The sequence below is a fragment of the Notamacropus eugenii genome, chromosome 3, assembly GCF_028372415.1.
Source record: "Notamacropus eugenii isolate mMacEug1 chromosome 3, mMacEug1.pri_v2, whole genome shotgun sequence".
Taxonomy (NCBI): Eukaryota; Metazoa; Chordata; class Mammalia; order Diprotodontia; family Macropodidae; genus Notamacropus; species Notamacropus eugenii.
The window spans coordinates 255587062-255875419 of record NC_092874.1 but is presented as its reverse complement, the minus strand read 5'-3'; the positions used below and the strand labels follow the sequence as shown (position 1 = coordinate 255875419).

General features: G+C 37.5%; 2 protein-coding genes across 14 annotated transcripts; both read left to right on the top strand.

Annotated features, from left to right (window-relative positions):
• The first annotated feature begins 49465 nt into the window (after positions 1 to 49465).
• On the top strand, positions 49466 to 272147 carry OSBPL8 (oxysterol binding protein like 8). 9 transcript variants are annotated; one of them, XM_072655420.1, is made up of 26 exons: positions 49831 to 49936; positions 54055 to 54105; positions 68425 to 68475; positions 118213 to 118323; positions 158846 to 158882; positions 164132 to 164269; positions 199491 to 199561; positions 203499 to 203576; positions 211087 to 211188; positions 213193 to 213396; positions 215103 to 215187; positions 216766 to 216937; positions 220952 to 221189; positions 221779 to 221963; positions 224026 to 224107; positions 224421 to 224519; positions 227464 to 227560; positions 231490 to 231588; positions 236631 to 236728; positions 243665 to 243754; positions 244821 to 244957; positions 250224 to 250409; positions 251392 to 251479; positions 253053 to 253158; positions 255802 to 255904; positions 267821 to 272147. In XM_072655420.1, the coding sequence occupies exons 4-26, from the start codon at positions 118279 to 118281 to the stop codon at positions 267951 to 267953; spliced, it is 2673 nt and encodes an 890-aa protein (XP_072511521.1). In that variant the 5' UTR covers positions 49831 to 49936; positions 54055 to 54105; positions 68425 to 68475; positions 118213 to 118278; the 3' UTR covers positions 267954 to 272147. The 9 variants fall into 9 exon arrangements, with proteins under 9 accessions (XP_072511528.1, XP_072511519.1, XP_072511521.1 ...); XM_072655421.1 differs by lacking the exon at positions 68425 to 68475; XM_072655426.1 differs by lacking the exon at positions 158846 to 158882.
• A 2185-nt stretch (positions 272148 to 274332) lies between these two features.
• On the top strand, positions 274333 to 278789 carry BBS10 (Bardet-Biedl syndrome 10). 5 transcript variants are annotated; one of them, XM_072655428.1, is made up of 2 exons: positions 274333 to 274532; positions 276340 to 278789. In XM_072655428.1, the coding sequence occupies exons 1-2, from the start codon at positions 274333 to 274335 to the stop codon at positions 278312 to 278314; spliced, it is 2175 nt and encodes a 724-aa protein (XP_072511529.1). In that variant the 3' UTR covers positions 278315 to 278789. The 5 variants fall into 5 exon arrangements, with proteins under 5 accessions (XP_072511529.1, XP_072511533.1, XP_072511534.1 ...); XM_072655432.1 differs by having other exon boundaries at positions 274445 to 274532; positions 275741 to 278789; XM_072655433.1 differs by lacking the exon at positions 274333 to 274532 and adding an exon at positions 274912 to 275028.
• Positions 278790 to 288358: the final 9569 nt, after the last annotated feature.

Here is a 288358-nt window from a genome sequence, read left to right as displayed (position 1 = left end):
AAGAGAACAATATTCATGTAATAGGGTTTTGTACATGCCAAGATCATCTAATATTAAGGCAGCCATGGAGGAAATGACCGTGCAATATTGAGCAAGTTGTAACCTTTCCCTACCCAGATCACATAAGTTGCAGAGAAGGTATTGACCTGCATTAGGCTAAAGAAGTTTCTCCTACCACTAACATAATAACTCTGAACCAAACAAAATATTATTTTTATATTTATATATATGTGTGTGTATGTGTGTATCTTATGTGTGTGTACATGTAAGTATTGTGTGTATGTGTATGAATGTATTACATAAACACATTGTTGTAAGTATAACTCCAACAGGACCTTCTCAGTTCAGGTTCAATATTGGGACAAAATGAGGCACTCACCAATCACTGAACATTTAACAAAAACAATTTACTTTGCCCTAACTCAGCAAGGATATACAACAGGGATCTAGAGTCACTTAGCTTGTGTGGCTAATATTTTCCTTCCCATCTCCATTTGCAAATATATCTGGTTGGTGAGTCATTAGAGCATGGCACTTGGCATGGTCTTGGGGGCACGCCAAGGCTGAGAGATCCAGACTACATATGGCTGAAAAAACCAGAAGCCAGGTAACAGAAGCCAGTGACAATCCAGTCCAGAATAGTTTTGTCCTATCATACACATATCAAGGGGCAGCTTCGTGGTACAGTGAATAGAATGTGGGCAAGTCATTTAATGCTCCTTGCCTCAGTTTCCTCATCTATAAAATGAACTGGAGAAGGAAATGGCAAACCACTCCAGTATCTTTGCCAAGAAAACCCCAAATGGGGTCACAAAGAGTCAGACATGACTAAAATAACTCAACAACAAACACTTGTTAAGAGGTAGGATTGGACAATTGCTAAGGTCACTTTCAATTTTAAGTTTCTACTATTCTGTAATTCAAACACTTTAAATTTGTCTTTAAAATACATACGTGTATATTAGTATATTAATATTATATGTAATATATAATAAATATATATAATATAAAGAATTTGTTACAGTCCACTCAAGGTATATAATTCTTCAGAGAAATCACAAATTATAATTAAATTCAATCACATGGATTTGTTAAAGTCACTGTTACCTACTTGTTAGTCTCTACAAGAATGTAATGTGGAATTAGGCAAATTATGTTATCTTCTTGGCTTTATGGTTTTTCCTTTGTGTCTAAAACCACAATGAAAATGTAGACCTACCTCATGGGAATGATTATAAGGATAATATATTGGTAAGGACAATTTGAAGTCACAGAGTACAAATTAGTATTTTATGATTTTTTATAATTTTTTTAGTTTCATAAAGTTACCTGATTTCTTGTTTTGGTTGTGATTGACTTTTCTTGCAAAGATACTAGAGTGGTTTGCCATTTCCTTCTCCAGCTCATAAGAGAAGGAGCAGAGGCAAACAGGGTTAAGTGACTTGACCATGGACACACAGCCAGTAAGTGTCTGAGGCCAGATTTGAACTCACAAAGATGAGTTTTCTCAATTCCAAGTTTAATGGTCTATCCACTGGACCACTTAGCTGCCTTTACCACTTATTAAGTCCCTACTATGTTCCAGGTACTGAGGATAAAAAAGGATGGGAAAGACACTCCCTACCCTCAAGGAGCTCATAATCTATGGAGCAGGTCTTGAAGTATTGGGAAGTGATAATAAAAAACAAAAATCATCAATAAATCAAAAGTTGTTGGAAGGGTAGGCAAACCCATATCTGAGGGCTAAATCCATGGCCTGTTTTTTGATGGCCCCAGCCAGCTAAGAACAGTTTCTACATTCTTACTTGCAATAAAACTTTATTTTAAAATGTAAACACTACAGTGAGCAGAGCATTGGCCCTGGAGTCAGGAGGACCTGAGTTCAAATGCGGCCTCAGACGCTTGACACACTTACTAGCTGTGTGACCTTGGACAAGTCACTCACCCCCAACTGTCTTGTCTTCGTCCCTCCAAAATAAATAAATAAAATAAAACGTAAAAACTATTCTTAGTTACTGGGTTTTATGAAAACAAGCCACTGGTCTGGCTATAGTTTGCTGACTTCTAGAGCATCACAACTACCTGTAGGAAAGTGAAGCATTTAATCATCTGGTTGCTTTGCCTCTATGTTGCCAAATTACTGGTTGAATTTAATTCACTTTAACTGCTGGATATCTGTGGTTGTTGCTGCTCTCATGGAATTGACTGATTAACCTTGCTGTCTTGGCAGAGGGAGACACTTAAACCATTCTTTCTTTGACCCAAAGAGTCAAATATACTACATCAGAATTTTTATTCAGTCCATTTGGAATTAGACATTTTATCCATTAGAATGGATAAAGTTTTAGACCATGAGTAATAATTTTATTGGCCCCATTCACAAATTATGACGATGTAATATATTCAATTTAATTCTTTTTTTTCATAAAATAAATATATAACTATGATCTCATAAAACAAAAGACCTAGAACTGTGTGTGATCATTTAACCTCCTTCCTGCATTTGAATATATATAGACACACAGGGTAGGGCAGCTACGTGGCCCAGTGAATAGCATGCCAAGCCTGGAGTCAAGAAGACTCACCTTCCTGAAGTCAAATCTAGCCTTAGACACTTACCAGTTGTGTGACCCTAGATAAGTTACTTAACCCTCTTTGCCTCAGATTCCTCATCTGAGCTAGAGAATGAAATGGAAACTACTCCAATATCTTTGGCAAGAAAACCCCAAATGGGGTCATGAAGAATTAGCTATGACTGAAAAACTACTGAATAGGTATACAAAAGAAAACCACAATGAAGCCAAGTGGCATAGTAGAAAGATCACGGGCTTTGGAGTCAGAGGAGCTGAGTTCACATCCTGCCTCTGATATTTGCTATCCAGAGACCTTGAACAAGTCACTCAACTTCCTGGGCCTCAGTTTCCTCATATGTAAAATGAAAGGTGTGGATCTATAGCCTCTCAGGTCTCTTCCCAGTTCTATATCCATGGTCCTGTAGGGTAGAGTTGTATGTGAAGTGGCATCAAGTGAGAACAAAACAAGTGATCAATTCAGTCACGTCCACCCAAAACCAAACCAAAACCCAACATTAAGATTATAGATTTGGGGCAGTTTAGATGCTATACAGCTGATTAAAATTTAAAACTTTTTAACTTAATGTTTTAGCTTTGAGTCATAATAGGAATCAATGACTATCTGTGTGTATAACTTGGCATGTATGCCAAGGCACAGATGAAAAGTTAGCTTTAATGTCTTTCATAATGCAGTGTCCCAGGAAACTAGATTTGATCTTTTTCTGGAGAAAAATTGCAAATAAGATGATAAAAGGAAATGAAATCAGAGTTCTATTGTACCACACATCTGAGAGGATGTGATAATTGAATTTGAATATTTAAGATTTTTCAAGCAGAAAAAAGGTTATGATAATTGCTCAATGTAGCCCCAGAAGTTAGAAATAGGAGAAATGGGTAGAAGTTGGAGAGTCACAAGTTCTTTTTTTCTTGACTTAAGGAAACATTTTTTAATCATTGGAGCTTTCCGAGAGTGGGATGGGCTACTTTGGAAAGTAGTGAACCTCCCACAACTGGAGGTTTTCAAGTAGAAGCTAGATGACAAATTGTAGGGAATATTATACATGATGACACTAAAGTTAAGGCTGAACTTGATGAGTCTTAATTCGGAGACTTTGATGCCCACTGTGGGGCACCCTCTCCCTAAGGAATAATTCAGTGGATAGACTTCAAATCAAAAACTTTATGCTAGAGTTGAACATAGTTTTGTCATCACATAGCTTTTAGTTCTAGTGCAGACAATACCTTGGCTCTGGAGCATCATGGTCTTAGGAACTCAATAACACTGATATCCTTGAATAGCCTCCACTCAAGACACAACAGAAAAGAGACCCAATCTATAATATCATAAATATTGCAGTATTGCCCCTCCCAGTAACCTTTCCCTCTAGATTCCTGGTATGCACCATCACCATGTACTCTCTCTACATTCGACTCTCTGTGAGTCTGTCTGATCTGTGACACATCAAATTCTCCCACCCATTTTTAAATAGCATTTTATTTCTTCCCCAATTACATATTAAGGAAATTTTTAGTGTTCATTGTTAAAAGATTCTGAGTTCCAAATTTTTCTCCCTCCCTTCCTCCTCATCCCTCTTCTGAAAATGATAGGCAGTCTGATGTAGTTTATACATGTGCTATTATGTAAAACATATTTCCATACTCGTTGTGGAAGAAGAAACAGATCAAAGGGAAATAAAATCATGAGAAAGAATTAAGTGAAAAAAAAAAAGCTTCAAACTGTATTGAGTCCAGCAGTTTTTTATTTGGGTATGGATAGCATTTCCTTTGTACTTGTCTTGGCTCATTAGGTTGCTGAGAAAAGCTGATCATCACACAGTGTTGCTGATACTATGTACAATATTTTCCTGGTTCTGTTTATTTCACTTTGCATGAGTTTGTACAAGTCTTTCCAGGTTTTTCTGAATTCTGCCTGTTTATCATTTTTTATTACATAATAATGTTCCCTTATATTCATATACCACAGTTTATTCAGTCATTCTCCCACCTATTTTTAATTTCCACATTTCACGGCAAATGCTTCTCTAAATGAGTAATTGTGTAGCAAATACACAATAAGAAAGGAAAAGAAAAAACACACAAAACTTAGTCATTCAAATAATATTTATTGAAGGGTATTCTATACAGTCAACTGAAGCTAGGAAGGGCATTCTATATTCTATATGTTTATTGAAGGGTATCCTATATAACCAACTGAAACTACAGAAAAACTAAAGACAAGATGTGCTATAAATTTCCAAGTCTGTCTCCAGCACAATTTGCAAAGGGGAGCATCTCCTTAAAGATGTCTAACTTTCTTCTCTTGTGCAAGACAGGTTACTTCTGTGATGCAACTCCCTCTCTATAAAACCAGACTTTCTGTACAAGTCATACACATCCTTGAGGATTTCTTCAATGTTGTTTCTTACATGTAAGTCATCATTCATATCCTAGTCATAGGATTTATATCTGTCACATACTTCATCCTAATTATGTCACCGTGTGTGCTCTTGAGTCATTTGCAGACTCTATGCCCCTGAGATCATTATTTCCGTGACTCATAGCCAAATAGCACTGATAAGGAGTATTGGTCTTAGAGAGATAAAGGTTTAGTAGCAAGGAATAGTCTGAGATTATCAAGAGCACTGTATAATTTCTCACAATCTACAGGAAATGAAAGTGAACTTAGATTCTTGAGAAATATATTTATAAACCATAAGCTTTGGAAAGTCCTACCAAAAGGGAGTTTGAAGTATGGATCCAGTGATGGGCTATATGTTGGTCATCTGAGTGAGAATTAATCTAGTTTAATTCAGAAAGGCCTCTAGGTTGGCCTCAGGGTGAGGAAAGTTTTGTTAACATCAAATCTCCAAGTCAGTCAGTCAGCTGAGAAATACTTTATGCTGGGCACTGTGTTAAAATCTGAGGTTACAAAGCATTGTAATAGATAATCTCTGCTCCCACAATCTGTTGGGAGAGACAACATACACACTACTACGTGCAAATAATATTTCATATATATGTGGGTACGTATATGTGTTTATATGAATATTATTATAGTATACACATTGTTATAGTATATATTATATACTTTATACTACAGTATGTGTACTATATATTATTATAGTATATAATATACACACATTTTATATATATATATGTGTATATATGTGTGTGCTGATTTAGGTTTTTTTTCCTTTTGCTCATTAAAAGGGCCACCCCCTAACCACTTCTTAAAAAGACCTCTCCATTCAATGGGTGTTACCTCCCCCAAGTGAGTACGTGGAAAGGCCCAGCCTAAAAAGGCCAAAGTCTCCCATTGCATCCTGGGCCATCTCCAGTCATCCTGATGAATATCTGGTCACTGGATCCAGATGGCTCAGGAAGAGAAAGTGAGGTTGGTGACTTTGCACAGCTTTCCCTCATTCAAAAAAAAGTCAAGTGCAAGTCATGTCATCATTTCTCTGGTGTCATGATCTTCTTTGAAAAGAAAGGATGAACACAACATGTACATATATATGTATATGTATATATACACACAAATATACACATATGCATATAGTAGATAATCAACAGAGGGAAGGTACTAGCCTTAAGAGGGATCAAGCAGGGCTTCTTATAGAAGGTTGGATTTTAGTTGGGGCTTGAAGAAAGCCAAGAGTAGAGAAGAGGAGGGAGAGAATTTCAGGCATAGAAGATAGTCATTAAAAATGCCCAGAGTTGGGGGACAGCGTTTTTTATTGGAGAAACAGCAAGGAAACCAGTGTCACTGGATCTCAGAATATATGGAAGGAAACAAAGTATAAAGAGACTGAAAAGAAGTGGGAGTCAGGTTGTAAACTACCTTGAAAGCTAAATAGAGGATTTTATATTTGGTCCTGAAAGACAGTGAGTCGTCATGTACTGAGAAGTAGAGGTTTTTTTCTGAGTTAGTGGAGGGAGAATATACCTTTATCCGTGAGGTCACAGATCCTTACAATGTTGAACAGTGCATATAATTTGTAATTTAAGCTTGTTTATTTTGCAATCCTGAGCTGGAGAAGGGAATGGCACACCACTCTACTTGTGTGACCCTGAGCAAGTCACTTACCTCTGTTTGCTTCAGTTTCCTTATCTGTAACATGAACTGGAGAAGGCAACAACAAACCACTCTGGTATCTCCGCCAAGAAAATGCCCAGTGGTATCACGAAGAGTCAGACATGACTGAAATGACTCAACAATAACAACATTTTGCTATCCATACTATTAATTTCCTCAGAACCCAAATGAACAGCTTTATACTTGTTTCACACATTTCAGTTTGCTTTTTTTTTTTTTGAGAAGATAGCACTTTTATCCAGAGATCTCCATATTAATTCTCTGATAAATCAATATGAAAGTCTAATTTTCAAACTTACAATCAGTGCTTCTTGGTCTATGAGATGGTCAGCTTCTGACTTTGTAATGGCACTTGGAGAGACAGCATCATAAGTTTCTTTATATCTTTATAAGTACTTATTCTATAACTTAGGGCTGTCATTACAATAGTTTGTATATCTCCCTTGGAAAACTCTAATGACAAATGAAGGGTATAGTCAGGCAAGGATGCATACTGACATCTGACTAAATCACTGAATGTCTATAGGGATACACCTAATACTTAAAATTTCCGTATGTTCTAAATCTGTTTGTAATGTTCAGATTAAGAGAAAAGCATATAACATTTTTCTTCATATATGCCAATTAATGTCCTGAATAATTTATAACAATTGTCATTAGCTATACGTTCAAAATGATATAATGATTGAAGAAAAAAAGTCAGATTCTAAAATTGAATTTTACTGAGTTTTTTTGAGTGATGGCCATTGTGATAATATCAAACCATGTAACCTCAGCCATCCTCCTTGGAGGAAGGACAGAAACTTTTTCCAATTACATACTTTGTGAAGATAGACATTTCTTATCACTATTTTTACAGATGAAGAAGCTAAAGTACATAGAGATAAGAGAAACTGGTCAAGGTCATAGACCATATCCGTAGCAGAGATGAGCATAAAAGCATCATTCTTTTTTCATTCTTTAACTATTAGAAATAATTTTCTCTAGGAATTTAAGTCTCTATTGCTACTGGCATTTTGAAAACAATCTCCTTGCTTAATCTATACACTGGTTTTCATTGCTCTTAATTCCTCTGCAGGATATATTTGGAAGCTGGGCACAATTTTAAGTGACTTCGGTACTTTTTAAAAACACATCACTTAAGTTCAAACAATATTGATGTGATCACTGGGTATATGGTACAGTGCAAGTGGTCCTGTAGGGAAAGAGAGATTAATAATAAACTAAGAATAAGAATATGAATGGGTAGTTAGGTGACACAATGGATTGAGTGATGAGCCTGAAGTTAAGAATACTCATCTTTTTGAGTTGAAATCTGGCTTCAGGCATTAGCTATGTGACCCTGGGCAAGTCCCTTAACCCTGTTTGCCTCGGTTTCTTCATCTATAAAATGAGGTGAAGAAGGAAATATCAAGTCAATACAGTTTTGCCCAAAAAAAACTAACCAAACAAAAAACTCAAAAACAACTCAACAACAAAAAGTTTCCCCTACTATCCCTTACCCTTGACCTCCCAGAAAGTCATCCCATGTAACCAAAAGAATTGCTTTTAAAGATTAAAAAAAAGTCAAAAAGCATACATAACATGCAGGACCTTCCCTTCTACAAAGGGTTGAGTTGGGAGCATCCTCTCGTATCTCTTCTTTAGAGCCATGATTGTTCTTAACAATTTTTTTATTCACACTCTTAGGTGAAGGTGCTGAAAACTATCCCCACACAAGGATAAAGGCATTCCCCATATAGACTTCAGGAGAGTTAAAGATCATAAGGTGCAAAGACAGACTATGAGAAGAAAGAGTAAGATTGTAAGGATAAAGAGAAAGAGAATCAAATGTAAGGGTGAGGCCCTTGCAGGTATAGCTGGAGAATTCCATACCTTGGAAGGGATTCCAAGACTTTAAGTAACTCAAATTGTAAATGAAGAGACCAACAAAGACAATGAACTTCCCCCCACCCACCATCACCACCACACAGACTGCTTCATGACCTTGGTCCTCAGCTACTCATTTTGCATAAGATCCAACAGGAATCTTGGAAATGCAATTGGATGGTCACCATAATTTAGGGCAGGGACCCTTCCTGAGGAAACTCAGCTCTGAACCAGATGAAAATGTTGAACAGAAAGGACTGTAGTTTTCCTCCTTCCTGCCTAGGAGGTGGTAAAACTTCAAAGTTGAAACCCAGAGGGATCAGAACTAGAGATGCTTCTGTCATTTCTGGACTAAGGATCTGTGATATGATGTTTGTCGTCTCTCAGGCAGGAAGTGGGGAAGGGGAAAAGAGGGTAGTAAGCATTTTTATAGTGCCTGATTTGTGCCAGACAGTGTTACGGGATCAGCATAGCTTCTTTTAATGCAATGATCCCTCCTGTTTCAGATCTGGGTTCCTTCAAAGAGGCACCCCAACCTACTAGTTTATGTCCCAGATTCCTGTTGAGTTTCTTCCAACTATGATCCTATAAATCTGGAGAGAAGCTCTTCAGAATTTTAAAACGTTTATTATGTTGATCACTCTCAATGAATAAAGACAGTCTATAAATACAACTTAGCAAAAAGTATATTCCAAAGACTTAATATTGATTTCCTATCTAGCTGTATTTGCATATCTTCTAATGTCTGATAAATATCAAATTCATACAAACACTGTGGAGGCACGATAGTTCAGCCACTTTCCTAGCAAAAGTAATAATTAGGACAGAGAATAGTTGAGAGGATGCTGATTTTATTTCTGACTATTTATGATCCTACTTCTCGTGAGAGCAGTTATTAGCATTTTATGATCGCATTGTAAAATTTCAAAAGATGAAAGTAATATTGTAGTCATATTACTGAGAGAACAAAAGATGCTTCTGAGTCTATTGTTTATTGATTTTTTAAAAGATATTTGACTCAGTAGAACAAAATGGAGCCTTAAAGACCTTCCTCAGATGAAGTTGTCTCCTACGCATATGTTAAAATGACATAAGATTCTATGACAGATGCGACTGCAGGGATAATTTTCTTCCACAACCAGCTGAATATTGACATCAAGCCAGGCATAAAACAGGGAGACATATGTTCACCTAAGGTGTTCACCAGTTTTATGGCAGATGTCCTGTACAGAGTACAAAAAAGGTTTCTTTACCAATTCTTCAACTGTTCCTATTCCGAGACAACCTTGTACTAATTGTATCAAATCCCAGACTCAAAGCGTTCCCCATGAAATCCATCATAATGAAAAAGAGAATGATTTAACCATCTACTGTGAAAAAACAAAGTACATAAAAAAACGCATATTGCTTGGACTGACATAAAGTTGGAAGATAACCCACTGAGGAGTATGTGTGTGTGTGTGTGTGTGTGTGTGTGTGTACATTCCATAATACAAATCACCAATTAATTCTAATCTTGCCTGAAATTAGTTAGGATTATGTTGCAACTGAGAGGCATTATAACATAGTAGAAATACATACACAAGTTAGATATGCTGTAACATCTGTATATATACACATGGCATATATGTACACATGTGTATATATAATGTAAATATATATCTATATTATATATAAGATAAATTCACTGTGTTTCATGAGGTGCTAGTACATTTATATACTGTATGTATTTGGACCAGACCTGTGATTCCATTGGGCGAGAAAATCTTGTTGAGGAGATCACATCTATTAAAACAAATCGGCACCTGATCTAAAAATTATGGTCTTAGAAAATTACCTGGGGAACTAAGAAGTTAGATGCCTTACTCAAGGTCACATAGCCCATACTCAACAGAAGTAGGACTTGAATTCAGGTCTTCCTGATCCTCAGGACAGCTCTATCAATTATGCACACCATCACAGGTATAGGTATGTATGCATGTGTGTATGTGTATATACATATATATCTGTCTATAGATGTATTTACAGATATCATATGTATATATCTACATAGAGATATAGATACATGTAATATGTTTTTTTAGACAAACAATACAGATGGACAATGATTTGGGTCCAAAATTAAGAAGTATGAAGAAATTGAATTGGATTGCACTTAGGAAATTACCTAGGCCTTTGAATGATTCCAAACTATCAGCTGTCACAAATTTAACACAAATAGTCTCCAAGGGATATAATGTGACTGCGTATCATGTAATTACAATGATCTTAGAAGAAATGAGATTATAAATAACTTGAAAGGCAAAGGAAAAGTACACAGTAAGTGCATTTAGGCCTTAACATGTTACCCCAGAACCAGAAACATCAACTGAATGCACACCTGTAGATTCTTTTTTTGCATATAAAATAATGGCATATATTTTATCTTGCTTGCAGGGTGGTGACTGCCTACCTTACCTTTTTCTTTATGCTTGAGATGCTGAAACACAAAGTCTTTGGAATCAAGCTCTTTAGATGAGTGGGTCACAGTGCCTGAGACTCTAAATTAACTAGAGGAAAGTATCCAGTACACTGGATGAATCCTCCATGGATGATAATGGAAAAACAGTGTTAAGAATTTCATTGGGTCAGAAGTCTTAGATGGATTGCAATTTCAATCTTCCTGGAATGTCTGTACAGTTGAGATCACAGAGTCATTTAAGTAAATATAAAGAAATCATGTCTTTGTACTTAACTGTATTATTGAGACTTGATATCCCTAAAGCTCACTAAATCAGGCTACCTCTGATAAAGTCCTACTCATCATTGCATGAAAATGACACTGGCTCCTTGAAGGATGTGCCAAGAGGTCTATCATGCTCTTCTAATAAAAGATGATTATGGTTTGTATCAGCACTGGTAGAGATGAAATCGCAAGTTTTTGGAGGTCTTTGCAATATAAGGATAGGAACTAGACCTATTTCCCTAGTGTTAAGAACTTTCATATGAGAAAATTCTCTCTGTCAATGTTGGTTGATACTTTTTCTATCTTGAACATCTTATAGGGTTGTCTAAAAAGTCAAGAGGTGAGTAGTTAATGCATAGTCACATAGCCAGTATGTGACAAGAGCAGGACTGGGGCCCATGTTGTCTTGGTTGTGAGGCCAGCTTTCTATCCACTCTGTCATGCTACCACTCATTTGTAATATAATTGTGACTAATTGGAGGCAAAGGTGCAATTAACTGGCAAAGAGTATGAATTCTGGAATTGTATTGAATAAAATTCAGCTTTTGAGAAGTCTAATGAGTGGCTCATTTGTAGTAAATGACTCAGTAGCCATGCAAGTAATATACTGAAATACTTTTTAAAAAACAACAAAGGATGGAGCCAAGATGGCAGAGCAGAAAGACACACATATGCAGGCTCCCCCCACACAACCTATAACATACCTGTAGAGAGGGACTCTCAACAAATTCTGGAGCCCCAAAAGTGGAGAAAAACAGAGTGGAGGAGATTTCCAGCCCAAGGTGACCTGAAAGGCCCACAGGAAGCATCTATTGCACCAGACATGGAGCAGAGCCCAGCCCAGCCGTGGCCGGCAGTGTGGCATGGCTCTGGGAGGAGAACTCCTCAGGGGCAGAATCTCCAGTTGTGGAATCTCCAGTCATGGAATCCCCAGTCTCAGCAGCAGCAGGTTCACAGATCCCTTAACCCACAGGTGCCAAAGGTCAGTGACAGGTTTTTTTTCAGCTGGCTGGGATGGGAGAAGGGCGTTCCCATAGCTCTGGACTTAGGCAGTGGCCATGGAGACCACATCAGGCAGGCAGCAGTTCCCACAGCAGCCCACATCCATTGCTGGATTGTAAAACCCCTGGAGGCACTGAGCAGCCCATTCTTACCTCAGCCCCGTGTAGAGACCCTGAGGGAGCTGATCTTTATCTCACATTGAATGGAGGCCCTGCCCTCATAGCTTAACGGAATCTCAGCCCCCCCAGTGCTGGCTTGGCAGAACTGGAGACCAGGTGACTGTGGAGAGGAAACTCTGCTAAGATTCTGGGCACAAAAATCTCTTCCTGCTCCCAGACCAGTGTACACTCTTGAATGTGCCACCTAGGAGGAACTGAGATCTTAAAGACTCCCAGAGTATACCCTACTCGTGACAAAAGACCCAAAAGTCAAGTAACTGGTTGAGAAAATTCCCCAAAAAGGGAAAAAAATAAGACCATAGAAAGTTACTTTCTTGGTGAACAGATATCTTCTCCCATCCTTTTGGATGAGGAAGAACAATGCTTACCATCAGGGAAAGACATAAAAGTCAAGGCTTCTGTATCCCAAACATCCAAAATAAATATTCAATGCTCTCAGGCCATGGAAGAGCTCAAAAAGGACTTTGAAAATCAAGTAAAAGAGGTGGAGGAAAAGCTGGGAAGAGAAATGAGAGAGATGTAAGAAAAGCATGAAAAGCAGGTCAACACCCTGCTAAAGGAGACCCAAAAAAATGCTGAAGAAAATAACACCTTGAAAAATAGGCTAACTCAATTGGCAAAGGAGGTTCAAAAAGCCAATGAGGAGAAGAATGCTTTCAAAAGCAGAATTAGCCAAATGGAAAAGGAGGTCCAAAAGCTCACTGAAGAAAATAGTTCTTTAAAGGTTAGAATGGAACAGATGGAGGCTAATGACTTTATGAGAAACCAGGAAATCACAAAACAAAACCAAAAGAATGAAAAAATGGAAGACAATGTGAAATATCTCACTGGAAAAACAATTGACCTGGAAAATAGATCCAGGAGAGACAATTTAAAAATTATGGGACTACTTGAAAGCCATGATCAAAAAAAGAGCCTAGACATCATCTTTCATGAAATTATCAAGGAAAACTGCCCTGAGATTCTAGAACCAGAGGGCAAAATTAATATTGAAAGAATCCACTGATCACCTCCTTGAAAGATATCCAAAAAGAGAAACTCCTAGGAACATTGTGGCCAAATTTCAGAGTTCCCAGGTCAAGGAGAAAATATTGCAAGCAGCTAGAAAGAAACAATTCAAGTATCGTGGAAATTCAATCAGGATAACACAAGGTCTAGCAGCTTCTACATTAAGGGATTGAAGGGCATGGAATATGATATTCCAGAAATCAAAGGAACTAGGACTAAAACCAAGAATCACCTACCCAGCAAAACTGAGTATAATACTTCAGGGGAAAAAAAATGGTCTTTCAACGAAATCGAGGACTTTCAAGCATTCTTGATGAAAAGACCAGAACTGAAAAGAAAATTTGACTTTCAAACACAAGAATCAGGAGAAGCATGAAAAGGTAAACAGCAAAGAGAAGTCATAGGGGACTTACTAAAGTTGAACTGCTTACATTCCTACATGGAAAGACAATATTTGTAACTCTTGAAATTTTTTTCAGTATCTGGGTAGTGGGTGGGATTACACACACACACACACACACACACACACACACACACACACACACACATAGAGCACAGGGTGAATTGAATAGGATGGGATCATATCTTAAAAAATTAAATTAAGGGGTGAGAGAGAAATATGTTGGAAGAAGAAAGGGAGGAATGGAATGGGGCAAATTATCTCTCATAAAAGAGGCAAGTAAAAGACTTTTCAGTGAAGGGAAAAAGAGGGGAGGTGAGAGAAAAACATGAAGTTTACTCTCATCACATTCAACTAAAGGAAGGAATAAAATGCACACTCATTTTAGTATGAAAACCTATCTTACAATAGAGGAAATTGGGGGAGAAGGGGATAAGCAGGGTGGGGGGGATGATTAAAGGGAGGGCAGTGGGAGGAGGGAGCAATTTGAAGTCAACACTCTTGGGGAGGGTCAGAGTTAAAAGAGAGAGCAGAAGAAATGGGGGGCAGGATAGGATACAGGGAAATATAGCTAGTCTTACACAACATGATTTAGTCTTACACAACACGACTGTTAAGGAAGTCATTTGCAAAACTACACAGTTATGGTCTATATTGAATTGCTTGCCTTCCCAAAGGGAATGGGTGGTGGGTGGGGAGGGAGGGAGGAAGAGAAGTTGGAACTCAAAGTTTTAGGAACAACTGTTCAGTATTGTTCTTGCATACAATTAGGAAATGAGAAATACAGGTAATGGGGTATAGAAAGTTATCTTGCCCTACGGGACAAAAGAGAAGATGGGGATAATGGAAGGGAAGGATGTTAGAAGGGAGGGCAGATCAGTGATAGGGGTAATTAGAAAGCTCAGTGTCTTGGGGTGGGGGGAGGGGAGAAATGGGGAGAAAATTTGGAACCCAAAATTTTGTGGAAATGAATGTTGAAAACTTAAATAAATACATTTAAATTTTAAAAAAATTGTTATCTGATGTAGGTTAAACATGTCTTTCCAGTATTGTCATCTCTTATAAATATCACAAAATAAACTTTAGCCCAACTGAACTTGAATGTCATCAATTATGAAAAATGGAATCATCAAATAATAGAACAGTTAGGGCCAGAAGGGACCTTTCTTAATATCTAATCAGGAATTTTGTAGAGGATTTCACATTCCTGCCTAGAGCTGGATAAACTGAGAACCCAGATCCCTACCAGGTCTGAGAGTCCATGATTCCTAGAACACTCTCATTTTGCCGCTGAAGAAAATGAAACTTGAAGGGTTGACAAGTTTTTCCTAAGGGTCACCCAGTTAGTTAGACAAAAACTAAAACTATTTCCCAAGGATAGTGACCATTCCTCCAGTTTAAGGTTCTTTTATACTACAATACACTTTTCAATTAATGGTATTTTACTCGACAGTAACTAAATTAGCTTTCACTTAGAAAAAGTAGAGTAGGACAGATGGTATATTTATGAAATTAACATAATTCTCTAGCATTGAAAAAGACTTCATAGATGGGGTAACCATACTCAGGATCCAAAAATTTCTTGACAGCCTGGAATGTTGGACTGAATCTAATAGATGACATTGAATAGGAATAAATGAATCCAAGTCTTATACTTGTATTCAAAAAGTCAGCTTCACAAGAATAAGATAGCAATGCTGTGTCTAGACAGTAGTTCCTCTAAAAATGAACTGGAAGGTGTAGTGTAAGTTCAATATAAGTAATGAGTATAGGATGGTGGCCAGGAAAGGTAGCATATTAGGTTGCATTTAGGGCAACAGAGTGTCCTTGTCTAGAGAGGTGATACTGTCATACTTTGGACCAAATCTGAAATACTGCACTGATTGTTTTTGTTTTAGTTCTGAGAATCCCATTTTGGGAAGGATTGGTTGGTTGGTTGTTGTCCTTTTTTCTCAATGAAGGCCAAAATGATGTCACTGCATTGGAGTCAAGGTACAGTGTGTCTGACTGGCCCATCAGACTTCTACCACAGGTTGGGCACAAATAGTCCATATAAACATTTGGAGTGGGGAATGTCTATATTTGTGCATCTCATATTTCTTTTGAGTTACTGCAATGCTGCTTTGTTCAGAGTACAGCACCTTCACTGATGCCACACACCATGCTGGGTGGTCCTTCGTGAATATCTTCCATGTCAAGCAATTGATTCCAAAATTTTAAATGGGAGGATATTGATAAACTGGAGAAGGTCCAGAGGAGGACAGCCATAATGGTGTATTGATAATACATTTTTGTTTTAGTATAATCAAGTGCCTGTGATGGAATAATGTGATCAAAGATATTTTCTACCCATTAATGGGCCTGGGAAAATTTGCAGGGAGGTCCACACCTTTTGTTAATGAGCACTGGTTCTCAATGGTTGTGATGCCCTCTGGCTCTAAAAAAATGTATAAAGACTCTGAGATTCTACTTCAGGGTTTAGTTTTTGGAAGAAGATTTATGTGCCAGATGAGACTCTGGAAAGCTGCTAAGGAGCCATCCAGCTTTGAAAACCCAGCTGTTGGTACTTCCCTTTCTGGTAACTAGACATGTATGGTCAGGCAGTTGCATCTCATTTGTGATGTAAATATTGCTTACTGTCAGACAGTTTGGAAATGCTGTCTGTTGATTTAGATTTCTCTGTATTTTCTCTGAAGTTCAGGGTGCTGACTTTTCCCCCTGAACTAAGTGAAGGATACATGTGCTTGATTAAAGTGATTGTTGACCCCTCAAAAGTTGCTTTCCTTTTAGAAATGCAGATCTAAGAACCCGTGATAGCGGGTCCCTCCTGCGTATGTCGGGGCACTTACTGTTACAAATGGTGTAAGCTACATAGGAATCAGTGGATGGAATCGGTGACATTAAACTTAGAGAGAAAAAGACCTAGGAGAAATATTATAGCTATCTCCAAATACATAAAGGACAAGCTTGTGGAAGAGGAGACAATACTTATTCTGACTGGCACAGAAAGCAGAATAGGAATAACAGGAACAAATTACAAAGAGGCAGACCGAAAAATGATCCAAACAATTAGATCCATCTCAAAATGGAGGGCACTGACTCTGGAGGCAAAAAGGCCATCCTTTCAGTGAGGGCTTCAAGCAGAGATCCGATGACCCTTCATCAACTTTGTTTAAAAGGAGATTCTTGTTCACTCAGGAGTTGGATAAACTCTAGGTCCTTAGAAATCCCATGATTCTGTGATTTCAAATTCTGTAACTTCAAAAATTCCATGATTCTGTGTTATGAAGATCAGCTAGGTAGAGATATGATGGCCTTGGAGTCAGGAATACCTGAATTCAAATTCTGCCTCCAGTGCTTACTAACTATGTGAGCTATGTGTCCCTGGGCAAGTCATTTGACCTCTTTCAGTCTCAGTTTCTTCATTTATAAAGTGAGAAGATTGTACTCAATGACCTCTAATGTCCCTTCAAGTTCTAAATCTATGATAAATCACCATTGGTCATGGGTCACTATAAAACTACCTATGTGCAAATACTTTTCATTTTGGCAAATATATAGTTATCTCCTTTAATATTTTAGTTTAAGAATATTTTTATACAATCAAATTAAGTCTCTTGAAGGAATCAGAGTAATATACTTATTTTACTGATCAATTTATTAAAATGCTGCTTATTGATCTTTGAAACAAATATGAAAAGAGCATGTGGGAGGTGATCCTTCACAGCCTTAATTGGAGGAAAGGGATTAGATAGCATGGTACTAAACTATAAAAATATGGCAACCAGAAAAGAGGGCAGATAGTATAACTGCACTATAAAAATGTGGCCAACAGATTATCTATTTCTGTAGTGTGAAATAGTCCCTTGAGTGAATCAGAAACGAAATAATGCTATACGATAGAGAAGGACAGTCCATGCTTTCAGGTGACAATTAAAACTTAATCCAGTGAGTCTAGAAGACAGACTTAAAGGAGGAACCAACTGCTGTGAGAATGAATAGAAGACTCCTGAAGCTGGCAAAAAAAAAAAAAAACTTGTAAGAAGCCATATGGACTTAAGAGAGTTCAAGCACAGGCAGACACAGACAGGGGCTTGGGCTCTGGTAGTGATGCTACTTGGACCAGTCATGATGAAAGTGTCAAGACAGATACTGTGTCACTGAAACTTCCCAGTACTAAAGATCCCACTTCTCTCTGCCCCTCTTCCAACTACTGACTAGTTGCCTAAATGAGATTCCTGATACAGACACTTCCTTTCCACTCTAGAAATAATATCCAAAAATCTATAGTTTTCTCTTCCTTCTTTCCTTCCTTCCTTCCTTCCTTCCTTCCTTCCTTCCTTCCTTCCTTCCTTCCTTCCTTCCTTCCTCTCTTCCTTCCTTCCTTTCTTTCTTTCTTTCTTTTTTCTTTCTTTCTTTCTTTTTCTTTCTTTCTTTTCTTCCTTCCTTCCTTCCTTCCTTCCTTCCTTCCTTCCTTCCTTCCTTCCTTCCTTTCTTTCTCTTCCCTCCCTTCTTCCTTACTCCTTTTCTTCCTTCCTAATTCTATATCTACTTTCTTCCTTTGTTTTCTCTTACGGAAGTCTGGAACTTATCCCACTAGGCTTGGGGAAGATTCATTTATTTACTTGATCTTTTTTTTAATTTATGAAATAAAACAAGCATTTTCATAACACAGTATAATGAAAAAGATAATTGTACATGAAACTGCAAATCTATTATGTATAACTTGCTATTGCTTTGAAATATATAATAAAATTATCATGTAAATTTCTTTTTTCCTTTTTTTCTTCTCTCCTTACCCCATCTTAGAGATGATTAGCATTAGACACAAATATATGCATGTGTACATATATATATACATATATACATGTATATATACATATACACACATATGTAAAATTATCCTATACAGACTTCTATTGATCAGTTCTTTCTTTGGATACAGACAGCATCTTTCTTTATATATCCTTTGAGTATTTATAATAGTCAAAATGGCCTGGTCTTCATGAATACCTTCAACCACAAACCTTTGCTGGCTTGGGTATACTTATTGGAAATGAAGTTGGAAGAAGAGAATTGAGGAGGTAAATATCCTGAGGGAAAAAAAAGATCTAAAACTGAGGTTTTTTGCCAGAAGGGCTTTCTTTAACTGGGACTTTAGAGAAACATGGGAGGGGAAGAGAAGTGAATAAGCATGTATATAGCACGAATTATATGCCAGACATTATGCTAAGTGTCTTAGAGATATTATCTCATTTGGTACTCATAACACCCTTGGAGTAAGTACTATTATTATCCCCATTTTATATATGAGGAAATTGAAGCAAACAGAGGTTAAGTGACTTTCTCAGGGTCAGACAGCTAAGAAAAGTCTGAAGGTGAAGTTGAACTCAAGTCTTCCTAACTCTAGGCTCAGTGGTCTAGCCCTATGTCATCTAAGCAGCCTCAAAATAAAGGGGAGAGAGAGAGAGAGAGAGAGAGAGAGAGAGAGAGAGAGAGAGAGAGAGAGAGAGAGAGAGACAGAGAGACAGAGAGACAGAGAGAGACAGAGAGACAGAGACAGAGAGACAGAGAGACATAGACAGAGACAGAGACAGAGAGAGAGAGAGATACAGAGAGAGAGGAATGAAGGAAGGAAGGAAGGAAGAAGGAAAAAACTACAGATTTTTGGATATTATTTCTAGAATGGAAAGGAGGTATTTGTATCAGGAATCTCATTTAGGCAACTAGTCAGTAGTTGGAAGAAGGGCAGAGAGGAGTGATTGTACAATTCTGATTACCATCTCACCCTCCCACTGTTACAAGAGGAAGCTTGATTTAATCAATGACAAAAATATACTTAATACAATTAGGAACTTAATAGATACATGCATACTCTAAAGTTTAAAACATGGTCAAGGCTGGGGAACCTGTGGCCTCAAGGCCACATGTGGCCCTCTAGGTCCTCGAGTGCTGCCCTTTGACTGAATCCAAACTTCACAGAACAAATCCCTTAATAGAAAGATTTGTTCCATAAAACTTGGACTCAGTCAAAAGGCCACACCCAAGGACCTAGCAGGTTAAGAAGGTTAAGGCCACAGATTCCCCATCCCCTACATAAGAACACTATGAGTGATAATACTGGGGACTTGTGCCTTCTCCTTGAAATAACTTTCAATATATTTTGTATTTCAGTTCTATGTACATGTCATCACAAATTGACTGGAAGTAAGCTCACTCAAAGCTTTTATTCACCTGGAATATAAGCTGAGCATGACCCAACTGATAGGGAGTCAAGAAAGTGCTACACTCAGAAAGATGGATCATCCGGAATGAAGTAAACTGTAAAAATTGGATTGTGACTGATGATAATTTTAACGAGCAACCAACAGAAATCTCTGCAGCAGCGTTGTTCAGTGGATAGAGTTCTGGACCTCAGTCAAGAAGACTTGAGTTAATATTTGGCCTCAGAGACTTCCTAGCTGTGTGACCCTGGGCAAGTCTCTTAACCTAGGTCTGCTTCAGTTTCCTCAACTGTAAAATGGGAGCAATAATAGCACCTTCCTTCTAAGATTGTTGTGAGGATCAAATGAGATAATATTTGCCAAGCACTTAGCAGAGTGCCTGGTACATAGTAAATACTATATAAATGCTTATTTCCTTCCTTTCCCCTTCCCTCATTCAAAAAAAATATGAAAACTGACTTAGATGCCTGGGAACAGCTTTAGCATGGTTAAACTTCAAAAATTATAACTGCACCTTGACCTTTAATACTTGTATTGATATGGTGATTTCAAGGTTTTACAAAATAATTTCCTCAAAAGATCTCTGGAAGGTAGACAGTACATAAAAACAAGAAAGCACTCCGATTTCTCAGGGTCGCAGAGCTTGTAAGAGTTTGAGCTGGTTTTCAAGATCAGGGCTTCCTTATCACCAAATCTATACAATTTCTCACCGCTACTGTCCAGCCTGATTTTTCCTCTGAAACTGCTCCTCATGATTAGGAATATGTTCCTTTTATGTAAGAGATAGACACAGAGAGAGAAAGAGGAGAGGGAAAAGGAGAGAGATATAGAGAGAGGGAGAGAGATAGAAAGAGAGATAGAAATAGAGAGGGGAAAAAGAGAGAGTGAGGGAAAGAAAAAAGGGGTGGGGAGAGAACGTGAAAACAGAGAGACAGAGACAGACAGAGAAACAGAGGCAGAGAGAGGAAGAGAGAGAGAGAGAGAGAGAGAGAGACAGAGAGAGAGAGAGACAGAGAGAGAGAGACAGAGAGAGAGGAAGACAGACAGAGACAGAGGGAGATTTGGTGAGTGGGTGACTTCCTAGACTAGATCTCAGGACTAGATCCCATGGATTCAATGATCTAAATGTCACCTTATTATTAAAAGCTACTTGCACTGCATGAAAATCCACAAACAAGTTGACATTCATTGGCACTTTGACAATTTTCTTTCAAGTTGTCCAGAAGCTTGAAAACTTAGTCTCTGTTTTATCTAATTTCTAAAAGTTTACTAGATTTAACAGAAAATAATTTCATGAAGAAAAATGAGAGAGTGTAGAGGGGGAAAAGCATTTTCTTCATTAGCAAAATGACTAAAAAATCAAGTAAGTAAAACTCAAAGAGGAGAAAATTCTAAAGACAACAAAAAATAGTATTTGTTTTGATATGAAGGAAAATTGATTGGTCTAATTAAAATTGAGTTAATTGGTTTAATGAAGTTGACTCTAAATCCACTGATGTTTCAGAGACAAACATTTTATACAGAAATATATTTAGCTGGGGAAAATTCAAGGCTTCTTCGGGAGCTTCATGGGTATTTGCATCGTGCCTATTATCATACATGGTAACTGTTGCTATGTGGATAGAGCAAGAAGGTTAAATCCTGATTTAGTCAGCATTCTCTTACTTTTCCCCCACAGCATTCTTGTGCCTGTGCTCAGAGATCCATAGAGAAGCTGTGAAGAACCACAGTCTTTGAGATATAAAAGTTCATTCTTCAAGTTCTTTTTTTCCCATTCTTACATTTCTAAAGCATTTCAAATTTTTCATATTATCTCACATCATCCTCTTAACTAACACATGCTAGGGGTTGCTATCTTCATTTTACAATTGGAGAAATAAATAGGCACAAAAAGGGAAAAATTAACTTGTCCCCACATTCCCTAATTAAGGGTGGCAAAGTTGGAAATCAGAAACTAGGTCTCCTGACTTCTACACAAATGAGCTTTATACCAAAATCAGGGATTAAATGAAATAAGCTTTCAACAGCCTTTACAGAAAACACATAAAGGAAAGTCAGCTGATTGAGCAAGACAAACTTTTATCTTCTTAAATTGTTGATGACAGGGTCACCAACATAACTTCATGGGGTCTGTCTCCAGATCATTATGCCATCAAAAGCAGAATTCTAAAGTGAAATGTTTCTTAGAATAATGAATGATATGTCCTCATGGCAGAGAGGTGAGAGGTTCTTAGGACATAATACTGCCTACACTGTCAGACAAGGTTTCCATGTTGGATATTTGAAAAATGACTCTTAAACAAGGACAGAAAACATCATGAAACTTTTTTTTTAAATAACTGCTCTGATCTACAACAGCTCAAGGTAGACCTGCATTAGGACTACAAGAATCCTTAGTATTTTACTGCTGCATCCTCCACTACCTCCTCAACTGCAATGCCCCACAACATTTTAATGAAGACCCTGTTTAGAAGCCAGGGACACCAGAAAGGCTTTTCTTAACAAGGGCATTACATTGATACTGACTTGGTGATATTAGTGTCAACAGAAATGTCATTCTGCTGTGTCCTGGCCATGTATTTCTGTACAGTATCTAGTAGATTTTACCTTGAAAATCCCACCGGAGTGAAGAGATAAAGTCAACGAATGAAAAATCTATTGCTAGATAATACATGTGACATAACATCTTGGGAGTACAGTTTCTTGAGGAAGCATATAGTTTTACATATATGTGCTGAATAGTACATGTTTGCTGATCATTCTCTTGCAATCTGTCCTCTGACCCCACCACCCAGATGAAACTGCTCTCTCCAAAGTTGCCACTGATCTCTTGATTGCTAAATCTAAGAGTCTTTTCAATCCTCATCCTCACTGACCTAGTGAAAAGGAAAAGGACTAAGATCTATGACTTTATTGATATAGGAAACTCCCATGTTAAAGGACAGTTAGATTGCCTTCCTAAATGCATTGACCTAAAGAATTATAACAAAGTCCATGTGACACAGGTTTAAATAATCCAGAAATTAAAATATATCGATGAGAATTCAGTCCTACTATCGCTGACGGACTTCGGACATAATGCTCAAATACAGAGGTATACAATTTAACAGATACATAATCTAATGAAATTCTCGTAGGCTACTACTTGGTGCATTCAAAGTCTGACTCAATCCAAAGACAATAAAGATAGAAAAAGGGAAAAGGAAAATCAAGCTTCCCCTTTTAGAGAGAAAATCTTATCCTGTTAGGGTTCCCAACAGGGATAGTAATACTGGAGTTGGCTGAAAGTTACCACCACCACCCTCTTCGAGATGAAAAACCAAACTGTCTAGGTGAAAAATTCTCTGGGTCCCTACAGTTCATTCAACATCTGAAATCTGATTGCAAGATAAAGAGCATTTTAACTGGAGATCTGGACAAAAAATTTCCAATGCATCCCTTCAACATGGAGGCACCCCAAATTTCCCCAGTGTGTCAGAAATTTCAAACCTTGGAATATCCAAATGGAGGTTCGAACTCACTAGGACCAGCAGGCTAGCTTTAACCAAATCAAATTCAGGAATGCTTCAAAGTGGTGGTGGAAAGTGGACTCTCAAAGAGGGATTAAGCACTTTGAATAAATTACTAGGTGTTTCTAGGATATCAAGCAAATTTCATCATACAGACCCATAAGGATTTCAGGGAAATTTTCTGTCCTCATGTCACAATAAGGCAAATAGTCTAGATCTGTTCAAATTTTTTTTAAAATTTATGGATGTGCTACCATTTGAGTATGGTAAGCTCATTGAGAACAGAAGCTATCTTTTGCTTTTCCTTTTATCTACAACACTTAGCACAGTGCCTGGTACATAATGAGTTTTTAGTAAATGCTTGTTGACTTTATTAAGTACCTACTATGTACCAGGCACTGTTATCTGTTATATGACTGAGCTGATTCTGAGTATGGAAGTTTATATGAGCAGTATCTAATATTACTAATATCACTTAAATGTAAATGCAAAAGTTATATTAAAGTTATGTTAAAGAAACCGATCTAAACCATAAAGGAAATACACCAGAAAACAATCTAAAAGAAAAGAAAAATACTAATTTTTCTCCAGTGAATTCCCTACAATACTAGGGCATTCAAGAAGATTATCATATAGAGAGTTTCTCTTAAAGGACCCCACAAATGTGTAAGACACCTAGATATGTCCTGGATACAATTATCACTACCAAGGAAGGGATTTCTCTCTTCTCCCATCCCCATCCCTTCTCACCAGCCACAGCATCTTGCAGTTGAGCCATCCAGTTGGAGACACCATATCCAAAAGGGATCAGAGACAGCATCAGAGAAAGACACAAGATAATTGGGTCAGGGTGTACCTCAGGGGAAGAACAGACCCAGGGAAATTCAGTAAAATGACCAGCCTAGCAGAAACACTATAGCTAATGAGTATACATGAGGATTCCAAGAGAAAAGACATTTAAGCCCTCTATTACTAGAGATATGAGTGGTATGTTCCCTATATGTCTACTTTGCTACTTGTTTTTTAGGTTTGTACCTACACTTACCATTGATGCCGAGTATATTCATGGGAGAGGGCAGCTAGGTGGTCCAGTGGATAGAGCACCAGTGCAGGAGTCAGGAGGACCTGAATTCACATCTTACCTCAGACACTTGATACTCACTAGCTGTGTGACCTTGGGCAAGTCACTTAACCCCAATTGCCTCATCCTGAGTCATCTCCAGTCATCCTGATGAAGATCTGGTCACTGGATTCAGATGACTCTGGAGGAGAAGTGAGACTGGTGACTGCACAGCTCTCCCTCACTCAAAAGTCAAGTGCAAGTTATGTCATTATTTCTCTGATGGCGTGGTCTTCTTTGGCAACAAAGGACGAACACACACACATTCATGGGAGAGAGAAAGCAATATTAGACATTATTTGCTTTTCTATACTCCATGACCTATCCAAACTTGTTTTCTTGGGTAGCTGGAATCACCTAAAAGTTTAATATTAAAGAGGGAAAAGAAACTCCAAGTGTGAGATACTTTTCTAAAGACCAATGAGTGAACAGAGTGTCAGAAGCTGTATCTTAGAGAACTTGACACTCTTGCTATAAACAAAATCAGAAGATGGAAATCACAGATAGAGGAAAGGACAGGTCATGCGTCCTCTCTGGGGAGTGAAAGAGCTGGTGAAACTGGTTCTATCATACATGCAAAGGCAAGAAGAAACATCATTTCATGAGATATTTATTTGGTCATCCCATGTTGTGATACTTATGATAAGTATTTATAAAAGACCACTGAGAAAATAACTGACAGTTTATAAACCAAAATTGGTTGCTGAGGTGGAAGAGCTAGAGAATTAATCGGAAGAACTTGCTAAGACCTTCCAAATTAAATCAACATACACTCTAATACTTAATGACTACAAAGTAAAGGGCAGAGGTAGGTGAGAAAGACAAAGGTACAGAAAAATATATCAGAGAGCATGGTTGAGGGAAAAGGAATAATGTAGGTCAAAAACTTAGAGAGTGTCCAAGGAGCTTCATAACTTTCTCAGTCGGTCAGTCAGTCAATAAGTATTTATTAAACACCTACTACGTGCTAGGCACTGAATGCTAAGGCACTGTAGATACAAAGAAAGGCAAAAGACATTCTCTGCCCTCAAAGAGTTCACAATCTCAAGAGAGAAACACATGCAAATAATTATATTACAAACACTTTCTTTGAGGAAAGAAAATAGATGCAGGTCATGGAAAACACCAACTAACACCACAAAAATGAAAGCAAAAATAACAAGCTAAACATAATTATATTTTCTTAGAGGTAGGGCACTTTGCAGTTTACAAAGTGCTTGCATATACTTTACCTGATTTTATTCTCATAAAATACTATGCATGAAGTAAATGCTCTTAGAGTTGATCTATATCCCTCAATCTAGCTTCTAAAATCTATTTGTATTGATGGGAATTTTGAATGAAGTTCTTCGGTAGTTGGAAGTGATCACAACGCAGACCATTGAGCAATCTTTCCTAAGAACTTTGAGGCTGGTGAGATGGTGTGTGGCCAGTAGGAGGCAACTAAATAACTCAAAAAGCAACAATTTGGTAAAGGAGAACAATTTAAAATAACACTTGGTCTGGTGCTCAATCATGTTGGAAAAGGGAATTCCATTTTAAATGATAATTAACACCTAACCACATACTCTCACAACATGAATTTGTGAAGATAATTGCAACACTCCTCTAAGCTGGCAGTTTCTAAAACACGCCCCAGAGGCTTGTAAAATGTAGTGGAATGTTTGGGTTTCTTTTCAGTCTGTAAGTTCTTTGTATTAAAGAAGAAAAGAAAAGAAAGAAATTGGAAAAGGAAGCAGATTTGTGATTTTGTCGGGTTAAGGCAACTCCCGATGTAGAAACTCCATTCAGCTGATGCAGACTGTCAGTTCGGCTACAACTCTCAGTTGTTGATAGTTGCTTGTGGCACTGAGAAATTAAAAGATTTGTCCGTTGTTCAGTTGTGTTTACCTCTTTGTGATCCCGTTTGGGTATTTGTTTGTTGGTTTTTGGCAGATACAGGAGTAGTTTGCCATTTCCTTCTCCACTCTATTTGACAGAGGAAGAAACCGGGACAAATAGGGTTAAGTGATTTGCCGAGGGTCATGCAATTATTAAGTGTCTGAGGCTACATTTGAACTCAGGTCCTCCTGACTCCAGGGCTGACATTCTATCTACCATGCCACCTCACTGCCCTGTGGTCACACAGCTGGTTTGAAGTCTTCTTTACTTCCAAGACCAGCCCTCTAGCTAAACCAAGTTTCCTCTCTCTGTCAATATATACTCTTACTCAGCAGGCTAATTTTACTCCCTTTACGCTCTTATAATTTCATAGAAGGAATTTTTTAAATTGACATTTTCATGGGTAGATACTAACGCTCTCCAAAGCTTTGGGCTGGCTGCATCATGAAAGGACCAGGATTGGGGTAAACAGAGAGAAGAGAAAATGATTATTATCTCTTGGACTTAGCTAGTCTTTGTTCTTTTTTCCATCCAATCATCTACATGGGAGAAGATGAGTGTTCAAGAAATGGGAAACTGGTTTGGTAGTTATTGGAAAAATAATCATTGCATGGTTTATAATCTAACTTTCAGAGATCAAAGATTGTGAGATAAACAGAATTCTTACCAGGGGCTACAATCCCTCAAGCTCAGGGACCACAGAACTTAGAATAGAGAAGAGATGAAGTCTAAATGCACCAGATAGCCAGAAGGACATTGATATCTAGTCTAAAGAGCTTGGCTCCTGGGCAGGAGACTCTGCTGAGGAAGTGAGACTTTCTGGTTTAAATGCTGAGTGAATAAGACAGGAAAACCTGAGTAGGGGCTTTTGGTATTCACAGCTTTTCTAAGATAAAAAAATTGTGGTGGGAAAAAAGCATCTGGGCTTTAAAATAATGAGATCCTGGCAGCTCTTTCCTCTGAAGACCAATAGACAAAAATTTCAACTGAGCCAAGAGTGGCAGAGCAGCATCCAACAGAGACCATGAAAGGTCCTTGTTCCTGACAGTGTCCACCTGAGGCAATGTGTTCAGCTGAGCAGTGAGAGAAGACCCTGATGATGTGGAGGGCTCAGTGTGATGGACAGATAGAGGACATGCAGGGCTTTGCAAAGTCAGAAATATGAGTGATTACTTTGCACATTTGCCTTCACCATCATTCCATGTGCATGCATCCCTTTGTGTGTGGGGGTGTGTGGGGATAGGTGTATAGGAGTGGGAGGTCCATACCATCACCTGCCAGGCCCAGAAATGCTGCTGCTGCTGCTGAGGAGGAGGAATAGGAGGAGACCAGCCAGTCTGTTGCCACTGAAAGCATGGAAACTGAAAAATGCAACATGAGGACAAAGGAAGAACATGCTACTTTCTCTTTCTGAGTAGAGTTGCTCCCTTCCAAAGATGAGTCCTCTACTTGGACTCGATATTGTCGGTCACCAATCTTTCATCCCTCCTTTTCTTCCCATTAGCAGCTAGGTGAGCTGTTAGGACATTAACCATTGTTAGTGCATTGGGCCTAGAGTCAGGAAGACCTGAGTTCAAATCTGCCCTCACATACTTACTAGCTATGTGACTGTGATCAAGTCACTTAACCTCTCTTTGCCTCAGTTTCCTCAATTGCAAAATGGGGACAATATAATAGCACCCACCTCAAAGGGTTTTTGTGAGGATAAAAATGAGGTAGTAATTGTGAAGTTCTTAGCACACAGTGCTTCTCACATAGAAAGCACTGTATAAATGTTCATTCCTTTCCTCACCTTCACCCCTGCAATACTGAATCACAAGATACCGAAGAACAAACTCCCACTTCCCACTCTCTCATCCCCATCAGCTTTGGCACTATCCACACAACGTCCCATTCCTTGTTTGCTCACCAGTTCCCCTGTGCCCTATGGACCTTCTACTGTGTAATTAACAAACTTCCTTTCGTTTTATACCCTTCCTCATACAATCCTTCCATCTTCTGACTCTCATTGAGACCTGGATTCTCTAGTATGATGGAATATCCCAGACCTTCTATTCTAGGTCTGTTTGCATCTTCTCCATCTGCTGAGTTACTGTTCCCAGAGGTAGAGTTGGAATACTCCTACCCCCTATTCCCACATTGTCACTGCCAGACTCTCCCACTACATTCACTCATCAACCTCTCCTCCTTTGAGATTCACTTTCTCCAAAATGATCACACAATTCAAATCCTTGGGACCATTATCTACCAGTCCCTAGGAAATATTTTGTCCTTTGTCAATGAGTTCAGTGTTTGGCTCCCAATTTCTTCTCCACCTCAGTGCCTCCCTTTATTCTAGATGAATGCAACATACGTGTTGTTGTTCTTTCAAGTAACTAAAGCTACCAGTCTCTCAATATTCTCATCTTCTCTGTCCTGTCCTATTCCTTCACTTCATCTCATTTACATATAGGAATGGTCACATCCTTGACCTTGTTCCATTACCCTAATCAATATCTCCAAAATTCTTTTATCCAATCACAATTTCCTATCATCCCATCTTTCCTTCTGTGTTTCTTTTCTCAAATCTATCCTTTGTTCTCATTGTGTCCTACAATCTCACCTCCCATCACTTCACAATTTCTTCCTGAGCAATCATCCCTTTTCCTACTATATTCTTTTGACATCCTAATTTTGATCCTTTCATGAGCCAATTCAACCCCAAACCACCTTCTATCCTTGATTCCCTTGTTTTGTCATCCTACTGCTGCTCCAGTCTTGCCAAATAACAACCTTGGATTATTTTTACCATCTACCTCCTTATGTGCTACTGAATGACACTGGAGGAAGTAACCTAATTGTACTGACTGGATTGCCTCCAAATTTATGTTGCATAATCTGAACTAGGACCCCATTGCAGTGGGAAATCCTTTTACTGCCTCTCCCCTCCACCATGCCCTTTCAACTTCCTTTTGTGTGTCACCTTCCCCCATTAAATTGTAAACTACTTGACTACCTTTGTTTTAATTTGTATTTGTATCTCCAGTACTTAGAATGGTGCCTGGAACAACATAGGAGCTCAATAAATGTTTATGGATTTACTAATGAATTGATTCGCTCTTTAGCACCACTATTCTCCCACTCACACAGATTCGCAACTTCAGATCCTCCTTACTTCCTCACTCTCACTCACCAACATATCTAATCTCTTGTCTAATTCTGTCAATTCAAGCTCTACATCCTTGTCTTTGCCAGTCCCATAGCCACCACCCAACTAGTTCAAGCCCTCCGACCTAAAATACTGTGATAGCAATTTGGTCTCCTAGTCTCAAGCCTCTCTCTCCACTCAGCTCCACCCTCCACAAAGCCACCATTTTTTTTTCCTAAAGCACAGATTCGATCATGTCACTCTGCCCACAACAGCAAACTTCATTACCTCTAGAATCAATCCCATCTCTTCTATTTGGCATTTAATTATCTTCCTGACCTGACCCCTTTTTTACCTTCCAAGTCTCTTTACACATTACTCTCCTTCTTGGCATTCTATGATGCAGCTGTACTGGTCTATTTGTTAGTCTATGAGTAGGGCACTGCCAACTTCCATTTCTATATCTTAGCAATAGCAATCCCTAATATTTCAAATGCTCTTTCTCCTCACTTCTGTCTCTTGGAAACCATTGTTTTCCTTGTTTCCTGTTGTGTCTCAGTTCAAGTGGCACATTCCACATGATGCCTTTTCTGATCCCCAGGTTACTAGTCCTCTCCCTTTGATCTTTGTATGTATTCTATGCTTACATGTATACATGTTCTCTGTTCCATTAGAATGTAAGGTCCTTGAAAGAAGGGGAGGTAACATGGTAGAAAGTGTGTGGAATTTGGAATCAGAGGACCTGGGCTGTCACCTTAATTCTACAATTTATTGCTTGAGTAACTTTGGACAAATCTTTAAATTCTTAGTTCCTCAGTTTGCTCATTTGCAAAAGGAAGGGATTACATTTGAGATCTCTTTCAACTCTAAATCTATAAGTCCATGAGGTCTTATTTTTCTTTTGTCTTTGTATCCCCAGTGTTCAGAACAATACCTAGCATAGTACCTGCTGAATAAATATTAATTGATTGATTGATTGTATGTCCTGGTCATATGTGGTCCCTAGTTGCATGCCTCTTCATTTATATACCTTGGCCATGTGTTCCTTCTATATGCTCTCCACACAACTGCTCCTGCTTTCCAACCAGCCTCCACAGTGATCAAAGACAGGAGCAACCCTCTTGGAGAAGGAGCCCACCATCCTCACTACCACGACCACCAACTGGCAACTAACTGCTACCTACAGGCAGGTAAATCCAAGACTCCTAAGAACAACAGCATCTCCAGATCACCAGTCCTATGTCCAACCTGGGTCCTGTAGCCATCATCTTAGGGAGCAAACCCTGTGGAGAAGGAGTTCATCATCCCTACCACCACCATGCCCACTGAATGCAAACCAACTGCCATCGACAGAGCAACCAGACTCTGAGAGTATGGCACACACATAAGAAACATGTGTGCCCAAGGTAATTCCTATCTCCTTTACTACAGGATCTCAACGTGCCTTCTCTTCTTGTGGTGTCTTAACACTTCTGGGCATATCATCCTGCCAGGAAAGTCATTAATCTGGTCTTCCTGGGATTGCTCTTTTCTTCAACCACCAACACTAATTTTCTCTTGAATCCATGGAGGGCCCTCTTCTTCAAGGACCATGCTCCTTGAAGACACTCCCTTCCTTTCATGTCTCTCAGATTGGCAAACTGATCCTTTTAGAGGCCAGAAGACCCGTTGTCAATCTTTGGCCAGTCAATGATCAGCTACTCTTTTTTTTGTTTTCTGGGAGAACTCCTTTATACTTCATAAAGGAATAACAGGATATGAATCTATCTTGGTGATTCTCTTACACATTACAGGTACTGTTATCTATATGTTACTTCTTGTGATTGCAACAAATTGACTTGGGTTAAGGGAAACCAGGTCTCTCAGTATACCAAGAAGTCTCTATCCCCCATAAATCTGCAAGTATAAAGAAATGATTAGCAGGTTATGACAATATTATGTTCTCAAATACTCCTCTACATGGAAGTTTCCTGTTACAGAAGAACAAGATCTTTAAGCTGATTTTAAAATGAAGTTGGAAAATATTTTTAACTTTCTAAAACTTAAAAATGCCAAGAAAAAAAATCAAGTTGATACTTTCTGGTGATAAGTATATCCTAACATTTAGCTTATTCAAAGCCTTTTTTTCTGTAAGAGGAAGCCCTTTACATTTTCCAAGGATTGGTTTTAGAGGTCCTTGCAGAACAAGGGAAACTACTGTAATCCATAAGGAGGAAAGCATTTTCAAAACTGAAAAGTGCTTATTGATTACTCAGAGAGAAGCACCTCATGTTGCTATGAGGAGCAAGGTCACATGAGAGGAACTGTCTGAGGTACTTGGCACTTGTCTGTTTCCTTTCCTTTTTGACTAATCAAAACTACTCACAGATTATATACCTGCTGGGCATTGATTTGACTACAGTACTTCAGCTAATGTCAGAAAGATTAAGAGATTTAATCCTCCTGTTAATAACCTCATGAATTTACTTTGGTGAAATGTATGGGAGAAAGAATTGAGTTTGACTAAGGTCACTTCTGGCTTTCTTGGTCTACTTCAGGAGACTAACTCCTTCCTGTTCTCTATCTTCTCCTCCTCCCACCAAGATAAACTAGGGAGTTTTAAATCGAGTTAGGGAAATTAGATGAACCTTTCCGAAACAATTTGGTGTCGTGTAAAGCAAGGAAAGAACAGACAAACCTTTGGACTAGAATTCAGGGGTGAGGAAACTGCAGCCTCGAGGTCACATGTGGCCTTCTAGGTCCTCAAGTTTGGCCCGTTGACTGAATCCACACTTCACAGAACAAATTGAAGTTTGGATTCAGTCAAAGGACTGAACTTGAGGCCCTAGAAGGCCACAAGTTGCCTTGAGGCCGCAGGTTCCCCACCCTTGATCTAGATGTTGAGACGTTACTCCTAGTCCTGGTTCTGCCACTAACCACTTAATTTTAGGAAAGTTATTGAACCATTTTGTCCCTCCATTTCCTCATTTCTAAAGGTCATTGGTTACATTAGATGATCACTAAAGGTCTATGAATAGAGAATAGAGAAAATATCCCACATATTATTTCTTTTAGAGTAATACAGTGAAGTCATCGGCAGTCCTTAAATTGCACTGTGATTTCAGCACTGTGGATACTTCCTTTACCAGTGCGGATTACTAACTGTTCAAGCCATTTTATCTTGTGCCATTCTTATCTGTCTTTCTATAAATCTTCCAAAATAGAGAAGATTAGCTTCCCTGGTTCAAGTTCTTCCTGACTGATCTCCCTGCTGCAAATCCCTCCCCATTCCAGTCCCTTCTCCACACAGCTGCCAAAGTGATTTTCCTTAAGCATAGATCTGACCATGTTATTACCCTACTCAATAAACTTAAAATATAAACTCTCCTATTTAGCTTTTAAATCTCTTCACAAACTGACTACAACTCTCTACATATTCAAAAAAAATTTTTTATTTTTAATTTACCCAACCTCATTCTATATTACTTCCCCTCCCATATTTGGCAATCCAACCAAACTGTCCTTTCTTTTTCTCACATATGACATTCCATTTCCCATCTCTTTGTCTTTATTTTGACTCCCTAGTATTCTCCTCCAAGAACCACCTTCTACCAGAAGTCTATCCTGATCCCCTCACATGTTAGTGCCCTCCCTCTCTAACCACTTTCTGTTCCTTTGTACTCATTCTGCATTTATTTATGTAACCTTATTTCTTTCCAAGTCTGGGGAGGTTTTCCTCAAGTACAGCCTCAAGTTATTCTTATATATGTATATGAGTTAGTCGTGGATGAGGAGATACAAGAAGGACTATAAATGTCAGGTAGTTTACTTCTCAGGCATATAAAAGTGTGTGCAGTTGCCTCCATCTGCAGACCTGTCAGCACAGTATGACCATCGTGCTTAAGTGGTCTGTGTGCCTTGATTTCCCGAGTCTCTGCCCTTATGTCTAATTGTTGTTACTGGGGAGATTCATAAGGACTGATTGGGAGGGAGAATCTAGTGTGTAATATATAAAAAGTTCAAGAGATAATTATTTATTTTATTAAATATTCTAGGGAATAATTAATAAAAGGGATTAGTGGCACTCTTGAATGCCAAAGGCCCCTCAAGGAACCCACTCAATGCTTATGTGCCCTTGGAAGAATGGGTGTTCCTAAGGGTGGTGATCAACTCTGATTGGTTGACAATTAATGAAAAGAATGAATATTATAATGAGAGGTGGGCTTATTCTAATGAGGCACCGAGGGACCAAGACTCTGATCACTCAGTCTTAGACAAAGAGACTTATCGTTTATCCAAACTGCACAGCCTCCCTACCTAGGACAATCTAGAGAAGACCTGGCTGGCTAAAACCCAGTAAACACAATGGGACAGGTTTCACTGGACTAGAATCTCTTTGTAAAGTTTTTCTAGCAATTCCACCTAGATAAGATGGTCTAGGTGCAATAAATTTTGGGGCAAGGTCAGGGATCTCCCCAATAATTTTTTATTTAATAATCATTTCTTTTAAGGGGGCAATCATCCAGTGGTTTGGATTGAAGTTCCTTTTATTAATCACAAGGACACTGTGATTAGTAATGTTTGTTAATCTTACGCATCTGGATTAGATGAAGTTGAGTAAAATCATTGAGTAAAACAAACAGGTAAATAGTAACTTGGCTTCTCCTTGAGATGAGAAAGAAGTGAACAACTAGGCTCATTGTTTGTTCATTTTGCTTTCTTGTCCGTAAATGTAACTGATCAAGACAGTTTTTCTTTTACATAATAACTTCCTGGTATATGGGTCAATCAGTAGTAAAACATAGAGTCACTTCTCAGCTTTTGGTTATTTAGGTGTTTCAGTTGTGTCGGACTCTTGGTAATTCCATTTGGGGTTTTCTTGGCAAAGATGCTGGAGGGGTTTGCTGTTTCCTTCTCCCATTTGCTTGACAGATGAGGAAACAGAGCCAAACAAGGTCAAATGACTTGCCTAGGGTCACACAGCTAGTAAGCATCTTAGGCCAGATGATGAAATTTCCTGACTCCAGGCCCACATGCGCTATGGTGCTACCTAGTTGCTTCTCTCAGTGAGGGCCTAGCAACAGGTTAATCTTCATAATATACAAGTTCTCTAATTCCCACTCCTCCTCCTTACTATTTGAATGTAAACTCCTTTCTTTCTTTGTATTGGTATCTCTAACTTTCAGGGCAGCTAAGTGGTGCAGTGGACAGCACACCAGTGACAGGAGTCAGGAGGACCTGAGTTCAAATCTCACCTCAGACACTTGACACTTGCTAGCTGTGTGACCTTGGGCAAGTCATTTAACCCCAATTGCCTCATCTTGGGTCATCTCCTGTCATCCTGATGAATATCTGGTCACTGGACTCAGATGGCTCTGAAGGAGAAGTGAGGCTGGTGACCTGCATAGCCCTCCCTCACTCAAAACAAAGTTAAGTACAAATCATGTCATTATTTCTCTAATGGCATGGTCTTCTTCGCCAATGAAGGATGAGCACACACACACACACACACACACACACACACACACATCTCTAACTTTCAAGCACAGCATCTAGCACATAGAAGGTGCTAAATAAAGGTTTGGTGATTGAAAAAGGATCTACTACCCAACTTTCTCACAGTTCTCCTCTAGTTCTCTTAATATTTTGTGAGTAACAGTGCAATTAGTATGCTTCTACAGCAACAAGCTTGGTTGCAAGTCATGGAATATCAGCATCCCTAAAAAATAAAAATAGAATTGAGGTTATCTCAAGTACAAGGAAAGCATAATAGTGCATTACCAACCAAGAGTTATGTAACAAAAAAAAATGGAGGAAAGGATGTCATGAAAGTGTCAAGAGAGGAAAGAAGTGGGATGATCATATGGAGAAAGCGAGGGATCATGGATGGATAGCCATTGTGCTCCATTGGTATTCATGCATTGTCAAGAAAACTAGAGGAAGACACGCTCCCCCCCTCAACTGCCACTACATGAGATTGATCCTTTGTGGAAGATTTATGGGAAGGCATGGATAAGTGTTGTGGAAGATGATATAGGGAAGTACATTGAAGCACTTGTGTTGCTCACTGATTATTGATCCATGACTCTCCCATCTTGTTTCCTACATGTCCTTGATGAGGCCTTTTTGTCTACAATGCTTTGTTCATAATATACCGCACGCTTCTTACACAGAGCATGCTTTTCCATTGCTATTTGGGTCACTTTTAATTTTCATTGAAATTTTGGTGTTCCATGATTTGTTGTCCAATACCATTGCTGGAAGAATGCTTGTATATCACATGTAGTTACACACACTGTACATATATGCATACATACATTGTAACACAGTGCATGTATAAATGCATGTGTACAATATACATGTATAAGTACATGCACTTAAGTATTTAGAGAGGTCATAAATACCTATGTAAAACACATATACATATAAATACAAATGTATATATTACCCATGTATACATATGTGTGTGTGCATGGTATATACATATTTGTATACCCATATGTATATACATGCAAATATAATATATCTATATATGTAAACAACCATATATAGTGTACACACATATTTATATAATGTATATAATACGTACATATGCATTATATGTGTGTGTGTAAATATATATTTGTGTAATATTTATGTGTGTGTAGTGATGGCAAATATATTGAGATCACTGAATCAGCAATTTTGGAGAAAATTTGGTGATATGGAACCAGATATGGGATTTCATTGGTATTGGAAACTCTTGATAAGAAAACATCCTGCACTACTTTAGACTGGTACCTTCTCTTTAGAAAACTTGTAGGATTTTCTAAGAAACTGAGAGGTTCAGTGACTTGCCCAGGATCGTGCAGTCAATATGTGTCAGAAGGAGGACTTGACAGGACTTGAATCCAGAACTTCCTAATTCCAAATCTGGTTTTCTTTCCCCTATGCCATGCTTTTTCTCCATATAGGAAACCAGATGAAATATTAATTAATTTAATCAATATTACTTTAAATGATTTTGAAATTTATTTCATTTACATGTGGGTTACATTTTATTAAATGACAAATTTTGCATTTATATAGTTCTTTATAGTATTATCCTAATACAATCCTATGTGGTAGGTAGCATAAATATTTTTATTCCCATTCTGCAGATGAAGAAATTGAGAGGCAGAAAGGTAATGATTTGCCCACAGACACACAGGGAGTAAGTGTCAAAACTGGGACTCCAGTCTAGGTCTTTTGACTGCTCCTCATTCTGCTCCACATGCATTTTCATCTAATTAATTTACAGTTGTGTTTTTATCAGGGGGTACTTTTATGATACCATGAACAGTTTCTGGGTTGTTACTCTTCAAATTAATGGACATCTCAATGCTTACCATGAATATAGCTCCACATCTTCTTAAGATCATTGGTTGAGCCTGAAAGAAATTAATAATTAAAGAATCATTTGTATTCCTTATACAAGAGACCTTGTTATTTAGGGCCAAGCCTAAACTTTCGATTTGTACAGTTCTTTCTGTTTTTTATGAATTGGCCAATTGTGCCTTTGGAATTTGTCCAACTCCAATTGTAACTGAAACAAATGAATGTGAAAGAACTCAACACAATTGCTTGTTTAGCATTTCTAAAGAAGTCTGTATTTGCAAAATCTGATATATAAATTTGAATCTATGAAAAATGCTTGATTGGACATGCTTACAGTAGATTATTCTATGTCAAGCTTTTCACAGTTAATTGGTGGAGGCAAAGGGGCTGTTGCTCTGACTCTGGGCAGGCTCTGATTTCAGCAACAACAGTAGCAGCTACAGCAAATGACAACGACCAAGAGAAAAAGGCTTTTTTGATGATTGAATAAAAGCGAGCAGTACATTGGTAACATGACTTCTTTATGGGTTTGATCCTGCAGGTAAGAAAAAAATAAACAACACTTTTGGAAGATTTTATCAGTTGCTTGTATTCAAGGTACCATCACAAGAAGAGATATTTTCGAAATGCATCTGAATGAAAAAAAATATTATTGCACTTTCAGGAAATAAAAAAGAGGGTAGGATTGATCTGATTTTCTTGGGTTAATCAATCTTGGAGTCCCTGTTGGTTTTTAGCTCTGTCCTAGGATCTTTGAAATGTTTATCATTTTGGTTAGATGTGATACCTCAAGATACTTGCAAATTTTGTGAAAAGGCAAGTTGAGAAAAATATAAATAGGTGAATTGGATTAATATTGTTGTAATTCAGTTCATGACCTCATGGACCATACTCTCCATAGGGTTTTCTTGGCAAAGATACTGGAGTGGTTTGCCATTTCCTTCTCCAGTGGATTAAGGCAAACAGAGAGGAAGTGATTTGCCCAGCATCGCACAGCTAGTAAGTGTCTGAGGCCAGATTTGGACCTAGGTCTTCCTGATTCTAGGTCCAGAGCTCTGTCCACTGTGTCATCTAGCTGCTCCTACTGTATTAATACATACACAAAATGGAATGCATATGTAACAAAAAGTAATAGTAATAACAATTTTTAAGTCACATTTATATAAAACTTTACAGTGTGCAATATGCTTTACAAGTACAGTGTGTCCCAAAAGTCTTAGTGCAATTTAAAGCTTTAATAGCTTATATATTTTACTCACCTTCTCATCACTACAACCCTGGATGGTAGGTGCAACTATTATCTTCATTTTACAGTTGAGGAAATTAAGGCAGATAGAAGTTATCTTGCCCAAAGTTACATAGCTAACCCCTGATGATAGGTACAACTATTATCTTCATTTTACAGTCAAGGAAATTAAGGCAGATAGAAGTTATCTTGCCCAAAGTTACATAGCTAACCTTGGACTAGAGTTGAATTCAGGTCTTTTTGACTTGGGATGCAGCATTCTATCAACTGCAATACCTAGCTACCAAATAAATATACAGGTCAGCTGGGGAATTTTACGACTTCATGGGAAGTAGATAAGGATTTGTCTTTGGGGATTTCAGAACAGGATGAGGACTTCTGGAGGCAAGGGGGCAAATTATTCCAGGGATGAATAAAAGTAAACCTTGTTAAACACAAAGGTATGAAGGATAACTCTCAAACTTGAGTTTGAGAATCAAAAAGATTTGAAATCTGATGGCCTCCATCTCCAATTTTCTACTTTCCAAGTTTGTAATGTGTATACTCTTGTCCTCATTCCCATCTTATCTTGTCTCCCCTGGAAGTATGACTCTTCTATCAATTTTTCACTCTCATTCTCCATTTCTGCTTCTCGACTGACTCCTACTCTATAGACAACAAACACTTAGCACTCTTCTCCTTTTAAGAAGATGTCTTTTAAGACCTTCATTTGATCTTGCCATTCTCTGAAGCTATTAACCTTCATCTTTTTGCCCTTCAATATGAGGAAATTCTAGAGAAGGACATTTATACTGGTCAATTCCCTTAGCTACTAGGGCTCTCTCCCTCCTCAAATTATATGGTATTTACTTATACTGAATACGAGGGTAGGGACTGCTTTTCATCTTTGTTCATTGTAGGCCCTTAAGTGTTTGTTGAAATGAGGTTTTTCTCTAAGAAACTGAAATCAAAATATATTTCACGCTCTATATAACTGTAGTGAACAAGAGGCAGCATAGTATGCTGGGTGTAGAGCTCACCTTAGAGCCAGAAAGACCTGTGCTGACCAGCTTCAGCCTAACATGTACCCACAGCAGCGAGGTGGTGTAGTGGATAGAGTGGGTGGGACTTGAGTCAGGAAGGCTTATGTTCCTGAGTTCAAATATGGCCTCAGACATTTATTAGCTGCATGACCCTAGACATGTCACTTGACTCTGTTTGCCTCAGTTTCCTCATCTATAAAATGAATGGGAGAAGGAAATGGGAAACCACTCTAGTTTCTTTGTCAGAGTCAAAGCAGTTTTGACTGGACAACTAATATGTACCAGTTACAGGACCCTGTAATGTAATGATTGAATGGTTAGTTGTTGTCCTTCAATGTTGACATCACTATGCTAGAGTCTAGTTTCAGTGTGTCCAACAATGGAAAAACATTTACTAAGGACTTTTAATATGCAAAGCACTGTGTTAACTGCTAGAGATCCAGTAAAGAAAGTAAAGAAAATCTCTGTGCCCTCCAGGAACTTATAGTGGAATGGGCAGGGAGACGAGGTGCCAGGGAGGATCATGTTTAGTCCAGAAAGTTACTGCGATGGGGCCCTATGTGGGACTGACACACTCCTCCCAGGAACAAAGCATTTGTTTGATCACAGATCTACAAGTGTATGGGAGTCTGGGGGTAGATTGTGTGGAGGTTAGGGGGTTTGATGGGGAGGATGAATTTTAGCAAGGAATCTCGCAAGGCTTCATAGATGTCCGTACAGTAGGGAGTAAAGTAAAACATGGTGGAAATCTAACTGAAATAATGAGCCAGGGAAAATAAGCACCAATCAGGACAGCAGACCCATGGTGGAAGTACCAGAGTGGAAAGGGTTAAAATCTTCAGGGTCTTGGTTGTGGTCCTGGCCCAAGGCTGTTGGTGAGAGATGGACAGGCATTAAGGAGTGCAGTGAAGCCTCCCTGGGGCCTCTGGAAATGGTGTACCAGATTGGTAGTCATTAAGACTTAAGTTTAAGGGGAGGTGCTAACCTGCATTAGTAGGGGAGTTTCCTTATCTTGAGAGTTCTCTATATCACAGTGAAATCACAGGTTCATTTCCTTTCTCTATCCTTATCTCTGTAGTATGAATAACCGTAACCATCAGATAAAAATATATGTAAGTATATAAAACCAGCTACATAAATATATACATACATATGTTTACACATATGCACATATATACACATATATATGTAATATCTATCAAATAAGATATTTGTAAAGTACTAAGCACAATGCCTGGCACATAGTATGCACTATATAAATGCTTATTTCTTCCCTTCCTTCCCTCCCTCTTCCTATATGTATATATGCAGAAACACATGCATATATACACACATATATATATACATACATATGTGTATGCATGCATATATATTTGACTTTAAGATACATCCTGTGAGGTAATGATACTAAAAGTTAAGTCTTATATTTTGATAGCAAAATCTCCAGCCCTTAAAATCATAGCTAGTACCTACTTTTATAGAGGCAAGGTGAGTGGGAAGCAGTGGGCAGAATTCTACAAGACTTAATTATCCTTAACCTATGAATACATAATTTATTTTGAACTCTCATTTTTAGACTTCTGTGATGGGAATAATTAGTGCTTCACAGTCTTGTGAAAAACAGTATTTAATTCATTTTTGTAACAATAAATCATGAGTTCCTTAATGCATGCTAAGTGATTGTTCTAACTATTAATAAATCTACTGTTGGAAAATTAAAGTATGTCATTATGGCAAAAACACTTGGAATGATAATAGACTACATTAAATTTGAAGTAGCAGAGTTTGATATTTTAAAGGATCTATGAACTCATAGCTGCAAAATTCAACACCTTCTTATCCCTGTGTAATTGTGTTCATGTATTTCTGCAAGTTTTCCTTGGAGGGTTCATCTGGTTTTCCATAGGTCTCTAGTTCTTTGAATATTTCCTAGGTATTACAGCAACACCCAAGCTGCCTAATTTGTTATCCATCACTTTTACTATATAAGCAGCTTACCATCCTTTCTGGTCAGATGTATTCTTCATGTCTTTTATAGCCTTTTTCACTCACAAGTCATTATCATATCTTATGACTTGTTTATACTCACCATTCCATTGCCCTTTGGGTCACCCACAATTCTGATTCTTTTGCGTTTTCATGACACAGTTCAGAGTCATATATTACTACCTGGAGAATGCTGGTGTTAAAAGATATGCTTTTTCAGCAGAAAATCAAACATGAGAAATTTTGCTGGACTGCTGAATTACCAGCTTCGCTTCAGCTCTATACTCTCTCCCTCAAGGTCCATGTCTTCTGGCAAGGCTTAGGCTTGAACTCATCCTCTCATTGATGGATACCTTCTTCACCAAGAAGTTATGGAAAGGATGTAGGGTGGGCCTTCTGTTGAGAAGCCCGTACCAACTCAGGGACCCAGTAGTCTCTTATCTCTCAAATTCATAATATTGCCTCCAAGGCATCTCAATATCTCCAACCATCTCAATACTGCTGTTTTATTTTCAAGATAGAGATACAAGGCAGTATAGCAGCAAGCACCCTGACACATCCAGGATGACCTGCTCGCCCAGGTTCTTGAATCCTCTTGACAGGTCAACAATCTTCTTTAATCACATATACCAACAGAGAAAATACAAGCAGAGAAGTAAAGACCTGTCTGACCATTACATATATACATAGTTACCAGAGAGAGAAGCACCAACATTTGGGTTTTCAAAGCCAGCAGGCTTCTTAACAGCTACCCAGAGTCTCATCTGGTAGATGAACCTTCTTCCAAAGTGTAAGCCTCAAATTAAAACCTCACCTCAGAGCATATATATAAATATATACATATATATATATTTTTCAGAGCCAGAGGGCATCACAAGCCTCTGGACCCAGTGCCTCATTAAACGACAGGCGTGGGCCTTCTTACAAAACAAGCCTCCACTAATCAAGCTTCCCTTAATGGACTGCACCCAAGGCCTATTAACGGGCAGGGCAGATCTCTCTCTCTCTCTCTCTCTCTCTCTCTCTCTCTCTCTAATTGCCTGTGGTTGTTTATATTACAGTAGGTGATAAAGTCAGGGTTATGTCATCCAGTCTCAAGTTCATGTAGGCCAGCACATGTGCTGATTGCTGTCATAGGGGAAGAGGCGCTCTTTTTCCTCCTCCTAACCCTGGTCCCTTCTTTTCCCCCTCCCTCCTCCAAGGAAAATTCAGGGAGAGGGAGCTGTATGTCCCATCCTTCCCGTAGACATAAAGGAAGAGCCAGAACCAGAGGGCCAAGTCACTCCTTTTGAAGTCTCCTGAGTGAGTTAATTGCATTTTGTAGTTCAGTGACCAATCCTCTTGATTAAGAAGCTATTACCACTAAAAGAATTATTTCATCATTGCAAACACACAAGTCCTTCAGTTTTGAGCAAAAGCACAAGGTCCACCAGAAAAGAACATGAGAAATATGTCACCAGAAGGGGACTGACTTTCAATTTGCTTCAGGGATGCATGTATTCTATCCAGAGCCTGTGGGGAAATCATTCCCTTGATTGCACTCATTACACATTATATATTCATATACAATTTTGAACCTCATCCAATGTGTTCTGCAGTGTTCTTCCCAGTTTTGAAGCAGAGGTGGTGGACCTAGAACCAGGAAGACCCATGTTTAAATACACCTTCAGATACTTGACTACAGGCCTGCACAACATACAACCTGTGGACTGCTTGTGGCCTGTCAAAGTATTTCAGGTGGCTTATGAAAAGTGTAGAAGATGTAAAAGAAAGTAAAGATATCACTAGTGCTTTGCCCATTCTCACTTAACCTGCCTTATACCAGTTATGATCGTCCCTGTCACGTAACTTGGCAGGTAGGCTGTTATTGTGCACTCTCTCCTGTTTGTCTCATGACCTGTGGCAACCAATAATCATCATGTCTTTCTCTTGTCTGAAAGGAGTGAGAGTTATATCTTTTTGCTGCATTTTCAGTCATTACTGATGTTGAACAGGGACAAAGTGAAAGAAGCCATGTGCCAATGCAGCTGACTCCTGCTATGCAATGAGCTGCAACAAGGAGAGGGCTTCTTTTCTTCATCCCCAAGGCTGCCCTCCAACTTACATGAGTGCCTGGCGCTCTCCAAGGTCAGACACTCAGTTCAGTATTTCTTTGTATGTGAGCAGTTGCTGCGGAGATTTTTGGGTTCTGTCATTAAGGTTTTTTGGGGTGACTTTGTAAAATGGGTGATAAAAGAAGTAAATGAAACTGACGCTGTTCAAAAGCCAACTGTCAGAAGGAGAAATACACCACTTTACTACTTGCATGAAACACATTCCATTGTGTAAGTATGCCGAGTTAGGAGAAGAATATTCAAAGAGCACTGAACTTTGGATCCAGGAGTTTGACGGAAGACTGACACTATCCAAAAAGAGAACATTAAATTTAAATTAATTGAAAATCTTTCTCTGTGGATCCACAGGAACTCCCCAAGCATTTATAGCTAGAGGTTATTGAACTTCAGAGCGCAACAATTTATTGAAATAAACATAGAGAAGTCAGCCTTCAAGACTTCTGCAAGAGTTTGGACAAGGGAAAATTTCAAAATCTGCGAGATGGTGCTTTACGGATTTTTGCATATTCTTGAATACCTACATATGTGAACAAATCTCCATTATGAACTTGAATAAAAACAAGCAACGATCAGCTCTAACCAATGAACACTTGGAAGATATTTTGAAAACATCTGTTTCAAACATGATTCTGAAATATAATAAACTGATTGCTGACAAGAAATATAATACATTCCATTAACTAAATGTAAAGAGTAAGAAAACCTAAAAAATGTATTAAAACATTACTGCTGAGTAATTTAACATGAATGTGATTTCATGATAAATAAAAATCTTAATAAGTATAAACTGATATTAATTTCAATTTACCCCCTTTTAAAACATGGTTTATTTGCAAAATAGTTTAATCATTAATTATACCTTGGAAAGTGAGCCACTAAAAACCTATCTGCAACCTGAAGAAGTTTAGCCTATTTTAATTTTGACTCCTACCTATTGACAAGTTGTGCAGGTCTGTTTTATTAGCTGTGTGATCTTGGTACAGTCATTTAACCTCTGTCTGTCTCAGTTTTCTTAACTATAATATGAGGCTAATAATAACATCTACCTCATAGGGTAAGGATAAAATAAGATATTATTTGTAAAATGATTAGTACAATGCCTGGCATATATAGAAGGTACTTAATAAATGCTTGTCCCGGTTCTTCTCTTCTTTACATTGCAAACAATTCAGCTTAAAAAAAAGTCCATTTGAATTGAATTACTGATCAACTCATTTATAATAATCTCAATCTAATTTTTTCCATTGAGCAAGGATTCTTAGCCTTAGATCTTGATCAGCAACCTTTAGCAAGTGATGGTTCTGACTAGATTGAGTGAGGAAGGGAAACTGCAAACTATACCTCCTTCTGTAAAGAATCTTCTAGGTCAGAGTTTCTCAGCCTATGGGACCATTTAGGTGCTTGTCAATGTCTACATCAGCTTGGGAACAAAAAAACCCATAACAACTTTTGTCTTTTCCTAACTTCTGAACCAAATTAAAATGTGGATTTGACTGATTAAAATGACAATATGCCATTCAAATTGAGTTTTAACCTATTTCTGCTGTACTTACGTTGTAATTGAATTAGCCAAGCTTAATAGAACTGCCCTTGCTTGGAAGTGAAAACAAGTAAGGTCTAGTCATGTAAGGACTTGGCAAAATCCAGAAAAGGCTTTATTAAAAACTGCCTGAGTAGCCGCATTCTTGTGAATCTGCATAAACTGTCATCAAAATAACCAAGCTGTTAAATTGAATGAATTGGCACATGGCATCTCAAACCTGACTGGGAACAAAAATAAGTTGGTTAGGCTATTTTCATCATTCAGCATGAGTGAAAAGCCACCCTCTCTCTGAGCAAAAAATAGCCCTCAAAAGCAGAGAATGGCAAACTGGGTTTTTATAATTAATATGTAACTCGAAATAGAGAAAAGTAGATATCAAATGCCTTTTGATTATTATTTCCCATAGTCATTTTTCTTCAACTTTTTAGGTGGGAAAAATGACATGAAGGGGTTAGAGTTTGGATGAGGGGTACAGGAGGAAACTGAAATGTAATTAACCATCCCTCTCACTCCCCTCCCCACTACTCCCTAACCAGGCTCTCTTTGGGCAAAGCCCAAAGTCAAAAAAGACTTTGATTTGATCTTTGATCAGTGCCTAACACTGTGCCTAGATTTTTTCTTTCTTTCTTTCTAACCTGGGGTCCCTTTGGTGGGGGATAGTCCCAATGTGAGGCAGGAACTGTTTCATCTAGGTCTCCATATCTCCAGAGCCTGGCACAGTGCCAAGCACATAATGGACCTTTAAAAAACATTTCTGCTTGATTGAAAATTCCTACCCAAGGATGAGGAAGGGACAAATATTATGCATCTTACAGTCTTAGAAAGATGCATGGGAACACAGAGAAGACTGCTCAAGAGCTTATAGTCAGCGTGTCAGGTCAATAAACATTTATTAAGTTCCTTCTATGTGCTAGGTAAGCACTTAGGGATACAAAGACAGGTAAAACACAATCTCTGCCTTCAAAGAGTTAGCAGCCTAATAAAGACAACATGGAGGTAACCATATAGACAAGCTATATACAGAATAAGTTGGAAAAAATAAAGAAAGAGGAGGCAAAGCTCTGGGTAGAAGGTGGAATTTTTGCTGGGACTTGAAAGAAGTCAAGGAAATAGAGATAAGGAAAGAAAGAATTCTAGGTATGGGAACAGTATGTCATCAGAAAAGGGATCTGAACCTGTGAAGCACTGTGTTTTCTCAAACTGTGTAGTGTGGTGGGAAGAGCAACCCATCTGGAAGCAGAGGGTGGGGATCTGAATCTCATTCTTGCTACTTACTACCTATGTGTTGTTTGGCAAGGGCTTTCTGGGTTTGGGATTCCTCATCAGTAAAATGAAAGGGTTGGCTGGGATAAAGTCTCTTCTAGCTATAAACTGATAATCAATAAAATGAAGGGGTGAGCCCAGATGACCTCTAAGATCTCATCTTATTGTAGATCTCTTAAAAAGTGCAGGGGTGAGGGGTTAAAGTAGATGATCTTTGAGGTCCCTGGACTAGACTCTAAAGTCCCTTCTGGCTCTAAATGTATAAACCCAGATCTGCTCCATGGAATGTAAATATCTTGAGGGCAATGATCGTTCACTTTGTCACGAAGCATTTATTAAGGACAGACATAGCCATCTCTCTCTCTCTCTCTCTCTCTCTCTCTCTCTCTCTCTCTCTCTCTCTCTCTCTCTCTCTCTCTCTCTCTCTCTATCACAGTGCTAAGTTGGTTGGTTGTTGTCCTTTGTCTTTGAAGAGGACCAAAATGACATCACCATTGTAAAGTGAAATTTCAGTGTGTCTGATTGTGACTGATAAGAACAATATAAGCTTGGAATGCTCCACCACAGGTTGGGCACAGATACTTCGTGTGAATATTTGGGGTGGATATCCCAAATCTGCGCATCTTGTGTTTACTTTGTGCTGTCTCAATTCTGCTTTGCTCAAAGAGCACAGCACCCTTTCTAATATGGGCATGCCATGCTGAGCAGTCCTGTGCCAATGTCTTCCATGTTGCATAGTCAAATCCAAACTTCTTCAGAGAGACCTTGAAAGTGTCCCTTGTATCGCTTCCTCTGGCCACCATGTGATCACCTGCCCCATTAGAGTTCTCCATAAAATAGTCTTTTTGGCAAGCATACATTTTGCATTCGAATAACATGGCTAGCCCATTGGAGTTGCGCTCTCTGGAGCACAGTTTGAATACCTGGCAGTTCAACTCGAGCAAGGACTTCAGTGTCTGGTACCTTATCCTGCCAGGTGATCCTCAGAATCTTCCTAAGACAGTTCAAATAGAAGAGATTCAGTTTCCTGGCATGGTGCTAGTAGACTGTCCATGTTTCACAAGCATATAACAATGAGGTCAGCACAACAGTTCTGTAGACCTTCAGTTTGGTAGTCAGTCTAATGCCTCTTCTTTCCCAAAATTTTCTTTGGAGCCTCCCAAACACTGAGCTAGCTCTGGTAATGCATGCATCATTGTCAATATGTACATCCATGGAAAGTACACTACCAAAGTAAGTGAACTTATCCACAGCATTCAAAACTTCTCCATTTGATGTAACTAATGATTCCATGTATGGATGGTGTGGTGGTGGCTGATGGAACACCTGTGTTTTCTTGGTGTTAATTATTAGGCCAAAATTAGCACAGGCAGCAGAGAACTGATCCATACATTGTTGCATCTCAGCTCCATCAAACAGAAAATCATGCACCAACACTCCCTCCACTTTGATCTTGGCTTGTAGCCTTTTCAAATTGAAGAACTTAGCATCATTACGGTAGTGTTCTTCCTCATTGAAAGCATTTGTCAACATGGCTGAAAACATCATGCTGAAAAGCATGGGAGTCCTGTTTCACTCCACTGGTGACTGGGAAGGCACGAGAGCATTGTCTATATACATAGATATGTAATCTATGTATATATCAGACACAGTGCTAAGTACTTTGTGTGTGTGTGTTCATCCTTCCTTGCAGAAGAAGACCATGCCATCAGAGAAATAATGACATGACTTGCACTTGACTTTGTTTTGAGTGAGGGAGGGCAGTGCAAGTCACCAGCCTCACTTCTCCTCCAGAGCCATCTGAATCTAGTGACCAGATATTCATCAGGATGACTGGAGATGACCCAGGATGAGGCAATTGAGGTTAAGTGACTTGCCCAAGGTCACACAGCTAGTGCATGTCAAGTGTCTGAGGTGAGATTTGAACTCAGGTCCTCCTGACTCCTGCACTGGTGCTCTATCCATTGCACCACCTAACTGCCCCATGCTAAGTACTTAGTATATAAAGAAAGGCAAAAAAAAACCCTCCTACTTTTTACAGATAGCCCCATGGGGGTGGTGGTGGTGGTGGTGGTGGTGGTGGTGGTGTGTGTGTGTGTGTGTGTGTTTATGTGTGTGCAGAAGGCTAGAGACATCGTGCAAATAACTAGGTACAAACAAAATATATAAATCTAAATTGAAGACAATCTCAGGCAGAAGGCAGAAGTAGAAGGGGGATCAGGAATGTCTTCTTGGGAAAAGTAGGATTTGAACTGTGACTTCAAATGAGAGAAGTGAGGAGAGAGAGATGAGGAGGGAGAATATTCCAAAGCATGGGGGACTAAACTAAAATGCCCCAAAGTCATCCAGAGCGTGGAGTGCGAAGAACAGCGAAGGGGCCAGTGTCCCCGGATGGCAGAGCAGGGTGCGGGAAGTAAGTTGCAGGAAGACTTGAAAAGGGTGGGTGTGGGGGGGCGCAGGGTAGGGTTACAAAGGGCTTTAATTTTTTATAAATCTGGTCCTGGAGAGAACAGGGAGCTCTGAAGTTTGTTGGACCTGTGGCTGACACGGTCAGACCTAAGCTTTAGGACCATGGCTTCAGTGGCTGAAGGCAGGACAGACTGGGGTGGGGAGAGACGAGGGGCAGGCGGACCCAGCAGCACTTTGCCATAGTTGAGGTGTGGGTGATAAGGGCTGCACCGAGGTGGTGTCAGTTTCAGAGGAGAGACAAGGTAGCAAAGTTGGGAGATGTTGCAAAGGTGAAATCGACAGGCTTTGGTCATCCTAAGGGGAGAGGGAGGCAGTGGGAGTCGAGGATGACATTAATTCAGTTTCAAGCCTGGGGGCCTCGCAGGAGGGTAGAGAAGTATAGAGGTTTTGTTTTGGAAAAAGTATTCACGGTAGGCGATTAATAAATGCTTCCAGACACCAGTATTAGGTATGATACGTCTGCGTACACAGCAGGCGCCTAATTCATGCTCAAGTAATTTTTTTTTTTTTGGAGTGGGAGGGGCCACTCGAGGAGAGGTCCAGGGTAGCGTTAGATGGGGGAGGGGATGTAGAAGGAGGTGGAGGTGTTACTCTCCCTCCCAATCTGGTTCTGCCGGAGAGGGCAGGCGGGGGAGGGCTGGCAGGGGGCGTTGGCTGTTGTAGCTCCCGCGAGCGCGCGCTTGCGCCCGGCTCCGCCCCCGCGGTGGGCGGTGGCTCCGGCGGCTGCCTCCGCGCGCCCTCACGTGACGGGAAGAGGGCGGGGCCTAGCGAACGAATGACAACGAGGGGGCGGCGGCGGCGGCGCGCTGGCACGTGAAGCGGGGCTGGACGGTGGCAGCCGGGGTCCGGAGGGGAGGCGGCGCGGCGGATGACAGCATTATCCCGCGACGCCGTCCTGGCCGGGAGTTGCTGGCCGCGGCCGCAGCAGCAGCAGCAGCAGCAGCAGCAGCAGCAGCAGCAGCAGCAGCAGCAGCAGCCGTAGAGGCGGCGGAGGCAGCCTCGGTATCCGGCGCTTCGGCCGCCCGGGAGGCAGGGAGCGAGCCCGAGCCCGGGCGCGAAGCGGGCCAAGGCTCCGCCGCCGCCTCCTCCTGCTCCCCGGGGCCGCGCCCCTCCGCGGGCGGGCTGCCTTCCCGAGCCGCTGCCGTCCGGAGCCGCCGCCTCCCCGAGCCGCTGCCTCGGTCCCAGGCGGCGAAGGGAAGTCGGGCGCCCCCGAGCCCTCGAAGCCTCCCCGAAAGCGCCTCGCCGGTGAGTGCCTAGAGGGGGTGGAGGGTCGGGGCGGACCCCGCAGGCGTATTGATCTGAGGAGGACAGGGAGAAAGGCCGAGCCGGGGCCGGGGGCTCTGCCTCCCCGCCTCCCTCCCGGCCCCTCGGCCGGGCCGCCGTTTCCTGAAGGCGCAAACGGGGCCGGAGGCGGGGCGCGCCCCGGCGCTTGGGTTGGGGTACGCTTTCCCCGGTGACGGAAGACGGCCCCGGCAGCCCTCTGCGGGAGGGCATTCTCTGGGTGCGTTGCGTTCCGCCGCCCCCTGCCCATTCTCTTCCCCCAGACCCTCGGAGAACGCCCGGGCATGGGCAGTTTGGGTATTCTTTGTGTCTCCCCTTCTCCACCATCGCCCCTGACGTTGGTGTTGAGCGAGGTATGCCTTTCTAAACGAGACTCGGATCATGTCATCCCAGGCGATCCCAGACAGCCAAACGGCTGTTAATGGGACTTGGGAGGGAGGTAGAGGCCATCCACGGCCACCCTTCTCCCTTTACAGATGAGGAAACTGAGGCTCAGAGAGGTTAAAAGGGACTTGCCCCAGGGCCATATAGACGGTACCAGAGGCAGGATACGTACACCACCCTTTTTTGGGGAGAGTGAGTGGGAGGAAAGGTGGAATAAATGTGCCAGGCTGAGAGGGCTGTTCCAAGAGAAACAGACCTTAAATAATAAAATTGAAATTTGTATTGAATTCTAGATTGTCTTCCTTCTCAGACTTGGCAGCAAGTCCTCACAAGATTATAGACTTACAGCTGGAAGGAATTTTAAGAGAGTGTATGGTCCAGACCTCATTTTACAAATGAGAAAACTGAGATCTATAGCAGTTGAGTGAATTGCCCAAGGTCCCAAAGGTAGTAGGTAGCAGAATCAGGAATTGTACCTAGGTCTTCCAAATTCGGAACTTCTGCAGCTGCCTCAGCAACTTACAGATGACCTCTATGTTTTTTCCCCCAATAATCTTTTAAAAGATTTCTTTTTTTAGGAGCGGTGTCAAGTAACCTTTTAAGCAGAATGAAATGTTAGTTAGACTCCTTGAAGTACTTACTTGTTATTGGACTTATCTTAATCATGCTGAGGAGAGAATAGTGTCCATTTTTTTTTCCCCTGACATAAATTAGATAGCTACTCTGCAGAGAAATTTTCATTAAGAACATCCAAGTCTGTTAAAAGCAGTTTAGGCCAAGTAAATTATAACATTACTTTTAAATTCCTCTGTTTAGAAAACAACCTGCAATTTACAAATGTTCCTAGATCAAATAGTCAGCACCTCATTATTGAGCATCTGCTGCCATGCTTAGCATCTGTGGGAAGGTGCAGAAGAAAAGAAATTCCTACCTTCTAGGCCTCAAAGAAATGGAGTTACCAAGATTGTTGAGTACATATTTCACAGTCAGTTTTATCTAAAGTGATGTGCTCTCAGATGGTTAAATACTTATTTAATTAACATCAGGCATGACCTGTTATTGCAACATTTGGTGTTTATTTAAACCCTCAACGCTGTTATATTTCCCCCTGTAAAATGGTTTTCTTAGTGAGGAATGGAAACATTTCTTATTCTACTTGGCATCTGTGCATCTTTTGACACTGACAATCTTTTAACTTCTGAGACTTTATAGTTGATCCTTCTTACCTGTTTTTTTTGGTCATCTTGGCTAGATTTTCTTCCTCCTCACTATCTTGCGCTCTGACACTTGTCTTGGATCCTCTTTATTTATACACTCTTTCTGTGATTTCATTAGCTAGCTTGGCTTTAATTATATTCTTTGTGCAAATTCTATAAAGCTGGCCTTAATCAGTCTCCTAAACTTCAGTTGTAAGTACCTAAGTACAGTACTAAGTGCCTGCCAAACATTTCTTAGTAGGTCCAAAGGGGAAGTTAGTATTCTCTTCCCCTTCCCTCCCTGCCAAATTCAGGCTATATCTTCACTTCCTTTATTTTTGTTGAAATCATTCTTTTACTCATCAGGTTAAAACCCATAGAGTCATTCTTGAATCATCCCTTTTCCTCAATTCTTATTTACAATTAGTTGTCAAGACTTGTTGATTTTACCTTCCCTATGTCTCTTATGTGTATCCCCTTCTTTCAGAGTAGAAGCTTCTATCCTAGTTCAGGCCCACATTACTCGTCTCTAGTAAGTAATCCAATATGGGTGATGTCTTTTGATTCGTGCATAAAATGGATTTAAGTGAGGCAGAGTTGCGGGGAGTCGTCAGCCTCACTCTCTCCTCCAGAGTCATCATAGTTTGGTGGCAGGACAATAAATAGTCTAGTAAAGGACTATTGCAAAAGCCTCCTCATTAGTCCATCTGCTTCTAATCTTTTCTTTTGCCAGTCTCTTCACACCTGCCAAACTGATATTCCTCAAACACTGATCTCTCCATGTTACTCATCTGCTCAAGAAGCATTAGTGACCTCTTGTTGCCTCTGGGATAGAGTACAAAGTCATTAACCTGATATTTACACCCTCCATAATCTGCTTCCTACCCACCTTTCCAAACTGATTTCATATTATTCCCATTCATTCTCCGTGTTCCAGTCCAGCTGTCCTGGTTGCTAGTTATCTCTTGCCTCCTTGCTTTTGTAGCAGTGGTTCCTGAGGCCTGCACTCCTGCACACCTCTCCCTTCAGAGCAAACCTCTGCTGACCCTGTTTTGCTCTTTCTTGTTAGCCCAGTCTCACTCTTGAAATCACTTCATGTTACTTTGCTTATACTTTTTTTTATTTAGTTGTGCACAAGTTGTAGCCTTCTAACAAGTCTAAGGTGCTTTAAACTGTCTTTGTTTTCTTTGTATCCTCAGGCCCGCTACTGTGTCTCACACTAAGCAGATGCTTAATATGTTTGTTGAATTTAATAAACAATTCTGAGAGTTCTAGTTTCTTGATTCACATTTTGGAGTCAAGATCTTTTAAGATACACCAGAGGTTTTAGATATTAGGGCATGAGGGGCAGCTACAATGGATAGAGCGAGGGCCCTGGAGTTAGGAGAATCCGAGTTTAAATTCCACTTCAGACACCAGATACTAGCTGTGTGACCCTGGGCAAGTCACTTAACCCTGATTGCCTTACTGAGAAAAGAAAAAGATAATAGGTTATCAGTTATTTAAACCAATTTTAAAAATTACTTGTGTGTTTACTGCTTTATGATTCTGTCGTATGTTAGAGTGGAAAGTGTTTTGGAGATGAAGCCAGGAAGATGTGGGTTTCAACTGTCTCCAAGACTTACTAGCTGCATTACCATGGTCCACTAAGTCACTTTACCTTTCTGGAGCTTCTTTCTTCATCTGTAAAAAAAGGAATTTTGATAACACCCGAAGCACCTTCCTCAGCAGTTTTGTTATGAAGATCAAATGACATAATTAAATATAAAACTTCAAGGGCTGTATAATGTCAGCTGCTGTTATTATATTTTTGTTGGTGATAGTAGCCCACTAAGAACTTGAAGGCAGTTATTTTTTTTATTATGTTTTTTATTGATACATTTTTGGACATCTCAGTCACACCTCAGTGATCCCCCTCCTCATGAGGCCTTTCCAGAAACTAGTTAGGCAAATTCAGTATTTCATTTGTGACTGATATGTGACTTTATGTTTTCTGATTTACTGTATATTAATGGAAAGGCATTTTTACCTTCAGCCATATAGATATGATATTGACCATGGTATTTGATTTGAAGAGTGCAGGTCTTGAAGTTAGGAGGACCCTTTTTCAAATCCTGTCTTCAGTGCCTTATTAGTTGTGTGACTCTGGGAAATTAATTTCTCATCCTCAGTTTTCCCATCTGTAAAATGGGAATAATAATAGCACCTACCTCATAGAGTTATTGGGAGGTATCAGTTGAAAAAGTATTTGAAAGCACTTTGTAGACTTTGAAGTGCTTTATGAATACTAGCTATCATTACTATTCTTATTATTTTTGTATGGTCTTTATTATAGTCACTATGCAAATCTTCCCATGTTTTTCAGAATTCTTCCTATTTGTCTTCTCCCATTGCACAGTAACATATTACTTTCATATACCACAATTTATTTAGCTATTGCCTGGGGTCATTTCCCTTTGTTTTATTGATCTCTATTTCTGTTTTGTTAATGTGTATTTATAGGGACATGATTTTGCTCCTGAGAACTGCTTTAGCTGTGTCCCAGAAATTTTGGTATGTTGTTTCATCATTATTAATATAGTCCACTGATCATGTAATGCTATGTATCTCTATCTGTGTGATGTGGGAGAAGAGGCTAGACTTGTAGTGAGATCTGTTCACCATTATTGTGTTATGGGTTGTAATGGGTGTATTTACTTTTTCTGCCTTTTTATATTTGTTTGCAGTCTTTCTGTGCCCTAATCAATGTCATTTTTGTAAAAGTTCCAGGTGGTGTTGAGAAATACATATATTCTTTAGTAATTCCAGTATAAATGCCATAAATTCCAATGCCATAAATCTTTAGCTCTAGTTCTGTTCAATTCTCTATTTTCTCTTTTGCTTATTTTTGTGATAGATTTGTTCCAAAGTGAGGGAGGGACACTGAAATCTCCTGATACTATTGTTTTACTGGCTAAGTCTTTTTGTAGTTCAGTTTATTTTTCCTTTATGAATTTAGACCTAAAGCACTTGAAGCCTATGAGTTTAATGTTGATATGAGTTTGTTATTTGTGATTCCTTTAAGCAAAATATATGTTTCTTGTTTATCTTTTTACGTTGTGAATGTTTGCTTTGGCTTTGCTTGATAGTGTGATTACAGCTCCTGGTTTTTTGGATTCACCTGATTTGTGGTAAGTTTTTTTTTCAGCCTCTCCTTTATTGTGGAGGCAGCTGTTGGTGAAGTCCATAGAATGCTGGGCCTGGAGTCAGAAAGACCTGAGTTTAAATCCAGCTTCACACACTAGCCGAGTGACTCTGAGCATGTCACTTAACTTTGCCCCAGTTTCTTTAACTGTAAGATGAGGATAATAATAGCATCTACTGTTTGCAGGGTTGTTTTGAGGATCAAATGAAATATTTGTAAAAAGCACTTAACACAATGCCTGACATATAGTGGGTGCTATATAAATGCTTATTCCGTCCCTTCCCTCTTTTTTTAAGAAATGTATCTTTTGCAAGTGACTTGATTGTGGGGTTTAGTTTTATTATCCGGTATGTTCTTTTTTGTTTTATTGATAGTTTGTTTAATCTATCTACATAAAGTTTCGAGAGTTAGGGTTATGTTTTTCTCTTTTTCTCTAATACTGTTTTTTCTTAAGATTTTTTTCCCTCATCTGTAAACATGTCCTTTGTCTCTTCAATTGGTTGAGCTTAATCTATTTTATGCCAACCATATTTAAGCCCTTCATTTTATAGGTGACTAACTGGATGCCGAGATAGTGGAAATGACTTGTCATGGATCTTGCAGAAGTTCCCTGGTGGGTAGAATCTGCATGTATTTGTAAAATGCTTGCTCTATTCAGAGCAATGTGTCAGGTAATTGGAGGCATAGGTAGATAGTGGAGGTTCCTGCCCTAAAGGAGTTTTACAGACCAGTAGGGAGTAGATAAGCTACAGATAGGAGTTTATGGTTCTCCTTCCCCACTGATCATGAAGGAGAGGCACTGGGTGTGCTGGCAGATGTTAACAACTGATTTTCCAGAGAGCAAAATGTACCCATGACATATTTGTAAGTTTAATCTGTATAATTAACATTTTCTCCATCACTTAAGACCCAACAAGCAACAAGACAGTAAATCAAGCCCTGGTTTGTAGCATTTGCCAGTTTCTAAGGTGTAAAACTGAATGTTTAATTAATAATGGACCAGCTCCAGCACACCTGACTGTATGAATGTCATGCATTTTTGAACTGAAAAGGACCTCTGTGACCATCTGGTCTACTCCCTGCGTCCAGAGAGGTTTAGTTGTCTGCCCAAGGTCACGGAACTTGTCAGTGGCAGAGCTGGCATGACACCCAGGCTGTCTCACTGCAGGTATAACCTTTTCTCCCACATCACACAGATGGAGATACATAGTATTAAATGATGTGTGTATTTGAGAGTTACAAAACAAAGTGCTGTGTGAAGTGGGATGGAATTGTGGCATCAAAGACCTTCTAACATGAGGGAGGATCCCGTATGGTAAGATGTCCTGGAGGAGGTGTTGTAGGGATAGATAGGATCTCAAACCGTGAAGGTATGGAGGGAGGTCATTGCAGTCACAGGGAACAGTCGAAGCAAAGGCATGGTTGGGATCATGTATTATGTGTGACTAACGAGTACCATGTCTTTTTGGGCAGCAGAGAATTGTCCATTTTGGCTGAAACATAGAGTGAAGATGAGAGGGGACAGGGAAATAATGTGAAATAAGGCTGGGATGAGAGAGTGGTGGAGAGGATAGAGGGCAGGTGTTCAGATATTTAATGAGCTGTATGATACTGGGTAATTCATTTCATATTTCTTAGCTTTAGTTCCTTCATCTCTAATAGAGGGATAATAGCACCTTTCTCACAGGGTTGTTGTGAGACTCAAATGACCTGACATACATGAAGGACTTTATAAACCTTAAAGTGCTTCATTAGTTAGTCATGAGTATTAAGTGCGTACTATGTGCTATCTGAATGCTAGCTATTATCATTATCTCTCCATGTTCCGTATGCAAGATATTAGAGATTATTAGATGTTTTGTCAAAATCTAAGTAAACTATATATTATTCTGTTGCTCTACTATTAAAAAATTCTGTTAAAAAAGAACGTGAGGTTTATTTGATATTTTCTGTTCTTGATGAAATCATACTAGTTTTATTTTTTAAAAAGTCTTTTTGAATCCTTTTCTTTACATTATTCACATCTCAGTGACTCCTTGCCTTTTCCCCTTTCTAGCTCCCCAGTCTCTCTAAGTAAGAAATAATTTGTTTTGCATATACTTAATACACAGTCTCTAAAAGTGTCTGCCTCATGCTGCACCTGTGGTCCATTGCTTTTTGCCACGATGCAGGATGCAGCTTTATCAACTCTCCTAGGTAGGGTATGATGAGCTAAAGTATTTTAGCTTCCATAATCAAGTCACATCATTGTGGGTTGTCTTTGTTCTGTAGAGGGGCCTTTTAGTTCTCTCTTCCCTCTGTGCTTTGTCTTTCTTCTAAATGAAAGTACCATGACCTATGAATGCTAAGATCTAGAATACTTAAACTTCATCTCTTTGGGCCAGAGGCTTTTAAAAGTCTTCAAAATAGTCACTTTTTATTCCTGGAAATTCGTTCTGAAGGGAAGCTTTACTTTGGTTCACTCTAATGCTCAAGATTGACATAGAAAGAGCTTTATCCCCCAAACATTTTTTCTGATGTGATCTTGATTCTGATGTTAGTTTTCCACTGGAGAATAACCATAATAATTAAATCTGTTAGATGCAGCCAGGGTCTTCTCACTTCCAGTATGTATGTATGAGGAGCAGAAGGAATTTCACAGAGACTTGTTGAGGATATTAATGCCAAGAGTCCTGGGCCTGTCTGCCAGGAGGCTTAGGTGCGATAGTTTGGGCTCAGCCAGTCACACATTGCAGCTCCCAGATGGAAAGCAGTCTGTTTCTCCCTGCTGTTTGCATCCTCCTGTTACTCTGTTGTATCACTACCTTTCAACCACAGGACCTCTTCTACGTCTTCTCTCAAACCTTCTTTAACATTCTGCTTACCACCAGGTTCTTATTTGTTGCTGTTTCATTTATGGAGGAGGAATGAGCAACTCGAGGAGGAATAAGCTGCCTTTTTGGACTCCATCTTCTGCTACTGATGGCTCCATGGAAGTGATTTTTGAGGTTTCTAATATTGCAGGTTTATGATTAAAAAAAAAAAGTTACACCAAAGCTTTGCAAACTTTCTTTGGATTTAGGAGCCAAATGAAGTTTTAAAGATTGTTTTTAAACTTATTTTCTGTTTTTTTCATTTTAAAATTCTAAACTTAAATATAAAAAATTGAACATTTTTGTACACATAGTAGAACATAAAAAGAGAATGTATATGATATCATTATTCTTTCACCCACCTTGCTTTTTAAAAAAATGCACATAATTCTACATGTTACTTTGAGAATTGTCATGCTTGTCTGTGATTGTTTTTGAACTTCCTTCTGTTTTCTTTTGTGTATTTAAAAAAGTTTGTTGGCCACTGTTTTGGAGCATCATTACCCCTTCCTGTTCTTCCTTGTACTCATTAACGCCAGCAGGGCCTCAGTACCAAGCTGTGTCACTTGATGCAATGCATTTTTTTTATCTGTATGACAGAGAATAGAGATAGTAAAGTGGAAAACTTTATTTCAATATAAAAGTTTCGAGTCGTGGACACACCTCATCCTTCTAGTGGTTAAAAGCATGGGGGGACAGTGAGAGAGTCTTGTAATAAACGTGTTCAGACATCATAAGGCTATGAAGTGACCATGTCCAAAGGTGTGCTTCTGTACTTTGAGTCCACTACTTTTGATGGGAGGTAGGTGACAAGTATCATCATAAGCCTGATAGAGACACAGTTGGTCCTTCTTAAGTCATTCGAAGTTGTGGCTTTTTTTACATTGTTATATACTTTGTTGTAGATCTGCCCACTTTGCTCTATGTTACTACCCAGGATTCTCTGAAATAGTCTCTTTCATCATTTCTTAAAGCAGCTCATTAATATTCCATTGCATTCATGTACCCCCTTAGATTCTGGTTCTTTTTTTTCCCTTCTAATTCCCTTCTATAGGATCAAGAAATTTGTTTTTCTTTTTCTTTTCCTGGTATTATCTTCCCTCTTAAATTCCCACCCTTTCTACCTTTTCCCCTGTTAAGTTTGATGTATTTTTCCATGAAGGTGTGTGTGCATGTATGTGTGTGATGGAGGGAGAAAGAGAGAGAGAAATCTTCCTTTGTCTTTTTGAGATAGGAATGATGTTCATTTGATGTTGGATGGCACACTGGATGGAGTGCCGGGCCTGAAGTCAGGAAGACTTGTCTTCCTGAATTCAGATCTGCCCTCAGACGTTTACTAACTGTGTGACCCTGGGCAAGTCACTTAACCTTGTTTACCTTAATTTCCCTGTCTATAAAAATGGTCTGGAGAAGGAAACAGCAAACCAAGAAAACCCCAGATGGGGTTACAGAGTCAGACACAACTAAAACAACTGGACAGCAGCAAATGGTGATGCCCTAGTCTTCATTTCCGATTTGCATACTTTTGTACACACAAATTATGAGAAGTATCAAGTCCCACCGCCTGTCCTCCTTTTAGGTGAGGCCTTGTTGGATCTTTCAGGTGCAGAGTTGCTTGATCCTCAAGCCTTGCTATGGCATCTCAGAGCAGAGGGGTTTAAATATTCATTTTCTTACTGTATGTGGAAGGAAATTCCCCCCAAAGTACCACCAGTATGGTTTTAAAGAAGTGAAGTCAAGACATTGTAAACTATCTGCTCTTCATCATTTTAGGACTTAAACCATTTTTAGAATTGAGAATTTGAGCAGTCCATCATATCTCTGCATCATTCTTTTTTAAAAACCCTGGCTGTAGATGTGTATGCCTCTATTTTCCCCCAGTATAAAAGCTACAAAAATATTAAAAGGTCTTCATAAATCATTTTCTTGATGTGAGCCTGCATGTTTTGTGCTTTGTTCTCTCCATTTATAACTACTATGGAGTACCTTAAAATTGAGTTAACAGTGTCTCAAGCATTTTGAAATTCACAGGTACAGTCAAGGTTGATAGTGAATGTGAAAGCATTTTGGAAACTAAAATATTATACAAATACAAGCTATTACCACAGCATCATGGAGCTTTGATATTAGGAGAGACCTTTGAGAGTATGCTGTATTCCATAAGCACTATCTGTACCAGTTATGTTCCCCTGCAATATCCTTCAAAGGAGAATTATTTAGTCTTTGAAGTCCTCAGGTAACTGGGAAATCCAGGCATAGATGATAGCTTTAATTCTTAGGAAATTTCCACTTTCTCTTATATCATTTATCAATACCGTTAGTCCTAACTTTGCTCTCAGGGCCTCACAGAAGAAGTGTGAACATTATTGCCCATTAATTATGTCTTTTCTCTTTCACAGCTTAAACATTCCGTGTTCTTCCACCTCTCATAGTCCAAACTCTCCCATTTTCCTTCTTGTCTTCTGGTATCTAAACATCTAGAGAGCATAGTGAATAGTGTTGGATCTGGAGTCAGGAAGACCTAAATTTAATTCCTTCCTCAGACTCTTAATACCTGTGTGATTCTGGGCAAGTCACTTAACTCTCTGGATCTCAGTTTCCTCATCTGTGAAATGACAAGTTGCACTAGATGGTCTCTAAGGTCTTTTCAGCTCTAAATCTATGATCCTCTAATTCAATTTATCATTATCATTCTTAAAATATACTTAGAACTTGATAACATGTGTTAAGTAGATTCGTTGATAATCAGGGCAAAGTATAGAGGAATGATTGTCTTCCTTGTTATGGACAATATTATGAGTGCTTCCTAAATTTACATTAGCTGTTTTTGAATGCCTTATCACCCTGCTTCATCTCATTTCTTATTTTATTTGTATTTCTAACAGATGGAATTGAGTCCTTAACCTTAGGATTGGAGGTGTGGTTGCAAAAGTTGAGAAGTTCAGCTGTTTCAAAAGGTTTTGAATTCAGTGGATTGAAAGACTACTTGAAGTATTTTTTTATGTGTTAAGAAAACATGGCAAATATTTGGCAAAATAATTTGTAAGAAATACTTATTTACATATACATGTATAGATAACGTATATATCACCATACACATTCCTTATTCATACATGTATATTCCTACCTAAACTTGCTCTTTAAGCTCATTTTACTATTTCTTTTGATTGTACCACCATTTGCTCCATTTTCCATATTTGAAATCATACATGATTTGAGTCTTCTTCCTCCTTCCTTTCTCATAGTCAATATTACTTGGGCCTGGCTACCTGACACTGGTCTCTTACATTTCTCTCTTCTGCTTGATTCTAGCTGCTATCACCTGAAATATTTCAATTCTCCCCCAAACTACTGCAGTGGCCTGCTAATTGGTCTCCTTCATCTGCCTTTGCTCATTCCAGTCTATTCTCCACACAGTTGCCAAAGTGATATTCCAAAAGCACATTTCTATCCCTGTTGCTCTCCTACTCAGTAAGCTCTCCAAATCCTTTATTTAGCTTTGAAAGCTCCTCATAACCTGACTTAAACCTGTCTATCCAACCTTACAGTATATCACTCCCTTTCCTTCATTATATGATGAAGCCTAACTAACTAGTCTTCTTGCTGTTTCTCACAAATGACACTCATTTCCCATCTCTGGGTCTTTGTACTGGCTTCCCGTCAAGCCTGATATACCCTCTTCTCCCCCTACTATTTAGAATCCCCAATTTCTTTAAAAATTTTACTCAAGGGACATTTTCTACATGAAAATTTTCCTTATCTTTACTCCACTTAACCGCTTGTGCCTTTCTGCCTTCTCCCCCTCAAAAGTAAGTTTACCTTGTATTTATTTTTGTATGTATTTAGTACCTGCTTATTTAAGTATATGGGATTTCTGCTGAGAGAATGTAAACTTGTTAAAAGTGGAGGCTGTTTCATTTTTGTCTTTTTTTTTTCTGAGCATTGTGTTTGGTACAGACAGTGCTTAATAAATGTTTTTGATTGGTTTTCTAACAGAGTGGCTGCCTCCACCCTGTACCTTTTAACAAACATATCCTTTATTTTATCGTCAGACTGATTTTTTTTAAGCATAGATCTGGACAGGATTTTCTGCTCAAACATCTTCAGTGGTTTTCCATTGTTGTACTAAGTTCATATTGCCTTGCTTGGCATTCAGGGTCCTTTGTACAACTGGTGCTAGACCACCTTTCCAGCCTGTTTTCATATTCCCTCCTGTGTCATGATTTCTTTGACCTAGTTAGTCAAACTGGAGTACTCTTGTGGCCCAAATGCCCTACACTTAACTGCTTTTACATCTTGGCTCTGTTCTGTGTATATGGAATGTATGTGTTCCTCACCTTTGGCTGTTTAATTCCTTTTGATAGGACAAGCCAAATGCTAGCTGCGAATGCCATCACCTCTCAGACCTCATAACATTTAGTTTTGTGTACTGCTTGGATGCATTTTTTTGTTGTTGTTATCCATGTATGCGTGGCTTTTTCCTATTAAACTAAAAGCTCTGTGAGGACAGGCACTAATGTTTAAACTTTGATTTTCCTTTTATAACTCACATGTAGCTATGTTTGCTAAATACTTTGAGTTTAATTTTGTTTTTTACAAAAATGTCTGCTGGCTTTTAAAACTTTTATTCCTTCTGTCTTTTACAGGTAGCACATGAAAGAAAGGAAAATGTGGTAGAGACCAAGCTTTAAAATCAAGGCCTATTTAATTTCTTTCTAATTCATTGTCTTTCACACTTCATCTTCAGTAGAGGTTCTGTAGTAGTGAAATAGATAGAAAGGATCTATTTACAGCTTTAGACTTTTGAAAATCGTTGGTCTGGGTCTTAACTAGAAGGAAGTCGGTATTTAGTGTGATGGAAAATTACATTTCAGTATATATAGTTGAGTATTAGCTATAAATAACAGCACATTTCTCTAGGGATTGGTTTGATCTTAGTGTAGTTTAACATATTTAATTAGTTATCAGGATGGTAGAATAATAAGAGGACTTATTAAGTTTGAAAATGAGAGCATGATAAGAGAGTTGAAGGTGTTGGCATTTTGGGGTTCGTAGTAATTTTGGTCTGTGGAATTATAGTCAGAAAAAAATTGAATGATTTAGTAGGCATACATAGGGATTAGTATACCTATGAATGAGTGAGAAAAACTCACATAAATATAAAGTACATGACTGACCAGATTAGAAAATAAAGGACCTAATAGAAAATCAAATGTAAACATTAGTCAACAGTTCTGTAGTTGTCAGGTGGGTCATGGCACTTGACCTAGAATCTTCCTGATTCTGAGCTCAAATCTAGCTTCACCTAGTTTACTGAAGAGTGATAATAAGAGGAGCACTTGCCTCAGCATTGTTGTGAGCATCAAACGAGACATCTGTTACGTGCACAGCATGTGGTAGATGCTTTTTGGAAGTAAATCTAGTAGCCAGATCCTTTTAGTCCTGATCAGGTTCTTGTTTCTGCTCCCTGTAGGATAACTCACAATTAAATGCAGATCAAAAAAGAAGTGGAATGGTTGAAAAATAGGCAATGGATTCTATTCATGCAGTAGACATACTCTTGAAAAGGGCAAATATCTATCTTGTTAGACTGGGCCATTTTAAAGGTACCATGTGAGCTAGCATCCTCTGAATCTTTGAGTCTACACTCCTAGTTCATCAGTTCACAGACTCTTTCATTAGGACTCCTTTGGAATTGTTATGGTTCATTGTGTTGAGCAAAGTAGCTAAGTCTTTCACCATTGATCATTATTACAACACTGCTATTACTATGTGTGGTGTTCTCCTGGTTCTGCTGACTTCATTTTGTATCAGTTCATGGAAGTCTTCCTAGGTTTTTCTTAAATCATACTGCTTGTAATTTCTTAGAGCGTAATAGTATTCCATCATAGTCATATTACCACAACTTGTGGGGCCATTCTTCAGCAATTCCCGAATCTTTGCTACTACAAAAAGAGCTGCTATAAATATTTTTATACATGTAGGACCTTTTCTTTTTCTTTTGCTCACTTTGGGATGATGACCGAGTAGTTATATTGACGGGTCAGAAGGTATGCAGTTTTATAGCTCTTTGGTCATAGTTCTAAATTGTGCTCCAGAATGGTTGGACCAGTTCACAACTCCACCAGCAGTGCATTGGTTGCTATTCATTTGTTTTCAGTCACTTGCAACTCTTTGTAACCCCATTTGGGGTTTTCTTGGCAAAGATATTGGAGTGATTTGCTGTTTACTTCTCCAACTCATTTTACAGATGGGGAAACTGAGGCAAACAGGGTTAAGTGACTTGTCTGGGGTCACACAGCTAGTGAGATTCTGAGGCTGGATTTGACGATGTTTTCCTGACTCCAGGCCTGGCCCTCTCTATTGCGCCACCTAGTTGCCCTAACAGTGCGTGAGCATATATTTTCCTCATCCCCTTCAACCTGTGCCATTTTCCTTTTCTGTCATGTTAGCCAGTCTGATAGGTGTGAGGTGGTATCTCAAAGTTGTTTTAATTTACATTTCTCTAATTATTCGTAATTTAGAGTATTTTTCATATGATTGTAGATAGCTTTGATTTCTTTTTCTGAAAACGTCTTGTTCATATCTTTTGATCTTTATCAATTGGGGAAGAGCTCTTAGTTTTATAAATTTGGCTCGATTCCATTTGCATTTGAAAAATGAGGCCTTTATAAGAGAAACTTGCCAGAATTCTCCTCTTTCCCTTTCTTGCTTTCCTCTTAATTTTAGCTACATTAGGTTTGTTTGCAAAACTTTCTTTAACTTCATGTAATCATATTTATCCATTTTACTTGTGATATCTATTTCTTGTTGGTCATGAAACTGTATGTACCCTTATCTATAGAGCTGACAGGTAAACTTTTCCATGCTTCCCTGTGTGTTTGTGATCATCCTTTATGTCTATATCACATAACTATTTTGAGCTTATCTTTGTATACAGTGTGAGATGTTGGTGTATGCCTAATTTCTACAGCTTACTTTTTAGTTTTACTAACAGTTTTTATTGAATAGTAAGTTCTTGCTCCCAACAAAGCTTGAGGCTTTGACATGAAATTACTATACATTGTGTGCCTGGTCTACTCTACTGACCACCATGCTGTTTCTTAGCCAATATTAGATTGTTTTGATGATTACTACTTTGTAATATCATTTGAAATCTGGTACTGCTAGGCTGCCTTCATATTTTTTTTCCATTAACTTCCATTAACTTTCCATTAACTTCTTGACTTTTTTGTTCTTCTAGATAAATTTGATTTTTTTCTAGCTCTATAGCATATTTCTTTGGTAGTTTGATTGGTATGGCATTGCATTTATAAATTAATTTAGGTAAATTTGTCATTTTATTGTATTGGTTAGGCCTACCCACGAGCAGTTATTCAGATTTGCCTTTACTTGTCTGAAAAGGAATTTTGTAATTGTGCTTATGTAATTCTTAGGTGTATCTTAATAGACTCCCAAGCATTTTATTCAGTCTGCAGTTATTTTAAATGGAATATCTCTTTTTTTCTCTTCCTGTTGTGTTTTGTTGGTAAAATATAGGAATGCTAATGATTTATGTGGGTTTATTTTATATCCTGCAACTTTACTAAAGATAATTGCTTCAACTAGTCGATTCTCTAAGGTTCTCTAAGTGTACCAACATATCCTCAGAGAGTGATGGTCTTGTTTCCTTGTTGTCTATTCTTCTTCCTTCAGTCACTTTTTCTTGTGTTACTGCTGTAACTAGCATTTCTAGTGTAGTATCCAATAGTAATGGTGACAATGTAGGCCATTATTTCACTTATCTTGTTGGTAAGGCTTTTTAGTTTATCCCCATTATAGATAATGCTTGTTCTTGCTTTTAGATAGATACTCCTTATCATTTTAAGAAATGCTCCATTTATTCCTACACATTCTAATGTTTTTAATAGGAAAGAGTAAACATTTTATCAAAAGCCTTTTCTATATCTGTTCAGATAATCATCTGATTTTTGTTGTTTATAGTCTTCCTAATACTGAACCAGCCCTACATTTCTGATATAAATCTCACCTACTCATAGCATGTAATCTGTGTGACGTGTTGCTGAAGTCTCCTTGTTAGTGTTTTACTTAAAAGTTTTGCATCAATATTTATTAGGGAAATAGGCTTATAGTTTTCTTTTTCCTTTTTGCTTACCCTTGTTTAGATATCAAAACCACTTTTTTGTCATAGGAATTTGGTAGGATTCTTTCTTTGCCTACTTTTTCAAAGAGTTTGGAATTAATTGTTCTTTAAATGTTTGGTAGAATTTACTTGTAAGTCCATCTGGTCCTAGGGTTTTTTTCTTAGCTCATTTATGGCTTGTTCAATTTTTTTTCTAACATAAGGTTATTTAAGTATTTTAATCCCCTTTTGTTAATATGGGCAATTCATATTTTTATAAATATTCATCCATTTCATATAAATTGGCAGTTTTACTGGCAAAGTAGCCCCTGTTAATTGGTTTAATTTTATCTTCATTGATGATGAATTCACCCTTTTCATTTTTGATAGGAGTAACTTGTATTTTGGATTTTTAAAAAAAATTAATTCGTTTTCAGTTTTCAACAATCACTTCCATAAGTCTGGATTTTTCAGTAAAGAATTTTCCTGAAATAAGATATATCCATAGAAGAAAAGCCGTAAGGAAGTATTAAAAGTATTCAAGTCAGGAAAAATTATGATCAAGGTAGTGACTAGTTATCCTTATGCCCAAAGTACTGCAAAAGAGAAGTGTTCTATTTAGAGTAAGAGAAAGAGTAATTTTAATATATGAGGTTTTTTTATTTTAATTGAGGTCTATTACTTGGATGGTCAAGAAGTAGTTATTTAATGTAACTGCAGATCTCTTTTTGCAAAACTTTCAGAACTATTACTTCATGTTCAGGCATCATTAAGTCTTCTGTTTTGCTTCTAAAATTTTAAAGTTTTTATAGAACTTTTAAAATATTATTTTCATTACCAAATATATTTATTTCCTTAATTACGCAGCAACTGTCCCTTGTAAAAAAGAATTTTTTAAAAGAAGAGAAAAAAACAACCCAACACACAAACCAAGTCTGACAGTGTATGTAATATTCCATCCTCCTAGTTAGTCTCGTACCTCTGCAAGAAAGAAGAGAGCTGCATTTTCTCAACTTTTCTCCAGGGCTAAGTTCTTGATCATTGTGATTATATAGTATTCAGTTTTGTTGTTGTTTTGTTTTTGTCTTTTACATTGTTGTCATTCTGGTTTGCTTACTTCACCCGGCATCGATTCGTACAAGTGTTCTTTGTTCTTTTGATTTTTTTCATATTCATCATTTTTTATATGACATGATTATTTTTCATTACATTCATGTAACAGAATTTTTTCTTTTAGCCATTCTTCAGTTAATAAGCTACTGTTCTATTTCTAGCCCTTTACTACCTCAAGAAAATACTGCTATGAATATTTTGATGTTTATGGGACCCTTCTTTTTATGCGTGATCTCTTTGGAATACATGTCTGGCTGTGAATTCTGTCAGTCAAATGATATGGAAATTTTATTCAGTTTTTCTGCATAATTCTAAATTCTCAATTTTAGAATGATCAAACCAGTTTCCAGCTTAACAAGTGTATTAGTTTGCTATTCTTTTGACTTCCCATTGTTAACTTTTGATGTTTATTTGAGTTGATTTTTGAGCCACTTGCCTTGTTTTATCTAGCCTTATGAGTAGTTCCATGACCCTTGATAGTTTGATGGCATAGCATTAAATCTAATCAAATTTAAATAATATCACTTTTATTATGTTGTTGAGTCCCAAGCAAGGGCAATGACTGTTCCTTCCATAATTCAAGTCATTCTTTATTTCCTCAAGTTGTTTTGGAATTACATCTAAGCCTTGAGTTTGTCATTGTCCCTTTAGTTCTAGATATTGTGTTCATTTTATCGTTATTTTGAATTGGATTTATTTTTGTCATATAGAAATGCTATTGATTTTTGTGGATTCATTTCGTTTTATGCTACTTTACTGAAGCTATTAATTATTTCAAGTTCTTTGTTGATTTTCTAGGATTTTCTAAGTAAACCATCATGTCATCAGCAGATAAAGATAGTTTATTTCCTCTTAATGATGTTTTTGCTTTTGATTTTAAAAAAATCTTACTACTGTTGTTAGGTTTTTTAGAACTATCTTAAATAACAGTGGAGAAGGAGATTAGCCATATTTTATTCCTACATATCTTTGCATCTCTTGTGTAAGTCCAGATTTGTTATAATGAGTATTTTTCAGGGATATATTGCTAGGATTTAATTCAGATTTTTGTACTAATAGCCATTAGTGATATTGATCTATAGTTCTTTTTGGTTTAGCTATTAGGACTACATTTGTTTCATAAAAGGAATTTGGAAGTGTTTTCTTTTTTAATTTTTGAGAGTAATTTACATAGCCAATGTATGAATTTCCCTTTACATAGTGGATAGGTTTTCTTTGATCTTTTCAGGACCCCAGTTTTACCTTTAAGTAGGTCCTTTGTGGCTTGTTCAAGTTCTTTTCTGAGATTGAATTACTTAATTTGGGTTTTTTGTATTTTTATATGTAATGTTTCTTTTCAGATTCAGAGTTTTTATATATTATACTTGTATATAGTAGGTCTGATTAATTATTTTAATTTTTTCCCTTGTGATTTTTTTCCCTTGTTAATTTTTAATCTTGGCAATTTATTTTACTCTTTTTTGATCAGGTTAGGTAAATTGCTTATTAATTTCTATTCTAATTTTAAAGATTTTCACTTTCTGCAAATTTTGCATTTGTTGGTTGTTTTTGTGGCATGTTATGTTAACCCCTTTTTCTTTTTTGTTAATGTACATTTTCAGAGAGAGAATTTTTCCTCTGAAGACTGCTTTAAATACAACCCAGAAATTCCGGTATGTTTCATCATTATACCTTTTTACATAGTTATTGCTTATTTGATTTGATTTTTGATCAGCTTTTTATCTAGGATGTCATTTTTAAGTCTCCACTTAGGTTTGAATCATCTATTTGTTTTCTTTGTATTAAGTAGTATTTTATTATGTTTTGGTCGTTAAAGTTGTGTTTAATATTTCTCAGTTTTTGTATCTATAAGTTTTCAGTGCCTTAGCATATTGTCTGTTTCTGTTAGGTTAGCATATGAAACTGAGAAATATGTATATTCTTTAATATTCCAATTTGGAATACTCCATAAGTTTTTCAGTTCTAAATTCTACATTAGTTTCTTTAGTTTTATTTTTTCTTTTTTGCTTCACTTATTTTTAATTTTGCCTAGTTCTGATTGAGGGACATGAAAATCCTATACAGTCATATTGTCACTGTCTTCTTGGAGTTTCATTAACCACTTATTGTGTGTATGTTTAGTGTCAATGGTAATGTGTTTCCCCTGGTTCCTTGAAGCATAATGCATGTTTCCATATTCATTTCTTCATATTGTTCCTTTTCTTTATGCTTTGTCTGATGGAGCAATCTCATCTTCAGTTTGTCTTCCATCCTTACTTTTATTTGGTAGATTTCTTTACTTCTAAAACCGTGATTCTTGTCATGTAATGTATTGTTGGCTTTTATTTTCTTGTTCATTCTGCTACTTTTATTGAATTGTCATAAAATGAAACCTTATAGTAGTAATTTAGTGTCCATCGGTCTGTTGAGTATCGTGTTGACTATATTTGATTGCTACTGGGTCTTGAGTACTTAATGTGTTCCACTGACCAACTTTTAAATTTTTTAATCAGTTGTAAATAATCTTGATGATTATTATTTTGGAGTATAATTTGATATCAGAGACCCTTTTCCTACTTTTTTTTCATTATTTCCCTAGAAATTCTTGATTTTTTGTTCACATGATTTATTTCTTCTTCTAGTTTTATAAAATAACCTTTTGGCAATTAATTGTAAATTAATTTATATAGTGTCATTTTTATCTTCTTGACACAGCCGAGGCATGAACAATTAGTATTTTGCCAATTATTTAAGTCTGTTTTTATTTCTATTGAGTTTTATATTTGTATGCCTATAATTTCCTGGTAGGTAGATTTCCAAATATTTTATACATTCCAGAGTTATTTTGAATGGATTGTCTTTTATTTTTTCCTATCTCTTCCTGCTGGGTTTTGTTAAAGAGTGATGATTTATGTGGATTTATTTTAATCCTACTGCTTTACTGAAGATGTATCAATTTTTTAGTTGGATATCTACAGCTCACTAGGCAGGTCATATCTGTGGAGAAAGATAATTTTGTTTCCTCGTTTACTGTACTTCTTATTACAATTTTTAAAATTTCTTTTGCTGTCACAGACCTTTCTAGTACACAGTATACATTGCTTGCTTTTAGGTAGATACAATTTACTATGTTAAGGAATGATCTGTTTTTTATTTTTAACATACAGGGGTGTTGTAGTTTGTCAAAAGCCTTTTCTCATTGTGTTGATATATGTAATTGTTATTTTTGATTTTAGTCTGATGTATTATGATACCATAGTTTTCCTAATATTAAACCACTTCTGCCTTCCTACCTGATTATAGTGTACAATTTATTTCTGTGGCCCTCTAATATCAACTAATATTTTATTTAATATTTTTGGTTAACACTCATTAGAGATACTGGTCTATTGTTTTCTTTCTCTACTTTATATCTCCCTAGCTTTGGTTAGCAGGACTAAGTTTGTCCCATAGAAAGAGTTTGGTAGGATCCTTTCTTTGCCTATTTTTGCGAACAGTTTATTGGAATTCATTGTTTTCTGAATAGGATAAATTTCCTTTGTAAATTTATTTGCTTCTAGGGTTTTTTCCTTTGAGAATTTTTTTATGGCTTGTTAAATTTATCTTTTTGAGAGTGAATTATTTAAATTTCTTTTAAAAAATAATTAATTTTTTGTTTTCAGCTTTCACTTCTATAAGATTTTGAGTTTTAAATTTTCTCTTCTCTTCCCCATACAATCTGATGGCATACAATCTGATACAGGCTGTACTTATACATTCATGTTAAACATGTTTTCACATTAGTCATGATGTAAAGAAGAATGAGAACTAGTGGGAGGAACCACAGGAAAGAAGAAATAAAACAAAACAACAAAAGAGAAGGAGAGCAAATAGGATGCTTCCTTTTGCATTCAGACTCCATAGTTCTTTCTCTGCATGTGGATAGCATCTTCCATCATGAGTCTTAGATCCTTGCATTGCTGAGAAGAGCTACGTCTATCAAAGTCAGTCATCGCACATTGTGGGTGTAACTGTTGTTGTGCTCCTTTCACTCAGCATCAGTTCATATAAGTCTTTGCAGATTTTTCTGAAGTCCACCTGCTCATCATTTCTTATAGTAAAATAGTATTCCATTGCATTCATATATTACAACTTGTTCAGCCATTCCCCAATTGATGGGCATCCCCTCAATTTCCAATTCTTTGACAGCACAAAAAGAGCTGCTATTAATATTTTTATACATGCAGGTCCTTTTCCCATTTGTATGATGTTTTTGGGATACGGCTCTAGAAATGGTGTTGCTAAGTCAAAGGGAATATGCACAATTTTATAGTCCGTTGGGCATAGTTCCAAATTTCTCTCCAGAATGGTTGAATCACTTTATAACTCCACCAAGAATGTATTAGTGTTCCAATTTTCCTACATCTTCTCCAGCATTTATCATTTTCCTGTTTTGTCATGTTAGCTGATCTGATAGGTGTGATGTGGTACCTCAGAGTTGCTTTGATTTGCATTTCTCTAATCAATAGTGATGTAGAGCATATATTTTTTCATGTGACTACAGACAGTTTTAATTTCTTCCTCTGAAAACTGCCTGTTGCTATCCTTTGACTATTTATCAGTTGGGGAATGAGTTGTAGTCTTATAAATTTGACTCAGTTCTCTATATATTTTAGAAATGAGGCCTTTATCAGAGACACTGGCTGTAAAATTGTTTCTCAGATTTTGGTTTCCCTTTTAATATTGGTTTCATTGGCTTTGTACAAAAACTTTTCAATTTAATGTAATCGAAATCATCCATTTTGTATTTCATAATGTTCTTATCTCTTGTTTGGTCATAAATTCTTCTCTTTTCCATAGATCTAATGGGTAAACTATTCCTTTCTCTCCTACTTTGCTTATAGTTTCAGCCTTTATATCTAAATTATGTATCCATTTTGACTTTATTTTGGTATAGGGTGTAAGATATTGGTCTGTGCCTAGTTTTTGCCACACTATTTTCCAGTTTTTCCTGCAGTTTTTGTTAAGTAGTGAGTTCTTATCCCAGGAGCCGGAGTCTTTGCATTTATTAAATAGTAGATTTCCATAGTCATTGGCTGTTGTGTCTTGTGTACCTAACCTATTCCACTGATCCACCACTGTTTCTTAGTCAGTACCAATGAGTTTTGATGATTGATGCTTTATGATACAATTTAATATTTGATACAGGCAGGACACCTTTCCTTGTGTTTCTTTCTTAATTCCCTTGATATTCTTGACATTTTGTTCATCCAGATGAATTTTGTTATTGTTTTTTTTCTAACTGTAAAATAATTTTTTGGTAGTTTGATTGATATGGCACTGAATAAGTAAATTAATTTGGGTAGAATTGTCATTTTTATTATGTGAGCTCGGCCTACCTGTGAGCAACTGATATTTTTCCATTTATTTAGTTCTGACTTGGTATGTGTGAAAAGTGTTTTGTAATTGTGTTCATATAGTTCCTCGGTTTATTTTGGCAGGTAGACTCCCAAATGTTTTATAATATTCTCAGTAACTTTAAATGGAATTTCTCTTTTTGTTTCTTGCTGTTAGGCTTTGTTAGTAATATATAGAAATGCTGATGACTTGTGTGGGTTTATTTTATATCCTGCAACGCTGCCAAAGTTATTAATTATTTAATGCAGTTTTTTAGTTGATTCTCTAGGATTCTGTAAGTATGCCCTCATATCATCTGCAAAGAGTGATAGGTTTGTTTTTTCCTTGCTTGTTCCAATTCTTTCAGTTTCTTTTTCTTTTGTTATTGCTAATGCTAACATTTCTAGTACCATGTTGAATAACAGTGGTGATAATGGACATCCTTGTTCCCCACCCCCTCTCCCGATCTTATTGGAAATGCTTCTACCTTATCCCCAGATGATTTAAATTCTTACAATTTGTTATGACAATCTGGATATTTTATATTTTTGTAAATATGCATCCATTTATTTAAATTTTGTTTTTATTTGGCATGTAATTAAGGAATTTGTTTCTACTAATAGACGTCCTTTGTTGTTCCTTCATTTGTTGTGAATTTTCCTTTTTTCAATTGATTTTGGCAGTTTTTCCTCTTTTAAAAAAATCATTAAGGAATAGCTCTCAATTTGACTTTCAGAATTTATATTTTAGTTTGGGATTTTCAAAATTTGCTGCTTTTCTACTTCATGTGGTGTCTCTTGTCCCTACTCTTTCCTTCATATTTATAAACCATTCTTTTTTGTGTATCCTGCTTATGTGAAATAGGGAATTTCTCCTTTCTCATATTTTCCCTAATTTATGCCTTTTCCTTTTCTTAAAACCAGCAAAACAGAAGAAAACCATCCCTCTACCTTGCATTTGCCTTATTTCCCTCTGTGACTCTTAGAGCCTATAGGATTCTGAAGGTACATTTGTGTCTCCTCCATTTAGTAGTCATTCTTCTTCAAACTCTACTCCTTACTTTCCAGAATTTCTGTATTGTGCCACAGAAGCCACCTCACCTTGTAAGTTTACTGTGGAGTCTCTGGACTTTTCACACTGGAACTGTCTACTGCTGTGCTCCCTTTCTCTGATGGCTTATATCTCCCTAAAACTTTCATTTTAAAGAAAACTATTCTTTTGTCCTCTCTAGGCTACATTCCTTACTCTCTAAACTTTGCCCTTTAGCTCCTGACTCTCGTTTCCTGAAACAGAAGAAGCATTGGGCTAAACCAGGCTCTTTATCAGTGGATGAACCCAATCTCAGTCATCTTCTTTGGGGCCTAGGCTTTGGTAAATAGAGATATGGGTATCTAGCTGGTGGAGCTGCCATATTAGAGGCAGCAGTGGGTACCCATCTTGTTGCTACGATTAAACACCGTATCATACTCGGTCACTGTGTAGCATGCCATGGAGAGGTGAATGGTTGGTGTGATTAAGCTGAAACATCTAAGCAGTGAGAAATGTCTTCAGGGAATCACGTGACAGGAAGAGGAGATTCTCTGCCCATGCGGCGAGAATAAGCGGTGACAGCTGACAGCCAGAGTGCCCTACCGGTGTTCTTTACGTGTCTGAGAAAATGAAGGAGGTCTCCAGCCCCGTGAAGGACTTCAGGGCAGATAAGGGAGGCACGGGATGAACAGGCTTTGTTGAGGGGAACTTGCTAACTGAGTAAATCAGACTTCTTTGGCATCTGAAAGGTTTGGGAAAAGTAGCTTCTATGACATCTTGCCAGTTACCTGGTCACGTCATGGAGGTTTTATTTTAATTTCACTCATATATGACTATCTCTGTTTTATATATTTAAAAAAAATACTGTGAGCAGCAATATTGTGTACTTGATATTTTCTCTGATTCTCCATGATCCTTCAACACTTTTTTTTTTTAGAGGGGGGAAGGCAAGGCAGTTGGGGTTAAGTGACTCGCCCAAGGTCACCTGGCTAGTGTGTCAGTGTCTGAGGCTGGATTTGAATTCAGGTCTTCCTGACTCCATGGCTCTACTCACTGCACCCCCTAGCTGCCGCTATAAACAGAAATTATATGGTAAAGGTAAATTAAGTTGTTTCCATGGTCTAGTCTAAGTTCTTAAACTTTTCCCCACTCATGATCCCTTCAGTGCTTCTTAAACTTTGGGACTCATATGAGGTCATGACCTGCAGTTTAAGAAGTGCTGGTAGGATACCTAGAATTTAAAAGAAGGTTGAAAAAACTTTAACCCAAGAACTGACACTCACTAACCTTGAGCTCATTTAGAACCCCTTCTTCACTTTACATGCTACTGGATTGAGACTGCCCTAGTTTACTCAAAGACATGGCATGGACTTTAATTAAAACCCATCTCTACACCATAGTCTTATCTCCCTCTTTCCAATGTTAAGTTTTCTTTAACCTGGACAGCCAGCTTGGCCACAACCTTCCAGGAAAAAAAAAAACCTGCTTGGACCTGTATTCTGGAAGCACTAGCACTGGGAAGCTTTGAACTATGGTATCAAGAGAAAGGACTCTGAACTGATGGTACTGGGCCACAGGACTCAAGAACAGAGGGAATGGGGCAGTTCACCAGGACAGGACAGAAGCTGTGTAGCATTTTCCTAAGCTTAAGGCAAAGAGCATAGCCTCCATCTGGGGTCAGTTCTGGTCAAAAGGGAGTTGTAGCAGAGACCTAGGCTGGTGAAGAGTGAATTGCTGATTGTGGGAGGAGGCTGGAACTCGCTTGGAAGTGAGAGTTTATAGTATCCTACTATTGGTGAAGGTATATCCTCCTTCCCTTTTTCCTTTTACACGTTACAAAATAACACTATTATTATCCTTTCATCTGAAGTCCTTGGTCGCTCCTGAATTGAAAACCTTGTCAGTACTGAATTAGTTTGGAAACTCCTTCCACCAACATAGACCAGCATCTCTCATCTTTAACTTGGGTGGGGCTGGTGAGTGGGTGTTCTGAGTTTTAAAAATTCTTCAACTGTTCTGTCATGAGGTTTTTACCTGGTTGAATATTCCATCTTGTGGATTCAGCTCTCTGGCACATAATTCCTTTTGTTCTCTCCTTATAGAGTTGGCTGCTACGTTAAGATAGAGGCGTCAAATAGAGCAGACCAGATTAAAGTGTAACTTGGAAACGTTTAACAAAATAAATACAAATACAACAAATATTTTATTTAATATTAATATTACATTTTACATGTAATATTACATTTTAAATGTAATATTACATTTTAAAATCCATTCAACCTGTGGCCACAGGGATCCTTATAATCCCTGGATTAGTGGAGCACTTCTTCAGTTTGATGCCATTCCACCAAGAGGTTAAATGGCTGATTTGTCCCTAGTCATGCTGTTAGTGTGTGTTTGTCAAGGCGAAACTCAGTGCCATAGCGTGTGCTCTGTCTACTCTGCTTTGCTGTTAAGTATTTTTAGAACTCTAAAAAAAGTTTATACAGGGAGCTCACATTGTGTATTAAGGACAACTCTAGACTTGCACTCTGAAGACCTGGGTTCAGTTCCCAGCTTGTTACTGTGTGGCTAGGGGCAAGTCTTTAACTTCTTTGAACCTAATCTGTTAAAACAGAATTAATTAATACTCATTCATACGTATCAATATCACAGGAAGATTGTGAGATATCTCATAAAATGCATTTGTTATGTAAATGAGGGTTATTACTAGGAGAGTTGTCAAAGCATAAGGCTTTTTAAATGTCAGTTGATAATGTTGGAGGAATTCTAGTCATCCATTGCTAAGTGGTTTATGCAACTTACTTGATCTAGAGAGCAAGCACTGTTAAATATTTTCTAGAAGGGCTATTTTCATGTTTAAATTATTAAGAAGTTTCTTATACAGTAACCTTTGCAAATAGCTAACAGCTAGTGAACAGTCAGGTGGATCAACTCCTAAAGAACATTACCTCATGTTACCCTGGGCTGACATTAAATTAAAAATAATGCAAGAACAACTTTCCAATCAGCTATACAGTTCCTGTAAGATCCAAACCAAGGGTTTCAAACATTTTGTGATTTTAGACCCTTTGTGTGGTATCCTTGTTCAAGGGCCTTGTATTTGCCTGTAGAAACGTTTAAACCAGGGGTGAGGATCCTATGGCCTTGAAGCCACATGTGATCCTCTAGGTCCTCAAGTTTGGCCCTTTGACTGAATCCAAACTTCACAGGATTTGTTCTGTAAAACTTAGACACAGTCACAAATTCGCACCCAAGGATCTAGAAGGCTACATGTAGCCTTGAAGCTGCAGGTTCCCCACTCCTGGCAAACCTTTAGTAAAAATATACTGGTTTTTATTGATGTGGAATGAAACTAGGAGGATCTAGATTTCTCCAAAGAACATTTTTAGTCTTCTCAGTATGAAACAATTCCAAGTTAATTTTTATGGTCTAACTCAAAATAATTTTTTTGTGGGGTATAAGAAGGCCAAAGAAACAAGGTAGCATTTTTGTCATATATTGTCATTGAACTTAAAATCAAAGATGAGTGTAAATTTTACAGAATGTGTAGATTTAAAAATTCTTGCTTTTGTCAGTAAATTTAAATTTGGTTACTTGTATAACCAATTAGACTCTATGCTAAAGCTGTTGTTCTTGGTGTCAAACTCACATAGAAACAAATTCTTGCAGACTGCATATTGACTTAAAAACTATAAATTAACATTATTGTATTTTTGTTTGTTTTATTAAACATTTCTCAGTTACTTTTTAATTTGGATCAGGCAACTCTCAGGAGTTTTGCAGGCAGCATGCAACGTGGGGCATGACTGACACTTGTGGTGTACGTAGTAGTTTTCTGTAGAGCTGAAGCTTGAAAATTTTGAGCTCCAACACAATTTTTTCTTAAATGTTAGCCACACCTCAAGATTTCAAAAGATCTGTGATATCATTGGTGTAGATATAGGCTTATTCACCACACTAATACAGAAATAGTGTTTACAGCACCTTTTCTCAATAACATATGATCTTCATGAGTTGCTGTGGCCTCAGAATTTACCAGGGGGATGCAGTCCTGATTAAGAGCACTCTGTGCCTAGCTACATTGGTTCTTTGTAAACAGGAAGTGCTGAATCAGCACTAGAAACTTTTCTAATTTAGTAAGATGTGCTAGAACTTTTAGTTTTCTGACATCTTACAAAAACTGAGGGTTATCTTCATAACATGAAAAGGTTTAGAAATAAAGTTGTAGTGGAAAACTGTTAACTATTTTTTTAGATTTTTTTTTTTTTTTTTAGTGTCTTCACCTATCCCTTTCTGTTCTAATCCATTTTTTGTTCTGTTTCGGAGGTTGAGTTGGTTCTCTAACTTTGCTGTTGTGTATATCACTTTTGGCCTCAATCCCATTTCCCATTGATTGAAGGATTGACATCCTTCCTTAAATCTTTTCTTGCATACTGACTCCTTCCCTTCCACTTACAAAACACACTTAGTTCTTGCCTGTCCTTAAATTTCTCTCTTTTTTAATTTTTCTCGTTCTTTTTTCATTTCTTTCTTTTTGTCTCTCTCTTTCTTTCTTTCATCTAATGTTGCCAATTTTAAATGGATTTTATTCTCTAGGTCAAGAATTGCATTTCCATTTGTTTACAGTTGTCATAAAGTATAGTGCTGTTCACTTCTCTCCTTTTTCACACATTCAGGTATTCAGAATACTCATTTATATAGTAGCTTAAACATTACTTTTAAACTGACACTACTTTGGCTACAAATTTGAGTTCTTCAATTTATGTAAAGCATTGTGGAGTACTTTCTCCTCTGATGTGTTTGTTGACCTCTTCAGTGGTGGGTCCTAGCGTGCCCCTGGCTTTTTGTTACTGCTCAGGAACGTCGAGGTCGCAGACCTCTCCATCTTTCTACTTGGTGTTTGTATTCTTCCTTCTCAGCCATCTTGTTCTTTTTTAGCCAGTTGGTTATTTCTTTACATTTGTCAAAGATCTTCCGTTTTGTCTTCATCACCAATTATGCCTTGGAGTTTCTCATCCTTAGTATAGTCTTCATGTTGAAGACATAAGATTTAAGTTTTGTGTTTCTCAGCTTCTTGGACCAGACACTCAATGTCTTCTTTTCTCAGGTGATTTGCAACTGACGTCCTTACCTGTGCTCTTCTCCATAGCGGATACACTGAGGATATCAGTTGCATTACTGTCAAATGTTTCTTCAATCTTAGGAACACCCATTGGGGCAGGGATATTGCTTTGAGCTCACACTTGCCAAGGTTTCATTTCTCATTGCTCTCACTTTTGTAAACCAAATAATCATACCAGGCTGGTTGAACAAGTAGGTGGTAAAGGTCTATGTCTGCTTGGTATGGATGGTGTGATGTTGCATGTGATCAGAATTGTCTTAACTCCTCTAGCAATCTCAGTATTATAAGCAGCAAGTTCTGCACATTTGCAGATTTATCTCTAGACATAATGGTAGGTTGGATTTCTGTGTTATAGGATACAGCCTCATCAGGATTGATAACTCTTGTGGAACTCCCTGCTACTGAAAAAGTCCTGCAGAAGTTTCTGAATCTTGGAAATACAAGTGGAACCATCCACTAAGATGATGTCATGAATATCTTAGGGCCTTTTCATGGGGGTTTGTTATTCCATGTAAAAGGTCATTATTCAGCTTTTCAAAATGAGCATGAGTCATAGAGGCATAGAAGTCAATACCTTCATAGAGGGAGTCAGTCTCAGTACTAGTCCGGGTGCTACAAGAGAAGGTATCCTTTGCAGGTTTGCAAGCAGTGTGCAGTTGGCAGCTGCCCTATTGTCCTTACTGGTGTCCTTGTGCTTTTGTTTGTACTCAGCAATGAAATAGTTGATCATGTGTCTGTCAAAGTTCTGCCAACCCAAGTAGGTGTTCCCAACTAGGGACTTGACTTGAAAGATGCCCTCTTGAATGGTAAGAATGGGGACATTGAAATTACCTTCTTCAGGGTCAAAGATAAACACATTTCTCTTGGCACTAATGTATTTGTCAAAGCCATAAGCAAATCAGTAGAAGTTGACTCAGTGATGATTCAGAGCGCTTGGAGACCAGTGACAGTTTAAGCATTTTTTGGTGATCTTACATTGAAGTGACCTGGCACTGTAATGCCAACTTTTGTAATAGTCTTTCCAAGCTAACAACAACGAATTAAAGCTGCTACTGTGCTGATTAAGACAACTTTTTCTTTCATTGTTAGAGTTCTAAAAAGAGTTTTTAACACTGTCTCTGCTTCATTCTTCTCCTTGGTGTCTGGAAATCTGCCTCCAGTCTTTGATTTGTTGTTGTTTGGTTGTTCAGTTGTGTCTGACTCTTCTTGACTCCATTTGTGTTTTATTTTTTTTGTAAAGATATTTTACAGATGAGGAAACTAAGGCAAACAGGGTTAAGTGACTTGTCCAGGGTCACACAGCTAGTAAATGAATGAGGCTGGATTTGAACTCAGGAAGATGAGCCCTCATGATTTCAAGCCTGGTACTCTAGCCACTACACCACTTAGCAGTTCTCTTCAAAGTAACTAATCACCTTAGTACGGCTGGATCCAATGATTTTTATTTTTTTAAGTTCTCACTCTTCTGTCCACTGTGTTTGAGAGTTAGCTATACTCTTCTTTGTATGCTCTTTCCTTCATTGTGATGCCATGCTCTCTGGGTTTTCCTTTTGCTCTGATTGCTCATTTATAATTGAGTGGTTTTGTTTCCTCTCTTGCATTCTTTTCTCTTGTTCTACTATCATCCTTGGCCACCTTACCCACTTTGATGGCTTTAGATGATCACTTCTATGCAGATAACTCCCAAACCAGTATTTTAAGCCACAGACTGTGTCTTGAATTTTAGTCCCACACTTCCAAATAGGTTATAAAGTTACTGTAAACTGAAAATGTCTAAAACTGAACCCATCTTCTTCAAATATGCTCTTCCTGTTTATCTTCCCAGTTTCTTCCGTCACTATGCTTGAAATATAAATCAGATTTGATCCTTCTCTCTCAGGATCCCACTTCCAGTTAGCAGCTAGGTCTTATTGATTGTGCCTCCAAAGTAGCTCTCAAATTTGCTTCTTCTTTTCTTTTTAAAAAATACTTGTTTTTACTAACATTTTTATCTCTCTCCCACTGCTACTCCCCTTCCTCCTCAATGGTTTTTTTTTAAACCTCAAAAGACAAAACTGACAACAAATATGTGTAGTCCAACAAAACAAATTCCCACAATGTTCGTGCCTAAAAAGGCTTGTCTCATTCTGGATTTAAGTGCCATCATTTATCTGACAGGAGGTGAGTGGAGTGATTCATTGTCAGTCCTCTGGACCTGAGGTTTATGATTGTATGAATTAGAGTTCTAAAACCTTTCAAAACTATTTGCTTCTGTGATGTTGTCATGTAAATTGTTCTCTTAGTTCTACTTATTTTACTCTGCATTAGATTATAGAAGTTTTCCCAGTTTCCTTTGAAACTGTCCATTTTGTCATTTTCATGGCAAATAATCATCTTTATATTTATATACCATAGAGCTCTGGGGGTTCTCTTAGCTTCTCCAAGATAATGTTTTCTCAGAGCAGTTCTGTTATCCCTTTTTTGCTCCTCTCCACTCTCTCTATCCTCAGTCTCCCTTAGTTCTTCAGACCCTACTTAATACCCTCTGTACTCTCCAGTCTACCCTAGCCTACCTCTCCCAAAGCCTTTAGAGCTCCATTCCCAAAAGACCTAGGGCCTACCCCAGTTATTTCAGTTTTCCAATTCTTTCAGAGATGAATGTGGAGTCAGCCCCCTACTGAAGAGGAACATTCACCTTGCATCCTTTTTCCAGCCACAGTGGCCCAGATAGATTGGGAGGCATTACACAAAAAGAGTGGCTCTCTTGGTATTTGAGTTTCTTCTTAGTTACAAGTTGGTTCTTGTAATTTCTTCTGTTGAGAAGTAGCAGTAATTATTTGGGCCATAAGGGATGCAGCAGTAATGTGTTTTGAATTCCTGCTTATTTGTACTTTGAGTTTAGGACATGGACCTATGAGTACTCAGGAACTTAGAGGTCCTGTAGGAAAGGACCTGTGGTTGTTCAATTGGACTTGAAGAAAATGCCTTGGAATAGCATGAACTTAAATTAGCTTCCTAATCTGGAGCCAACTAGTAGGCTTCAAAGCAGATTGACTCTACTGCTAGTTTATATCATGGACAGGTCAACTTCAGCCACCTCCAGCCATTAGTTGAGCTTGTAACCCTTCTCCTTAACTTGTCAGCCACTTTTGTGATCTGGGCCCATCCTGAATGCTCCCTGATTATCAGCCTAGGATTGGTGGGGTTGGGGCAAGATCTGGGAGGCCTTTCCCTGCCTGAGTAGCATATTTTTTTTGCAAGCGTCTCTTAATTTCCCCTACCTCAGTCTGCCCTTGACTTAGCTTCAGAACTAATGAACTTTTAAGGGTATTGTAGGGAAGTAACAGGGTGAAGAATCTGCTCTACAGCTTCTCTGTCTCTCATGCCTTCCCTCTGTACCTTATAACAAGAAGATGTACCTCTTCACCCCACCTTGATCCAGATACTTTTTTTGCTATATTATCATAAAAGCCATTACAGGAAAAAAAATCATGTACCATAATTTGTATAGTTATTTATTTTATTTTTAATTAATTAATTTGTTTTCAGTTTTCTACAATCGCTTCCATAAATCTCCCTCCCTCTACCTTCTTTTCCCCTTCCCTGCCCCCTATTTCCCTGAGATGGTGTGCAATCTTACATAGGTTCTACACATACATTCTTATTAAATACATTTTCATCTTAGTCATGTTGCATGGAAGAATTAAAATGAATGGGAGAAACCATGAGAAAAACCAAACCAAAACACAAGAGAAAATAGTCTGCTTCATTCTGCAATCCAATTCCATAGTTCTTTCTCTGGATGTGGAAGGCATTTTGCCTCAAGAGTTCATCTGGAATTTTTTAGGTCCTTGCATTGCTGTGAAGGGCTTAGTCTACCAGAAAAATCCCTTGCACACTGTGGTTGTTACTGTGTACAAAGTTCTCCTGGTTCTGCTCCTTTCACTCAGAATCAGCTCATATAAGTCCTTCCAGGCCTTTCTGAAGTCTTTCTGTTCATCATTTCTTATAGCACAATAGTATTCCATTACATTCATATACCACAACTTGTTCAGCCATTCCAGTTTGTATAGTTATTTCCCAAATAGGTGGACAGTCCTTTTTCCCCGACTTTTTCTGTTCTTAGTTTGCAGTTTTTGCCAACTATGAAAAGGACTGCTATACATATTTTTTGTATATATAGGTCCTTTTCCTCTTTTTTTTTTTTTGATCTATTTGATTACCCCCTCTTTTTGGCTCCTATTACAACCACCAGCTTTCAGTTCTTTACCTCTCACCTTATTTCTTCCTTGACTTCTACAATAGCCACTTTATTTGTCCTTCAGACTTTACTCAATCTGCTCTATCGTTCGTATTGCTGCTTGAATGTTCTTCATAATGCGAGGTCTGAGTCTTTTTATGCAAAATCTTTGTTCAGCCCCCCCCATATAACATAGAGTCTCTTTGCCTTGGCATTCAGGCTTTTTCACAATCTTAATTCAACTCACTTTTCAGGAATGTCATCTACTCCTCCTCTTTACAACTTAAAAGCACTAAAGAAATGTAAGTAATTGTTCATCTCTCATTTACTCCAGCATAATCAGACTATTCTTCATTCTTTTTTCCTGTCATTTTTGTGCTTTTGTTCACATTGTTCCCCATGTTTTGGAATAACATCTCCCCACATTTCTGCTTCCGGAATTTTTAACACCTAGTTCCTTAAGGCTTTTTCCATGTAATATTCTGTAACATTTTCTTCTCCCAAACTACAAGGGATCTTATTGTTAGAGGAAAAAAAGGTTTATTGATGCTTCTGTCATATTGGCTTTCATTTCCCAAGGACACGCTTCCCTTATAAAAAAAGAAGGGTGGCGAAATGGTACAAGCAACAAGTTGACCATGTTTAGCAGTGTACATCTCATTCTCTGCCGTATGTCTGTCACACTTCTGCTGAGTGAGGTATTCTTCACTCTCCAGTTTCTGAAGTGAAGGTTGGTGACTGCATTGCAAATTACATTTTCCTTCTTCAATCTCTTGGCACTGTGAACCTTTCTTAAGCACATAACTATAATTTTTCATATTGTTAATCATGTATGTTTCTCTTATCCTTTGCCCCATCTGGTAAATGGTAATTTGATTGAGGAAAGAGACTGTTTTGTTTTATCCTAATATCTTTTGTGCCTTTCAGTGTAGCAGTTGCTTACCAAGTGGCATCTCATATTTTAGATAACATTTTATGGTTTATTAAGCACTGTCCTCACACCTTTGTGTGGTTAATATATTTATCAGGTGAAAAACTCCTTTAAGTTTATAGTTAGCTATGGGATCTCTGGGTCAAAGAACATGGATAATTATTACTTTTTCTTCCAGTAATGGGGTTTGGATTGTTTTTTTGATGGAATGTTATCTTTAACATTAATTAATTTGCATTAATGGAAGTATTGTGTCTATAGCAAGGGAGATGATAGTCACACACTAGTATTTTGTAGATGATTGTAGTCTTCAAGGAATTCAGGATTGTAATATAGAAAAAAGATTGTACTTGTTTTCATCAGTTCTGGAGGATAAAATGGGACTTAAGAGATTGTGGTTGGATTTTGGTTCAGCATATCTGTGAATGCTACATAAATATTGTAAGTAGTACTATCCATGTGACTTTAGGCAAGTCCTTTAACTTCTCTGGCTTTCAGTCTTCTCATCTGTAAAGAAGTGAGGGATTGGATAAGATGACCTTGAGGTCCCTTCCCATTCTAAACCTATGATCCTCCTTTTCTGAAACTAGGACATTTTTCATCATCCTTTTCTGTAACACCAAGGCAATATTCATAGACTGGTGGTAACTATGAATGTGCCGGTGTAGTTCTGAATCACAAAGTGTAACAAACTCTCCATATAGAAGGCTGAAGAAAAGCATTTATTCAGATAGCAGAAGCCAGATCCATCATAGTAATCAAGAAATCAATACACATTAGCACTGTGAGGGGATAACACCATTCCCAAGTTTTTCCCTTCCTCCCCTTCCCACAAGCAAACACTCACAAGACTAGCTATACCTGCTTGCCTGTTCCCTCTCTCCTCTGCCCCAGCTGCTCTCAGCAACTTCCTCCCAACTGTGCTCCACCCTTCCTGTTCCACCCATTCATCAAGCTCCTCCCATAACATGTGATTTAGGCTTCCATGTGATTTAAGCAGGTCACATGGGCCTATTAATGGGTGGGAAAGATCTTCAAATTAAGTAAAAAATACATGAACAATATGCCTTCCCAAATACTAGTGCCACAACTAGTGCTATCCATTATGTTTGTACCCGTCATGAAACTAATACGTGGTTATATTTGAAAATTCAGGCATTTTATTAATTTTTTCATTTGAAGAAAAATAGATGCACAATTAACCTCATCTTAAATTTCCTTTTTCTGTTCTCCTAGTAGCATTTAAATCCTTCTTCCTCTTTGCATTTTGAAAGCCCCCTGAGCTCAATTCAGGTACTACTTTCTTGATGAAAACCTCTCAAGCTGTATCCTACTTGAAAATGATCTTTCTCACCTCAAGTTTCTTAGTAATGTTTAGAATTTATTGCTTAATTTGTATCACAGCATACATATCTTACCATGTAGTAGAAGAAATTTATTATCTCAACTTTGGAGTTATACTCCTTGAGGAAAGAGAGACTATCTTACTCTGTTTTGAGACTCCATGGCACATTATAAGGACTTAGTAAATAAATGTTTTCTTATATTTAAGGTGAATACAAGCAAGATCAAGTAAAATGACAATTTTGATTGCTTATACTATATCCTAAGAACTCTTAACTTGGGTGTTGCGCTAAATAGATAGCTTTATTTGAAACAATTGGTTCAGTTTGTTAGCTAAATGTCAGCACGTGACATACCTCTTAGTACTGAGACTTCAGTTAGTTAGAACTTTGCTGTATCTGAAGACAATCTATCAATAAACATTTATTAAGAGACTGCTGCGTGCCAGGCCTGGTGCTAAATGCTGGGGATACAAAAAGAGCCAAGAGACAGTCCCTGTTCTCAAGGAGTTTACAACGTGCAAACAAATATGGACAAAATAAGCTGTGTACAGAATAAATAGAAGATAATTAACAGAGGGAAGTGTTTCAGGTTTCACAGACAACCCATGGGAGGCACTGGAGGTTTCAGTCTCCAGCCTCTAACACGTTTACTCTTGATCTGGTCAGACAGGCAGACAGCTTCAGAGGGGTGAGTAATCAGCTTTATTCTCGGGTAGTCCTCTCAAGGGGTTGCTGGAAGAATCAGCTCTTAGAGCATTCCCTAATCACCCTTCTCTCTGGCACTACCATGTCTCTGTGGGGTCAACTGAGACAGGCACAGCTTGGGAATTCCCCTAAATCCCCTTAAGCCTCAGTGGGAGCCCATTGAGACAGGTATATACATTCCTCTGTACTTTACCCATGGTTTTCCCCATGATTTTTCCCACTCACTTATCAGTGCCCACTTGCTTTATAGGGCAAGAACAATAGACAAGAAAGGTTTATTGCCAACAGTGGCCTCACAGGTTAACTTTAGCAATATTGTATTTTTGCACAATTGTCGTAAATGTCACATTATGTCACCCCTTATCTCATGGTGCAGCCTCAGTATGACTGCCCATCACTATAATTCTGGGAACTACTATCGAATCCTTGGAACTATTCTGGGAGTTATTATCTAGCACCTAGAAACTAGACATTGCCATGGCCATAGATCCTGAGAAACTAAACTCTAAAAGGATAACAGAATCTTCCCTATGAATAGGAACGGGTACTGGAACTAAGAGCATTTGGGAAAGGCTTCCTGTAAAAGGTGAAATTTTAGTTGGGACTTAAGGGAAGCCAGGGAGGTCAGTAGTCAGAGTGGAGGAGGGAGAGTGTGCCAGGCGTGGGGGACAGCCGAAGAAAATGCTCAGAGCTGAGATATGGAGTACTTTGTTTGTGGAATGTCCAAGAAGCCAGTGTCACTGGATCAAAGAGAATGTATAGGGGAGGAAGGTGTAAGAAGACTATGGAAAGGTAGGAGGGGGCTAGAGTATGAAGAGCTTCAAATGCCAGGGTGAATGAGTGAGTGAGCATTTTGTATTTGATCCTGGAGGTAGTAGGGAGCCCCTGGAGGTTTTTTGGGGGGTGGGGTTTGGTAGGAGTGGTGATGACATAATGGAACCTGCAGTTTAGGAAAATCACTTTGGTGGCTGAATGGAAGATAGATCAGTGGGGAAAGACTTGAAACGGGCAGACACCTCCCCCTCCCCAGGATAAAAACAAAACACAACAGGCTATTGCAGTTATCAAGATGTGAGGTGAGGAGAGCCTTCTCCAGAGAGGTCCCAGAGTTGGAGGAGAGGAAGGGGTGTATTTGAGAGATATGGTAGAGGTGAAATTGACAGGCTATGGCAACATTTTGGATATAATGGGACAGCGACTGTGAGGAATGATACTTGGTGACTGAAGGTCAATATTATTGCCCTTTAACGAATACTTTTTTTTTCTTTCAGTCTGGGTACTGTCAGTTTAAATTCTAATTACCTTACACAATTCTCTCTCTTTTGAACATTTGTAAATTTGTGAAGTCTTAACATTTTGTGTCATGTTTATTTAATTGTACTGTGAATTGAATCTGATAGCATTTGAGGAGACTTTTATATTTATATACACAATATACAGTATAATGTAAAATACATATTATATGATATATATTTTGTTTACCAAAGCAACAATCAGATTTTAAGAAATGTCAGTGCTTTTATGATTTCAACAAAATAGTGACAGTTGTTTTTACAAGTTGCTCAGCTGTAACCTTTTTTGCAGTTACTGCTGGAATAAAAGAAACACAACTCACATATAAGAGACCAAAGTGGATGGTAGGAAATATTCAGATTTTCTTTAAAAAAGAAAAAAAGTTGAATTGTCCTTCTTTTCCCCCCATAGAGAAGGAACAATTTTTATTTTACTAAAAAAAAGAATATAAGTTCATCTTTGCATCCTTTAGCATTAAGTTGAAAAATTTCTTATTTGAGTTTGAAGCAAAAAATGCAAATGAATACAGTATTTATGCCAGAGGAACTAACCTCAATTCCACATGGACTCCATCACAGGAAAGCTAATTTTGCCCTACCCAACTTGCATTTTGTTGCTTTCTGCCTCCGTGCTTTTGCATGTTGTCATTCTCTCCAACTTGAATACCCTCATTCCTTTTCTCCTTCATCAACCTTTGTTCTTAGCTTTTTTTTTTAACATGTGTCTCAGAAATTCACTTTTAGAAAGTTTTTTTCTGAAGGAATCATGTGACTCATTTCTATATAATATCAGAATTTACCATACTTATTCATTTTTTTTCTTTTTGCGTTGTTTCCAACATGATTTTGAGAAAAAAAAGCAAGAAAAAAGTGTTTCTTTGCATAATTCTCTTCCTCTGCCCCACTGCTTTATTTTCTTTTCTGCTTTGAAACTGAAATTGTTGCTATGATTGGAGACTTTCTGTAAGCAGAATGTGCTCATTTATTGTCAGGCCAACTACAAGTGACACTAGAAGAGATTTTAGTTCTTTGTCCCGGGCAAATAAATATTTTGCACCCTTGTTATATATTTAGAATTATATGCCTCATTTTAGTACCAATCACCAGCTGCTTGTTGTATGTCTCCTACCGGCATTCAATATGTTAAAAACAGAACTCGTTATCTTTCCATTCCAACATTCTCCTCTCCTTAATTTCTGTTTAAGGGTGTCACCATCCTTTCAGTCTCTCACATTGGCTGTGTGAGAATCATCCTTGAATCTAACTTTCCTCACCCCTTATATCCAATCAGTTGCCAAGTTTTGTTTATTCTACCTCCATAAAATATCTTAAATTCTTATCTCCACCCCACTGCACCACTCCACTCCCCCTTATCTCTCTTGCCTGGACTATTGCCACAGTTTCCTAATTGGCCTCTCACTCAAGTTCTCTTCTCCCATGGTGCACCTTCCCCCTAAGCTACATTCCCAAACCCAAGGTTTCACTGTGCCTCTCCTCTGCTTATAAGCACTGGTGGCACCTTTTTGTCTCCAGGATAAAGTAGAGCCGCCTTCTGCTGTGTATGGAAAACACTTTACAATCTGGCTGCAGCATATTTACATTTCACATTACTTAATGAAACCCGCCCTTGTGGTTAACCAGATGTGCCTTTCTGCCCTCCAAATCTTGGCCTATTTATTCTCAGACTGTCCCTGGGCTGGGAATGTACTCTTCTCACTTTCACCTGTGGAATCCCTCATTTCCCTTTAGTTCTGTAGTAAATCATGAAACTTAGGTGCGAACTGTCATAGGAAACCTGTTCTGGTCTTCCAGTTGCTAATGCCCCTCCCTCACTGCTGAAATTATTTTTTCTCTAATTTCTGTTTGATTTTCTGTGTATGTGTTTTTGTCCTTATGGCCTCCTTGAGGGCAGGAACCCATTTTTTTTCTTTGTATCACATTGCCTAACTTGGTGTTTAGTAAATATTTGTTGAATGAATGACTAGTAGTCATTCAGGTATCTATCATTGTTTATCACTCTTTTATACTTTGCCATCTCATTAATGGAATTTATGTGTCTTCAGGCTTGTGGAGAAACTTTAGACCCACTTGAATCCCAAATCTGAAAATAGAAATGAAACCATGTAGTTCTCCAGTTACTTGTAGATCTTCTGTTTATCAGTCTTTCTCCCCTGACACATTCTCTTCTCTCCACAAATCATTTTCCCTTTTATTGTCATAGCAAACTGGAAACCTAATAGTCATTTTTGCTCTGAGTACTGAGACACTACTGAGGAATTGAATAATATAAGATATTGTTTAAGAGTTAGATGAAATAAGGGAAGGAGGAAGTTTTAGGTGAGCTAGACTGCAGTCAACTTTGCCATTGATTTCAGCGAAACATTGGGTGAGTCTTATTCCTTAGTAAATATCTCCTAGTCCAGATGAAGATTGTTCAAGAGTAGGGCCTATGTGCTTGCATAATTAATTCCCTTTCTCCAAGCCATTAGTGTAAATATACGGTTGGAAAAAAGATAAGGTTATGAGAATGAGTGAAGTATGTACCTAGGCATACATCAGTCTGCCTTTGGTGGCTAATTTTTTTGTGACCATTTGAACTTCATCTCTAAATTTATGTATTTCTTAAGAGGAAGGATAAACAGGGGGGAAAATAGGGTGGAATAATAAATCATAACTGTGAAAAAATTTTTGCAGCAAATTTCTCTGATAAAAGGCTGATTTCTCAAATATTTAGAGAATTGACTCTACTTTTACCCTGTCTCACCTCAGAAGTGTTTTGCTCCTAACTACCACCTCCCTCAATCTGCCTTCTCTTCTATCAGGGTTCCCCCCCCTTCCATTTTTTAAATCCCTTTCCCCTCCTACTTTCCTGTAGGGTAAGATAGATTTCTCTACCCAACTGAGTGTGAGATAATTTACTCATTTCAACATCTCCCTTTTCCCTTCTCCTAGTGCATCCCTCTTTATCAGCTCTTAACAAAATTTTTTTAGATATCATCCCATCTCACATATGTGTCCTGTCTATCTATGTATACTCTTCCTAACTACTCTAGTGATGGTTAAATTTTTATGACCTATAAGTATCATGTTCCCATGAAGTAATATAAAGAGTTTAACTTTATTGAACACCTTATGGTTTTCTCTTTTATGATTACCTTCTTATGTTTCTCTTGAGTCTTGTATTTGAAAGTCAGATTTTCTATTTAGCTGTGGTCTTTTTATCAGAAATGACTGAAATTTCTCACCTTCATTAAATCTCCATATTCCCCCTGGAAGGATTATACTCAGTTTTTCTGGTTAGGTGATTCTTGGTTATGATTCTATCTCCTTTGCCTTCCAGAATATGATATTCCAAGCCCTCTGATCCTTTAATGTAGAAGCTGCTAAATCTTGTGTTATCCTGACTGTGTTTATACAATATTTGAACTATTGCTTTCTGGGTGCTTGTAATAGTTTTTTTCTTGACTGTTCTTCCTTGTATTTGTTTATTTATCTATTAATTCACTCATACATTCATCTCTTTATTTGCCTTAGGCAAAGTTGATGAAGAAAAAAATGTCTAATATTTAGGCCGTTTCCATGATAGCTTTTTAATTCCTTAACAGAGTGCTGTGGTGGAATATATAGTAGGACCTCCAGTGAAGAGGTCATTGAAATAACAGTTCAGAAATTTAGAAATCAGTTTTCTTTGCTTGTTTATACTTTTGAAAGCTTAAGTACTTAAGACCATTTGAAAACATGGGATGATAGTTCTTTTGCCTTTTTAAAGAAGTTTGCATAGCTGGAGATCAGTGTGAACATATGGCATTAATTCTCACTCTCCCTGCTGTATTTTTTAAGTGCTTGGACATAGTTGACAAAACTACTAGAAATTTTGCTTAAAGTAAAGGAAGTTTGGCAGAATCAAAATGGCAGAGTCTGCATTTTTGCCTAGCTCTCTCAGCATACCTCCACAACAACCTAACACAAGAGTCAGAATGAGTTCTGTTGGGGAAAGCTAAGAAAAAGTCACAGTGATTCATTTTTCCAGCTCAGGGCAATTTAGGAAGATAGAGAAATCTGTACACACTGGGGTGGGGACTTGCTAGGAGCACAATGTGGCAGCACTAGTCCAGGCAGCAGTAGTCCAAGAGTACTCCAGTATCCAAGGATAGAAAGGGAACCAAGATAGGGCACCAGAACAGAAAAAGATCCCAAGAGATCCCTGAACTAGCGCTGGAAGTAGGATTGGGGGCCATTTTGCAGCTTTTCCTCCCATTACTTAGTTATGGGTCATGGATCCAAAGTGGAGAGCTGCTGCCACGGATGAGCACTGGGTCCTAGCTGAGTAATGAGCACAAAAAATGTTATAGAAACTTAGCTGTGTGGCTGTGAGAACAGAAGCAGAATAGTGAACTCATTGCTAACCTTTATCCCAGCACATAAGCTTGCATTGGACCAGGAGCATTCCAGAGCAGGAAGCATCAAGGCAGAAAGAGATCCCAAGAGACCCTTAAGCTAGCACAAGAACTATGTGTCTCAGAGCAGAAGGGGCACAGTGATGACTCAGTTTTAACCTTTACCTTTAGCCTACTATATAAGCCAGCAGTGAAAAAATGAGGGCAGAAGGCCAAGGCCAAACAGAGCAAGCCTAACCCTTCTTATAACAGCCCTTTGAACACTTGAAGACAGCCCTCATTTACCCCTTGAATCATCTTTTCTCCTGGCTAAATTTAGTAAGTTCCTTCAGCTGATCATCAGATGACATGGCCCCAAGGCCCATCACCACCTAATTGCCCTCCTTTAGATACTCTCCAGTTTATCAAAGTCTTAAGAAAGTGATTCCCACAACTGAACCTAATGTTTCAGAAGACATTTCTGAGGGCAGTTGGACAATCACTTACCTATTCCTAGATGCTGCGCCCTCTTAATGCAGCCCAAGATTGCATTAGCTTTTTTGGTTTCCATGTCATCCTAATGACTCATTGAATTTGTAGTTCATATTTTCTTCAGAACCATTATCTCTAATCATGTTTCACTATTTTATACTCATGAAGTTAATTTTTTTTTGTCACCAAGTACAAGACTTTATATTTATCCTTATTAAACTTTATTTACTAGATTATGCCCAAGCTTGTCAAGACAGTTTTGTGTCATCTGTAAATGAGATGAGCATATCACCCATGACTTTATCAAAGTCTTTTGATAACATGTAAAACAGTACTGTTGAGGTTCGGGGTGTTGGGGAACCCCAAAATACCAACATGCTGGGTCCTGCTCAAATGAATTGAACACAAGCCTTCTTGAAGCCAAAGAAAAACAAAGTTTATTAAAGATTTGCCATACTGGATTGACTCTTAAGTAGCCTAACTGTTTGTGATGCTTGTATTCACAAGTGGGCCACGTACAATCTTAGCTAGACAGAGTCTGAGCTGGATTGAATCTGAGCGCCTTCGTGGAGGCAAAATGGAACTTAAATACAGAAATGACTGTAGGAGGGATCTGGGGGTGGTCTGGTAGTCTAGGGTGATGGGAAGAGGTGTTTAGAGAGGGTCTTGAGAAGTCCAAGGAGGACCTCTATGGGACTGGGGTGACTGGTCTAGGGTTGGAAACAGCTGGAGGCAATCAGGAGATATCAGACATGGAGGGATTGGGTGGGAAGCAGGTGGGGCAATCAAGAGGTAACGGAAAATGGAAGGCCAGGCTAGGCCCACGGCAACAGATTCAAGTATGAAAGACCAGACCAAGTGGGAAGATTCAAGGGGAGTTACACAAGGCCAAGCACGAATCCTTGGGGGTCTTTCCACTGGAGATTTCCTTCCACTTTGATGCAACTATTCTTTGAGTTTCATCATCCAACCAGTTTTGAATCTGATTGTTTTACTACTTAGTTCATATCTTTCCCAACTATAGTCCTACATTTCTTCTGCTCTTTGTAACTAAACTCTTGGAAAAGACTCTACAATAGGTACTTCCACTTCTCTTCCTCTCTTCTTAGCCCCTTATAATCCAGCTGATGGGGTGATGGGACCCTGGACACCTAAAAGGAAAAGATCACATCTGAAAGCTATGGCCCTTTCCATCAGGAAGCTGTTTCCCTGAAGTTTCCTAACACCCCAGTCCTTGGTGTTAGCCTGAGGCCTTTGGTCCATCCCAGTCCATCCTTTCACTGTGGTTCTCCAACCACTTAACTCCTTTCATTGTCTGCACCTGACCCACTCCCGGCTATTTAGCACTCTTTAATCCCATCCTGATCTTCTCACTGCCTTTTTTAGTATATATGTACCAATCTTCCCCTCACTAAATTGCATAGATTCACTTAGAATCTAGCCTGCTTTTAGGTGTCACAAATAAACCTTGCTACTTTGACTCAAAGAAGGCTTGACTCGCTGTGCCCCTGCATTTTGGGGTTTCTAGCACTGCAGCCCAGCCGCTCAGCCCTATCATTCCACCAAAACTGCTCTCTCCAAGGTTGCTACTGATCTTTTAGTTGCCAAATCCTTTGGCCTTTTTTCAATCCTCATTGTTCTTGACCTCTGCAACTTTTGATTCCACTGCTTACTCTTTACTCTTTGATATTCTCTTCTCTCTAGATTTTAGGGACACTACTCTCTCCTGGTTTTCTCCTACCTATCTGATTGTTCCTTCTCTTATCACCTTTGCTGGATACTCTTCCAGGACAAGCTCTCTCACTCTAGGTGTTCTTAAGGATTCTGTCCTGGAAACTCTTCCTCTATTTTCCTTCACTTGGTGATCTCATGAATTTAATTACTGTCTTTATGCTGATGGTTTTCAAATCTACCTTTTCTGCTCCAAACAATGCTGATCTCCAAACTCAAATTTCCAAATGCCTTGCAGACATCTTTGAGTTTGATATCCAGTAGACATCTTAAACTCATTATTCCTAAAACAGAACTTTCTCCCTAGGCTTACCTCAAACTCCTACCTTCCCTATTATTGTCAAGGGCAACACTGTCCTCCCAGTCCTTCTGGCTTACAACCTAGGAATCATCCTGGACTCCTCACTATCTCTTATTCCTCATATCTAATTTATTACCAAAGCCTGTTGATGTCATCTTTGCCGTTTCTCTCCAATATGCTCCCCTTAAACTCTGACACTACCACCACTCTAGGTCAGGCTGAAATCTCTCATGCCTGAAATACTGTAATAGTCTGCTGGAGTGACTGCCTGCCTCAAGTTCCTCCCCACTCAAATCATGCTCCATTCATCCACTAAAATGATTTCCTTAAATCGAAGGTCTGGTCACATTACCTTATCCCCACTCAATAAACTCCATATGTAAACTCACCAACTTCTTATTGCCTCTAGGAGCAAATACAAAACAATCTGTTTGGTGTTCAAAGCACTTTATAATAATCTAGGCCCCTCTTGCCTTTCCAGTGTTCTTAAATCTTCCTCCCCATAACAGACTCTTCAGTCCAGTGACCTTGGCTTCCTGGCTGTTCCTCTTGGTTCTGGGCATTCTTTCTGGCTTTTCCTCAGGCCTGGTATGATCTCCCTCCTGCTCCAACTACTAACCTGCCTAACTTACTTTAAATCCAAACTAAAATCTCACCTCTTTCAGGAAGCCTTTTCTAACCATTCTTAATTTTACTTCCTTACCTCTGATAATTGTTTTATATTTGTCCTGTATATAGCCTTATAGCCTGCTCTCTGTGTGTGTATGCATATGTGTGTGTGTGTATATTTTTTTCCCCATGTTGTTCTCCCATATCAAGTTGTGAGCTCCTTGAGGGCAAAGACTGTCTTTTGCCTCTGTTTGTGTCCCCAGTGCTTAGCACAGTGCCTGGCACATAGTCATTTAATAAATGTTTATTTCTTATAGATTGATTTCCCCTCTTGCCTTAGCTGCCAAGAATTTTAAAACTCATCATTGCCCCTCTTTTAGTGCTTCATATAATAGTGTTCTTAATATAGTAAACACATAAAAGATAATAATGTCAAATGGTTCTAGAACAAAAAGCGAATACCATCCTAGAGTATAAAAGGAGGTATAGGACTGCGTCCAGGACTAGGGAGGTAATACTTCGACTCTGTTCTGACCTTGTCTGACTATGTCTGCAGTGCTGTGTTCATTTCTTGGAATCAAATTTTCAAAAAGATATATAGACGTATTTTCTCTGGATTTCTGTGTCTAGAAGATGGTCATTAGGATAGTGAGAAGACTGGATAACATGCCAGGTGCAACTCATTTGAGAGATTTGATGATATTTCGCTAGGAATAAGAAGAATTAGAAGAGACACAGCTGCCTTCTCATATTTGAAAGGACTGTCATGTGAAAGAGGTATTATTATTACTAGCTTTGTGTTATTTGGGCCCTGTGGGCAGAATGAGCAGTAGATAAAAACTGCAGAGAAGCAGATTTAGACTTGATTTAGGTAAAAAAAAATCCTGGTAATCAGAATTATCCCAAAAGGGAAAAGATTTTCTCAGGAGATCTTAAGCAAGAGGCTGGATGATTACTCTGAACTCTTGCTGGAGGGATTCTCATTCATACATAGGATTTGGTGATCTAGATGAGTGGTATCCAACTCAAATAGAAACTGGGGCCCACTAATCCATATCATGTGGCTCCAGATTGACTTAGAAAACCACCTGTTACCATTTATATTCTATGTTTTTTATTTTGTTGACTATTTCCCAATTACATTTTAATTTGGAAAATATGAAGAGCCACAGTATAGATCACAGGCACATGTTTGACCCTTCTTATTCTAGAGGATCTCTCCTATACCACCTTCTTACTGTTAGATTGTTTTGTTATCACCTTGCTAAGTTGACACTAAATGCTATTGATTTGTTATTCAGAAAGTAAAAAAATAAAATAGAATAAGATATATCAGTTTAGTTTGTGTTCTTAAAATGTTTTTGAAGTACCCTTGCTTGGAGTTTACTAAGTGGTTGTAGCTCTATCTAGCCACGTTGGTACTTTTGTATGAGTTTGTCCTATTTGTGTAGATGGTGGTGACATTTTTTTTTTAAAGCAGATTAGAATAGTTTATAAAACCACTTTTTTTTTAAGTTTACTTACTTTTGCATTTGTTCTTTGTGAGGTAGTTATGCTGATGATGTATTTAGAGAATATCTGTGAAGAAGAAACCAAGTCCAATAGTCAGGCATGTGTGCCAAGGTAGTTGAATTCTATGTTGGAAGGAACCCAAAAATTCCTACTTGTCTTGCTCATAGTAAGGCCTGCTAAAAGCTTTCACAAATGAGTCTTTGTTCTACTTTTAAAAAGATTTTGGAATTAAAAATTAGAGATTTTGCAACTTTTGATAATCCACTCTGATGTTTAATAAACTCATCAGGAAATCTTACATAACCTAATACTTTATATTTCATACAACTTAAGCACATTTCCCATTGCTCTGTCTCTGGTAGATTTGGAGGAAAATAACTATTGTAACTGTAACTACTATAGACTGTAAAATAATACTGTGGTATACATTTGAAACCTTAGTGCTGTTACTGACTCTTTCCTTTCCCTTCCTAGCTTATCAGTTACCAAGTCCTGTTGATTCCGTCCTTTCTATTTATCTCTCATCTCTTTTTTCCTCTTTTCTCCTCATTCAGGTCTTCATTGCCTTCTGTCTGTATTACTGCAATAACCTTCTAACAGCTTTTTCTACTTCATGGCTCTCCCATCCAAACTAATTTTCACACCTTTGTCAGACTAGCCTCCCTTATTCCTTGATTTAGCTGGATAACACTTCTACTCAAAATCCTGTAGCTGCTACAATGGAAAGTTTAAACTCCTTAGAATTGTTTTTAAGGCCCTCTACAAGCTTTGTAGCTCCCTATCTACTTAGTATTTTGCACTCCTTCCTTCTTATACTATGCTGTAGCTAAACTGGACCTTTTGCCCTCCCCTGTGTCTATCCTACAATTTGTGCTCTCTCTGTTTATTTAAATGTAAAATTCAGATAGCTTCTTTGTGAAGCTTTCCTTGATCCCTGACTTCATCTTCTACCTCCATTCAGGCATGACCTTTCCCACCTTAGACTTCATATAAGCACTTGGTATGTATCTTTATTGAACACATGTATTATTGTTTGTGTGTATGTATGTGTGAGATATCTCCTTTAATAGATAATAAAAGGGTGAGGACCATGTCTTACATAAGCTTTTTTCCATTCTTAGTACCTTCCAGAGAGGCTTTCACATAATATGCATATAATAAATGTTTATTTAATTGTTGTTATCAAAGGATGATTAAATGGTCAAGTTAACTTACCAGATACTTTCAAAAGGAAGCAATACTAATCTTAAGGATCAGTATGCAAGGGCAGATGATACCCTTTTTTATTATGGTTTCCATAATATTTTGCCTACTAACTTGATAAAGAGAAAAGTTAAGTATATTAAGAACTTTGCCTAAATGATGAAAAGGTTTCTGAAGCATTACTGAAGCATGCTGAAGCATAGAGAAATTTATGTTTCTCTAAAGCCTTAAGATTATCTAGGGTTGGCATGAATCAGTCAGTCATTCAGTTACCAAGCATTTATTAAGCACTTGGCTATGTGCCAGGCCTTGTGTTAAGTGCAGGGATACAAAAGAAAGACAGAATTTGGTTCTTGCCACAAGGTGCTGACATTCTAGTGACAGGCCAGTAATGGGAAGGCTCTTTGGGGAGGTACAGGGAGCAGCAGCCAGGAAAGTTCACCTCTAGATGTTGAGACTTGCCTTGAGTCTCTCAGGGATGTTAGGAGGTGGCCATGGGAAGGGAGAGCATTGTAGACATGGCAGACAGCCAGTGCAAAGGCCCAGCCAGGACAGTGGAGTTCCATACAGGAGGAAGCATACAGTGCAGTGAAAGGAGTGTTGATTGGAGTGAAGATGACCTTAAAGCCTGCTGTCTGGGTGAGGTTGGGCTTCACTTTGTCACATATAGAATGAGAGGGTTGGGCGAGATGGCGTCTGTTGGCTGTTTTAGCTCTAACTTGTAATCCCATGATGATTGTCTCCGCACTGCCTGCCATGCCTGGAATGTATTTCTTTCTTCTGCTTCTCAGAATTCATAATGGCCTTCAGAGCTTAGCTCAAGCACCACCTTCCACATAAAATATTTCCTTACTTCCAGCTGCTAAGCCTTCACTCTATCCTTTATCAAAGCTATTATGGTGTTTGAATGCACAGATGGTTGCTCTTCTGGGGTCATTTTCTAACAAATGATAAGCATTCTAAATCACTGATACGTGTTGTTTATTTTTAACAAGAAAACAGTTTTTTAGAAAAAACTGAAACTTTTTTTTTGGCAAGGTAATTGGGATTGAGTGACTTACCTAGGGTCACACAGCTAGTAAATGTCAAGTCTCTGAGATCGACAGGGCTGGTGCTGTATACGCTGAGCCACTTAGTTACCCCCAAAACTGAAACTTTTAGATTCACATTTAATTCAAGTTCTAAAATATAACATTAGAATGAAAAGTGAGAATAGTTACTGATAAACAACACAACATGACTTTTGGTAAAAGGGAAGCAGGGTAACTGTCTGCCATGTGACACTCAGCTGAGTTATACATAATAACCAGAGCTCAAAACTAAAGGGCAGACTGCATACATTCTCACCCTCTAAAGGACTAATGACCAACCACACATGCAGGTTTTTTGTTTTTTTGGTTTTTTTTTTAGCTTTTCTCTTGGGTAATTAGTAACAGCTTGTGACTGATAGGGCATCTTTTATTAACGCCTTTCAAGGAATAATTAAAATGAGCTTTTTTGAGGGGGGGTGGTTGATGATGTGATTATTGTTAAAGACCCTTTCCCTACCCCCTTAAAGTGAATGTTGGTAGTTGTTTTGATTTCATTTGTACAGTTCAATGGAGGGGAAAGGGTCCTAGATTCGTAGTTGTAAGACCTAGGTTTGAGTCCTGCTTGTCTCTTACCATATATGTGATCTTATGCAAGTCGTGTAACCTTTCAGGGCCTTAGAAAGGTTTGGGAATACATGACTTCTAACATCTCAGTAACAGGTTTTTAACATAGGGTTCATAGACCCCTACAGGCCCAGGGATAGATTTCACAGGGATCATCAATCTAGATGGGGGAAATATTACATCTTTATTTTTACTAACCTATTTTTACTAACAGAAATTAGGCATTTCCTTCAGTTGTGCATTTTAAAAACACCTGAAAAAAAAAGGATCCGTAAAAATCACCAGACTGCCAAAGGGTCTGTGGCACAAGAAAATTTTCAGAATTCTTGATCTAAATCTTATAGAAGATGCCATTAGGGTCTACTATTGTCATAGGTAGCTAAGGTTGAGGTGACTATTCCTTTCTCTACCTGCATTTTGAAGTTATTTGAAATGGAATTTCCTTGTCTATTTTTGTCTATTCATGTCTCATATTGTTATTACATAGAAAAGTTGTTGTTTTTTTCAGGGTTTATTTTGTAATCTGCAACTTTTGAATCAATTAATTGTATAAGTTAGTATTTTTGTTGATTTCCCTGGAATTTTCTTAAGTATATCATCATAACATCAGTAAATACGGATAGTTTTATTGTCTCTTTATCTGTCTTTATGCTTCTAATTTCTTTCTCTTATTGGCATTTCTAGCATTTCCAGAACTCTATCAAATAAGAGTGCACAAAGCAGACGTTCTTGCTTCATTCACATGTGTATTGGAAGAGGTTCAAGTATATCCTCATTGCAGATGATACTTATTTTTAGTTTTAGATAGATGCTTTTAATGATTTTTTTAAAAAAGTCCTTTTATGCCTATATTTTGTGAGGTTTTTAGCATAAAAGAATGCTATATTTTGTCAGAGGCTTTTTCTGCATCTATTGAGATATTCATGTGGTTTAGATGTTTTAGTTTTTAATGTGATTAATAATATTTATAGTTTTCCTAAATTGAACTATCCTTGTATGTCTGGTGTAAATGCCACTTGGTCACAATCAATAATTTCTTGGATAAATTACTATAACTTGTTTACAGAGATTTTGTTGAAAGTTTTTGAGTCTATTCATTGGGCTAGATAGGTGTCAATAGCGGATAGATGGTGGATCTGGAATCCGGAAGACCTGAGTTCAGATTTGGCTTTAGGTGCTTTACTAGCTTTGTGACCCTGGAAAATCACTTAGGTCTGTCATTTTTCTGATAAAATAATTGGTCTAGTAGGAATACTAATTATTATTTAAAAGTTCTTGATAGGTCCTCCTGTGAATCCTTCAGGACAAGGAGGCTGGGCTTTGTTCTTAGTTATTTATAACTAGATGTGTTTCTTTTTCTGAGACCGAGTTGTTGAAGATTTCTGGTTTTCTGATAGCTTGGGTATTTCTATTTTTGAAGGTGCTCTTCTTTGTTCCCTCAGCTTTGCTAGCATGTAATTGTTCTGCTCTGTTCTGGTTTTCTTTGTGTTTCTTCTGATTCTGCTGTGGTTTCACCTTGCTCATTGGCTATATTATTGATGTGATTTTCTCCCTGCTTTTTAGCCAGATTAGCAAGAGCTCTGTTGTTATTAATCTTTTCAGAGAATCAACTTGTGGTTTTATTTATCATTTCTGTGTTTTTAAATTTCTTTTTATTTCCCCTCTAATTTACTAACATCTCATCCTTTATGCTTATTTTAGGTTTATTTGATTTTTCTGCTTTTTAAAATGACAGTTTAGTTCAATACTTCTGTTTTGTTAATGTTCTATTACATTTATAGGGATATGATTTTTCTTCTGAAGATTTCGTCAGCTGCATCACTTATGTTGTTTCACTATTACATTTTTATTTTGCATAATTGTTTATTGTTGCCACAGTTTATTCTTTGACCTACTCATTATTTAAAATTTCATCATGAAGTCTCCTTTTAGATCTGTGTCTTAGTCCCCGAACTAATAACTATTTTTTTTTTTTTTTGCATTAAGGTCTATAAAGGATGTATTTTCTGTTTTTTACTTTTTTACTCATTTTTTGGGGGGTGGGGACAGTAACTCTGCCTAACATTTTTGTGAAAACTTTTTTGTAAAAGCATGTGATATTAGTGCTGAGAAATACATGTGTTCTTTTGCCATACTATTTAGAAGACTCCGTAAGTGTTTTAGCTTTAGTTTCTCCAGCATTTTGTTGTGTTCCATATTTTCTCTTTTCTTTATCTTTCTGTTGGACTTATCCAAAACTTCCAAGGGGTAATTGAAGTTGTCTCCTGTCACTTATATTATTGTGGTTGTATCAGTGTTTCCTTTATGAATTTGCATGTTAAGGCATGTGGAGTGTATGAATTTATTCCTGCTGTTGGTTTGTTGTTCATGGTTCCTCTAAACGTGATATGATTTGCTTGTGTATCCTTTTTTATTTTTTTGAACGTTTGTTTTTGTTCTGTCAGCATGATCACAACTCCTGCTCTTTTTGGATTCACTTGATGCATGCTAAATTTTCCCCATCTTCTCAGTTTTGCTTTGTATATGTCTTTGTTTTTTAAAATGTATTTCTTGTAAGTAACAGATTTTGTTTTCTAATTCAATGTGTGTTTTTTTAATTGGATTGTTTACCAGGAGAACGGCCCTTTGACTGAATCCAAATTTCACAGAACAGATGCCCATAATAAAAAGATTTGTTCTGTAAAACTTGGATTCAATCAAGAGGCTGCACCCAAGGACCTAAAAGTTCACATGTGGCCTGGAGGCCGCAGGTTCCCCACCCTAGGATCCTTTCACATTTAAAGTTAATAGAGTTTTTAAATTTCCTTCTATTTGTCTCTAATATGGATTTTTTTCAAGTTACGATTTTTGTCTTTTCCATTGTAAACACAGGACTATCTTTTAAAGCTTATTCTTTAACAAAGTGGCCCTATTCCCTTATTGTCTTTCTTTTCCTCATCCCTGATTCCTCCTTCCTGTGTGTGTGATTCCTTTCCCGTTCAAGTTTTGCTTGGGGTAGAAGTCAGTTCATGTTTGTTTTTTTAAACCTTTTTGATTGTATGTGTTTTAGGCCATGGAGACATCTGTAGTTGTTCTGTCTTTGGCCTGTACTTAGCAATTTCTGTTTTGGAAAGGTTTGAGGGTCATGGAAAATGCTTGGTCTTCTAACTTATTGGTCACGTGACCTAAAAGCCCTTTGCTATAATCTTTAAAAATCTTTTCAAAATATTTCTAGTCAAAAAAGAAACTCATGCTCAAAGTTTTTTGTAAGTGTTTGATTTTCAAGTACTATTGACTTCTAGAATTATTTTTTTTATATTTATATATTCCTTTTTCTCCTTCTTGGGCTTCAGAATCATAGAAAAGAATGAAACATTGTTATTTTCTAGGGAAATGTTAAGCTGAGTTTATCATTAACTTTTGTGCAAATACTACAAATTGACATAGTAGTTTCAGATATTTTAGGTCTCCTGTCGTGAACAAAATCACTGTCTGGTTTCATGTAAGAAACAAAAAATTATGAGCAATAAATTTCAGTATGGTAAGTATTGAGAAATGTATTTTTTAGGACTTTTTGTTTTCAGTACATTGATAACTTTTCCAGTGCATTTCGGATATTGTCTTATTTTTTGGTACTATACCTCCTTAATTCATGTAGCCCTAGAAAAGTATCAGAGCTAATTGCTTCCGATATTTACTGGTAACATAAGAATAAGGGATAATTCATTCACAGTTAATGCTACTGAATATTTGGTGCTTAAGTGTTTTAGATTGAACAGCTATAATGTTAATGTAAAGTTTCTTTCTTAGTGGTATGCTAAAATAAATAACTTCAAAAGGAACTGAGGTTTTTTATTTTAAAGAAAGCAAGTGTAACTCAAATCTTCATTTTCCAGCATAGGTTTAATTAGTGCCTACTTGAAACTAGGCACTGTGTTTGATGCTGGAGACTCTAGCATATATACGATGGTCTGTAATCTCAAGGAGTTAATAAAGAAGTACAGTAGTCAAAAGAATGAGTTAAGAATCAGCGCTTGGCTTAAGAACTGGCTTGGCCACTAGCTCACTCTGTAATGTAGGGCAAGTTACTTTACCTCTATGGACCTTAGTTCCCTCATCTGCAAAATGAGAGGTTTTGCTTGTATTAGGTCATCTTTAAAGTTCTTTTCACTGGTACATTCTATGATTATATTTATCTCAGAAGTACAGAAAATGTTCAAAAAAGATAATTTTATACGATTTGTATATGTAATTTCTATTTTTACTTTATTTTTCCCCTCTTTGAAGCAAATATTCATAGTCAAGCAAAAAAAACTGCACTGGTTTGAGTTCATCTCGTCGTGAGTGATGTTTCATCATTCTTCCTCTAGAATCTTGTTTGATCAATGCATTGCTTAGAATTCTTAAGTCTTTCCAAGTTTTTTGTCTTTATACTCTTGCATAATTTCTCCTGGTTTGATTCACTTCACACAATGTCAGAAAATCTTACTGTATTTCTCTGAATCTGTTCCTTTGGCCATTTTTTTATGGTAAGTAATATTCTATTACATTGATATATTAGATTGTTCAGTGATTTCTTATTTGATGGATGCCCCCATAGTTTCCAGGTCTTCACCTCTACAAAAAGAGTTGCTATTATAATTTATATACATATATATCCTTTTCCTTTTTTAATGGTTTCTTTGGAGTATTGACCTAGTAGAAATATTACTTGGTTAAAGGGCATGCATAGTTTAGTGGCTTTTGGGGCATAGTTCAAAATTGCTTTCCAGAATGATTTGTCCAATTCATGGCTGTACCATAGTCTGTTAATATACCTGGTTTTCCTACAGACCATGCAACAGTTGTCATTTTCCTTTTTTCTCTTCTTTGCCAATCTGATGGGTGTGAGGAGAAACTTCACAATTGCTTTTGTTTGTATTTCTGTGGTTAATTGTGATTTGAAGCATTTTTTCATATATATCTTTTGATAGCTTAAGTGTCTTCCTTTAAGAAATGCTTTTTTTCCATATCCTCAGACTGTTTATCAGTTGAGGAATGCCTCTTATTCTTATACATTTAAATGTTTGTTATATGTCTTAGAAATTGGGCCTTTATCACAGAAACTTGTTACAAAGATCTTTTTTAATTACTGTTTCCTTTATAATTTTATCTGCATTGATTGTACAAAAACTTGAGTTTTTCTAAAGTTAAAATTATTCATTTTATCTTATGATTCACTCTGTCTCTTGTTTGGTAATGAATTCTTTCTTTAGATCTGAAAGGTAATTTCTTCTTTTTATCTTCCGATTTGTTTATGATGTGATGATTTATTTTTAAATCATGTATAAGTTTAGCACTTTTCTTCGTATAAGATGTGAAATGTTGTTCTATACTTAATTTGTGGCAGACTTTTCTATTTCTCAGCGTATTCTGTTGAATAGTGATTCCTTACTGAAAGAGATGAGGTCTTTGGGTTGATTTAGGGCAGCTAGGTGACACATTGGTTGGAAGAGAGAGCTTAAGAGTCAGGAATATCCAAGTTCAAATCCTGCCTCAGAGTCTTATCCATATGCCCTGGGCAATCACTTAGCTACACTTCAGTTTCCTCACCTGTGAAAATGGGCATACTGGGGGGGCGGAGCCAAGATGGCGGAGTAGAAAGACTCACATACGCTACCTCTGAACCCAAATATCTGTAAAAAAAGAACCACCGGTGAATTCTGGAGCAGCAGAAGCCACAGAACAACGGAACAGAGGAGATTTCTACTCCAGAGAGCCTGAAAACCTCTCGCAAAAGGTCCCTCGTGTCCTGGACCCGGAGCAGAGGCCAACCCTGCCTTGGCGGCGAGGCGCGGAAAGGAGCAGATCCGAGCAGGCTTCAGGGATGGAATCTCCAGCGGTCGCGCAGGTCCCCCACCCACATGTGACAAGGGTCGGTGAGAGGGTCTCTTTGGCAGGTCGAGAGGGGTGTGGGGTGCCCCCATAACTCAGGCCTCCTCGGGAGGCAGCAGCGGAGGTGGGAGCAGACAAGGGATCCCAGAGCAGGCAGGAGCCTGGATCCATTGTTGAAGGTCTCTGCATAAACCCCCTGAGGGAACTGAGCCCCATGAGGCAGCCCTGCCCCCACCTAGCACCTGAACTTAATCTCACACTGAATAGCAGCCCTGCCCCCACCCAAAACCCTGAGGCTGGGAAGCAGCATTTGAATCTCAGACCCCAAGCCTGGCTGGGCAGATCTGGAGGCGAGGTGGGGGTGGATAGGACACTCAGAAGTCAAGTCACTGGCTGGGAAAATGCCTAAGGGAAAAAAAATAAGACTATAGAAGGTTACTTTCTTGGTGAACAGGCATTTCCTCCCTTCCTTTCTGATGAGGAAGAACAATGCTTAGCATCAGGGAAAGACACAGAAGTCAAGGCAGCTGTATCCCAGCCCACTCAATGGGCTCAGGCCATGGAAGAGCTCAAAAAGGATTTTGAAAATCAAGTTAGAGAGGTGAAGGAAAAACTGGAAAGAGAAATGAGTGACATGCAAGCAAAGTATGAACAGCAGGTCAGCACCCTGCTAAAGGAGACCCAAAAAAATGCTGAAGAAAATAACACCTTGAAAAATAGGCTAACTCAATTGGTAAAAGAGGTTCAAAAAGCCAGTGAGAAGAATGCTTTCAAAAGCAGAATTAGCCAAATGGAAAAGGAGATTCAAAAGCTCACTGAAAAAAATAGTTCTTTCAAAATTAGAATGGAACAGATGGAGGCTAATGACTTTATGAGAAACCAAGAAATCACAAAACAAAACCAAAAGAATGAAAAAATGGAAGATAATGTGGAATATCTCATTGAAAAAACAACTGACCTGGAGAATAGGTCCAGGAGAGACAATTTAAAAATTATGGGCCTACCTGAAAGCCATGATCAAAAAAAGAGCCTAGACATCATCTTGCATGAAATTATCAAGGAGAACTGCCCCGAGATTCTAGAACCAGAGGGCAAAATAAGTATTCAAGGAATCCACAGATCACCGCCTGAAAGACATCCAAAAAGAGAAACTCCTAGGAACATTGTGGCCAAATTCCAGAGTTCCCAGGTCAAGGAGAAAATATTGCAAGCAGCTAGAAAGAAACAATTCAAGTATTGTGGAAATACAATCAGGATAACACAAGATCTAGCAGCTTCTACATTAAGGGATCGAAGGGTGTGGAATAGGATATTTCAGAAGTCAAAGGAACTAGGACTAAAACCAAGAATCACCTACCCAGCAAAACTGAGTATAATACTGCAGGGGAAAAATTGGTCTTTCAATGAAATAGAGGACTTTCAAGCATTCTTGATGAAAAGGCCAGAGCTGAAAAGAAAATTTGACTTTCAAACACAAGAATGAAGAGAAGCATGAAAAAGTAAATAGCAAAGAGAAGTCATAAGGGACTTTACTAAAGTTGAACTGTTTACATTCCTACATGGAAAGACAATATTTGTAACTCTTGAAACTATTCAGTATCTGGGTACTGGGTGGGATTACACACACACACATGCACACACACACACACACACACACGTAGAGACAGAGTGCACAGAGTGAATTGAAGTGGATGGGATCATATCTTAAAAAAATGAAATCAAGCAGTGAGAGAGAAATATATTGGTAGGAGAAAGGGAGAAATGGAATGGGGCAAATTCTCTCTCATAAAAGAGGCAAGCAAAAGACTCATTAGTGGAGGGATAAAGAGGGGAGGTGAGAGAAAAACATGAAGTTTACTCTCATCACATTCCACTAAAGGAAGGAATAAAATGCACACTCATTTTGGTATGAAAACCTATCTTACAATACAGGAAAGTGGGGGATAAGGGGATAAGCAGGGTGGGGGGGATGATGGAAGGGAGGGCTTGGGGAGGAGGGAGCAATTTGAGGTCAACACTCATGGGGAGGGACAGGATCAAAAGAGAGAACAGAAGTAATGGGGGACAGGATAGGATGGAGGGAAATGTAATTAGTTCTTACACAACACTACTATTATGGAAGTCATTTGCAAAACTACACAGATTTGGCCTATATTGAATTGCTTGCCTTCCAAAAGGAAGGGGTGGGGAGGGAGGGAGGAAGAGAAATTGGAACTCAAAGTTTTAGGAACAACTGTGGAGTACTGTTCTTGCCACTAGGAAATAAGAAATACAGGTAAAGGGGTATAGGATGGAGACAAGGGCAGAGAGGGATGATAGAAGAGAGGGCAGATTGGCAGACAGGGAGAGTTAGGACGCTCGGTGTTTTGGGGACGTAAGGGGAGAAAATTTGGAACCCAAAATTTTGTGAAAATGAATGTTAAAAGTTAAATAAATAAATAAATAAAGAAGGGAAAAAAAAAGAAAATGGACATACTGTCATTTTTTTTTCTATTGGTTTGGCCTGCCCTTGTTCCAGTTGTTGATATCTGGTTTTTTTTTGTTTTTTTGTTTTTTTTTTTACCAAAGTGCTTTGTAGTTGTATTTATGTTGTTTCTATGTATGTGTGTCTTAGAAGGTATGTTGTCAAGTACTTCACATATTTTTTAGTAATTTTAAGTGGAATTTCTCTTTCTATCTCTTCCTGCTGGGTTTTGTTGCTAATATCCAAAAATACTGAAGATATGTAGGGATTTATTTATCTTGCAAATTTGTTGAACTTATTATTTCAATTAAATATAAGTCACTCCAGAGTTCTTTAAGTAAATTATTGATCTTGTGCGGAAAGTAATAATTTTGTTTCTTCTTTGCTTATGCTTATTCCCTCAGTTTCTTTTTTCTTTTGATTAGTGCAATAGCTAACATTTCTAGCTTTATATCAAATGGTAATGGTGATAGTGGATGTCTTTGCTTTAAAATCATTGGAAATGCTTCTAGTTTATGCCAGTATATATCATGCTTATTTTTGGTTTTAGATAGATACTGCTTACTATATTAAAGGCAACTTCATTTTCATTTTATTCCTGTTGTCTGGTTATTTTTTTTAAGACAGAAACAGTTGTCATGCTTTATTGTTATATGATTTTTGTTCTTTTTGTTATTAAAATCGTATATTATTTTAACCAATCCTGCATTGATGCTATGAATCCACTGGGTTAGAATATGTCATCTTTTTTTATTTGTTGCTTTCATCTCTTTTATAATAGATTTTTAAGATTTTTTGGATTAATAGTTCATTAGAGATTTTGGTCTATAGTATTCTTTCTTTTGACTCTGATATCAAGATCGTATTTATTTCATATGGAATAAGAAATCTTGCCAGATTCCTTCTCATATTTTTGTGACGTTTGTGTACTGTTGGAGTTGATTGTTCTTTGACTTTTTGAGAGAATTAACTTTTTTTCCTGCCCTTTTGTAATTCATTTATTCCTCATTCAATTTTCTTTTTCTGAGATTATTTTTGTTTTCTATTTCTTATTCTGTTAATTTTAGCGTTTTATGTTTTTGTAATTTTCTCTTTTCATTTACATTGTATTATTGACATATAATTAGGCACAACAGCTTCTCATGCTTTCCTTTATTCGTCATTTGAATTCAGAAAATCAAAAATTTTTTATTTTTGGTACTGGTAATTTGGTTTTTTCTTTTGAAAAAATTATATTAAGTATTGGTTTACGTAAAAAAATGCAACTTCCATTGTCATTTATTAACTCAGTGGGATTTAAAAAAAATTTATCTTTTCCAATGAGGTTAATTAATTTTTCAGAATTTCTATTTTAGTATTTAATTGGGCTATTTAAATTTGTTGGTCTAATAGTTTATTTATTTGCATGGCCAATTTATTGATCTGTTCCTTCTCTTTTGTTGATAAAAGTGTTTAGACATACGTATTTTCCCCTAAGGATTGCTTTTTCATGAATTTTGGTATGTTGTCTCACTGTCATTATTTTTAATGAATTGGTATTGTTTCTATAGTTTGTTCTTTGACCCATTAATTCATTACACTTGAATTATTTATTCTCCAGTTAATTTTTAATACTTTCTTTGATGGTCTTTTATCATGTATAGTCTTATTACATTCTGATCAATAAGTGATGTGTTTGCTATTTTTCCTTTTTGCATTTGTTTGTGGAGCTTTACAAAATTAGTAAACACTGTCACTTTTTGTCAAGATGCCATGCACAGCTAAGAAAAGTGTAAACTCTTTTCTTTTGCCAACCAGTAATTACGAATGGTCTGTCATATTTAAGTTTTGGGAATCCTATTCAAGTCCTTAACTTATTTTTTATTTTTTTAGATCTGAAAAGGTTAGATTGAGAGTTCCAACCATTATTTCTTTTTGCCTCTCTGTTTCTCTCTACTACTTATTAAAGTTTCCTTTAAACATTTAGATGCTATGCCTTTCAGTGAATATATGTTCAGTGTGTTGATTGTAATTCATTGTGTACGGTAAGTTTCAGCATAATTTCATTTTCCTTTTTATCATTTTAATTTTAATCAGCTCTTATTTTTGCTGTTGTCTTGATTGAAATCATAATTGTTACCCCAGTTTTTTGAATATGGTGTTTTACTCTTTGAAATCAATTGTTTTTTATAGTCCACAAACAGTGAATAGATTGTGAATCTTATAGATTTACTCTTTCATTCAGTTGTGTGATGGTAAAAATGTGGACTAATTTGTTGAAAAAAAGACATCCTTCTGGTGTGCTCATCAAAGATGCAATACATGTGTAAATTCTTTTCTAAAAAAGATTTATGTAGAAGGGAAAGCTCTGCAGGCCTATGTGTTGATAGTTATTGATGTTCTCTGTATCCCTCAACTCCTTTGAGATTGTGTTGCTTTTACCATGTGTAACAGGACCAGAATCTACCAGGATTGCTTTCTCGCCTCTCAACTTTGGTTAGACTTATTTTTCCCTAAAAGGATGTAAAAGTTATCCCTGGCATTTGATGGGCCCAGCAATAGGTTTTTAATCTGCATGTTCCTTCAAGCTTCTTCCTAGTAGCCTCTGGCCATATTGATGGCTTTCTTATTATCTAAGATCATAAGAAAGGCCCTCCCATGTTTGTATCTTTACTTGAGGAGTTTTTACAGTTACCTTAAGGCTGAAACATTGGTTTCAGAAAGTTTTTCAGATTAAAAGTGATTAAGGCTTAACTGTCATGTGGGTAGTAGGTTCTTTACCTGGTAAATACTTGTTGGTTTGATATTGTTACGAGGCATTTTGTATCTTGTTTTGAAATTATTTTAGCAGTTCAGCTGATTTACTCACTACTAAAGAGGAAGCATATGTAATTACTAGTAAAAGGTCCTAGAGCAAAATTTGCTTTCTCCCTTTTTGAAGAACATTATAATAGAGAACATATTATATGAAAAGTTAAAAGCAAGTTCTTCTAGCTATGAGAAATAGCAACTACATCTTTAAACAGCATGCTTAAAAAGTTAAGAAAAGTAGATAATGTTAATAGTAGCTAATATTTATTTAGTTTTTTTGAGATTTGAAAAGCCTTCTATTTAAACCATTTGCTCCTCATGACAACCACGTTAAGTAGATGCTGTTATTACCCTCACTTTGTAGATGAAGAAACTGAGGCTGCTGTTCTGTAGCTTATTCAGGATTGCCCTACTAAGTCAGACTGCAGTGGGCTTTTTTCCCCATCCGAATGTGGAATTTGTGATAGAGGTGTTTGATCATATAAATGTGCTTGTGGGTATGACAGCTTCATATGCACAAGTAATCTTTGTATTCTTGTTTCGAAGTTGACCTTTTGATAATAATACATGAGGTTTATTAACATTTGTAAAATTAAATTTTTGGTAATTGCCAGGTTTAGAGATTCTGTCATTATTAATATTGAGATACCCATACGTCAGCTGTGAAGGTATAGTGAGGAAATGCTTCATGCAACTTAAGTTTTAGAGTTTTGAACTAAGCATTCTGATTATAATTTTCTTTTGAGTGTAAATGTTTAAAAAGTTTATAGTAATAAAACCAAATCACTTTTATTCAAACACATACACGTGTGTATGTGTCTGTCTATATATACATGTGTATATATACATATGTACACATGTGTATATTTAAAATATACATGTGTGTGTGTGTAAAAGCACTTTTAACAAAATTCTCTTTTCTAAAAGATTTAGAACCTCCTGTGTGCCTGGTCAGAGAGTAATTGAAATATAAGTAAGTAGGCTTTCTTGTGGTTATGTATATATTAATACTGAGAACTGAGTAGATAGGCAGATCTTGAATGGGAATAATGGAATCTAGAATGATGAGCGTATAGGAATAGAGTTGTGAAGAAGTATGAAAAAAATATTTTTTGCGGGGGAAATAGTGTATAGGGTTAAGGAAACTCTTTGGGAAAGGTACGTTACCAGAGAAGGGGGATCCTAGTTCATAGGATAATATGATTTTGAGCTGAAAGAGACTTTGAGAGATTGTTTAGTCTGAATTCCTCATTTTTATTCTTTGCCTCGTTTCAATTTTTAAAAAAAGTTTGCTATACTTTTTGTTTTTATGTCATAGTGATTTCTGAATATTTCTCAATTCCCTTCTTATCTACTGAGTCTTCTTCCCTTGTAACAAAAACAGTTAAGCAAAACTAACCAATGTAGCCAGTATCTGACAAAATATGCGACATTCTGAATACAGTCTCCCACATTCCCAGTGAAAGGAGAGATATATATTTATTTATCTCCTCTTGCTCCATTTAGTGTTTCACTTCATTTTATAGTGTTCTTTTTGTTTACTTGTATATGATTTTCCCACTGTTCTTTACTTTGTTCTATATGACTTCTCTGATATCATGATCTTCTTTGAAAATGAAGGACGAACACAATCTGTGAGTAGACTGAGCTGCCTGAGTGGGGACCCAGCTCACCTTCTCCTTTCTGTCTCCCTCCTCCCCTTCCTTTGGGGTTTACTGACTAGATTTCCCTTCCTTCCTTCCTTCCTTCCTTCCTTCCTTCCTTCCTTCCTTCCTTCCTTCCTTCCTTCCTTCCTTCCTTCCTTCCTTCCTTCCTCCCTTCCTTCCTCCCTCCCTCCCTCCCTTGTTCCCTCCTTCCCTCCCTCTGTTCCTTCCACCATACAAGATCTCCCATTGCATCCTGGTGCATCTCCACTCATCCTGATGAATATCTGGTCACTGGGTCGAGATGGCTCAGGAGGAGAAATTGAGGCTGGTGACCTTGCACAGCCCTCCCTCACTCAGATCAAAGTCCACTGCAAGTCACATCACCATTTCTCTGATGTCATGGTCTTCTTTGAAAACGAAGGATGAACACAAAATCCTTTTGTACATTCTTCATATTTGTCATTTTTTTAATGGTGAATTGATATTCCATTATATTGCATCCCACAGTTTGTTTAGCCATGAGTTCAACTGTTCGCTTAGGATTTTTGAACTTTTGTTTCTTCCTTGCAGCTGAACTCACTTACATGTGTGGGCTCCCTCATTAGAGTTTCAATTCCTTGAAAGTGTCTTTATATTGTCTATTTGTATACCCAGTGATTAGCAGAGTACTTGGAACATAATAAATGCTTAATAAATGCTTTTTTATTTATTCATCGCTTAGTAATTTTAATAATCTTTAATATGACTGTTGAAGATAGTGTGCAATTCTTCTTTTGAAAATTATATTCTTTGATCCCTTATCCGTTATGTAGAGGTTCTTAGTCTTCATATTTGTGGTAATTCTCTTATGTATTTTTTTATTTTAGATCTTTATTTGATTCAAAAACCCTTTCTCAATTGACAATTTGTCTTCTCATCTTAGCTTCCCTAATTTTGCATCTATTGTTATAATCATACTTTTTCTTTTTATTCTTGTTAATATGGTCTGTTATGTTTATAAGTTTCCTAATGTTGAACTCTCCCTTCATTCTTAGCAGAAATCCATCTTGGTCATAATATATACTATTTTTGACATGTTGCTGTCGCTTCTTTGCTAACTTAAAAAATTTTTTTTGCATAAATGTTCGTTATTGACACTTCTTTGTTCCTTCCCTTTGATATGTCTTCTGACACCATGCTTTTTCATTGGCTTCCCCAGTCCTACTAATGCTTTTTCCCCTGGTCTCCCTTCCTGCCTTTTCTGGCTTCCTTGAAGTCTCCTCTAAAATCTTACCTCTATCAAGAAGCCTTTTGAAGTCCCTTTCAGTGCTAGTTCCATCTGAGATTACCTCCAGTTTTTCCTGTATAGCATTTCTTTATTAACCCTTTACAGTCCAGCTTCTGATCTCATTATTCCACTGAAACTACTCTCTCTAAAGTTATCAGTGATTCCTTTTTTTTATATATTTTACTTTACTTTTCAACATTCAGTTCCATAAGCTTTTGAGTTTTAAATTTTCTCTGCCTCTCTTCCCTCCATCCTCCCCAAGATGGCATGCATTCTGATATAGACTGTACATATACACTCTTATTAAACATTTTCATATTAGACATGTTGTAAAGAAGAAATAGAAAGGAAAAACCACAAGAAAGAAGAAACAACAAAACAACAAAAGAAAAGGAGATCATACTGTGTTAGATCAAACCTCCATCACATTATGGTCCATTGTAATACCGTACTGCTTCCTTTTTGAGGGTAGGGATTATCTTTCTTGTTTGTGTTTGAATCCAGTGAGTATCTTAAATGCTGTATTTATCTGTCCATTTATCTAATGATGACTGAGAGCTCTCTGAGTCCTGTCTCTTCATCTGTAAAAAGATGATTGTAATTTTACTGTCTTCCAGAGTTGCCCTTAGTCCTTTGTGATAAGTGTAACCTAGAATTTTTGCTTCATCATATTATATATTTCATATATCTGTGTGAGAGATTTTTGAAGTTTATGAGTCACAGCCTGTTTCATATTAGTACAGATATCTGTATTTTACAGATAAAAAACCTGAAGATCAGAAATGTTTTGTGATATGTTCATGGTCACATACCTTAGTCTTTGGAGCCAGGGTTCAAGCCCAGATCTCATTACTTAAAGTCTGTGTTTTCTACTGTATCATTGTTAGGTACTGGCAAGAAAAGATTAAATTTCGTTCAGCATAATTTGCTTAATAAGACAGAAATAATGTGTGTGTTCATCCTTTGTTGCTGAAGAAGACCATGCCATCAGAGAAATGGTGACATGACTTGCACTTGACTTTGTTTTGAGTGAGGGAGGGCTGTGCTGGTCACCAGCCTCACTTCTCCTCCAGAGCCATCTGGATCCAGTGACCAGATATTCATTAGGATGACTAGAGATGACTCAGGATAAGCCAACTGGGGTTAAGTGACTTGCCCAAAGTCACATAGCTAGTGAGTGTCAAGTGTCTGAGAGGAGATTTGAACTCAGGTCCTCCTGACTCCTGCACTGGTGCTCTATCCACTGCACCACCTAGCTGCCCCAAGACAGGGAAATAATACATTCTAGAAAAATTTCTATCGAAATTGTGATCTTATTAAAAAAAAAAAGTTTATACCTAAAAGTTCTTGAGCTTTTGAAAAATCAACATTCCTTGATGATTCCGGATACATGGACATATAATAATATTTACTTTAGTCCATGTATATAGATGAGAAGAATGGAAATATATTTACTCATAATGACCCAGTTATGTTTTGTTTGTCATTTGTTTTCAAAGAGGACCATGCCATCAGAGAAATGATGACATGACTTGCACTTGACTTTGTTTTGACTGAGGGAGGGTTGTGCAAGGTCACTAGCCTCACTTTCTCCTCCTGAGCCACTGGGATCCAATGACCAGATATTCATCAGGATGACTGGAGATGGGCCAGGATGCAATGGGAGACCTTGGCCTTTTTTGGCTAAGCTCTATTCAGGTACTCACTTAGAGGGAGGTCATGCCTATTCAGTGAATAAGCCTCTTTAAGAAATAATCAGGGAGTAGCCCTTTTAATGAGCAAAAGAAAAAAATATATAAATAAATCAAACTGGTCGGGAAAGAGCAACAGTTACTATTGATAATCACTGTTAAGTCAGGAGGGTCCAGAAAACAGACATTAAGTGGAGTTTGGCAGGGATCTATTGGTGTGCAGTCTTTGGGCTTCAGAATGCATTGGGTTTAAGGTTTTGGGAAAGGGAAGGAAGGAAGGAAGGGAGGGAGGGAGGGATCTAGCCATAGGCTTATATTCATCCTTTGTGTTTGAAGAAGACCGTGACATCAGAGAAATGATGACATGACTTGTACTTGACTTTGTTTTGAGTGAGGAGGGCTGTGCAAGGTCATCAGCCTCCACACAATTACATATTGAGCATCTAGTGCCTGCAAATCACTGTGAGGTATGGAAGAAGATAGAAATAAACTTTAAGATATGTTCTCTACAATTTGAAAATTGAGAGTTTAATTGGATAAACAAACTGTACAGGCACAAAATATGGTTAAATAGAAAAGTATGCTAAGTCTGAATTAATGATACAAATAATAAATATATCTGAAAAAGAGTGCTCAAAAAGCAGGATGAAATCAGCAAGTACAAGTTATGTATTGTTAATTTTGTTATAAGAAGTGATATGTGATGAATACAGAGAAGCAAATAAACTGATGCAGAGTGAAATATGGAAAGCCAAGAAAACTATACATAGTACCTACAATGATGTAAACGAATAGGGCTACACCAAAAATTTTATGTACTGAATTTACGAAGATCAAACAGGACTGGAATGAAGAGATATGAGAAGATGCAACCTGTCTTTTTGTGAAGGGGGGAGGTCCCTCGGTGTCATGCATTGCATATAGTTGGACTATGACTTTGCCATATCCCAATCAATTGTGCTAATGTTTTTTCCTTCCAAAATATTTGTCATATGGGATGGCTGTCAAGGAAGGGAAGGTGGAAGGATATTTGGGATAGCTATAACAATGAAAGAAACAAAATATTAATGAAAACATTAAAATGTAATTAGAAAATGTTTAATAAAAATAAAAATACAACATAATGTTAATTTGTGTTTAAAGGGACAGGCAGCAGCAGTGATCTCTTTTATGTTTGTGTTTGACACTACAGTTATTCCTTCCCCATTGTGACTTCCCCCATTGTGGTTTTAATATGTTGTGGGTAGTCATAAGAAATTAAGTGGAATTTTTTTCAGAGTTTTGTGGAAGCCACAGATGACAGAGTGAAGGCTAGCAGACAACACAGAAAAAGTTTGGAAACTCAGAAATGCATACAAGAGAAGTGTAGCATTGTATAATATCAACCCAAATTTTACAATAAGGTACTATAAATACCCCATAAGAGAAAAAGAAAAAATTCAGACTTCTTCTCTGGTATGAATGGCCAGAAATTTTACATGGATTTTCTAGATCATGGTGGCCCCTTGCCCCCAACTCCCATGATGTGGAAGGGATGACTCTACTGATCTAGCCAGCTCACATGTATCTATGTATTATCTTCTTGGTGTCTCTGTTCTTTCACTTAAACCCTGCCATCTGGCTCTCTCAATCAAGGATTCAAAGCAAACATGGAAATAAATCCTAATCTGAGCATACTAAAATATTATTTTAAATGCATGTCAGATTATTGGCCAGATTAACCATGCCTATCATTCTCAGCTGAGCTGTGCCAACAGAATTGTCACAGTAACTGACCTGCTTTTGCCCTGGCTTCTCCATTCTTTACCTCCATGGTGCCCCATGGAAAACTGGGGCACAGTTTTCCAACAACCACAAGGATTAGAAGTGTGATAGTGATAGAAATATAATGTCTTCTAGTTGTGTGGATTAAGTTTTGCAATAAACAATGCCTTCCTTTTAGTAGAGTGACCATTCAGACAAAAGCCTCCAGCTTACTGAAGGTGATGACAGAAAATGGTGATGAAGTGGGTGGTGAAGAAGCTTGTACTGCAAATGGGGACTGGTCTCATTGCTTTAGAAATAGATCAGCTGCATAATTAAAATGATGGGAGAGATGACTGGTGTAGGTGAGGAGGGGGCAGCTGAATGTGCTTGGGTTTTCCAGAAAATCATAAAAGAAGGTAGATATATTGGTTGATGAATTTTTAATGTGGATTAAATAGACTTATTTATCTAGGAAAGAAAAACCTCAGACCGAATTTAAAGTGTCTAAAGATCCCCTAACACTTTTATTGAAAGGTAATACAGAAGAGGCAGGTAGATGGCTGAATGGGTAGAATCTTGGGCCTGGAGTAAGGAAGAGACCTAAGTTCAAATTTGGCCTCAGATAATTACTAGCTGTGTGACCCTGGACAAGTCTCTTAACTTCTGTTTGCCTCAGTGCACTGGAGAAGGAAATGGCAAATCACTCCAGCATCTTTGCCAAGAAAACCTGGTGTATAGAATTAATGTGATATGATCACAGAGTCAGAAATGATTGAAAAACAACAGTGCAGAAGAGGATTTTAAATTAAAACCAATGCTTGTTGAATTGGTATTAACCCTCTGGAGAGCTGTGATCTTTAATTTCTTCTAGCTCTCTGGTAGTCAGAAAAAGCATGGGTGACTTAAACTATTTTCAAAAACTAGTTTTCAAATTATTTTAGCCTGGCTGTTGAAAAACCTGTATCAGGTCATTCAGCAATGTTTTGTTCATTACATAGAATGTGAGCATGCAAATTTGCTAAAATATGGGAAAGCTTTTATGCCCACTGAGAAATACATGAAGATTCATAGAAAGAGAAGTCTATTCTACTAAAATATTTTAAATGCCATCAGTGATACTTTCATCATATTGTCAATGTAGGCTTAACTTTAGATACGATATTCAGGAATTTTAAAGTTTTCCTTCCTATACCTTCTCTATTACTTTGCAATAAACTTGACTCAGAAATAGACTTTTCTTATCCTTTACTGTCATATTACATTCATAAGCAGATAAGAAACTTATTTAAAAATTTTTCATTGCATTTTTCTATTGGGCTAGAATCAGTTATCATATTTTACAATTTAGCTTTACAATTTTTTACAATACAAATTTACAATTTGAATAGCTTGAATTTGAATAATGCAACCACTTTGTAGGATATGTTACTCATACTAATTGGGAACTATGATTTTATCATTTTTAAAAATCATTTTTGTCGCGGCCTTATGAATCCCAACATGGCAGTGAGTGAGAATAAAAACAAAAAGTACTGCATATGTGGAATAGTCTGCTGTAAAATGTCAATATTTATCACGTCTCTTTCAGTCTTATGGCTCTTAAACTTAAGTGGATCAGTGACAGTATTCCCTCCAGATGTATAATCTATACTTTCTTATTCTCTGTGACTTGTCTGTAACTTCCTATAAATCTTCCCCAAGGTTGCACCTGGCATAAAGTCTATCAAGAAACCTTCCAGATCACTCCAAATAGAATTTTTTTTTCTATACTATAGCAATTTAAAAATCTGCATACCATTTATTCCTTACATAATATTTTACATTAAGTTCTAAAGCTACATTATCAGCTCCTTCAAGGCATGGATTGTATCTCACACATTTTTGTACTTAGTTTCTAATTCGATATCTTGCACTTCTGAGCTCTAACAAATACTAGGTGATTTGCAAAGTTTTGTTCAGACTATAATGATGTTCCTGTACCTTTGTGATGTTCCATTTAGTTTCTTTTCTTAATACTATTGATGAATCTTTTTTTTTAAAAATTCTTTCAGGATTCTCAGATGTATATAATGGCCAAGTTTTAATTGAAAGAGAAGCATAGCACATCCTCATACAGCATGGAAACAGTTTTGACAGAAGGCGGGGATCTTGAACGAAATTTGGTGAGTGTTTTAAATATAACACTATACTATATTTTAAAATGGGATAAAACAGAATTGTTAAGTTGGAAAATCTGAGATTGTCAAGAATCTTGCCTACAGCATCTGTAAAAAGGGATAATCCACAGGTTCTCCTTAAAACACTTAGAGTGCATCACATTTGATTCTCTGATAGCTTTAATCATTAGGGAGTTTTTCCTTTAGTTTTGAGTCAAAAATCTATGTTTCTGCAGCATATTAATTTTTCTGTTCTGTAGGACTAAGCAGAACAAGGTCTTTGAAGTACTGTCGTACTCTCCAGAAGTACATCAGAGTAATACAGGTCTGGGATCCTGATATTGATAGTACAGTATTTTATCAAGTGCTGTGGTAAAATCCAGTAAGTTATATTTATGACCTTTCCCTGATCTTCTAGTTCAGTAACCCTGTCAAAAAATGTTAGTCTCTCATGACATATCCCAATTGAACCATGGTGATTCATTGTAGTCACTACTTTCTTTCCTATTTACTAATCACCTTTTTAATGATTCATCCTGACCTATAATTTAACCTTTACTCACTTCTTCTTTAAAAAAATTGGGCAGTTTGCCTTTTGCCAGCTCCTGTAGTCTCTCTTCTTTTGTACGTGATCTTTTCAATAGGCATCATGAAGACAGTGGGTCAACATTCACATCTGTCTTTTCTTTCAGAACTTGAGTTTGTAGTTCCAGGTGACTTGAATTCATGAAGGACAAGCAGGTGCTTCCTTATTCTTTACTTATCTTGGATTGATATCAACTACTTCTGCCATTTCATTTTGTCCTTTCTTTTCCAGAAGTCATTCCCCATGTCAGAGAAAGCAGAAGCACAAGAAGAACTGAGCAGCTCTGTTTTCTCTTGTCATTTATCATTCCGTCCATTTCAAATAAAGAGCCTCTTTCTATTCTGAGCCTCTTATGTGCCCATAGGACAGCTTTAATAACTTTATTATCCTTCATCTCCCTCATCAGCCTCAACTTATTCTGACTTTAGCACTCATAATGCTGTTTTTATAGAAACTCTATGCAAGGGACATCTGAGTAGAGCTTTTCCTGATTCTCCCATCTGTTGGTGCTCTCCACGGCAAAAATTTGCCTTCTATTTATTTTGTGTGTACTCATTTATCTACATGTTATTGCCTTCCTCAGTGGAATGTAAATTCCTTCAGGACAGGGATTGTTCCATTTTGGTCTCTTTGTCTCCATTGTCTAGCACAGTGCCCTGCACAGAATGGTATGTGATAAAATCTTATTGATTAATTAACTGTACTGTGCTCTTATACTCATCTTTTCCTCTTTTCTGCCCTTGGTTCTTCTGTGAATACCTTTTCAGATTTTAAGTTAGTTGGTAAGTTTTCTCTGCATTTGTGTCCAACTCCCTTGAAAACTCTCATTTTTCTTTATTGTTGGAATTGTTTCCTTTTATGTCTTCAGAATTTTGTTCTTAAAAGTTTCGCATCCTTCCAGGGATAATGTCCCTTGTGGAATTTTTATGCATGGAATTCTGTCTTAACCTTTGAAACTTGCTTCCCCTAAATCTAGGGTGCATGTCAGACTCTGCCTGACTTTCCTTTCCTTCTCTGTCACAAACTTTAGAAAGGAAGAATTACGTTCTTCTCTTGGTTTCTTTCTTTTCCACCTTTTGTTGATGAGAATCTGTTTCATCTGTTTACCTTTTGAAAGATGAAGTTATTGTTATTATTAAGCCTATGCACAAAGTTATTAGCAGCTCTTCTCTTGGCAAATTAAAAGCTCTAGCAGATGTTGGAATGTTGGAAGTTTTCCAGACATCACTGTTATGTCATGTTTCCTTGTCTGACTTGCAATCTGAGGGGTATAAATATTCCGATAGCAAAATTGCATTTGTTTCACCCTCATTCAGATATTGTCCGTAGTGCTTCCCTCCTCTGGTTCCTTAATTTTCTAACAGGAGCTGAGCAAAAACTGTTTTGTTTAAACTGATCTTTGTCTTCAGTTCCTCATTTGTTGTATATTCTGAGCATATTATTTAAATATCCTAAATGACATAGTTACCCAGACTCAAGATATGTGGTAAATGAAACCATCCAAGCCACACAAATAAATTCAAACAAAATAGAGATTTTATTTAGCTGTATAAAAAAGATATTGTAAATAATGGCATATTAAGTCAGGATACAGGCTTCCGAGTATAACCTTGGATTCAGATAAAGTGCCCCTTGCCTACTGTTACCCCTAGAGTTGTGTCTAGAAAAGAATTAGTGGATCCATGCAGCAGAGGAATGTTCCAGGTTCAAGGAATAGTATGCTCTCAGCTTCTAGTGGCTTATATGTCTTGGTGAGGCAGGGATATCATGAGAGCAGTGTGGCTTTATCCTGGGTGGCCAGTCATCTTCCCAAGCTCTATTTCATTGCCATCTATCTATCTGTCTGTCTGTCTGTCTGTCTATCATCTATCTAATCTATCTATCCTGACTTAGAACTGGGTTAGGGTGAGCAGGAAGTGTGAACAAAGGAGTAAGCTGAATTTTTAATTATAGAAGGATGTCCACAAGCATTACCTATTGTAGCAAAGTGACTGTATTTTGTATTACCACACTATAGAATATGGATTCTTAAGATTTTTTGAGTCATGTTCCTCTTTGGCAGTCTGATGAGATCTATAACCTTTTTCTCAGAATAATGTTTTTAAAAATAAATTCATAGAATTACAGAGGAAACTAAATATATTGAAGTACAGTTATAAAAAAATGTTTTTTTAAGTTCACAGACTCCTGGTTAAGAATCCTTGCTATAGAGTTGAGTTACTATTAAGTCCTTACTGTGCTTTTGAAATTTTGATTTAGCAAAAACATTAGTTTGTACATTTTATTTTCGGGAAGATGTCATATCAAGTGAGGTCGACTTGTTAAATCTGCTGTAGGGTAGCTGTATAATATAATCTTATTTAGTAGTGATGTTTCAAAAACTTTTTAATGAGAGAAATTGATATTCTGTTTATGAGTATTGCTATAGAACTAATGAATACTGTACTGAGGTTTCTTCAATAAATACTTATCAAAGGCTAAATTGCCTAAATTATCAGTTAACTTCAGTTATGAAGAGTCTCTTCATTGGAAAGTTAAAGATAATTCTCTTGACATCATACTTCACTGCTGTGGTTTCTGTATGCTAATTCCAGGTTTCTTTTGAGTTTTATTCAGTTGGCAGTGGATTTGGAAATAAGTTCTTGTCAATTACAGTATTTGGTTTTCTTCTTTGTCACTCCGCCTCTAAATTCTCAAGGAACTATAATAAAGCAGTCATAAACACAAATATATATATGGTACAAGGTTGAATGTGATATCCAGGTACAGGAAAAATTCAGACAATATTTTATACAAAAATGTTACTAAACCATATTAAATGAAGACTTCATAGAGGTGGTATGTCAGGTGGGTTTTGAAGGAAGGAAAGAATTTGATCCAACTGAGATTGCATTCTAGTCATGGCGATGTCTTATATAAATACCTGTGGGTTGGCAAGGGCAAAATGAGATCAGAAGGCTGCTTGGTGAGATAAGATTGTGTGACTGTGGAGAACACATGTGGAATAGAGCTGAAGCCAGATTGTAGGAGTCTTTAAATGTTGAGGTTAGGAGTTTATGTTTTATCCCATGAGCTTTTAGGGAGTCATTGAAGGTCTTTGAACAGAACAGTGATATGGTATTAGAAGAGTTAGTTCAGAAAATACATGAAGTATGAATTACAGGGATGAGAGACTATGGATACCAGGACATCTAAGAGACTCTTAGAGTAGTGCTTGTGAATAATGAGAACTTGAACTCAGGTGGTGGCAGTATATGTGGTAATCAGGAGACATTTATGAAGAGATAATACCAAGATAGAATCAATAGGACTTGGCAGCTGGCTCTGTGTAGGAGGTAAGGCAGCAACTCAAAGATGATTCAGACATTCAGAGTCTTAGTAACCAGGAGGATAGTGATGCCCTCAATAGAAATTGGGAGGAAGAGAGGGTTTCAGGAGGAAGAGGATGGATTCTCTTTTGGATGTCTTGAGCTTAAGGTGCTATTGATATAACTAGATGGAGATGTCTAATTTGGGAGTTGGTAATGAGGTGCAGGAGCTCAGGGAAGAGATCAGGGCTGAATATTTCAGTTTGCTAGTCATCTACATAAAGGTAATGTAAAGGAGGTGGGAGGAAGAATAGGGATAAGTGAAAGAGACTGAGAAGGAGAGCAGTCAAACATATGGGAAAACCAAGAGAAGCCTAGGAAAGAAAGTATCAAAAAAAGTGGAGAAAACAACTTTTCCAGTTACTAAAAAATGGTGAGGCAGATTAGAATTGGAAAGAGGTCATTTGATTGATAGGAGTCTGTTGGCTATCTTGGGAAGAGTTGTGTTATTAGAACAGTGGGTATGAAAACCAGATCAGAAGACGTTTGACGTAGAAGAGGCCAGTGAAGACTATTTTTCTAGAAGCTCAGCACTGAAGAAAAGATTTCATAAACATACTCCCCCCCCACACATGCACACACACACTCATGCACCTCGGTATGTTGAGGGAATGGCATAGTGAATAGGAGCTATTTTGGGGATAGAGATCTAAGCATATTTATAGGTAGGAAGAGAAGTCGCCAGTAGGAAGAGGAATTGATGAGTGAGAGACAGGAAGGGGCAGCTCATGGTACAATGAATGGAGTGCCAGGCCTGGAGTCAGGAAGACCTGAGTTCAAATCCAGTCTCTGACACTTACTAGCCGTGTGACCTGGGCAAGTCACTTTCCTCATCATAGATTTCCTCATCTGTAAAAATGAGTTGGAGAAGGAAATTGCAAACCACTCAAGTATCTTTGCCAAGAGAATCCCAGATGATGTCATGAAGAGTCAGACACACCTGAAATGCCTGAACAGCAAGAGAGAAAGGGGAGTATTTATTGAACATAACTGAATAAAATAGGCATGGATGCCACTGGTGGCATATGCCAGATTCCATCCTAATATTTTGTCTGTAAACATAGAAAATAATCCTTTTAAATTCCTAAATTTCCTGGCCTTAGTCTAGGTTTGCTCATAGTCAGAGTCTGTGCACTTTTTTAAAAAATGTGAATCCTTTCTACTTCTGGCAAAATTGTTATCGATTCTATTTGCCGAGTAGTGGCCTGTCCCCACCTTGAAGGATTAATGTGTCAAAAAATCCCTGTTAGCTGTGACAGATCAGATTTAATTTAAGAGTTAAGTGACCAACAAAATAAAACACCTTGTTTCAGAAATCTGATGGTTTGTTTTCTTAATGCAGAGGAGACAATGAACTTACTCAAGTGGGAATGTCTACTTCTTTTGATAACATAGATTCTGATGGAAAAACAATTCAAAGAAAATTTCCTCTGGTACCAAACATAATGACCCTTTCCTGAATATAGGTTACAGAATTATTTCTATAAACTGTATAATATTGTTTGTCCTGTATTCTGAGTTTAAAAAGAAGGATAGGTGCTTTTTAAAAGTAGAGCATAATTATAGCCTACACCTGCCATTTTACATATTAACTGAATAAAATTTTCATACATTACTCACCCTAACAGATTTCTCTTGTACATTATTAAAAAAATATAGTGAGCTTAACAAATGCTGCCCCCAAAAGAACATTTCTCCATACAGAGTAGGATAGAAAAAGAGGATTACATGTTACTTTCAAAATTTTCTTGCTTATACACATTTCCTTCTGAATTTATTCCTTTTTTTTGCATTTAAAAAATTCATGAGCTATCTGCTTTGGAGGGAGTGCCCCACTAGTTTTTACTTCCCTCTCAGTCTTCCTCTAACAAGAAGGTGAGGGAACTCTAATCAAACAAATAAAATCCACACATTGACCATGTCTAAAAATGTATTTTTCATTCTGCACATTGACTGTATCTCTTCTCTGTCAGGAGGTGAGGAACATGCTTTATGTGTCTTGTAGAGTTGTCTTTGGTTATTGCATAGATTATAATTCTTAAGTGTTTCGAAGTTATTTGGATATGTAATGTTGTTACTCATTCATTAGTTGTTATCACTCATCAATTCATACAAGGCCTCCTAGGTTTCTCTGAAATCATTCCTTTTATAATTTCTTATGATGCAGTAATATTCCATTATATCTTTATACATCTGTATACCATAATTTGTTCAGCCTGTTCCCTAATTGATGGCTACCCACTTAGTTTCTAGTTCTTTGCCACTACAAAAAGTGTTGCTATAAATACTATTAAATCTATGGACCCTTTTCCTCTTTCTTTGATCTCTGGATATAGGCCCAAGAGTGGTATTCCTAGGTCAAGGCCATGCACATTTTATTGCCTTTTTTTTTTTTAAGCGTAATTCCAAATTGCAGACTCTCTGGACCAAATTCATCAGTCCATCAGTAGTGCATTAGTGTGTCTATCATCCTGTAGCTTCTCCAACAACTGTCATCTTCCTCTTTTGTCATCATTGCCAATCTGATGGGTGAGGTAGAACCTTAGAGTTACTTTTATTTGCATTTCTTTGTTATTTGGAGCATTTTTTCAGTTGTCAGTTAATAGCTGGGACTTCTTCCTTTGAGAACTGTCTGTATACTTTGATTCTTTATCTGTTAGGTAATGACTGTCATTCTTAAACTGGGGAGGACATGTTCCCAGTCTTAGATTTTTGTGTATTTGAGTATCTTGGAGAGGGATAGGATCAGACCTGGGAATTCATTGGTCAGAGGAACTCCCAGATGAAGAAGCTTCTTTTAGCAATTCAGGTTATTGCTTTCTCTGTGGTTTATAGTCTTCAAGAGGCACTGATAGGTTATGTGACTTGCCAGCTGGACATTGTGTCAGGGGCAAGGTTTGAACCTGGTCCTTCTTGGTTTTGACACTGTTTCCCTATCATCTATGCTATGCTGCCTTTGAATTCTTGGATAATAGACCATTATCAGAGAAACATTGTACAAAGTTTTCCCTCCCATTTAACAATTTCCCTTAGAATTTTAACTTCATTTTTGATTCCATTTTTCAATTTCATATAATGAAAATTTTTGATTTTGTCTGCTGTGATCCTCTGTAGTAAGCTCTTCTATCTGTAATTGTGAAACATATTTCATTTCCTGCTCCTAATTTCTTAAAAATAATTGTTGCTCAAGTTGTAAGCATATGTTATATTCAGAACAAGATGATTACTGCTGGGTGCAATGACAAAAGGATTGCTTTCTGTTCTTAAGGAGCTTATATTTTACTGGAAGATAGAATGTTAACAGATAAATAAATACAGAATAATTTTAGGATATTGAGAGTACTAACAACTTGTTATTATCATTACAATAATAATTAGTAGTAGTGAAAGTTCATACATTTTAGGCTCTGACAACAGTACCCAAACACTTGTATATCTTAGAATTGGAAAGCTTTCCTTTTTGCATCTCACCTCTCAAAGTCCAGTTTTGATCTAAAAAGCTTTTTCAGAAAATAATTTGAAATGGCCCCTTTTTATTTTTCTCTCTTTATCTCCTGACTTTAAAGTATTCATATTGTAAGGGAACTTGAAAAAAGAATGTATAGAACTCATTTGTAAAAGGTGAAGATCCATAAAGAGAAGATTCCTAGTGTCTAAAAACACTATTTTAGGGAGAACATATGAATTTCTAAGCAATCTTTGAAAAGCAGATTCTAGTTGTTTTTTGAAAGAAATAATTGGCATTTCTCTTAAGATGTCCTGCTCTGTTAAACTTTTCTTCATCCCCTCTCCTACCCTTTAACCTTCTTATTCTTTTATTCATTCTTATTAAACATATAAATAACATGTTAAACACAAAAAAGAAATCTAGTTTTTATGGAATAAGCTTTTCTGGCTAGTATCATTTTCAAAGGACAATATCTCTAAATGCTCTTCAATTTGGTTTCTGTTTATGTCATGTCTTTTTAGGAGGAAGCCTTTCCCCTTACTATTTGTCAAGGGTGAAAATCTTTAGACTGCAATCTTTGATTTTTAAAACATGAAAATTAGTAAAGTTGTTTTTGCAGCACTTGGGAGAAAATCTCATTTTTCAGGGTGTATGGAAGTGTTTTCTGGCACATATAAGTAAGGATCTGGGATGCATAGAAGTGGAGAGTTAAACTTGAGAAGTGATGAGAACGGTAAATACCTTGTTATCAAGGATACAATTATTTTTTTCTCTTGAAGAAACCTTTGTGTAAATGGTATGAGTACCATAGGAAAGATGCATGCATTAGAACCAGAGGCTATGTACATTGTTTAGGGATCAGCCTATCCAATTGTTAAGAAGACTTTCAGTCCATTTACTTATTTGATATCTAAATGTGAAAGCATTTTAAAGAGAGTAACATGATGGAATAGCATCTACTCATAACTTTGAAATAGTAAATCTTAAAAAAAAAAAACCAAGTGGTTTGAAGTACATTATGCACAAAGCATTCCACTTCCAGAAAATAAGGTGGATGACATTTAATCTTTGTGTATTTATACTACCTGTATAGACATTTAAACCACCTACAGGAGTTTCTCATGTTAGAGTAACTGATTAGCCTAATGCATTTTATTAATTATTCATACCTGAATTGCTCTTTAGCAATTAATAACATTTCCATTTTATAGTACATAAAAATTCCTAGTGCTCCCTTTTAATAGTACAAAATGCCTTTTATGAAGCATTATGTATTTGCTTCATATTCTCAAAAATTATTTACAGAAAGATGCATTCCTAGCACTGAAGAAATATCCAAACAGAGCAAAATTTTAATATTAGAACTGCTTTTCTCTTAATTGGTGATAGTGTAGATCCTTTTTGGCAACTTAAATTGAAATAACTTTTGAGCATCTGGAAAAATAGTCAGATCTAACCTTTTTATCTTTATTTTTTATCTTCAGCCATTACCTTGTTTTAGCATGAACCCTTCTGGCAAGTTGAAATTAGATTCAGAATTATAAGATGTTAGAAACTATTTAATTTTGCATATGAGGAAGTTGAAACGTAACAGATTTTTACTTCCCTGAAGTCAGATGGTTAGTAAATTGCAGGGGTCTGAAAACTCCCAGTATAGTGTTCTTTCCACTATAAAACATGTTTCTTTTTTCAGATCATCTGTTCACACTGGACACCTGCGATTTTAGACTATCATAGCAGAAAAGAGGGGGAATAAACTTAGTTCCTACTATGTGCCAGACACTAGGCTAAGCACTTTACAAATATTATCTCATTTGATCTTCATAACAGCCCTGTGAGGTGGGTGGTGTTATCTCCATGTTATACTTGGGGAAACTGAAACAAGAAGTTATGTGACATGCCCAAAGTCACACAGCTGGGAAGTGTTTGAGGCTCGTTTGAACTCAGGTCTTTCTGTTTCTAGGCCCAGCAGTCTCTATTGTTGCCATCATGCTGCCTCAAAATAAGAGGAGCATCGGTAATTCCTTGAGCAAGTGCCAGTTTACTTTCACTTTACTTGTTAGTTCTCTGGGGTTTTCTCAACCTACCTGAATGCCTTCCTATTCATGTTTTTAACTGACCCAGCTGTTTGACATCTTGATTTTCTGTTTTCCCAGTGTCAAACCTCCACACATCCTGTACCTAGTCTATCTTACTAGAATACATTAAGAAGATGGTCTTTATTAATGAAAAACAAATAATTACAAATTAAAATCTCAGGAAATATAAAAATTAATGTTGCATAGAAAACTTCATCCAACATTTAGATTTTATTATGTATTTTGTAATCTGTCTTTGAACAGTATATAACAAATGAAATAGTTTGTTTATATTCTGTTTATAGTCTATTTTCTTGTGTTAGCTAATGCATGAAGTTGATTTTTCTATCATATGTGAGATATCTTAGCATACAGATGGGGAAAATAAAGTTAAGATGATATTAGCAGATTGCCTGTGGTAGTTTGATCTTGGGTAGGGTGATACCCTTAATGAGTGATATGGTAGTAAGCAGAGGCAATGTTTTGAGTTGGGCAAGATAGAATTCAGTCTCATATGTCCATGTAAGACATGGCCAAAATAAAATTCAAAATAAGATAAGCTCTTATTTCAGACTGTAAAACAGAATTGTTTACTGCAATGTATAAGATTAGCCTTCATTTACTTAAATATTTATGTATGTGGGACTTAAGCTGTCTTGGGTAACCTGTTTATCAATTCTCGCCTTCCATAGATACTGAGACTTGATCACATGGTCTTCAGCCAGTTTCGAGGCCTAAAACTTATTTGATATCTTTTTAGTAGTTAAATTTTTGCATGACTGGTTAGCTCACATAGTTAGAGCAGATGACAATGAGAATGAAATCATGAATTCTCTGATCTTTGTATTATAATCACAGGCTGCAGATCCAACCCTTAACTGAGAGCCTCGTTACATGCATGTCATTGATCACAATTAAAAATAAAATCACATCTCTTTATAGAGTGTTTGTATATCTGCATGTGTATATGTCTATGTATTAATCTATGTATAAGTATACTAATGAGAGAACCAGTTTGATCAGTACAAAGTCATCAGAACACTTGAGGAAAAATAAGGCAAGGTACATGATTTATTGCTTTATTTAGGCAGCCATTAATTAAATTACTATGTTTGGCACTGGAAGTGGAGGATGGGAAGAACACAAAGTTTATATATAATATAGTCATCACCTTCCCAGGTTTATTACCAGATGGGGGATAAGACACGTACAGATAACTGACTGAAGATAGTATGAAAAGTGCATTAGCAAAGTGGCAAACAGGGCCAGACGTTGTCTTGGGAAAACCTGGTAGTGAGAGGCAGTAATATCATCTTAATGGGCAAAGAATAAACCTGAAGATAGGAAATTTAGTATTGTGGAAGGAACAATGAATTTGGAACTGGAAAACCTGAGATGGAATCACAGCCCTGCTGTTGCTTACCTGTACTTTTGTGGAAATCAACGAACTTCTAGGTCTCTCAGTTTTTTCATCCTGTAAAATTAGGAGTTTGGACACACTGCCCTCTAATGGCCCTTTCAACTTACAGATCTGGCAGTAACAAGGGTTTGAAGTGTAAGTAGAGTGACCAGTCTCCATTGATGTCTTATGGTGGCGTGGAGATGATGAGCTTTTAGTGGCTGTTCTAGTGAAATGCAAAGCAAAGGCTTCAAGTTGAACACAGTGAGAGGGACATGGATGGAGAGTCAGATGACCAGGACTCAGCAAAAGCTTGATAGTGGGGAAATGCAAGACACATTTGGATGGTAACATTGTTGCCTTAAATAAGGAAACAGTGGAAGATAAGGCAAGATAGAGAAGTAGAAGCTCTTGATTAGTAGAGAATGTTGTTGAGTGCAGTGTTGATGCTTGGGTTTTGTCTTATATGTGGTTAGGTGCCATTGGTGGATTTTGAGCAGGGGAATCGCATAGAGTGGCATTCTGGAAAATTGCTATGTGTGCAGGATAGATTAGAGTAGGGAGGGACTAAGTGAATAGGGAGACCAGTGAGAAAGGGAAAATGTTCGATGGAAAGAATATTATGAGTTAGAGGACTTAGATACAAATCATACTTTGTTCCTGTTTGTGTGACTTTGAGTCCCTTAACTTCTGGATTTCATTTTCCTTATCCATAAAGTGGGATGGAGGGGAGTTTAGACTAGACGAACAAAGGTCTTTTCCAGCTCTAAATCTATAATACTGTGATCCTGAGACTGAATTAACTTATTACCATAGAGACTAGAAATGGAAGGAATTAGAAGCAGAGGAAAATAGAATGGATTTTGTGGCAGATGTGATATAGAGGATAAAGAAAGAGTGAAAGATAACTGTGATTTTCAGCTTTCTGATTGGGATGGTGATGGTACTAGTAATAGAAACTGGAAGGAAGGAAGGAAGGAAAGGAAAAAGAAAGAAAGAAGGAATGTGAAGGAAATCCACAGAAAAGTCAAGTTTAAAGGGAAAATTTTAATTTTAATTTTAGACATAGACTAGAAACTGCCCAATATTTACTCAGTCAAATTCCTTTCTTAAGATAAACTTCATTACATTTTATTCATAGAAATTAAGAGCTGGAAGTTGAGTTTGAATGGAGTTTATTTTGAGGGGAAAGAAAATGAATCTGGCTTTCAACACATTGAATTTTTATTGATTGTGGAGCATCTCAGTGGAGAAATAGCTGACATTTGAGATGCAAAAATGAAGTTTAGAAAAGAGTTCATAGGTAGAAGGGTAGATATAGGAGCTGTGTATGTAGAGTTAATTGAAGCTTTAAAAGATAATCTTATCCAGGGAATTTTTCTTCAATTCTAGAGACAACAGCAGATTCTTGAAATTTAGTTGTGGACTCCACATTCATCTAAGGGACAGGCAGAAAAAATGGAACCAGGAATGATAGGTGAGAGAGAGAGGTGAAAGTTTTTATGACAGAGTAGTCCTTCAAGATACTAAAGGAAGAGATTTGAGGAAAGGAGTGGCCATAGTGTCAAGTGTTGAAAACAGGGTACAAATAGGTGGGAATCCTACAGCCATTCCTTGAGGCCACATATGGCCTCCTAGGTCTTTGGGTATAGCCTTTTGACTAAGTCCAAGTTTTATAGCACAAATCCTTTAAAAAAATTATTAATTTTATTTATTTTTAGTTTTCAACATTTACTTCCACAAGATTATGAATTTCAAATATTCTCCCTTTCTCTATCCTCCCTCCACCTCAGGATAGCAATGCATTCTGATTACCCCTTTCTCCAATCTGTCTTCCTCCCTTCTATCAGGCTCTCCCCCATCTCCTTCCCTTCTATTTTCCTGTAGGGCAAGATAGATTTCTGTAACCCATTGCCTATATATCTTATCTCCCAGTTGCATGTAAAAACAATTTTTAACATTCATTTTTAAATGAGTTCTACATTCTCTCCCTTCCTCCCTCCCCACCCACCCTTATTGAGAAGGTGAGTGTGTGGGATGGCTCAGGTCCCTACATAAATCAGTTACTCAGAGGCCTCTCAAAGTGATGACAGAAAAGTGATTTATTCGATTCTCGAGAAGCGGGGCTTACCTGTAGGAGTAGGAAAGCTGAAGACAAAGAAAAGGACAGTGATTTATATAGACCCTAATGCAAGTCCCTCCTCCCCCCACTGACCATTATCCTCATTAGCTGAGAATATGGTCTTACATTCTAGACACGAAATCTAACCAATCCCTTTTGAAATGAAGACATCGAGGAATTATGTAAGTTTTGTCCAATCGTTGAGACCCTAATACACTACACAGTTTTATATCCTTATATGGAACTATTCTATTCTAAAAATATTGTAACCTTGAGCCTTTAGGCCTTACCTCACCCCTGGGAGAAAAATTACAATCTGAGGAGTCTTCACTAAGTCTATCCCACTCAGTGAGCAATTTGATATAAGATATACTTGTGTAGTCATGCAAAACACTTCCATAACAGTCATGTTGTGAAAGACTAAATATATTTCCCTCTGTTGTGCCCTGTCCTTCGTTTATTCTGTTCTCTCCTTTCACCTGTCCCTTCACAAAAATATTTGATTCTGATTACCTCTTCCCCCAATCTGCTGTCCCTTCTATCATCCCCCCCTCTTTTATCCCCTTCCCCTCTGCTTTCCTGTTTGGGTAAGATAGATTTTGATACTGAATTGAGTGTGTATGTTATTCCCTCCTTAAGCCAAATCTGATGAGAGTAAGGCTCACTTATTCCCTCTTACCTTCTCCCTCATCCCCTCCATTGTGAAAGCCCTTTCTTGCCTCTTTTATGTGAGATGATTTACTGTATTCTACCTCTCCCTTTCTCTTTCTCCCAGTACATTTCTCTCAACCCTTAGTTTTGTTTTTTAGATATCATCCCTTCATATTCAGCTTACCCTGTGCCCCCTGTGTGTGTATATAGATATGTGTATGTGTATACATGTATATACATACATGTACGTGTATGTGTGTATTCCCTCCAACTCCCCTAATACTAAGAAAGGTCTCATGAGTTACAAATGATTTCATCTTTCCACTTAGGAATTTAAGCAATTCAACTGTAATAAGTTCCTTATGGTTTCTCTTTCCTGTTTACCTTTTTATGCTTCTCTTGATTCTTGTATTTGAAAGTCAGATTTTCTATTCAGCTCTGGTATTTTCAACAAGAATGGTTGGAAGTCCCCTATTTCATCGAAATTCCATTTTTCCCCTTGAGGTATTATATTCAGTTTTGCTGGGTAGGTGATTCTTTATTTTAATCCTAACTCCTTTGACCTCTGAAATATCATATTCCAAGGCCTGTGATCCCTTGTGTAGAAAGTGCTAAATCTTGCGTTATCCTGATTGTGTTTCCACAATATTAGAAGTTTCTTTCTGATTGCTGTAGCAGTAAGCACCCCAACATACACAGGGGGGCCTAGTGCAACAAGTTATTAGATTTTTATTCATAAAAGGAAAGCAACTTTCAAGGGGTTAATAATCACTTTAATCAAGCACATGTATCATTCCTTTAACCAAGCACATATATTATTCAGTTAGTTCAGGGGAGTCAGCACCCTGAATTTCAAAGAAAATACAGAGAAATCAAAAGGTCAACAGACATGGCTTCCTCTGCCTGAATTTGACAGACAATTGAACCCCAACTGCCTCCTTTTTGAACTCTTCCATGGCATGAGACCAATTCATATTTTTCTTGGAGGCTTTGGATGAAGGAGCTTTGACCTTGTAGTCTTCTTCTGGTTGTATGTTTTGCTCTTCATTTTCATCAAGGATGTAAGTAAATACATTTTTGCCAAGAAAGTAAGATTCTGTAGTCTCATTTCCCCCCCTCCCCCCATTTGCTCATTTTCCCTGCCAATTACTTACATTCTGAGATCTTTATTAAGTAGAGAGAGGGTTTACTGCCCTAAGCTTCAGGGGTTTTGTGCTGAGATATTTCTAGGAACCTGTCGATTTTCACTTCTTCCAAAGTGGTGTGATCAAATCATAAGCACTCTTTTGTGCCTGGAACTATGAGGAGGATTCTCTCTCCACTGCTGCCACAAGCTCTGCCACACCAGTGCTCCTCCTCACCTCAAGATGGCAACCCAGCTCAGCTGCTTGATTCCCCCACTGTCTGTAGGCTGAGAGCTCTGTGGCTGTGGCTGGTGCTGCCCTGGGATTTGGGCCAGACCACGCTCCTCTCTCAGTCAGGTGAGAGATCTTTCCCACTGACCCTCGAAGCTGTCTTTGGAGTTTGTGGGTTGAGAAGGCTGGAAACCGCTTCAGCTGACAGTGATTCATTCCCTCCAAGGCCTGCTCCAGCTCAGTCTGTGCCAATGTGGCCCTTGCTGACTGTTCTCTGCTCCTAGCCTGATGTGTTAGATCCTTTCTCTCAACCTGCCAGGTTGTCTTGGGCTAGAAATTTGCTTCAGTCTATCATTGTGGCTTCTGCTGCTCTGGAATTTGTTTAGAGTCATTTTTTACAGATATTTTGAGGAGTTGGCTCCCTCCTCCATACTTCCCAAATCTTTTTATTAAGGGGATTTGTTCTGTGAAGTTTGGACTCAGAGGACCACGCTTGAGGATCTAGAGGGCCACCGGTGGCCTCAAGGCTGCAAGTTCCCCATTCCTGCTATAATGGCTTAGGAACAAGAAAAGGCCATCTTTTTGGTGATTTGGAGGCTGTTTGAACAAACTATTTCATTAGAGATCTTTTAAAGGATGAAAATTTAGACTACAGGAATTTGAGGAATGAGTAGTATGAAAAGGGATATATCAAGTATAAACTCGTTTGTAGTGAAAGGCAGGCTAATGTAGTGACAATGAAGAGTATGTCATTTGTTCTTCACAAAATCCTGGAAGGTAGATGCTATTATTAGCCACCTCTACAGTTTGGGAAGCTGAGGTAAACAGGTTAAATGACTTGCCTTGCCTACCTGACACAGCTAGAAAGTGTCTGAGGCCAGATTTGAATGCAAGTCTTCCTTATTCCAGGCCTAGTGCTCTATCTGCTGTGCCACCTAATTGCCTCTGTTAATTACTTATTATATTCCAGACTCTCTTACCAAGCACTGAGGATACAAATGCCCAAAGAGATAAAAAGATAAATCCTGCAGTCATGGAACTTACATGCTAATGAAGGAAGGTACCACATAGAAAGTGACAGCAGAGTATATATTAGAAGGGTGCCTGGGTGAGGATGAGGCTGCTGGCCAGAAGAGAGAGAATTTGGGAAAGATGAGTTGAGCCAGGAATGAAGGGAGACTGTCCTGAGTGCTGCCTGAAATGATGGTCCAGACCAGACACTCAACCATCAGGATGTAGGGCAGAGGCCTCTTTAGGGAGAAGGCTGCTAGTGAAATGGTAGAATATTTAGGAGCCAGTAGTGAAGAGAGCATGGTCTGAGCATTCCATGAAGGGCTAGTTTGAGCTGGGAAGTCATGTCGACAAACATTTTTTAAAAGGCTACTGCAATACTAATCATTGTGCTAACTGCTGAAAATACAAAGAACAGGAAAAATGAGTCTGTACTCTTAAGGACCTCACAGTCTAATGGAGGGGTAGCATGCAAACTATTTTGTACAAACAAGGTGTATACAGGATAGATAGAAGGTAACTTCAGAGGGATGGCACCAGCATGAAGAGGGGATCAGGAAAGGCCTCTTATAGCGTGAAAATCTTGGGACTGTATCTGAGACTTGAAGGAAGCCAAGGAAGCCAGAAGTTGGAAATGAGAGTTTCAGGCTCCTTTCATGGGGAAAGGAGGAGGAAGAGACAGCCAGTGAAAATATTCATAACTGGGAGATGGAGTGTCTTGTTGGAGGAACAAATAAGGCCAGTGTCAGTGAATATCAGAGAAAATGGAGAGGAGTAAGGTATAAGAATGCTTAGTGAATGAATGAATAGCATTTATCAAAGGCTTAATGTGTGCAGAGTACTGTACTAAGAACTCATGATACAAATGAAAAAAAAAGTACCTGCTCTCAAGGAGCTCACATTGTAATGGGGGATGACAATGCCCATGGAAAGTTTTAGCTGCAATCAGGTAGAAAGTTGCCATGGTCTTTAGGGTGCAGCAACAAAGTAGATGTTAGTGCTTCTTCTTTAATGACATTTCCACAGAAAAACAATGATATCAGTTTCTGATGTTGAACCATTTGGCAGTTCCAGGAACTTTGATGGAAAGAGCTTTCTGGTTTTCCAGTAGATGCGGGCTGGAAAGGCATAGGAAGTGACCAGATTTCATAATCTGGACTTTAAAAACAAACAGGACTTCATATTTGATCCTGGAGGTGATATAGAACCACTGGAGGTTACAGAATTATAGACTTGTGCTTTAGGAAAATCAATTTGACAGCTAGGTGGAAAATAGACTGGAATGGGAGACACTTGAGAGAGACCAACCATCTGGTTACTGCAGTAGTCCAGGCCTGAGGTGATCAGGGCCTGCATCATGGTGGTGGCAGTGTCAGAGGAGAGAAGTAGTACAAAAGTAGAAATGTATCAGAGAGACAGTGAGGAACTGAGGATGCCACGTCAGCTCCAAGCCCGAGTAACTGGGATGATGGTGATATCCTTGACAGAGGATTTTGGGGGAAGGATAATAAACTCAGTTTTGGACACGCTGAGTTTAAGCAGTCTGTGAAACTTCAACTTTGAGATGTCTAATAGGCAGCTGGAAGTGTGACTCGAAGTCAAGAGAGAGGTAGGGCTAGAAAAATAGATCTATATTGAGATGATAATTGAATATATGGGAACTAATAAAATCCTGAAGTAAAATAGTATATAGGGAAAAGAGAATAAGGCCCATAAAAGCCAGCAGAACAGCGATTAGGTGGGTAGACTAGGAGTGAGAGGAGTATTCAGAAAATGTAGAGGAAAAAATAATGGAAAGGAGAAAAGGATGATTGGTAGAGTCAAAAACTGTAGAAAGATGATGATTGAGAAAAGGCCATTTGTTTTGGCAATTAAGGAGTTATAGTAGCTTTGGAGAGAGCAGTTTTAGTTGAATGATAAAACCAGAAGCAAGGCTACAGAGAATAAAGAGGGAGCGAAAAGAAGAGGCACTGATTTTAGATATCCTCAAGGAGTTTAGCTATGAAAAGGACAGTTATAATAAAATAATTATCAAGGATGGATGGATCTAGGAGAGTTTATTAAAAATTATTTTTACTTTTTTGAGCAGGGAGGTGACACGAGTGTCTTTATGGGCTGTAGGGAAGCAGTCAGTAGATAGGGAGAGTTTGAAGCTTAGTGAGAGAGTAGTAATGAAAGGGGGTCATCTGCTGGAGGAGGGATGGAATGGAATAGTGTTGGGAAGAAGGGCTGGCTTCTTTATGTAAGACAGGTGTGAAGGAGTTAGTCTGGGGAAGGCCTCTAGGGAGAAGAAGGAGACTCAATTTTTTCTTAGAGAGTGGGAGAAAGAGTTAGAAGTCATGGGAGGTCTGAGGAGTGATGGAAAGGTTTGGAAAAGCCACTGTGGTGAGTGAAATAAAAAATTATATTGTCTAGGCAGTATTCATAGCACTGGTGGTGATTATGAATATGCCAGTGTAGTTTTCATTCTCAGAATATAAAAGACTCTCTATATAGAAGGCAGAAGGAAAACGTTTATTTAGATACCAGAAAGCCATATCCCAGAACCAGAAAGCAGAATCTGTCATGGTGACCAAGAAGTTAATAAATATGGTCACTGCAGGGAACAAAGCCATTCCCAGAGCCTCCCCACCTCAGCCAGGGCCTTTTCACAAGCAAACACTTATGAACCTGAGCCTTGCAGTGCCTGTCTACCTGCCTGCATCCTCTCTTCTCCAACAGACCTCGCTTACTCACTTCCTCCCGGTTCTGTTCCACCTTTCCGGTTCCACCTGTTAAGCAAGCTCCTCCCACCACTTGTGACTTAGGCTGCCCAGTGATTTAAGCTGGACACAAGGGCCTATTAATGAATGAGAAAGATCTTTCCATTTAAATTGCTACTATATTCGGCCCCAAGATCTTTCCTATTCATTATGTAGGTTGGTGGGACAACTGGTATGAACAGAATTGTAACAGGGATAATAGAAAATAAGCATATAAAACATTATCTTATGCAACTAGTATCAACAGAACTCAAGCATCGTTAATTAAAAGACTAGAGCTCAACAGAAAATTTTATGTTCAAATGCAAGACTTAAGAGAAACACAAAAAGGGAAATAGGAAAGAGAAAACATAAGAGATTCAACAAGGTTATTAAACTGTTCCTACATGACAAGATGATAATTTTAACTCTTAAGAACTTTATCACTGTTAGGGCATTTAGAGGGAGTATAGATAGACAGGGAGGGTATGCATGTGAGTTGACTATGATAAGATGATATTTAAAAAATCAAGGAGTGCTAAAAAAGATTGTACTGGAAGAAGAGGGAAGCAAGAGTAGAATGGCAAAAATTATCTCACATAAGAGAGGTATGGAAGAGTAATTACAGTGGAAGGGAAGATTGGGTGGAGGTAGGCAATGCTTGAACCTTCCTCTCATCAGAATTGGATCAAGGAGGGAATAAAATACACACTCAATTGTGTATAGAAATCCATCTTATGCTATAGGGAAGTGAAAAGGGACAGGGATAAGAGAAGGGAAGAATGGATTGGAGGAGGTGGTGATCAAAAGTATAATACTTGTGAGGAGGGACAGGGCAAAAGGTGAGAGAGAGAGAAGGATTAAAAAAAGGAAAAATAGGGTAGAGGGAATACACAATTATCATAATCATAAATATGAATGGGATGAACTCATCTATAAAATGGAAGCAGATAGCAGAATGGATTAAAACCTACAATCCTCTAATATGCTGTTTACAAGAAACACATTTGAAGCACAGAGACACACACAGGGTAAAAGTAAGGGGCTGCAGCAGAAATCTCTTATGCTTTAGCTGAAGTAAAAATAAAAAAGGCAAGGGTAGTAATCATCAACTCAGACAAAGCAGCAGCAAAAATAGATTTAATTAAAAGAAATGAGAAAGGAAACATCTTGCTAAAAGGTACCGTAGACAATGAAGTAATATCTGTACTAAAAACATATGCACCAAATGGTATAACATCTAAATTTTTTAAGAAGTTAAATGAGTTACAGGAGAAATTAGATAATAAAACTGTACTAGTGGAGGACCTCAACTTTTACCTCTCAGAATTAAATATATCTAAGCATAAATAAAATAAATATAAATAAAATTAAAATAAATTTAATTTAATAAAATAAAATTAAAATTAAATTAAATAAAAAAATAAAAAAAATAAACAAGAAAAAAGTTAAGGAGGCAAATAGAATTTTTTAAAAGTTAGCTGTGATAGACCTCTGGAGAAAACTGAATGTGAATAGAAAGGAATATACCTTTTCCTCAGTGGAATGTGGCATCTACACAAAAACTGACCATGTATTAGGTCACAAAAACCTCACAATCAAGTACAGAAAAGCAAAAGTAATAAATGCACTTCCTTTAGATCATAATGCAATAAAAATTACATTCAGTAAAGGGCAATAGAACGATAAAAAATTAATTGGAAACCAGTCTAGTCTTAAAGAGTAAGTGGGACAAAGAACAAGTCAGGGATGGAGCCAAGATGGCAGAGTAAAAGATGCACATACTCTAGCTCTTCCTCCACAGCCCATAGAATACCTGCAAAGAAAGACTCTCAACAAACTCTTGGGCAGCAGAAGCCACAGAATGACGGAGTAGAGGAGATTTCCAGCCCAGGGTGACCTGGAAGGCGGATGGGAAACGTCTGTCACGCTGGGACATGGAGCGGACCCTAGCCCAGCCTGGGCTGTGCAGAGCTGGGAGGAGCAGGGCCAAAGCAGGCCCCAGGGGTGGAATCCCCAGCATCAGCAGCAGAGGTTTGCAGATCCCTCAACCCACAGGTGCCAAAGCTAGCCTCAAAGGTTAGTGAAAGGGCTTTTCCAACTTGGCGAGAAGGGAGCCCTAGCTTCCCCTAGCCCCAGCCCTAGGTGGTGGCATAGCAGAGGCAGCAGCAATGGTGGCAGTGGCCATAGGCAGCAGCCAGCTTCCGCTGTTGAAGCACTCAGGTTAAAACTCATGGGGGAATTGAGCAGCTGATCTGAATCTCAGCCACGAGCCAGGCCAGGGAGTAAATTCCTTTCCCTTGATTGTACCACCTTGGAAAAACTGAGAACTTACAGGCTCCCAGAGTATACTCTGCTCTTGACAGAGGACCCAAAAGTCAAGTAACTGGTTGGGAAAATGCCCAAAAAAGGGAAAAAAAAATAAGACTATAGAAGGTTACTTTCCTGGTGAACATGTATTCTCTCCCATCTGTTCAGGTGAGGTAGAATAATGTTTACTATCAGGGGAAGACATGAAAGTCAAGACTTCTGCATCCAAAACCTGCAAAATAGATATGCAATGGTCCCAGGCCATGGAAGAGCTCAAAAAGGATTTTGAAAACCATGTAAGAGAGGTGGAGGAAAAATTGGGAGAGAAATGAGAGTGATGCAAGAAAATCATGAAAAGTGAGTCTACCGCTTGCTAAAGGAGACCCAAAAAAATGCTGAAGAAAATAACACCTTTAAAAATAGGCTAACTCAATTGGTAAAAGAGGTTCAAAAAGCCAATGAGGAGAAGAATGCTTTAAAAAGCAGAATTAGCCAAATGGAAAAGGAGGTTCAAAAGCTTACTGAAGAAAATAGTTCTTTAAAAATTAGAATGGAACGGATTGAAAAACAAATCAGAGAAACAATAAATAATTTTATCAATCAGAATGACCACAATGAGACAACATATCAAAATTTGAAAGATGCAGCCAAAGCAGTACTTAGGGGAAAATTTATATCTTTCAGTATAGTAGAGAAAGAACAAATAAATGAATTGAGCATGCACCTAAAAAAACTAGAAAATTAGCAAATTAAAAATCCCCAACTAAACACCAAATTGGAAATCCTGAAAATCAAGAAGAGATTAATACAATTGGAAGTAAGAAAACTCTTGAATTAATAAATAAAATTTTAAACTGGTTTTATGAAAAAACCCAGCAATATAAAATAGATAAACCACTGGTTAATTTGTTTTTAAAAAGGAAAGAAGAAAACCAGACTATCACTAGCAAAATGAAAGGAGTAAATTCACCACCAATGAAGAGGAAATTAAAGCAACCATGAGGAGCTACTTTGCCCACTTATATAACAATAAACCTGATGATCTAAGGGAAATGGATAAATATTTACAAAAATATAAGTTGTCCAGATTAACAGAAGAGGAAATAGAACACAAATAATCCCATTTTAGAAAAAGAAATTGAACAAATCATTGATGAAGTCTCTAAAAGAAAATCCCCAGGACCAGATGGATTCACAAACAACTTTTAGAACTGTTAATTCCCATACTATATAAACAATTTGGAAAAATAGGTGTAGTCCTACCACTTGCTTTTATGACACAAATATGGTGCTGATGTGTGTGTGTGTTCATCCTTCATTGCCGAAGAAGACCATGCCATCAGAGAAATGATGGCAAGACTTGCACTTGACTTTGTTTTGCAGGAGGGAGGGCTGTGCAGGTCACCAGCGTCACTTCTCCTCCAGAGCCATCTGAATCCAGTGACCAGATATTCCTCAGGATGACTGGAGATGACCCAGGGTGAGGTAGTTGGGGTTAAGTGACTTGCCCGAGGTCACGCAGCTAGTGAGTGTCAAGTATCTGAGGTGAGATTTGAACTCAGGTCCTCCTGACTTCCTGCATTGGATACCTAAAATAGGAAGAATCAAAACAGAGAAAGAAAACTATAGATCACTTTCCCTAATGACTATCGATGCCAAAATTTTAAATAAAATACTAACAAAGAGATTACAGCAATATATAACCAGTATCATATATTATGAGTAGGTGGGATTTATACCAGGAATGCAAGGCTAGTTCAAGATAAGGAAAACTATCAACATAATTGACCATATCAACAATAAAACCAACAGAAATCATATTATTGTCTCAACAGATATAGAAAAAGTCTTTGATAAAGTACAGTACAATTAAAAACACTAGAGAACAATGGAGTTTTCTTTAAAATGAGAAGTAATTTATCACAAACCATCAGCAAGCATTATCTGTAATGTGCATAAGCTAGAAACTTCACCAATAAGATCAGGAGTGAAACAAAGATGTCCGTTGTCACCAGCATTAATCAGTGTTTTACTAGAAAGTATAGCAATAAAAGAAGAAAAAGAAATTGAAGAAATTAGAATAATCAGTGGGGAAACACAATGATCACTCTTTGTAGATGATAAGACAGTATAGTACACTTAGAGAATCCTAGAGAATCAACTCAAAAACTATTTGAAATTAGAATAGGCAAGGAAGAAATAAAGTAGTCACTCTTTGCAGATGATGGGGTGGTATACCTAGAGAATCAACTAAAAAACTAGTTGCAATAATTAACAACTTTAGCAAAGTTCTAGGATATAAAATAAACCCACATAAATCATCAGCATTTCTTCATATTACCAGCAAAGTCCAGCAGTAAGAGATAGAAAGAGAAATTCCATTTAAAATAACTCTAGACAATATAAAATACTTAGGAATCCACCTGCCAAGACAAACCTGGGAACTTTGTGAACAGTTAGAAAATACCTTTCACATAGATAAAGTCAGATCTAAAGAATTGGGAATATATTAGTTGCTCATGGGTAGGTTGAGCCAATATAATAAAAATGATAATTGTGCCTAAATTAATCTATTCATTCAGTGCCATACCAAACTGCCAAAAATATTTTATAGAGCTAGAAAAACAATTACAAAATTCATCTGTAAGAACAAAAGGTCAAGAATATCAAGGGAATTCATGAAAACAAATGTGAAGGAAAGTTGCCTAGCGGTATCAGATCTCAAAGCAGTAATCATCAAAACAATCTATTACTGGCTAAGAAATAGAATGGTAGCTCAGTGGAATAGATTAGGTACACAATACCTTGTAGAAAATGACCATAGTAATTTAGTGTTTGATAAACCCAAAGATCCAAGCCTTTGGGACAGAAACCCATTATTTGACACAAACTGCTGGAAAAACTGAAAAATAGAATGGAAGAAACATCCAACACTGTATACCAAGGTAAGGCCAAAATGGTAAATAATTTAGACATAAAGGGTGATACTATAAGTAAATTAGGAGAGCATGGATAGTTTACCTGTCAGATCTATGGACAGGGGAAGAATTTAGGACCAAACAAGATACAGAGAACATTATGAAATGTGAAATGGATAATTTTGCTTATATATAATTAAAAAGTTTTAGCCCAAACAAAATTAGAAGGAAAGCAGAAAACTGGGAAAATTCTTTTATAGGAATTCTTTCTGATAAAGGCCTCATTTTTTGAAATGTACAGAGAACTGAGTCAAATTTTGTAAGACTTCTTGTATTCCCCAGTTGATAAAGGGTCAAAGCATATGAACGGATACTTTTCAGACAAAGAAATCAGTTATCTAAGGTTTTAGAACAAAATGTTCTAAATCACTATTGATTAGAGAAATGCAAATCAAAACAGTTCTGAGGTATTACCTCACACCTATCAGGTTGGTTAATATGACAGAAAAGGAAAATGATAAAAGTTGGAAGGAATGTGGGAAAACTCATCCACTTTTGCACTGGTGGTGGAGTTGTGAATTGATTCAAACATTCTGGAGAGCAATTTGAAATTGTGCCCAAAGGCATATCCTTTGATCCAGCAACATCACTGCTAGATCTGTATCCCAAAGAGTTTTTACAAAGAACCTATTTGTGCAAAATTATTTATAGCAGCTCTTTTTGTGGTAGCTAACAATTGGAAATTGAGGGGATGTCCATCAATTGGGAAATAGTTGAACAATTTGTGGTATATGATTGTAAAGGAATATTATTGCACATAAAACATAATGAGTAGTGTGATTTCAGAAAAATTGGAAATCTGGAAAGACTTACATAAATTGATACAGTGAAGTGAGCAGAACCAGGAAAGCATTGTGCAAAGTAACAGCAATATTGTATAATGAACAAGTGTGAATGACTTAGCTTTACTCAGCAATACAGTGATCCAAGACAATCCCAAAAGATTCATGATGAAAAATACTATCCACATCCAGAGAAAGAACTATTGGCATCTGAATACAAGCCAAAGCATACTATTTTTAGTTTGTTTTCTTCTACAAATGACGAATATGGTAATGTTTTACATGATTACACATGTATAACCCGTAGCAGATTGCTTATCATCTCAGAGATGGGGGGAGGGCAGATAGAATTTGGAACTCAAAACTTGAAAAAAATTATTAAAAATTGTTTCTGCATGTAATTGGGGATAAATACAATGTAAAAAAATTAATCATTTATGAAATGTCTAATGTGATCCAGACATTGTGTTAGATTCTGTGGGTACAAAGAGAAAAGTGCAATACTCCCTATCCTTTGGGAACTTATTGACAGAGTCTGTGTTTGAACTTTTTTTAAAGTAGGCACAGGATGTTTACAGTGGACTCTAATCTCTGGAATTCTTTTTTCCCGTTGTCTGTCAGAGTTCAGTTTATTAGCTGTCTAGATTTTGGCGCTAGCAATTTTGGCACAATTGAAACAGAGGGAAAAAAATGTCTTCGCCTGTCTCCACATGCTCTCCTGAATTTTGCTCTTTGGTTTCCATGTTCAAAATGCAATAGAAGCTGCTTTTTCCCAAGTTACCAGTCATCATTTAATTGCCAAGTTCTGATAACCTTTTCTCAATCTTAATTCTTGGCCTCTCTGTGGCAGTGAACACTCTTAACCACCCTCTCTTCTGGATATGCTTTCTGGATTTTCCTGATACTGTTCTCTTTCCTGTGTGACCCACTCTTTCTTTGTCTTCATACCCTCTAACTGTGGATGATAAAATGTCCTTTGTCTTTTATATACTCTCTTTCTCTTAGTGACCTCGTAAGCCTTCATGGGTTTAAATGTCATCTCTTTTCAAATGGCTCGTAGAGCTATATCTATCCCTAGACTACTCTCATCTTTCTACTGAACACCAGTCCTGCATCACCAGCTGCCTTTTGGATATTGAAAACTGGATGTTCCAGAGCCATCCCAGGCTCAGTCAGTCTAAAACAGGTCATCTTTGTGTACAGGGTACTATCATTCTTCCCGTCCTCCTAGGTTTTCAGCCTTATTTTGATCCTTTACTCTTCTTTTGCACCCTACACAATCTGGTCCCTTGTTGTGTCTTATCCTTTCTCTTTCCACAACATCTGTGACACCTATCCTGTTTTCTGTAGTCATATGGCTGACATGGAAGTTCTGGCCCCCATCACTTTTTTCCAGAAGTGTCTGTTGCAGTGGACCCTAGTTGGGCTTCCTGCCTTAAGTTTTCCCTACTCCAATCTGTTCTCCACAGCAAAATGATTTTCCTAAAGCACAGGTCTGATGATACCCTTCTGGTGTATGGAATTGATTCATGTGCCTAGAGAACTCAAGGAGGGTTTGAAAAAAAGGATGACCGATCTAGAACTGGAACAGGCTTTAGAAGTTTTTGGTCTAATCCTGCCATTTTATAGATAAGGAGGTGAAGGTCTAGGAAAGTGAAGGGATTTGCTCAAGGTCATAGATCTGCCAATAAACTGCAGTGGTAGAATTTGAACCTACGTCTTCTCATTCTACATCTTTAGCGTCTTGTCTTTTCAGCTTAGTGTTCTGTGATGGTAGAGGTGCCTTGCTAGAGTAGAAAGAAGAATGAATATGGAGTCTGAAGACCTAGATTTACATCCCAGTTTTGTCACTCATTATTTGTACAGCCTTGGGCAAGTCACTTAACCATTCTGGGTGTTTTTTCATTGGCAAAATAAAAAGTCCCTTCTGGTTCTAAATTTGTATTCAGATAATTGTGCTCTACACATTTGGTCATCACTCTGTACTCACCACCCTGTGCTCTTCTTTCTTGCTTCTCGAACAGCCTGTTCCAGATTGAGATCAAGGGTAGATCCTAAGAACTTGGAAAATGTTCAGTATATCACCTGGCTAGAAGGTTAATCCCCCACTTCTCTTGAGCCACTGTGCCTAGTTTAGTGGAAGTGCTACCTGCCTCAGCAAGTCTTTCTTGATCTCCTCAGCTGCTAGTGCCTTTTCCCCAAAATCACTTTGTATTTATTTTATAAACAGTTTGTATAAGATGGAATGTAACATAGAGAAGAAAGAATGTAGAAGAGCCGACCTTCAAGTCACAAAGTCTTAAATTGAAGTTCCAGTTCTGTTATATACTAGCTTTGTGTCTCCAGTCAGCTCACTTAGTGCTCCAGGTCAGTGATCTCAATCCTTCCTTGTAGGACTTCCTTGCCTTGACTTAGAAAACCACACAAAAAAGCAACATTATGTTGTATTAGATTTTCGTTTATTTTGTTAAACGTTTCCCAATTACCTTTTAATCTGGTTCACCATTTGAGTGTTGTAAGTTTAACAACTCTGCTCTAGGCAACCCTCTAAGTATAAATTGGTGATAAAGTACTGTCCTGCATTGGAAGAGGGAAATTCCTCATTTGAGAGATCCTTTTACCCAGGTCCAATACATATCCAGTCCCACATCTCTATATATTTTGTATATATCTAAGCATATACAAATATTTATATGTTTCCACTGCTTAAATTATGAGCTTCTTGAGGTCAGATACTATTTTACTTCAGTTTTTTTTTTTTTTTTAAATCTCCAGTAACAGTACTTTAATCTCATTGTTTTCAGTCATTCAGTTGTATCTGACTCTTTGTGATCTCATGAACCACAGCATGTCAGTGCTGTACAGGGATTTTCTTGGCAAAGATACTAGTTTGCCATTTTATTCTCCAGTGAATTAAAATAAACAGAGGTTAAGTCACTTGCCCAGGATCACACAGCTAATGAGCATCTGAGGCTGTATTGGAATTCAGGTCTTCCTAACTCTAAGCTTAGCACTGTATCCTCTGAGCCATCTAACTATCATGTAGTTGAAACTAAAATACTCTCTTTCCTTGCCTCTATCTCTTGGAACCTCTACTTATTCAAGGCTTTTCTTCAACATGGCTTTCCTTATTCTTATTGTCCCCAGCCCCCAAACACTGTATCTTATGTATTTTCTGTGTCTATTCATTTTGAACATTTTGTATTCCTGCTAATATGTTGTAAGCTCAACATGTAACACAGTACATATGTGCTTGTTAGTTGATAAAAGATTTTCAGAAGTTGTTCAACAGTATGAAATATGATAGGGCAGCTAGGTGGTGTAGTGGATAGAGCCCTGGACCTGAAGTCGGGAAGACTCATGAGTTTGCCTCATACACTAGCTGTCTGACCCTAGCTAATTCACTTAACTCTGTTTGCCTCAGTTCCTCATCTGTAAAATGAGCTAGAGAAGAAAATGAGTCACAGAGAGTTAGACACAACTGAAATGACTAAGCAACAAAATGAAATATTACAGAAAGGTAAAAAAAAATGAGGACTGAGAAATGGTTATTGAGATCATATTAGGATCCTAGAATTTAGAATTGGAAATGATTTTAGAAATCATCTGGTCCAGAGATGGACAAACTGTGGCTGGAGGGCTGCCTGCTTTTGTGTGTGGCCTGCAAACTAAGAATGATTTTTTAAATTTTAAATGCAGTAGGACTTCCCTTTTAAATGTAAAAGCCATTCTTGGCTCCCATGCTGTACAGAAACAGATAGGCCTATGCTGGTGCAAACCTAGTCCAGCCTACTAATCTTACAGATGAGAAAGAGAAGCCCAGATGTTAAGTGTTTTTCCATGGACACATAGGTAATAATAAAGATAACAGTAACAGCTAGCATTTATATAGCACTTGAAGGTTTGCAAAGTGCTTTTCATGTATTAGCTCATTTAATCATGATAGCCATTCAATGCAATAGATGCTATTATAATCCTCATTTTACAGGGAAGGAAACTGAAGCTAGGGACTGTTCAGTGACTTGCCTAGGTTTATACATCTAATGTCTGAGGCTGGATTTAAACTCAGGTCTTATTGACTTCAGATCTAGCACTGTCACTACTCTACCTAATTGCCTAGGTAAAGTAGTAAGTGGCTGAGCTTGGTTAGGATTCAAGTTCTCTGACTCTGAACCCTTTGTTCTTTTAAAGTACTTTTAAAGCCTCTCACATGACCACTAAAATACTGCTGCCCCACTGGTTTGTTGTTTTATTTTTTTAAAGATCTAGTATCTTGCAGTGCATCTTTGAGCCCATAATCTCCAAACAGTTATTTGTCACTTTGTGAATATTCGTAAACCTTAAAAACAATTGCGCAGAAGTGATCTGACTGGCTGCATTTTCCTTGCAGCCTCACTCCTTAAGAGAGGTCACTTTTAACATTTTCTCTGAAAACTGTTTCTTCACACTTTTTTCTTCTATATTTTAGAAAATGAAATTTCTTGTTCCTTTTAGCAACCAATTTGTTTGTATACGAAACCAGTGTTATATTACATTATATTATATGGGGAACTTTCTTGTTCTCAGTAGGTTTATTATAGCTATGGGTGACAGAAATGTAAAACTCTTAAATCACTACGGTTTCTTGTCATGAGTCTTACTGGTTTGGAATTTATTGATATTAAAAGTTTCACAAAATACAATTAAATCAGTTATGTTTAATGAATATTTTTGCAGGTATATAAAAGTTTTTTTTAAATGCAGTACTTAGTTACAAATTTTCTATTTTTGACCAGGACCTGTGATTTCACTGATATAGGAAACTTCTACCACCAATGTAAATCCTCACCTTTGGTCAATCTTATATTCTTAGAGAGTTGCTTGGGGTCATTGGGAGGTTTTATAGCTTGTCCAGGTCATGTGGGCAGGATTTGGACTGTTCTGGGTTCTAAAGAATTAAAAGACTCTGAAGGTAGCTCATTGCTATTCAGCCTGTCAGAAACAATATATACCAACTTAACATGGTATTTGTATTGTTATTTCAGCCATTCATTTCCTGCTTCTATTTCTAGAACTAGAAAAGACCTCAGATATCCTTGAGTCTAACTTTCTCATTTTTTTCATTTGAGAAACTGAGACCCAGGGAATGTGACATCCAAATGTCAGAGATGGCATGGAGTTTGAGAGCCAATGATCTTTATACTGTACATGTTGCCTCTGAATTAATTGCCTATCTTTCTTTTACTTGTGTGAAGAATTCAGCTTGCCAAACATTTCCCCCCAAAAAACATATCTTGGCAAGTCTTTCATCTGTTTTATTTAGAGAGATTTTTTACAGTTTTAATGATTATCAATGACTTATCTAATCTTTAGAAATTTTAATCAGTGAAAATCACTTTTGAATTTCAATTTCAGATTCTTTTTTTTTCTTTGTTTGGAATATTGTTCTCAGAATAAAAATCTTTAATAACATTAAGTCAGCTTTGATCTTCATTCAGATCCTTTCTACTTTTCCCACTTGGGGGCAGCTGGGTGGTGCAGTGGATAGAGCACCAGTGCAGGAGTCAGGAGGACCTGAGTTCAAATATCACCTCAGACACTTGACACTCACTAGCTGTGTGACCTTGGGCAAGTCACTTAACCCCAAATGCCTCATCCTAGGTCATCTCCAGTCATCCTGATGAATATCTGGTCACTGGATTCAGATGGTTCTAGAGGCGAAGTGAGGCTGGTGACCTGCACAGCCCTCCCTCACTCAAAACAAAGTCAAGTGCAAGTCATGTCATCATTTTTCTGATGGCATGGTCTTCTTCGGCAACAAAGGACGAACACATGGACTTTTGCCACTCATTTAGCAAATTCTGAAGATATTTTTAAGGACGAAAAGTTCATTTTCAAAGGTCATGTCATGACAAAGTGGGAAGAACACTTAAGAAAGATTACCTCTTTCCTCCAATCATTGCATTTGAGGATTTTTTTTTAAACCTCTGTATAGTTGATGAAGATTATTGAACTGTACGCTTCACAGGTTTAGGTAAATTGGGCAGTTAGCATAAAACCCTTCTGTTTTCCAAGACTTAGATTCAAATCACAATGAATACTGTTAGTAGCATGTTTTTCCTACAATTCTGTTACCTCAAGTAAAAATTTATAATTTTTCCCTCTAAAGTCTTATACAAGTACAGTTACATGATCACACGTGACTTTTACTTGGTTTATGTCTTGCTACTGTTTTGGAATGTATTGGTAATATTGTGTAAGAAGAAGGACTGAAGTTCTTACTTAGGGTCCTTGAAAAGTTTGTTAAAAGTAACGGGACACTTTCAACTCATTGAAAATTAAGAAAATAGGATAGTAGTGGCTGAAACATTAGTGTACTTTCAAGGGCGCATTCATTAGCCTCAAAAATGCCATGTTTGAATGTGACAGTTTGCAGTGCATGTTTTATTTTTGTAACCCTTGGCTCAAAGAACTCAAGTGCATGGGAAGGACTCTTTTCTCATTGTTGGATTTTGATTACTCAGTGCATCTATTGGAGGGGCAGTCCAAGTTGGTGAGAGCTGATCCTCTCTTTGGGATTCTAACTTTGAGAGAAAAAATGAGCCATTCCAAATTCTCTTCAGGTCCCCAAAGAGAAAAAGGGGCTATAGAAAAAAGTTGATAAGTAGAGGAGCTGGCAGGCTCCATCATGTCCTTGTCCCCAGCCAGTTATGTTGGAGATTTTGAGGAATTTTACCTTTGGTACTCAGAGACACAGAGACACACACATACACTCACACTGTCTCCCCCTCTCCCCTCTACTCTCTCTCCTTTCCCTTCCTCCTACCCCAGTGGGACAGTTCATTTAGTTTATGTGTTGTCTGGTATATGTTCTCCTTTGTATACTTTCTCTGATTTCTGTTTGCTATCTGTTTTGATAAGTGAATTTATTTGATATTTGCTGTGTCTGTTCATTATGAAGCTGACATTTGGAGGGAAGAAAGTGAATATTTAGCTTGGAGTCTTTCTTCCTTGTTAAGAAATAGAGATCAGGAGTGTAACTTGAACCTGAAATTTACTTAAACCTAAATTTACTTGAACCTAAAAATTACTTCCCCTAGTAAGGAAGCAGAGAGATAAAATTCTAGTCTTGTACCTCCTGTCTCTGAGGACAGCAGAGTGGCTAGCCTAGCCTCTGGTCTTATTTTTGGCCCTGGCAGGAATCCAGGTCTTCCTTGGAGAAGAGTTGGGGGAGAAGACTTTAGTTATATGTTCTTGCTCCCCTGAGAGCTGCATGTAGACAGACCTCCGTGGATGTATGTAACCAATAAAAGCAAAACAAAGCAAACAGCACTCATACCACAGTATTTCCTACACTTCAGTAAAATCACAATGATTTTGGTATTTCTGTTTAGACTACATAAATATAAAAAGATTAAGCACTTTTATAGTAGTCAATTACAATTTTACCAAAAACTCTCATGAAACTTCTGATGCAATTTAAAACTGACTTTTTTGGGGAAAAAAATCATATATCCTGTCTTGTGTTTCATCTTCCAAATGAGTGTTTATGTTAGTTCCTGACCTTCCAGTAATCTCATCAACTAGTCTGTTGGGGCTCTGAACAGAGAAAAGGGAATTATTTAATTGGTTAGTTATCTGTTTTGGCCAAAGGTCAGGTTCAATAACTTTAATTCATTTACTTTCATGGAAATGCCTTATTAAGATAAGAATTACTTTCTAATAGTTTGCAACCAGATAACTGTATCATAAACTTGTAACACAAAGTTTTTCCTAAGAATATTTTGCATAATTACTTCTCATGAGATTGAAAATTTAAGTGTGAGAAATAAAACTGATTGTTTTATGATATATTGAATAAGTGTCACTTATTTCACCACATATATTTTTAACATCATCTTTTATGAGAAATATCATCTTTGATTCACTAAAAAGACCTAGTGTTTTTTTTCAGATGTAAAATGGTGTCAGATTTCTTGCTGACAGACATATTTATGTCACTGGATGCAAGATACTATGAATTTTTTTTTTTTTTAAGGAAAAGCTTAAAGTCTGTCTGAGACTTTGGGAACAGCCTGTACGGGTTATATATAGAAAAAAAATGCAGTGGTGAGTTGGGGGTGAGTGTGGAGCGGGGAGGACTATTAACTTGGCAAATCAGGAAAAGCATCTTGAAGAAGGTTACACCTGAACTGAACCTTGAAGGAATCAGGGTCCCCAACAGGCAGAGGTATGGAAATAAAACATTTCTTGTCTTTAAGAATCTCCTAGTCTAACCAATGGAGACAAAAGTATAACAATGCTAAAATACTTAATATTTCCCATCTGTTGTTGCCCTCTGGGTCATGAATTCTTTCTGGAGAATCTGACTAAACCAGATCTGATAATAACCTTTTGTAGGCTTATTTCTCCTTAACTGTTTTTGCTATTTTTGAAGTGGTACTGATGGGGTGCTTGGGTGAATGTGATTGGGCCCCAATTCCAAAATCACATTTCTCTTTAAAAATCACATTTCTCCCTAGCCTCAAAATACTATCCCAGACAGTTTCTCCCCAGCCCAAGGACACAGCCTGCTCCAGCAACAACCGTTATCTCCCTTCCTGCTACAGCAGTCAGCTGTACCTATAGAACTTATTAGTCTGAACCAGCTGTGTACTGACTGAACGGGCTATGCTCTGGGTCATAACGACATTTACTATTTATTGACCAATCATATGTGTCCTAGACTTATTCATACATATACTCGCTTACATTTATCTTGTCCGACAAGACATTGATGAGAGCAGCCTGGTATTACTTTTTAAAAAAATTTATTTAAGTTTTCAACATTCATTTCCACAAAATTTTCAGTTCCGAATTTTCTCCCCATCTCTCTCCTTCCCCTGCCCCAAAACGTCTGTCCTTCTGATTGCTCGTTCCACCAATGTTCCCACCCTTCTAACACCCCTCCCTTCCCTTATCCCTATCGTCTCTCTTGTCCTTTAGGGTAAGATAAATTTCTATACCCCATTACCTATATTTCTTATTTCCCAGTTGTATGCACAAATAATTCTCAACATTTGTTCCTAAAACTTTGAGTCCCAACTTCTCTTTCTTCCTCCCTCCCCACGCATCCCCACTGAGAAGGCAATCAATTCAATATAGGATATATATGTGTAGTTTTGCAAATGACTTCCATAATAGTCATGTTGTATAAGACTAACTATTTTCCTCTATCCTTTCCTGCCCCCCATTTCTTCTATTCTCTCTTTTGACCATGTTCCCTGCCCAAGAGTGTTGACTTCTAATTGCTCCCTCCTCCCATTTGCCCTCCCTTCCATCATCCTCCCACCATGCTTATCCCCTTCTCCTCTACTTTCCTGTAGTGTAACATAGGTTTTCATACCAAATTGAGTGTGTATGTTATTCCTTCCTTGAGCCAAATGTGATGAAAACAAGCTTAACTTTTTCCCTCTCACCTCCCCCCTTTTTCTCTCCATTGGAAAAGGTTTTTGTTGCCTTTTCTATGAGACATAATTTGCCCCATTCCATTTCTCCCTTTATCCTCCCAATCTATTTCTCTCTCACCCCTTAATTTTATTTTTTTAGATGTGATTCCTTCCTATTCAACTCACGCTGTGCTCTCTGTTTCTCCGTCTCTCTCTCTCTGTCTCTGTGTGTGTGTATATACATATACACACATACATATATGTTGTGTATATGTGTGTGTGTGTGTGTGTGTGTGTGTGTGTATGTGTGTGTATATAATTCCTCCAACTCCCTAGATACTGAGAAAAGTTTCTAGAGTTACAAATATTATCTTTCCATGTAGGAATGGAAACAGTTCAACTTTAGTAAGGCCCTTGTGATTGCTCTTTCCTGTTTACTTTTTCATGCCTCTCTTGATTCTTGTGTTTGAAAGTCAAATTTTCTTTTCAGTTCTGGTCTTTTCATCAAGAATGCTTGAAAGTCCTGCATTTCATTGAATGACCATTTTTTCCCCTGAAGTATTATACTGAGTTTTGCTGGGTAGGTGATTCTTGGTTTTAGTCCTAGTTCCTTTGACTTCTGGAATATCATATTCCAGGCCCTTTGATCCTTTAGTGTAGAAGCTTCTAGATCTTGTGTTATTCTGATTGTATTTCCACAGTACTCGAATTGTTTCTTTCTAGCTGCTTGCAATACTTTCTCCTTGATCTGGGAACTCTGGAATTTGGCTACTATATTCCTAGGAATTTCTCTTTTTGGATATCTTTCAAGAGGTGATTGGTGGGTTCTTTCAGTATTTGTTTTGTCCTCTGGTTCTAGAATCTCAGGGCAGTTTTCCTTGCTAATTTCATGAAAGATGATGTCTAGGCTCTTTTTTTGTCAGGGCTTTCAGGTAGTCCCATAATTTTTAAATTGTCTCTCCTGGATCTGTTTTCTAGGTCAGTTGTTTTTCCAGTGAGATATTTCACATTATCTTCCATTTTTTCATTCTTCTGGTTTTGTTTTGTAATTTCTTGGTTTCTCATAAAATCATTAGCTTCCATCTGTTCCATTCTAATTTTGAAAGAACTATGTTCTTCAGTGAGCTTTTGAACCTCCTTTTCCATTTGGCTAATTCTGCTTTTTAAAGCATTCTTCTCCTTGTTGGCTTTTTGAACCTCTCTTACCAATTGAGTTAGCCTATTTTTCAAGGTGTTATTTTCTTCAGCATTTTTTGGGGTCTCCTTTAGCAAGGTGTTGACCTGCTTTTCATGATTTTCTTGTATCACTCTCATTTCTCTTCCCAATTTTTCCTCCACCCCTCCTATGTGATTTTCAAAATCCTTTTTGAGCTCTTCCATGGCCTGGGACCATTGCATATTTATTTTGGAGGTTTTGGATGCAGAAGCCTTGACTTTTATGTCATCCCCTGGTGGTAAACATTGTTCTTCCTCACCTGAACAGATGGGAGAGAATACCTGTTCACCAGGAAAGTAACCTTCTATAATCTTATTTTTTTTCCCTTTTTTGGGCATTTTCCCAACCAGTTACTTGACTTTTGGGTCCTTTATCAAGAGTAGGGTATACTCTGGGAGCCTGTAAGTTCTCAGTTTCTCCAAGGTGGTACAATCAAGGGAGAGGAATTTACTCCCTGGCCTGGCTCGTGGCTGAGATTCAGATTAGCTGCTCAGTTCCCCCAGGGGCTTTAGGTGGGAGTGGGGCCTCCACTCAGTGTGAAATTAATATCAGCTTCCCAATTCCCCCAGCTGCTTTAGGCGGAGGCAGGGCTGACACTCAGGGCTGAGGTGCAGATCAGCAGCTCAGTTCCCCCAGAGGCTTTATCCAACAATGGAAGCCAGCCATTGCCTTCTGGGCTTGCCTAGCTGTGGCCTGCTGTTGCTGCTGATGCTACTACTGTTGGGGCCGCTGCCTCGAGCTGGGGCTAGGGGAGAACCCTGCTCCTTGACACTGAGGTAAAAAAGCTGTCTCACTGACCTTTAAAGGTACCTTTGGTGCCTGTGGGTTGAGGGATCTGCGAACCTCCACTGCTCCTGGGGATTCCACCCCCAAAGCCTGCTCACGTCCTCCTCCCTGCGCCATGGTGCCAAGGCTGGGCTGGGCTCCGCTCCGTGTCCTGGTGCAACATACCTTTCCTGTCTGCCTTCCAGGTCACCCTGGGTTGGAAATCTCCTCCACTCCATCATTCTGTGGCTTCTGCTACTCCAGAATTTGTTGAGAGTCTTTTTTTTACAGGTATTTTATGGGCTGTGGAGGAAGAGCTTAAGTATATGTGTCTTTCTACTCTGCCATCTTGGCTCTGCTCCCCCCCTCTACCCCCAACCTGGTATTTCTGAGTGAGCCCTGACAGTTAGTTGACTTAGCGATGGTTCAGGCCTAAAACCACACCTCCAAGGAGCTCTCCCCCACCTTGGGCTATTTTTCAATGATTTTTTGGTAAAATACCTGCATAGTAGACACCAACAGTGCATGTTCCTTTGAGAACAGACCACTCCTTAACCATTCCCTAATTCCACCCCAGAACACCTAGTTAGCATATTTGGCACAGGTAATACTGTAGAATATCCTATATAAACTTTACCTGTACTCCTCTAAGATTGCAGGTTCCCTAAGAACTCTTGCTCACTGAAAAGCGTAGTAAATCTTTACCTTGACCTCAATAATGCTTGAGTCCATGAATTCCTTCCAGGTGATCTGCCCCTAGTAACCTGGTCTTTGTGGGTATCTCACTCCACCTTCCAGCCCTCATCAGTACTGCTTATATTCTTCATTTTTTCTGCCCTTTAATATTTTACAAATAAGTCAGTATTTTAAACTGGTTTCGCATTTTACTATTATGCAAGTGGTCTGTAAAACATGGAATATCATAGTTTCTAAAGAATCAAATTATGGCTGATCCAAAAAGCAATGATTTTAAACACACACACACACACATACACACATACACATACACACACGTGTATGTAGGTATATATATATATATGTATATATATATATATATATATACATATATGTATATATACCTACTCTTACATATAGGTGTAAGTGGGGTACTGTAAATTATTAGTGATAACTTGCACAGCAGAAGTGATGTAAAAGGAAGCATCCATGAGATTTATAAGCCTTTATGGCCCAGGCTAGCCATAAAGTCAGAGAGATAAGAAATCTGAATGTTGCATTGGTAACTGACGGGGTCCAGGCCCAAACCAAGGCCTTTGTCTCTTACCCAAAAGAGTTTTAGTCCCATTTGTCTCAAGGGCTCTGGAGAACCACACCTTGAAAGCACCTTGGATTTCCCCACTTGATCTGGCATTCTCTTGAGGTCTATAAGCTTTTCGTTATTTCTATGCCCAAATCTCTGTTATACTTCCCACCCTTGATCCTATCAAAATCCCATTCTCCTGGCTACTGACCACTCCCATCAAGCTCCTCCCTAGATTTGATATTTATTCACCAAAGGGTACTGGTCTTTGCCATCAAGACCTCTAGATACCCCAGGCTACTGACCACTCTCATCAAGACCATCCCTGGCACTCCCAGACTATTAGACCACCCCCAGATCCCTCCCACAGTCTTTATATATATAAGATCCTTCTTGCTCCATGAATGCGCTCAGATTGAATCTAGCTCAGATAATATCTGGCCCACTTGTTCAGTACAAGCATCACAAGTGATGATTATTTGACTACATATAGATAGCTGATTCTGAGATGATTATATTTGTAACCAGTCTTTATTTTAAGAAGGTATAATCAGTTTCTTTTTCCTTTTTAGTATATTGTTTGGTGCTGGTTATAACTAGTTTATTTCCACTTTTTCTTAGGAAAGTATTAACCTATAGATATGAGACTTCTTGAATTCTCTAAGTAGCCATTTGATCCAGAATCACATATTTTAGTTTCTTTGTTTTGCATACAAATGAACGAAAAGGCATTTATTAAAAAACTGTTAAGGGTTAATACAAAAAGCGCTGGTAGTCCCTGCCCTCAAGGAGCTTATACATTCTAATGTGAAAGACAGCACCCTTGTGGAATTGAGCCAGGTGGGTGACAAGAGTTACTTGGAATGGTGAATGGGGTCTGCCCAGGAAGAATGGCAAAGTTGATTTCCTTATGGAAGGGTAGAGAGGAAAAGTCTTTAGTGAGGAGGTTGTGGAGAAGTTGGCTGGTGAGGTTAGTGAATCTTTGCTGGGGCTTTTCTGAAATTGTAACCTGGGAGAGGCAGTCACCAATCCAGTAAGCAGGGCTTCAGTGGGGAAGTTCCCTCAGGATGTGCTCTCTGGTATAGACTTGACTGGTAGTTAGTAAAGATTAATGGTTAATTAAAATGAATTAAGATTAAAAGTTAGTGATTCATGTAGTGAATAATAATGTAGAATCTGTTTCCTTGTGTAATCATGACAATTTCAGGGCAAAATGATCATTTCCTTCGGTATTTCCTGTTACTTTTGGGTGTGTGATGAAACAAACTTCATTTCTTTATTTGCTTCGAGGAAAATGTGTGTGGTCTTCTATTATTTACCTGTAACTTCCTTAAATCTTCTAACTTCATGAAATGTATGTGTGATTAGATAAGACTAGGTAGCATGCACAAGTATTTATGAGTAACTGAGATTTTTTTTTTCTGCTTAATTCTCTCATTTGTGGCACTAACTCTTTTGTGGTTTATCTTAATGCTTAATGACTTCATTCAATGACAGTTTGCCAAAAATAATGGAATCCAATAGATGTTTTGGTGATTTATGAGGATGACATCGAGAATATTTGAAATTGGGATTATCTTGGAAATTGGGAAACTATGGTCATTCGTTTTCCCCTTACCATCATAACTTGCTAGTTGCGACACTATGACTCCTAGCACTGAGTCTTCAGCACAGATGAATCATGATCGAAGACTATGCTTTCTATAACTCTGCTGTGATAGATTAGGTAAATGAAAAGATGAAATAAACCTACACAAAGATGAACTCAAATGATTCAGTTACAGTAAGATATTTGGAAGAAACACTTTTAAGGACACAGGAGGGTATAATTTTAAGTACTGTGAAGTAGCTATCACTTTGGAAAGTAAGAGGTAAAAGCATTTTTTCTGAGAGACCAAAGCTAATGAAAGCTAAAAAGTATACTAGTTTTTCTTCATTCTCTGCTGCTGTGACCCTAACCCATCAAGGCTTTTAAGATGAACTTTTGTCCTTTAGCTCTCTGGTTTTCTTGACGCTTTAGCTCAATGTTACTCTACATTATGAATTTCACTTTGTTCCTTTGGAAGAGTGTTGATGTGACTAAAAAATTGACCCTTAGAGTCTGAAAATAACATGCAGTGAAATCTTACACAGTACATTCATATAAGGGTCCACCTGTATTGGTGCTTTTGTTTTCTCTCCCTCAAGTAATATGCCCTTAAAGATCAATAATTCTTTCTAAATATGTACAAAGATCTAGCTACATCTGTATGTAGTGCTTTACATACAGTGCAGTATAAAAAATGTTTAAATAAGCTGACTATGCTGTTTTATTGTTATAACCAGCATTCATTTTTGTTGCCATGTGAGAAGTTTTCCTTCTGGTGCTTTTGTGTCTTTGCAGAAAAAAGTGATGTATTGAAAATAAACTTGTTACTCAAAGCTGTGCCTATAGTAATATTTTCAAGTTGCATTTTTTTTTTTGGTCACATACAAAAACTGTCATTTTCTTAAAGTATAGAAGATGATAATAGAGAATTATTACTCTACTCATTTTAAAGAATGCTAATGTATAAATTAGTAAGTATTGGCAATTTCTTTAACTATAACAAAAATTTTGCCAGTTTTTAGTATTAAGAAACAAATTTACAAGAACTTTGGGCTTATAGCATAACTTAATTTTAAATTAATACCTAAACAGTCAGTTCCATTAGTTTGAGATTTTTGACAATTCTTCTAAAGAGGAACACCTTAATCACCTTATCCCCATATTAAATTTTTCCTTAAAATAATTAAATAAGTAAATTAATGAATGAATGCTGTCAAAAATAGTCACACTATTTTGGGGGAGAAAGAGATATGTCCAAGAAAAAAGTCTTTAAAATATATAAAATCTCCTTAGTATTTAACATTAAGATGATTAGGATGGATGTGCATGTGCTTTCTACTTAGTAAAAGAAACTAAAACCATTTCTGTTTCCCTTTTCTTTCGCTGATGCTTCTATCCTGATGCACATTGCTTCTTCCTGGTGTGGACTCTGTTTGTTTGCTGCTCAATTACACTACATTAAAAGCATGTTGGTGATGCCAAAGATGTCCTTGGGCCATCAAGTAAGTGATTAAAATGTTCGTAGCCTTTTTGGGAGCTAATATTGTAACATTTATTTGTGGTAGGCAAGTAAGAGTTGTATTAGTGTTCCAGAAGTACTCTTCCTTGTACCTTTCTTTGAAGGCAACAGAATAGTGAATAATTTTTATAGTTAACTTTAAGTTAATTCAATATCTTTTTAGGTTCGGTAGTAAGGACAGTATGGAATAGGCACCTCTTGGTAATTTTTAGATTGATTTGATCCTTTGTAGACTATCATTAGCAGATTTAGGGCCTTTCCTGAATATATTAACCATTTTGACCAAAGCTGATCATATAGGAAGTTCTGCTGGTAGGGACAGTCTTGGGGAAGTTTCAGAAAGGTTCATGGAATTCCTTTATTAAATTTCATCTATGAATTGCCATTTGCTATTACTGATTACTAAGAAAATGTTATTGATATCTTTGTACGATATAGAATAGATCAAATAGATAATATGAATGTGAAAACCTACTCTTATAATTTTGAGGTTCTTTGTTGTAAGTTATCTAAGGATTCATCTATAGTACCTAATCAGTGATGCAGAGATAGTTGTCTGCATATTTTATTTATTTTTGGAGCACAGGGCTTATCTCTGTGAAAGAAAAAAAACTCATTGAGTCCAGAGTATTGACTTCAGCATCCTTATGTAAAATGTGGATATATAAGCAGCACAGAAAAATGGAATTTTACAGAAAGCAAGAGGAGAAGAGAAGAGCATACATATTGGGAAACAAGTGACAGCAGGGGGAAAGTAAGGACACCTGCCAGCTGGGCACAACAGTAGCTGTGGCTTCCTTCCCAGCCTTGATTCTCCATGTGTTATGACCTTTGAGCTTCCAGGAACAATGTCTGGAAGCTCAAAATAGAGAGTGAGGCAGTGTCCTCTTCTTATCACAGCAGCAGCCAGATGCCTGAGCCAGAGTTTCTCTTGCCACAGTTCCATTTACGGGACTTCTCTTATCTGTAAGGAAAGATATTAAATATATATTTTAAAATTAATGTTTCTTTTCATTTCCGTAGTCAAAACTATGGATTGTACCATTCCATAAAGCATAAAACCATAGACTTTTAGAATTGGAAAGAATTTTAGAGAATTTGTAGTCCACTTTTGACATTTTTATGGGTGAGGAAATTGAAGCCCAAATTAAATTACTTAAGATTTTTAGTAAATTGCAAAAACAGATAAAGAAATCAAGACTCAGAATTCTAGATTCCTTGCTTTTTCCACTCATGTGGCACTGGCAAAATTAGAATGAGTTATCAGAATTTGCTGAATTCATAGCTAAATATTTGCATGTAAATATTCAATTGATTATGAAATATTATACCTTTTGCCTTTTCCACTCTGTTTCCTCAAACATCAGGAAGAAAGTAAAGCATAGTAGAAAGCTTAGTGTAGATTGTCAGGAGATCTGAGTTCTGATACCAACTCCATGGCTCATCTTTGCATCCTGGGTGAGACCAGCTGCTTAATTTCTTGTACTCAGTTGTCTAATGACTGTGATGAGAACGTTGGATCCACATTGGTCTCAAATAGTCCCTTCCAGTTCTGAAATTCTATGCCAGTTTAGGCCACCTTTTTGCTTTTAATTTGTGTTTGCCTGATAAAAACATAGACAACTTGTATCTCAAATCCAGATAGAATACATTTAGTTCAGTAATAAAAATCAAATTTAAAAAGCGGATGTTTGGGGAAATGTGAGCAGAAAAAAATTGTAATCTTAAATCACTCCCTTTTTTTTATGCTAAAAAGCTGTAGCTATGTTACCTGAACTACTTTACTTTTTGCTATATAGGTTTACTCTAACCCTTGAGAGAGATTTTAATTATTTTTGCATTTCAGTGTCTTTGGGTGAATTCAATAGTGATATTGAATATTAAATGTAGAAGCATTTCAACTCATGTGTTACCACATGAAATGTTTCCATATCAAGATGTTATGAGAAATTTGTGTGCCTATCGGGAGTTAAAAATTAGTTCTGGTAATAGGAGAAACTTGCTTTCACTTTTATATGATTTTAAAATATATGAATAGTATTTTTTGAACAAAAGTAAGCAGTATGATACATTGGAAGGAGCAGAATTGTGATTCCCTACCTTTATGTTCTAACTAGCTGTGTTTCCTGAGCATGTTGTTTATTAAACTTTCTGGTTTTTCATTTCTTTATCTGTAAAATGAGTGAAACGCCTCCAATGTCCCTTTGAACTCTAAAGTTCTGTGGTTTCTCTTAGAAATGTGGGGGTGAAATTTGAGAATTATGTACTTTTGTATTCATTTCCAAAGAATCTTGATCAAATACTTACATGTCCTATTTTAGTGGAGAGAGTAGATTCAATAAATACTAAGTGCTTGGTCTATATAAGTCATAAAGAGAGTTTGTGTGATTGACATATTGATAGAGAACTGTACTGAAAGTCAGTTCAAGTCCCACTCTGACATGTTCTGGCTGTGTGACCCTAGATAAGTCCCTTTACTTCACCAGAGGTGTCAAACGTGTAGCCAGCAGGCTGATTCACTTTAATTGGGAAATGTTTAACAAAGTAAAATAGAATAGAATATAGATAAGGTTAATATGTAATTGTCTCAAGTAAATATGTGGCCATAGGATCCTTATGGATCCTTATGACTCAGTGGCCTCTGTTTCTGTTTTTCACCTCTACTGTAGACAATTCTCTCAGTCCAGGTTGCAGAGAAGGTACTCATGAGCCTTGATACAGGGAACTTCCTCATCAGGACATTCCTCCTACCATTGAGCTCACTGGTCTAGTCACTCTCCTTATCTGTTATGAAAAGCACTGTAGCTCGAGGCATGGAGGCTGGCAGAGAGCAGTACGACCCGTTCTTTGACTTCAAGGAATAAGACTAGTAACAATAGCAAATAACTTGCATGTTTACGTAATACGTGAAGGTTGTAAATTGCCTGCAGAGACTGTCTCATTTTACTCTCACAGAGACCTTGGGAGAGAGGGGCTGATCTTATACTCATCCTGCAGATGAGGAAACTGAGGCAGACAGACTGATGTGGCCAGAGTCATATAGCTAGTGAATGTCCAAGGCTAGATTTAAACTCATCTTCCTAACTGTCAGGTGCTCTATCCACTGTAACACCTAGCTGCCTAGTATAATTGGGAGAGAATTCATAATATTAACTTTGTTTATTAATGGAAGAAGTATAGAAACCCATATCACACATACTATTCTATTTAAAGTCTTTATCTTAACATTGAAAAAGCCTTAGTTTTGAACATTTAAGATTAAGATCCACTCTATAGCTCAGTGATATCTGTGAACTTAAAATTTTTTTTGATAGCTGTATTTCAGTATAATGAATTTCTTTTGTAATCCTTTGTATTTTATGCATTTTAATAGTCTTATGAAAAAGGAGTCCTTAGGCTCCCTCTGGGCTGCCTGAGAGAGCTCCATGACACAAAAAAAGGTGAAGAAATCTTGTTCTAGGTATTAGATATATGTAGTCAGTGTGGTTTAATTACATTCTCTATGGCCTATTAAAAACACTTAAAATCTTTTTTTTTTTTTTTAGGCTGTACTTAAATTAAGGAGAGATACTATGCTTAACCAGAATTTTAGACTTATTCATTGCTGTGACCTTTCATAATTCCTAATTAGCTCCAGTTTCAAAATATGATATGAGATTTATTTATTTATTTATTTATTCTAGCGTTTATTACTGTTAAATATGCCCAGTGTGGTTTCTACTCCTAAGTTTAGATGCATGCAGAACATTAGGGAAATGAAGTTCACTTCCATGTTTAGTGGAAACCAGTAGAGGGCACTGTAATGCCATAGTTCAGTCCATGAGTCAATCTGTATGTAACCTGTGTCACACTCTGGCATTCAAAGTCCTTTATAACATAGCCCCTTCCTACCTTACTCCCTGAGATATACTGTTTGATCCAGTGATACTGGCTTCCTGGCTGTTCCACGAACAAGGCACGTTATCTCTCCGGTCTAGGCATTCTTTCTGGGTGTCGCCCATACCTGCTCCCTCTCCTCCATTCCAGCTCCTCACCTCCCTCACTTCCTTTAAGTCTCACTAAAATTCCATCTTCTACAAGAAGCCTTTTAATCCTAGTGCCTTCCCTCTGTTAATTATTTCCTGTTTATCCTTACTATAGCTTGCTTTGTATGTATTTGCCTTTTCTCTCTCCCATTAGATAATAAATTCCTCGAGGGCAGGAACTGTCTTCTACCTTTTACTGTGTCCCTGGTACTTAGCACAGGGCCTGGCACATTGTAGGTACTTAATAAATGTTTATTGATTTATTAATACCTAACTAGATTTCACTTTAGGTACAAAGTGGACATAGTGACAAAACTGAAAATGCAATAAATAAATTACATGATTAAATTCTTAGTGTCTGACATCATTATGTTTACTGTATTTATATACTATATTATGTTTACTGGTTTATTTTCAGAGAATATTTTTTGGTGCTCCTTTGTTTTTTCCCTTATGACTGGAAGGTTCTACAAGGAGTGAGGCAGGAGTAGAAGAGTAGGATTTCAGATCACTTCTGAATAGCTAGGCCTTGTGCATTGCCACACCTACTGTATTTGGCCCTCTTACTTCAGGGTCATCAAAAGGAAAAATATTCAGGAATGCCTCAGTCTCCCAGTGTGATTAAAGAATGGGATAGTCAGCATGACTGGATTTTTCAGTTAAATGAAGATTAACACCTATCTAAAGAAAATTGTTCTAGGATTTCTGCCTCAGAACCCCTATAATGGTCAAATATAAACATTGATTCATTTCTCCATTTTATGATTTTAGAAATTATACCTCATTTCTTCAAACTGCTGTCTACCAGCAACCTGCTATGTGATTTTTTTTCTTATGGAATGTTAAACATTTATCATTTAGGAATACTTTTGAAAGTCTTTATTCAAATTCAAATAATACTGATTCTTAGTATTATTGAGATGATCTTTTGAATATCCTTTGAACAATTAAAATAGCTAGACAATTTCATTAACAGTTGTTTATACCCTATCCCCTCCCTTTTATCCTTCATAGTGTTATAAAAGGTTAATAAATTGTTTGACTATTTAAAAAATATCTTTTAGAGTATTAAACCAAAAATGGCAGTGTGAATCTTTAAGAAAAGTTAAAAATGAGTAAACAAAAATAGGAGTGACCACATACCATGGTAACTAATGTGCTGCTATAAAATTATCTGGTTAGTATTGATTTTCTTTTCTTCCTTTAGCCTTGGTAACAAACAGTGATGATTCACACCTTCCGACCTCAGCAAAGATGAATCAGCGACAGGGAAAAGAAGCCTACCTAACTCCAACCAAAGATTTGCTTCAGCCATCACTGAGTCCAGGAAGTGCTCACAGCCAAGGTGAGAGGTTCTGATTATTGAACAGTAATGTACAGTTTTTATATTTTTGACCTATCTTTACCTTTTTAATTTTTTGCCTTCTCTTTCAGAAATAGTACTTTTAGTGTAAAGTGAACTCTGCAGCTTTCATCTTCTTTTAGATTTTATCTTTCCTCCTTTCTCTTCCCTGGACATAAATAACTTGTGTGCCTTTTGGTGAGTTTTATAAGGGTGACACTCTTCTGGCTCAGAAACATTCAGTTTAATATGTTCACCTCTTCCACTGTGATGACAAGCAAATGCTCTTGCTCCAGAAAGTTTTAACTAGGTTAGAGTTGGTATTTAGACTCTGCTGTGTATCTAATAATAGATAAATTTGGAACCCTAATCATCTTGCATGTAGAGTCAACTCTTGATGATCTCTTTCTCTCTTACAATCAGACTGCATTTTCATTTATTTCCCTTTTTAAAATGACAGTTGTGTTTTCTACTTCACTCAAATGAAAAATTAGTTGTTTACTTGCTTAGAATTTTGTGCTGGATGTATTTTTTTAAACTGATTTTACAGACGAGAGATGTGAAGCCTTTGTTACTTCAACATGATTACTGTATGATCTCATGCAAGAATAATTGAAAAGATGTTTGAAAAGTTAATTTTTTGTAAAGAGGCATCCTCTGGTAGTGCATTCAGGGTCAGTACTGGAGACATTAAGACCTCACTTCAATTTTATCCAGTGACATATACTGGGTGTATGACTCAGTGTATCAGCAAGATCCCTGATATACACAGGAGGGCCTGCTGTACGGGTTCTTTGATCTGCTTTTCTGAAAGGAAAGGCAACTTTTGAGGGCTCAGCAATCACTTTAATCACATACTTAGTTCAGAGGAAAAAGTCAGCACCCTAAACTTCAGAGAAAATACAGAGAAATCAAGATCAATAGACAGGGTTTCTAGTTGCCTGACCATAAGCAATACATACATCACAGATCAACAAACAGATCCAGCTGTCTGACCATACATACATGGTTACTAGAGAGAGCAGCACCACATCTGGGTTTTCAGAAGGGTGTGGAGGGGTGCTTCTTAGGGCTGCCCAGAGTCTTGTCTGGCCAAACAAACATTTGCAGTGAGTAAGCCCCAAAGTAAAACCTTACCTCTTTTCAGAGTCAGAGGACATCACAGCCCTTGAGAACCAGTACCTCATTAGAAAATTAACAAAAGGTGTGGGCCTCCCCTAATCAGGCTTCCCTTAATGGGCAGGCCCATCAACGGATGGGAAAGATCTTTAACTCTCTGATTAACGTTGCACTCAGGCAGGTCACATAACTTTTCTGTGCCCCAGCTCTCTAAGATTTTAAGTTACAGAATGGTTGCTACTGTGCAGTGATGGAGGGAGTTTTCTCACCAAGAGCTACCCATATAGGTGAAATAATTATTCTGGACAGAAAAATTCATATATGCCACCTCAAGGCATGAGGATATCCAGGGAAAAAATGTTAAGGTATAAATTTGTAGTTTGTAGTTCTGTTTCTTGTCTGTAATGGCTGCCAGTGGTGTCTTTCTTCATTTGTGCTTCTTTAAGAAATATATTCTACATACTGACACCACTGTTTGATGGGCTGTATCCGTTTTTAAGTAGTAACAGGAATTCATGCCCTACAAAGGGACATTCTGGGCATCCTTGAGTTGGTCGTGTTTGGATTGTCACGAGGGCTTTGTGGCTATGGTCATTCTGCCACTAAGGAAGACCCTTGGGAGAGAAAAGGTGAAAAAGCAACCATTTCTTTCATGAACCCTCCTTTCCTAAACCAGCATAAGGAGAGGTAGCTCCGACAATAATCTGAACGTCTGAGCCAGTTCACCTTCTGCCTGCATCCCCTCAGTAAACAGGACTGTGTGACAGATCCAAACCTACTAGTTCTTCTTGTGATGAAAAGGACCTGATACTGAGATTTATTCATGAGATTGCTTTAGTTATCTTATACTTAACTTCCAGCCATGTACTCTTTAGTCTAATCACACAGACTTTCTGGTTGTTTCATGAGTAAGATGCTCTTTCTCTTAACTCCACACATTTTCTCTTGCTGTCTGTCCCCCATGCCTGAAATGCTTTCTCTCCCATGCTGTGACTATTGGCTTTCCTCATTTCTTTTAAGCCTTAGATAAAATCCTACCTTCTCTAGTGCCTTCCTTCTGTTAATAATTTCTGTTTATCCTGTATATAGCTTTATCCTGTAGATAGCTCATTTGTTTGCATGTTGTTTCCCCCATCAGATTGAGAGATCTTTGAGGTCAGAGACTTTGGCCTCTTGTTGTCTCCTCTGCCCTTAGTGCAGTACATGGCATATAATAGGTGTTTAATAAAAATTTATTGGGGTGGAGCCAAGATGGCGGAGAAAAAGCAGGGATTTCCCTGAGCTTTTCCCTGAGCTCTTCCCCAAAACCCTCCAAATACCTGTAGGAAATGTCTCGAAACAAATTCTAGAGCTAAAGAACCCACAAAATGACAAGAGTGAAACAAATCCCCAGTCCAAGACAACCTGGAAAGTCAACAGGAATGGTCTTTCGTACCAAGCAGGGAATGAAATGCAGTCTGACGTGGACCGCATTGGCACAGATGGGCCAGAGCACACTTAAGGGGGCTAAATCATTGGCAGCTGTGGCGGTTTCCAGACTTCTCAACTTAAAAATGGCAAAAATATCAGTGGGAAAACTCTGTAGGACTTGGGTGAAAAAGGAACACATGCAGCCCCAGCCCCAGCTCCAGGTTGGTGGGGGTGGGGGTGGTGGTTAAGTGATTTGTCATACATAATATCTGAGGCCAGATTTAAACTCAGGAAGGTGAGTCTTCCTGATTCCAAGCCCAGTGCCTTATCCACTGCACAACCTAGCTGTCCCATTAACTTTGTTACCATTCTTACAAAATGAATTGGTTGACTTAGACTCTTGGGAGGATAGGTTCTTGTTAGAGTATCTACCTTTTGTATTTCTGGAGTCATAGTCTCATAATTCAAGTGTTTGCTTCTAGTCTCATATCTTTTTCATTCAGTCTGTCTTTGTAAAGAACAGTTCTGATTGGATCATGATGGCAGAGTACAGGCAGCAACCCAGCTAAACTCTCTCAAATCAAATTTTGAAGTGTCAGAATCATCAAATGGTCGGTGTGAGGCGTTTTTCGAGGGGAAAAAACTTAGAAGGTCAGAAGGAGAGGGTCTGTGACACTGTAGTGTACACACATGGTACAGCATCAGCAGAAGATTTGGGATTTCTCAGCTCAGAGGTGATAAGGGGGTTGGAAACCTGGTTAGAAAGAGATTACAAGGGACTTGTTGCTTACACTGGAAACATCTGACACTGATTGGCAAACTTGGTTGTCCTTAAGTACTTCTGGGTTGTAGTTCCAGGGCAGAGAACAGTGCTTGTGGTTGGCTAAAAAGAATGCTAGTGCTTTCAGCAATTAGGGAAACAGGGCCCCTTTGTTACTGTTCCAGGGCCAAGAGGTGTACTAGTGCTTGCAGCTGCAGGGGACCAGGAACCCTTCTTCAGTAAAGGCCAGAATGCAAACCAGGAAAGCAGTTACCACAATTCTTCCAAGATCACATTACCTTGGAACCACTCAGAACTTGCAGATCTCCAGAACTATCTCTGAAAGCAGCAGAATGGAAAACCGGAAGTTGGAGATAGTCCCTCCCTACTACTTGGTGACCAGAGCTCAGCTTTAACATAAAATTCAAAATCAAGACATAGTCTGGAAAAATGAGCAAACAATAACAAAATTGACCACAAAAAAACTACTGTGGTGGCAGGTCACACCAAGATGCAAATTCAGAAGAAGAGAATGCCATGAAAATAGCTTCAAGCAAAACCCAAAAGAAAAATTCTAATTGGATCCTAGCTCAACAAGAATTCCTAGAAGAATTAAAGAAAGTGATGAATGATAGAGGAAAAACTGGGAAAAGAAATGAGAGTGATACATGAAAATTATGAAAAGAGAATTAATACCTTGCTAAAAAGAGAAAAAAGAGAAATGAAAATAGCACCCTAAAAAACATAATTGACTTAATGGTAAAAGAAGCACAAAAATTTGCTGATAAAAAGTCCTTAAAAAGCAGAATTGTCCAAATTGAAAAGGGGGTATAAAAGTTCACTTTGGAAAAATAATTTCTTAAAAATTAAGAGTTGTGCAAGTGGTAGCTAATGACTCCATGAGACATCAAGAAACAATAAAACAAAGTCAAAAGAATAAAAAAAAAAGAAGAAAATGTGTAATATCTTGTAGGAAAAACAACTGACATGGAAAATAGATTGAGGAAAGAGAATTTAAGAATTGGACTGCCAGAAAGCCATGATCCAAAAAAGAACTTAGTCATCGTACTTTGATAAATTATAAAGGAAAACTGTCTGTATATTTTAGATCCAGAACACAAAATAGAAATAGAATCCATCAATCACATTCTGAAAAGAGATTCCAAAATGAGAATTTCAAGAAATATTAAAGCCAAATCTAGAGCTCCCAGGTCAAGGGAAAATATTGCAAGCATCCAGAAAGCAACAATTCAGATATCAGGGAGCCACTGTCAGGAACATAGATTTACTAGCTTCTACATTAAATATATGTCTTGGAGTATCATATTTCAGAAGGCAAAAAAGAGCTAGGATTACAACCAAGAAGAGCCTACCCAGCAAAACTGAATATAATCGTCCAAGGGGAAAGAATAGGTATTTAATGAAATAGAGGAATTTCAAGCATTCTTGATGAAAAGACCAGAGCTGAATAGAAAAATCTCACTTTCAGATACAAGAAAAAGCATAGAAAGGTAAATGTGAAAGAGAAATCATAAGGGAATTCAATGAGATTAAGCTGTTTGCCTTCCTATATGGAAAGATGATTTATGTAACTCCTGAGATCTTTATCATTATTAGGGCTGTTAAAAGCAGTTTACATAGACAGAAGGCATGGGTGTGAGTCGATCGTGTTGGTATGATCTCCAGAGAATATACATTGGAGGAAAGGAGAACGTAGAGGTAGATTGGGGAAAATTTTCTCATGTAAAGGAAGCTGGCAAAAGGAAGAGCTTGAGTGGTAGGGAAAATGGGGAGGGGATTGGCAGACAATGCTTGAACTTCACTCAGAATTAGTTCAAAGAGGGAAGAATTTGTGTGTGTGTGTGTGTGTGTATGTATGTGTGTGTGTGTGTATCTGTATCTTATTTGTGTATAGAAATCTGTCTTACCCAGTATGGAAATGGGAAGGGAAAAGGAGGTGGAGAGGGAGAGAGAGAGAGAGTAAAGGAGAACATTAAGGGAGGCAGTGGTTATTAGCAAAGTAGACTTTTGAGAGACAGGATAAAGAGAAAAGAATAAACTAGAAAAAGAATAAACTAGAAAACATACAGTGGGGTGAGTACTCACCCTTATGGATGATAGCAGAATGAATTAGAAACCAGCATCTAGTAATATGTTGTTTACAAAAGACATACTTGGAATTTGGCCACAATGTTCCTAGGAGTTTCTCTTTTTGGATCTCTTTCATGTGGTGTTCTGCGGATTCCTTGAATATTTATTTTGCCCTCTGGTTCTAGAATCTCAGGGCAGTTTTCCTTGATAATTTCATGAAAGATGATATCTAGGCTCTTCTTTTGATCATGGTTTTCAGGTAGTCCCAGAATTTTTACATTGTCTCTCCTGATTCTATTTTCCAGGTCAGTTGTTTTTCCAATAAGATATTTCACATTATCTTCCATTTTTTGAATCTTCTCGCTATGTTCTGTGATATCTGTCTTTCTCATAAAATCCTTAGCGTCCATCTGTGCCATTCCAGTTTTGAAAGATCTATTTTCTTCAGTGAGCTTTTGAATCTCCTTTTCCATTTGGCTAATTCTGCTTTTGAAAGCATTCTTCTCCTCATTGGCCTTTTGAACCTCTTTTGCCAATTGAGTTAGGCTAGTTTTCAAGGTGTTAATTTCTTCAACATTTTTTTGGTTCTCCTTTAGCAGGGAGCTGATCTGCTTTTCATGCTTCTCTTTCATCCCTCTCATTTCTCTTCCCAGTTTTTCCTCCACCTCTCTAACTTGATTTTCAAAATTCTTTTTGAGCTCTTCCATGGCCTGAGCCCATTGGGTGGGCTGGGGCACAGAATCCTTGATTTCTGTGTCTTTGCCTGATGGTAAGCATTGTTCTTCCTCATCAGAAAGGAAGGGAGGAAGTGTCTTTTCTCCAAGAAAGTACCCTTCAATAGTTTTATTTCTTTTCCCTTTTCTGGGCATTCTCCCCAGCCAGTGGCTTGACCTCTGAATATTCTCCTCACACCTACCTCGCCTCCTGATCCTCCCAGCCAGCATTTGGGGACTGGGATTGAAATGCTGCTTCCTGCCTTAGGGCTTTTGGTGGGGGCAGGGCTGCTATTCAGTGTGAGATTAAGTTCAGGTGGTCAGGTCGGGGCAGGGCCGCCTCTCAGGCTCAGTTCCCTCAGGGGGTTTATGTACAGACCTTCCACAATGGATCCAGGCTCCCGCCCACTTGGGGAGCCCCTGTCTGCAGCCGCCTCTCAGCTTCTACCTCCCGGGGGGGGGGGGGGCCCGAATCATGGGGGCACCCCACTCCCCTCTCGACCCGCCAATGAGACTCTCTCACCGACCCCCGTCACCTGTGGGTGGGGGGGCTTGTGCCGCCGCTGGAGATCCCGTCCCTGAAGCCTGCTCAGATCTGTTTCTCTCGGTGCCACAGCCGCGGCCGCAGCAGGTCCAGGCTGGGCTCCGCATCTGCAGCGCGACGGACGCTCCGTGAGAGGTTTGCAGGTCCCTCTGTGGGTGGAGGGACCCGCATGGCCACAGGATGTCCCGTCTTCGTAGCCCGCTCGGATCTTTTCCTCTCAGTGCCACGGCCGCTGCAGGGCTGCCCTCAGCTCCCATTCTCGGCGCCCAGTCCGCAGCGCGAAGGACCCCCCGCGAGAGGTTTGCAGGTGTCTCCGGAACAGAAATCTCCCTTGCTCCAATATTCCGTGGCCTCTGGGTGCAGAATTCACCGTGAGTTGGTCCCCTCTAGCCATTCTGTGGGTTGTGGGTTCGGAGCTATGTGTATGTGCGTCTTTCTACTCCGCCATCTTGGTTCCGCCCCCCACAAAAGACATACTTGGAACAGAAAGTCACACACAACGTTAAAATAAATGACAAGTAGAATCAGTTATGCTTCAGATAAAATGGAAAAGGCATGGGTAGCAATCATGAACTCAGACAAATCAAAAACAAAAATAGACCTTATGACAGATAATCAGGGAAACTAAATTTTGCTAAAAGGTACCATAGACAAGTAATATTAAAAAATTTTACCTTAAGTTTCTCTGATAAAGGCCTCATCACGTCTCAGATATATAAAGAATTGCATCAAATATATAAAAATAAGATCCATTCTCCAGTCGACAAATGGTCAAAGGAGATGAACAGGCAGATTTCAGAAGAAGAATCAAAGCTATCTTTCATCTTACTAAAAAATTCTCTAAATTTATTACAGAAATTCAAATTAAGACAACTTTGAGATACCACCTCTCATTTATCAGAAATGACAATGCTGGAAGGGGATGAGGGGAATTAGGTACACTAATGAACTATGGGCAGAATTGTAAATTGTTCCAGTCATTCTGAAAAACAATTTGGAACTGTGCCCAAAGGATTATAAAACTGTGCATACTCTTTTACCCAGCAATACCACCACAAGGTCAATATCCCAAAGAGATTTAAAAAAAAAAAGAACTTAAAGTTACAAAAATATTTGTCTTAACTCTTCTTGTGGTGGCAAAGAATTGGAAATCAAGGGAATATTCATCACTTGGGGAATGGTTGAACAAGTTGTGGCGTAGAAAGTACTACTGTGCTCTAAGAAATAATGAGGAGTGTAGTTTCAGAAAAACAGTGCAAGACCTATATGAACTGATGCAAAGTGAAGTGAGAACTGGGAGATCATTGTGTACGATAACAGCATTGTTGTAGTAATGATCACCTGGGAAAGACTTGGCTGCTCCATCAGTACAGTGATCCAGTGATTTCAGAGGACTTAGGGTGAAGAAATGTTGTCCACCTCCAAAGTGAGAACTGAGGAACTCTAAGTGCAAATCTGAGCTTTCTGCTTTAACTTTTTTTTACTTTTTAAAAAAATATCGCCAATGATGGAATGTTGCATGATTCCGCATGTACATTGATGTCATACTGTTTGCTTTCTCAGTGGTGGCAGAGGGATTGGGAGGGAGAGAGTTTGGAACTGAAAATTTAAAAAAAAAAGAATGTCAAAAATACATAAAAAATAATTTGTTAAAAATTGTTCTGATTGTGATCCTCAACCTTAGAAAGTATTCAGTGATTCTTTATTGTTTATGTGATGAAGTAGTCCACTTTACCTCTGGCATTTCAATTCCTTTGATCATTTGACCCCTTTCCAGCCTTAATTCCCACTACTCAACATATGTTCCGGTCCAGTCAAAATGGATTGGTTTGTTTCCCACAATTACTCTGTCTTTTCTCTCCTTTTTATCAGGCAGTTCCTCAAATCTTACCTCAAAGTCCTCTATGAAGGTTTAATTCACTTAGTATCTTAGTATGGTCTAGATTCATTTTCTCAAATTATTTTTTAAGAACTATTGTGTCTACAGTGGTCCATTACATTGTATTTTTATCATTCCACTAACAAGATGTTTCAGTAAAAATTTCTCATTTGGTTAAAACGTACAGCATGTCCAGTACTTGAGCATCCTCCAGTGGCCCCTTTAGCATAGTAGTTTTTACTCAGGACAGCTTGTACTGCAGCCAACATGGATTTTTAAGTTGCAGTATTAAGAAAAAAAATAGTGTTCTTTAGATAAATTATATATTTTTGAAACTTGTGTAAATTGAATCATTTTAATTGTACTGGATTTTTAAAAAAATTTACATTTTAAAAGTTTATTAGTTAGTTTTTGTTAGTTATTAGACTTCAGTTTTTATGGTGATTTTGATTGAACATGTTGATGTCAATTTTTTGTTTGGTTTTGTAGGTCTATAAAAATTTAAATAATGGCTCAGAAGTACATTTTTTTTTTTTTAGGAATATGAGTACTTTCTTCAGGAGATAATGCTGTTCTCTTAACATGGTGATTATGCTTTAGCAGTAGAAACTGGGGTTGGCTGTGGATGATGGAGTACCATTGGTAACTGTGGCTGTAACTAGTGAACATCTTGCACCTGACTAGAAATTTTTTTCTTGTAATTTAGAAAACTGAAGGTATATTTCAAACTATACTTTTGAGTTCTGAGTTGGTATTAGCTTTTTCTTTGTATATAGTTGAATTTTGGTGCTTTTATTAAAAACTGTTTATCTCTTAACATATGAAAATGGTTGATAGTGTAAAATAATATTGGATTGCTTTTTGTTCAGTTTAACAAAATTGTTCATGTATTAGATTCAGATCTTATTCTCCTTGTATAAAGGAATGTGTCTAATTGCAATTAGGACTAGTCCTCCATTGAAAGGGTTAAGGTTTTGTATCAGTTGTAGGTATTAATTGAATGAATTGTTATTTCAGTTTTAAATATTTGTTGGAACAGATATAAAAAATAATCATTACTGAAAGTTTTCTATAACTTTGGTTTTGTGGTTCAGTTTCAGTTGTGTCTGACTCTTCGATGACCTCATTTAGGGTTTTCTTAGCAAAGAGACCGGAGTGGTTTGCTGTTTTCTTCTCCTTTTCTATAGCTATCTTGTGAGAAAAAAATGATAGCTTTAGGTATAAATAGGTGTACTTAGAAACAATGCTAACGCATTCTTTTCCTACTGACCTGATCATTCTGTATTTTGCTTGCTCCTTTTCTTTTCCTCATTACTTATTTGTGAGTATTCTCAAAGGTCCAGTCATTGACTCCCTGCCTTTCTCTTTCTCCATTCTTTTTCTTGGTGAATTAATACTATCTGATATCCACTGTTATAAGTCTCAGATCTACATTTTTAGCCTTGACCTCTCAGCTACAAACTGGGTGCCTGTTGCCAAAATCCTCATTTTTAACTTAAGCTCAACTTTTCCAGAATTTGAACCCATCATCCATCCTTCCACCAAGCCCGTAGCATAGTCCTCCAGTATTCCTTATTTCTATCAAAAGAAACACCGTTTTCTCAGTCACTCAAGTTATAAACATTGCAGTAATCTTTTCTTTTTCTTGTTTTTCATCTGTTAAATTTGGTTACCAAGATTTATCTCTTTTACCATTTAAAATTCTCTCACATCCATCACTTCATGGACTTGTCCAGTCTCTCTGTCTTAGGCTTATATAGAATTGTTAGCCCATGTCCTGGACTTCAGTCCTTTCTGCTCTGATTCTCAGTATTGTTACTGTACTTTAAAAAAAAAATATCACAGAAGCTTAGAGGTAAAAAGACCCCTTTGAAGCTGTCTAATCCAGCACTTCTTAATCTTTTTCCACTTGTGACCCCTTCGTGACCCATAATTTAAGAAACGCTGGTCTAGTCTAGACCATATCTGAACATAATTTCTTCTGTATCAAATCTGACAAGTAGCAGTCCATTTCTTACTCGAAGACCTCTCATTAATTTTCAAGCTAAGTACTCCTAATTCCTTCAGGTGGTACTTATACTTTGTGATCTCAAAACTCTTTACCATCCTGGTTACTCTCCTGTGGATGTTCTCTAGCTTTCTTAAATGCAGCACAGAGAGGATTGAATGAGACTCCAACTGTCTAACCAGACAAAATACAGTGTGGTTTTTAACTCTCTGAACTGAACATCATGATTTTTTAGACAAAATTTCTAAGATTTAATTAGTCTTTGTGGCTACCCTATCACACTGTTGACCATTTAGTCCACTCACTAACCTATAACTTTTCCCCTAGATTACTTTATAGCTACATACAAAATAAAACATTTTGTACTTGTAAAGTTGGCTTTTGTTCCCCTCTGCACCATTATATTTATCTCTATTCATTTTTTTCTTATTAGCGTGGTCAACACTCTTGCTCTTCAAGATCTTTTGTTTTCTGTTACTCAACAGATTAACTCTCCCTTCTAGGACTTTTTTAAAAAATCTGTCATGTATGCTATTAATACCCTTATTCAAGTTACTCATAAAAGTGTTAAATAGCGCATGACCAGTGGGACCAATATTGTTTTGTTACTTTGCTGCTCAGAATCTTCCAGTGGCTCTCCCTTGACAATATGTTAAGTCCCAGTCCTCTCTTCTAGCCAGTTTCATCATTGTTCTCCAAGCCTCACTCATTTCTAGCGTTTGCCTTTAGTCATACTGTTACATCAACCCAGAATATACTTCTGCCTGTTTAAATCCTATCCATCCCCACAATGAACTCTTTTGTTATGAGAGCACTTCTAAAACTTGCCAAAACTACTTGAAACAGGAGTTTGATGTTATTTCTGGTGAATTTATGTTTAGTTGTTCAGAGTGCTGTAACACTTAATTGTTTAAATGTAGATCCTTTAGAACCTGGGTTTACATTTTTAGACCATGAAATGCTACTTTCTAAACTCAAGAAGTTAGGATTTTTCTGTTATCAGCTTAGGAAACTTTATTCATAACCATAAGCCAAATTATCATAAATCTCTATAGTTATAAACTGAATTCCTAAAAACCTAAGATGCTCTTTAAATCTAATGGATATATTTTATATACTTTTGACTGTTGAAAAAAGCACAGAAAAAAAGACTAAGCATTAAATATGGAATTTTCAAAATATACATTATTAAGCATAAAAAACACCTTTTTGTTTCTAGTACTGATTTGAAATAGGTAATTCCTGCCTCTAGCTGTCATATGGGAACTGATTGGACTTTTTTTCAGACAGATTGGTTCATAGTAATAGGGAATGGGGCATAGTAAATAATGTATTGGATTTGAGGTGCAAGAAATACCTTAGCTTTGTGATCATTAATGAGTCATTTACAGTTTCTCTCTTAAAAATGGTGCTAATGAAAGCAGTTACCTCTCAAAGTTGTTGTGAGGGTCAGATGAAGTAATACTTATTTTAAGGTGCTTCACAAACTTTAAATTGCTGTAAATATCAGCTATTTTATTATTATTCCCAAATATAATAATTCATTTTTTCTTGGGTAATTTTTGAAAAAATTTTGAAAAAAAGTGTAGAGTTATAGGTGACATGACTGCTATTTTGTTTATTATAATTTCAATTTGGCTAACTAACTAGGTTTCATAGAATTTAGAGCTAGAAGAAACTTCAGATCTCATCTAGTTAAAACTTTTTTTTTTACAGTCAAGGAACTTGAGGGCCAAAGAAATGAAGTGATAAACACAAGGTCACATAGGTAGTAAAGAGCCAAGTAGGATTTGAACTCCGATCCTTTCCAGATCTAGTGTTTTTTCCAACAAAGCAAGAAGATTTACTTTTAAGGATGATAGCAATTGCACATAATGTTCTCCCAAATGACAAATAGGTGAGACTAACAACTGTTATAACAATTCACATTTGTAAAGTTATGTTTTGCAGATAACTTTCTATACACTCTTTTATTTGATCCGTGCAACAATGTTGTGAAGTAGGTGCTATTGTGATCCCCATTTTATGTATGAAGAGACTAAGGCTCAGATTTTGTGACTGACTCCAAGTCACACAGTAGATATTTGAGGCTGGATTCAAACCCACTCAATTCTCCTGATTCCAGGCCTTGTGCTCTGTCCACTACATGTGCTGCCTCTTATGAGGATGCACTTTAAATGCACACTACCGTTTGCAAAAGGTTATTGTTCACAGCAGATGAGAAAATGTGTATCATCTAAACTGCTTTTTAAACTGTAAAGGATAATGTAAATAGCAGTGGATGATGTGTGTTTTCTGAAGTATACCCTCCTTTCCATACAGTAAGAAGGCTGTAGATATTACTATTTTGCATGTGATGGTAACACACTTAAAGGTGGTGGGGATGGGGTACATATTTATGAATCCATAATTCCAACTAGTAGATGAGAATAGTTGGATACATGCCACTGATTCTTTTTTTCTCCTCCTCAAATGTTGAGCAGGGTAGTTTATCTGTGATGCAATGGAACTGGATGGTCCAATAAAACTAAATAATAAATAATGGACTTCAGAAAAATTTTTCTATTTGGTAAATGTGAACACATAAGGTAAATGATTAGCCCAGGATGAGTTTACTAAGGTGTATTATTCACCTTGCTTCCTCTGCCCTTAGTTCCACTTCTGTGTACTAAACTCTTCTACTGCCTAAATTTGAATTATTGTAAGTATAGATAATTTATATTTTTTATTATAGTTATTTGTGTATGTCTTATTTCCTTTATCAAATTGAAGGAAATGTCTTATTTCCCATACTAGCTTGGCATAATGAATGGTGTTGGATTTGTAGTCAAGAAGATCTGGCTTAAAGTCCAGACTTACCCACTAACTGTGTGACCATGAGCAAGTTACCTGATGTCTCTGAGCTTCAGTTTGCTTGTATGTAAAATGGGAATAATAATAGCAATAATGAGATAATACATCAGAAGAATTTGGCAAGCCTTAAAGTCCTTTGTACATGTAAGCTGTCTTAACCTCCTTTGAATCAGACACAGTCATGTTCATCTTTGTGTCTCCTGTTGCTCAAAACTCTATCTTACACATAGTGGTTGTTTAATTGATTGAGTGAGAGACAGTGAACCAATAGAAAAATATCTTACCTGAGTGATGACTGAAGATGACTGAATCATGAATTCATGGAGGGAATTATGATTGTCAGTATTTTCCTTTTTCACTTTTCCCGTGTTATATTCTCCAGGTAGCCTTTCCAAACACATTTTGATTTTGATTTCACATAGTTCTTTATCTTTGAAAATCTTGTTTGATTTTACTCTAGGATATGGTCTAGAGAATTTAGAGAGCATCCATCACATGATCCGCATATAATGTGATAGTCTGTCGTTGGAAGTATGAAAGACCAATGAAAAAGATTAAGGTGTAGGATGACAAGTCAAACTCATATACAAATTTTGCCTTTATTGGATAGATTTTTATTTTTCATTCGTTAGGATCTAAACATAGTTTTAATACAGTATTTTCTTAACTACTTACTGGTATCTTAACTAAGATATTATTGATTTTATGTTTTAGTTATTTGAGTCTAGCATATTTTGAGTGTTTCACAAAGAAAAGACAAATACCTTGTTAACTTCTCCCTTGTCTTCCCCATCCACCCTATAAACCAATACCAGGGTCTAAACCTAGGAATCTAGAGCCTAAATTGCAGCTTCTTAAGGGGTCTGTGGGTAGATTTTAGGATGTCTGTGAACCCTTGGGGGTTGGGGAGGTGGCCAAGAAAATGTTTCTTTATCTCACTTTATTGGTGCATGTAAGGATGTAAACTCATTTTCTAAGTACTATCTTTTTGGCAGGTGTGTGTGTGTGTGTGTGTGTGTGTGTGTGTGTGTGTGTGTGTGTAGTAAGACACCACAAAATATTCTATTTAGACTTTTATCACAACTCAGTAATGTCATTCTACACTGGCTTTTAAAGATAGAGACTTACTGTAGTTTCATACATTATTCATTGTGAATAATAATAATCAGATCTTATATCAGATAATTGTGCTTTTTTTTATGTCTACATAAAATTGTGTTTTTCTTCACCCCACCACTCTTTCCCCATTTGCTGATATTCATTGATTCTCTTGGCAAAGGAAATTGTGAAAAGGATTGTGTTTGGGATCGGCTTGCAAAGCACGTAAAATAATTGCAAAATTAAAAGTGAATGTCATTACCAGTCTGAAGGTGTTATGCCAAATCCCAAGAGTGACAACGTTAAACACTGCCTCTAAAACACAGGGTGGAAAACACAGGGCGCATTCATTAGCTTCAACATTAGACAGAACCAGTACAAGGAATCAGTCTTCTCTATGAACCGAAGCAATTCTTCTGTCATAGGTAAGACACACATAAGGAGGTCAATCAGACTGAATTTTTAAAAATTAGAGTTGTGAATAATACTACTAGCATATATAAGTATTAAATTATTTGATTCCTTGAGAGATTTAGCATTTGCTTTTTTTGGTGTATGATAAAATGAAATTTGGCATTTTTAGACAGTTTCCTTCATTTCACATAATATATGTTAAATATATTTTTAAATGTTTCTTTTTTGAATTAATACAGTAACATTTTTAAATTACTTTTTTAAAGTCACAATTATTTTAATTTTTAAATTGCTTGTTAATTTCTTTCCTTAACTTTAGAAATACTCATTGAACAGCAAAAGAAAATTACCTGATAAAACTTAAGAAACAGAAATAAACCCTACAAAACATACTTAGCATCTACTCTTACTTGGTACCTTAGAGATTAATGCAGGAGTAAATCACACTCCACTTTAATGAGCATAAGACTTAACTGGTAAGGATAAGGCATATGTATATGACATATATTAAGATAAGACATATAAAACAACAATAAAAACCTCCAAGTAACCTAAAAGCAGGTACATGATGGGAGTGGTAAAGGATGGATATAAAGTTAGGAAAGCCCTTTTACTTAGGCAGGAGCAGTGAGATACAGACATAGGTCAACAGTAGATTGAATAAAATTTAGTTTTTCAGGCAATTAAAATTTAGACTATTGTCGAGTGAACAAGAATGTTAATGAATGGTAATTTGTAAAAGACCAGAATTGGAGAAAGATCACGAAAAAATAGTAATTTATGGGTTCAGAGGCATGATGTAAATGGATTTCTTTACTCCCTTCCCCGTTGTTTTTACTTTGCTTGCTAACTAGCTGTAAAAAACCCAAACATACCAAAACAAAACCCTTTCACTCTTGCTATGGTCTTCATAAATAGGAGGGAATCTCTATTTGGAAGCATCCATACATTCTCAGGGTTCACAGAACAAAATTCACCACAATTTCACACATATTTATTAAGTTCTTTCTGTGCAAAAGACATTTTGATACTTAGGAAATAGAAAGAAACAAACATCGTCCTTGCCCTCAGAAAATATACTGTACCCCTGGGTACAAATGGTGTACACAGTAATTAACTGAAAAATAATACCCAAGAAAGAAAGAAGATGAATAATTCCAGGGAAAGGAAAGGTCTGTTTAAGAGGTGATAATTGAGTTGTGCTTTAAAGGAAGCTGAGGAGGTGAGGAGTGTGGAGGGTGGAGGGAGTGATTTCTGGTGTGAAAGGAAAAGAAAAGGGGTAACCAGGGAGCAGGACACGTGCTGATGATTGATGGAAGGAAGAGGCCCCCAGGATCCTATAAATCCATAGGATATTCTGTCCTCTGAGTTCTTAATCTTGTTTACCTTTTTCCTCAAAGTTTCTTTTTCCATTTCTCCCTAAATCCTCATTTCGCCGGTACTCTAACTAGAATGGATGGTCTGGCCAGGGCACTGAAAAATTGAACATATGTATACTAATTTTAGCCGCCTCCTCGAGTAAATTTGGCTTAATTTTTTAAAAAAGTATCTGGCTCTAGGGTCTGAGGACCTGCATTTAAATCCCACCTTTAGTGTCTCTGGGCTGCAGTTTCTTTTTCTGTTAAGTGAGGGAGCTGGACTAGGTAGCTTTGGAGATCTCTTCCATTCTAGCTCTAGATTTATGGTTTTGTTTTTATTGGTGCTTTGTAACATATCCTGTGCACTTCCAAACATATCTTCCTTCCTTACTCAGCAAACTATTTCTTATAACAAAGATTTAAAAAGGGAGAGAAAAAGCAATAGAGAAAAATAAGTCACATTTGACACTATATGCAATATTCCACGCTTTCTACAGCAAAGAGGAAAAGGTGCGTTTTCTTTTCAAGGGTCAAGTTTTATTATAATTATGACACAGCATTCATTTTAATTTTTTTGTTTTGTTCACACTGTTGTAGTTATTCTCTTTATTTTTTTTTGGTTTTGCTATTTCAATTCTGCATCAGTTCATAAAAGCTTTATTTGTCTTTGTTGCCTTTTGTGTGGCTTCCATATTGTGAATTGAAACTTTGATTTTTGGATAATTTCTGCCTATTTTTCTAGGACATTTTAATCAAGCATCCAAATGACTAATATGTTCTCTCTTTCAGAGAGTTCCTATCTTGCTAGAGAAGTCAAGACAAAATATCTACTACTAATGGCTTGGAGTTGAGGGCACCCACTCTTGCCACAACCTGGCAAGTGCTAGGGAAAGGGGACTTTCTACCTCCAATCAGTACTGCAGTGGGAGATGTGTATTCCAAGCTAGAATTCTGAGAAAATTTCTCTTTTGGAATATTTAAACTGAATTTAGTTCCACCTGACTTTGCTGTTGGGCAATTTCTCGGTTTTGGTCAATGTATCTGTCAAAAACTTATTGGATTGAAGTTTAAATGTCATAGTGTTTGAAAGTGCTTCACAAACTTTAGAGTGCTTTATAAATATGTTATTCCACATGGTAGTTCATTTCCGTAATATTTTTAGTTGAGTACTCTACTTCTGGTACATTGGGTCTGTGGGGTAGGGGGGTGGTGTGTCTGTGGCTGTGTCTGTGTGTCTGTCTGTCTGTGTCTGTGTTGGGGAGATTTTTTTTCCTTTGAATGTTACTTAGTAAAATATTTTTGATATGTTTGAAAACACTTGGCCTTTATTTGTTTTATATGCTATGAAAAGCATTTATATTGATCATGTTAGATGCTGATAACATGAAACTTGCAGATTTCTTTTCAGGTCACTGTAGGATAATAAGGTTGTGTTTTAGAATTGTCATACTGTATTATCATCAGTGAGCCTTGAATATTCTTGAGCCTAAGCAGCTTCAGTGCCTTTCCTTTTTTCAAAGGGATGGGAGTGGATGAAGAACCTTTTTGCATGGATTTCTATTTTGGAGCAAAGGTCATTGTCTTTCTTCTTAATTTGCATGTTCTTTAAAAAGTTATTAATAGACTTTTTTTACTTAGCCTGAACTGCCAGAGATAGAGAATGGTTTTCTTATTTTATGAACTGTGTGCAGCGTAAGGAGGCTTGTTTTGCTTGTTGCTGAGTTAATATAAATCCCTCCTACCTCCTTTTCTGTGCAGAATATTTTATAAAGATGTATTTTTTTTAAAGTCTTGCTGTAGTAGTTGCCCTGTAAATACTTGATTATCAGTTTTGTGATTGGTTTTAATATCTTTTTGACTTTCTTCCTACTCTAGGTTTGATACTTAAATGATTTTAAAACTCTTTTCAGTGCTAGACTATACCTCTAGAATCTGGGCTTTCCTCATACTTACACATATCATATGACATGGTGTGTTAGTGGACCCCCAATGTTATTAGGAGAATCAGACTAAAGAATATGTTAATTGCTTAATTAACTCTGTAGCTGTAAGTTGCTACATAAAAGTATGAGCTGTTGTGATTCCTATGTAGTAAAGATTAAATTTTTATTATTTGACAAAGTTCTTTACATATTTGAAAAATCTGTCTTTCATCTGAGAGACCATATATGAAAAATTTCTCCCAGTTTTCTACTTTCTTTCTAACCTTGGCTACATTGGTTTTATTTGTATAAGAACTTTTTAATTTAATATAATCGAAATATCCATTTCACATGTCACATGCCCCTTTGGTTTAATAGATTGCAGATAGTTTTCTTTTATGATTTTATGAAGTATGGTATCATGGTTTTTAGGATGTCCAGTAATTCTTAAATTATCTCTTCTCAACCCATTTTCTAGGTCAGTTGTTTTTGATAATAGACACCTTATGTCTTATCCTGTTTTTTCTAATCTTTTGTCTTTAATATTTACTATCTCATGGAATTACTTACTTATAATTCCTCCATTCTGTTTTTTAGTGTATCCCTCAGATTTTCTGCCCACTGTTCTAGTCAGTTTATTCTCTTTCCATTGTTTTTCCTCTTATTTCATTTTGTTCAGATACTTTTATAATCTTTACAGCCAAGCCATTTGTTTTTCCTCTGGGACTCCGCTTTACATTATTGCAGATGGTTTTTTTTTGGGGGGGGGGCGCCTTACTTCTTAGGCTTCTTTCAATCCATAATGTCGCTGTTGTGTTCAGTGTTTTCTTCACTTTACTCATGTCTCTAGCCTCAGGTTTTGGTTCAGGTCTCTGACTTAGGTTACATTGTACTCCCTCCTGCATTCTTTGATGGCTTAGGAGAGATTCTACTTGGTCCTCCTCCCTCTCTAGTCTGGATGCTGCTGCCTCTGCTGTGACAGATGTGTGGTGGCTAAAGCTATGACCCACCCTCTGTAGGAAGACCTGGCTTCTTGCTTAGTCTCTCCGTGATTTGAATCAGGTTTTGGCTATGTCCCCTTCTCACTCTCCTCCTTGTGCAGTCCTCATTTGGGACCTGGCTCTGTGCCTTGCTCTGGCCCCAGTAGGTCCCAGTGAGATACTGTTAATTCTGCTGATCATAGGCCTCCTCCATGACCACTTTGTTCCACAAATAGTGCTCTGGCCCTGTCTTCTATGGTTTCTTCACTGGTTGATTGGGGTTTTACTTAGGCTGTTATACTGACCCTGTGTCCTGCAGTGGCCCTAAGTGCATTGCTTGAGACTATGCCATCTGTCTCATCTGGCTTATTGCCACTCTGATAATCTGCAGGCTTCTGGAAGTCTTTGCTCACCTCTGGACTGGATAAAGGTGCTTATAGTTATCTCCTCTTTGATTTTCTTATTGTACCTGCTGGTGTACTTTTAGAACTTTATTGGTATGTTTGTGGAAGATTTAGGGCCCTCATATTGCCATTTTAACTGGAAGAATGTGCAGTTTCTGTGCTTTGATTTTGTTATTATTTTTAAACTGACATTAAAGGACTTAAGCATTGAAACTTACGGTGGCCTTTACAATATTAACCTGCATATAATTTTGGAAAAATGTACCATTAATGTCAGCAAACTTGGTAACACCTTTTTCAGATTCAACTTACAAGCATTATCTCCTTTAATCTTCACAATAACCTAATAAGGTAGATAAGGTAGGTTATTAGTAGGACCAAAACCAGAACTGAGGTTTCCAAATTCCTAGTGTCCTTCCTAAGAGAATTCTTGAAGTGAATATTTAGAATTTTTTTTTTGGCCAAATCAACATTTTAAAACCTTTGTTGAAATGAGGTATATTTGCACTACCATTCAGGTTGTACACAAGATAGCATTGTGGAAAATATCTCAGTTGTTGATCATTTGAGAAATCAGTATTTGCTTTAGAGAGGATGGGCTTATAATCATGGAGCTTGGGAAAAATGATGAGTGAGACTTAATGGAAAGTGAGAATCGAAAAGTGTATTAACTGTTAGGAGTTAGTTTATGTAGTGCTTGAGGGCTTTTGGAGTGTGTGACAGATAGTATTCCATTTTACAGGACATGGAAAGAAGTTGTGTTACAGTTTTTTCACATTCCTTTAAGCCATGGTGATAATGTTATCTAACATATTTTTTAGCAGGGATTGTTTTTGTCTGCTGTATATTGTTAGCTAGAAGACTGTTTGATTGCACTTATCATACAGGGCCAGAGATAAAGTTATGTTATGATCCAGCCAAGGTGCAAACAAGAAAAGCTGTTCAGACCTTTCCTTTCCGCAGTGTCTTCCCTGCCTTTTGCAAGTTAGAAGTTATCAAACTACTATAGTAAGAATGAATTTCTTCTCACTGCCACTCTTCCCCCTTGAATATATAGCACAGAATAATCCTTTTTTTCCTTTGATTCCAGAAGAAAAAGAAAATACAGTTTTGGATATGTCAGTGATGTTCTATTTCAGCAATTCTCAACCTGGGGTCTGTGACCTTGTTTTTCAATAGTTTTTCAATACAGTTATTTCTTTTGCAGTCCTATGCGTTTATATTATGCATTTAAAAAGATTATTCTGAGAAGGGTGCATAGACTTCACCAAACTGCCAAAAGGGACCATAGTACTGAAAAGCTTTATGGACTTCTGTTATTTTGTAAGAAAAAGGAGGTAGCTGTAAAGTTTATGCACAGCAGGGAAGGACACTTCATCATGTGGGAGGACACAGAAAGATCTTGACAAGTGGTAACTGAATCAGCTGCTGTCCAGGTCACTGGGTGCTAATTATCAGGTAGGAGGATTTGTCATTAGACCAAATGAAAGGATGTAAATAGGTACAGAATACTTGTCAAATGCTAATATTAGCTAAGGTAGAAGCATCAGATTTTGGATACTGTTAGATGAAATTTCTTTGACATTTAAAGTTATCTGGGAAGCTGTCACAATGGTTTTGCCTTTGATTGTTAGCATAAATTGACCTGTTTGCTCTACTGGTAGATTTAATGATATGGCATACACAGTTTAAAATGTAATGTAGTTTTTTAGTTTTCTTTGGAAAGAAGCTTAAAATGCAAATATGAGGAGTGTTTTAAATGAAAGGCATGTGGCAATTGATTTTATGCCAAATATTTTGATAAATTGAAGAATTATAGATTATATCTCAGTGAAATTTGTTTCTGGGGAGCTTTTCTTTAGGTGTGCAAGATCATTATTACAAGATCATTTTAATCTATATTTGATTCATTTGCATTAATGTCACTCACATTTTTAGCTCTGTTAAAGTTGAAACTAAATGTTCACTGCTTTTGCTGATAATATCTTTGGAGCATGGTACTTGATGGAATAGCTTTCTTTATGAATTTTTAATTATGACTGAAACAGAAAGTGGACTAGATATACCTCTAGAAGTATCTGTTAAATACAAACCATGTTCTGTTTTTATAGTCGTTTCTGAAATGTGCACAGCTTCATAGGGAAAGAATAGGGAGATGTGAGTAAAGGGGGGAGGGGACTTAAAACAATGGCTGTGGAGCAAGCCTACAATTCTTAAGATGGAAAGAGAAATTGATTTCATTACTGCATTCTGCATCTCCAGGAAATGACTTTTGTTTTGGGTTTCTAAGGCAGCAAGTAGCAGTTCAATCAAAAGCGTGATCAGATGTGAAATGGAAGGGAGAAGCCTTTCCGGTTTATCAATTAATTTGAAAAAAAAGCAGCAGCATGGCTTAATGCCCTTTTCCATCCATCTCTCTATTCTTGTCTCTGTTTATTGCTGATTTGACAGTCTTCTGGTCCTTCTCCTTTGCTGTTGTGTATTTGTCCTTTGCTTGTACTACACTAGAACGTAAAGGAAAAGGCTGCCGTTGCTATCCTGCTATTCTAGCTAGCCTCCAGTGTGAGCATATACCTTAAACAGAGCTTCTAAGCCATGAAAGAGGAGAGTCCACAGCGACGTAGGTTTTCTTCCTGTACTGGGGTTTCGCCTCTTGTGTTTCCTCCACGAATTGATGGCCGAAAGCTTGTCCGGAATGCTTCATTTGGAGGATACAATGAACTTCCCCCTGCATTGCCAGGTTTGGTAGCTTTATCTTCAATTTTTCTCTTATTAGGCAGATTCTTGGTTAAGTAAGGCAAATGTTTTGGCCTTTTAAATAGCTTTTCTTTTTAGAAAAATTTGTAGTGAAGGGTTCTCTTTCAGAAACGGATATAGAGCTTTCTCCATTTATTTGTTTATCGTCTTTGAGGTTTGTCAGGAGATGTTTAAAACTTTGAATTCCATGTTTCAGAGTTCGAAGTCTTAAAACCACACGTTTTTACTTTAAACATAAATATCAGCATAATGGCCTTGTCTGGGAAAATGAAAACATTCCCTATGTTGGAGAGAAACTTAGAATTCTGAAATGATTCTAAACCAATTCCTTCAAAGGTTTTTGCAAAGGAGTTATATTCAGTCTGTCCATGCAGCTGTATTGTAACTATAATAAAATTCACATTCAGGTGAAATAATATCTGAGGTTTTAAATAATATCTGAGTATTAGCTGGAATGAACATTGCTATCACTGTAAATTTAAGCTTTGAAATTATTTTCCCTTGACTGCTCTCTAGACACAGAATAGTATGTATTTCTCGGTTCAGAGTAGAAACTAGTATTTTTGGAATGAGCATTAACAGATGTCTCAGAGTTCAAGGTACATGCAACATGATTGACAATGCAACATGGATATTGAGACAAAATTGGTCTTTGTTGTTTTAGAAGTTTCTGTTGCCATTAACAGTTACAATAATTTGTTTCTCTTTGTGCATAATACTTAAGGATAGATTCATGAATATTTTTTGTATGCTGCCCCAAGTCGCACTTATTCTTTAAAACGTCTGTATCTTTATGAAATAAAATGTACATATATGCTTTAATATTCACCTGAAAAGTAGTTACAAATTTGTGTTTAATTCATTTTTACATTTTTATTTTATTCAAAGACAAATTGTATATTACATTTTGACTGTAAACATATATTCCTGAGCCATGTTGATATATACACATATATGTACATATATGTAAATACTTATTTTAAGCTAGTGAAAGTTCCATATAGTTCATTTATAGATGGTCATTTTTTCAAATTGTGAATTTGCTTGATAGGTCCAAGAAAGTATATAGGACTTCAAAGCTGAACATGTGTATTAGAAGGAACAGGCGGAATAAGCAGTGCTCAGCCTCTAGGTAGTATAGCACACCTGCTGACCTGCTTTTCTGTCTCTAGGTTGTTTTATTGGTCCATCATGTGTCCTAGTGAACTTATGAGTGCCTTTTACTTACGTAAACATATCTAAAGTAGTAAATTTCACAATGTCTTCCTTATCTGACAAGTAACCTTGAAAAAATTCAGTGTTTTTTTAAAAATTTCTCTGAGTAGTTTAATGCTCAGTGGGCTTTACAAATAAAGTTTGGTTCCACTGCTGTTTTCCTTTCTCGTCATTTTCCCCTAGGCACTAGCTTGATAGCAAAAGCTGGTCTTGCTAACCTTCTGAATGAGAGTTGTAAAAAGAGACAGTAACTGCAGCAGTCACAGAATGTGAGGATTAACTAGATTGGATTATTTTTCTAATAGTTTTGCAATAGCACCTTTTTGCCCAGTCCTCTCTTTTCACAGATATGAAATAGGAGAGCTTTGTAAGTAATGGATGAAAGGCTGGGTGACATGAATATAATCACAGTGCAAAACTTCACATTTTGAAGATTGTTTACTCATCTAAGAGAGGGAGAAAATAATGACATTTTCTGAGTTTAAAATGTAGAAGAGGTTATAGTATCAAGTTGTTTTAATAGAAAAGTGAGTAAGCAATGGATTTTTTTCCAGTGGTGCTTGCAGTAGAAGGAAAAAAATAAAGGAAATTTTCTTCCCCATTTTGTCCTTAATGAAAAGAGAGGGCATTTTAGCATGATTTTTTTTTAATCCACTAAGAAGTAGTGAAATTAAGCTAAATCTCTAAAAAAAATTATTTTAGTTTTTAACATTCACTTTTGTAAGATTTTGAGTTCTAAATCCTCACCCACCCCCGGACACCATGCAGTCTGATATAGGCTATATAGGCACAATCATATTAAACATATTCACACATCAGTCATGTTGTGAAAAACGAATCAGAGCAAAAGGAAAAAATCATGAAAAAGAAAAAAGAAATAAAAAAAGGAGGAAATAGTATACTTTGCTCTGCATTCAGACTCCATAGTTCTTTCTCTGGATGTAGAGAGCATTTTCGATCATGAGTGTTTTGGAATTGTTTTAGATTATTGCATTATTCAGAAGAGCTAAGTCTAACAAAGTTGGTCATCGCACAGTGCTGCTGTTACAGTGTACGGTGTTCTCCTGGTTCTGCTCATTAAGTTAAGCTTTTAAAATACATGTTGCATTTCCTTCCCTTCCCCTCCCACCCCCAAAAGAAGATCTCAACCTTAATTTATACTATATCCAAAAGTCACCATGAAATGGAAAGTTGCTATCTTTAGAGGCTCAAAGGCCAGGGCTAAGTACGTCTCCTGTTTACTGGGCAAGTCACTTAGCTTCACAAAGTCTCCGCTTCCTAGTATTTCAAATAGGTTGTAATGATTAAATGAGATAATTCATATAAAATATTTTAGATATTTAAAGCACTCTATAAATCTGTCAGCCCTTGGCATAGTTTTAATGTTAAGAAGACTTCTTAAATTATTCCCATCAAACTAGAATGGAACAGGGTATTTAAAGACAGGTACAGTAAGCAGGAAAAGTGGCACCTGGCCTTCTGTATTGTTTAAGGAGATAGAAAAATGAAAGTCACAAAACCATTACTGTAAAATATGGATAATTAATTTTCATAACAAAAAAAGTTAAATTGGATTCATATCTTAAGGCAAATTAGTATAATATATTTTTATTTACAATATCTGCTTTGAGAGGGCAAAGACTTTTTTATATCAAATATTGTAACTGATTTTGTTTTTGTGGTCAGTAGAAGTTTAACTGGTAATTTTGTTATTGTTTCAGTCCTTGTGGTTGAAAATCTTTCTAAAATGTATTGATGTGCTTGCCAGCTTTATTAAATAGGAAATACTTACTGTAGGTGAGAAGAGGTGATAGCCAGCAGGAATTAAAAAACAAAATTTCAAAAGGCAGCAGTCTGACTGCACTTAATGTCAGGGCTGTTAGCCTGTTTTCTGACCACTTCCCTTAGCAGTGCAGTAGAGTAAGAATGAGTATTGAAGTTGGAATCAGGAGAGTCTTATTCTATTTTCCCTCTGCCACGTTTACTGCCTTTTTGTGACCTTTTGACAGGTCTTGTCACCTCTCTCATCTTCAGGTTTTCTCTGGGTTAAAGTAGATATCTTCTGAGATCTTCCCAATTCTAGATGTATGTTCCTCAAGGTGAATTTTGGAGTATTGAACATTTTACTGTGCCATTTATCTTCTGAAAATTGTTTGTTATTTACTACATTTCTTAGCTATAAGAGATTGGCTTGAATGGGTACTGATCCTAAGATGTATCTGAAATGTTTCTTTTGACTAAATGTGATCACCTGTTTTCTTGTGAGTTAGTTCCTTCCCTTAAAGTTGTGGTTTCTTGACAGTTTGAGTTACTTGAGTCCTAGTTAGTTAATTGAGGCTTTGTTGTGCCATTTATTTCAAACAGGGGATACTGGTACCTCTTCTTATTTAAGGTATAGCGGATACCTTTGAAATCTCAGTTAAATGAATAGGAACAGAGTCCCTTTTGTCATGTTAGTAGGATACTCTTAATTTTGTCTGAGTTATACCAATTTAGGCAGAGTCTGGATATATGTACATAAATGAAAGTGAAAGAAACATGTACTCCCTTGCCTTCTTTCAAGAAGCAGCTTAAATTTCACTGTCATGAGGTCTTTCTCAATTCCTTCCCCCCTTAGACTTTTGTCTTTTCTCAACCTTTCATCTATTCTGTATTTACCTTTTAAATAACTGTTTATTTACATATTGTCCTTCTCCCTCCTTGGAATTAAAAGCTATATTGTAAACTCCTTGAAGGTGAGCACGGAGTCTTTTTTTTGCTTTTCTTTGCATCACTAGCACTTCCACACAGTACCTGGTATATTTTAAGTGCTTGCTGACTGAAGTAAAGCTTGTTTGTTGAATAATTTGTACAGAGAAATATATAAATATGTACACAAAAGTGCTAAGTGCTTAGAGAGGGTAGAAATGGAAAGGTGAAGAAGGGATGAGTCGTGCACATTATGGACATATTTAATAGTCTTGTGGCCGAAAAGAGGGAAGGGGTGGGTAGTACATGTGCCAGAGATGGCAAAGGGGATTGCCTAATGAGGAAAGTAAGCTTGATAAGTGCTTTGTACATAGTGAGCACTTAATAAATATTTAAGACATTTAAAGTAGCACATTAAATATTTGATGATGATGTGGTGACTACAATTTGTTCATTATCTTAAAACTTCAGTCAGGAAAATATTTTATTCAAAAGGATGACATTTGTAGGATTCTGAGTCAGAGAACTAACACAAGAACAATAAGAAGAGATTCTTCCTGGTGTTTGTAGAACAGATTAAGATCTAGAGTTTTTGCCAGACTTTCCCTGGACTAAGGCTGGCTGTGGGAGCAGGAAGCATATACATGTGTGAGACTGAAGAATTTCCATTGGAGTGGTTTGGGTTGCAACTTAAGAAGCATCAGAGCCATGGGAAGATTAGTCCTTAAACTTGGGTTCTAGGAGAAAGAACATTTGAGTGATAGTGCTGCCCATGGAAAGGAGTAGTAGGTAATGTGTATAATCCTGACTGACAGATTTCCACTGGAATCCATGGTCAGGAGGCATTCCTTCCAGCTGCTTCTGCGCACTGGCTCTCTGTGGAATAGGAAAAGTTAGAGAAGCACAGAATTCACTTGGTGTTTTATCACTTAGAGCTTTTGCTTTCATTTATTAAGTTCTTCATTTAGAAGGAGAAAAAGTTTCCTTCACATCTACCCAAAAATGGTGAAAAGCCTTTTTCTGGTATTTAAAATTTAAGATAAAAGTTTTACATATTTGAATAACTTCAGTATCCAACTCTTCATTCAGTACATGGATTAGCCCAAAGTAATTTCAGATGCATATCAGTCTAGTTGTAGATAATAAATGATTCTCAGTGTTGTAATTTGTACATTAAAAAAAATTGACTGTGAAATAAAACATTAACTTTTAAAAATTTGTCCATATCATTGTTATTATTGTTGTCGTCATGATACAAAAGCAACGAATTTTAAGGAAGTGGCAAATCCTTTTAGTTTGGAGGCAGCACAGACTTGATTTTATTTTCATAAAGCAATAATCCTTTAAAAAACTGTTCAGCTACAAAATCAATGTCTAGCTCCAGAGTTATACTTTAATTCATTTTATAATATATCCTTATATCCCAGCAATTGTCAACAAGAGATTATACCACACCTCATCCTCATCTGGATCAAGCATCTGTGGATCTTGGCTGGCCACATCAGTGCAATTATTGAAGACTACTTTTTGACTTTCTCTGTTTGCTTTGGGCTATAGAAAAGCTTACATTAGTATCAGAAGAGTCAGTACTTCTCACAGACAAGCCTACAGCTCTGATCAACACTTTTGTAGGTCTTATATACCAGTGGGAAGAGAATAGGACTTGGAGTCAAGAGACCTGAATTTAAGTCCTTTCTCTGCCAATTAATAGACATTGGTTATATCAAAGGAAATATCAATGCATAAAAATACTTTAGAAAGTGTAGAGCAGTTATTTTGTGCACCCCACCTGTTAATTTCTAAATTTTAATAATTTTTAAATTTCTGCTAAAACAAAAGTTTTGTGGAGCAGTTTTTATGCAACATTTTAAGTAGTGTTTTGATGTAGAAATAGTAGATGTAGAGTAAAATGCCTAGAATCTTTGCTACAAGTCAGTTTTTGTGTGATTGAAACAACTTTTTTGCATAATTAATAATTATTGGTGCATTAAATAGAGCCTTCTGAGTTTTATGTACATACATCAACAGTATGACTTTTAAAAAATTAGGTGGTAATCATGAAAGAGATTAAAGGAGCCCTAAGGAATGGTATGATAAAGCTTCTGTGCCTCACAGCAGATACCTTGGGGTGTAACTCCCATTTTTCAGGTCAACATACTTGGGAAGACTTTAGGGAAAGAGTTACTTCATCCTAATATAGAAATCCCAAGTGATGCATTTTTTGTTTTGTCTTCTCTAGATTAAGTTACTGCAGTGCGTATAATTTTGGGTTGCCCTTGAATATGACTCATAAACTTCAGCTGGTGCAGAATTAGCAACCTTTCCACTCAAGGGCTTTGACTACATGGAACATTATCTGTGTTGTGCATTTTGTACTGGCACCCTGCTTCTGGGTGCAATCCAAGGAACCCTATCAGGTTTGAGTTCTGATTGTTTTAGGGAACATTTCATTCCTTGCACATTTATCCTCACTGAATTTGAAAGTCTTCTAGATCAGCCTTGTTAACAGTTCTTTGATTTAGCGTTTGGAGGTGTAGAAGGTTTATTTTTCTGGATCACCTTATTTCTGGGCTTGATTTTTGGTTCCAAAACAAGACATAACCATATTTTAAATGAATAACTTTATAGGTTTTAAATTGTTTAGAACTTTGAATACTATGAGATTCCCTTTATTCTCTATTTTCATTTTAGTTTATGCATGTACAGAATATCTTTTAAGTAACTTACATTGGTAATTAATGTGTTGGAATATTCATCCCTATACATTTATTATAATCAACTTTGAAAATTCTTGATCTGAATATATAAGAATTTTTTATAGGTGAATTATTTTACTTAGTGATATGGTGAGTCTTAGACTGATTTAAAGTTTCCACTTCCTATATATTTCAGCTTTCTTAAGATTCTATTTTTATTTATCAAAGAAAAAAGATTGAGCAGTTAAAATGACATAATCTTCCTGTTTGATACGGGAAGAGAGGAATTGCTCCTCTTCCCTATTTCTCTCTTATCCCTCCCACCATGTAAAAGTAATTTAATAAAGTCTGGGGCAAGAAGTAAGAGAATTGAAAAGGTACATTTTAGCAAATGAAAACAAAGTGTTGTCTGTAAGTGTATAACATGTTTTCTCATTGACCTACTGAGATTATTTTAAAATGTATACTACATTGTTGTTCCATTCAATCGTGTCCAGCTCTATTGTCCATGGAATTTTCTTGGCAAAAATACTAGAGTAGTTTGCTATTTTCTTCTCTAGTGTGTCCCCATTTTATAAATGAGGAACTGAGGCAAATAGGGGTTAAGTAACTTGCCCATGGTCACACAGCTAGTAAGTGTCTGAGGCCAGATTTGAACTCAGATCTTCCTGACTCCAGGCCTCTATCCACGGTACCAGTTAGCTGCCCATTGCTACATCTTGGGTTTTCTTTTTTTAAGAAGCTGTTCATTCTCCCATTCATTTTAATTCTTCTATGCAACATGACTAATGTGAAAATGTGTTTAATAAAAATATATGTGTAGAACCCCATATAAGATTGCATGCCATCTCATGGAGGGAGGAGAGAGGGAAGGGGAGAAAATCTAAGATCTATGGGAATGATTTAGAAAACTGAAAGCAAAACAAATTAATAATTAAAAAAAATTTTAAAAAAAGAAGCTACTGTTCAGTGATGAGTCTTGCATGTGTTCTGTAGCTAGAGCCAGAGAATAAATAGGAAAAAGGACCCAGTATTATTTTGCTCAAAAGCGTGACAAATTTCTGTAAAACAACCTGAATGCTGTTTTAATTACAGCTTTGTGACATTGTTTATTTGCTTGTTTTTTGTTTTAGCACATGATATTTGTTTATTATTTAAGAGCACATGTACTCCTCTGTTTGGCCAACCTGCTGTTGTATCATTCAGTTCCTTTTTGGATCTTAAAAAAATCATCACTACTAGCTTGCTTTCCAAGAGATGCTGGTGATCCTAGAAATAATTTTACTTAATGGTATATTTCTTAAACAGAATCAAAATCCGTACTTTCATCTTCATAAATGTAATATGGAAGTTTCCATGTTGTGACTCAAATCAAAGCTTTTCCTTTTAGCTGAGAATTAGAGAGAACAGATCAGTTAACAAACACATTGGATTTATAATACATAGTTTCCTGCAACCACAGTTACCCACTACTGCTAACGCAGGAAGGTATTCAGGGTGTTCCAAAAGTTTTAGTGTGGATTTTAAGCTTTAATCACTTAAAACATATAGCAAGACTTTGGGGATACTCTCTATTATCTCTTCTTTAGGGCCAGATTTGGTTGTTATAATTACATAGTGTTTGAGTTGGCTTTTTTTTTTTTAACCTTTATTTTGTAGTCAGAATATATAATATGTAATTTCCCCTGATTCTGCTTGTTTCACTTCAAATAAATTCTCAGAATTCTTTATCTTACGGTGAAGTAAATATGAAGCTTCTTTGTTAGTAACTTCCTATAGGTATGTGAAAGTATATACTTAGTATTGACATCTCTGGGAAGGAACATTTTAGTCATTTTCTTTACATAATTCTAAATCTCTTTCTAGAATAGTTGTACAAATTCCCATGTCCATCAACAATGTATTGGCATCTCTTTGCATAACCTCTTCAACAGTCATGCACAACATAAGATAGCTCACCAAAGGATTTTGGGCAGCCTATGAAAAGTGTAGAGATTGTGAAAGAAAGAAAGATGTAAAGAATGCTTTGTCCATGCCCCACTTAATCTGCCCTTTTTTAGTCACTAGTATGCCCAACGTGTAACTTGGTGAGTGGGTTGCTGCTGCACACTCTCTCCTGTTTGTCACATGACCCGCAGCAGCCAACCTTTGTCACTCTGTCTCTAGTCTGAGAGGATTGATTTCATGATAAATAAAGGTCTCGGAATCAGGGCAGTTAGCATAATGGCATGTTTTAAAGAGGAGCATCCATAGAACCTCTTTATCTACGGAAGATCCCTCTGGTACTTAGACTTCGTGCAGAACATTTTCTAGAACAGAGGTATTAAAATGTAGCCCATGGACCAGGCTGCTAATAACTCTCCCAAGTATAGTCCAAACCAGATTAAAATGTGACTGGGAAATATGTAACAAAATAAGTAAAAATGCAATAAAACATAGATAACATTACATTTTAAAACTAAGTTAGTATGTGGCAGGCAGAGAAACTTATGCATGGATAGTGCCTCCTGTTTCTTTTTGAGTTTGACCACACTGTACTAGGATATGAATGAACATCTTCAGTAAGTGTATCTTCCCATTTAATGTTTTACTTAATGTTGTGTATAAGCTTATAGACTATAACATATATAAGACCAATTTCCATTCATGTTCTCTCTTTCAAAAAAATGTTTGTAACCAGATGGCTTCCTTACTTGAGCAGCAGATTATGAACACAGATGACTTTAGTTCAGTAACATTGACCAAAAAGTCATCAGACTTTTACATTTAACGATCAAGATGATTGCTGCTGTGCTACATTTGAATTAGATATAAATAATAAGTACTTCACATAAATAACCAGTGTTTTACTACTTTACATAGTCCTCTCAAATTTCGTCAAGTTTTTTCTTTGTCTTTTTTCTTTCTTTTATAGACAAAGATGATGTTAGCTATTTTTCTTGCCGTGATATAATTTGCTTCTTGCCTTCAAGATAAAAAAATGGAAGTCCTGCATCTCAGTCTTCTGTACTTAATACTCTCATCCTTCTCTCCTTCAATCTTTATCTCTCCCCAGCTCACAATGGCCCAAGGTTAGGATTTCCATTGGCTTCTTTTTCAACCATGCCCCTGACTCCAAATCAACACTTCACGTGGAAAAGCTGGTCAGAGGAGTCTTATGTCTGAAATTGACTGAGTGTAGGAGATAAAGAATTGAGGATAATTCCAAGATTTTGACTCAGGGTAGCAAGAAGAGTGCTGCCACCCCAAATGGTAATTGAGAGGTCTAAAGGAGTGGTTGGAATCTGTGGAGGAGAAAACATATTTGCTTTTATGGACATTGAGTTTGATTTATGACATCTCGGTCTTGTTAGGCAGGAAGCTGGAGATCAGATATGAAATACACTTCTTGTTAGAAAGATAACTCCTTGGGTTCCAAGAGTCTGTTGCCGTCTGTTACCATATTTCATCTTGATGACACACTAGCTCACTTTAGCATAAGTTTGCATGTGCAAGTAAATTAAATGCAGGATATAGTTAAATACTCTTGTGTAGTATCCCTCTGAAATTTTTTCCCAGTTAAACTGGAATATTTATCTTTCCTAATTCTACCTGCCCATCCCTAGTAATTAATGTTAGTTCACATTTTAGTACTTAATTGTATTAAGTTTTACACTAGTCTTAAATTGTTCTTTGTGTCTTTGTATGAGGCTTTCTTTTCAACCTCATAAACTTGTTAGGGTGGGGATCAGGCTACTTTTGTGCGTGACGTTCTTTGTGCTGGTCTGGTATGGTTTGTCTTTTGTTCTCAAAGAGGATCATGACATCAGGAAGATGATGACATGACTGGCAATTGCATTGGATTTGAATGAGGAGGGCTATGCGAAGTCGTCAGCCTTACTTTCTCCTCCCTGGCCACCTGAGTCCAGTGGCCAGATATAGATCAGTGTGCCTGGAGATGGCCCAGGACACAGTGGTGTTCTTAAGTGCACCATGTTAGCAAGCCTGGCTGTGTGTGACATATCACAGAGTGGGACAGTTGTATGAATTTAGTGAATTCCAGACCTCAGCTCTCCCTAACTGTGGAATTGGTTCTTTTCAGGTTGGTAATCTTTAAATCCTTAATAACAACAACATTTCATGGACGCTTTGGTCTTTGTTGATCCACTATCAAACCCAAAGCATTCTCTCACTTTTTGGGATATTTTAGGCCACAGTGGACATAAATAAGTAAAAATATAAATAAAATAAATCAGGCTTGGTATCCATGGATAGTTTGTAATCATTTGAGGGAGCATCCATATTGATAAATTAATTAGATGTGTTGGAATATATTGGATTGTATCTTAATAAATAATGTTAGTAGATGGGTGGTATTCTTCATTTGTTTGAAAGAGGTGTTTTATAATTGACTTTTTCCTCTATTTTTTTTAACATTTTTATTTAAAGTTTTGAGTTCCAAATTCGGTCTTTTCCCTTCTTTCCCTCCTTCCTCAGATACAGGTTATATTTATGCAATTGTGTAAAACATTTCCTTAATAGCCATTTTGTACAAGAAGACTCGAATAAAAGAAAAAAGTGAAAGAACGTGAAAAATAGCATGCTTCAGTCTGTATTCAGTCATTGTCAGTTCTTGCTCTGGAAGTAGATAGTATGTTTCATCATTAATCCTTTGGGATTGCCTTAGATCATTGTGTTGCTGAGAATAACCAAGTCATTCACACTTCTTCATTGAACAAAATATTGCTTTTACTATGTATAGTGTTCTTCTGTTTCTGTTCACTTCACTTTTCATCAGTTCACGTAAATCTTTCCAGGTTTTTCTGAAATCATCCTGCTTGTCATTTCTTATAGCACAGTAATTTTCCATTAAAATCCTATACCACAGCTTGTTCAACCATTCCCCAGTTGATTTCCAATTCTTAGCCATCACAAAAAGAGCCTTTATAAATCTTTATGTACAAATAGGGCCTTTTCCCTTTTTTTTTTTTGGCTGTCTTTGGGATGTAGACCTATTAGTGATATTGCTGGATCAAAAGATGTGCAATTTTATAGCCCTTTGGACATAGTTCCAAATTGCTTTGGTTATAGATTGGCTGTAGAATGGTTGTAGATTAGTTCACAACTCCACCAACAGTATGTTGTGTCCCAGTTTCCTCACATCCCCTCCAACATCCAACATTTTCCTTTTTTGTCGTATTAGCCACTTTTAGGTGTGATGTAGTTGTTTTTAATTTGCATTTCTCTGATCAATAGTGACTTAGTTCATTTTTTCTTATGAATATAGATATCTTTTATTTGTCTGAAAACTTTTCATATTCTTTGACTATCAATTAGGGAATGACTTGTATTTTTATAAATTTGACTCAGTTCTCTATATGTTTGAGAAATGGGGCCTTTATCAGAGATACTTGTTGCAAAATTTTCCGCGGTTTTCTTTCTTTTGCTTGCATTGGTTTTGTTTTTGCAAAACCTTTTAAATTTTATATTTTATTTTATATTTTGTAATGTTCTCTGTATTTTTTTTTGGTCCTTTTATATGTAAATCATGTACCAATTTTGACCGTATCTTGGTATATGATGTGAAATGCTGTTTTATACCTAGTTTCTGCCATACTGTTTTCTAGTTTTCCCATCAGTTTTTGTCAGATGAGTTTTTGTTCCAAAAGCTTGTGCCTTTGAGTTTATCATATACTAGATTACTGTGGTCATTTACTGTAGTAATTTGCACTTAATGTCTTCCGCTGATCAACTGCTCAGTTTCATAGCCAGTGTCGGATTGTTTTGATAATTACTGCTTTAGAGTACAGTTTGAGATCTGGCATGACTAGGACACCTTTCACATTTTTTTTCATTGATTCCTTTGGTATCCTTGAGCTTTTGTTCTTCCAGAAGAATTTTGTTATAATTTTTTTCTATTTCTATAAAATAAGTTTTGATAGTTTGATTGATATGGCAATGAATAAATAGATTAATTTAGGTAGAATTTGGTAATTGTCTTCTTAGGCATTGATTTTTGATTTACTGTATGTTAAATGATTTTATGAAGATGACTCATTTTAAATATACACAAACACCTGCCTAAATGTGCTGGAAACAGTGTCTTATGGATTTACTCAAAGTAGGAGAAACAGCCAACAGAGAGAGGTCTGGTCCCAAAGTCAGGAAACCTCAGTTCAGTCCTGCCTCTGACGTGACTGCGACCATGGGCAGGTAACTTAGATTCTTGGTTCTTCTGGTGGCTCTGTAAGAGTATAAACTACAGCATTACCCTGGACTAAAAAGAAATGTGTAGCAGGATAATTGCAATATAATAATAAAACATTTCTTTTTAAGGTTTTGAAAGAGGAAAGGATGATCTGTCTCAAAATAGAGAAGAGACATCACATTCTATGTCAAAAAGCAAGGTAAGTTTTCTTTTGTCCTTGAAAGTATTGTTATGATATAATTTTTTTTTGCATGTACAAAATGACAACAGTATGTCAGTGGCCAACTGGTATTATATAGATATGTTTCAAATGACATGATTTGGTTTGTGTCATTAAAAAAGAATCATACCATAGTATCTTTCCCAAAAGTCCTTTACATCATTCCAAATCATGTGAAGAGGATGCAGTCTCCTGAAGCATTATTGTGAATCTTTTACTTTTTGGATATTCTAATTGTTAGGAAGGTTTTTTCTTCAAACCTTTACCTCTGGGACCAACCAGGACATGTCTAATCTTTGTTCTTTGATGGACCTTCACGTACTTAAAGATTGCTGTTGTATCTTATTTCAGTATTCTCAACCGCAAGCTAGAATCCGTTTCCTTCAGTTAGTACTTATTTGCCATGATTTATAAGTCCCTCACTCCGGCTACCATCTGGATGCTCTCCTAGACTTCATGTTCTCCAGAAACTCATCATCCTGTAAGATTAAATCAACTCTGAAACTCACACCTCCTCCACATCCTGCTCCTGTGGCCTTTTTCTTCCTCCTGATCATCAAAGTTGGAGGTTGAACATCAGAGAAATTCTCCTAGATTTTCTAGAATTTAAGAAGGGTGCCCAGCATAGTCACTTCACCATTTTCCACTGCAGCTGCAGGATTTCATTATGCCCTCTGTGCTGGGTATTTCCCTCTTCACTATTCTTCCCCTCTCTCCTTGCTTTTCAGATTGTTTTTGTATGTAGCCTCACCCATTAGATGGTGGGTGAGCTCCTTGAAGGCAAGAACTGCCTTTCTGCCTTTTATCCCCAGTGGTTAGCACAGTGCCTGGCACCTGGGGCTTGCTTAATAAATGTTTATTGTCCAATGACTTGCTTTAGTGCCTTCCTAAAACTATGCCACGTAGAACTGGAGATAAGAATAGAGGCATGGATAGATCAGGGCAAAATCTCTCCACAGCAGGACTATTATTTCCCTTGTTCTGGCTGCCATTCTTCTATTAAGGCAGGCTGGAGCTTCATTATCTTTTCTTCCTTTTTTCCTGTCATGTCGTATGCCCTGTTTAACCTTTTTGAGCTTGTAGTTCACCAAAATCCCTACATCTTTTTCAGATGAACTGCTACCTAGCCATATCCCTCCTATCTTGTGCTTGAGAAAATTATTTTTAACCCATTTATAGAATTTATTTCTGTTGATCTTTTTGTTGGCTCCCTCAGTTTACTATAAAAATCTAGTTCAAAACCCATCATCTTGCCTGAGACATTTTGTCAAGGTGGTTATGAAAATAAGGGTATACTATGTTTGTGGCATTTGCCTGATTTTCCAGTATAGTAATGCAGACAGAAAAGAAAAGTAAATTTGTCTGGTATAACCTGGTGTTGATGAAGTAGTGCTGGCCTTTTGTGATCATGGCTTCTTTGTCAGTGCTTCTTAAACTGTGGGTCACAACCATATGGGGTCATGACCCACAGTTTAAGAAGCACTGAAGGGGCCACTAGTGGAAAAAGCTTAAGTAGCCCTGGTCTAGATGTTCATAAACCATTCCTTTAATAATTCTAGATTTTTTTCCAAAACTTCAAGTCAGATTATTCAGTTGATTGTTTTATAACTTAATATTTCCATTTTTGAAAATCAAGACCTCATATGCCTATCTCTAGTTATAGTTTCTCTTATTTTCCATTATTTCTCCAAGGTCACACTAGTGGCTGAGCCAGTCATATATACTAGTTCTATTTATACCTTGAGGTATAGTTTGTCAGGTTCTGGTGACATGAACTCTTTTAGGGTAGCCAGAAGCTCTTACTATCTCTTCACTTATCTTCACTTTCAATTACAATTTGAATATAATTTTTTTTTGGTAGAAAAGTCAGAAACAAATAAGAGTTGAGTAGTTGTGCCTTCTCTGTCGTACATTTTTATCTTCTCATATGCTCTAAGCAGTAGTCCCATCCCTACCTTTATCTTTATTTTGTCTTCAATATGCTTTAAAAGTTCTGTCCATATATAGGGTGTCCCAAAAGTCTTAGCATAGCTTAAGGTGAAGGCTTTTAGGACCCCTTGTATTTTCCTTTGCATTTGTTGTAATTCTTTGCTCAGGTTCCTGACATTATTCTTATAGGACTGTGTCAGCAGCGTAACCTGTATGTATTTGTGAAGAGACACTTGGTTGACTGCAGTCATGAAATTTTTAACCAAAACAAACAACTTAGGCCAATTCCCAAGTTATAGAGGAATTAAAATCTGTGTCACTGAGGGGATTACACCTTGATAAAATTATAGTTTCTTAAAGTAGATCCCAGTGAAATGTTTCACAGAATACAGGTCTCCAGGCAAGTGTGTATCTTTTTATCAGCCCTAGCTAACTCTGGTTTTCTACTTGGTTCCTTGTTCCTTTGTTCCCTATCATTTGGTACAGAAACTAAAATTCTGTTTTCTGACACTTATAGTAGGTACCCCCACTTATGAGAAAGTTAGTCTTCTGGCAACTTCAGCTATTTTAATTAGACATAAACTCAGAATAGCAGCTAGTTGGTTCAGTGGATAGAGGAACCTGAGTTCAAATCCACCCTAACACAGTAACCCTGTTTCCCTCAGTTCCCATCTGTAAAATGAGCTGGAGAAGGAAATAGCAAACAACTTTAGTATCTTTTGTAAGAAACCCCCAAAATGAGGTCACAGAGTCAGATGTGACTGAAACAACTCAGCCACAACAAAAACTCAAAACAAAATAAAAGAAATATAAAAGTCTTATGAAAGCATAATAATCCAAAATCATTTCATATAAGGAGAAACAGCTGAAATCAATTCCAAACAAACTCCTCACAAACAAGTTACCTTAGGCACAAGCGCTCCCTGTCTCACACTAGCTTCTCTGCTCTGTTCTGCCTGCCCTGTCTCTCAGCTCTGCCCGTCCTGCTCCACCCTTTTGGCAAGCTCCTGCCCCTGTCGGATCCATGTGGGCAGGGCCAAAGCTCGAAACAGGTCACGTGGGCCTATTAAGGGACACGGAAAATCTTCAAATTCCCTTACCTTTACAAGGGTACATTAAAGAAGCAGAAAGAGTTAAATGTTTGAGCAAGTTGTTTTTTAAGTATTGTGTTTTTGTGGACAAGTGGAACTGGGTGTCAGTGCCTTTAGACACACCATAGATGCTCTGCGGAAAAAGATTTAGAAAGCATGAACATTTTCTTCAACGTTAGTGTAACTACTAATGAGTTTTAAGAGTTATTTTGACAGTTTAACAGCTTATCAGGATTGCTTTTATTCCTTGAAAGACTAAAATTTGTGTGACTTTTCTCTTCACGTTCTTTTGGAAACAGAATACAGAAAGTTCGCAAAATTTTTGTTTACCTTCATAACTTATCAAATGAGACTACTTGGTTGCAGTAGGTTATAAATAATTGTTTAAAACCACATATTTTACAAAAAATAAGAACTTTCTATTACATGTGTACTTTGTATGTGTGTTCATCCTTCATTGCCAAAGAAGACCATGCCATCAGAGAAATGATGATATGACTTGCACTTGACTTTGTTTTGAGTGAGGGAGGGCATTGCAGGTCACCAGCCTCACTTCTCCAGAGTCATCTGAATCCAGTGACCAGATATTCATCAGGATGACTGGAGATGACCCAGGATGAGGCAATTGGGGTTAAGTGGCTTGCCCAAAGTCACACAACTAGTGAGTGTCAAGTGTCTGAGGTGAGATTTGAACTCAGGTCCTCCTGACTCTTGCACTGGTGCTCTATCCACTGCACCACCCAGTTGTCCCTGTACTTTGTATATCGTTGCATTAAATGGGAATAGTTTTTTTCACTGTATTTAGCAATTATTTTAAGGATCTGTATGATCATGGAGCTCTGGATAGAGAGATTTTAATCAATCTTATTCTTCTGTTCGTTTTTCTGTAATTACAGTCTGAATCCAAACTTTATAATGGCTCAGAGAAGGACATTTCATCTTCAAGCAAGCTCACCAAAAAGGAGTCTCTTAAGGTGAGCCAATTTTTGGTATAATTTTTGTTTTATTGACTGACAAACTTTTTCCTAAAAGTTAACAAAAAGACCTTTCTAAGTTTTCTGCTTTAGATGCCTTTGGGACATCCAGTTAGAGGCATCGTAACAGGTAATTGTTGATGTGAGATCAGAGCTCAAGAGAGAGATTAGGGCTGGATTAGCTCTGAGAGTCATCTGCATAGAGAGAATAGTTGAAACCAGGAGCGCTGATCACCAATCAGGATAGTACAGAAGGAATAAAGAAGAGGGCATGGCATAGAGGTTTAGGAGATACTTGTGCTTAGTGACTTTGACTTGCATGAAAATCTCACAAAGGGTAATGAGAAGTGGTCAGACAGAGAGGGGGAGAACCAGGCGAAAGCAGCATCACAAAAACCCAGAGAGGAGAGCAAATCCAGGAGATCATCACCAGGATTGAAGGCCACAGTGAAGTCAAGAAATATCAGGTTTGAGAAAAGGCCACAAGACTTGGTGACTTTGGAGAGGTCACTTTTAGTTGAATGGTAAGGTAGGAACCTAGATTGCTGAATGTTTGGAAGCAGCTCCTGGATCTGGCAGGGGTATGCAAGACTAACCGGAAGTTGAAACTGAGGAGGAGAAATGCAACAGAATAGAAATGGAGTCAGGGTAAAAGAGTGGGGGGATGTGTGTGTGGTTGTGTGTGTGTGTGTAAAAGTGTGTAAGTATTCACTTTTCCCGTTAAGTTTATGGTGCTTTCACTGTTGCGAACTACATGCAGGAGAGAGAGACTATCCCAGTGTGGCCAATTTTAAAGACACAGCATATTTAGTTATGCAGCCATTTAAAGGAGCCTACTCTTACCCACATGGTAGGTAAATGCAGGATGCAAGGTGCCTCCATTTCGAGTGATCTGGACATGCTCCAAGCCCTATTACATAAGTATGTATTATCTCTCTCATTCTCCACATATCTCCCTCCTCCACTGAACAGTTTTAGAAAATGAAACAAAAACCCTCATAACGGGAATGCAAAGTCCAACAGAACAAATCCCCATCTTGGTCATGTACAAAAATGCATACTTCATTCTGCATTTTAAGTCCTGTTATCAATATGACAGGAGGTGCCATCAAAACCCTTTTGATTTGATTTACAAGACACCTGACATACATTCTTATCAGCTTTCATTAGGTATACTCTTTGTATTAGAATTTGTCATCCTCTCATTGTAAGCTGTGGTCTGGAAATACAAATTCCATTCTCAGATACCACTTTCTTAGCTTCTGCATTCCTTTTCTTTGAGGCCACAATGAGAAAAACATAACTTGTTCTCCAGTGATCTTCACCTTCTTACCTAAGACTTCATACTTGTTGACAGTACTTTTAAATATTCTTCTGGCAACAATACCCAATCAGAGTGGGTATTTGTCGCCCATTTTGGTAAGTGTTGGAAGATTCTCTGTCTTGTGTACTGCCCAGGAAGGACAACAGATGTCTGTGCTGTTGTTAGGTTGTCAAATGACTGCCTCAGTGCTCATGGTCAAGGATCACCAGCTACTCTTACCCTTCTTTTTTCCCTCAGACTCTTACTGGGTTGTCTCCTATAGCTTCCTAAATTGCCTTGCTTCTCTTTCAGCCAGGAAGTAGAATCTGGACCAATATCTGGGTCGGAAGATTGTTCCTCACATTTTTCCTCATTTGCTCCAAAACAACGCCAAATATCTCCTCCCCACATTCAACCTCTGACTTACTTAAGTGGTTCAAGCTACAAGTCTCCTATATAATTTCCTTGTCTTCATTTTGCCCAAGCCCTGCTCCATCTCCCAGAACTTTCTCCTACAAAAGCAGAAAGTAGAAAAACAACTTTGAAACTCTGATTGCAAATCTTGGTGATGGAATCTTTTCAGTATAGCAAGTTTAGAGGTGAGAGAAATGATGATCTGTCTCTGGTACTTAATAACTAGTTGTTGAATTGGTACCAGAGTTTTCTCCTTTTTCTCTCTCCTCATTCAGAAATCAGCCCCTGTAGGTTTACTCAGGCAGCGTTTTGAAATTTAGGGCTGATACCAGGAGGGAGAACTCAGATCTGTTCAGAAGTGAACTGATGAATTGCACACAATTTTGTTTTACTCAACCAGGTCTGGGGAAAAGTGGAGTCTCCCTTTTATATGAACATAGATAATTCTGTTTGACCAAAACCGAGTGATCAGAATCACATTTCCCAGACCCTCATCAGAATAGGTCCACTTCTGATTACAATACTCATTCTCTCACTATTTGTTAACCAATCAAAATTGATTCCCATCTTTAGGAACACCCACTTTTCCAAGGGCATATAAGCATTGTGTGGGTTCCATGAGGGATGGCCAAATGACTATCCTTTTACTAATAGTATGTTGGCATTATTAATAAAATGATTAATTACCCAGAAACCATGTGTCTTGAACTTTTCATGTCACAAAGGTAGCTGGATCTACAAGACGAACATAGTGAGTTCCATTTTGGATGTGGTGAGTTTCATATATCTATGTGGAGTTCAAGTGAAGATAACCAACAGTTAATGATGTCGCCTGGGATCCAGGAGAGTGATTAGGAGACTAAATAAATAGACTGATGAGATCATTAATGCAGAAAATATAGAAAAAGAAATGAAGATGGCCCAGGATGAAGTCTGAGGGATAGCTTTTAATCCTTCAAAGATAAGTAGGAGGAAAGCAAGTAGGAGTGGCTGCTGTCAGAGAAGCCCTAGAAACTAGAAGATGTTTCTGGGAGAAAGTGTTCCACAGAGTGCTCAGGGTGAATAAGGACTTGAGAGATGATTGTTGTATGAACTCGTTGAGTTCATTGTTGACCTTGAGGAGAGCTGTTTATCAAATGATGAGGTCAGATGCCACATTGCAAGGCATTGGAAATTGAGTGGGAGATGAATCAGATGCATGGGGCAACTACTTTCTTCTGAATCCTGATCCTTATTCTTACAGCCCAACTTCTCCCTGGGCCCATTTCAGATCAATGCATCCATCTGTTAACTCCTTAAACCATTGCATCCTTTGGAATCTACATTTAGGTTTCTTGTTGACTGAAGAAGCTCTTTTTGTCATCTGATTCCTCAATCAGTATTCCTTGATTCAGTGGAACCTGGAATTCCCCTGAGTAGAACACATCTTCTCCCCACACTCTCAATTGTAGATGACTCAGATCATTCTGTGTCCTGTGCTAGAGGGCCAAGTGGAGAGATTGGTATGCTCCTTGCTCCTAATTACCATGCCTCTACCTGCATCTTTCATTATTCTTTCTTTTGAAGCGCATGCATTTCCTTTGTTACCTTCAACTCATCTTTGGTGCTCTTATCTGCCAACCTCTAGGTGACTTTCCCAGATTTTCAGTCATTTATTCTAGCTCACATTTTTCCTGTCTGCAGTCAGGCTTAAGACTGCCTTTGTACTCATGTCTATATTATCTTATATACTTCATACCCTAATCAAACTCAACTGTACATGGTCCCTGCTTTCCCTTAACCATTTATTTGTTCAATTTGTACTTCTGGAATAGTATGTACTCTCCATATTTTTCCACTATCTTTACTTTCACTTGTTGAATTCTCCTTCAGGACTCAGTTTGAATGCTACCTCCATAATGACTTACTTGATTTTATCATTTATTTATTTATTCGTTATTCATTCATTTACTTATTTATAATGATTAATACTTATAATATATAATATATATGGTATAATACTTATTTTCTCTCATACTCATTACCTCTGCTGGAGGAGGAAGGAAGGGAAAAAAACATCCCAAAATAAAAAAACTAACAAATATGCACAGTCAAGCAAAACAAATTCCCATATTGACTGTGTCAAAAAAATGGTCCCATTTTGCATGTTTAGTCCATCACTTCCCTGGGAGAAAGTGGGTAGCATTCTTTCCCATCAGGCTCCTGGAAGTATGATTGATCATTGTTCTTCATTCTCCCAAAGTCTTTCATTTTTATAGCATCACATTTTGCTGCTTGTACTGTTCCCTTCGTTCTGCTCACTCCCCTCTGAATTAGTCACACACACTTTTGAGGTTTCTATGCAACCATTGTCCTCAGCACTCCTCACAACACAGGAATGTTTCACTGTGTGTACCATGACTTGTTCACCATTCCCTAAATGATGGGTAAGAAGGGATCTTCTGCTCTTGAAACATTTTCTTTATATGGATATTATTGACATCTTGTTTTCTCTGCTAAATTCCAGGCCCAGTACTTTATCCACTGTGCTGCCTAGCTGCTCCTCCTAGGTTATAAGCCCCTTAAAAGCAGAAGCTCTGTCTTCTTCCTGTCAGTCTTTCCTAATACACAGAACTTCACACACACAAGACACCTAAACATTTTTCTTCTATTTTTTTTTTTAGATGTTTACTGCTTTTGCTTTATGGCTTAAGTTTTCTTTTTCACAAAAAAAATTCACTTTGGTCAAATAGAACATAGAGAATGTAAAGACATAAGGCACCAATATAAAATGAATTTTTAAAAATAAACCTTAAGTTCATCTGTGAGCTCCCTGTATAGCCATATATCTTTCCAGATATTTCTCCCCTTTTTTAAATTATTATTTTATTTGTTTTCAGTGTTCTACACTCACTTCCATATAACTTAGATTTTTTCCTCCTTCCCCCTCCCTCCCCACTCCCTCCCCGAGACGGCATACAATTTTATATAGGTTCTACACATACATTCCTATTAAATACACTTTCACCTTTGTCATGTTGCATAGAAGAATTAAAATGAATGGGAGAAATCATAAAACAAACCAAAACATAATACAAAGAAAATGATCTGCTACATTCTGCGATCAAATTCCATAGCTCTTTCTCTGGCTGTGGAAGGCATTTTGTCTTAAGAGACCATTGGGAATTTTCCTTGCATTGCAATGTAGTTCTAAGTCTACCAGAAAAAATCCTCATACACTGTGGTTGTCTCTGTATATAAAGTTCTCCTGGTTCTGGTCCTTCCACTCAGCATCAGTTCACATAAGCCTTTCCAGGCCTCTCTGAAGTCTTCCTGTTCATCATTTCTTACAGCACAATAGTATTCCATTACACTGTAAACTTCTTCAAAGTTGGGATTAAAATGATTGTAGAGGATGGTCTGGAATGGAGAATAACTTGCGTCATAAAGGCCAAGAAGGCTCTTGTAATAGAGAAGGCAGGAGGTGATGGGGGAGGCCTACAGGAGGGGCCTTGTGAGATAGAACCAACAAAACTAAGCAGCAGATTGGATATGGGTGGTGAGAGCTGAGGATAGCGCCTAAGCTGTGAGCCTGATGGTGGTCTTGATAGTACTAGGGAGATCAGGAAGAGGGGGGAATGTTATGGAAGGACACTGTAGTGTTCTCTATGTGAATTTGGGCCAGACATGTTGGAAAAAACATTTGGAATTAAGAAAGTAACTAAAATGCTCATACCCTTTCATCTAAAAATCCCAATGCTAGGTACATCCCAGGGAAGCAAGTGATAAAAACAATATTCTTATATTACCAATGGACAGTGCTCTACTATATTTGTGGTAGCACTTTTTGTAGTAGCAAAGTAAATGCCCAGTAATTGGGAAATGGTTAAATAAGTTACATTACATGAATATAATGGAATATTCCCGTGCTATAAGAAACAGTGAATATGCTAAAGATAAAGAAGCATGAAAATCATTAATTAATAGAAGCAGACCAGGAAAACAGTATACACATGGACTAAAATAAAATGAAATGCTCAATTACAGTAATAACACTGTAATTGAAATGAAATGCTATGAAAATTCTAAGTATATTGGCCCCCAAGAAAAGCCGTGAAGGAAGCACCTTCTGCCTTCTTTGCAGAGGTAGGGGGTATATAGGTGTGTGACACTGCATGCAGCGTCACATTGGCTCTGATGGCTTTGTTAGTTATGCTGAATTTTTTGTTTTTCTTTGTTATGTAAGCAGTGAGGTCACAGGGCAAGGAAGGATGAGGGAGAGTTATATTGGGAAATGTTGGTAATGAAAAACCAGAAGCTATTGATAAAGTTTTATTTTTTGAAGTTTTACCCCAATTCTGTTTTTAAGTGCCTTAAAAAAAAGGAAGATAAAAGATGTTTTCCTTGGAGAATCTTTTAGTTGAGACAACACTCATACCATATTAATTTTTTAAATGTATAATTTTTTTAGAGATAGCACATTTATAAGTACTTTATGATTGTTAAGTAATGGGCATTATCATTTTTAAATGTAATTTTTTTGCTTGCTTAAAGGCATATGGTCCAGTTTAATACTTAGGAGGTCCTAAAAGTCTTGGTGCAGTTTTAAGTATTAGTAACCTAAAATGTATAATAGACTTAAATTCTTCTATAGTAGAGTTTGCTGGAATGGGCAGAGATGAAACCAAGAGAATAAGCAGAAGGCGTTTGCAATAGTCCAGGCATGAGGTGAGGCTTCTGGGAGAGATGTTGTGAGATAGAATCAATAAGACTAGGTGACAGGTTCGATACATTGGGTGAAACAGAGTGAAGAACTGAGGATGGCCCCTAAGTTGTGAGCTTGGGTGAACTGGGAGAATGGTGGTGACAATAAGGATGCTAGAAAGAGGGGAAGACTGTGGAAAGGATGCTACTTAGCTGTCAAAGTGCACTTCTTAATGTGCAGGTCTGACCATGTCATCTCTCTTTTCGATAAACTGCTAAAAACCCCTTCAACATTGCCTGTTCCTATCTTTTTGTGTTGTAGACTGAAATTCAGTAAAATAGCATAGAAAGTAGATTTACTCAGTAAAATAGCAGTTTTGACGAAAGTAATGAAAATAATTCTCCTTTTAATTTTTTACAAACCTTCTGTCCAGTCCATTTAACTATACTGTTAATCTAGAACTCTAATTTATTACAGATTAAGCTCATAAATGAGAGCAGGGTGATTTGAAAAGAAATCTGTGCATGCAAAACTTTTAAATGACGTTTTGTTGGCATGCTTCTTTAGTTTTACAAACACCATTCCGTTCAGCTTTGATGTTGGGAAACTTTTTCTGTTTTGGTAAATTCGTTGCAGCTAAAAGATTAAATAGAAAAATAACCACTAGATTATGTTAATATTTCTTTTACAGATTACCTAATAAGTGACCTATTTATGAAGGTAATATCTTGGTGATTTATTAAAATAATAAATATAATTATGCCAAGACTGCATTTTCTTTGTTCTTTTACTTTTAATAGGCAGGACTGGCTTTTCTTAGGAAAGAGCACTGAAGTGTAGGCTCATAGAGCATAGGCTGTTACTCTTCTGCTTTCTCCTACTCACATGGCTTTGAGTGACTGAACCTCTTTGGAAGTCAGTTATCTTGGCTGCAAAAGAAAGGCGGTTGAAAGATGTCTTCTAGTTTTAAAAATTCTATGGGTCTGTGATCCAATGATTTGAGGTGTTTGAGAAGTTTTCTTGCCATATTCTACATGTGTCTTTTTTTCAGTTTTGCTCATTTTCATAAAATTATCATATATTTATTTTATATTCTTTATTTAAAACAGGTACAAAAGAAAAATTACCGAGAAGAAAAGAAGAGAGCCACAAAAGAATTACTCAGTACAATCACAGACCCTTCAGTTATTGTTATGGCTGATTGGCTGAAGGTCAGAGTTTGTGTGAACTTATGTTACTTGATGTTTATTTTCTATAATCAAAAAACCCATAAGGTGGCATAGAAAACAATTCTTGAACTGCTTGTTTTCTACTAGGAGAAGAGCTTTTAACTAAGCATTCAAGAGGTTCCATATTCTAATCTTAATGGGAAGCAAGAAACTTAATGTTTTCTGATTTGACAACAAGAATTAAATATACATAGGAATTGACTGAGAAGTGGTTTGGATATGTGTGAGATTTGTGAACAGTGTTTTTATAAAAGCACTACATTTGTTCTGGTGAAAAATTAACAATACAACAACTAACATTTATAATATCCTGTATGGTTTGGAAAATGCAAATATTAAGTCATTTGTTCCTCACAGTAAACTTGTGAGATAGGTACTGTGATTATGATCCCCATTTTATAGATGAAGAAACTGAGTCTGGAGAAATTAAGTGACTTGCCCATGGTCGCAGAACTAATAACTGTGTTAAGCATCATTAGAACTCAAGTCTCAGAATCCCAGGATCTTACAGCTTGAAGGAACATCTGACTAATACATGAAAGAAAAACCCCTCTACAATACACCTGGCCAGTGGTCACACATCGCTTGATTATGCCCAAGTGAGGAGGCTACCCTGTAACCTCCCAAGGCATTCCACTTTTGGACAGCTCAGAACTGTTGGACTCTAAATCTAATGATCTCCCTGCTCTTCCAGTACGCACAGTCACCATCAGTGGTCGGGAGGAGAAGGCACAGATAATCTAAAGGTGGAATGCATAAGTCAGGGCTACTTGGTTTCTGATCCTTCCCCTTTTTTTCTCCATCACCTTTCTGTCATCATCATGGACTCTCTATGTGGGGTGTGGGAGGAGTTCCATTAAGGTGCTGTTCTAATTCGAGGGGAATCTTGGGAGAATTGGAGGTGCCCCAGGATGTGTTTCCTAGAAATCAACCCTTTTTGCCGCTTTTCCCATTAGATTCTGAGAACTCTAGCTCCAAACTCCCCCAGATAACACTGACTGCTTCAGCTTCAGTAAGCCTCAATCTTTATTAGATTTCTTTTGGATGATTAAGAATTGGGCTGTCCAGTAGGCCCATTGAGCCTTTCTTTTGCCCCAGACCATTGCCTGTCTTACTGACCTAGCTCTGCTTGTTGCTCTCAGTCCTATATACCACAAGGATTCTCATTCTGCTTATATATCTCTTACCTCTTTACTCTTCTGGCTCTAATTTTCTAGCTCTAAACTTTGGCCTACATTTAGCCATCATTGCCTTTGTTTTTCACCAGTTGTTTACCGCAGGTCAACATGCCATCAGTAGAGATGAAACCCCTTTCTTTTCTGGAGAACCTAATATATTCCTCATCTCATCCATTCTCTTCTCTGCATTCTCTAAGCATCTCTTGCATGTATACATACAGTCTGTCTGCAATACATACTCCTCTTCCATCGGCTCTGATGCCACAGTATAGATCCTTTATATTAACCTATTAGTGGCAGAAAATAGGAGTAAACCATAGATTAACATAGAGATAATTGAGAATTGAATGTAAATAAGAAACCAAGGTCATATTCTTACTCAGTATTTTAAAGAACTTCATTACCATGCACTCAAGCTCATTGCTTCCTTGAGCCATGGAAAAGTAATATTTCTATGAAAGTAAATATTGATAGGAAAAAAAATTGTTATTGAATGTATTTAATCCTGTTCCCATAGTACTGAACCTTTAAGCATGTACATCTGATGAGAACAGAGAAAGATTTGAGTTTAACTTCTGGTTTTAAAATTTAACTTAGATATATTAACCCTTGAACAATAAATACCTGTTATTACTGAGGAACACAGTATCTAGGGGATTGAGTTTTGCTCTTGTTTCATCACAGGAATTAAATTTTAAAACATTTACATTGTTTCTAACTTGTATCTAACTTGTCCCCACGTTTCTCATGAAATGAGAAATTTTGTTTTATGTTTGTTTTTTTACGTTTTACATTTGTTTTTCTACAGATTCGTGGTACCCTTAAGAGCTGGACTAAGCTTTGGTGTGTGTTGAAACCTGGAGTGTTGCTGATTTATAAAACCCAAAAAAATGGTCAGTGGGTGGGGACCGTGCTTCTGAATGCCTGTGAACTTATTGAGCGGCCATCCAAAAAGGATGGTTTTTGTTTCAAACTTTTCCATCCTTTGGAACAGTCCATTTGGGCAGTTAAGGTAAGAATGAAGTTGGTACCTACATAAAAGGAAGAATAGTGTTGAGCAGAAATCAATATGTAAAAATGGCATTTAATGATTATTTTACTGTTATAACTTCCAGTTTCCTATTTCTCTGCTTTTACGTATGCATTCTTTCTCATGGAATATTCCTTATGGCTCTCCAATATGACTTCTTCAGTCTGCCTCAAGATCTAAATTGAAATTCATCCAGAAATTGTTTTCATGTACTCCCACTCTTATTGTTCCTTTTATCTTTCCTTTACATGTATAGATTCAGTCTGTACTATATTACATTTTTGAGTGTGGTGTTATGTAATATTGTTATTTTATTTGTGAGTGTGGGCTCTAAGTAGAATGTAAAGTGAAGGGTAAGGATGTGGGGAGAAAAGGGGATAATGAGGAGGGGCTTGTTCAAGGGCCTCGCCCAGTGCCTAGCATGGGAGCACTTAGTAAATATTTGTTTAATTGACTCTTAAACTAGAATACTATTTAGCAATTACAAAAGCTTGTAACAATGGATGGTTTTTTCTAGCACTTAGCACAGTGCCTATCAATAAATGCTTATTGACTGACTGTCATGACAACTGTTATGGGGTTGCAAGGGAAAAAGAGGCAGGAAGGAAGGGCACATTTCTGCCTGTTAGACACTATTACAAAACTTGCAACCAACTGTCCAAGCATTATGAAGTCACTGGTTTGGGTTGTAGAGGCAGAATCAACCCATAATTTTATTTCAGACCTATTTTAAAAGGTTCAGGTTTTTTGTGGGGTTAGTTGATGGCATATTGGTTGTCTTAATATTTTTATTTCTTATCTTGTTTTAATTCATCACTTTTATTTCTTAAACTTAAATATGCTTTACAAGATGCCCCCTCCCCCCCAGTTCCTTGAATGAAATCCTCTAGGTCTGTTGTTTTGTGATTTGATGATCTTCCTGAATGCATTTTGTTCCCTTGTGACAAAGATTGTGGCAGACACTTCCAGCTTGAGTTTTATGATCCTTTGTGGAAATTTCTTGGTGTGCTATATCTCGTGTTGTGTTCTTTCTCAACAAATAAAAATGCTTTCTTCTTTCCCTTTCCTAAAACAATAATTTATGCTTCCTGTTATATGTTTTTAAAAACAAAATATTTACTTGTTAGGAAATGAGAGACTCTTTATACAATACCCTCAACCCCATTTAAGATTATTAATTTAACTCTCACCCATATAATTTGTAACTACATTTCTGTCTTTTCTGTCAGTACATTAACACAGTTGAAATATGCTTAAAGACTTCTGGGAATTGTATTCTTTATCTTATTATTGTACAGTGCTGTGAAACTAGAATTTTGGGTTCACTCACATTTTACAAGCTGAAATTAACTTGGGAAGAATGAGTTGAGTTTCTTTTAGTTATAACTAGGGATAAAGTTATCTGGGTTTAGAAAACAAGTCAGTTGCTGTATTATAAGAGATACTTTAATAGAAAAAATTTCTCTAATGATATCTGTTTGATTAAGAAAGCTAAAATTCCAATAAAAAGATCACTTTCCAGTTCTTCAGTTCATATTTTTGTGTAATCCTATTAAAATTGTGAAAGCATTTTTTCATACGTCATAAACCACCAGATTAGCATCCTTTACTTATAGAAGTATTAATAAACCATAAAAATTCAAGACTGGTATTTTCTTATACTCCACTTGTTTTACTTATATTTTAAGGGCCCCAAAGGTGAAGCAGTTGGATCTATAACTCAGCCTTTGCCTAGCAGTTATTTGATCATCCGAGCTACTTCAGAATCAGATGGTAAATACCTTTACTTTTTGGTTTATTTTTAAGCTTTTTTTGTAAGATTTATGTTTTTATAGAATTTGTAAAGTATGGTAATTACAAACCTTTTAAACAGTACAACAATTATGATGTTAAACTATAAAATCTGTTCATTTTATTTTAGCCTACTGGTTTCATGCCACTTAAGAGAGAAACAAGAAACAATCTAATAAGGCAATGATGTAGCAACCAAGAGTATCTTTATTTTAAATATGTTTTCACAAAGCTGAATTTCAGAAGGTTCAAAAAAAAAAACCGAACTGATTTAAAATGTGAGAGGTAGAATGTAGGAGGAAATTTACTTTTTTAAGGAAATTCTTATAAAACAACATTTGTCCCATTAAGCTAGCCTTAAATTGTGCTAGAATAAATAAAGGTTTTTTTAACAAAAATATGGAATATTTTAAATCTGATAGAGGTACAACTTTATGGTACTCTAGTAAAATGAAGGACATGAATCATGGCAGTCAAAAGAGCTAATTTCTTCCTATGGTGTAACTACTTTAAAGAGTGGATTTACTTGAATTATTTGATAGTCTTTCCCAGTATTAGGATAAAAAGAAATGGTAAGTAAATATTTGAAAGCTAGATAGTCTTATATTTAAAAAAATTTTATATTTTATATAGTATCATATTTATATAGTGTTTTATAGTTTATAATGTTGTTTTCTATGGTATTTCCTTTAATATATAAAACTATATTACCTGTAAGGTAAGCAAGATATATATCATGAGGAGTTGGATAAAGTTATTTTTAGGTCTCTCTCATTTCAGAATCCCACAATCCCTATTTTATAGATCCTCAAGGAAACTTGAGGTCTAATGAGGTCATATACTTTTTTTTTACCCAGCTGGTAAGTTGTAGACCCAGTTCAAGCTCAAATTTTCTAACTGTAACCCAAGTTCAGAGTTCTTTCTAATATATAATGTTGCTTCAAAGTAAAGCTGCTATGTCCACAGCAGCTCCAGAACACACCATATAATGTAGGAACCTTTGATAATACCACATTTTAAAACTTCTCATTGGAAAAGTGTAAAAACCAGATATATATCTATAATATTTGAAAAATACTTTATAACTTAAAATAAATAACCTATTTAGGAATAGGGATGACTTGTGATTTGATTGGTATAGGGAAATCCTAGATGAGAAAACTCCTCTACCAATTCAAGTTGGCACATATGCTTCAATTTATATTCTTAGGATATTGATTGTGAGAGAGGTTAGTGACTTACTTGTCCAGGGCCACACAGCCAATATATGTCAGAAGGAGAGCTTGAACCCAGTTCTCTCTGAAATCAAGGCCAATTTTCTATCTATTACACCACACTGGCTCTCATTTGGAGGTATAAAGTTAATGAATCAGTGCTAGAATAAACTAAAAGAAAAGTAACATAAACTATATCACAGTTTCATGGAAAAAATATTTTGTTTACTTTTGACAGTGTCAGTTTCTCAGGGAAAGATAACATTTTCTTGGTTAATGGTTGAATTAAAATGGGTATTATTGTTGGAGTTTTTAAAATTACATGAATTAATGTTAATTCCTTTAGGTAGGTGCTGGATGGATGCTTTGGAATTGGCTTTGAAATGTTCCAGTCTTCTTAAACGAACAATGATCAGGGAAGGTAAAGAACATGACCTGAGCATGTCGTCGGAAAATACACACGTGACTTTCTATGGCTTACTACGTGCTAACAATCTCCATAGTGGTGACAACTTCCAGTGAGTAGACGCTGCTAGTGGGCTTGGCCATAGTGTGAAGTAGCGTTCACTGGGCTGATTGGGAGACTAACAGCTTTACTAATGATCCAAAATATGATGTAAACTTGTTTAGTTGCTACTGGAGGTTGAAATTTTTTGTCAGCTAGCAAGGCAGAGACTTGGTGGGCTTACTCTACCTAGATCCTTGTTGGTAACTTGTAGAAAACACAATATTGCTTCCTGCTAGGTCCCAGCAGCTGTAGTGGTACCACCTAACTCCCTTTTTTAGCAAGAAGTTCTTTTTTTGAAATGCAAGAATATTCCACTATGAGGCTAAAGGATCTTTTATTCTTGTCTTACTTGATTTGACACAGTTTTTTTTTTCCTTTTTTTACCTTTATTGAATAGTTGAACTTTCCTTTTTGTCTGTAATCTCACAGTCCAGAATTATGTTAGAGAGGTAAACATGCTCAGAAAACCTGAGCTTTACTCCTAGCTTTAATACTTTTACTACCTCTATGACCTTGGGCAAGTTAATAGAACTTCATGGACCTTAATTGTTCATTTCTAAAATTAAGGGTTGAACTGGATATTCTCTAAAGTTCAAGCCTTCAGTCCTATGATAATATTGTATTATAAGAAATGATAAACAGGAAGACTTCAGAGAGGCCTGGAAGGACTTATATGAACTGATACTCAGTGAAATGAGCAGAACCAGAACAAGTTTGTATATAGCGACAACCACAGTGTGCAAGGAATTTTTCAGTAGACTTAGTACTTCATTGCAATGCAAAGACCTAAATAATTCCTAATGGACTCTTGAGGCAAAATGCTATCCACGTCCAGAGAAAGAACTATGGAATTGGGTTGCAGATAGAAGCAGACCATTTTCTTTTGTATTATGTTATGTTTTGTTTTATGGTTTCTCCCATTCATTTTAATTTTTCTATGCAACATGACTGAGGTGAAAATGTATTTAATAGGAATGCTGTCTCAGGGAGGGAGTGAGGAGGGAGGGGAAAATAATCTAAGATATGTGAAAGTGATTGTAGAACACTGAAAACAAATAAAATAATTTAATAAAAAAATCCTGTGGTAAGACTACTTGCACCATCTACTTTATGGGATTGTTATGAGGAAGATGTTTTACAAACCTTGAAACATTTGTATACCCTCTTCTGCTTTGCTTCTTCGTAGTATAAAAGTGTGCTTTTGGGCTCTTGAAGACAGTGCCAGGAGAGTAGTAGTTCCAAAAGGTCTGCTCAGACTAGAACTGCTTTGAGAATAGGTCTGGTGATGGACTGTGTGTCTCTCTCTTGTCCAGAGATCATCAGTCTAGATAACTCAGTGTTGAGAGACTCATCCCAAGGTTTGTTACAAAATGATGAATGTTTCGTTACAACAACTCGTAAAGACAGCTACTAAGTTGGAGAGGGATTGCAGTCTGCATCAGTGGAGGAGTACCCACAGCAATGAAATTACAGATTTTTGAAGTGTAAAGCACTACGTAAATGTAAAATATCATTCTTTTAGTTATTATTAATAATAACAATGGTGCCAGGAACCTGGGGTGAGAAACTTATTTCCACATAAGTAGTTACTAGTGCTTCTCTTCAAGATTTGTATACTAAAATTAGATATTTAAATGGCTTTGAGTGGCTTAATTTTTTTTTCCTGTTCCAGGGGTCTTCTTTAGGTGGTTATATTAATGAATTTTTATGTCAGATTTCCTCTCTATAACTTTTGTTTCACCTGACTGCTTTGTATTTTTTCTTTTAATACTTAAAGAATCTGTAATTTCATTAGTGTGGATGTTCACTCTATCAAAAGGGGTTGTAACCCCACCGTGTTTAGTTGTTTATCTTTGTGAGTTGCTATGTGATTAAAGCACTTCAACCTTCTGATGAAAACATTCCAGATCTAGCTGGGCTGTTCCTTAGATGACAAAAATACAAGATCATGCCAATCCCATCCTCAAAACACTTCCATCTTGATTGGATCTTCCAGAGCTTGTACACTGCTGATACAGCCTTTTAGAATCCAGGGTTACCTCCAGGAGACACCGAGGTAGAAATCTAGTTGAGCAAGACTGGAATAATACTGAAACAATTCCCCAGACTTTGAGTCCATTTCTTACTTGCATGATATAGCAAATAAAAGACTGAAAATTATCTTTTAGGAAAAAGTTTTCAAAAAGATTTAATGGCTTTTTTTATGCTATTCCATGTCACTGTGTAATGTTGCAGTGGATAGAATGCAAGCATAGTGTCAGGAAGTCTCATGTGCAGAGTTCATATCTGGCTTCAGACACCTTCTAGCTGTGTGACCTTGGGCAAGTCTCTTTACCCTGTTTGTCTCAGTTTCCTCATCTGTAAAATGAGCTAGAGAAGGAAATGGCAAACCACTTGGCAAATTATCTTTGCCAAGAAAAGGGACCACGAAGAGTTGGACACTACTGAAATGACTGAACAACAACAGCCACAAGAAGTCCTATCATGACACTTGTGTGTCTTTGGGCAAAGTAGTTTACTTTTGGGGCCTCAGTTTCCTCATTTCTAAAATGAGAAAATTGAACTAAAGGTCTTTAGATTCTCATGTAGCTCAAAAATGTATGTTGCTCACTTTCTTCCCATAGGCTTTTCTCTCCAATATTAAAGTAGTCAGTTAAGTTAATGCTTCTTTTCAGGAACATTAACTTGGGCTTTACCATACAAGTCCTAATTATTTGAAGTCTCTTATCAAGAATTTAGCATCTTTTTTAGGTTATACTATTATGTGTCATATTAACCATTCTCACTGTGAAGTGATTGTTATTCCTTGTCTTAACTATTTTGAACTAATAAGAACTCTGAAATTTATCTGCCATATTATAATCAAATAATAGTTAATTATTCCACAACAGAATACACATGGCTATTTGATAGGCGCTATTTAAAGCAAGAGATAGCAATTAGAGCTGTCCAGAAACGGAGTGGGCTACCTTATAAGGTATGGAATGCCCTCAGAGAGGCCTGGAAAGACTTATATAATCTGATGCTGAGCGAAAGGAGCAGATCCAGGAGTGCTTTGTGCACAGCAACGACCACAGTGTGCGAGAGTTTTTTCTGGTAGACTTAGAACTTCATTGCAATGCAAGGACTTAAAAAATCCCCAATGGTCTTTTAAGGCAAAATGCCTTCCACATCCAGAGAAAGAACTGTGGAATTCAGTTGCAGAATGTAGCAGATCATTTTCTTTTGTGTTACATTGTGGTTTGTTATATGATTTCTCCCATTCATTTTAATTCTTATGCGCAACATGACTATGATGAAAATGTGTTTAATAGGAATGTCTGTGTAGAACCTGTATAAAATTGTATGCCATCTTGGGGAGAGAGGGTAAAAAAAATCTAAGTTATAAGGTAGTGATTGTAGAACACTGAATATTAAAAAAAAAAAAAAAGATATTGAGTGCCCTGCCTTTGAAGTATTCAGCAGGAAACTGGATGACCATTTAGCAGGATGTTGTAGGGAGAGTCAGGCTTCATGTTGGAGTCACACTGGATGACTCTAAGGTCTCTTTCCAATTCTCAGTTTTTGTGACTAATGGATATAAGTTTCAAACTTTTGTTTATTTGGGGAACTTCCAAAATATAAGTTTTAAACAATCTAAAGCTATAATAATAATAGCAGCTAGCATTTATGTAACATCTGTTATGTTCCAGGGACTATACTCATTTCATCTTCACAACAATCCTGGTAGGGAGGTGCTATTATCATACCCATTTTACAGTTGTGGAAACTGAGGCAAATGCAGGTTGAGGAACTTGCCCAATATCATATAGCTGGTAAGTATTTGGAGTCAGATTTATATTCAGGTTTTCCTGACTCCAGGCCCAGGGCTCTGTACTTGTGCCACCTCAAGAGACACAGATCCTAACCTACCCAATATGTTTTTAAATTGTTAAATATTAAAAAGAGATGGTAGAGATTTATCTTTGTCAAAAATGAAACCTTTTTCTTCTTTACTTGTACTCTTAATTCTTCCCTACCTCAGATTAAATGACAGTGAAATTGAACGACAACATTTTAAGGACCAAGATATGTACTCTGATAAATCAGATAAGGAAAATGATCATGAACATGATGAATCTGACAATGAGGGAATTGGGAAAAGTGAAGAAAGTGATACAGATACATCAGAAAGACAGGATGATTCCTACATTGAGCCTGAGCCCATTGAACTTCTGAAAGAGACTACTTATACAGAGCAGAGCCATGAAGAACTTGGAGAGGTAAGAACCTGCAGTTCTTGTTTTGTTTTGTAATGTTTGGAATTGGAAAATATGTTTATACCAACTGTCAGTGTTTTTAATTAAAGAAGCATTTGCATAATTTCTATTTTAATACAAAAGTTCTACCTCTATATGTTTCACACAGCTCAGTAATCTGTAGGATGCTTCTGGAAATAATTTACCCAACATTCTTTAAAAACTAGCATTTAAAATTTTCTCACTGACATAAATGGGACTGTACTTGGTGATAATGATATTCAAGGCAAATAGCAAAAAAAAAAAATCCCAAACAACCCCCTCCAAAACCTCTTCTTTTATGTTCTTTCTCTTATGTGTGTGTCTGTGTATATATGTATGTTTATATTAAAGTCAACATGGAATGATTCAGTATAATATATTTTTGTACTATTTAATTTGTCGGTCCTTTTATAATGACATTTGTTTTGTATACTTTTTAAAAACTTAAGAGCTTCTATTTTATAATACTTTAACCATTATAAAGGGAGAATTTTTTTCACATGTAAACTGTTCAAACATCTTTTTGTTAAAGTAAATGGAGTATTTCAGTAGTTGTATTTAATTGTTGAAGGCAGGTGAGGCTTCTCAAACCGAAACTGTGTCTGAAGAAAACAAGAGTCTTATATGGACATTGCTGAAACAAGTTCGTCCCGGGATGGACCTGTCCAGGGTTGTTCTGCCTACATTTATCTTGGAGCCTCGTTCTTTTCTGGATAAACTCTCTGATTACTACTATCATGCAGATTTCCTCTCTGAGTAAGTGAATTCTTTTTTCTTAAAATACAAAATATTTATTAATGTTTCAGTTAATTCTCTGTAATGGCACTCTAAATTCTGCCTTTCTAAATAATTTGTTTATAAGACTACCTTTCTCTTCCACCCATTTTGGGGATTTTTTCTGGATGTGAAGAAAGACCAGTATAATAGTAATTCCGATAAGCAGGATAAACACCAGCATAAGCAGCATGAAAGGTGTCCTCAAATCAACTTTTTAGACAGATTTAGTTAAACAGGCAAGACCTCAGGAAGACGTAAAAGGCTGTCAGATGTGGAGAAGCACTTTCCTCCTTGGCAGAGACCTTAGGACAGTGGTTGGGAATACAGATTAAGGAAGTGTGCTGCCTGGTAATGTTCTACTTGAATTTTTATTGCTTACAGGTACAAAGCACAGTTGTTTCTACCTGCTAAAGAATGACAAATACTGCCAGTGCTTTATTAGTAGCAGTGATCCGAGACAAGGCCCTGGCTACTTACCTTAGCTAAAGATCTATTCTTAAATTAATTAGTGAAAAGATAAATTTGAATAGATTGATAGATTAATAACAGATTGAATAGACTAATACTTTTTCCTCTTAACTCCCTCTTGAAAAAATCATGAGTTCATATAACACGGTGTACTTCCCGAAGTCAAAGATACGCAGTTTTATGGAATCAAAAAGTTTCAGAGTTGAGAGAGACATCAGTGGCCATCCAATCCGGTTCACACACGGAAGGAATCTCCATGTCAACAAAAGGCCATCCAATCTTGTCTCGAAGACTTTTCAGTCTTGAGACAGATTATTTCCCTTTGGATTTGTGCTAATTGTCAGGTATTCTCTCCTCACATCAGGTGAAGATGGGCCAACTCTCATGTCTTCTCTGAGTCTTTTATTTCCTATGCTAAAGTTCCCATTTCCTTCTCTCAGTCCTCCCTTGATGTGGTCTCAGATCTATTCACTGTCCTGGTTGCTGCCCTCTGGAAACTTTACAGCTTCTTTGTGCCTTTTGAAATAATGGCATTTAGAACGGAAGATAAGACTAGACTAACACGAGACTCTCATTTTCCTTCCTGAAAGCTGTACCACTCCTATTGCAGCACAAGATCACATAAGCTTTTTTTGCTGCCACATCATACTGCTGATGCATTGAGCTTTCAGACAAGTAACCCTCTCCCTTCCCTGATCTTTGCTAGAACATCTGCTATCAAACTACCTTTTCCCATCTCAAATTTTTGAAATTCATTTTTTTGTAGCCAAATATAAGACTTTACAGTTATCCCTGTTGATTTAAATCTTATTAGATTAAACTCAAACTCTAACTTGTCAACAGGATCCAACACTTTTGGATCCTGGCCCCTGGCTGTCTCTCCCAGCTCTCTGTCACTTGACAATTTGATAAACATTATTTATTATTATTATTATTATTATTGATAATCGTTATTAGTAAAAATTTTAAACAGAAGAGAGCCAACCTTAGATTCCTGGGACACTCCCTTGGAACACTACTTCCATGTTGACATTAAACTATTTCCATATTTGGGAAGCAAATGCTCAAAATATGGAAAAATTAATTGTTTCCTTCTCTATTTCTGTTTATCTTACACATTGTCCTTATTTCTCCAGATCAGGTCTTTGTTTGCTAAGTTGTAACACGGTTTTCAAAGAACGTACTGTTTGGTGGTATACACTCTTCTAAGAGTAACTGAAGTATAATCTATGTTGAGACTATATTTCAGTACTTTAGAGAATAATGCAAATTTTGCCAAGTGACTTTTTTGTACTAGTACTTAACAGTTTTGATGAACTCTTTTCTTTAATTTGGAGCATCATCATTAATAACTTTCAGATTGCCAAATGCTTTTTACAGAATTGGTTAAAACTACTTAAATGGTTCTGGAACATAAACTAATATAACTATATTTCCTAATTGTTTAAATATTATGCAAATTATTTTATAATGTTATATTTCATATCATATTTCAACTCATATAATTGTATAATATGTTAATTAAAGAAGACTCACAATTTAGTCATGTCATGTTACTTTTGTTATTTCATAGAGCATCTCTTGAAGAAAATCCTTATTTCCGTCTGAAAAGAGTAGTGAAATGGTATTTGTCAGGATTCTACAAAAAGCCACAGGTAATTTTACTGCCTATTATTGTTTTTTTATTACTGTAGAACCTTCATTTTTTTTTAAAGAGACATCTTTGTTTCTTCTCAGCTTTATTATTAAACATTTTTGGTTTACCAGAATGTGTCTCTGCTTCCTAACATTAAACCTGGTTATGGTTAACATGATTATGTAATAGACTTAATCTTATGTCAAGGAATCGTATCATTCAATGCCTCCTGTCATGTAAAATGCTAAACCTTTGACCTCTTTAGAGATGGTATCTACATGACAAACTTTTAAAACTATCTTGAAGCTTACATTCCACTTTTTTTTCTTTAGGGATTAAAGAAACCATATAATCCTATACTTGGCGAGACTTTCCGCTGTCTCTGGGTTCATCCAAGGACAAACAGCAAGACTTTTTATATTGCTGAACAGGTATGAGCAGCATATCCTATAAAACAAAACTGACAAAAATGGTCAGTGGGCTATTTTTGAAGAAAATTATTAGTGAAAATAAAATTTTCTAATAATATTCCAGTAAAAAAAATTTATGGATGTTTTGTAAGTAAATAGGCTTTCCTCTTTCTCAGTTGTGAATGTAATTTTCTTAGAAGCACTACTACCATAGCCATGAAAGTTATTCAGTAAAAAATAAGTAAAGAAAACTATTTCCCAACTTGAAAATAGCATACCTTATGACTGGTCTAGCTTCTCGTGCTGACCTTTCAGAGATTCATTTCTCAATTTAGTTACTTATTGCCTTTGTAAAAAAAAAAAAATACACCCCAACATATATCTCATATGCTTTTTTAAAATAAAAGAATAAATATATTTATTATAATACTGTTTCACCTGTTTTTTACCATGGACTCCAAGGACAGCCTGATAACTAGAATCCAATGCAATTCAATTTATTGTGTTTCCCCTGTATTGACATAGTATGAGGATTTTGTTACTGAATATTGTTCTTTACTTGGAAATGTTCCATATGCTAATCACTGGTTAGCTAAGTGGTTAGAGCACTCTCTCTACTGTTCAAGTCTGTCCTCAGACTAGCTTTGCAATCCTTAGTTAATTCACTTGGCCTTTTCTGGGCCTCAGTTTCCTCATCTGTAAAGTGGAGATTGAAATAACACCTATAGTGCTATATAAGTGTTAATTGTTGTTGGTTTTGTATTCTCTATTTTTTGGAGGTACTTCTTCTCATCTTTAGACAAATGAATACAGGTTTCATTAAAATTGTGTATAAATGGATTTTTAAAAAAATAGGTGAATATATTTTTACTAAGTGAACTTTCTGTTTATATGTATTATTTTGTATAAGTAAATTATTATTTCCCAATTTATCTTTTTGTTTGGATCAGGATTTGTGTTTCATTTATTTCCACTTCTATTGCTACCATCCTGCTTCATGCCCTCCAACACCTTATGTCTTGACTACTTTAATAGAGAGTTCTACTTGATCTTTCTGTCTTCAGCTTCCTATTCTAGATTAGGAGCATTTTGCAGACTCGTGTTTCTAAAACAATACCTTGACCATATCATTCCTTTGATCAGTAATCTTCAGTGACTCCCTCTTTCCTTCAAAATCTAACCCTTTAGTCTGGCGTGCAGTACTTTCCTTGTTGTGGCCCAGTCTGCTGTTCAGTGTTTAGCCCCAGTTAATTTACTGAACTTTGACTCCCAGACTAACAGATACAATTATGGTAACCTGAATGTATCTTATTCTTTCTTTTGTTGACACTTTTTAAATGCAGTTTTCTTCTTGCTCTTCCCCAACCTTTTATGCTTATCCAAATTCTGCTCATCTTTCCGAATCTGGCTTGTACCCTTTCTTATCCCTAAAGCCTTCTCAGATGACTTGAGCTCGTTGTCATCTCCCTCCTTTTAATTCCTATTGCTGCTATTGTAGTCAATCACATGGGGTAATTTACTCATTTTATTTACATTCTACATAATCAATCACGTGCTATTTGATATCTCTTGGACTGTTAGATTAAACCTGTGATCATACATTGTTATTTAACATTGTATGTATTTGTCTTGTTTTTCCAACTAGACAATAAATTTCTTGGGCAAAGGACCATGTCTTTATATTTTTGTATTCCCATTAGCACTTAGCAGGGTGTCTTGTACATAGCATATCTTTAATTGAATATATGTTTGCTTACACCAAAATACATCTATTTTGTACATAATTAAAAGCTAATAATGTTTATATCCTCATTTATCTGGACAGCCTCACATCTTCATGTGTGTAGCAGGTGCTTTGGAGGTACCATGATATAGTAAGAGGCGAGGCAGTACTTTAGAGTAAACAATGAGTGGGTTTGGAGTCAGAGGACCTAGGTTTGAGTCCTGGTTCTACCATGTATGTATGACTTTGGACAAATCACTTAACTTGTTTGAATTTCAAATTACTCATCTTTAAATGAAGGGAATGAACTTGATGTTCCTTAGTGAATGTAAGGTCCTTTCTACCAAATCCCATAAATCTATAACCTGCAAATGTCAATATCTGGCATTGATTTCATTTCAGGAAGCAAACATGATTTTGAAGTAGGAAGGTGGCTTGTAGCAGAAAGAGCAAAGTTAGGAGGCCTGAGCCTATCCTGGCCCTTTGTTTTAACTATATGACCTTGAGCTGAAAGTTACTCCACTAACTCCGTAGTGATCAAGCTTTCTTCTTTCTCAAACCTTCTGTGATTGTGTAGCTTCAGCATTATTTTCATTGATTTTCTAGGACCTTTTCAGTCTTATACGTTGTATCACCCAGGCAATAGTCACGGCACTGAGAACGACTATGAATCTGCTGGTGTAGTTCAGAATCACAGAGAATACCAACTCTCCATACAGAAGGCAGAAGAAAAACATTTATTCAGACACCTGAAAGCCAAATCCATCATCCTAGCCAACAAGTCAATACACATTATCACTGCAGGGGACAAAGTCATTCCCAAGCCTTCCCCCACTTCTGCTGGGGCTTTCTCGCAAACAAATACTCACGAGCCTAGCTGTTCCTGCTTGCCTTTGTCTTTCCTCTCCTTTCACCATAACTACTCTCAATAACTTCCTGTCAGTTCTGCTCCACTCTTCCTGTTCCACCCATTCAGCAAACTCCTTCTACCACATGTGACTTAGACCTCCATGTGTTTTAAGCAGGTCACATGGGCTATTAATGAATGAGAAAGATCTTCCCATTTAAATTGCCATTACATACATGAAGATTTGAACCACAGTTTTTATACATGGTCTCTTCAGGTTTTTATCTTGTGAACGTCTTCATTAGAGTACACTTTTAGAGTTAACTAATAAATTTAAGATGATACAGCATAGTAATATATGCTTATATTATTATTTTTCCTGTTGTGTTCAATAGGTGTCCCATCACCCACCTATTTCTGCCTTCTATATTAGCAACCGAAAGGATGGGTTTTGCCTTAGTGGTAGTATCCTGGCCAAGTCCAAGTTCTATGGTGAGTTTATATTCAACTTTAGCTAGTCAGAGTTTGGTTATCTTTCATACCTTAAATTTCTAGTGCCTTTGTATAGTTAATGCTCATTTTATCCACCAGATTTACTTGGATGACAGGTGTACTTTTTGTGCTGATTTTGTCAGACCATAAGTAGAGGTATGTCCTATTATACAAAAATGGCCATTATGCAGTTAGAAATTCCCTACAAATATTCAAGGATACAAGGATAGGTTTTGAGCAGAGCTCCTTTATCTCCAGTTTTGTCAAGTTGTTGCTTTTGTCTGAATAGTGAACCTTGATCCAAGTATAGATTAGCTGGCCTAGTTAAGTTCCTGACCAGAGAGGTAAATAATTTAAGTGAGTAAAAATGTTTTCCTCCAAAGAAAGAAATCCTAGTTTCAGAGGAGGGAGATAGATGGGCTTTATAGTTGCCCCAGGTTTGGGGATAAGAAAAGCAGTCCTGTTACATTTCCAGGGCTTCTGATAGGGAGGTAACTCCAATCTCTTCTTTCCTCTTCCTATTCTTATTATATAGGGTAATTGCTATACTTGGAGGAGTGAATTGGGTGTGTGGTAGGTAGCATAGGATGTGAGCAGAGGAGAGGAAGAAGAACTGCTTATCACTGAGCTGGATGGTGGTCTTGGGCCCTTGTCCTCATCGTAGGGCCCAACCATCCGGTAGCTGATAACCACTTGTTGGGTATCCCTCCATGTGTGGTTTGAAGTAGATGTTCACCTGAGTTCCTTCCAACTCTCAAATTCTGTGATTCTTCACATTTTAGTCACTATGAAAAGAGTGGAATTTGACTAGATCTTTTCTGTATGCTTCCCATTTTAGAATATTCAACAGGATTTTTTGCATAGCTTATGTTTTCTTATAAGTCAATGCTAGAGGGAAGAAAGTTTTATTACAGTATCTTAACCACGATCTCAGGAAATTTGAGGCAAGTTAATTACTCTTTGTGGGGGATCTTTTTAACTTGTTTTTCTTTTCTGAAGTAGACAAATAAAAGCTATGTAAGTTATAACAGTTTTTCTGCAAACACTGTAGATTAGATATCTGGAATTTTGAGATTATGGATTAAAGTGAGTTAGATTTAATGTTATGAAAAGCTAAAACCTTTGGTTTTGTATATTTCATCCAAAATGCTATCATGTTAGATTTTAGGACACACTGCCAAATATGGTTGTGACTTGGTTTGATAAACACAAATAGAAAAAGAATAGCTAAGTTCTAGTAGTCACAGATTGGGAATTAGGCCATTGATTAATTCTGATAGTCTAGTTATAGGGGATGGAATGACCAACAGCAGAGGAAAAATCCCCATAGAGGGGAAGTGAACTGTATTTATGAACTATACCTCCCAGCCAGCATACATACTTCTCATCTCCTTAAGTGACCTTTATGTCATTCAAAGTTTTCTTTTCATTCTGTTGATATTTTTTGTCTTAATTCTATATTTGAAATGGAAAAAGATATCAAGGAAAAGTAGGGCTTACCTTGTTAAAAATAGATCTATTTCTTAATGTAAGGGATAGTTGTAGTCAACAAAGAACTCCTTAGTTTTGAGGCTTAAAATCCAAACAGATTTGTTGGTGGAGAAGAAGCACCTAGTCTTTAGTCAGACTAGGAGGAGATGCTTTCATAGTGATGAAAAAAATAATAGTATTCTCATATGCCTGGTGCTTTGCTGGTGTCAAGGAAGTTTCCCAGACAATCTTGTCCATTAGAAGTTTTCATAGATATGGCAGAGTCAGACATATATTATGTGAGACATATATATAAACAATCCTATAAGAATGATGCTCTTATTGAATATTTAAGAAAAGGATGAACATAGTATATGTAATGCATATTAATATGTAGATTAATCTATTAACATAGTAGAAAATGAGAAGAAAATTTTCAGAGCTGTACTTTAACAAAAGCAAACATTTAATATGTACTTTATACTATCTGTACTTGGTGCTTGGATATAAAGATAAAACAAGGTATATACCCTGCACTTGAGAAACTTACAGTCTAATGGAGGGAGAGGAGTTTTTCATACACACACACACACACACACACACACACACACATAACTTCTACAAAGCACAATATGATAAATTCAAAAAGGGAGGTATAAACAAATGGAATGAAAATCATGGGGAAAAGAAAGGGAACTGTGATGGAGGAAGTGGCTCCTAGATTGGACTGCAAAAGGAAGGAGATAGTTGAGCAGTCAGAAACTGGTGACAGGAGAGGCAAGGAAGAATTCATTCTAGGGAAAGAGGTCAGTGTGAGCAAACGGATAGAGTCATGAGTATGGTAAAAACTGCATCAGTGAGTAAGGGGTCTAAATTGTCTAAAATAGAGAATGCATGAAAGAGGGAACAGTATGAAATAACACTAGAAAGCTGGATTGGGACTAGCTCTTGAAGGATTTTGAGTGCTGATGAGACATTTCTTAATTAGACAATGGGAAATTACCCAGAGTTTTTGAGTATTTATTTGGCATCATCAGAATGCCTATCCTCATGTGTTCTCAGAAGTCAAGCCAGGATCATGCTTGGTTGAGAGGGGAGAGCTCTTGCGAATACCAGGGACTGTTACAGGCTCGCTCTTGAGAAGTAGCCTGGTACAGGAGGGGAAGCACTGAATTGGGAAGTAGAGAACATGGTTGGAATCCAACTCTGTAGTTTATAGCTTGTGTGACCTCTCTGGGCTTCTGTTTTCCTAATCTCTAAAAGGAGGGAGTTTTTCCATCTCTAAATCTGCGATCCTGTTAGCGGTACATTTAATGAGATTACTCTGAGAGTAGTCTAAAGGATGCTGGAGATCAATTAGACTGTCACAGTAGTCTGGGGAAGAACTTGTGAAGTATTGAACAAGGGCTGTTGTAGTGGGAATGGAAAGATACAAATGAATAAAAGGGAAATTTCCCAAGTAGAATTTAAATAACAACTTGATGGTACATTGGATATAATACAGGGTAAGGCTTGGGGGTTTGGGGGAAGAGGAAAGACCCCAAACTGAGTCAGGATCTAAAGAGCCTCATTTTGAATAAGATATGAGGCATTAATGTAAGATTTACTTTTTGGATGAATTTTTATGGAATGTACTGTTTCAAGAAGTTGCTAGAAAAGAAGAAGTTTGTTGAGTTGTGGGAGACAAAAGGTCTCTGGAGTATAGAGTATATATTAAAAGAAAGCATGAAATCTAGCCTAGGATTTACTTTAATAAATGAGAGCATGAGGTAGATTAGATTGGAGATGATGGTATTTTCTAACCTTTAGAGAGATAATTGGCATGCAAAACATGCCAGTTTTATATAGAATGTAATTGGCATATTCTTATCATTGAGTAATAATTACCACATAGAATTATATAACCAGAGGCATTTAGAAGGACTTGCCTACAATTTACATTAAAAATGTAAAACCCTAACAACTCCCTAAACCCCTAGAATAAATGACCAAAACAAGTAGATTTTTTTTATGTGTGCTTTTTTGAAAACTCTTAAATATTCATTACTAGTACAGATGAAAGACTCATTTCTTAGACACCTTAAACAAGGTGCTCTGCATGTTCCAAGGACTACACTGGAGTGTTCCTAGAGAACACTGAACCTGAAGGCTCGGTTTTGATAGATGTTGGAAGTTGGCAGTTTTTAAGGGAATCCTTTCCCAGTGTGCATAGCAAATTTTCTATATCCCGCAGTTGTATCCTTATGTTCTTATTGGATATTAATACTCTCCATTCCACTTGTAGTATATCCCTACAAATACATTCATTATAATAGTCCCATCTCAAAAGTGATTCCCAAGTATCAAATCAGACACCACTGTGAGACAGGACAGAAGTCAAGCTAGCTTAATTGATGTCCAGTTATTATCTTGTAAGCATATTTGGATTTTGTATAATTATAATGAACTACTTCTTTCAGGGAATTCGCTATCTGCCATACTGGAAGGAGAAGCACGTTTAACTTTTTTGAATAGAGGTGAAGATTATGTGATGACGATGCCATATGCTCATTGTAAAGGTAAATGTTACAAACATTCAGATCAAATCTGACCCAAAGTCCAGTTGGATTCCTCAGATTTCTGGAATTTAATGATGTATTTCAGACGAGTGCTCTGCTGAAACTTGGGACTGATGAAATTGTTAGTCTGCTGAGTCTAGTATTTCTTAACAGTTCCCTGGAGCTTACAGGCTCAGTTTTGAGTTCACTGCTACAACCTGCTGGCTGCACTGGTGTGTTGAGCTGCAGACGTTCACCATCCACATGTTTTTCTTGACATTAGTCCCACCTTTCAAGAGAAAAGTGAACCACATTGTTACCTTGATGCAGTTTCCTTTCAGTAATTCTTACCTTTCTTCACCTGCTTGTAGAGTTGACTGATAACTCATTCTCCTGATTTCTTTCCCTATCACTCTACTATAAAAATGTTCTTTCAAAATTGTAATATTTCAAATCCAGTAACATTTTTTTAGGCCTCTCATCCTCCCCAACATCTCTGCAGCATTTGATATTGTTCACCACTGTCTTTGTGATGTCTCCTCAGTTGGCTTCAGAACCCATATTTTCTCCTGGTTCTTGGACTGTTTCTTCTCTTTCTGCTTTTCTTATTCCTCTCCTCTTTCATTTAATCCTCCTTTAATTCAGAAATTCCCCTGAAATTTTGGCAGTATTTTTCTTTTTTTCTCTCACCTGCTATTATAATTTCAGTTGTATTTGCAATGTTGGTTACTTCAGGACATACATTTGCTAGCCCTTTACCTCCCTCAGAAGCCCTAGAATCATGTTTCCATCTAGCTACTAGACATCTCTACCTGAATGGTCCCCTTAGCATCCAGGTTAGGCTTCTAAAAATACCAGCGTGATCACACCACTGTACACTCAGCAGATCAGTATGGCCCAGCTCATACTTGGCATTCTTGGGTCCCCACAGTCTAATTTGTCTACTCTTTCATCCTTCTTTAATAAGATTGTCCTTCACTTAGTTTTTGCTGCGATCAGAGAACACACTGCACCAATGCAAGTTACAGAACCATTGCCTTGCTGTCTTTGCCCAAGCTTTGCTTAAGGTCATACCCACAAGAAATGCTCACCCACCCTTTGCCTCACCTCTTCATATTGCTATCCTTCTTGTTTTAAAAATCCAGTGCAGATACTACTGCCTTCATGAAGCTTGCCCTGTTTCCCCAAACTGGAAATCTTTTCTTCCATATCTGATTTTGTAGCACTTTGTACTGTGTAAACTCGGTGGTACAGGAGATAGAGCACATCTCCTGTGTAAGTTGAGTCAGGAAGACTTAAATTCAGATCTTGCATTGGACAGTTATGTGATCCTGGGCAAATAAATTTATTAATCTCACTGCATCTCAGTTTCCCCTTGTGTAAAATGAGAATAATAGTAGCACCTTTTCCACAGGGTTGTTATAAGGATTATGAGTTAACATGTAAAAAGTACTTTGCAAACCATAAAGCACTATACCAGTGCTTGCTACTATTATCATCCTCTTATGCATTGAACATTTTCTGATTTTTATTACACATCTCATCGTCTTGCTAGATTTTGAAGCCCTTAAGGTTAGAGACCCATGTCCTATTTTTGTATCTTTTCCAACATTATCTGAAGTGAAATGGGCTACGTTGGGTAGTAGTGAGTTTTTGAAGTATTTTAGACTTCTTATTGGGGATGTTGTTGAGAGGATTCATACATTGAGTAGATACTTGAACATCACCTTTAAGCTAAAGGTCTCTTGCAATTCTTATATTTTGTATTCAGTTGAAATCAGAAGGAATATTTATAGTTGTCACTTTCTTAAAAATTAGGGAAATAATGCTCTTTCATTTTACATACTAGACTATGGCTTTGGTGTGTCTACAGATAAAAATACAGAATATAGATCCCATTCTGATTAACTGGCTCAACTACTTCCAATATTTTCTCCTCTTTTGGAAGATACTTGATTGCATAAAAAAATGTTAATTGCTCAAAAATTACAAACTCTTGCCAAAGGAAATATTTTAATCAAGCATATGCTGTTTTGCATGTTTATAGAAGATCCAGCTGATTTATATTTCAGTTTCAGTTACAGAGTTTAATTTGTTTGGTACTGGTGATCATTACATAACTTTTCCAAGTCATCCCAGCCAGCAAAAGAAGTTTTTCAGTTCGTTTAAATAAATATTAAGCACCTGCTGTGCACAAAGGATTGTACTCTAGGAATACAAGGGCGAGAAGAAGCATAGGAGCCCTCAGAAAGTTTACAGTCAATAGGGGAATACGTACAAATATATGAAGAAGTGTAAGATGGGATGTAGACAAAAGAAAAATCCAGAAAGTTTTGAGAAGGGAGTGGTTAGTTTTAGTCTGAGGTATTTGGAGAAAGGTTCATTAGTTCACCTGAGTTGAACTCTGAAAGAAGAAAAAGTATTTCATTAGGTAAAGATGTAGAATGATTTTCTTCCAGACATGAGGGAAATACTTAGAGATGGGAGAGATAGTATGAGATCAAAAAATAGCTAGAAATTTTAAAAAGTTACTTCTTTCCCCTTGTTATTTTATTGTCACCTCGTTTCAGTTGATCTACAAATGAGAAGAATTGACATTTCATATTTCTTTAAACATGATTTATTTTACTGGAAAGGTCATTGTTGAAAGGTCAACTTGTTCCCTTGCTTTCAGATAATACTTTACTTAAGATACATTGGATAACTGTCAGCCTCCTTTTTTAATGGACTATGGGGAAGATTGCATCACTGGAGCTATTTTTTTCTAATATTCAATAGTGAAAATTTTCATAGATAAACTAAATTCCTCATAAGCAGGAATTTTTTTCCATGCCTTTTCTTTACTTGCTCCTTTCTTCAACCAAGGCAAAGGAGTGCTGGTCACCATCTTCTTTGTAAGTTGCTTTTATATCATATAAAGTATTACATCCTGTTTTTAACTTTCTCCTTTTTGAATTAATTTCATTCCTTAGCCTTCCATCAGGATTTTTCAACTGTTGCATCCTTTACCTCTTCTTTGATACTTGTCCCAAATTTTACATTCCTTCTTTGGTTATAAAGTTCAGAATCAGATACAAGACTTTACTACTAGTTAAGGGTAGGAACAGTTCTGAGTATAATAAAGCTACTATTTCAATATTGGCTGATTGTTTTAATGCTTGCTTAAAGCACTATTGTTCTTTAATACGGATATCTTTTTATCTGTGTTGTTACCTTGGCCTCCTTATTCCATATTTACAAAAACCAGTATATTCTTTCTTGAAATTTCCCCCCACATTATGTATCTTTGTTATATTTCATTCTGTTTTTTCCTATTGACTCTCCACAGTTTTCTAAGTTCATTTAGAATTCTGTCTCAGTCCTACAGATTATAAAACATCAGTCTTAATCCTATATTTGAATTTTCAAGGAGCATGCTCAACACCTTAACACTACATTTAAGACATCCTGTGAGGATGGTGTTTTGGTTATATTCGTTCTCATTTGTTCTCTCTCTCCCTTTTGTTTGTTTTTTACGATCCCATACCACGCTTTGAATATCATCTCATTCATTTTAGAATAGAGTAGAAACATATAAGGGCAGCTAGGTGGTGCAGCGGATAGAGCACCAGTGCAAGAGTCAGGAGGACCTGAGTTCAAATCTCACCTCAGACACTTGATATTCACTATCTGTGTGACCTTGAGCAAGTCACTTCACCCCAGTTGCCTCATCCTGGGTCATCTCCAGTCATCCTGATGAATATCTGGTCACTGGATTCAGATGGTTCTGGAGGAGAAGTGAGGCTGGTGACCTGCACAGCCCTCCCTCACTCAAAACAAAGTCAAGTGCAAGTCATGTCATTATTTCTCTGATGGCATGGTCTTCTTCGGCAATGAAGGACAAACACACTAGAAACGTATAACAAGAAAAAGACCTTAGATGTGGTCTCTTTATTTAAGCATACATTTTTTTCTTCCCTAAAAGATCCTAAACCCTGTCAGGGTAAGAGCTATGTTTGTTTCATTTATCTTAGTATCTCCTTCATTATCTAACATATTAGTGCCTTGCACATAGAGAAAATTTATTCAATTTCTCAGTGTTAATTGAATTAAGCATAGTCCACTTCCCTTATTTTATAGATAAAGGAACTGAGATTCAAATTAAATGCTTTGTCCAAGCTGCCATAGCTAGTTAGTGGAAGCATTAGTACAAGAACCAAGGCTTCCTGATTCCTAGCCAGTATTCCTACCATTGTGCTAATATAATATGTACCACTTAATTATTTTGGCTATACTAGAAATGACCAACCTGAGGAGCTATACATGCCAGTCTTATGAAGCAAGCATGATCAAAAAATAACCATTGTGAATCGTATTGTTAATAAAATAAAAAGTACTTTGAAAGCCTTAAATATGGCATTTAGTGAGCCAAGTTCTAACTGATCAATAGTAGAGAGGTATCATTTTGTTTTAAAGACTGAAAGAGGAGAACATGGCTCTTCATGACACTGACTCCATTTGGTCAGACTAACCTTTCTTGACCCATACTATAATCTTTCATGGGTGGTCAGGATCAAAAGCCTTGCTATGTTTGAACCTTTTGACTTCTTTAATTATCCTACTTGTCCCTTTGTCATTCAGTTGTCTTTCAGTCATGTCTGACTCTTCGTGACCCCATTGGGGATTTTCTTGGCAAAGACAGTGGAGTGGTTTGCCATTTCCTTCTCAGTGGATAGAACATCAGTTGTGGGGTAAGGAAGACTCATCTTCCTGAGTTCAAATCTGCCCTCACACACTTACTAGCTGTGTAACCATGGACAAGTCATTTCACCCTGTTTGCCTCATCTGTAGAATGAGCTAGAGAAGGAAATGGCAAGCCACTCTAGTGGCATTGCCAGAAAAATTCCAAATGGGGTCACAAAGAATCAGACGTGACTGAAAATGACTGAACAATAATGACCATTTGTTATGAAGGTAGATTCATTTTTTACTGAGTTGTTGTTTACAAAGGCATGTTGACTGCCACTACATATTTTGTTCTTTTCAAAGTATGCCCAAATTAATTTGTTTTTGTTTTCTTTTAGGAATTTTGTATGGCACAATGACTTTGGAGCTTGGGGGAACTGTCAACATTACATGCCAGAAAACTGGATATAGTGCAGTACTTGAATTCAAATTAAAGGTCAGAAACTGTTCATGGGGCACCACCTGGGTTAGGGATATACTGGTGCTTCCTTCATCTGCACATGTCTGATGAAATGAAGGAGAGAGAATTAGCATGGCTTCTGGGCAAGGCTAATGAAGCTTTCCTTATTTTTATGTTTCAACATTAGGAAAATAATCAACATAATTATAGCCTTTTGACAAAGAACAGTGCTCATTTGTGCTAAAAGTTCTTTCAGGAAACATAGGAATAGAAGGGCCATTTTTAATATGATTAAAAAGTACGTGCTTAAAATGAAAAACTAACATTATTTGAAGTGGGAGAATGCTAGAAGCTTTCTCAATAAATACAAAACAATGAAACAAGGCGCATTTTTTTCTCCAGTAATATTTGATACAGTTCTAGAAACGCTACTTAACGTAGTAAGATAAAAAGAAGAAACTAAAGACATAAACATTAGCAAAAGCAGAGACAAAGTTATCCTTATTAACATTCAAAATAATGGTTTACTTTGAAAAACAGAATCAAACAAGAAGAGTTTGTAGAGATTTAATGCCTTTAATAAAGTGGCAGAATAGAAAATCTGCAAAATCATTAGCATATCTATATAACAGTGGCAAAATCCAAGAAGAAATAACAAAAAGAAAAGTCCAATTCAGAATAACTTAAAATGCTTACAATATTTGGCATTAAATCTACAACATGAATTATGTATAATTATAAAACACTCTTTAAAGAAGTGAAGGTTGGTTTAAATATTTTGAGAGATTATTGCTTATGGTTAGGGTGCACCAATTTAATGAAAATTATTGTATTTAAATTAATTTACAGATTTAATGCTATAGCAGTTAGATGACAAAGTAGCTACTTTATATGGGGTTAAATCGAACAATATGCATGTGAGGAATAAAAGCTTTATAATCTCAAGGTAACTAGTGAAAAAAAGTAGGGGGGCGGAGCCAAGATGGCAGAGTGAAAGCAACGACTCACCTAAGCTCCTGGACAAATTCCTCTGGATACCTCTGAAAGGAGAATCTGACCAAACTTTGGAGGTGTGGAATCCAGTGGGTGACAGACTTTGACGGATTCGGAGCCCAGGTTAGACTGGAAGGTCCACGGGAAGGATCTGTTCTGCAGGGGTGAGCCCCCAGCGCATAGCGCAGCGCGGTCAGCGCAGCGGGGCGGAAGGGACCTGAGAAGCCCGAGAGCGGCGGGCGGAACCAGCGGAGCAGGAGACCAGCCAAACCGAGCCGGTGAGAGCCGCTGAGCGCCAGATATCAGCGCAGTAGCCCTTGAAACCTTCAGCCTGAAGACTAAACTTCGGTAAGTCACCTACTTGAACTTCCGGGAGCCAGGATGGCGGAGTGATCAGTAAATGCTCTCTCCTCCCCCCTGATGACTGTGAAAGAACCATAAAATATTTCCGCAGAAAAATCCTGAATCAGCGGGAACAGCAGAAGGGGGCAAATAGTCTCATAACACCAGAGGCTAGGAAAATAGCAAAGGGGGATTCTTCCTACTGTGGCAGAGGCGATCCGGAAGGACAGAGGACCCAGGGCAGAGAAAATTCGCACTGAGACCCAGGCAAGCCTCAGCACCGGGAGACCAGCCCCAGGAGGGGCGGGAACACTCATTAGCATCTAGGCATGCCTCAGCCCTCCAGGGGAAAAGGGAAGACAATAGAGAAGCTGGGATTACCATCCCCTGAGCTTGCCTTTGCCTCAGTTCAGCTGAGGAGATCTCCTGTGACCAGACCACCCCTCCCACACACTTAACAAGCTAACCCCAGGGTTGATCTGGGAAACAAAAAACAAAAACCTGCTTTTAGCTTTTTCACACATCAGCTCAACTTAAAGATCTGTACCTTCTGACTGAAAGAACCAGAAGCTACAACACTCAGCTAACATCATGAATAGGAAAAAGCAGAAGGGAGAAAAAACCATAGAATCTTTCTATGGGGATAAGGACCAAAACACAAACACCAAAGAGGTCAGAGCTGAGACTGTACTTCCATCTGAAACTTCAGAAGGGACTATGAACTTCTTGCAAGCACAACTAGCTTTCCTGGAACAGCTGAAGAAGGAAATAGAAGAAAACCTGGCCAATGATTTTAAAATTATAAAAAAAGAATTCACTGATGAGAACATCACTTTGAAAAGGAAAATTGAACAAATGGAAAAGGAAGTTCAAAAGTTAACTGGAGAAAATAATTCCCTAAAAGGAAGAGTTAATCAAACAGAAAAGGAAACCCAAAACCTAATTGGGAAAATTGATCAAATGGAAAAGGAAACACAAAACCTAACTGGGAAAATTGGTGGAATGGAAAAGGAAGTACAAAAATTAAATGGAGAAAATAGCTCCTTAAAGGGAAAAATTGGTCAGATGGAAAAGGAGATGCAAAAGTTAGCTGAAGAAAACAATACGATGAAGATTAGAATTGGGCAAGTAGAAACTAATGACTCAATGAGGCAGCAAGAATCAGTCAAACAAAATCTAAAGAATGAAAAGATAGAAGAAAATGTAAAATATTTAATTGGAAAAACAACTGACCTGGAAAATAGATCCAGGAGAGAAAATTTAAGAATTATTGGCCTGCCAGAAACCCATGATGAAGAAAAGAGTCTGGACAATATCTTCCAGGAAATCATCAAGGAAAACTGCCCAGAAGTACTAGACTCAGAGGGCAAAATAGTCATCGAAAGAATCCACCGTTCCCCTCCCGAAAGGGACCCCAAACTCAAAACCCCAAGAAATATCGTTGCCAAATTCCAGAGCTATCAAGTGAAGGAGAAAATACTACAAGCAGCCAGAAAGAAACAATTCAAATATCAAGGACACACAGTCAGGATCACACAGGACCTTGCAGCTTCTACATTAAAAGATCGAAAGAATTGGAACCCAGTATTCCGTAAGGCAAAGGAGTTGGGACTTCAACCAAGGATCAACTACCCAGCAAAGTTCAGCATAACATTTCAGGCGAGGAGAAAGTCATTCAACGAAATAAGGGATTTCCAGAGCTTCCTGACCAAAACGCCAGAACTCAATAGACAATTTGATCTTCAAATGCAGGTCTCCAGAGAATCATAAAAAGGTAAACAGAGGGGAAAAAACAAAAACAAAAACTTGCTACTCAATTAGGGCAAACTGTGTACCTCCCTATAAGGGAAGATGATACCTGTTAATCTTGAGAACTGTGCAGCTATTATGATAAAAAGGATATACATAGAGGGAACCGGGTATAAAGTAAATGATGTCATGTCAAAAATATGATTTAAGTATGAGAAGGGATTGTAATAGGAGGTGTGAAAAGGAGGAAGCAGAAAATGGCAAATTACATCACAGGAAGAAGTACAAAATTATAGTAGAGGGAAGGAGGGGAGGGAGATGAGCATTGTTTGAGAGGTACTCTCATCTGATTTGTTTAAAGGAGGGAACAATAATCTTACGTAGATAATCCTAACTAGCTCTATAGGTAGTAGGAGAGGAAGAGGGAAGAAAGGGGAGGGAGGCTAAAAGAGAGGGAAGAAGCAATAAGAGTAAAGGGGAGTAAAAGGGAGGGGGTCTAAAAGAAGGAGGGGAAGGCTGCAGGAGGAGGGGGTGAAAAGTGAATACTATTGAGGAGGGGAAGGGAGACGGGAGAGCTAAAAGCACAAATGGTGGGAGAGAGGATGGAGGGAAATACACAGATTGTAATCATAACTGTGAATGTGAATGGAATGAATTCTCCCATAAAACGGAGATGGATAGCAGAATGGATTAAAAGCCATAATCCAACAATATGCTGCTTACAAGAAACACATTTGAAACGGTGGGATACACATAGGATAAAGGTCAAAGGATGGAGCAGAATATATTGTGCTTCAGCTCATGTAAGAAAGGCAGGAGTAGCAATCCTAATCTCAGACAAAGCAAAAGCAGAAATAGATCTAATCAAAAGGGATGAGGATGGAAACTATATCCTGCTAAAAGGCACCATAGACAATGAAGCAATATCATTACTAAACATGTATGCTCCAAGTGGGATAGCATCCAGATTCTTAGAGGAGAGGTTGGGGGAGTTGAAGGAAGAAATTGACAGCAAAACTATACTAGTGGGGAACCTCAACCTCCCCTCCCTGAACTTGATAAATCTAACCTCAGAATAAACAAGAAAGAGGTTAAGGAGGTAAATAAAACTCTGGATAAGGTAGATATGATAGATCTTTGGAGAAAATTGAATGGGAATAGAAAGGAATATACCTTTTTCTCAGCGGTACATGGAACATTTACAAAAATTGACCATGTACTAGGACATAAAAATCTCACAATCCAGTGCAGAAAGGTAGAGATAATCAATGCATCCTTCTCAGATCATAATGCATTAAAAATTACATGTAATAAAAGGCCATGGAAAGAGAAACCAAAAATCAGTTGGAAACTAAATAATCTAATCCTGAAGAAGGGTTGGGTTAAAGAAGAAATCATAGAAACAATCAACAATTTCATTCAAGAGAATGACAATAGTGAGACAACATACCAAATCTTATGGGATACTGCAAAAGCAGTTATTAGGGGAAGTTTTATATCTTTGAATGCTTACATAAATAAAATAGAGAAAGAGGAGATCAATGACTTGGGCTTGCAGTTGAAAAAGCTAGAAAAAGAACAAATTGAAAATCCCCAAGTAAATACCAAATTAGAAATACTGAAAACTAAAGGAGAGATTAATAAAATTGAAATTAAGAAAACTATTGAATTGATAAATAAAACCAATAGTTGGTTTTATGAAAAAACTAATAAAATTGATAAACCTTTGGTCAATCTGATTAAAAAAAGAAAGAAGAAAATCAAATTACTAATATTAAAAATGAAAGAGGTGAACTCACCTCCAATGAGGAGGAAATTAAAACAATAATTAGAAACTACTTTGCCCAACTTTATGCCCACAAATTCGATAATCTAAACGAGATGGATGAATATTTTAAAAAATACAAATTGCCCAGATTAACAGAAGAGGAAGTTGAATACCTAAACAACCCCATCTCAGAAAAAGAAATTGAACAAGCCATCAATGAACTCCCTAGGAAAAAATCTCCAGGGCCAGATGGATTCACAAGTGAATTCTATCAAACATTTAAAGAACAGTTAATTCCAATACTATATAGACTATTTTTGAAAATTGGGGAAGAAGGAGTCCTCCCAAATTCTTTCTATGATACAGATATGGTTTTGATACCCAAACCAGGAAGAGACAAAACAGAGAAAGAAAATTATAGACCAATTTCCCTAATGAATATAGATGCAAAAAAAAAATAATAATAAAATCCCAATGGTGGTTCTCTAAGGCAAAATGCCTTCCACACTCAGAGAAAGAAATATGGAAGTCATTTGCAGAATGTAGCAGATCATGTTTGTGTATGTGTATGTGTTTGTGTATCGTGTTTTGATTTGTTATATGATTTCTTCCATTTATTTTAGTCTGACTACATAGCATGACTATAGTGAAAATGTACTCAATAGGAAAGTATATGTAGAACCTATACAGAATTGTATGCAGTCGTGGGGAGGGAGGGGGGTAGTGGGGGATAGGTGTGGGGGGGATAAAATCTCAATTGTACGGCAGTGATTGTTAAACATTAAAAAATAATTTAAAAAAATAAAAGATTTAAAAAAAAAGTAGGAATGAAGGGGAGAGATAGTTCTTCTAGACTTCAGATTATATTCTAAAGTAGTAATCATCAAAACTGTGAAGTAGTAGTTAAATATAGAAAGGTAGACTAATGAAACAAGCTATATGAGAAAGAATTAGAAATGCATTAAATAACCAAGTGTTCTAAAAAACCCGAGAATATAAATTACTTTGAGGAAACTCCCTTTTTGACACTGATAGGAAAACTGACTTATTATTTGAACTAAGAAAATCAGCCATTCAGTTAGCATGCATTTATTAAGCTCTTTTTATTTGCTAGGCATTGTGCTAAGTGCCAGAGATACAAATAAAAAGCAGTTTGATAGAAATTTGGTTTAGACCAGCTCCTTAAACTATAAGCCAAAATAAACTCAATAAGGATGCATACTACCGAATGTGACAAAAAAGTCACATGATTAGAAATAATCTGGAAAACAACCACATAACAGTTATGGCTGGACAGAAGAACTTGCAACCAGAGGATAGAGAAGATTACAAAACATAAAATAGACAGTTTCAGTTCTGTCACACAGAAAAGTTTTTATTGCTAATTACAAATCAGTGCAACCAGTAAAAGAAGAGGAGTGATTTATTAGGGGGATGTGTGATGATAGTCTCCTTGACTTTTGAGTCTCGTTTTCACTACTTGTGAGGTGGAGATAATGATACCTGTAGTACCTACCTCACAGGACTGGAGTGAATCTCAAAATGAGAATAAACCATTTGGTGCTAGGGTACTCAGTTGATAGGTATTCTTATTCAAAAAAGTGGTCCTTTGAATATGTTTTGATATCATACCTGAATTTAAAATTTTTAATCATAAAGCAGTTTCTGTTGGAGATGTCTTTATGAATCTGCTGGAGTGGAGCCATGATATGTATATATAAATACGTATGTATTTACATGTAACTTACATGTCTGATAATACTTTATATGTGCAGTGAAAAGTTTGAATTGATGGAGTAAAAGTTAAAAAGTTAGCAGGAGACAAAATGCTTTAAGAAAATTGGGTCACTGAAGTGACTAGGATTGGATCAAGGAAAGCTGCACAGAAGAGGTGATACAAATACTTAAAAAAAAAAAAATTGACCCTGTATGTGTCTTTTGACTCATTTTTCCCCCAGAGACTGTATCTGTGTAAAATGCTTTATTATTTGCCACTAAAAAATTTGAGTTCATATTACAAGATATGAATGCCTCCAAATAAACCAACTATGAAGCATTTTTGTCTCTGTGTCCATTGTTGTATGCATATAGTCTTAAAATGAACGAAATTTTTTTTAAAGCCATTTCTAGGTAGCAGTGACTGTGTTAATCAGATATCAGGGAAGCTTAAACTGGGAAAAGAAGTGTTGGCTACTTTGGAAGGCCATTGGGTGAGTATCAGCTTTTACAAAATTACTTTTTAAATGATGTCCAGAAAGAAAAGTAGTGACCACTTGTGACAACCTTGTCATTCATGAGTGCATTCTATATATTAGAAATGCTAGTGATAATACTTTATTAGACAAGCTATATTTTTATAATTCAGTGGATGATTTTTTCATGATATGTTTAACATTTTAGAAAGAAATGTTTAACTAAAGGCCTAAGACAATTTCTATTAAGCCAGCATTAAGAAAAGGAAGAAATGACATATTAAATCATAGTTCTGTAATTGTCAAAGTCATGTAAAGTTTTCATCCAGTTCAGTTAAGGAGTTAAAATTAATGAAAAGGTACATCTATACTGTGGTCTGGGATTGTTATTTTGTGGGATTTTGTTGTTGATGCCCATTGCAAAGAAAATGGAAATGACTTCTGGGGACTCTATACAAGTGGTATATGCAGCTTTCTAAAGATTTTTATAAAAATTCTAGCTATGCATATATCAGTATGTTTTTTAACAACATATATGTATATATATGCATATGTTTAAAAATGTAATTTCTAATGTCTGATGGACAAATTTTCTCCATAGACCAAATTTCGTTCTGGCTTTGCTGAATAATATTGTACTCTGTTGAAGAGCCAGTTATTGAGACTCTGATCATATCTGAGATGTATCTTTATGTCTTATAAAAATGTTTTGACTCAGTAGTTCTTAAACTGAATGTGTAAATAGGTATTATCTTCAGTTACTTGAAAGTGATTTGAATTGTTCCTGTCTTGGTCACTGAATTTACTGGAAAATTATAGATAATTTGATCTATAACATTAGGAAAAGGAAGTGTAGATAAACTTGCAAATGCATTTTAATTCCCAGAATATTCAGTGACAAGAGGAAAGAACCAATAATGTTCAAATATTAGCCAATCAAATTTGAGAGAAGAGGTATATAACTAAGTTTGAAAAAAGTGATCAAATCACATTGTCTAGTAGTTGGCAGTCAATAACAACGTAAATCTGTAAAAACAAAGGTATTATTAAAAATAACCTAATTTTTGATTTTTTTAAAAAATAGGATAGTGAGGTAATTATTAATGATAAAAAGACCGATTCTTCAGAGATCTTCTGGAATCCAACTAGTGATATTAAACAGCGGAGACTAATAAGGCACACTGTAAAATTTGAAGAGCAGGAACCATTTGAATCAGAGAAGTAAGTATACTTATTTTTAGGTATATCTTAGTTATTTTTGTCTTGACTTGTAATTTCATGGGCGAAGGAAAATCAATGTGAGTAAATTCCAACTACTGATGCAGATCAGTGACTGTTTTGTGACTTATAGTTGGAATTGCATGGCAACCAGAGATTGTGACTGACTTACAGGATATGTAAAACAGATCCAAGTCTTTCCAACTCCAGGGTTAGCACTTTAGAGATACACTATGCTACAAAAAGATAAATATGTATTTTCAAAATAGCAGTTTCTCCCTTCTCTGTTTGAAGTCTTTTATTTTCCTTTAGTCTGCTGATATTATTTTATGTGTGGCTTGTGGGTTTGACAGAATTCTGTTTGGGGGCCCTGTAAGTAACTATAAATACAAAAAAGAAAATCCTGCTCTTAAGGCATTTAGCTCACAAACACTCATTCTCTTGGAAAGAGAACAAAACTTGCGTTTAAAAATATGCAGGTTCTCACTGCAACTCTGCCACTTTCTGATGTGACCTTGGAAGCGTCAGTTTTCTGAGGATCATCTTAGCAGTGCTCAGAGAGATTTGTTGTTTGGTTTGTCACAGGGTTGTAAATTTTTCAACCATTTAAGGTCTTCAAAACATTCTATTATACCCTGGAGGGTTGCATTCAACATTACTTGAATAAAACTGCAGATCATGAAATTATGGGTGGAGAAACTATTGATCTTGATGTGCCAGTGATCAGTGAAGTGAGTGGAGGAATTGAATCACATCTATAGCCTCAAGTCTCAGAAAGGAAACCAGAACACAAAATTGCAGCTAAATATGGTGGTGGCTCTTCACAGTTCTTGTTGTGTTCGTCCTTCATTTTCAAAGAGGACAATGACCTGAGCAAAATGATGGTGACGTGACTTGCATTGACTTTGAGTGAGGGAAGGCTGTGCAAGGTCACCAGCCTCTCTTCTCCTCCAGTCATCCCCACAGTTCTCTTTAGACACATTAGAAAGTGAGTTGGGGGAGCTTATTTCCATCATATTCCCTCAGATGACCTGCTGTTTCATGGGCCACTCTTCTCAGTTACTCATGATGATGACCAGAATGTAAGGAGGCTGACCCCTGTGATGATAACTATAGTTTCTGCATCCATTGCAGAGGATGAAGAAGTAGAAAAAGTCTATGAAAAACTTAACCAGATCCTTCAAATTGAGCCATGTTGATTTTAGAAAAATGTGGAAAGACTCGCATGAAATAATGAAGAGGAAAGTGAGCAGAACCAGGAGAATGTTGCACACAGTGACAGCAGTGCTGTTCAGAGGATAACTGACAGAATGCTTGTTTTAGTTCTAAAGCTCAGAGGAAAATGAATGAATGAATGAATAAATGAACAAGAACCAAGAGCAATGCTCCATTCTACCCGTGCAGCATGACTTTTTAAGGCAATCCCCAGGGAGTTCTCAGCTTGGAGCACAATTGAGTAGGTTGAGTTAAGGTTGGATGGCTTTGAGAAACTGTGCATTGTTCACATATTGTTGCCACAGGATCCGTCTCCTAGTTGTATTGCAGTTTTGAGTCTCAGAATACCTTGAAATCAGAAGTATATGTTACCCAAAAGACCTTTTTGTGATGGCAGTGAGAATGGGAGGCAGATTTGAATGAAACTCATAGCATCTGATTTAGAGTTGAAAGGGTCTTTAGAGACTCTCAAGTCCAACCCATTCATTTTGCAAATGAGAATGTAGACCCAGAAGTTAAGTGATTTGTCCAAGGTTATACACATAGTAATAGAGCCTTAATTTGAACACAGGTTCTTTGACTCCATACCTCGTACCTATTTGACTGTACTATCTTACTTCCTGAGTTTGAATCAGCAAGACTTGGTTAGATAACTAGAGATGAAAAAAAAGCCTAATTAAACATAAGCTAAAATTATGAGTCCAGATAGTAAATGTTGGCACTATTGACAGAAATGAGGAGCAAGCCAGAATAAGGGCAGATTTAGGGGAGAAGGGGTAAGCTCACTTTTGGAAATGTCTTTGTGGGCCTGGCAGGTGAGATACTTTATCGATAATTAGAGAGGTGAGCTTTGGGTTTAGAAGGAAGGTCAGTAATGGAAAGAGGTTCAGGTGTATCATGTAGAGCAAGGTGCTAGTTGGAGCTATGAAAGTGAATGAGTTTGCTGAGGAAGAGAGAGGAGAGGGCCAGAAATAGACATTTGTGGAACACCCAAGTTAAGGGGTCTGGAAGAAGGGAAGTCAATAAAGGAAACAAAAAAAAAGGAAACAGAAAGGTAGGCGAAAAATTAGCCTGTCTCTGAAGCATAGGAAGCATGACTGTTCAGTGAGTGAGAGCAGACAGACAGCATCAGAAGGTCTGAGCCATCCAGCAGGATGACCTTTAAAGGATCTTGGATTGGTCAGTTAGGACATGGGGCCTGCAGTTAGGAAGACCTGAGTTCAGATGTATGCTAGCAGTGTGATCTTGGACAAGTCACTTAAACTCTGTTGGCCTTAGTTTCCTTAACTGGGGATAATAATAGCACCTACCTTCCAGGATTATTGTGAGGATCAAGTAAGATAGTATTTGTAAAGTGCTTAGCACAGTGCATGGTACATAGGTACTCTGTAAGTGTTTGCTTTTATTAGGTAGTTTTGACTCAACTTTATCCAGAAGTTAGCAGTGATGGAGAGCAGAAAGAATATTAGATGAGCCAAAGTAAAGCAGAGGTGTCAAACATGCTGCCCGTGGCACTCCCAAGTGTGGCCTAAACTAGATTAAAAATGTAATTAATTGGGAAGCATTCAATAAAATACAACAAATACAATAAAACAGATAATATTACATTTTAAAACTAAATGAATATGCAGCCTTCAGGGATCCTTATATGTAGATTAGTGGCCTCTGTTTCTAATTGAGTTTGATACCACTGAAGTTAAGGATTCTTTAGGATTGGGAAGTCATTGGAGAGGGAAGGGATGAGTGCTCGAACAAGGTCTTAGAAGAAATGGGAGAGAAGGGATTCAAGAGTACAAGTAGAGGACATGGGAGTGTGCTCCATGGAAAGGGAAGAAGTATTTGGTGTAGGGGTGGAGTCAGTATGGTGTAATGGAAAAAGTTTGAGGTCTGTAGTTAGAAAATCTATGTTTATGGGATCCTAAGATTGGAGACTGGGAAGAACCCTGGAGATCATCAGTTCCAACCTCGACTTTCCCAAGGTCATACAAGGAGCAAGTGGCAAAATCCTGATTGAAACCAAATGCTGTGATAGATTGAGCCTTGGAGCAAGGAAAGCTTGGGTTTGAGTCCTGCTTGTTGCACATATTGACTTTGACCCTGTATCAGTCACATAACCTTTTAGTGCTTTAGCCAGCTTTCTCAAACACTAAGTTGCAGTGAAGGTTCTGACCTAAATTTGTAGAGGAAGTTCCTCACCAGAAACTTCCATTACCAGTAAAGTCACTGGTCCAGTCCTTGTCTGTTGTGGTTATTTAATGTAGTGTTATTTGCAACTCTTTTTTAGATTCACTTTCAATGGTGTAAATTGTAATGTGACATAAAAGAGACATGAAAGAATTTTTATAGTGGAGGGGAAGATGGAGAAGGTAGGGGGTAGCACTGTCTTTGGAATTGGCTGAAATGTACCCAGTTGGGTATAGAAATGTATGTTACCGTACAAGAAAGTATGGGGAAAGGGGGGAAAGGAGGGAAAGGAGATAACAGGAAGGAGTGTAGGGTGTGTGTGTGTGTGTGTGTGTGTGTGTGTGTGTGTGTGTGTGTGTGTGTGTGTGTGTGTGTGTGTGTGTGTGTACAATGGAGAGTAGATTGGAGGTAAAAGTCAGAAACAAAACACTTTTGAGGATGGACAGGGTGAAAAGAGAGAGAAAGTAGAATAAATGGGGAAAATTGGATGAAGTAAAATATATAGTAATCATAACTGCAAAAAGATTTACAGCAAGTTTTTCTGATAAAGACCTCCTTTCTCAATTGTATAGAGAAGAGTGAAATTTATAGAACTAATTCCTCAATTGAGAAATGGTCAAAGGATATGAGCAGACAGTTTTCAAAGTAATCAAAGCTATCTATAGTCTTATGAAAAATGCTCTAAATCACTATTGAGAGAAATGCAAATTAAAATAATTCCAAGCTACCACCTAACACCTATTAAAATGGCTAATATGACAGAAAAGGAAAATGACAGTACTAAGAGGGGATGTGGAAAAAGTGAGACACTAATGCATGGTTAGTGAAGTTGTATACTGATCAACCTATTCTGTAGAACAATTTGCAACCATGCCCAAAATGCTACAAAACCATGCTCACCCTTTGACCAAGCAATACTACTATGTCTGTATCCCAGAGAGAGAAAAAATGAAAAGGAAGAAGATCTATAGATACAAAAATATTTACAGCAGTTCTTTTAGTGGTGGCAAAGATTTGGAAATTCAGGGGTTGTTTATCAATTAGGGAGTGGTTGAACGAGTTTTTCTATATGATTGTGATGGAATACTATTGTGCTATAAGAAATGATGAGCATTATGCTCTCAGAAAAACCTGGAAAGACTTACATGAACTGATGCAAAGTGAAATAAGGAGAACCAGGAGGACGTTGTGTATAGTAACAGCAATGTTATATCATGATCAACTGAATGACTTAGCTGTTCTAGCAATACGGTGATCCAAGAGAATTCTGAAGGATTTAGGATGAAAAATGCTCTCCCATCTCCTGAGAAAGAACTGATGCAATCTGAATGCAGATTGAAGTACTTTTTCTTTATTTTGTTTTCCTTTTTCTTTTGTCTGTGTTTTCTTTCACAACATTTCTAACATGGAAATATATTTTGCCTGACTATACATGTATAACCCTTGTCAGATTGCTTGCCTTCTCAGTTGAGGAAGCGGGAGAGAATTTGGAGCTCAAAAATTTTAAAAAAACAAATGTTAAAATTGTTTCACATGTATAATTGGGGGAAAATAAAATATTAAATTTTAAAATGTAAAAAAATGCCAAATAAGTGGCTGCTCACATGTAACTTTCTACATGAAGCTTTCCCTTCAGCTGTTTCTGCTGTCCTCATACTATATATGATATAAATAATATATTTTTTCCCTTCATACATACCTTTGTTGTTTCCACTTTTAGAATGTAAGCTCTTTGGGAATAGAAATTATTTAATTAAATTTAGGCATCAAGCACAGTACCTGGCTATGGTACCTATTTAAAATACATGTTGATTGCTTAGGGGGGGAAGATTCACTTTCCAGTCATTTTCTTCTTATATCACTTTACTAGGCTGTGGCATCGTGTTACTCGGGCCATAAATGCCAAAGACCAAACAGAAGCTACTCAAGAGAAATATGTTTTAGAGGAAGCTCAAAGAAAGGCTGCCAGAGAACGGAAAGGGAAAAATGAAGAATGGGTTTGCAAGTTATTTGAACTTGATTCAGTCACAGGAGAATGGCATTATAGATTCTCTGAGTGAGTAACTAAACATGCTTACTATAAACAGAACATTTTCGGGGGTTTGTTGCAGTTTAGCACATTTCTGTCATTGTTTTTAGAGGAATTATAAAAATTGAAGCCTGTATATTTGAGTGGCTGTGACCTTAGCCAAGCATTTAACTTTTACATTATAAAATCAAATGGTGAGTTTATGGGGTACATTGTTAAATGAGGATCTGCACTGCTGCAAAAATAATCCTACTGACGCACAGGTCTGACCTTCCTGCTCAGAAACCTTCAGTGGCTTGCCATTTACTTTAGGATAAAATAGCTGTGCCTCTGCCTGGTGTGTGGGATCCTTGATAGTCTGCCCTCACCTGCTCTATTTCATAATACTCGGCTTCCAGAAGGGTACAGTGCAGTCAAATTGGATTTTAATTTGTTCTTTGAACGTGAAACTCCTTGCCTTTGTGTATTTGCATAAGCATTCATCCTGTGCCTAGAATGCACTCTGGCCCCCTTTCTGCATCTCAGAATTTTGCTCATCCCTGAAGATGCAGAGCAGGTACCACCTCCTGCCTGAAGCTTTCCTTGATCTCAGTTCTTAGTCCCTTCTCCGATGCCAGCTTTTCTTACAATATATTTATTTGTGTACATTTGAGATTGTCACAGGAAGGAACTATTCTGTTTGTTTGCATAAAAAGTAACTAGGCCTTGTGATATGGTACATGTTTAATAAGCAACAGTCATTTTTGTCATTTGTTATTGCCAGCTTCAGAAGGAACTCATTTTTAAGAAATTTTATTCTTGAATGAAGGGAGTTCATTCTGATGGTTTTTTTAAAAAAAAAATAAAACTTTATTCCTTGTTATAGTATTATAAGTTCACCAAGAGGTGACAGTATATCTTCTTTTACTTTGTATAGCAGAGAGCATCACATCATGTTAAGGTGAGTCCTTGGAGGAGTATTTTTATGATGAAGATGTCCCTCACAAATATTTTTCTTCGTTCTTAATAGCACCCGGCCATGGGATCCTCTGAATGATCTGATACAGTTTGAAAAGGATGGTATCATCCAAACTAAAGTCAGACACCGGACACCAATGGTATGTCCTCAAAACTTAATTAAACTTAGTTGTTCTTTTTAATTAATGCTTTCAGTATACATGTGTGGCAATTTGAAAAACTTAAAACAACTTCATACAAATAAAGAATTGTAAATTATTTAGTTTGTTTTGAAAGAGAGGCAGCATGGAGTAGAGGATAGAGAGGTTTTTTTTAAGTCAGGAGATAACATGTCCAAATCCTGCTTCTGACATATCCTGTGCTGTGTGACTGGGCATTCCAGTTAACCTTTCAGTGCTCTGAGCAGCTCTTATAGAGTTTGAAGTTACAGAGGTGCTGTGGACCTGCCCTGGGGGAAGGATGTGCCCCAGGTAGGCATTCCCTATACCAGTGAAATCACAGGTCTAGTGCCTATCCCTGTCCTTGTTTTGAAAAGTTTATCTTGTTTCCTTCCATGTCCCTTTCTAATCTCAGGTATTTTTTCCAAATTTTTTTGTGGTAATCATTTTTCATGTGGCAAGAGTCATTATATATATTATTCTGCTTCTACTTTCTTCATTCTGCATAGCCTTGGATAAAACTTTCTATTTTTGAATTTTTTTCAATAATTTATGCTTCAGTAATATTCTATTATGTTTTGATACATCACCATATATTCAGTCATTTTATAGTTGTCATTTAGGTTGTTTCTAAGGTTTTGTTATTACAAATAAAACTGTTATGAATATTTTTGTACAGATAGGATTTTTTCCTTTTAATAAAATAGGATCTTAGATTTATAGCTAAAAGTAAATCTGTAGGTCCATCCCCTTCTTTTCAGAGATGAGGAAACTGGGGTCCAGAGAAATTAATTACCCAAGATCACTTAATAAATATTTGAGGTCAGATTTGATCATAGATCTTCTTGATTCCAAGTCTAGTTTACCATCCACTGTACCACATTGCCTTTCAGTCTTTACAACATAGTACTAGTAGTGGAGGTTACTGAGTCAATGGTTTAGAACAGTTTAATAAATCTTATTGTATATTTTCCATATTGGCTTTCCAAAAGATTGCAGATTATGGAACGCCTTGAGGATCAGGCTAAGGAGTTTGTATTTCATTTGAAACAAGAACCACTAAAAGTCTTAGGGCAGGGAAGTGATCAGGTCAGATGTGTATGAAGGACAGAGTCAAGAGAGTGACGTGAGTGGAGGTAGAAAGTGGGGTCCAGACAGGACAGGGGCAGGGTGACAGAACACAGAGGAGTTGGTGACTGACGGCATGTAGGGATTGAGGAGAGGATGGGGCACACAGGTAGTGTGCTGACCAGGGCTAAAAGGAAGTGCTTCAAGGATGAGAGGGAACAAGGGCATCTCCTAAGTAGGCTCCCTGCCTCCAGTTTCTTCCCTTTTTTAGTATCTCTCTTGACATTGAAGCCTGTCTTTGTAACCTTAAATCATGGTTTAATCCATATGCATTCTATGCTCTAATCAAACTGTTAACTTTTTACTCAAAGACTGTAATATTTCCTGCCACAATACAAGCATTTTTTTTTTTTTGCATAAGCCATCCCTTGTGCCTGGAAACCATTATTTCCCAGCCAGTTTACTTTCCAAAATTTGTGAATTTCAGGTTAGTGTTCCAAAAATGAAGCATAAGCCAAGCAGGCAAACAAAGAAAGTGGTAAAAGGCTATTCCTCACCAGAACTTGATGTCCAAGACTCCTCTGGAAGTGAAGGTAAGACTGTTCATTGTAGTGTGTTCATCCCAAAAGGCATAAACTGAGGAAGAAAATACATTCCAAAACTTAAGAAAATTCTTTACCAAAATGGAATAAGAGTTTTAGGGAGTGGAAAGACTTTTTGGACTAATAAGCTTTGAAGATATGACACTAGAGAGTGGGAAATTTGGGGGAGGACTTGCTATACAAATCAGGAAAGATATTTTATTAGTTTTTGCTTTCTGATTTCTGAGAAATTGCTAGAAATTACACCATGTTCATCTTAACAAAGATTTGTTGAGCTTTCCATGACTGCCCTTTCAGAAAGTAAGTATAGTACTTCATTTTACAGTTAATTATAATTACATAGCACTTGCATATATAAGCTAGTAAAAATCAGAAATTACAGCAATAAAAAAATTGACTTTCACAAGTTAAATATTGACCAAATTAGGTCATTTCCCATCCTTACTACATGAGATCAGCATTTGAATGTTGATTTGGAGGTCCAGAGAAGTTCTGCCTTCAAGAAGCTTACAGTCTAGTTGGGAAGAGAAAACATTTATTCATGAAAAGTTAACTAAAAGTGAGCACACTAACTAGTTGGTGAATGAACAGGACAAATAATAAATGCTTATAAGAGCTGAGAGGAAGGAGAAATCATTTTGGAAGGAGGTAACTAACACCAAGCTAACAAAAGAAGTGGGATGAGCTCGGCCTTGATGGTGGGTAGAGTCTGGGTAGGTGAATAAGAAAGTAAAGAATGTTACATGTGAGTTTGTGGTGAAAGGGAAAGTGTAAGAAATAGAATGAGTGGAATCGTGAAAGTATAATGTGTGGTCTAGGCTTGGAGAGTAAATACAGCTTAACATAGAGGGTTATGTAAGGGATAACAGAGTTGGGATCCTAAAATATCTTAACAGACTTGAACAGTGGGCCAGATCTTATAAAATGAGGGAAAATGCAAAAATCTCAACGTTTGGGTTTAAAAAATTAAGTGTATAAATTGTACGGTGGCAGGGGCATAGTTAGGCTGTAGTTTAAGTGACAGATCTTAAGAGTTTAGGAAGTTCAGTGTACCTCAGAGTATTGATGGGGTAATCTAAAGGAACTAATTGAAAACAATCCTGGGCTGTAAGAAAGGCATAATGTCCACAAAGAGGGAGATTGTGCTGTACTCTGCTCTGTTCAGGGCATTCTGGGTACCCTCTTTTAGGGAGAACATTGATAAGCTGGATCCTGTATAGAGGCAGCAAACCAGGAGAGAACTGATCAGTGTGCCAGAAGAGGATTAGTGAAAGGGCCGGAGAAGAAATGCTGTACAGGAAATAACTGTTATGTGGAAAGTGATAGGACTTGTTCTACTTGCTTCCAGAAGGAAGAGCTAGACAGAGGGGGTGTATATTGGAGAAGGCAGACTTAAGCTCTCCTTACTAAAAACCTTCCTGACAGTTAAAGCTGGAGTGGGCAATCTTGGGAAGTAATGGATTCCCTTCAGTGAAGGTTTTTACACAGAAACTGGATGATCACTGGATTTTGTAAAAAGAATTTTTGTCTAGATATGGGTTGAATTCAGATGACTCTTTCAGGACCTTTTCAACTCTTAGATTCTGTGAAGAGAATTGTAGGAGTTAAGGCTAGAAAGCTATGTTCAGGTCAGATTAGGGAGGATACAATGCTAAACTAGGGCTTTTAATTTAATCGTGTACACAGTATAGAACCATGGAAGGTTTTTGAACAGGGGCATGACAGGGAAATGGTATTTTATAGAAAGATAAATCAGGCAACAATATATAGTATAGATTTATTAAGAGAGACACTGGAAACAGAGACCAGTTTTAAATCTAGACATGGGGTAAGGAAAGGTCTAAAACAAGATCATAGCACTAGGAAGGAAAAGGAACGGATGTGAAAGAACATCGTGAAGGAATACTCAGTTGTACTTGGTGATTTATATGATATTAAATCTAAGAGAGAGGGGAAGTTAAAACTGTTTTCTGAGATTTCAAATGTGTATGAGTGAAAGATGGTGCCACTAATAGAAATAATAAAAGCTATAAATAGGGCTGGTTCTTGGGAGGCATTGTAGCACAATGGAAAGAGGTATAGATCGAGAGTCAGGGGACCTGGGTTTTATATCACAGCTCTACCCTTGATTACTACCTCGGTGACCTTGATTAAAAGTTACTTAACATCTCTAGATCTGTTTCCTCTTCCTTAAATTGAAAGGGATGATTTTAAATAACTTCTTTCCTTTTCAATTCTAAATCTAATGATCTATTCAGTGATAGTGGTAGAAGAGGAAGTAATACTCTTTGTCCTTTCTTTCTCCCTCTACTTTTCCCCTCTCCCCACTCCCCAACCTCATCTGGAGGTCATATATTCAGTATTTTGTAAAAGACCATTTAAAAAATATGCCATACTTTGCATTATAACTTAGAAAGAAAAATCTCATAACAAATATTATCTAGTTCAGTTGTTACTTTAAATTTACTTGTGCAAAATTGAAAATTATTTGGTTGTAAGGATTTAGTGTCTGTAATATAAATTCACAAAAATTAAAGCCAAGCCTAGAAAAAAAATAAAATTGAAACCCTTAGTGGAAACAGACACTTCATTTAAGAATAGAATTTCATTATTTTATCCTAAATGTCTTTTTAGCTCAAGTACTAAAACCAAGTTCAAGAAGAAAGAAGACAGTAGATCTTGCAGACCTACAGAGTTCCATTGAATCTATAAAACAAACACAGGAAGAAATTAAAAGGTAATGCATAATGATAATAATAGTATTTAATTCATAACTCTTCTGCCTTAGAGAGTACCTTTCTTCCTTTAAGATGAAACTGAGGCACCCTCTTTTGTGTGAATCCTTTTCTGATCCCCACAACTGCTGTGACCTTGTGATTATTTAATTATTGTGTGTGGGTGTATATGTGTACATCTACATACATAGTTGATTGAATTAATCTTTGACTTTTGAAAAGGGAGAGAGACCAATTGTTTTTTTTGACAGAAAAGCAGTTCTATTCCTTGCTGCTTCTGGGCTGAATTATTCAATGAGGGACATTGAAATTGATTATTGCTGCCATAGTTTTAATATAATAACATAGCCAAAGGTGCAAACAACTTCTGTGTTCTCCATCAGCCATTATTATTATCGTTTCTGTCTTGAACACTGTAGTGGCCTATGCCTTGCTTGAGCCTTTTCATTTCTCAAATGTTAAGAGAAGCATTCTCTCTCTCTGTCTCTCTGTCTCTCTCTCTCTCTCCTCCTCTCCTTCCTCCCCCTCTCTCACTTTCTCCCTCTCTCCCTCTCCCTCTCCTTCTCTCCCTCCTTCTTCTTGTCTTCAGGCACTGCTTCTGCCTCTTCTACCTTTTAGAATCCCTTGTTTTCCTCAAAACTCAGCTCAAGTACCACTTCTATATGGACCCTTTTTTGATCCCAGCTTACTAATGCCCTCCTCACCCAAAAAGTATCTTGTATGTATTTTGTATATACTTATATATGTATGTGTTATTTTGCCCAGTAGAGTGTAAACTCCTTGAGAGCAGAGACCGTTTCATGCCTAGAGCTTAGCATATTATAGCTGCTAGGTACATTGTAGGTGCTTAATAAATCCTCTGAACTTTAGTATGCCTGACACCCTTCTTACAGGGCATATACTACTCTCTTATAGTCATCCTCCATTACCTGCCCTTGCTTCAGTCATATCTTAAAAATCTCAAGTTGGTCAATGAGAGTTGATCTGCATTTACATCATTTTTTTTAGATAACTCTGCCTTTTCCTTATTATTGCAATTGGGCTTGTGTCTTCAGAATTTCACCCTTTATTTTTCCATACCAGACCTTAAACTGTACTACAAAACAGTAATCATTAAACTGTTTTGGTACTGGTTTAAAAAAAAGAGAAGTCAATCAGTGGAACAGATTAGGTACATAGGAGCAAAAATAGTATTCAAAAAAAGCCAAAGACCCCAATTCCTGAGGATCAGACTCACTGTTTGACAAGAGCTGCTAGTAAAACTGGATAGTAAGTCTGGCAGAAATAGGTTTAGCCTAACACTTTTCACCATATATCAATGTGAACTCCAGATGGATACATGACCTAGAACATGACCAAGAGGTCACATCACAAACAGACTAGAGGATCAAAAAGGATAAATGGGTAGGGGAAGGGCATACGACTCAACAAGTAATAGAGAGGATCACACAAGAGAAAATGGGCAATTTTATATAAAGTTTAAAAGTTTTTGCACAGATAAATCTAATGTAGCTAAAATTAGAAAAGAAACAGATAACTGTTTTGTAGCAAATTTCTTGATAAAGGTCTCATATCTAAGATATGTAAGACACTGAATCAAACTTATAAGAATAAGAACACTTTGTAATAGATAAATGGTCAAAGGACGTGAAAAGGAACTATTCAAAGGGTTATCATCAACCATGTTTTAAATCACCAGTGAAGAGATAAATAAATTAAAGCAACTTTGAAGTTCTATCTCACATCCATCAGATTGGCAAAAGATGACAAAAGTTGGAGGGGTCTGGGGAAAAACAGACAAAATAATTTGTTCTTCTTGAGGCCATATAAATTGGTCTGTCCATTCTGGAAAGCAATTTGAAATTATACCTAGAAAGTTAATAAACTGTGCAATGCCATTTGACTCAGTATCACTAATAGTTACAGTACTATCCCCCAAAAAATCAAAGGAAGAAGGAAAAGGCCTCCATATACAAAAGTATAACAGCCCTTTGTGAGAGCCCAAAGTCAGAAACTAAGAGAATTTCCTTTTGGGGAATGCAAAACAAATTGTGACATATGAATTTAATGGAATATTATTTTGTCACAAGAAATGCTGAAATGGACAGTTTCAGGGGAAACTGGGAAGACCTTTATGAACTGATGTAAAGTGAAATGAGGCAGAACTAGAATAATTTACATAATGATAGAGTTATAGAGGAAAAACAACATTGAGAGAGTTCTGATCAATGCAGTGATAAACCACTAGTCTAAAAGAGAAAAGATGAAGCACATGTCTCACCACCTGTGAAAGAGGTGATGAATTTAAAATGAAATAAGAGAGATCCATTGTCAGCTCTGTGCAGTGTAGGAGTTTGTTTTATCAGACTGTAAAGAAACGTACACAGGTTTTTTCCATTTTTATTTTTTTCTTACATTGATCAGTGAGTATGGGAGGAGGAAAGAGTAATGGGAAGGACAGATTAATAAATCTTTAAATAAAAGAAAAAATTTAACAAAATTTTCTCCTTGCAAGCTGTCTATCCATACAGATCTGACTTTCCCTATAGAATATTAATCCTTGAAATCCTACCTATTTATCTTTTCTCTGAATTCTTTTAAATTTGCTCTATTGAAATTTAGAGTTGGAGCATCTAGGTGGCATAGTGGATAGAACACCAGCCCTGGAGTTAGGAGGACCTGAGTTCAAATGTGGCCTCAAACACTTCATACTGTGTGACTGGGCAAGTCACTTAACTGTAATTGCCTCATCAAAAAAGAAAAGAAATTTATTGTCCAGATCAGTTTAATTCCTGGTTTCCTTCTCCTTTGTCACAGATTTTGAGGTGGAATGATTGGTCATTCCACCTTTCCTCCACTTTTATACCACCTCCCCCATGTTCCTATAATTTATATTTGAGCAACAAGTTCATATTTGATGCTGAGAATCAGATCTAGAATAGCAGTTCCCCTTTATTACTGTACGTTTTGAAATGTGAAATTATCATTAATACTTTAGTGACTGAATTTGTTTTGTTTCACAGAGAGAGAAAGATCCAGTAGGTATACATAGAGTTGAAGTTTTCCATCATTACTATGTTTTATCTTCAGTCTGTGCTTGTTATATGTTTTCCAAACTTCTTCCTTCTTTTCAAGTGATTTGTAATATACCACCATGACAAAATTTCTTCTGTATTTGCCTGCATTGATCTTCATTAAAATATTTTCCATCCTGCTTACCCCATGGTAAGCCCCTCCACCTCCCAAAAAAAGTTTCTGGATTTCCTATAGAGTATATTTTCTTAACATATATACATCATCCACCTCCAGCACACCCAGTGTATTTGTTCTTCAGTGGAGATGCAGGGATGCAGAGGCCAGCCCTTGGGCTACATCTTCTGATTTTGCTAAACTCTTATCCGATGTTCCTCTATAACTTTCCCACCAAGAGTTATGTCACTTATGTGCAATTCTTCATGGATAATATGCTACAGTCTATTTACAACTACATTATGACTCTTCATTGTCCTTCAAATGATCCACAATTTTTAATTTCTTTAGGGACTGGCATTTTGTGACTTTCAATAAGATGGTGACATAATAGGATCTAGAGCAGAATTGTCAAATTTTTTTGGTTAGCCTGATTAAAATGTGATTAGGAATGGCTTAACAAAATAAAAAATACAGTACAACATAGATAATGTGAATTTGTAGATTTCTAAGTTGATATGTGGCCTGTAGGGATCCATTTCTATTTGAGTTTCATACCACTGACCTAGAGGATCCCAGATCTGCAGATATTCCAGTAAAGTTAAAAAGTGCACCAGATAGAGCAATGGTAAAAAAACAAAACAAAAACAAAGAGGAACGGGTGTAAGCTCCCCCTCTGGTCCATGCCTGCCCAAGACAACTTCTAGAAGTCTGCAGGTGTGCTGAGGAGAGACAAGAAGCCATAATTCCCAGGCATTCTTCATTGGAACCCCAGGATGAGAGGGGCCAGCACAGTACCTGGGTCTTGCAGGAGGCCTGCTGTGAGTACCATCTACATGTGATTGGGTTAGGGCCACAGCAAAGGAATGAGATCCTAGACAGCAAGTCTGCAAGGAAAAGGGGAAAGAGAAGGCTCTGATGCTAAGCCCTGAGTTCAGGTCATCAGCAGCCAGACATAAGTAGGCAGAGGCTGGTCTTAGCCACTGCATTCAGAGAAGCAAAGGTAGCACCACCCAGGTTACTAAAGGACTGGGTCAAGCTGAGACTGACCACTCCATCCCATAGTTCCTGAGAGAGCAGTCTGACCCAGGCATTAAATGTCAGTCCCAAAACTAGTCAGAGGTGTGAGTAAACAAGGAAACATTGAACATAACAAAAACATGCTATGCACTGAGAGAAGTTTAAGACATAAAAGCAGTAGAAGCAAGTAATTCCATGACAAGCTCAAGTGAAGCCCCAGAGAAAAGAATGTCTTGGCTTCCAGGACTACAGGTGGATCAGAGAGACAACTTTTGATTCTTGACCATAGAGAATCCCTAGGAAAATATTAGTTTTTTTTTTTTTAAAGGCCTTTGATTGTAAGAAGAATATAGTATTTTGAACATCATGGATGTATTTTCTAAGTGCAGCCAATGTTACTCTAATTCCTGTTTGGTTCTGGACCTTATTTATCTGATGTGTAATAAGGTCAGATGTGCCTCCTTGTCTTAGCAGCCTGCTGTTTGTAATCTCCACTTTGTTTCTCTCCATATCCAATCCAAGGCCATGAGTTTTACTTTGACTCTTATATTTTGTCTGCTGTAAAATTCTGAGCATCTCCACTATGATTCTTCTGCCTGCTTTATACCTGTTCTCTGGAGTGTCTTGGGTGGATATATCTGTGTGTACAGTTTTTTCCTTTCTCTTCAGGCTAAAGCTTTTCTAAATAGCTCTTTTAAAACTACAGGAAAATATCTGTAGTCTTTGAGTATGTTCCATCTTTGGCCAGGAGCCCATCATTCTTATATTTTTAGCCACGGTTCAGAAATTCAGAACCTGTTTTTCAGCAACTCTCTTCTTAACCAGCTGTTCATTTATCAAATCTGCTCTTCTGAACTTCTTCTTTGCCTTTGATCTGAAGTAGTGATAAAAACATCACACTCTTTTTAAAGGTCTTTAGTTTATTGCCCATTAATTATCCTTAGCAGTGCTTTTTAGAATTCTTTGTAAACTATTATTTGCGTCTATGTAAGTCACCAGAAGTGTATAGTAGTCACCAATTTTGACAAGTCTTGGGAGACTCTCCTAGTTATAATTCTTGGAAAGACCTCACAAATCTCTGTTAATAGCTGCCCCGGAATGCCTTATGAGGGGGTCACCGATTCTTGCTGCTTCTCTCTTCTTCCTCTACCTCAGTGGGTGACTTTTCACCAAGGCACCTGTGCTTCCTTGGGTTAATTGTCTGTAAGTATTCAGTAATCCTTATCTTTTTCTTCTGTGCCATATTTTTCTACCCACTAACTTCCTGTCATAAGTCAAGATTCTTTTCTTCCTCTAGGTATGTTTCCTTTTATTTTTGCCTTGAAGCCCTTATTTCATTTTTTTAAAGTTCTTTTCATTCTACCTGATAGCTTCACCTTCTTTTTTTTTTAAATTTATTTATTTATTTAACTTTTAACATTAATTTTCACAAAATTTTGGGTTCCTAATTTTCTCCCCTCCCCCCACCCCAAAACACCGAGCATTCTGATTGCCCCTATCACCAATCTGCCCTCTCTTCTATCATCCCTCCCTTCCCTTGTCCCTATCTTCTCTTTTGTCCTGTAGGGCCAGATAACTTTCTATACCCCATTACCTGTATTTCTTATTTCCTAGTAGCATGAACAGTACTTGACAGTTGTTCCTAAAACTTTGAGTTCCAACTTCTCTTCATCCCTCCCTCCCCACCCATTCCTTTTGGGAAGGTAAGCAATTCAATATAGGCCATATCTGTGTAGTTTTGCAAATGACTTCCATAATAGTCGTGTTGTATAAGACTAACTATATTTCCCTCCATCCTATCCTGCCCCCCATTGCTTCTATTCTCTCTTTTGATCCTGTCCCTCCCCAAGAGTGTTGACTTCAAATTGCTCCCTCCTTCCATTGCCCTCCCTTCCATCATCCCCCCACCCTGCTTATCCCCTTCTTCCCCACTTTCCTGTATTGTAAGATAGGTTTTCATACAAAAATGAGTGTGCATTTTATTCCTTCCTTTAGTGGAATGTGATGAGAGTAAACTTAATGTTTTTCTCTCACCTCCCCTCTTTTTCCCTCCACTAAAAAGTCTTTTGCTTGCCTCTTTTATGAGAGATAATTTGCCCCATTCCATTTCTCCCTTTCTCTTCCCAATATATTTCTCTCTCACTGCTTAGTTTCATTTTTTTAAGATATGATCCCATCCTATTCCATTCACTCTGTGCTCTGTGTGTGTATATGTGTGTGTGTGTGTGTGTGTGTGTGTGTGTGTGTGTAAGTAATCCCACCAACTACCCAGATACTGAAAAGTTTCAAGAGTTACAAATACTGTCTTTCCATGTAGGAATGTAAACAGTTCAACTTTAATAAGTCCCTTATGACTTCTCTTTGCTGTTTACCTTTTCATGCTTCTCTTGATTCTTGTGTTTGAAAGTCAAATTTTCTTTTCAGCTCTGGTCTTTTCGTCAAGAATGCTTGAAAGTCCTCGATTTTATTGAAAGACCATTTTTAATCTCTGAAGTATTATACTCAGTTTTGCTCTTGGTTTTAGTCCCAGTTCCTTTGACTTCTGGAATATCATATTCCATGCCCTTTGGTCCCTTAATGTAGAAGCTGCTAGATCTTGTGTTATCCTGATTGTATTTCCACAGTACTTGAATTGTTTCTTTCTAGCTGCTTGCAATATTTTCTCCTTGACCAGGGAACTCTGGAATTTGACCACAATGTTTCTAGGAGTTTCTCTTTTTGGATCTCTTTCAGGTGGTGATCGGTGGATTCCTTGAATACTTATTTTGCCCTCTGGTTCTAGAATATCAGGGCAGTTTTCCTTGATAATTTCATGAAAGATGATGTCTAGGCTCTTATTTTGATCATGGCTTTCAGGTAGTCCCATAATTTTTAAATTGTCTCTCCTGGATCTGTTTTCCAGGTCAGTTTTTCCAATGAGATATTTCACATTATCTTCCATTTTTTCATTCTTTTGGTTTTGTTTTGTGATTTCTTGGTGTCTCCTAAAGTCATTAGCCTCCATCTGTTCCATTCTAATTTTGAAAGAACTATTTTCTTCAGTGAACTATTGAACCTCCTTTTCCATTTGGCTAATTCTGCTTTTGAAAGCATTCTTCTCCTCATTGGCTTTTTGAACCTCTTTTACCAATTGAGTTAGCCTATTTTTCAAGGTGTTATTTTCTTCAGCATTTTTTGGGGTCTCCTTTAGCAAGGTGTTGACCTACTTTTCATGCTTTTCTTGCATCTCTCTCATTTCTCTTCCCAGTTTTTCCTCCACCTCTCTAACTTGATTTTCAAAATCCTTTTTGAGCTCTTCCATGGCCTGAGCTCATGGAATATTTATTCTGGATGTTTGGGATACAGAAGCCTTGATTTCTTTGTCTTTTCCTGATGGTAAGCATTGTTCTTCCTCATCAGAAAGGATGGGAGGAGATATCTGTTCACCAAGAAAGTAACCTTCTGTGGTCTTATTTTTTTTCCCTTTTCTGGGCATTTTCCCAGCCAGTGACTTGACTTCTGAGTTTCCTCTCCACACCCTTCTCACCTCCAGATCCGCCCAGCTAGCGCTTAGAGGCTGAGATTCAAATGCTGCCTCCCAGCCTCAGGGCTTTGGGTGAGGGCTGGGCTGCTATTCAGTGTGACATTAAGTTCAGGTGTTCAAGTGGGGGCAGGGCCACCACAGGGGGCTCAGTTCCCTCAGGAGGTTTATGTGGAAGCCTTCAACCATGGATCCGAGCTCCTGCCTGCTTTGGGGGCCCTTGTCTGCTGCCTCCTCTGCTGCTGCCTCCTGAGGGGGCCTGAGTTATGGAGACACCCCGCTCCCCTCTCGGCCAGCCAAAAACACTCTCTCACTGACCTTTGGTGCCTGTGGGTGGAGGGACATGCCCAGCTGCTGGAGATTCTGTCCCTGAAGCCTGCTCGGATCTGCTCTTCTCGGTGCCATGCAGCTAAGGCAGGGCTGGGCTCTGCTCTGGGTCTGGTGTGCGACAGACCTTTCGTGTCGGTTTTTCAGGTCTCTCTGGAGCAGAAATCTCCTCCACTCTGTTCTGTGGCTTCTGCTGCTCCAGAATTTGTTGGGAGTTCTTCTTTACAGGTATTTTATGGGCTGTGGGTTCGGAGCTAGCATATGTGTGTCTTTCTACTCCGTCACTTTGGCTCCTCCCACCTTCTTTTTTAATAGGGAGATCATCAGTACTGTGAACATACATAGCAGTTATTTTCTATAACATAACCATTGTATTCTTTATCAAATTCAGTTCAATCCATTGAGCATTTATTAAGTGCTTGTTATATGCTGGACACTGTGCTAGGTTCTGGAGATAGTCAAGAGTGAAAACAATTCCTGCCTTCAAGAATCTTATAGCCAATTGGAAAATGCTACAGAATTCCCTCTGTTCTCCATGCTTAGCTAGAAGCTCAAGCTCCAGTTCTTTTTCTTTCTTATTAGTCACCCTTAAGACTTCTCCCTTGGAAAAGTATCATCATAATTTAGCCCCTGGCTGTAACTTTCTTTCCCAGCACGTTGGCATCATTGAGAGATGCTTGAAACCTCTCTCTCCTCCCTCAGCTTTTGTCATTCACCACAAACTCACCTCCTCCTCCTCCCTCCTCTCCCTCCCTCTTCCTCTTATTTTTGAGTCTTCCCAAATTTCTTTTCAGTCAATTCTTTGAACCACTGTTGATACATTAGTACTATACTTTTGTGATCTAATCAATGAGGATATTTCTTTTAGTGAGACATAGCATAATCCATCCATTCCTTTTTATCCTATACAACTCTTGTCTGCTCCCCTAAAAGTTCTCAGCGCTCTCAAAATTGTTTTCTCTCTAAGCACAGACTTTATTAGGCTTTACTGGGTCTAGTCCAGCCTTTGTCCCCATTTTGTTTCCTTTAAAGCCATTTGTGCTTCATGTGGCTAAATATGGTGGGTGGCTCCATGTGAGCAGGTAAATGGTTTGCTGTAGAAACATTTCCATTGCTTCCATGTTATGCCTGTTTGTCCTCCTTTCACGGAGCAGCTTCATTGAGTCAACCACCAAGTTCACTGGGAACTTTCTTCCTTCCACTGCTTTGTACTGTTTTATGAAGTCATGCTATTCATAATCTTTCCTAATAAGTCAGTGCTTAATAAATGCTTACTGGGTCATTGATTATTCTTTTCTAAGAGATTTAGCAGATTTGAGATCCCACTATTATTCCCTGCCATGTAGGCTTCAGTCCAGTGACACTGGCCTCCTAGCTGTTTCCTGAACAAGATGCTCTATCTCTTGACTCCAGGCATTTTTTCTGGCTGCATCCCATGCCTGGAATGCTCTCCCTCATTACCTTTGCATCCTGCCTCCTCTGGTTTGCTTTAAGTCCCAAATGAAACCTTATCTACAGGAAGCTTTTCCCTGCCTTTCTTAATTATGTTCTGTTTATCCTTTATACAGCCTGTTTGCACATATAAATGTGATTGTTGTCTCTCCCATTTCATTGTGAACTCTTTGAGGGCAGGGACTATCTTTTGCCTCTTTTTTGTATCCCTAGCATTTAACGCAGTGCCTGGCACAGAGGAGTTACTTAATTAATGTGCAGTGGCTGACTATTAGGTGTATACCCACAAGGAGCTCTGTGATAGAAAGATCTTACCCCAACATATTCATAAAACTCTTTGTGGTAGCAAAGAATTGTTAACAAGATAGGTATTCATTATTTGGAATGTGGCTAAACTGTGATTCCTGAGTATAATTCAGTATTACTGTACCATAAAATGTAATTATAAAATTTCAGATAATTCCAGGAAGACTTATATGAATTGGTGCAAAATGAAGTAAGTAGGAGCAGGCTAACTGAAATGGGAATGGAAAGAGAAAGAATCAAGCTGAATGCTGCATAATTGCAGTGATGAAGTTTGTCTCGGAAAGCGAGATGGGGAAATGTTGCTTCATCCCTCCCTTCTTATTAGTGAGAATGTAAAAGATCTAATTCTCTTAACTGGTGATGAGAAGAGGAGCTTGCTTTCTACATTCCAGTAGCCAAGTTTTTGTTTTAATAGATAGTCTGCATGACAATGCGTTAGCCTCCACCCTTTTTTCTTGCTAGTTTGTCACTGCAGAAGCAGAAGGGTCTGCAAAGGGCCATTTGATATTTCCATGACATCATAATTCATCACCAAGTGGCCAGCCCATCATGGGTGGTGAGTTTTCTGTTTTTCACTAGGCTGACTCTCAGAAAGGCTACCTCAGTCACTAGGACTTTCCCCTTTTTCATTGTAATGTGAGGTATGTCCCTTAGCTATACTTGGCTTCACGGTGCTGTTTTGGGGCATCATCTGCTCAGATCCATAGCTCTGACTCCCCTCTGATATTTTATTGTATATCATGCTACATAACATGTGAAATAGCAAATGGTACTTAATTAAACAAGATACTTAAATATAAGGAATTTTGTCAGATAGTAACTGTGTTTTGTACCCATGTCTAAAGGATGCCACGTCCAGGTATCTGAGAGTGATAGTTAACTACCCAGTCGAACCTCCTGGCACCTCCTCACTGCACCACAGATTGCTCATGGCTTGCTCTCATATTCACTGTTGCAAACATGAACTTCCTAGTGTAGTAATCATGAGCATGGCTTCGCAGAAGCCAGAATCTCAGGATGCCAGCATCAAATCTATGCCATCCTCATCTCTTTTCTGCCACCTATTGCACTGGCATGCTTTAGGTACAGGGCCAATTCTTTTTGTCATTGCTGCCCATGTCCACCAGTTCTCATGACTCTCTACAAGATTCCTACGACAAATTTTAAGCTTTTAGGTGCTTCGTGGTAGTGCCACACTGCAGGCTCACAACTTCCTTCTGGGCAATATAATCTAGGATGTTTCCCTCAGGGAGTATCTTACAGGTAACATCTATCAAACCCTTGACTCAAAGCATTGTGGAAATAGAGTTTCCAAACGTATACTCTACATCAGCATGGCAGACCACACCAGAACTTGTGGTATGTTGACATGATCTTCAGTAACCTAGTCACCTCCACACGATGATATATCGCTGGAGTAGGATTTTGTAGAGGATGACTTTCTTCACATTTCTTCTGTTTCTGCTTCAGCTTATCTATATATCAAGGAAGTTTTTCCTCCTCTGTGAAACTGAATAGCTTTTTATCTCCAAACCTCTTTTGCTAGGAGGACTCTAGTAGCTATTTAAGCACAATTTAAACTTAAAAATCATTGTTAGGTTAAAAGAGGCAGTGGCACTTAATAAAGAAAGAAAAATATATATTCACAATAGGCTTGTTGCTCAAAAGCCTCCTAGGTATATAGGTAATTTTATAAAATGTAAATTTAGCTTTCCATTTAGTAATTAATCTAAAGAAATTTAAGTTTGGTAGTCATTTCTTAAAATTCTGCATGAAAATACCTAGTGCCAGAATGTATATATCTGTATTAGACAGCAAATGTGATTTAGCAGAGCACTGAAGTAGGAATGAGAAGATTAGGTCTTTTACTCTTACTATTGGCCATATAACCTTAACCTAGTCACTTAGCTTTTCTAAGCCAGGTTTTTCTAATGTAAAGTATGAATATCATATGTCCTGCCTAGCTTGCAGGGTCATTGAGAAACTGAAATGAGAGAATGCACTTGAAAGTGCTTTGAAAACTTCAGAGTTGTGTATAAATATGATCTTGTTGTATGAACACTTTTAATGTTACTATAAATGTGTATTGCTTTGTATTTTGTAGAAATATCATGGCTCTACGAAGTCATCTTTTTTCAAGTTCTACTGCCACAGACTATTTCCTACAACCAAGAGACTACTTCATCATTTTCCTGCTGATTTTGCTACAGATCATAATAAACTTCATGTTTAAGTAGAATTCCTCGTATAATTGAATCAACGAAATGAAATGATTAGATTTAGCCTGGGACCATTTTTCAAGTTGGTTTGGACTTTATTCAGACAATGCAATATTTTTAAATGAACCTTAGAGATCTAGAAATTTTGACCTCTCATGCCTTGTATCCTTAACCGGAACAAGACCTGTCCTATCTGGTTAACGTGAAAATTACGTAAGTGCCAGAACATTTCTTGTTTTTATCCATGCATTTGCATCCGTGTGGTGTACAGTGCATATCCGTACAGATCCTCTAGGCTTGGTACTTAACAGTAGTCATGTGTTCTATAGTACTGTTCCAATCTGTAGTCATGCCATGTTGTTAACAAAAATGTTGTTACGTTTGTAAAACTATGTACAGTGATCCGTTTTCTCCATAAAACAGGCACAGAACTTTTATTGATAATGACTTACAATGTGGGGGAAAATAGAGAAATAGTTATACCTAAAGAATTTGCTGTACTGTACACAGATCACTTCCAAAGGACCTAACTTTTATCTCTCTCTCCTTAGAAACATAAAAAGAAAAACATGTTGATGGTATACATACATACATAATGTGTGTGTGTATGTGTGATATATATATATATATATATATATATATATATATATATATATATATATATATGTATATATGAAAATGGTGACATTGAGTCAAAAACCAAATTTATATGAAGGATTTTTTTTGTGTGTGGACCCTTAGCATATGTTTAATGTTTAACTTTTGGTATGGACATGTTTATGTATATACATATAGAAAAGTCCACTTTCTTCTCTATGTCTAGTAATGACCTTTGTATCTCTCTTGTCATGCTTTATGATGCCCCCTTGAGCACATCCTAGGAAATATTTCTGTAAATTTATTTCTTTAAGCAAGACCCACCATTGTTAATGGCCTACCACCACTTCCACCATTATGAATCTTAAGTTTCAGGAAAAGAACTTAATTTCATTATAGTAAATTGGAAGAAAACTGGGTATTCAGTTACCTTTGCTATCTAATTTTTTTAATGTATCCCCTAGAACTCAGAAGTGACTGCTCTCTATGATCTTACATATAGCCTATAGCAATTTAAGTGGTTTATAAAACAGATGAAATGAGATAATTCAGTTTATTTTCTTAGTAAATTGGTTTGTTTTAGGAATGGTTCTTGAACTTTCATTTATACCTTAAACTTTTAATGGTTAAAGAGCACAGAAAACTATAATTACCTTTAAAATTTTTTACTTGAAGCCAAAAGGAGGTAGAAAATGAGAAATAATGGTCTGGATGTATTTCTGCAAATTGTTTCTTTTTTTAAAAAAATCATTTTCAAGATACATGGCAGTGTTACATGCCCAAGAAGAATTCAGAAACTTAATCCTTTATTTTCCCCTTATTATAATTAGTAATTAAAAACCCATGTCAGTCACATTGCTGTAGGATCCTATTTTGTCTTTAAAGCTTCATGATACAAAAAAAGTAAGGCAGTTTAGTTTTTTAATTTAAAATGTTGGACTTTGGGGGGGGGGGGATTTTCACAGGCTTTTTAGGGTTAGATTATTCAAAAGCAATTGTTATGAATTACTTAAATTCTTAAATACTATGAAAGATTTTTATAGTACTGAAAATACAGATTCTGAGACTTGTCAGTAATAAGGGCAGAGAGAAGACTCATTGTCATTAAGTTTTGACTTTAACAAAATAAAAACTATAAGCCAGCAAGAACAGATTAAGAAATGTATGGTGAATTGTAAAAACTAAGTAGGCTACACCTTACTGATCTAAGTATCCTAAATAGAATGCTTAGGTAATATGAATCTCACAAACATTTGAAGATCCAATTTCTTGTGCATAATTAGCAAAAAATGTACCCATTTATTCATTTGGAAATAATCATATAGGTAATGATAAAAGATTACCTGTATCAAACATTTCCATATTAGAGACCACAATGTTGCAACCTTTATTTTGCATTTTCTCCATTTACCTATTCGACTGCCGGTGGTTAGCCTCTACTAGTTGGTGTGTATAAAATGCTATTTTATGAACAAATATTGGCAATTAAAAAAAACTAAGTACTGATATACATATATTACCTTATCTTCACATTTCAGTTTAAAATGGAAACATTTTTGTTGATGAGCTGATGGTGGTATGTGGTTGGTGGCTAGGTTTATTTATTCGTTTTTGTTCTTGTTTGTATAATTATTAAGATATAGATATGCTGGAAAAATATCTCTGCTTAATGCAAAAGGTGGTTGTTTGCTTCATTTTTTGCTTACTCCCAGTTATATGACAGATGTGATGTAAGTTCAGTTCCTAACTAAGGAGGCAGAGAACATTACTTACAAAAGGTAAAAACAACAGCAAGACTTTTCATGACTGTTTTATTATATGCTTAAAAGCACATATCTAATCCAATATTTCCTAATGTTTTTAGTCACATGAAGTTCCTATCTGTGAGGTGAACATGACACTCAGGAATTGGTGGCTTAGTATTAGACCAATGCTGGTAATAGGCTTGGTATTTGAATTCTTTTAAACACATAATTAACTTTGTATTTAGCCATAACATGTTGACCTTGAATGTCCTTTACTTGAGAGTTACTCGTTTTTCTTCTACAAATTGATTGATAAAAAACTGTGATTTGTATAGTTTGCAGTTGTCTGAGGCTGATGCCTCCTTATAGGTTCAAGGATTAAACTCCTTAAGACCTGTTTTCTCATTTAATTACTCTCTTCTGCATAGAAATTTAGAGAAGTAGTGTTTTTGTTTTTAAATGTTAGCCTTTTAATTTTCTTTTAGTGAGATGCATTTGGCTTATGAAAAGAGAGTATATGAATCATGTGAAATGTTAAGTAGTTACAGCAATATATAATTTTTCTTATATTTCACATGTCACTACTTTTTTGCAGCACTTATAAAGGTACAGTATAGTTTTATTCACATTAGCACAAATAGCCATCTGCATTCCATTGAATTTTGCCTTGTAAAATATAGCACTCATTTAATATTTATGCTTTTGTGCCTCTAGGAAATCTTTTTGCCACTTATATTTACTGAGACAAAATCTGAATTCAAAGTATTTGTTAACAATTTCAGTAGACTTTTTTTTTCTTAAAAGGGTCACTGTTACTTTATTTTCTTTTATAAATATATTTAAACAGTAATGCTGTACTTTTATAAGGGTTTGTCTAATTACTGTACTTAAAGTATACCCTCCACTCTTCAGACATCACAGAAATAGATTTGTCAGATTATTTCTGAGTATTGTAAACAGTGCCTTTTTAATGAATTCACACTGTTTGGGGATGTATAAAGAACTTGTCAATTTGTGCCATATATACATTAAAAAAATTTTTTTGTGGGAGGCAGTTACTTTTAACTTTTTGAAAACTATCTCACTCTTAGTCACATATCTAAGGAAACATGTATACAATTCCATTTTTTCTAGTTTTTAGTATTTCTACTAAGTGGTAGACATCTGTACTGTTTGTTTTCTACATAGTGAAGGTATTGTGGCATTATTGAAGAGCCATAAATGACATCATAGATTATTTTGAATTCATTATGTTAAATATGCAAAAAATTAAACTGAATATTGACATAAATTGACATTTTAAACTATCTCAGAAAAAATAGAAACTAATACGTTTACATTTCAACCTTTGTTTAACTGGGAAAATGATTCTTAAAAATGCATAGCCTGCCACTAATATGTACTTTTATTTCATTTTGTTCTAGCTAGAGAATGTCATATTGGCATTTTTTTTCTTTTGTTACTTTTAACATATTGCTTGTTTTTGTACTGTTACATTAAAAAATTGGAAATGGACTGTTAAAAGTTGTGTAGGACCAGTGTCATTAATTTGATTAATAAATATATATATTTATATGAATATAAGTATAAATATATATATAGAAGAGCCACAAAGAAACTCATGACAAAATGAATGTGAATGTTCTTCCTAAAATATTTATTTAGAAAAATTATTTCATGTTTCTGCGTCTGTCATGTAAACTTTTAGTGTCACATGACTGAGAAAGCTGTGTAAAGAAAAATGTAATGTCACGTTGAAGACGAGACACAACAATCCATTGGAGTTTTCACTGTACGGCATGCTAAGTGTAAACCCACGTGCGACATCTTGTTCATGGCCATTTGTAAATTAAATCACTCCCACTGGTCAGTAGTTTTGTATGATTCGTAGAATAGAGATGTTCTCTGCAGCGTGTGTAAGTGGACAGTGTCGAGCGCCCAGAGTTCGTGATGAGGTCTGTCAGGTGTGTATGTACATCAGGTATACCATGGACCGGTCTGCAGGCGTGGGCTGAAGGAATGGCTCAAGTACACCCTCCTTCAGTACACAGATGCCAAGGAACTGAAAATACTGCTATTCTAGGCATTTCTAAAGGGGTAAGAGAGCTGAGTGTTCGTCCTGGAGGTCGGTGGGAGGAGGTGAGGTCAACAGGGAGAGGGTGAGGAGAGGATGAGGAGAGGAGATGCGCTGCAGAACTCGGGGTGCCCCTGTCCAAGCAGCATGAAATGAGAGCGCCAGATGCCCAAGTGCTCTAAAGCATCATCTAAATGAAGATGACCGATTCCCGTTTGAATGAAACGATGACGGCCGCTGTGACATTGGAGCGGGAAGACGCTCCCTGCGTGGCCGCGTGAGGGCCTGGAGTCCGAAGCCGGAGAGAAGAGAACGGTGCCGGCCGCACCGAGGTGCCTGGAGCACTTGGCGCTCCTTATCTCGCCAGCGTTCTCAGAAGAAGCCCATCCCCTCCGTCCGAGAGGAGGAGCTGACCCGTAAAGGGGCGCTCGAGAGCGTGGGAGCGGCCCACGCTGGAGATCCGGCCCAGCGCACGCTTGAGAAGGAGAGGCTGCGGCAGGTCCGGGGTCCTCTGCGTCGGTGAGAAGTTCCGCGTGTAGCCGAAGAAGAGCGAACCTGGAGTCCGCGGACGGGACTTGGAAATGGAGGTGTAGAGGAGGAAAAGGGGGACAATGGCATCTCGTAACAGCCCCCCGAGAGGACAGGGCTGGAGACTGAGGAAAGGAAGGAGGGGGCAGCCAGCGAGCGTGGGAAGTGAGGCAGTGGGGATGAGCCTTTCTTCTGAGCCCGAGAGATGCCATGGACGTAAGGGAGGGAGGGCTGGGCAGGGTCCGGGGCGAGACGGAAAGAAGCTGCTGAGGAAGCGGGGGCAGAGTGGGGGCTCCTGGCAGCTGGGCACGGGTCATTTGTTAGAGGACCGTGTGACCTTTAGCTAAGGGAAAGGAGCGGAGTCAAAGTGTCCTTAAGATGCTGGGAAAAAGGGAGGTTCCCGAGGAGGGTCCGGGGGACGGTCGGGTCCAGCCCGCGTGGTTGGGTGACCTCCTCCGGAGGCCCGGGACAAACCGGGAGGGTGGTCTGGGGAGGGGCAAGGGCAAAAGACGTGGCAGCCACCGTGGGGAAAGGGCACGGAGCAGCGCGGGGAGCGCTAACGGAACTGGAGCTTCCTTTTGGTGGTTTTTGCCGTTTTTACCTGGTACCTCTTCTACATTACAGTAGTGTGCGTGTGCGCGTGCAGTGCTGCAGGTAGGAAGTCTAAGGGAAGAGGTTCGCAGGTGAGTCAGTGAGTGTGGGGACATGCGTACAAATAAAGTTAAGGGGCAGTTTGCTGCTCATGGTATCTCTTGGACTGGACTGTTAACAAATTCATACAACGGAACGCACGCAGCACAGCGGAGAGCCCCGAGTTCGGGTCACACTTCACCCCGCCCCCCCAAACTCCCTCCCCGTGTGACTCCCCCCTTGTACCCCCTTTCGGTAATTCGCTTTAATTTGCCCGTCTGGTGGCTAATCTGAGGACGCGGGCACTTCCCAGGGCAAAGCACGAGAGGCGGGACTGTGCTGGAATCCGCTCCCCCTCCAGCTGACCGTTAGATCTTCATCGAATACTCGCACCCGGCGTGCCGATACCGGGGTTGGAAGCATCGTTCTGTGGACCGCCGACTTAAAGAAAAGTCAGTTACGCAGGCTAAAAGTGCTTCAGGAAGTACCTTTTTCCGTCTGAAGAGCCTATTGTTAAACATACATCCCCACCGGTAGCCTCCGAACCCTGGGGAAGCCCTAGCCCTGTCCGGAAGGCGAACTGGGACAGCTAACCGCGCATGCTCGAGGAAAGACTGCCCCGGCGTAGCACCCCACCCACTTCCGGCTCGTGGCGGAAGCTGGCGTTACGTGGGAGGGGAGGTGTCCGCTGACCTCATTATCAAACCAAACCAAACCCATTTCTCCCCCGCCCCAGACGCCGCGGGCCCCGCCTCTTTCGCCCTGCGCCGCTTCCGGCGGTTGGCCTCGGACGGGGGAGGGCGGGTCCTCGGCGGGAACGGCTATGACGATGCCGGCGACCGCGACGGCCTGCGGGGTCGGAGCCGCGCTGCGGGTGGCCGAGGTCCTGGAGAGCATCGTGAGCAGCTGCGTAGGCCCCGAGGGGCGGCAGGGGCTGTACACCAAGCCCACGGGCGACGTGTTGTTGAGTCGCGACGGGGGACGCCTCCTGGAGGCGCTGAACGTGCAGCATCCGGTGGCCAGGTAAGGCCCCGCCCTCCGCGCCTGCGCCGGCGGTCCGGCTGTCCATCGCTCCGTCTGTCTGAAGCACCTACCACGAGCCGGGCGCCGGGCTAACCTGCGGCCTGGCCGTAAAAAAAGGGAGACCCTTCCCCCGAGAGCTTTAATCTAAGGGGGGGAGGGGAGAGGAAGGTCTGAAAACACAGGCCAGCCCTTACCCTTGAGGACGTCCGTGTGCAGCGTAGACCTAAAGCGATGAAATAAAGCTGTGTGCCGAGTATTCCATCCCCACAGAGGGGGGAGGCCGCCCGCAGCCGCTGCCATAAGTTACACCATCTGTTTCCACCTCTCCTTAAAAAACTTCCTCTGCTCCGTCCGCCAAGCGTGTTTTAAGTCGATTACTATGAAGCACTTGTCGAGCTCCTGCTGTATACCAGTTGCTGGGCGTACCAAAGAAACGGTGCGGCTCGTTTTTCCCCAAGAGCTGATATTTTCTTGGTGAAGACCAAGAGCAGACAAGGTAGAGAAAAAAATAAATTAATATTGGTGGGGAAGGACAGCGATAACAGGTCCGCGTCTCAAGGGCTTTATATTCTGTGGAGGAGACCACAGGTAGTCAGTCATCCCTTCACCTGGACACTTTTCCTGATTTTCTCCTGTTGCTGGTGCCTTTCCTCCCAGAGTATCTTTTATGTGTTTTGCATGAAGAAGTATGGAGTAGTGGAATAGATATAGGAAGATTCTGGGTTAATATCCTACCTCTTCCATGGCTTTGTGACCCTGGGTGAGTCACTTAGCTTCTTCTGTGCTCTAGGCAGCTCTAAAGACTTGTTACAGAGAAGCTGTGTACTTTTATTGATAAAGGAAGTTCCCCATATCGGTGAAATCCACAGGTTCAGTCTTCACGCTTTTATGTATGTATGTATGCATGCATGCCTATGTGTATATCGTACCTATATGTATATAAGTGTTTACGTACTGTATATAGCTTTATGTATGTATACACATATATATTCCTTTATGTAGGCAAATACACGTATGTTATGTGTATATAGATATAGATGTATATATATGTGTGTGTGCCCATATATACCTGTGTTTGTAAATACATGCATGTATCCCGATCTAAGGAAAGACTAAGTTAGGAGTGGAGAAGCAGAAATATAGCTTATTGCTACATAACAGGCTTCTTGAAGTCAGGGACTGTTTCCTATTTATCTTTTTTCCCCCAGAGCTCAGCAAAGAGTTGAGCAAATATCAGGCATTTAATAAGTGCTTGTGGAGCGATTGAAGGATTCAAAGACTATTGAAACAGCACCTGCCTTTGGGGAACTTGCATCCTGATGAAGGAGTCAGCAGGCACATATATACATATATTCAAAACAGATTGAAGGTAATTCAGGGGACTATGAGCTGTGGGAACCAGAAAAGGTCTCATGTAGAAGGTGATATTTGAAGTGAGTCTCCAAAGGAAACTAGAGATTTTCAGAAGTGGGAAGTAATCCCTGTTGTCAAATAACAGCTAAATCATATATCTCCGGGCTAGGATTAGAACTTCACATGCTGTAAAATTATCTTTTTTTTAATTCACATGATGTTTTGCTGCCCCAAAGCCCCTCTTTCAGTAAAATATTTCGCTTTTCCTAATCTAATCCTGTCCCTTTTTCAGTGAGTTCTATTAGTGTAATCCTATCACTTAGAGGAATATTACAATAACGGAGTCAGTATCTGTTGAAAATGAAACAAAGGAAAATGTTTTCGGTATAAAAATATAGATTTGGACATATAAGCTATATGAATCTTAATTGCTTTATTTTTTTCTTTCAAACAGGATGATAGTGACTTGTGTTTCCATGAATCGGAGTGTGACTGGAGATGGTGCTAAAACATTCATTATCCTTCTTTGTGATTTACTCCGAGGACTTAAGGCAGTCACTGATAAAGAAAGGAGTTCTTTTGGGGGAAATATTCAAAGCCAAGAAAGACATTGGAAAAATTGTTGCCAATGGAAATACATTTCTCAAGCCATTTTGACATTTCAGGCACACATATTAGACTACATTGTGGCTCAGTATTTGAGTAAACACTTTTTATCCGTCTTTTCTTTTTCTGGAGAAGAGAAAAAGTTTTGTAGGAGCTCACTAGAATCACTGTTAGATGCGTATTTTTGTGGAAGACTGGGAAGAAATAATCAGAAATTTATTTCCCAGTTAACTTGTGATTATTTTTATAAATGTTTGAGCCATGAAGATGGGAAGGATGAAATGATTGGTTTAGTAGATGAATATTTTCTGGAATTGTGCACTGCTGTTACAGGACTTCCAGTTTCGAGTTCAAGGATCATACCAGGGTTTATTATTCATAGAGACTTTTCTGTTTACTGCCCAGCAGATGGTGATATGAGAATCATCATTGTCACTGAACCCATTCAGCCTGCACTTTGCAACTCTGGTTCTGAGCTTGTTGTAAAGTCAGAAGCGCACTTTCAGGCATCTCACATTTGGATTACTGAAAGGACGAAAACCATAATGAAAGACTTGCAAAGTGAGGGTATAAAATTGCTTTTGTCTAGTGTGAAGCAACAGGATGCAGTTATTTATTATGCAAAATTGAATGACATATCAGTGGTAGAATGTATACCTTCAGAAGAAATTTCTCTCCTTTGTAGAATCGTTCCTCTGTCACCTTTTAGGCCATCATGGAGCACTTCACAGTGTCACATCTCTGACGCTGCATTAGTGAAATTTTGTCAGCCTATCTTGCTTAATTCCAGAAGGTATGCTCACCTTGGCTTACTTAGCACATACTCTTTTATACCCCACTGTTTAGTGCTCTGTGGACCAGTTCAGGGCCTTACTGACCAGCATATTCATGCTTTCCATGGAGCATTTAAAGTACTTCGACAAGTCTTGAAGGGACTTTACCTCAGTTACAAAGCGCAAGGTAATAGCAAAAATGAGACCTTAGATTCTGTTATTTCAAAAGATAACCAAAATCACCACTTGACAGAAGTTTATAGAGCTTTGTTTGAAAGACAGTGTCTGGACTCAGTTTTAATGAGTGAAAACAATCCATCAGGAATGCAGTGTCATTTAAGAGACACTCCAGATTTGATCCTATCAAGTATAGAATCACAGAATAGTATTCCAAGTACAACTCTAACATACACACACAATATTATAGGGGACTCCGAATCCCTAATTTGTACTCATCCCAACAAAATTGGGATTAATAATGCCAAGGAACCACTTGTAGCTATCAGTTGTGGTTGTAATGGTGATTCCCTGATAGAAATTCCTGAGAAACATAAAAGTGTCATTGAACAAACTTGCAAAATGAGCAATATAGCCGTAGACGTAACTTCCAAGGAGGTATTTCAGAACAATTCGAAAAGTTACTGTACCTCCTTTATACAGGCTGGTTCTGTTTTACCAGTAGGAGGTCACTTTGAGATCCTGTTACATTATTATCTTCTTGATTATTCCAGACAGTGCCAACAGCCAGAAATGAGTATGATTAGTTCATTAATAGCTAATGCACTGCTAAGTGTTCCAAAAACCCTTTATAAGGCTAAGAGAGGAAATAAAAGCTTTTGTCATGTGTACTTAAGAACAGTGCATGCTCTCCAGGCTAAGCAGTGGATGATGGCAGGGAATCCAACAGGCCTTGAATCAGTAGCTTGTAAATACCAATTACTCACATCAGTACTTCACTGCTTGACAAAACTCTTAACTATTGACTTAGTTATCAGGATTAATAAGCAGCCGCAAAAGACTAGTGATGATGAGACAGAAGAGGATGGGTGAAAACAGTTTTGTTCTCAGCAGGTTTTTTTAACCCCAGCTCAGGTAGAGAGTTGTCCCTCAGCCTCAGTCTTTTAGGCTTTCCAAGGTGAAACCATGAGGTTATTAGTCATGTTGGTACTAGAATGGTGAAAGGTGCAACATGGCTTTAAAAGCCACTCACATTTGTGTGGTCCCAAGCTAATGATTTTGCTCCATGGGAGCTGTTTGTTTCGTGTTCTTGTTAGTGTAACTATGTCAAAGGGAGAAGGGTGGTAAGAGGTTTTGGCTGTCTCTTCCTGTCATTTCTGTCTCTTCCATTCCCTCTGTACATTTTGTATATTAGTTGTCCATAATAAATATATTTATTATACAAATTAACTAGCAAACTGTGAAATTTGAAACAAATAGCAGTGTTTTTATACGCAAGACTTAATTATAGTAATTTCCTCTACTATATTTGTTCCATAGCCATATTAATAAAAATTATTTCACATAATTTTATTATGGTTCTATTTACATTTCTTCAGATATTGTCCATTTATTGTTTCACAACCATGAAAGTATTGTCTGACCCTGTCATTGGTGGTAAAACAAATTCTTAGAAAACTTAAGACTCATTTTTTTGCTTGGAAACTAATGACTAATCTGATTTGAACAAACAATTAGTGTTGACTACAGAAGTATAATTGTAATTCAAATATTTCCTAATTGTTTTGCCTCCTGGGGCCATTACCTATTGTTGAGTGTGATATAACTTGTAGATAATCACATAATTTTAACATTTATGCTGGAATAGATACTTTATATCACATGTGAACACTGAAAGAACAGTAAACCCATTTTTAACCTACTTTAAATATTCCTATTTAAATTTTTTTCATTCTAAGTAGATCCCAAGTTATTAACCAATTTCTATAGAAGTAATTTGGAACTGCGTACATTTTGCCCATTGTGGGTTTAATAGGTGTAGTTGTAAATAAGTGTTCTAAGGTTTGCAAAGTTATTTTCCTTGCCATGTAAGTGTAAGGAATATGAGTTTTAGGATATTCATTTTGCAGAAAAATTCCGATAGGTTGTGACTTGCACAGGATCATACGTCTTGCCACAATCAGAATTTGGATGCAAACTTGAGCGTCCTGACTCCCTCTTCGGACCTCCTTCTGTTATACCACACTGCCTCTTAGAACTGTGAAGAGTACTATACATGGAGAATGTGTAGCAATGTTTCCATGGGAAAATGCATTCAGAGTTCCAAGTTGTCAGAACCACATTTCCTCATAGACTCTAGAGGTCCCTTACATTTGTCTGAAAGCTCCTGGGGAGAGATCCAGGAGGTATGAGGTGAGGAAGGTAGGCGTAAAGAGCTGGAGAAGCACGTTAGAGTGGGACACCTGCACCTTACCAATTCATCCACTAGATACCAGTTTACCCCTTTTCAGCTCCTTGGGGATGGGCTCATGTGGGTCATTTGCTGAGTTTTTTCACATCCACCTCCATCTCTCGTAAGGCTCCCACATCCACTTCTGTCTAGCCACTCCACTAGTTCAGGCACCCTGGTTCTTCCTGCTCCAGTTCTTCCCAACACAGCTTTCACAGTGAGTTTCTTTAAGTTACAATCTGACTACGTTATTACTCAATAAACTCTAGTGGCTCCTTATTACCTCTAGGAAAAACTGTAACTTCCTCTGTCTGGGTTTTAAAATCCTTCGCTATCTGGTCTCAATCCATCTTTCCAGCTTTAGCCTATATTATTCCCTTTCTTGAACGCTGTCTAACCTAACTGACCTTTGTTTTTTCTTTTGTCTTTTACTCCATTTTCATCTCTACTTTTACACTAGTCATCTCTCCTGATTCATCCCAATGTGTGCAATGGACTCCCTCTTTCCTACTAACTCCCTTGCTTCCTCTAATATGCTCTAACATCACCTTCTACCCCATCTCATTTCCCCTGCCTCATGCTCTCCCTAACTACCTTGTAGGTTAATGGGAAATTAAGTGATTTGTCAAAGTTACACAGATAGTAATTGTCAGGTCAAATTTGAACCTAGGTCTTCTGACTCCAGAGCCAGGATTTCGCCCCCTCCCCTCTGTACTACATTGCTTCTGAAGTCATTGATCAGACTAGCAGTGTGACCCTAGGCAAGTTACTTGACTTCTGTTTGCCTCAGTTTCCTCACCTGTCATGAGCATCAAATGAAATAATACTTGTAAAGCAGTTAGCACACTCCCTGGCACATACTAGAGGCTATATAAATATTAGCTGCTATTGTTATTAAAATCCATACACCTATATATCCTATGTAATTTCCACCCTTTGGTCCTAGTTCTGACTTCTGACCAAACAAAATAAGATTCACCCGCCTTTTGAATATTTGAGGGTAATGATAATGTCACCAACCTATTTCTCCTCCAGGTTCCTCCAACCAAGCTTTGAATGATATGATTTTAGTCCTCACATTATCCTAGATAATCTTTTCTGGATTCATGTGCCACTGGTAGAAGCAATGCATTGTTTTGGGGACCTGGATATCCTTCGGCCTTTCCCAGATCTGGTATTTTGCAATCTGTAATTTCCTGAGCCTTGTATTCCTCTCAAACCCCAACCTTCCTAAGGAAAATTGTCTTAAGTTTAGGCATGAGAGAAGTATTCTATCTAGCTCACAGTTTACAAAAAGGTACATACAATCCTGGGCATGCTTTTAGTGTTTCGGGCACTCTTGCCTTGCAGGTGTCTAGATTGACCTTACTTGTCATAATGGATGGACCCAAGCATCACCATCAGCATCCAAAACCCAGGAGGGACCTGCATACTGGTAGGTGTGTATGTGTCAACCAAACCTGATCTCCCTACTCTGAGGTCAAGAACGTAGGTCTTGTGCATTTCTTTATTTCCTCTCCTGCCCCTATGCTCATGTCAGCAAATTCTGCCATTGACAGACTGCCCAGATGGAAATTGTAGGAACTATCTGATGTTATGCTTGGTACTCTATCTGCTTTTTATAGATGTTGGGTAGTAGTTGTACCTCTAGGCTTTCCTACAATCCTGGCTGAAACTTGGCCATAAACTGAGTCCTTCCCCACTTTGAAACAGTGCTGTAGTCAATGAATGCTACTTCCCTTGAGAAATACACCGTGACATGACTTATGATGGCAATAATGGGCAAGGAATCATGGACTCAGGATCACTACAATGACAGTGTAGAGGAGTAGTTAACTAGTAGAAAATGGTAATACCAAAAATGGTATTAAAAGGTATTAAAAACATGAAGAGGGTAACAAGTCTGATAAAACCCTGTTTTCACTGATTACCCGGGACCATGAATCGCATTTATGAGAATTTCCTCAATCTTCAGCACAGCATATTTGCCTTCCATGACCTCCTTCCTCACCTCTACTTGTCATTTTCCTTGGCTTCCTTCAGGTTTTTGCTAAAATCCCACCTTCAGCAGGAGACATTTTCTGGCACACAGCATCCCTCTCCCTCTGTCTCCTCCACAGTGCCTTCCCTTCTGATTACGTTCCTTCTACCATGTAAATAATTGCTATACACCAAGTTATTTATATGTTGTATCTCCCATTAGCATATCGCTTCTTGAGGGAAGGGATTGTTTTGGCTTTTCTTTTTATTCCTAGAATTTAATACAATGTCTGACATACAATAAGGACTTAGTCACCAACTCATTATCAGGTCATTGTACATACCAACAAATGTCTTGTTTTATCCAAATGAGCTCGAGTGACGTACTCAGCAAAGCATCATGGTGGGCATGGATAGCCCACCATATTTCCTTTAGCTGTGATGGAACCACTAGTATTGAAGTCATAATTTCATCATTTTCCTGGCAAGCCTCCCAAAACACCAAATGTGCTGCCAGGCACTTCTAGGCATTAGGTGGAGACAAAGACAACAAGCTTTGTCTTCAATAGTTCCCTCCAGGAGGGAGAACAACATGTACATCATATTTGCCTCTGGGTTAAGGTTTAGCTCCATTTCTCTTGTCTGCTTCCTCTATTTCTAGATGTGATAAAACGTTGATTAATTTTTCTTGTGGTTCCCTGAAAAAGCAAACACTGTACACAATGATGACTGGACAGAATAGGAATTTCTTTGAAAAACAGTAAATTCTTGTGATATGTCATTTCAAGATAATGTCTCCAGTGCAGTCTTAATTGCCAGAACTTGCAGTTTATGACCTTGTAAATACTATGTCTCTGTTTATCATTCATTTCTTTTCTTCAGCAATAAGGCAAATAGTGCAATGAGCTGGGGAATGACCAAGAATAAATTGCCTGTAGTAACTGGCAATTTCCAAGTTTGTGGTATAGGAATGTAATAGAATACTATGTGCCATAAGAAACTTTTACTATAAAGAATTTAGAGAAGTATGAGAAGACTCACAGGAACAGACAAAGTGAAATAATCAGAGCTAGGAAATAATACACACAATGACTAAAACAAAACAAAACAAAGATCTTATAGACCAGGACCAACTCAGGTGGGCCTGATCACTCAGGTGTAAGGAATGGAGTGAAATCTAACACAGAGTAAAACTGGTTAAGAAGAAGTTTACTTAAAACTAGCATGAAAAACATATTCAACAAGGACACAGTATTGATTGAATTGGGTGCCATACCAGTCAGAAAGATATATCAAACCTGAGGAAAAAAGCCACCGACTCCTCATGTGCTGGTTTTTGGACTTAGATAACCACGAAATTTGGAATAGTTAGGCGGGTGGTGTCAGGAAGAGTCGCATTACTGAGTTCAAATTTGACCTCAGACCTTCCTAGCTTTGTGGTCCTGGGCAAGTCACTTAACCCTGTTTGGCTCTGTTTCCTCCTATGTAAAATGAGCTGGAGGAGGAATGGCAAAATACTCCAGTATCTTTGCCAAGAAAACCCCAAATGGGGTCAAAAAAATGGACACAACTAAAACAAATGACTGAACAAGTATTTCTTGAACAAGTAAAATTTGTTTCTCCAAGCCCAAGACTGACTTCAGTATCTCAGATTCATTGATACGCTCAGTAAGTATGTGGCCCAGGGGCTGAATCCTGTGTACAGCAGTCACTTTTTTTAGGGCTAATGCCTTAACACATTAGCCCAAAAATTCCCTTTTGAATTTCCTTAAATCAACCAGCAGGGGGCTGTGTTTCTCTATTAATGGGGGCTCTCTCAGCCAGTGGATGATAAAAACACCACATATTTCTTTAGCAGCAAAATTAAAGGAGTCCATTGGGGAAGTGACCTGCCCCTGTTCTCCAAAAATTCTTCCATGATACTCTCAGCTACTCCCTTCAATTTTTAATGTCACTCTGGAATATATAATAGTGAAACTTACATTATGGTTGTGTGCATATCTTAACCCCTCTGCAGGTTTGTAAGGATTTGGAGGGCAAGAATCATATCTAATTCTATTTTTGAATCCCCAGTGTCCTGTACTGAGTATCACAGGAAATAGGTGATAAATATTTGTTTAATTATATTGAAGGATAGTATTTGGAGTTTCATAGGATAAGAAGATGGATTATTTTCTTTGATTTTCTCAAGGATTACTGAAGGAAATTATAGTGTGACAAGTGTGACTCTACCCCTCCAGGGAGCAGTCTGACCACGTGCCTGGTTCTGTTCAGTAACAAGGACCAAGCGCTCTCAGTCTAAAGCTCACTCTAAACAGGTATGTGCACCTCTCAACACTAGATGGTACTCCAGGGGAGGGAGCTAACTACCTTTCTCCTCTTAGCCTCATACCTGTTGTGGTTGGCAACATTCATCCAATCAGATCAGGGCTCTTCTCACATTATGTTCCAAGGAACTTCATCTCATACTATTCCTGCTACATTTCATTTGATGTCACTTTTAGAGGCATAAATGTTTACATAAGTGTATGATCATATTAGAAATGAATAAAAACAAATACATTAATGCATCATCCTATGTTGGTATCTCCTATCAGTCAATGTGATCTCTGCATACCAAGTCAGATCCCACTTTCCACAAGCAACCAGGAACTCAGTTCCTCTTCCAAGCTATTCCTATGGGGAGTTGATCAAGGTAGACACTCTGGGATTTCCCTACTCATGGTAAAATCCTCATAGAGCTAGTGTTTAATCTGTGTAGGTGACTCAGGAAGTAGGACTTTGCTGCTGGTTTCTATCTGTCTTCCTTTCTTTCAAGCACAGGCTTGAGCTCTTCCAACAGTGTGGATTAGATACTGATTTCTTCATCTGGGTGACTCTTCTCTGTTCCTTTCATATTGGGAAAAGTGAGGGAGGGACTACAGGGTATAAATGACCTAGTTTTTCAATCCTATCTAAGTGGTTTGAGGAAAAGAATACACATAGACCCCTTTGCCACGTCACCATTTGGCAGATCTCAAATCTTTTTTCCTGATATTTATCCAGTCTTTTAAACTGCCTACTCTTTCTTTGATCATTCACCCAGCTCTGAAGTTTTGTGGGCAGTACCCATAAGCATGCTTCCTGATCAAGGCATGCCTAGTGATTTTTATAGCTCACATTTATATATCACTTTAAGGTTTTCTAAGTGTTTGCCTAGGTTATCTGATTTGATTATTTTAAAAAATATTTTATTTTCCCCCAATTACATGTCAAGGCATTTTTTAAACATTTTTTAAAAAGTTTTGAGCTCCAAACTCTATCCCTTCCCTCCTCTGGAGGCAGATAGCATGTTTCATCATGAGTCCTTTGGGATTATCTTGGATCATTATATTGCTGAGAGGAGCCAAGTCATTCACAGCTGACAATATTCCTGTTACTGTGTACAATGTTCTCCTGGTTTTGCTACCTTTACTTTGCATCAGTTCATGTGCATTTTTCCCACGATTTTGTGAAATCATTTTGCGTGTCATTTCTTACAGAACTATCTCATTTGATTCTCACAATCACCCTGTGAAGTAGATGCTATTATTTTACAGATAAAGAAATTGAGGCAGAGAGAAGGATGGGGGCACAAAGCTAGTGAAGCTGAGTTTATAATTCATTGGAGTCCAACACTAGTCACAACATCACCTTGAAGTCTCTATTATGTCAGTGAGATGTAGGAGATCATTCTGATGCTTCCTGAAGGGTAACGAACCCATCAAGGACATCAGAGAGGCAGTGTGGAAAGCACACCAGTTTTGGTGTTAGGACAGTCCTATGTTCAAATCCCACTTTCAGCATTTACTAGTAGAGTGACCATGGGCAAGTCATGTAATCATAGATTTCAAGAGTAGGAAGGGACCTGAGAAATCATCTCGTTCCAAGTATCTCATTTTACAGAGGAGGAAAATGCATCCCAGAGGGGTTAAATGATTTGCCCAAAGTTGTGCAAATAGTTAAGTGGCATCACTGGGATTTGAAACCAGGTCTCAGATTACAAACCCAACTCTCTCTCCCCTGCCCCATGTTGTTCCACTCGTTGGGTCTCAGCCTATCTATAGAAAGGGGAATTGTAATATATTTTGCCATTGTGTTATGAAGATCAAGTGAGATAACATGTATGGAACATGGCTGATTCTGGCCACACTCTTTCAAGGTGTTACATTTTAACCTCTCCCTGGGCTCTCTGTAGGGATTTGAGGTTGTCTTTCTTTTCAACCATTGACTCAGCCCTCTACTGCTCAAATGCCAGTGACTAACACTGCAGTTTCAATGAACTTAACATCAAATAGGTTTGTTGTTTTTTTTTTTTTGGCTAGGCAATCAGGGTTAAATGACTTGCCCAGGGTCACACAGCTAGTAAGAGTTAAGTGTCTGTATTTGAACTTAGGTCCTCCTGACTCTAGAGCCAGTGCTCTATCTACTGAGCCACCTAACTATCCCCAGATTGGCTTTTACAAAGAAATATTTACTTAAAAGATATTAGCAAAAACATACACATAAACATTTCCCTCCAATGCCTTGGGGGCAGAATCCCTCCTTCTTGCCCCATTCTGGACTGGAGGATGATTAGGCTTATAATTTAGTTCAATTTCTACAGAGCACTGGTCCCATTGCATAAGGGTCCAAAATTGCTCTGTCTGGAGTCCCAAGGGCCCTCACTCCTCTGAGCCTCATTGCTGGCTTGCCTGCAACACCCAGCCTGAATTCCTGGAATCCTGGTTTCTTGGAGATTCAATCCCTTGGCCAAAATGGAGATTGTACTCCCTTTACCTGTAATAGAAAAGAGCAAACAAAAAGACCAAAGATCCAAGCCCATTTGTCTGAGATGTTGCAGCCTCAGGTTGGGGGCCCTAATGTCCTTCTTTACCCTATTTTGTGATTGAAGGAACTCAGATGGGAATGACACAAAAAACATCCACCATATGTGCTGTCAGCTTTTAAAGATACTGACAGTTCTGGCTATGTAGCCAATGCAAAAAAGTCGCCCAACCATGTGATGAGTCAATGCAGAATGTCCATGCATATTCCGGTGTCCTCCTCCCCCCTACCCCAGTATCCCAGAGGAATCTCCCTAAGTAGTTTCCACAATGAAGGGCATCATCTTAGAAAACTGATAGTGTGACATATACATCAAATTCCTCTCTCTCCCCCATTATATGTGTAAAGCATTTTTGTAAGCCAAATAGTACAGCATCAATGTTAGCACTCCTTCCTCACCTATGACTTAGAACCCCTACTTCCCTTCAAAGATCAGATCAAGGGGAAAGAGCCAAGATGGTAGGATAAAAGCAGGGACTCTTGAGCTTTTCCCCAAACCTCTCCAAATACCTGTAAAAATGACTCTAAACAAATTCTAGAACAGCAGAACCCATAAAATGACAGAGTGAAACAAATTTCCAGCCCAAGACAACCAGAAAGATCGACAGGAAGGGTCTGTTGCACTGGTCTGGGAGAGGAGTCTGGGATGTGCTGGCACAGACAGGGCCAGAGCAGGTCTCAGGATACTGAATTACTGGCAGCTGTGGCAGCTGAGAAGCCAGGCTTCTCAACCTACAAACGCCAAAAACAATTTAGAAGATCAGTAGGAAAGGTCTGTGGGACCTGAGTGAGAGAGGAATGTGGTCCAGTCCCAGCCCTGGGGTGGTGGCAGTTGTGGTAGCTGTGGTAGTGACAGCAGCAGCAGTTGCTTCTGGAGCTCTCAGCCCACAGACGGTGGTGGGAACTGATCAAAGGGGGATTGCAGGGATCTCTTTGCTGGTGCAGAGGCAGGATTCTCTTGCTTTGCCCGTGCTTGGATCTGGGTTTTGGTCCTGAGTGGTGGTCCTGCTACAAAGAGGAGAACATTGTACACGGTAACAGCACCATTGTGTGATGATCAACTTTGATAGACTTGGTTATTCTTAGCAATAAAATAATCTAAGACAATTCCAGAAGACTCATGATGGAAAATGTTATCTACTTCCAGAAAAATAACTGTGGAATCTGAATGTAGATCAAAGCATTCTATTTTCACTTTTTTGGTGTTTTTTCTTTCTTGTGGTTTTTCCCTTTTGTTCTGATTCTTCTTTCACAACTTAACTAATGTGAAAATATGTTTAATTTGATTGCACATATATAACCTATATCAAATGATCAGATTGCTTGTCATCTTGGGGAGGGGAGAGAGGAAAGAGGGAGGGAGAGAAAAATTTGGAACTCAAGATCTTATAAAAGTGAATATTGAAAACGATTTGTTACATGTAATTGGAAAAAATAAAATACTCTTAAGTGGGGAAAAAAATAAAAAATTAGTTCAATAAAACCAACCAACCCATAGTCTGCCAGTAGTCTATGCATGCCTATGTCTACCTCTGGAAATGGAGGGAATTACATTTTCTCAACTTTTATTTGAGGACAAACTTGCTAGTTAAAATTATACAACCTTCAGCTCTAATGGATTTCTCTTCTCGTTCCTTTCAGTGACTTTTAAAAACACATTCCTGGTGCTCAAGTCTCCCTTTCCTCCCCTTCTACTCCCACTAGATAGACTTTTCTGTCTCTCACTTGCACATCCAACCAGTGGTCCAGTTTTGCAAGCCCTATCTCCTTACCTCTTTCATCTCCTCTCCTTATCTCACTCAACCATCATCCTAGTGATGACTCATCACCTCTTGCCTGGACAATGGTAATAACCTCCTAAT

Coding starts and splice junctions, on each gene's coding strand:
- OSBPL8 (XM_072655418.1), top strand. CDS start 118,279: ATGGAAACAGTTTTGACAGAAGGCGGGGATCTTGAACGAAATTTG. Junction 158,883..164,131: donor AGATGTCCTTGGGCCATCAA/GTAAGTGATTAA, acceptor TTCTTCCTTTAG/CCTTGGTAACAAACAGTGAT. Junction 216,938..220,951: donor CATAGTGGTGACAACTTCCA/GTGAGTAGACGC, acceptor TCCCTACCTCAG/ATTAAATGACAGTGAAATTG.
- BBS10 (XM_072655428.1), top strand. CDS start 274,333: ATGACGATGCCGGCGACCGCGACGGCCTGCGGGGTCGGAGCCGCGCTG. Junction 274,533..276,339: donor GTGCAGCATCCGGTGGCCAG/GTAAGGCCCCGC, acceptor TCTTTCAAACAG/GATGATAGTGACTTGTGTTT.